Consider the following 288,358-nt stretch of genomic DNA (forward strand, 5'->3'; position numbering starts at 1 on the left):
GCAGTAATGTGAAATTGCATTGCTGAATCACGACAAAATTTTTGGTCTAGCTGTTCAAAGTACCCCCTCCTAATTTATACTAATTTCAGGAAATTTATAAATTTATACATAAATTTCACTATTTATTAATACTTAGTTTTGATTTTGACTTTGATAAATATTAATCATTGACACAAACCAGAACTAATTTACGATAATTTAAATTAACACAGAAACCTGAAAACAATATTTCCTCCATCCATTTAATTTCCTAAAACAAATTTTAGAGTTAACCATTTTCCATGACCCTGGTGACAGTCGTTATAACTAATATGTGTACTTTGATTTGTAACATAATCTTTACAGCACTATAAAATTAAATGGCAATTTAATAAAAAAAGACATTTCAAATATGAAAATTAAAAAAACTCCGAAAGCACACCTACTGGAAAAAATAACATATCTGCATACATCACCTACTCATTTGCTGGGTAGCAGCGCAGTTGTGCTAAGTTTTAGCTACTCATGAGTAGTTTGAATAAGTAAATGGAAGGCAAATAATGTTGACAAACGTTTCATTCTTCTTGCTAGCTTTGCTGAAAAGGAGAACGTTAATTAAACGTTATATCAAACATTGATGCAAAAAAAAGAAATAGTTTAACATAACGTTTACTCTAAACTTGAATTAAATTTTACATATGTACATACTTCATACTCTCTTGCGCAACACCAATTATGTTTCCTTAATCCATTTAATTTCCTAAAATATATCTAATATTGTTTTAGCGGCTAATAGCTTTTGACAAACATAATGAATTCCAAGTATTTTCCCAGTCAACATCTAAAAATACAAACAAACTAGCAAAAGCACCGGCTAATTGTATAAAAACAAATGCCATTTTAATATTGTTTACTGTATTTGTGTGCACAAACGAAAGAGGGAAACAGAAAAGAGCTGAAATATAGTTTTGCATGTGTTGGAAAACGAGTTTGTGTGCACCTTATTGTTATATATATATAAATATATAGGAATATGTTTATTTTATTTAATGTTTTCCTATACTATTCCACATCTATAATCATGAATATATACTTTAATGCGCCAGAATACTACACCAAACCACATTTCAAGTTTATACTCGTATAGAATAACAAAACCAGATTCTTGTCTACTTATTCTTATGTATTATTAAAAAGTTATAGTATATAGTTCTTTTTCATTTCATATGCGCTACTTTTGAACCAAGCAGCAAAAGGTTATTGTTTATATTTTGTGTACAATAACAAAACCTTTGATAAATTGACATTTTTCATCTTACCAAATGGTGTAATTTGTTAATATTTACAAAGTATTACCATGTATTTATTTTAATAACATTTTAATGTTGATGATATTTTGAAATGCTTGACATACAACAAACTTTCTGGCCTATGTTATGAAACTAGAAAATTATCACTAGTTTATCCAAATTTAACTAGTAATGAAACTTAGACAATGTGAAAATTAAGATGTCATCTCCATCTGCTTCCAATTTATTATTTAAGCTAAGCAATCTTTTTATAAGCAATAGAAATTTTAATAAAATATAATAATATCGAAATAATTTTGACATACCGTTTGCATTATATCTTCAAAAGTAAAAGTTTAAAATTACTTTCAGTCTTTATTTAAATTTTGGTCTTTGTTTTTATTTAATACATATGAAATTGCAAAAAATTTTTGTATACCAATAATATATTAAGAAAAGGAATTCATATTTCGTTTTTTCTTTTAACATTTTTCTACCTGCTTTAAATAACGCAGTGTTATTCAATGTAATTTATATTACATTGATTGTAATTTATTTATATGTTCATAAATAAATTTTGCAAAGTAGTTCATTAATAAAATACTGCGAAATAATTACGAGTAGCATAGGTAAATCATATGAATATGTTTTGATTTCATAGAATAGTTAAAAATATATTGCATATTTATTACGTTTATGCTGTATTCCGTTTTGCAATGTTACATTAATGAAAATATCCATTATACATAAAAGTTATACACTCATGCAACTCTGTAATATAAAAATTTATACATATTTTTAAATAAAAAATAATATATAATTTATGGTGACTTTATCAAAAGTTTTAATTAAATTCTCATATAAAATGGCGACCAATAGTAAATTATGTTGTGTCAAAAATTTCTTTGATAATTTTGTACATTTTGTGCAAACATTAAAATCTTACTAAGTTAATTTAAAAATTTAACTAAAAAAAAATTAATTGCTTTTGACATTGTCAGTATATTTTAAGCTTGCATAAATTTATATGTATATGTCTAAAAAATGTACGAAAAATTTATTTTCCGCCATATTATTTTTAAAAATCCCACAAAAATCTGATAGTAATCAAATATGTTTTAATTTTTTCCAAATGTCTGACTTCAATTATTTATCAAATTTTCATCAGATTCAGGCACCTAATATGTATAATATATAATAATTTTGCATTATTTATTTACACATAAAAAATTTACTTTTCAACATATTTTTTTTTCTAATTCTTGCCTGTTTGGCAATACCCTATTTGTAAATCACAAAAATAACCTACAGAAAAAAAAAACAAAAAAAACAATATTCAATATATATATTTTGCAAATGGCCTGCTACTACAACCACACAACTACTACAATAATTTTGTTGTATTTGTATAAAAGAATTAAAAAAAAAAAAACAGGGGAACATTAAAAAATATAATCGTGTGTGTCAGTCAGTCAAGTTGAGCAGCGTTTAAGTCTGTCTGTAATTTATGTGTAAAAAGGAAAAAAAATTTAAAAAAAATATTAATTTTAAAATTAAAATATAAATATAATTTTTAATTTAAAATAAATTCTAATTAAATAATCTCTGATTTGTAAATAGTTTGTGTGTGTACAGTTAGTATTAAAACAACAAATCAAAAAAGAATAAAATTGTTTTTTTTTTCCGCATTAAAAAAAAAAAATCATTTTTCACATTTGTATAAAAAAAAGAAAAAAAAAATCGACAAGAATAGCAAAAAAAGAAAAAAAAAAATTAAATTCGACTGAAAATCGATTTCAGGAATAAAAACAAAAAGCAAAAGGAGAAGAATACAACAAAAAAAAATCTTAAAGCTGAGGTGCAAATTCCCTTAATAAACAAAATTTTATTCTTAATTTTAATTAGTTAATTTAAAAATAAAAAAAAAAACAAACAAATTCATTAAAGTAGGCACACATATGCATGATTTTTATGTTTTTATTGAAAAAAATTCTAAATTAATAACCCGACTACCTTGATTTCATTTTTTCCTTGTTTTTTAATTTAAAATTTTTTTCAAAGCATTCAAAATTAAGTGTTCTTTTCAAGAAAAAATTTTTCTTTCACAAATTTTGAAAATACGGAATGGAATTATTAATAATAATGAAAATAAAATTTTGTTCTTGTAATTAAATTAAAAATTCCGAAAAATTAAAAAATATTTTCAAATAAATTCGAAGTCAAAGAACAGAAATTTTTTTTTTTGTTTCAAAAGAAAAGAAGAATCGTCTGGAAATTTTTTTTTCCTTAAAAAACAGAAAACTTTTTTAAAGCAAGCTGAAGAAGAACCCCAAAGAATAGTAAAAAAAAGTGAAAAAAAAAAAAATCCCTCTTTACATCCCAGACAAAGGATATTTGTTTTTTCTTTATATATAAATACATATATATATATATACAAATATATAATATCCATAAAGAAAGAATAACATAGAAATAAAAAAAAAGGTGCATCTTTTATATTCTTCTTCAGCGCTCTATGTTTTGTGTAAATGTGTATGTATTCAACGGCGGCAATATAAATTAAATTTGTTTTCAATTCAAACACAGTCTCAATTCTTTTATAATTTTTTTTATTTTATATAAAATAAATAAAAAAAAAAATATTAACAGTCGCATTTGCATGTTTTCATATATCTACATTTGCTCTTTTTCTTTAATTACAAAATACCAACAAACATATTATGTATGTGTATAAATAATTTCAATTTAAAATTAAAATTGTGAGAAACAAACACAATTCAAAAAAATTTTCTTCTCTTTCCATATATACATACATGTGTTTGGGTTTGTGAATTCTATTCTAAATTTTGACATGTGTGAATATTGTGATTGTGAATATTAAACTAAACAAAAAGAGAAAAAAAAAATTGCCAGACCATTTCAAAAAAGAAAAGCCAAATATTGCATAAAACAAAATAAAAAATTTTTGTTATTATTTATAATTATAATATTAATTAAAATGATTAAAAGTAGTAATGAAATTAAATTTATTATATTTTAAAAGCATAATTATTTTCGTATTCTAAATACAAAATTAAAAAATATGCATATAATCACTGATTAAATCCTTTACTACTATAAGAGAGTTTAAGAACGAAATGTTTTTTTTTTTTTTTTGATATTGAAAGAACAACAAAATTTTATTAAATGAATACTGCGCCATCTGTAAAAAGTCGCCATTTTTCCCCGCATTTTGCTTGGGTTTTTTCTTGCTTTTCTCTTTTTTTTTCTTTGTTTGTTTATTTTATTTATAATGGTGGAATATAATTTGTGTATAAAATTAATTGTTCTTGCATTTTTATGATTTACAATAATTTAGAAGACACTGTGTTCCTTATAAATTGATTCTTCTTTTCTTTTTATTGAAACATACACAAATGTACATACTTAAAATATTTAAAAAAAAAAAATTTTTTTTTTCAAATTCTTTTTATAAACTTTATTATTTTTTCATTAACAAATGTTTTTATTATTATTACATAAAGTTCACAAAATATTTTTGTTTATTTATTTGAAAGAGAATGAAATTTTTGTTTTGTGGTTTTCTATAGTTCTTTTATTCTCCTTATTATTTCCTACTATTACTCTTCTTGTTTATGAATGTGTAAATAACATTTTAAATATTTTTGAGAGACAAATTCAATTTTTTGATTTTTTTCTTCTGTGCTTAAGATATTCTAAGCACTTCTTTAGTTTTTCGAAAATATTTTTTAAAAAATCAATGCCCTTAAGTTTACTACTTATGATTTGTGTTTGTTTGTATAAAATTTCATGTATTATTCCAAGGAATAAAATTATTATGAATAAAAAATTACCTTTTACAATTCCAAATTCATAAATGCTTAATTAGTACCAAAATTTTTTTCTGTGTAAAACTATCCATCGAATAAAATAAATTTTTATGTAAAAATGGTATTTTAAATTAAATTTTTAATTTCAGTTCTTTGTTTTTAAAATCAAGTGTCAGTAAAAGGTTAAAAAATAATTTTTAAATCACATTCTCATTGAAAAAAATTGAAAATTTTTTTATAAAAGGAAAAAAAATTAAAATTTGTAGGTTTTTTAAATCTTGTGAATAAGAAAGCAAAAATTTTGTCCATAAAATTTTAAAATTAAAAATTTAATATAAAAGAAATAAGAATTTTGTATTCGGCAATTTGTAAAACAAAAATCAACATTATTTTCTCAACAAAAAAAAAAAAAATAGTTGAAAATTTGTTAAAAAAGAAAAAAATCTTTTTGTTTGTGTGCGTGCAAGAGAGAACAAAATTTTCTACAAATTATTAAAGGAAATAAAAACAAACATTGCAGCTATTCAAATAATTATAACTACTTACAATAAATGTAGAAAAGCAGAGCAGCATTTTTTAATCAACATTTTGCAGTCAAAAGAAAAATTTTTATCTAAAAAACAAAAAAAAAACCAAAATCATCAAAAATTAATAAATGCCCAGGCAATAATAAATTTTAATGTGTTTAAAACTACACAATAACCGGCAAACTACAATATTTTAATCTACAGAATTTTTACCGAATTTTAATCATTTTCGAGAGAGAATTAAAAACAAAATCTCTCACTCAATTTCTGCTTATAAAAATTTCATATACAGAAAGAAAATTATTCAATAAATTCGTTCATTGTTCATTATAATCGTGTGTGTTTTAACATAAACAAACACAAATAAACAAATAGAATATATATATATGTATATATGTATATATTCATTCTGTTTCATTTGTATAATTGATGATTACATTTGTTTATATAAAATAAAAAAAATAAAAATTTTTTTTTTTTGGAGCCATGCTGTAAATGCATATGCTTATGTATATAAAATGTATAGAAATTAAGAATATATATATATATGTAAAAAAAATCTTGTGTAAATGTGTATGTTTATATGTTCAATACTTAAAAATATAATAAAATATTATTTTTTTTCTAATTCTACTACTGTAAATTTATTAAAAGCGAAAAAAAATACATAAATAATTAAAATTTAAAAAAAATTTTTTTTTTACATAAAACAAAATACGACAGAGTGTAAAAAATTTTTTTATGTAAAAGTTTCTAAATAATCTAAATATTACATAAATAAATAAAATTCTGATATTTGATCTCAAAATTTCTCTATAAAAATGAAGTGAAAATTTTTCATAAAAAATAAATAAATATTGTGTAATTTGTTCAAGTAAATATTCTTAAATGTAGAAAAAAAAATTTAATTAATATTAATAGCAATTAATTAAAATAAATAAGGTGTAATTTAAAAAAAAAGTAAATAAAATTTGTATTTAAGTAATTTAGCTGAAAATTAAATAATCAACCTTTTGTAATTTGTAATAATTTTATTGTGGATAAAGGAAAATTTTTAGAAATAAAGAAAAAAGTTATAAAAGAATATAGTGATTTAAATTCAAAAATTAAAATATTTTAAAAAATAAAAGAAAAATTAAGAAAAGAAGCAAATTCAAAAAAAAAAATTAATAAGGCAATAACAAATAAATTTGAATAAAAATTTATCATTGCCAATAGTTTATTGTTTTTTGATAAATTGAATTTGAAAAATTAAAAAGGAAAAGTGTTTTTGTCCTTTGGGAATACTTACTTAGCTCTACAATTTCATGAATTTTGTAGAATTATAGGAGTTTATCCATTCTTTAAATTTTTTCGAACGAAAAAGAAAGGTTTGTTTAAATATTTATTAATTTATTCATGTTTGAGTTTATGACTAGGTACCTACTGTCTTGATAGGTACCTAATGTCAATAATGTAAAACAATCTTAGGTACCTATTGTACTTATATATTGCACAATAATATTTATTACTTGGTTATGTATTAAAGGGTAAATAAACTTTTTAATTTAATTCCTGATCTGTGTCTTAAACACTGCTAACTAATTTTCTGGTTTAATGACAGAAAATGACGTTTTTCTGACATTTAAATTTAATAAATATTGTCATTTTATGAAATTTTATAAAATATTTAAATCTACACGTCGAATAAAAACTCGCAATTTCTTCCTCTTCTATTCTTTTGAATAGTTAATAAAGTAATTTAAATCCATAAAATGATACTTCGAGGTGTTACTTTTCTATTCCCAATAAGTTTGTGCATTAGAAGTTGCTTGAAAAATATAATTTCCTTACTACGGTCGAACACGGATATTCTTATATGTATGCTTGTATTTTCCGGTAATCAATTCTATTTAACAGATATTTGCGTTAGCGTTTGAAAATTTACATAGAAACGTACATACATATATGAGACTAAACTTACAAGAAAATTAGACTAAATTTTTAACCGTATTCTTAATATCCGTATTCGACTGTTCTTTAATATTGCATACTAAATACACTCAATTTTTTTTTTAATTAACTTACAAATTTTATGCTTTTTACTTTCAGAATAAATTTTGAAAAAAAACAGAAACAAAAGTTTCACGTTATTACACACAAACCAACTACGAATAAAATAATCGCGTTCGCGTTTTTAATTTTTACTAAAATAAAAAAAATAGTGTCTTTTTTTTTTGTATTTAAATACGAATCGCATACTTATCAAATAAAATATTTGTATTATCGCGTCGTGTTCGCGGCTCGAGAAATAATAAAAAAGTAAATTAAAAAAAAAAAACAAAACAAATCTTTTAAATTTTTTTTCTACCCGAAGTTATAAAAAAAGCCGCCAAAATAGAGCTGTTAAGCAATAACATTATCACTCAACCACACATGAAATTACTTGGTGGTGGTGGAAGTGGTAATGATGATCGTGGTATTATAAGAGAAGGTCCAGGACGTACTCAAGATGATGCTGCTGTTGGATATGTATTCCAGAGACCACAGCATCCCCATGAAGTCGAATTTCCTCAATTCACTCAAAAACAACCGAGATGGACTTCTGGGGATGATCATTCCATTGATGTAAGTATGAATTATATTGTTTGTTTTTTATTAATTTTTTTTTTTTGCTGTATTCAAGTATTTTAATTAAATTTAATTTTTGACGGGGTATGTACAAAATTATAGGGGCATTGGTAATATTTTTCTATTATATTTTACGTTTATTGTAGAATTTTCTATATGTATTTCTAGGCTTTACAGAATTATATTTTTTAAACCCTAAAACTACCCACAAATTCTTACTGTTTAATTTTGGTTTTCTTTAAGAACGTTAAATTGGTTTACGTTTCGGAATTCTAATTCATTATTGTTTTTAACTTAAATATGACCGACCTGGTTTTTAATTTAAGCGGATAATTAAATTATAATTCACATTAACATTAGTTGCATTGCATACAATAAAAGATGTTATGTGATGGTACCAAATTTCGCATATCGAATTGTCTGTGGAAATGCACCTCTGCACAGTAGCGTAAATAAATTACATACTTTTAGAGAGATGCCTGGCCGTTTGTTATTCTGTCAGTGCAGATCTGTACCTCAAGTTTGGCTGAACCGATTTACACGAAAATTTATATCCAAGTTGATGAAATTTAGCGATAAATTGATCACATTGATCACTTTTTTTTGGATATGTCAGATTTCGGGAAATTGAACCTTTAATACACGCCGATTTTACGTTTAGGAAAATTGAGTTAGTAATTTGAGCTATGTTTGCTGTTGGTGAAATCTCGGTAAGAGCAAAATTTTTATTTGCTGGTATTTTCACAAAAACCTTTCTAGCGACCGTAAAATTTGAAAGAAATATTTAAGAGGCATTTTCGTAATCTTCTGCATATTTTCGCTAAACAATCCGCCTTGCGATCGATTATGTGCTGACCACATCAGTTTTTTTTTTTTTATCAAGTTAAACTCAGATTTAATTTATTAACTAAAACATTGAGTATACCGCAAAATATTTAAACTATTAAAAAAAAATTACTTATCGCATTTCTTGGTGAATAATTAAACGAAAATAATAAGTTAAACAAAAAAAGAAAAATAAATTATTTTGTTTTTTTTTTTATTATTTTTGTTTTTTACCACCTAAAATCAAGAATTTATTTTCTTTACTTGTATTGAACTTAAGTACACAATATGTAAATGAACATGTTGTTTTCTGTAATTAGCTTTACATTCTTGATAATATTATATAAGTAATCACTTGTAAAATTATAAGCTTTTTAAAAAATTGTTATCAAACATTAAAATACACCCTATTATATGGAATATTCAAAGTACCCAAATTGCCAATGAAAAATGGATTTATGGCAATATTTTTTGTAAATATACAGGAATTTAATTTTTAATCAAAATTGAAATTTTGTGTAATATTATTTATGATTTTGGAACAATGTAAAAAAAAATTGATGAAAATTAGGAAATTTGTGACAATTTTCCAAAGTAACTGCTGCTTTTTTCGAAACATTCGAAATTTTTCACTTTTCTACCAACTTTCGTACAGTAAAGAGTTACATATGTAATTATAATCTAATTTTTGAAAAAAATTTGGAAAATTTGTTACGATATTGTGCTTATTGTTCAGAACTAATTTAGGCGTACTTAAACCAAATTTTGAAATCATTTAATTTTAGAGCTACATATGTACATACAGATATATATGTATATATACTTATATTTACTTCGAAATTCGATTTAAATTAATAAGTTCGAATGAGACAAATTTTTGGTTCTGAAAATATTTTGTTGTTTCAAAATAAGGGCTCAGACAAACATGCAATTTTTAGTTTTGCAATTACTACTTGATTGTAAAATTTTGCGGGCACATCTACGCAACTAAACTATTCTATAAAAACTGATTGATTGCTTATATACAAACTGTTTGATTGCTTGCGATCATACAGTTGAATGTGTGCGTGCTTGAATATTACTTTATGGAATAGATACAAATAAGCAATCAACCAGTTGCCTAACTAAAAATTGCATGTCTGCTTGAGCTCTAAAATTCTCATTATTTCTCATTAACATTTTTCATTTATGCAACATGATTTAAATGTTTTCGTTTTAGCTTTGTAAATTTCATTTATTTATTTACAAAAAACAAAAATTTTAACATAAATTTCATAAATTCATTTTAAATACTTTAATCTACATTTATATAATAAATGTATTTATATTTTAATGCAGAGATTCCTAATTAAATTTATTGTCCTTCAAAAATCAAAAATCATAAAAAACAAAAAATACAAAATTTAAATGAGGAAAATTCTATATAAATTTTTATGTATGTATGTATGTATATGAATTTTGAGAAAATATAAATTTTATATCCTTGCAAAGGATGTTTTTATTTTTCATTTCACATACATTTTTTTGTCACTATGTATTCAAAAAAAAGGGATACATAAAAATAATAAGTGGATGCAGCCCCGTTTTATCGGTAAACATCAAAAATATAAAAAAAAACATAGAGAATAAATAAAAAAAATAGCGAGATTTTATTTTCCTTTTCATTTTTTGAATTTTAAAAATATTCTAGTTTTAGTTGATTTTCATTCCGGTTTTTTTTTTGCTTCCTTTTTCACCGAATATTTTTATTTAAATAACAATTTCATTTGAAAGGGAAAAAATAAGGTTGAGAAAAAAAAATGTAGGGGTAATCCATAATTAACTTAACAAAAATATTTTATGCATAAGAAGTTTTTATGATTTTCAAAATAAAAAAATATTGATTGAGATCAAATTGTGATAATGAGTTGAAGATGAAAAGATGTGAAGAAATTTGTTCTATATGATTTCAAGGCAATTTTTAATGATGACAAAAATTCTGTTCTAAAATAAAATTTTTAAAGAAATTCACAAAAATTAATGGAATTATTTAAAGTAAATACTTACTGTTTAAATTCGAAAATTTCAACAATTTGGAAAATCTATTTATTGATTCTCATAATTTTTTCAACATTTGATGGAATTTGATGGAAGGAAATATGTAGTAATTTGGCAGATGAGCATAAAATATTTATGTTATACTTTATTAAGTAAATACTTACAGAATATTCACTAGTTTATGAATTATGACTTATAGACTTACACGCAAAATACAAAAGGACAAGTTTTTTAAAATTATCAAAAAAAAATATTGAATTCTCTCCTCATGGAATTCTTTGTCTAATTAATACATAAGTAATATTGAATTATTATTCATGTAATTCTTTTATATTATTGACCTATTAAATATTTATATACTTAATGCATGACAATTATACAAATGTAAGAAAAAAAGTATAACAATAAAAAAAAATTTATTACGAACATTCTGTATATTCACATAAATTGAACTAACTATATACATGTTCGATCAAACATATTCATAGTCCGGCCATAATAATATTATATGTAATTGTGTTGATACAACAGTTTGATATTAGGAATTCTCTGGTCAATATAGTTGATTTTTTCTGTGTTATGGGGATTTTATTTGTCATATGTCACTCTACAGCCAGAATTTAATTTCTTACAAATCTAATTTTTAATTGGAAATAAAATTTTTTGATTTAGGTAATAATTGACATTTTAAGGTTTTCGAAAATTCGTGATTAATTGAGAGTACTTTCTATTCCATAAAATTTCAATTAATCGTTAAAAAAAATTTTTCCACTGTGTGCCGTGGGACCTAACTTAGCTTAATATGTTGTGTCCCTTTACTATTTTGTTTTGGATTTTGGATTCGGTATGAATTTACAGTAAATATTAAAGTTTTTTTTTTATATTTTTAGTGTAACTATATTTTTATTTTAATTTGTTGATTTTCCATATATTAGGTTTTTTCTTACGATATTCCATTATTTGCCATAAGTTCGGTATCTGATGTTTACGAAAAATATTTAAATACTTTATAAGAGATACAGTTACTTTAAATATTTTCTCATTTTATATTTTATTTTTTTTTTTTTTCATTTTTTTTATAAATTATATATATGTATATGAGAAATAAAGGGGGACACAAAGTTTGAATTAAGTTTTCCTTCATTTTCATTTCTCATGCAAAAAAAATATTGTGATTCTTGAAAAAATGATTTTTTTTTTTATTTTTATTTATTATATTTGTTGTTTTGTTGCGGATGAGTTTTCTCTTTTCTTTTTTTTTGCATAAAAGGCGACGTGACTGTTCGAACAGGATGTACATAGATCTCTATAGGGTTAAGCAATGATTTTTTGTTCGTACATTTTGAAATTTTTGTTTTTAGGATTTAAATTTTATTTTTAGTTTTCATAGACTTCGAATCTGTTTTTATTTATTTTTTTTTTTTTACTAAAGTAGAAATTTAAATATTTTAAGTTGAATAAATTATTTTTTTTGTTTTTGAATGAAAATTTTAACAAAGCGATTAACAATATAAGATTCTGAAAAGGATTCGTGCAATTCAGTTTTTTTTTTATTTTTGAATATTCATAGCGTTTAAGAAATTTCTTATATGTTTTAACAGTCGATTCCCCCTGGTCTTAGGATGAGGTTCAATGAACGGACAAAAACCAACATTATGTTTCAATATTAAAATATTCATTTATATTTTTGAATTTTCCTAAAATTAATGGAAATAAGACTTGGTAGTTAACGGGCTAAATAAATTGAATTTTTTCGTTTCTTTCTGAATACGTTTGAACCGTTTCAAGTTTATTGTCAAATTTATTGTAAGCACAAGTTAAATATTAAGTATTGTTGCTTATGATTATTATGCTCAAACGTAAATTAGTTCATGTACCTATAGTTTTGCAATTAATTTTTTATTTCATTTAGAAACTCAAACTTTAATTGAATGTTTGTTTATTCTTCACTATGTACCTATATTTGCCAGTATATTATAATTTACTTGCGTTTTTTCGAAATAAACTTTAATGTAATTTTATTTTTGCAATACAAAAAAAAAAGGATGGTTTAAATAAATGAAACACGCATTAAATGAACCAAGTACAAAAATGAACTTAAAATAATAAAACAAATGTGATGATTGGGACGAAGGGGTAAACGAAATGATCATTGTATTGTAGAACATAAAATAAGAACAAAATAAAATTAAAGAAAAACAAATTTTTTCCAATCTCTTCTTTACAAGGGAATTATAAATTTTACCACTCCGTTTGTAACGCTAAAAACTTCTGCCCGGCCCAGTAATTACGTATAAATTAATTGATTTAAGTAAATACACCAAATTTTTACAAATGTCAGAATACTGCTTAGATTTGAATTGAAGGAGGCAGTGGTTCGATTATCTATCATATAATTTCAAAAATTATTCGGTCGTATACGAGTATTACAAAGTATTTAAGCTACACGTAGTACTGAAATTTCATACAAATGTATATGAAAAATATGGCCATTATTTTCGATGAAAGTCTTCGAGAATTAGGATTTTATGTGTTACTGCCACATACTCACTCACTCATTCACTCGTCCGGGTATTACAAAGATGACACGGTCAACTGTACCTATTCTCATTTTTATTTATGACTGCTTTTTTCTATCTTTCCTTGTTCCTTTTGTTTTTTTAAGTTTATAAAATAAAACATTATAAAATTAGTGACATTACCATTTCACTAGCTCACAAAACATTTATTGAAGATAGAAAGAAAATGTTTAACGTAATAACAATAATATGGAGTAAAAGAGATAAAAAACTCATATACATGCATATATTTAGACGTGGAAGAAAAGGAAGAATAATATTATTTTATTTTTTCTTTGGTTTTTGGCTGAAATCCAATGTTGTTCTTTGTTTTAATGTGCTTATGAAGCAGAACTTAGCATAATTTAAAAATTACCCTTTTTCTATTTGAAGTTTTTCTTGCAATCTCTAATTTTTTTTATCACTCTTATTACTCAATTTATAATTTTCACTTTTTTTTTTATAATACACGCCAATAATATTTATTTTAAAAATTTTTCAAAATTTTTAATGAATTTAAAAAAAAAAAAGATTTTGGAGACATTCGGAAAGATCATCATTTTGATTAATTTTTTGATGAAAAAAAGAAAATTTATTAATTTTCTTTGTTTGGCAAAAAATATAATAGGAGACCAGTCAGACGCCAATAAATTTTAGTTAAAACTCAATTGTGTATATTAATCGATTCGTTCTAAGTCGAAATACTTCATTTGTAAATTGCGACTAAGAGAAACAAATTTCAGAACTAAAGTGGATGAACATAGATGATTACATGTTGCGAAATTTTATTTTTGTAATAAAAAATTCATTCAATTCATAAAATTTTATGCGTAAAATTTACAAATGACATATTTCAACCACGTATTTATAACTTCAATAATTCAGGGGTTCAGAAGCAAAGTGGCCTAACTCTCCTTCCCAAAATATTTTGCTTTTTTGTTAGAAATGTATATAAATTAGGTCCCAAGTTTAATTTTGTTGACAAAAAAGTCAAATATTTTCTATATTCCGTTATTTCTTTTTTTTTTTGGGCCAAACCTCTAATTTAATATTTTCCGTTGTGTCCTTGTGTAATATTTTTCGTTGTGACTCACATATTGTGGGAACAATTTTGGGAGTCAGAGTTAGGCCACTTTGCTTCTGAGCTTCTCATTGAGTCCTTAATAAAATTGAAAGCTATATAATAGTAACCTTGTCTACGGTAAATAGTGGTTCGCATATATTTGAAGAAAATCATTTGAATTTTGTATTTGCAATTAAAACTTGCTTTAATTAAATTTAAATTTAATAATTATAACTACGGTAGGCTCGACATCTTCCTTATTTAATAAATCGATTGAAGTAACAAAATAGTTTATGATTATCTACCTTATCATGATGCGTCAGCGCTTCCATAAAAATCCAAATTCTATTCAAAAGTGATAGTTTTTTTAACATTACTTTACTATTAATATTAATCGTTCATATTCTTAAAATTTTCATGCCCCTCGGCCTTATGCATTTTAAAAAATCAAGTATTTTGTCTAAATATCTGAAAATATTTACTTAATTAAATTTTCATAAATTTTTTGTATTTTTAATTTTTGCATATTATATAATAAATAAATATATTCAATTTCTTCATTATTTTATGTGTGTGTGTCAAAATATATATAAGTAAATTGTATACTCATGCATACTTATTATAAATAAAAAAATAACCTTGAATCATAAAATTTTTTAAATTTTGTTAAATAATGAAGGTGACATCTTTTTTTTTTTGATCTGAAATCAATTTAAAAAATAAATAATTTTAATTTTAATTAAAAATGAAAATATTAAAATTATTCTATAATTAAATTGCACGTGTAAATTAAATAAGTTTTATAGAACAAAGAAAACACGGAAATATTTTTAAAATTTTTAAAACAAATTTTTTTAATTTGAAGGAAGAGAAAAAACGAAAACAATTTCAAATATCCTTCTTGTATAATTTTTAATCTAGAAGAATAGAAAGAACATAATATCAGTTTGGTTTCCTAAGGTTTACAACTTTGATTTAAATTTTTGATATTTAGTAAAAAAAATTCAATTTGCATTTAGGGTTTTGGTATCACTAGCATCTCTTTTATCGTGTCATGTAGTTTAAAATTACCGAGCATAAGATTTTATTGATCGACTCGACCGGACACTACTTTCAAATGAATTTCGAAACAAATTTTACGTGGAAATATCGTAAATTGTACAAATAACATTTGATGCGAAAAATATACACTAAATACTCGTAAAATAACTTTCACCATCTGGTCAAAGAAGTGGCTTTATTAATTGATTTCTACTATTCGGGTTAGACAATCACTGTTCTTATTTCGAAAATATTTGAATCAAAGTTCAGTATAATATTCGAAATCATTAAGTTACAAGTTAAATTTACATTGAACTAAGCTGCATCAGGAAAACCTCATAATTTTATTTTGGAAAAATATTGTAGTGTAACTTCAAAAAAATTTACCTATTTTTTAAGACGAATTTTTGTTCTCGAATTTAAATTGAATTCTTCAAGGTTGTAATTGTGATAAAAATTCTGGTGTTAAATATTTCACGAAAGTGGGACATAAAATGACTATAAACGGAAAATAACTATATGCGTTCATAACAGGTTATGGTTTTTTCAGATAATTCAAAATAACTACTTAATGAATTGTAAGAGTTCTTTACCAGTTACTGTTAACAGAGTAATTTCATAGAGCAATTTGCTATAGAAAAGCTTCTCTGGCGGCAATTAATTGATTATTTAAATACAGAGACTATTTAAATACTCGAACCTGTGATATACCGAAAAATTCTTTATTATTTTTTTTTATTTATTTTTGTTCGGAGAATTTCGTTTAGTAATTTTAATTCACGATTCGTATCATTCTCTCTTTTCGATATTCATAGATATTTAACATTTTACTTTCATTTTCCGTTCTTTGGCGCGCTCCTATAAGGATACAAAAAATATTTTTTTTCTCTTTTTAAATATTTTTCAAATCTAAGTTTTAATAAAGTTTTTACTTATCTTTATTTTTTTGGACTTTTTATTTTTTTTTTCAACTTGTTTAACTTTAAGGAAAACTACTAGAGTGTATAAAGCGAAAAAGAATAATGCCCTGCCGCCATATTTTTTACGACACAACACGAAAAAGTCAGTCGTCAGTCAAGAAAGTAAGAAAACCAAAAAAAAAAGGCAATTTTATTATCTCAATATAAACCATTACAATTTGTCTCACACACATTCACACACAATATTCACAAACACACATTTTTTAAGTTTCTCTTTTATGTAATAATTTTTTGTTTTTGTTATTTTATTCAAGTTCTTATTTAACATAGCCCCTTTTCATTTTCCCTTCGTTCATTTAATAACTTTTTTTTTATATATTTTTGTAATTTCTTATATTTTATATCAGGTTTAGTTTGTTTTTATATTTTTCCGTCTACTCTACTGTATTATTTTGTATTGTTTATTAAGGAACCTCTTAATCCTGTCTATTTTCATTTTATTGCACATACTGATACACATATACATATCGCATAATATGTCGTATAAGGATAATAAAGGAAAAAGAAAAAAAAACATTATAAAAGTCTTTCTTTTGCACAAAACACAAATAATAATGATGATAAGAAAATGTAAGAGGAAAAAGAAATGAGTAAAAATTTTGAGTAGAAATAATGATCCGTAAATAGTTAATTGTATAGTTGAAGACAAAGTACATATGTATTATAAAAGAATGGCTTTAAATTCATCTTTTCTTTAAAAACAACACATTTCCTTTTAAATACCATATTATATAAGGATAAACATCTAAAATAATAAAACATAATATTAATTATTGAAATGATTATTATCATATCACAAATTTGCATAAATTTAGGAGGAACTAAGATTTAAATTTGGTTGCTAACTATAAGGTTGAATTCGCGTTTGCAGTTCAGACAGCGCGAGAACAGATAAAACTGCAGCGCAATAGAACTACTAAAGTAGTGTTGCCAACAAAAATCCTGGTCTCAAAAAATTTTATTTATATTCTTTACTATTTCAGTTTTCTCGATTAGTAAAGAATATAATAGTTCTAGTCTACTAAAGGAGGTTATGAATATAAAAATCAGATAAAAATTTTTTTACTGTTGTTATGATAGAAACGATCTTTTGCAGTCCTATCAATAAAAACGATATTCTTTTTGCAGCAAACTACAAAAAAAAGTGCTGCCATTGCAGATCTTTGTTGAAAATTCGAACCCGAATCCATCCTAAATTAATTAAAATATGACGATATATTTTTAGATATAGATTGACGATTTTACAGACGATTTTGTATAATGTCAAAATTTAGGAGTATTAATTCGGCAAGAAAATTAAAATTTACTGAAACAAAATTAATTACTAAATTTAGGAATAATCAAAGTTGCCGTGTATAAATTATGTTTGCATGAAAAAAATAAATTACGTATATGTATGTATTTAAAAAATTAACAAGAAACCAGTTTGACAAAAGCGTTAATTTAATGCGTCAATGCCTACATGACAGTACATTTATTGTAATGGCAATACGGTAACTTTTTAAAAATTTGTTTTTTCATAACTTTGAAGCCAAATTACTTGAAATGGAGAAGAGTTTCGTTTTCTAATTATAGAGAAATAATCACGAATATTTTGTTTAAAAAAAAAAAATTTACAGAAATTATGAGTAGAAAAAATAATTAAAAATTTTTATGTCCTTTTTAATAATATATTTAAACTTAAAAACCTATCGAACCCAAGTATTGAGGGAATAAAAAATGACTATCAAATTGTTTTAAAAGTTTTGCAGTAGGAGCACACGCGACAATTTTGACATCCCCACTTCAAAATTGGTACTAATTATGACACCTACGATTACTAGGATAATACATAGACGACCAGAATATTGGTGAACGTATTCAAGACGATTTCTGTTTTGAATGGTTTGTAGAACCTTTTTTTTTTGAATTTGGTGAACGTATTCAAGAACCTTTTGAATGGTTTGTAAAACGGACCGACGAAACAAAACAAATGGGGCAATTTTTTTTGTTTAAAAAATTTTTGAAAATATTCCAAAGGAATCATAATTTTAACAAAAAGAGAAGGAAAAATAAATATTAAAGAAAAATTTTCATCTTTGTTATGTACATAAAAAGGAGGAAAAGAAAAAGTCAAAGTAAAAGTAAATTTTAATAAATTTGTCTTCATATTTTCATTTTCTTCTTGTTTTTAATAAATTTTGTTATGTGACTCTGCACGCAAAAATTCAATATTACACAACCTATTATACTTATATTTAATGGAATAAGATTTGATATACTAAAATTCTGAAATTTTCTCTATAAACAATCGTACAATGCCTGCTTTTATGGATTCCTGTATGAGTGTATGTATGTATGTATGTATGTATATATATAATGTGTATTTTGTTAATGTATTATTATTTTCCGGCAAAAGAAATTTTTCATGGTCGGAAATTTTTCCTTTTCGCTTTTCTTAACAATTCATTAAGAATGAGCAAAAAAGGAAAAGGTTTTGAAAAAAAAAACTTATGATTCTGGAATTGCTTTTGGTATTTAATTTTTTTTTTTTTTTTTAATAATTAAAAGAGTGAAAATTTTGATTTGAGATTTATATTTGCAATCAATTTTAATAAATAGAAATTGTCGTTCATTATTGAGATTTCATAAAATTGAAATTTTGACAAAATTTTATAATAAATATTTTTTTTAAGAATTTGATATTAATTTATTACATACTTAATTTGTACCGTTAGTGAATGAAAATGAGAAAATATTAAGCTAATGATTTCCGAAGTTCTCCTCATTTTAACACAAGTAATTTATAATACGCCATTAATTTTCGAATTTTTGGGATTGTAGTTTAAAAGGGAAGCAGAAGTACGACGAAAACTTTGCTCTCGATAAACTTTCCTTTATGAAATTTCTTAATAAAAATTATTTTTATCATCAAAACTTCGGTCTTCTACCTTACAGTTGTAAGAGTATGGACGGATAGAAACTAAAATTTTCAAATAGAGTTTCGGAGAGCTATGGGCGTTTCATGTTTCATAAATTTATTCTTTAGTACTTATTAGATTTTGGTAATTTCCGTAAATGAGCAGCAAAATTTTATTACACCCACTTATTCCTGAAATGGTTTTTTAATAAATAGCACTAATTTTTTATAATTTTGTTAAATTTCAATTTTATATAAAAATTTTTTTGAAACTTAATTGAAAATTTCAATTTCATTAATTTTTTTTTTTTTGCCTTTTTTTTTCAGAATCAGGATAAATGGAAATATAATCCAATGGTAAATGCAGCACCCGGTGGTGCTGTCGGTCCAATCGGTATGGGTAGCGGTGGTATGGGTGGTATTGGCGGTTGTGTTGGTAATGGTGCTAATGGTATGCCACCAATGGGTAATGGTGGTATGGCTGCAGCATTAGGTATGTCAGCTGCAATACATCAACATCAACAAAATCAGCAAATGCAACAACAACAACAGCAACAACAACATTCTGGTTTATCAAAACATCCCCAAATGTTAAGTGCTCATTTACAACAGCAACAACAACAACAGCAGCAACAGCCACCACATCCATCACATCAACAGATGGCAAATCATTTAGGTCCCGGTAATCATTTAAGTTCAAATCATTTGGGTTTAAGTAATCCAAGTCATGCTGGTTTACAAATACCAATGCCAACAATACAAGGTAGTATTTATGATCATGTACATCCATCAATAAATATGAATGGTATGCCGAAACCAAATGATCAACAACAGCAATTACAACAACAACAGCAGCAGCAGCAACAACAACAGCAACAACAGCAGCAACAACAACAACCACTTGTTTATTTAGGTGGGCAACCGCATTTAGGTATGCTTGCACCACAAAATCAATATATGAATGCTGCTAGCCGTAATGCCGCTGCGGTAAGTCAATTTTTTTTTTTATATTAAACTATTTCTGATTTATTAGGTATGTTTTAAATCATAAGGATTTTGAATAAAATTTTAATTATGACTAGACCTAATAGGATGATTGGGAAAATTAATTATATGAAAATTTAATTCTCAAATCGATTTGGCTTTTTCGTTCCATTTTGAAAATTGAAAATTATAGTTTATTTAAGAATATTATACAATTTCAATTCTAATTATCACTATAATACATAAAAAATTAACTTGTCATTTTGTTAAAATTCAAAATTTATTAGACTGCGGAATTTTGTACGAAATCTTTTTGTTTATACATATTTACCGTTATTTTTTTCATTGAAATATGCAATCACACAAATTGAATTTTTTGATATGAAATTTTGCCAACTAAATATTTTTTCTGATTTTTGAAAAAGATTTGACCTTTGTTGGCAAAGATTTTCAAAAATATGGGGTCAAAATTTTATGTTTGCTATTTAATTTATTTTTCTTTTCTTCTTACATAAATTTATAATTATAAAAAAATGGTTCTCATTTTTAAAATGTATACAGTGTGTAAAATATTAATTATATTTGTGAATACTAAACTAGAAACTAAATTATTTTGACAGAATACTTGGAGTTCATTTTCAGTTTGGTAAAATCTCTATTATTATTTTGATTTAGTTTTCTCTGAGGTGTTCTATTCTAGTAATTTCTTCTGATTTTGTAACCTTAAGAGTTCGAGAGCTTGAGCTTTTAATCGAATAAATTTTTTAAAACAAAAGAACACTAATTATCAAATTCTAAAATTCTTGCTAAATATTTGATTTCCAAATTCCAAACAAAATAGGTTAATTGCAATTCTATTTGAAAATAAGTCGAAGTTAAAGCTGTAGCGCATTTGTACTCACTCAAAATTTTTAATTGATTCTAGACATATTTTGATAAAAAGTAGTAAACCTTTGTAATATTTTAAATACTATGACAATTCTAAACGAATTCTTGTTTTCAATTTAATATTCATGTCTTAAAAACTCAATTGCAATTTTAATTTTCGACGATATTTTCGAAAATTCACTACACAATTTATTTAAAAATAAAAATTAGAGCTATACTTAATAAACATTTGGACTATATAGCTTTACAAAATATGTAAAAATAATTGAAACTTCAATTGTGAAAATATAAAAGAATTGTAATGTTTTTTAATTTTTCGCTGGTGCTTCATGCCTTCAATTGACATTCAATCGTTGAATTGTCATTCAAGCGCAGTTGTTGCTCAAACTCAGTTGTATTTCGATCTCCTGTTTTTCGAATATTCCCAAATTTTTGTATCTCACATGTATGTACATAAGTTTTATATCGTAAAATTGTTATTTTCCAATTTACTACTAAATGAAAGAGAGATCGTAATGCGGAATCTCTCAAACCGATTTTATTGCCCATTCAATGTTTATTTGAAAACAAATAGTTAACGCGCATTTCACACAATTTGTCATTTGTGATTCTTATAAAACTTTATTTTATTAATTGAAAATTAAAAGTTTTAAATTAATTTTTACATATTTAATTAATTACCTAATATTAAATATTGTTTAGAGTTTCTATTCCGATGAAAAAGCACATTTTAATTTTTAATAAATACAAAAACTATATTCATCTACCAACTAGAATGCTATAAATTTAATGATATTGAAACGTCAATAATTTGATCGCTTAGGATAGTTGAGATGCAATTTTTAAAATGCAAACTTCAACAACACAATAAAATTTTAAGTAGCCTGGTCATAAATTTTAACAATATAAAATTTTTAAAGAAAAAAAAAAACATTAAGGCGGGGGCTTCTTCATATACTTTTGAAAGCAAAAATATAGTTAAAAATTTTCTCAATAATTTTTTTTTATATGTAAGTATGTATAATAAAATATGACAAGAGTTTTAAAAAGCTAAGGTAGGGAAATATTAAGAGAAATTGACTGAGATGTCAATATGGTAGTTGAAACACTTATAAAATATATAAAACATATATAAAAATTTTAAGTACCAATACCTAGTATAGAATTAAAAATTATGAAAGAAGAAGTTCTTTTCATTGAATTCCTTGACCTAAATATATGGTGTTTACCATGCCGCCACAAAATAACTACAAACAACAAAAAAAAATTGACAAAAAAACAGAAAAAAAACGCCAGTGCATATCGTCGTGTCTTTTATTCTAGCAAAAATGAAAAGAAAAAATTTTTCATTTTTCATTTATTTATTTCTTTTTTATATCCTTTTATATCCTTTAATATTTTATAAGAAACAGAAAAAAAAGCAAAAAATAATGGAAAATGAAAATATAACTGCCATATCATTAAGGATACTACTATGGTATCTCAATCTGAGAGACTGAGAGACTCTAGAAAAGAAAGTAGAAAAAACATTTTTTTTTTTTTTAAATTTTCCTTTTTCTGTTTTCTTCTCGAATATTTTTACGGTAAGTAATACACGAATAACGGATTTTTGTATTAAGTATAATGATCGCAATGTGAGAGAGAGAGAGAGAACGGGTGCGAGATGTGGTGATGGCTAACAAAGAAGAAAAGCAGCTTTATTTTTCTTTTGTATTTTTTTATTTTTCTTTCTCTCTTGATTTTCAATGAACTGCAAATGATTGCAATATTCACTTTTTTTTTGTTCTTTATTTCATTTGCTCTTGATTTCAATAAAAATCTAATGCAATTTTTATTTTGTTCTTCAAAAAAAAAAACGAGAACGAACAGAAGAACAAAACGACAAAAATAAAATTACCCGTAAGAAGTTGGTAAAATTTTCTTTTAAAAGAATGAAAAGAAAAAAAATTTTTTTTTCAAAGTGATGATTTTTGATGTTGAAGAGAATAATCTCCTTTCCTTTCCTCTCTTCTCTCTCTCAACAACATAACATAAGCTTCATTTATCACTTCACCCACCGCCACCATTTTTCTATTTCATTCATTTCGTTCTCATATCTCTTTTCACTTTCCTCTCCTTGAACTACTATTATAATACTTTTCAATTTCTATTGTACTGAATATAAATGATTTATGAGAAAGCGGTAAATTCAGGATAAAATAAAATTTTATTATAATTGCTTTACGGAAAAAAAAATTAAATATTTTTCTTATGTCATTCTTGTGAATTTTCGGAAGCCCAATTATGTTTGTTTAAGGGGGAAAAAAAAATATATTTAAAAATTTCATTTACTTATTACTCAGAATTGCTGCCAAGAATTTCTTTTGGTTCTTATATAACAATAAGAATATAGTTGTATAGATGTATATATATGAGCTTTAGAAGCAAGAGAAACTATTCATAAATTTTAAAATCGAATAATTTTTAATACTAGAACTTTTTAACAATAATGCAATCAAATTGAAGTACATTGAGATTTTAAAGAAAATTAAAAGAAGTAAAAAATATTTTTATTTTCAATTTTCATTTTTAATTTTTTATTTTGAAGAGCTTTCAAAGAAGTTTTTTAAATAAGCAAGATTGAAAAAGGATTTTCAACATTTGCTTTTTATTTGTTTTTGTTCTTTATACTTAAATTTATTTTTACTGTGTTTTTATTGGATATTTTTATCAGACCCTTACTCTCGAATCACCTATAATAAATTTAAACAGACTCTATTTGAGTCGAACTTATCTTTATTTATTTAATAATGTTCTCAAATATTTAATTGTTTTTCTTTTATTTGAAATTTCACAAAAATTTCAAATTTAGTTCAGCTTTGTGTTCAAACTTTTTCTAATAAAACCAACCATTGTGTAAGTTTTAAATTATAGTAATTCGTACGCATGCTGCGTTTTCAGAAGAACCCTACTCTTTCCTGTTTTTGTTATCATTCTAGAATAATATCATTTTATCGAATAATAAAACCGTTTAAAAAATTGATCTCTCTATATAGGTAACATATTATCCAGAATTTTATTTTCAAATGAAATTTTATCTGGAATATGTTTTGCATTTGTCCCTGAAACAATATTCTTAAAATAAAGGAATATCTTTATATATAAGAGTATCTTTTAAACGGAAAGAAAATATAATAATAAAAAAAAAAAGGAAATTTCAATTGAAATCTCAGACAGATCCTTGAATTTTAAATACATTCAGTATGCTTATATTTATTCTTTTAATAGGAATTTATTTATTTTTTCTTTATACACAAAATTAATATCCGCTCAACTCAAACTTATATTTAATGGTAATTGTAAAGAATTAAATTGATATTATCAAAAAAAATCAGGATTCTCAGAAGAAAGAATTACAGAGAACAGTTGGGAATATTTTGTGTTAAATGAATATTTTGTTCCTGTTTTATTTAAAAAAAAAAAATTTTTTAAATTTGGTTTAAATTACTATTAAACTGAAGCGAATTGGACAACAATATCATATTATTTCAAACTTATTCTTATATTTAATTTCGTAAATTTCTAATTTAAGTACTTAATTTAAAATAATTTCAAATTTTTATGGGGTTTCATGCTCCCTTAAAATTTTCAATATTTATAAAATGCATTCATAATTATACCCGTACGAACGTATTACCAAATTTTCACAAATGATTTATAATAGTAAATGCCGAACCCTCTATTTAAATTGGATGTAATCGCGGCAGTAATTCGGGGGGCTGCCTTACAATTTCAAAAGTTATTTGGCTATATTTCAGAAATTACTGGCGGTATAATATCGAAATTTAGTAGAAGCAAATTTTGGAGCATTATTGAAGCTATCACGTGTGATAAAAAATTCTTGAAATTTGTTGACTCCTTGTGGATGCTGCTATACAACTTCGAAACTCATTTTCTCGTATATTGTAAAAACTATTGAAATTTAAGGCCTGAAATTTTAAATAAACGAATATGAACATATTTGAGGTGGCATGAGTTTATAGGGTAACTATCGAGATTCATACGGTTATCACAAATTTAATTTTTATATTAATTATATTAAAAATATAATTTTACAATTAAAGAAATTTTAAATTCTCAAATACAATGTATGAAAAATGCAAAAAGTAACAATTTCCATAATATTTAAATGCGTTATAAATATAAGATTTCAAACAATATTCCAAAATTATATATAAACTAGACACAATATACATATACTTAATATATGGTTAAAATTACATAATAATATACAAATATGTAATAAATGTGATTAAGTTAAATTTCTTTGACTATTAAATAGGATAATAATATTAAAATGTATGTATGTGACTTGAATGTTTAATTTAAATTATACATGTGTGTATATTGCAACATAATATTATAAATAGAATCAAATACATATAAATATATATATATATATGTGCTTATGCGAACACATTATATATAAATACAGGCATATATAATATATTTAGACGACTATACAAGGTGTGTTCTGTTTACGTTGAAGACACGGAAATGTGGTACTTTTTGGTTAAATTTTAAGTATAGTTGACGTTTTACAGAAAATTTAGGTTGGAACATTCAATGGCCTTAAAATATAATTCAACATTTGTGAAACGAATTTCGTTTTCAGAAAAATGGTAAATAGCACCAATCAGTTTGTATCGTACTACATTTTGATTTCTGCAAATACGAAAATCGTTTCACGAAAGTCGAATTACGTAGTAAGGCCCCAGTTTTTTACAATAAAAATTTATTATAATTATATGTGTTTTAATTTAATATATAAATTTCATTTATTAACGGTTCATATAGTAAACTAATAACCTTAATTGTAAAATAAAATAAAACAGGTGATTTAACAAATTGTAAACTTGACGAATGAAATCTTATTTTAGTTAATTGAATTTTTTTTGTATTCACATTTTTATTTTTTAATAAAACCGATCTCAATTTAAGTAACAAGCAATATAATTTTATTAATATTGACAAAAATTTTTCAAAAATCTTAATTCAATAATATGAGAAACAACAATAATTCGAAACAGAATCTTGACTTTTTAAATGAGATTTTTCGAAAATAAGGCTTAATGGTTAATAATAGGCCTTTCATCGGTGAATATTGCACACATTCCTCACAAATTTTTATTAGACAAAGTTTGAAGAATGCTTAGGTCTATTCCACCATAATTTCAAGTATTTTTTAAATTGAAACACCCTATAGTCCTATAAAAATAATATATAAATAGTAGAATTATATGATTTTGATTATGAATATTTTAGTAAAATATTTTTTATAAATAAAAACAAAAAGGACAAGCATGTATGTATAGAGAAGGGTAAATATTTAGAAATAAGAATTTTTGTTAGAAATTTTCTTTTAATGTCACGTCTCTCTTTTACACACATTCTATTAAATGTCCACTGTTATTTTTAAAGTGTTTCTTTTAACAGACATTCTGGTGTTTATATTTTAACATGCATAGTTAGTTTTTTTTTGTTTAATATTCTTTAATATTAAAGATTCACAAATTGTTCTATACTTAAATGCCAATCATATCTGAGATTATTATTATGATAATTGCCAATTGAAAGTTATTAATTTTAATTTTAATATTAGATATATGATGAATATTTGATGAAGAGTATTTTAAAAATTATTTATGTACATATTATGTTATGTACATGTATACAATTAAAAATTAATTTTTATTGAAATTTAAAACAAATTTAAACTTTTATATTAAAAATAAACAAACACTTAATGATTGTTTTAATATTTAAACGAAAAAATATATTAAATTTATTTTATTATTTAATTGAATTTTATCTGAATTTAATATAAATGTAGGGGGTGGTAGGTGGATGATATTCTTAAGAGTGAAATTTTGAGAATTTTATGAGGTAAATGATTTAGAACACCAAGTGCTTATAATGCAATAGATTATTTTTCTTTGGAGAGAATAGGAATATAATAGGGTTTGTAGAGCTTATGTATTCTTCTAAGTGGAACAAATTTTATGAAATTTGCTTTAGTTCACTTTCTACCATTTAACCATGGCACTAAATTTAAAAAACAAGCAAGACTACTCACTGGCTATAAGTAGGAATGCATTGCGATATTTTTATAATTTACACATATATGCAAATTAAATAAAAAAATTTTTCATAATAATTTACAATATTGGGCATTAATTTCAATAATTTGTATAGAATAATATGTGCTTAAAATATTTTTGTACAAAAGTTCAACAAAATTTTAATTCTATACTCAATTATCATATATACAAGTAGTAGTATTGCTAATAATAATTCTATGAGAACAAAATGACGCTACAATTTACAAAACAACATTCTGTTCAAAACGGCAATCATGAGAATACTTTTACAATAGCAACATTGTCCTATACATTTAAACATTTACGGATTAATAAATACAAAATGATATTGCATAGCTGCAATGAAATATTTAAGAGAAAATAATTCTCATAAAATAAAATCATTCTCTTCAAATAAACTTACAATAACAACGTAAGTAAGTTAATAGTACAACGCAATACGCACGTTTCAACAATAGATGAATAAAATGAGAGTATACTTATATTCTGTTTATGTAAACTCTTATGTTTTTTAATTCACTTATCAAATTCTAAATATTATAAAATGAAATTTAATGTTTAATATGTTAAAATATAAAAATGTTCAATTTAACATGTTATTTAACATTCTATGATATTTTTTATATTTTGTTATTTGCTCTTTTATGTTTTTATTTTTTCTCTTTAATTTTCTTTTTTCTTAAAATATTCTTATCGCTTTGATTTTATTTTCAATTTTCTTATTATTATTTATTTTATTTTCTTTTTTTTTTCTTATTGGGTTCATATCCTTGTCATTATGACTTAGAGTAGCTTAAAAACATTTTTTTTATATCCAGACAATTTTGAAAATTTCCTTTTTATATTATTATGATTGCGTTCTATTATGATATTGTATTTATATGTACTCGTGTTCGTATCACACCCAAAAGTGTAAATCGATATATTTAAAAAAAAAAATATGTTTTTGGAAAATTTACCCTTACGTAATATTGGCGGTTCCATAAACCACCAAAAGTTCTTAAAATTGTTATAATTTTGTTTCAAGTGATATGGAACCTTTTGTTGACATTAGAAATAGGGCGAGTTTTTTTTAGATATCAGTTTAATAGTGCTAAGTCAGTATTTAAGGGTTAAAGGTTATGTGCAAAAACGCAGGGTACATGTCTGTCTTTCTTTCGAACAAAATTACTTCTTAATATCTTTAACACACTACATATTGCTCTAAAAAAAAATTCGAATTCACCGGACCCCTTTTAATATCTGTTTCGATTTCAAATAATCTGGAACCAAGTCAGAGAAACGCATTTATTAAAAATGCGCGATATATAGGTAAATACAATTTATATACTTGTTTATAGACTTTTTCATATTTGAGTTTACATTTATGGGTGAGATATGAGTCTATATTAACGCGAATATTGTGCAGATAGAAGCACATACACCATTATACACAGCTATATACAGTATATGAATACAAACAATTTATTTTATATTATGATATTATGAAGAGAAGAGTGAAACAAATAAAAATCTAAAATATGTAATGTCTGTTTTCCTTTTTTTGTTTTAACATTTTTCTTATAAGGTAACAACTAGACAAAGGAATCCTTTTATTTTTGCTTTTTTTTTTTTTTGTAATTTTTATTCTATTTGTATTTTTTGCTTTTCTTTTGTTTTTATTTTTAAATTTTTTATTATTGTTTATATTTTTACGCAATCTACACATGATAATACACACAATTTTATATACATACATATTTAAGTGATGGGAGACATGACTGTAATAAAGAATGAGAAAAATAAAATTAAAAGAAATGAAAGAAAAATTTTTCTTTTTCTCTTTTTGTCTTTTTTATTCTTTTATTTGTGTTTTTTTTTTGTTCTGTAATAAAATAATTCTAATATTTTGAAATTATCATTCTTACAGTGATGTCACAATATATTGAACTCGTTTTTGGATTGGCGAATTTCATTTCAAATTCGAAATATTTCTGATTCAACTATAATTTTAGTTTTCTATATCTTGTTTTAGACGTCTTAGTAACAAGACGAAAAAATAATTCTAAGATTATCTAAAATTTGTCGAAATAGTTTAATTAAAAATTTAAGCTTAAAATACAACCTTATTTTCTTTTTCTAATCTATTAACAAAATCGATTGAATGAAAATGAATTGCTTTTTTGGATAAAAAATCAAATAATCAATTAAATCTTATAATATTGTAATTTAATCGAGATTTTAAATAGTCTTACTTACTTGTATCAATATAATTATGTCTTACTTTATATGCTGAAGTTGAAATATTTCTTACTTATATACTTTCAATTACGAGATTAATTAAAAACTTTTGACTGCGTGTTTCATTTTTACTTATTTTCAATCCTTAGAACCTTTGATTTATTGTCGAATTTGTTCAAATTATGAAATCTCCTGTAAAATAAGCCAACAATTTATTTTATCGGATTCCAAAGCCGAATTTCGCATCAAAAAACACAAATTCAGACAAACAAAATAAGAGCAAGATCAAAAAATAACCAAAATAAAATCTGATAGAAAAATTTTCCGAATCAAGATACGTACAGCCTGATAATTAATTTGTTATTTCACGAAACATTAGAAATTTTGTAATTTACAATTTTTTGTTCAATTATTATGAGTAATTGGTGAACAATATGAAAGTGTACTCGTATTTTCTTTTACGTATTTCATATTGTTCGAGAAAAAGGCGTTGTACTGTTAATCGAACAGAAAAAGAATCTCTTTATTATTTGTATAGAGAAAATTCATAAGAATTTAGAAGAAAAGAATGGAAAAAATTTAGTGTGTGTATAGTCGAATTGATTTTTTAATGTCTCCATAATGTCGGGTTTATTGAATTTTTTTCTTTTCGAATTTTCTTCATTTTTCCTGTTTCAGTATCCTTGCCTGTTTTCTTTATTATTTTTTTGCGTTATTCTTTTCATTTTTATTTTATTATTTCTTTTCGTGTTATTTTGGAAAATTTGATTTGAGCTTTCTTTTTTGTTTAGAGTGGTTTTCTTCTTTTCACAATACTTATTTTGTTTTCTTCTTTAAAATGCATTCTATCTAAATTTGAACTTGATTCTCGTTTTTTATTAAATAAAAGAAAAAAAGGAAGAAAACAAATAAAAAATCAATTTATGATTTCTTTTCCTTGAAAAGTCCTTCCTTTCAAAAGTGAATATTATAACAAAACGAAAAAGAAAGAAAAAATACTTTTAAAACAAAAAACATAAAATAATTTCTCGCATCTTTGAACAAAGAAAAAAGCATTTTCTTTTTTAACAAAGCATCTGTTCAATTCCCATAATAAGCAATGAATATTATAAATTTTTTATTTAAGTATAATGACCGTACAACATTCTTATAGCCGTGAATAATTTATAAAAAATTTCACATTACGCCTAACAAATACTTTTTTTTTTGTGTGTGTGCTCTTAACAATTCAAATCACTTAAGCTATAATTACACTTAAAACAATAATAAGAAACAAATAAGAAAAAGCTGCATTAGGACAACTTGTACATATAATACAAAAGAAGAAGAACTTGGAATTTCATTCCAACAAAACAAAAACAAAGAAAAACATTTCGGCAATAAAATGTTATGGTTTTAAAAAAATTTTGCTTTTAAAAATTTCTACATATTTGCCACAATTTACAAGACCTAGTCACTTATTGTTTGCATCATTTTTAATGTACTTATGTTAAGGTTTGTTAAACAAGCTTTTTATAATGTGAAATTTTGTATTACATGCTGTGTGTCTATTCAATGAGAATAAATTTACACTATCTAGTAATAGACAGTAAGTATAAACCTTCACTTTTTTCATATGACTCCAATTATAAAAATTGCTTGAGCCAAATTTAGAATTTGATGTAAATTTGAATTTTCCATAATTAATTTTTAGTTAGTGTTACCATGCTAACATATAATGTCAAAATTATAAATTAAAACTCAAATTTTAACTTAAATTTTTTCGACTTAATTTTAAATGCAGTTTGCCTGAAGATCGGAGAATTGAAAGTTTACACATACCTTATATACAATATTAGTTGAAAAAACAAGAAAAATTTTTTAAGATTTTGGATTCTGGCCCTGAAATTAAAAATTTATGAAATCTGAACCTTTCCTCTTCGAATTTGTGCAGCTCTAATAAAAGAAAGAAAATTATTTTCAATTTATTCCAAAAGTGAATCATTACTCTTTAAATTAAACTCCAAACTAGAAGTCTAATATGAAGATTTAAAATTTTCTTCCGACTTACACTTACTTTTAAAATGCAAATATTTCTTGCAATTTTTGTTTTTGCAGTAGATTTTTGCAAATTTTAGCCAACAATGAATATTTTTTAAAACTCAATGTGTGTCGCTTTTACTCTTCTCATACATACAATAACACACGGTCGGTATACAATAACACATCGGTCAATTTACAAAAGAGCTTTTAAATTAAACTTGGAACCTTAAAAAATTTTTTTTTTTTTGCATTTTAGGAGAAAACATAATAATGATTTTTTCTTTTTGATCTCTAATTTTTTTTTATGTTAAATATTGTACTTAAAAACAAATATAAAATTGAAAATTCTTAATTAAATAAAGAAAAAAAATGTGTATACTTATTATGTACACAAAAATATTTTATAAGTTTATATATACTAACAGAGTGTCTCACACTCGATAAGCAAAAAATATAATATTTGGAATAGATGCGACTGTGAAAACGCATCGCTGCAAAACTATGACTCTTTCCTAAAGCACATTTGAACCAATATCTTAATTTAATTCTAATGTTTTGAAATTGAAAAATCATTACATATTTTTCTTAATGGAGTAATTTGGGTAAAATTTACGCATCAGATGTGGTTATGATTAAAAAACAAAACTTTAAATGTAGCAATGCTTGTAAATATTTATGAATTTCAAACAGATTCAATGCGCTACTTATTACTGCTTTTCTGAATTTCTTTATTGTTTCCTTAAACACAAAATTTATTTCGTTTCTTACATTTGATCATAAATTTATATCAAAAGTGAATAGCATCGAAAGAGGATCTTATATATTTCAAGCCGATTGATTTTAAGATTCAGTAATTCTCGCAAAGAAACCATAATGAAAAATATTATCGAATGCCGACAATGTTATCAATTTTTGCACACCCTGTCCCCGTATTCATTATATAAAATTATAATCCGTAAAAATGAAATTCCTTTCAAAATATCCTTGTTGGCTTCTTCTTTTTTAATTTTTATAATATTTGTTTTGTGAAAATCGTTTTTAGGGATTTCATAAAAAAAATAAATAAATAAATTTTAATTTTTTTTTTTTTTCTAAATTTTGTTGAAAGGAAAATAAGTCATAATACCAATAATATTTTTTTTTTTCCAAATAAAATTTTGACCACCCTTGATTTTTGTTTTTGAATAATATTAAAAAGAAATTGTACTTCAATACTGTCTGGAATTTTTTTTTTCTAATTTCCAAAGTTTCAATAGATTTGAAGCAAAAAACTTTCAAAAGTGGATATGATACTCATTCGAATTCAACATTGTTTTTAAATATGAACTAATTTTATAAAATTTCAGCAGTTGAATAGCTATAAGTATGACCTGAAAAAACTTAAAATAAATTAAAATTTCATGAAGCTTTCGAAGTTTTCTATTTTAAGTAGGAAAAATTCAATAGTTTCATTAATTATGGTATTAGATTATCATTTAAGGAATTCAGGAATTTCTTAATTATATTTCAAAAATTCAAATTAGATTTTGAGAAATTTTGAATGTTTCAAATAATTTGATGTAGCGAATATGAACCGGATGTCATTTATTTTACAATATTACTAAAAACCTTGAGATTTTATTTATATTAAAAACTAATTAAAAATATTATTCAGGGTGAACCTGTAACTTGGTATAATCAATCTCTCGGGGGCAGAAAGGTAGGACAATTTTACAAAAAAAATAGTTCCTTTGGGAAGAATTCCGCAAATGAAATTTTAACTCCCAAAACCCCAGTTGAAAATTTTTTGGTTTCCACAAACCTAATTGGCTATAATTTCGGTTGTAAACTATGCGGTTTCTAGGAAAAATCGTAAAAACAGTTTACGCTTTATATTTCATTTAGTTTATTTAGTTTATAGAATTTTTACCTAGTGTAAAATAACAATTTTTTTCTGGAACCGTCCAGAATACAACCGAATTACATAAGAAAAGGGGGCATCGCACAAATAAAATTATTAAAAGTTAGTTTGAAGCCCAACTCAAAATCTTTCTAATTATGAAAAAAAAAAAATGGAAAATGTAAATTTTTTCATGATTTGGTCACTTTGTATAAATTTTTTGATTTGTTCCCTCAACAGTTTTTAAATAATGGCTCAAATGAAACGTTGTTCATTTTAATATAAATAGCTACTTTTCAGCTTTCCATTGCACATTCATTATTTTAAGTCGTTTAACAATTATGGAATTATAGTCACCATTTAAGTCAACACACTTCTTTGTCGAAATCAAAAATGTTTAACTAGGATTTTGGGTCGCTATTTGATAGTGCATGATTGCATATTTTATAATTTACATACATTTATGTAAAGAATAAACTTAAGAATTTCTATATTCTTCTTGAATTTTATAAAAAAAAATTACTTTAAATTCAATAATTAAATTAAGTTTTCTTGTTGATTTTACTATGGGTACCTTAATCGTATTAATTATTTTTTTTTTTAGAAAATTAATGTTGAACATTAGGATTAATCGGTTTATCGAATTAAGAATGTTGGTTTCACTTCAAATACAAGTTTGTAATCTTAATTTATAGTTTCTTAACAAATAAAATATTTGAATTCGAAAATTAATAAAATTGTTAGAACTGCATTTGCTTACGTCATAAAAATGTGAGCAACCTAAAATTTTATCCTACTTTGAATTTGAGTAGGAACATGTTCTAAAATTGAAATTAATTTTTTAATTAATTAAGGGTTTCAAATTATTAAATTTTTTACATTTATAATTCATTTAATTAATTTATGAATTTTTATTATTCAAATTAATATTTGCTACTTTGCATTTAGACTTTTGGATCAAAGCTTAATCTTTCTTTCAAAAAATTCGAAGCTCTTAAGAAAATTCGATTGCAATTTAAGCTAGTGATACTAAACATTGTCGCTACTAGAGCAATATTATAATGAATAGACCTTTATGAATGTTGCGAATGTAGTAATAAAATATTTTGTTGTGTTGTATTAAACCGAAACTATTATCTGTTATAAATCATTTTTTTAGTTTAATACAAGACTCTGAACTTATATTTGTAATCAGGCGTTGAATATACCAAAGATCAGACACATATTTTTAATCTATGAAAATTTAAGTATAAAAATACAAGTGTAGAATTCATTTAGTAATAATAAGATTGAGGAAACAAAAAAACAGGAAATTAAAATTATTAAAATTAAAGTTGGAAAAAAATTAAAGATGAAATTTGCCAATTTTTTCCTTTTACTTTAAAAGTTTTTGTTTATTCTTTCCTTCTTCCCGTTTTATATACTTACTTACTCTTCCTGTATCCTTACAATACAAACATACTTGTTTAATATTTAAATATTATTTATAAGCTTTTACAAATTAAATATATACTTTATTAATTAAAATTAATTTTTAAACCGTCAATGCTTTTACAGATTTTTTTTTTACAATTTACTCATATATATATCTACTCAGATATATATACATATATATGTACTTACGAAACTTACATAAATAATATTGAAAGTCTGTAATATTTAAAAATTTAGTAATTCTATAAAAAATTTTAAACTTACGTAGTTCATATACACATATATATATACATATATACATGGAAATGTCATAGCTATATCTTAAATATATATCTTACATCGTGCTTATATAAAAAAAACTGATATGGTCAGCACATAACCATTCTGAATTATTCGTAGTGCTATGACTATTTTGAATATCTCCCGTCATATTTAAAATTTTATTAAAACTTAACAGAAAATCTTGTAAATATATCAAGAAAAATTGTAAATTTAGTTCTCAAAATTTCAATTTTGTGAAAGTTTCTCATTGCAGTTAGTTTCGTTAAAAAAACGAAGTTATATATTGCCGAAAAATTAAGTTAAAATTTATTGTTTTTTATATTGGTAAAATTGATTTAGTCGGCATTGAAATACATGACTGCAAACAAATTCAGACATGCCGAAATTTTGTTTAAAATAACTCACCATGTGAAATTTGGTGTCATTACAATACCTCCAATGCGGTTGGTAATAATATTTTATATATACATGTATTTATAATATTGTACACTGGTGGTATATATGCATAATATGTGCTATATAGTTCAAAAATTTTTAGGTACATGTAAATATTACATTTAAATACGTAAAATGAGATGGCACAATGTATATATATATATATTTCTATATATATATATATACATATATATATAATATATATATATATATATTATACGTATATAATAGTATACGTATATGTACAATAAGAATAGGTATAGAGAAAGTATATTTATTTTTCCTTCATATTTCAAAAAAAAAAACCAGTGAACTAGAAAAATTGTACTTACCTTATATTTTTCGTATACAATATAGTCATGTACATAACAGAATATACATACATATATACATACATAAAGAGGAAATATACATACATACTTATATATATCAAGCTTTAATTTTATTAAATTTTAACTTATTTTTTTTTTGTTCACATTTTATGTTTTTCTTGCTTTTTTTATTACGTTATTGTTCTTTTTTGGAATATATAAACGTTGAAAAATATTGATAGCGAACAAGGTTACCTTGCCTACCATTTATAATATAAAGAGAAGAATTTCAGTACTTAGTCAAGTATTTGAGTTATATAACTAATAATTTTCGAGTTTTGAAAAATCACATAGTTGGAATTTATCCTACTGGGTTATATACTATAATACTGAAAATAAACAATGGAGGTGGGTCATGTTGCCCCAAATTTTTCTATGAGTCATTTCATTAAATTATATTTAGCGTTTCGGAAAATAAAAAAATGTTATTACAAGAAAATGCGGTATTATAATAACTCAGAAAAATTTAAGCTGCTGGGCATTACAGTGTTAATAAAAATAATGAAATGTGATTAAAATACTGCAATCATTAGAATAATTACAAATTTTAATTTTAATCTTGAATTTTTACATAAAATTAATTTAAAATTTTATGAAGCTAGTTTCATAGTTTCATATTTGCTTAATGGAAATTGATTAAATTGATATATGGGCTCAAACAGACAAGAAATTTTTAGTTTTAGCCAACTGTTTGATTGCTTATTTGTATTCCATAGGTTTATATTCAAGACTGCGTACATACAACTGTATGATCGCATGCAAGTAAGCAATCAAACAATTTATGTATAATTTTTTTTACAAGTTGCAAATTTTAGTTATCATAATCGATTTCCATTAACGTAATTTTTATAATTAATAAGCAGTAATTGCAATGTAATCGCATATCTACCAGAGCCCTAAGTATTTTCGAATATATTTTTAAATTTTCGAATTGCCATACTAGTATTATTAAATATTGGTACAATTTTTCAGAATTTTTTCTAAATAGAAATCTTTACCTAATCACACATTTGCTAATTTTTCAAAAAATTTTAGGCACAATGGTAATCCAATTGTAAATTGTTATAACAGAAGAATTTTTTTTTTCTGTTTTTCTTGTAGTATAAGTAAAAAGTTTTACACCTTAATAAATAATTTATTATTTAAGTAAATGTATTATTGTATTTTTTGAAAATCGATATCTGAAATTTGCTTTTATTTTCTTCTTTTATTACTTATTATTACATAGTTGTTATATTTTGCATTTATTCTTCTTTACACTTCATTATAAGTATGAATATTATTAATGTGTACATATTTCTCTTTATTTACAAGTAGGTTTGTATGTATGTATATAAACTAATGTAGAAGAGTGTGTGTGGATTTTTTGCTAATTTTCCTTTTCACTTCATAATACGGCTTGATATTATTAACGTATCATTTTCCTTACAAGTTATTTTTATGTAGCCTTAGACCCTGTCCACCACCTACACAATTTCTAAACTTATACTTTATACTACAATATTAATATTAGTTACTTATCTTGTGCATACCTAAATGAAAAGTACATAAAAATTTTCATTTAATATTTATTTATTGTATTTTTTTTCTCTTATTTTATTTATTGATTTTCTTAAATCACGTTAAAAGAAATAAATTTTATTTCCGTCAAAATTTGCAGAGCTGCCAATTAAGTTTATTTATTCGTATTTAAGATTGGGAAAAATTTATGGATCCTAAAACATAAGTGAATAAATAATCTTATGGGTATTGTTGGTTGGTATAGGTAAATATTGTCATAATCGATTTATGTTGTGTCAGTGTAATTTACTGGGAAATGGAAATTCTTTAGTTATTACTAAAGGCATTGTTTATAGTAAGAGAGATAATGAAACTTGACAAACAACGCGTTTGAATTCGATTAAAAATTGCAAGAAAAAAAAATATTTTCAATGACATGTTTGTTCACGTACTGTTTTGCATTACTCCAGAATCGATTTTCTGTACATTATTTAATAATAACCATATGAATTATAATAAATTGTGAGAATTTAACTATACTAGGGCCCTGATTACATTTAATTAATTTGAAAATTTCAGCCTTGTTAGTAACTGTTTAAGTGAAACTGGTAGAGATTTAGAAAAATCGGTCTTTTTAAAATCGATACATTTTCGTTTTTATGTTTGATTAATATTAAGTATATGTACATATATTACGTTTCTAGAAATATTTTACCTGAATTATTCTAAAAAGTTGCTTATAAATTTGCAAAATTAGTGTTTTTTCGAAATTCGAAAAATCAATCTAATTCCAACATTTCCACAAATCTGATTTTCTGAATCACAATTTAAAGAACAAAAAATTGATTTAACGATTTCAGTTTCGTACTGGTAACACTACATTTATACATTATTATCATTTTCATTTCTTTTATATTGCTATTACTTTTGTTTTCAGTTCAGTAGTTTATTTGTTTTTTTTTTTTTTTTTTTGTAAACTATTAATTAATGAGAATTGAAAGACGAGAAAAGTTTTTCTCCCGCATTATGATTTTATATTTCTTCTTTTTGTAGTTTTATTATTATACTGCGTTGTTTTCCGTTAAGTTCAGGGTTGCCACTTATAAAAAAAAATTAATGTTCTAAATATATATTATAAACAAAAAAAACTAATTTTAAACAAAAGGTCGGAAAAAATACTTAGTTTAACATAGAAAATTCCAATTTTTAAAATTTAATTTCAAATTTTTTATTTCAGATTTAATATTAGGTTGTGTTATAAATTATATAATTTTGAAACCTCTAAATTTTCTTTCTTACTTCTTTGTTTCTCCTCTGTCTCAAGACGAATTGAACCGGACAAAAATACAAAAAGACTATTATAACATTTTTAACCAAAAATTTAATTGAGGAAACCGAAAATGTTTGAGCCAGACACAAAATTTGTAATAAATTACTAACCCATTACAACCCACAACAAGAATAACACAATGTGAACAAAACAGAACAAATTTTGCAAATTCTTCAAAAGAGAACATTAAGGGTTGCAAATTAATCTCTATTGAAATACTCGAAGGATTTTAAATGAAAAACAATAAAAAAAAACTTGTATTAGTTTTAGATATCAATCCTATGGACTATATCTATGGAAAATATTTGTGGACACACGATTATAACGCCCGAATAGTTTTTAAGGCGAGTTACATATCGTGTAATTTTGTTGTAAAAAGGCAAAATAAACTTTTTCAACCACGTGAATCTTGAATATTGAAAGTGTAATACAGAATTATATAACTTGATTTTTAAAGTTGTGTTACATTTGTTAAAAAAAATTTTTTGAAAGAAAAATATCGGCCACATTCGGCAACCTTGTAACTGTAATTTTCATTATTTCTCTTTGAATTTAATTTTTTCTCTTCTTAACTTTTAAGAACTTCTTCTTTTATTCCATTTTGTAATTTGTTAATTTGCTTTGTTTTATTTTAAAATTATTTTTTTTGTATTGTTTTTCTGTTGTATCGAAAAAAATATTTTTTAAGGAAGTCGAATTGAATTGACATTCCCCGTTTTTTTATTTTTTTTTGTTTAAAAAAAACAGGAGATTAAAAATTTAAAAATTAAATAAGTAAATGTGAAAATTAAGTACATAATTTTTAAGGATATTGCAATTCATTTCTGTTTAAAAATATTCAGAAAAACAATACGATGATTTTATTAATTAAAAATAATAATTTTATTTGTTTAAAAAAATTATAGAGTTAGAAAATATTTTTGTTTTGCTTTGTAGTCATAGATATTTTGTTGAAGTTAGTGTGAAAGTATGTGTATTTTGAGTTCACATAGGTATGTGACTGTAAAAATTTTAAATTCGATTCAAAAGCTACTTAAATTTTGAGGTACTGAATATCTCTCCCTTCTCTCAAGGTGTAGAATTTAAAAGAGTATATTGTTGCTATGCAATAATTTCCTTTTTAGTTAGTTAAGAAAATTGCCTTTAAAGCGTCTATATACATATAAGAATTGTTCATATTTAATTATAGGGTTTGAAATACATGCATATGCATACAAAAATAAATGAGCCTTTATGAAAATAAAAATTAAATTAGTAAAAATTGTGTAAATTTTTTTTTCGAGAAATAGAACCCTAATTATAGGGAACAAGTTTTTTTTTTCAATTCCATTTCCTTTATTTAAAAAATGTTTCCATTTTCATGGTTTTGAATAAAGAACTACCCTAAGTGTTTTAGGCAGGCAAATTTATTATTTTTAGGGCATAAAATGAAGACTTTTCCTTAAGTATTTTAAGATCGAATATTTTTGAAAAATTCATGTAATGTTTACTAATGAATTATTTACGAAACAAAAGAAAAAAATTCGATTTAATTTTTATTATCAAATTTTATGATAATTAATATTGATGACTGACGACTGTTTGCCACATTTATTCATTTAAAAATATGTGTATTTACAAAATTAAATAATATTTTTTTGTTTTTTTGACAAGATCGTTGTCATCGTAAGGACGCACTAAATAATTTAAACAAATACACAAATATTTGTTGTTGTTCAATGGTAATATATTTATATATTTAAATTAATTCAGATATGATTTGAAAAATAATGTTGAAAGAAAATGAGAAATAAAAAATCTCATATATATATTTTTACTTAGAATATGAAATTTATCATATTTAATTTTATATTTAGAATAATAAAATATAAATTTTAATGATTTGTATATATAAGCATTTTGGCGCCTTATTTTTCAATTTCATTCAAATTTTTATTCCCTTTGAGTAGAATTTAATTAAAATTTAGTTGAAATTATTTTTTTTTTTGTAAACATATCCAAAAAATATTTAAAAATTTGGATTTTTTATTGAAAAATTCATTAAGTTCAAATTTTCATTTCATTTTATGAAAAAAATAATTGTGTGGATTTCTTTAATTGTTTTCTAATGTTTTAATCCTCTAGATTAAAAAAAATAATAATATTATTTGTATCAACCGTTTGATAAAAAATTATGAATTTGAGAAAATTTTTTTTTTATCCGTACGAGCGCATGTTTAAAAGGTATTATAAATTTAACTTGCCATTTGTAACTCTAAGAAATAATCGTCTGAGATATAGTCATAAATATGTGTATGTTTTTGATCAGCGTCGAATTCTGAGTCGATTTAACAATGTCTGCCCCGACGATAACTTTAAAACTAATTGAGCTGAGCTTACCAAAATTTTCACTAACGAATTATAATAGTAAATGCTGGAACACTATTTGAATTGAATGTGATGGGGTAGTGGTTCGGGTGGCTCCTATACAACTTCAAAAATAATTTGGCTGGATCTCTGAAATTGTACAATCTACAGTATTGAAATTTCGCAAAAGCATATATTGTATTGGATGTATTGGTGCTCTTATAATATGATAAAACTACTTAGGTGAAATTTCTTTACTTGTGGTGGTAGCAGTCATACAATTTCAAAAGTCATTTGGTCTATGGAAACAACTGAAATTACGGTGTTGAAATTTCGCATAAACGAATAAAAAATCAGAGGTGCTTAAGGAACAGTATGGCAATCAACACATAGCACTTAAAGTCATTCATTCGCATGGGTATCACAATATTGGCACGGTCAACTCCACCTATTATCGTTTTTTATAACTTTTATTACGATATTCTATAATTAAATATTTAAATAATAAAAAGAAGAAATTTTATTATTTGAATAAATTAGGACACAACTCTTAAAATTGTGTGTCGCAAAAACACCATGGTTTTCCTAGATATTGACAATAGTTGCCCAATTAGCTATTAATAGAACATAACTTGTAAGTTATTTATAAGTTTTGTCTGTCCTATATATTACTTATAAGATTTAATATACAATAACCATTAATTATTTAAAATTGCAAATACGATATACTCGTACATACAAATTTTTAATACTTATCTTAAATTTTAATGCTTGTTTAGAATTTAATTTCAAAATAATTTTATTTCGCATTTTGTCATCATATTTAATTTGCCAGGTGCATAGATTTATTAAGAGTTTCATAATATAAGAATGATAAAAAAAAAATTACATAATAAATTTCAGTAGGTACCATTAACTAAAATTGTTTTATTCAAATTTCCAAAAAAAAACAAGAAAAATGGTTAATGTTAAGGAAAAAAATTTTATCTTTTTCAATAAATAAACAATTGTGAATCTTAAGCGAAAATTATTAACTGAATAGTTAGAAGATAAAATGGTATGTGTTTTTTATATGAAATTATAAATGATAAATTAAAACAAGACGCAATCGTAATCACATTTGCACGACAATATCCGAGTAAATTAAACATTCTTCCAACAAACCCAATGGTTGTTTTATTAATATCAATAGCAAAAGTATTTATTCAAATGTATTTTTATTTTTAAATAATTGAGAAATAATTGCAATCTTGTTTGTTGAATTGCATAAATGTCTAGTTATTTTATTGTGAATAGGCTACGGATTAAACTATGTAGTGTTTCATAATTATATAATACACAAATGTGATTAAATTAATAACTTATTTTTATGTTGGATGTTGATATGCAGAATTTGTATTCAATTAGCGAAACAAAAACTAAAATAATTTCAGAAATTTATAGACAAAACGCTGTTTCACTCCTTCAAAATCATAGATTGATATTTACTTGGCTTAACCGTGAACTCTATTATGCAGATAGTAAATTGACCATATTTATGTTCTAAATACGAAAACATAAAGCTATTAATAGGAAGAAGTATTTATTGCTTATATTACTCGAAATTCATCCTTGTAACTTATGGCAGCTCAAAGCTCATCGTTGTATTTTATGCCTTAGTAAGATATCAGTTTAGATTTTTATACATTGGTGAGTCGTGGTACACTAGCACTATACACACTATGAGTAAAATATTAAACGCTCAAAGTGTTATATACTGGCCCTACTTTTATATCTCATAAATAACGTACTATTTAAAATTTCATTTTCAGATTTTTAATGTGTGGTAAGATATCAGTTTGAATAGGCAAATTAATTAATCAAAATCATTTCTATACTCATGATTATCTGTTACCATGTCCTTGTATTTATCGCCTGCCTTTAATTAAATAATTAAAGTTTTTAAACTTCAACTGTTTAAATTAATTTTTTATTTTTCAGTGTTTATTTAATTAAATTAATCACAATAAAATAACTGAAGTCATAGTCATATACATATTTGTATATATATGTATATATAAATTGTACATTTAACATTAAATTTGTTTCTTACATATGTTTCTGTGGTTAGAAACCAAAACTTAATAAGCTGAATATTGTTATTTTTTGGATTTTTTTGCAAATTCAAATTCCACTCATTATCCACTTCTTACATTCTCTTAAATTTGCCCCAATCAGTTGCCTTATTTTCATATTCGGAACTACCTTTCCATTTCTGCAAATACCAATATCGTTTCACTAAAAATCGAATTTCATAATAAGATTCCTGGAGTTATAAGTCAAAAAGTTTAATTTTTAAAATTTGTTTAATGTTAAATCTTAATATCAAAGCTTATTTTTGGTAAGCTACTTTAGGCATATTTTATTAAATTAATTTAAATTTGAATTCTTACAAATTTTTTTCTGTATACCCTGCCGAAATTTGATCAATATATCAGTTTAAAAGTTGTAGGTGAAACAAATTGGAGATTAATATTTTTAATTTTTTAATTAAATTTAAATCTTTAAACTTAATTTACACAAAAAAAATGTTTTTACAACTTCGTAGATTAACTTAAAGCCACATATTATATTTATATTCAAAATACCATAAATACTATTTTTCCTATAGCTATCAAGCAAGATACTTTTATATATATTTTATATTTTAAAACCAAGATTAAATTAATTGCTATCAAATATGTTAATTATTATACAAAAAAAAAACATAAACCTAAAAATTTAAAATAAAACTTATTGTTTCCCGAGACATGAAGTGGTAATTATTGTGGTTTACTTGGTATGATAATTTTGTCTTACTTTTTATATCGTTATTTTGTGCAGCAAAGAAATTAAATATACCCTCTTGTATAGTGGTTTTTTAATATCGCTTACTTATACATTTTATATCATCAAGAAAATTAATCAAATTTTATTTACATATATTTTTTTTTCGTTTTTCTCAATTTGTTTTTGTTATAAAAATAAGTAAAAATATTTTAAAACATTTGTAAGTTATTTCTGGTTTAATTAATTAATTTGATATTATGTATTATGAAAAATGGCTAAAGCCTGGTAGCAATTAATTCTTATTAAATTTAAAGATTAAATTTAATTTTACACATATTTACATAATATGTTGCTCAATAATTAAGTAACATTCAAAATGTACTTGTTATACTGCAATATTCAATTGTTATACAATTCATCAATGAGAGCTCTTACTATATATGTACATATTATAAGTATAAACTGAATTGTGTCATAATTTAATAATATTTACAGTATTAGTGTTAATTTTGATATTGTGAAGAACCTTTCAATTAAAATATTTAAAAATAAATTTATAAATATCAATACACTCATTCTTGTGATTTCTTGTGCGATTATTCCTAATAAAATACACTCAGAAAAACTTAGGAATAATCGCACAAGAAATCACATTTTTTAAATTATTTTAATAATTCACTTAAAAAAATTACATTTAACACGACATAATAATTCTATTTTCTCTATAGCCCCACTTAAATTTTTTATATAACTATAAAGCATTAAATTTTTTTATTAACATACGAGTATTATATAATATTCTTCATTATAACAAAATAAAATTAAACAATTTTATGTTGTCCGTCGTCTTTTCTCTTCCCTCTATAATATCATTAAAATTGTGTAGAACTTAAGCAATTGTGAAAATTTTCTTATTCCTAATTAAATTTTAAATTTAGCATTTTATAAAAGAGCAACAAGAAAAAAATTAAGATTTAATCATTAAGACACAAAAAAAATTAAGATTTTCGAGGTGGTAATTAGGTATGTTTTCATGCCTATACTAGCAGCTACATACATATATACATATAGATATAATATAGACATACATAGGTTGATGTGTAAGTCAAAAAAAAAATCTGAACAAAATTTTTCATTCCACTTTAATAAGTGGAGGCTTTTTATTAAACAATAGAACTAAATAGGCATAAAAATGAAAAGTAGGTACGGTACATAAGTACTCAATATGAAAAAATAAAAAAAAAAACAATAATCAAAAATTATCAAAACGAAATAAAATATACAAAATTTTAAAAAGGAAAACAGAAATTTATGAAAAACGAAATTACCGCAGACATATCCGACATTAAAAACAAAAAAAAAACAGAAAAACAGAAAATATAATAATAATAATAATAAAATATACATAATTGAAACGAAAAAGTATATTAAATTTATGTATACACCAACAACAACAAAGAACAACAACAATAAAAATATAAATAAACTCAAGAGAAGCATAAACATTTTTTTTTTTTCAATATGCAAACATGTGCGCACACATTTATATGTATTAAAAATTTAGTATGAGTTCTGTTCTGTTGTTGCATCTGTATGAGAGTATAATTTGTAGTGATACAATTCCTGCATTTCTGCAATTGTAGTGATACAATTTCTGCTTTGGAAAATATTGAGTAGTTTATTGTAGCTTTTATTATTTATGATTTATACAGAATAGAAGACAGACACCTGAATTGAATATAAATTTAATTTAAATTGGGCATAGCCTCAGTTAAAATGAAATGTGAATACGTAAAAGTATATAATCTTTTATATATGTAAATATATCAAGGTAATATTATAATACAATTTTGCAAAAAGTAAAAAAAATTAATTTTCTGATTAATTTAATTTATTAAATGGCTGCATGTACATATGTACTAATAACATCAACAACTATACGGGATACACGCAATAGTTTTATATTTTCTTGTTGCTCTTGGCATTTTGTTACCACAAAATATGTACCTGGACTTGACATTTATTTATACATTTTGAAATTGTAATTTTACATGAAAATTCTGTAAAATTTTGACCAACCTTTTAAAATTATTCTAAAAATATTTTTTTGCCTTTGAATGGCTTGAATTAGATCGTATCCATTTACTTGCAAAACATTTATTCTAAGCATGCTGCTGAAGAGCAAGATTTTATTTTAATTTAAATGTTCTTAAATACAAATAAACAGCAGTTTAGTTTTTCAAATTACTTGCAGCTAAAAAAATTTTCCTTTTTGATATTTTAAAATGACAGACTGTAATATTATCTATTTCATATAGAATCTGTAAAACTTTGTTCTTTAAAACACAATACACAAGAAATTTAGCGGACGAATTGAATACATACACAAATTGAAAAATTATTCGTTCACAATAAGAGACACTATATTATATTATTGCGGAATCGCGACATATGTTAAAAATATATGTAGCTAAAGAAGAATAGAAAAGGTTATTGTATGTATTTGGATAAAAAGATTCTTCTGATTATTTTATAAAATTATTAATTTTTTAACAGGGTTACCTATACATAAATGTAAAAACAAATTTCTTTGTATGCTAGTTGCGCATGTAGTTTTATTTTACTGTGTGTAAATAAAAATACATATTTGCAGATAACATGGCAAATAAAACGTACACATTCGTAATATTTAATCATATCAAAATTCTTTACATGTAGAGATATACATCGCACCGAAAATGAGTCAAGTATAAAGTAGCTACTATAGAAGATTTGCTCGTTAATTTCATACATAATTTGAGTTAAATTTCAATTTAAAGAGAGAGATTCAAAGCACGATTCAAAAATTCAAAAGAATCAAAATTCAAGAATCACGATTCAAGATTCAAAAGAATTCTTATGGAATAAGAATTTTGTTGAAACGGATATTTTTAAAAAAAATTCTAATAAATATTTCTTTTTGTAAATAATAATATTAATATTAAAATAATTAATTTATATTTATAATAAACTGAATACCTAAAAGTTAATTTGCAGAAATTATCATTGAAAATGAGAGAGTAAAATAAATGTTAAACATACTCATCAAGTAAAATTCTAGGAATATTTTATTTTACACAACTGACTACACATATAGATAATATTGTATACCATAATGTTTATTGCTGAATATGTATTAGAAAAGTCAAAAACATCTTTTTGTTGATAGCTGAATTTTTTTTTTTAATCAAAAACAAAACAAACAAAAATTGTGGAGAAGTAAGAAATTAAGCATGTGTTCAACACACTTACACACCATACCATTAAAAAAAATGTACATATATTTTTTCCATTGCACAGCTGGTTTTATTCGGATCGAATTTTAATGTCTGGTTCAATTTGTTTTGTCAATACAGTAAATATGCATACATACGTATGTAAAGTATAAATATTATGCTGTATAATAGTTATATTTTTATACCCAAGCATGATTTTTAAAATTGTATATATACATACTAGTATACATTTATTTGGTTTATTGAAATATCGACGTAAAGCTAAAAAATTCTATGATAATATAAGAAATAAATTTAATGGATTAAAATTAAAGTCCTATACATAAAAAATATGGAATGAACGAATTCTTCTGCCTTATGCTTATATATAAATATAATATAAACATATGTACATATGTAGATATATTTACTTCCTAATGCAAATAAAATCCAGCATTAGGATATTATAATTCATAATAATATTTTCAACTCCCGAAAAGGATAAAATTAAATTAGTCGAATTTAATAATATTTCGACAAATCGACTAATATTTCGACAAATTCATCTAAAAAATGCACCCACATAAAAATTTAAAAATCTTTCATGGAAATTCGTCTGAAGAATAAACGACAATGTCAATACCAAGGTGTCATTTAACCTTTTCATGTTTCATTTTAATCCGGCGGATCTCAGTATTTACCATTATTTAAAGATTTAGAAAATTTTGTGCAATTTTCCTATAAAATATATCATAATAAACATATACAGTCCAGAAGGATCAGATTAACATTTGTGCACAGATATGGGAAAAACTTTCAGTGTAGAGTGAAAAAAAAAATGGCGAACTTCTCTGTACTTAAATATGTTTGTATTAAATGTAGTTTTTGTTATATTTTGAAGAATCTGAAGCTTAAAAGAAAATGTAAGGTAACAGAACAGATTCAATATCTAAGCGACAAGCAGTCACCGGACTTTGCTTATATGTATGTATATATTACACATATTTTTTACTCCAATGGGCCTACATATTGATTCACGTTTATATTACTATTTTGAGTGTCATATATGTATGTGCGTGTGTCAATGTGCGCACTAAATTATATTCTGGAATATTTAAAATACTTATAAAGAAATGATTTTGCATTTTTAATGTTAATTACAGGTAGTAACTTTAAGCAATTTCATTTTTTTAGTAGCTATTACAATTAAAATTGCTTTTCCTTTTTTTTTTCTTGGACAAGTACAAATTCTATTAAGTATTAATAATTAAATATTAGAATTTTCTTTTCAAATTTAATTGCAAAGTAATAAAAAATTTAAATTTAAATTGTTAGTGTTTTTTTCTCCGCTTTTTTTTTTCTTATTGAAAAAAATTAATTTTTAATTTTAGTACTTCGCATTAAGTAATTTTTGCTTATACAATATTGTATACTTAGTTTTTGACATTCGCATATCGATTTCGATTTTGTGTAAGGTACTTGTTCGAAAGCACTAAATCTTTTGGGCCTTGCAAGGTCTTTTACGGCCAAAAACTGCCTAAGTTTCAACTTCATTAATAAATTATGATTTTAAAATTTGCGTGTAGGCTTAACTTATGCAATTGGCCGAACTTGTGGTGCTAAATTATATTGTAATTTTCATATTTATTATGTAAGTCTAATTATGTAATTCTAATTATGTAAGTCTACTTAAGCAATCCAGTAGTTGAAAATTCAGAAATTTTAAAAAATATATTTATTTACTTTTAGTATATTTAAAAAACATATGTATGTATGAATATGTACATGAATTTTTTAGGCTTGTTTAAACTTAAAAGTACATATTGTGTACCAAATAAAATCACTAGGCTATTTATACAATTCTTAAGGAAAACAGAAACACTCATTTTCAATATGGAAACTAGAACAATATGAAATTTATTTTTATTATTTCATATACTTTAACACTTAAATTCGTTCATATATGTATGTATGTATATAGGAAATAATTAAGTTTTTCTTCAAGTAACTTCTATTATAATTTTCCATTATTATTATTATTTTTTTTTAAATGGTCAAAATACACGATACATTTACTTTTTACCGATCGCATTACAAAGAATAAGGGAGGTGCTGTGATAGTATAAAATTTCATATGTCGAATTTTCGGCGGAAAAATACTTCTCTATACGAAAATAATAGGAATGCGTAAGTAGATTATTTTTAAAGAGATGTCTGTTGATTTGGCTTTCACACCACGCGTGCAGATCATTATATTAAGTTCAGCTTATCAGGAAATTCGCAGGGATAATCAAATAAACAGAAAATAGGCGTCTACTAGGAACCAATTTCGATTAAATAACTAAGCGGTCGATTATGTGCTGTTCACATCAGTTTTTTTTTTGTATTCTTATTCTTTTCACATTTTTTTTTAAATTTTTCATATTAATATTCTTGTATCGTTGTTACCTACCTTTATGACTTCATAAGCTTTCATTTATTTATAATATAAAAAAAAATATTTTTTTTTTCAATTACATACATACATACACCATTACTTGGATTATTTTTTAACTTTTTGAAAAGTGTACCACCTATGGTTGTCTATCAACACATGTGTACATTTGCATGTGTGATTTCACTGTCTCCCTTTTTTTTTTAGTACAGCTACTTGGTTTTATGGTTATATAATGAAGCTATAATATCTTTTACTTATTTTATTAGATCACTTTAATTTTTTTTTAATTTTCATAATTTAATATTCATTTTTTATACAAAAGTATTGTAAAATTTTTATACAAAAATGAAAAGAATAGAAAAAAATGGTTGAAAACATAGAAAAGGAACTAAAACAAATAAAATATATGATGAACTGACAGAAAATGTCATATTATAATAAAATGTCAGAAAAATATTATATTTTTGATTTATGTATGTATACATGTATATTACATTTTGATTTTTGTGTGTACATACATACTTATTTAATTACATTATACATGTGAATTAAATAATAAGATAAAATACTTACATAATATGCTGGAACATATACGTACATTAAGCACCTGGTTATGTATATTTTGGAATCATATAAATATTCTTGTTGTCATGAAGTTACCATAATTTTACATCTTGTGTAAGCACCCTATGTATGTACCTACACAAGTATTTCTTTTTGAAATTTTATTATTTGTGATTTTATACAATCGAAATATAAAGTGTATGCGTATTTTTTAAAAGCATTAAGAATATTGACTTAATAAATTAAATTTACTTACTTATCATAGGCATCATTGAAAAACTATTCCATGCTAACGTGTTTAGAGCTGTTTGCGACTCAACATTGTACATCTAATCAAAAATTCTCCTTCTTACCTACTTACATACTTAAATTTTCAATGCTCAATGTAAAATATAAAATGTGTATCAAAATTTTGATTTTGGTATTTGGTGCAATATGTTTTAATTAACAAGTTTAATGCATTTAATTGAAAATAGAACAAGAGCGATTTTCCTCCGCGGAATGTTAAAATTCATATAGAATACACATTATGTATATAAATGGGACTGCCCAGAATTTCAGAGCAAATTGCTTGAGGATTTTTTGACATGATCTATTTCCTGGTGTGTGTGTGTGTGTGTGATAATAATAGTAAATTAAGTTAAGTTAGTCGTTCTCCTAGTTGTTCTAGGTTAGCAAATGAAATCGTCTTCCGTTACCGCTTACTGTTTTGATTCTGTTTTTATAATTAACAAGTAAAAATATTAAGTTTTAGTATTATTAAATTTAAGTGGCATATAGTATGTATTCTATAATAAATTTCATAAAAGAAGATTTCAATATTTAAATTCTTAGCGCAAAAATCAGCGAGAGAAATACCGCCAAAAATTTGATATATTTTTTTTTTGAAAAACATATTATTTTCCAAATTAAAATTTAAAAGTTAATTGTTAAACGCAAATTATTATTAAAACTCCGGTTTTACATATCCGGAATATTCACAAACATAGGTACTGATATAGTTATGATATAGTTTTTAATATTTTTAAAAAAGGTATTTACAAAAAAATTTGTATATATGTACATACTTATCTGTTTCAATCTGTGTACACAATAACTAACATGCCCGACTATATTTTTGTAATATCTCGGTATAAATTTTCATTTTGTTGGATTTGTGTTGTGTGGAGGATTATTGAGGGTAGTTAATATAATAATTGATGGGTTAATTTTTGAAGAAATTGTACTTAAAAACACTATTATTAAAATTTAAAATCCATAATATGCATGTATGTATGTATGTATCTGAAAATTTTCGTATATTTTTATGTGTTTTTTGTTTTATAAATATTAACCACTACAATATAATATATTTTTTAATATATACATATATATATACATTATGCCATAACAAAAAATCTCCAACTGAAAAAACTAAGCAAAAAAAGGAAAATTTTTTAACCATTTAGGATTAAAAAAAAAATTAAAATTTTAAGTATACATACCTAAATACCTAGGTACATACATACATATATTTTAAAGTTTTTGGAGACAAATTTATTTTAACTATTCGAAATTCTAAGTGTGAGTTAAAAATAATCTTACTTATTTGTATATATACATAATACAAATTTTATGCTAGATATAGATATTTGCTCTTCTATATACTCTTCACTCTTGTATACACAACAACACACTCTTTAAAGGCATTTTTTAAAAATGTTCTCTTTACTCTTATACGTACATATGTATATAGTATATTTTCACAGGGAGAATTTAAATTTTTTTTCCTAAAAAAAATTTCTTATGGTTTTGCTTTTTATTATACATATGACATTTACTATTGTTATTATACATAATATATTTATAAAATGTTGTTGTTTTTGCTTTTCATTATTATTTCTATTTATTTATTTATCAAATGCCGGTGTTATATAAGTAGTAAATATTGTTATATACATAGTTATATGCATATTATTTTTTTTTAACTTAAACAAACTTAGAAAAAAAACAATAATAATAAAAAGAAAACGGCATACAAAACAACACAAACAACACAACTGACAACAGTAATGTTGAAAACAGAATTGAAAAAATTGAATTTTATGGTGACCATTGTGTTTTTAGTTTCCCTTGAGTTTCACGTTGAATTGGGTGGTGTCATGGCAATAAAGTAAAAATACAAAAATATAAAATAAACGCAAAATATAAATTGTAATTTATATAATAAAATATAATATATAAAAATAATAATAAAATAATATATATATATATATTATGTTAATATAGTTATTTCGGAAACAAGAAGAAAAAAAATTTATATATTTAAATAATATATAAATGTATTAACGTATGTGTACATAAATTTGAATAATATTGTGGTGTTAAACAAGGAATATAAATTGTGTTATTATTGGAAATAATTTTACGGGTAACCTACCTAATATTTAAATAAATTAAATTTTAACTAAAAATTTTATATATTTTTAAATTAAATATTAAATCGAAATTATTTGTTTATTTAAAAACAAAAAGAAAAAAATAATGCGTCGCATTTTTTCAATAAATTAAGTGAGAAAAATTTTCAGAGTGTTTTGAGTAAATAAAAATATTTTAACATATTAATAGAAAATATATTTTGTAATTATAAAACAAAAAAAAAATATAAAAATAGTTAAAATAGTTGTGAAAAAATAATTTTCTTATTTAATTTTAAAAATAATAAAATTATTTCAATAAATTAAAATTCAAATTTTTTTGTAAATTATTCATATGTACATATATATGTATGTATGTTTGTATAGAGGTACATATATGTAGGTATAAGTATTAAATCTAAAGGCAAAATTTAATTAAGTGTTAATTTAAATTATATATATGTATGTATGTAATGCACGCTACTTACATAAATAAATAATATTAAATATCAGCGTTTAGAATATTTTAAAGACGTAAAATTCTCTTCTTGCAATTTACGTACATATAAGTACATAATATAATACATATATGTTCATGTGTGCATAATAATAACGTGGTTACAAAAGAATTTAATTGAAATTAAATAATATTTAACTGTAATAATAATGTTTTATTAAAATATTTGTGAATTAATTGTATAATTTGAATTTAAACAAATAAATTAAAAAATATACTTAAGTATTTTATTTAGAAATGAGTAAATGGAATTGTATAATGGAATTTTAATTACATTACTCGCATAATTTAATTGTAAATTTTACAATACTGATTATGTTTTACAACACTTAAGTATTTCTATTATTTAATATTAAATATTAGTTATGTATGATGCCTTTATTTAAAAATTTTCAAAATATTTTTTTAAAATTGCTATTAATAAATTTGTTGAAACCTCGTACAGAAATAATTTGAAATTTTTTGATTAAATAAAATTCTTCTTTGTAACTTTTTAATGTTATGTTGGAATAGGTTTTGTAAGCGAAATTTGTGATATTGTTAGAAAGTATGAATATTAAATCCTCGTACCACAAATTTATGTTCCGCCTGTGTATCTGAAAAAGAATGATGAAAACTATAGAAATAACAGTTGATTCAAAGTTACATTAAGTACTATGAAAACAAATAAATGCCATTTAAGTATTATGAACATAAAATTAAACTATACTTTTCCATTACTCTGTTTCTCCACTTTTTTGAGCGCAACACAGAGTTTGACATAAAATTTTAAAAATAAGTATAAATAAAATTAAGTTCAAATTGTGAAGTTTCCTAATTTTTTTTATCGAAGCAATACTTATCTCATAAAAATATAAATTTTCTTTATTGTTTGTACTTAAAATTTTCTTGAAGAAAATTATCGGAAAAATATTAATATAGAAGTCATAATGTAACGATAATAATGATAACAGTACTATTAAGTATATATATAAGTTAAAATAAATGATAAAAAAAAAGTATACTGCAACATAAACATGCATTGCATATTATGTCAGAGGATGTGTAGCTATTCACCTATTTATACATGTATGCATGTGCATAAATGCATAAATTTAAATTGGTTTTTCTTTACAAATACATATAAATAAAAACTTATCTATGAAAATAATATAATTTTTCAATGCAGTTCTAAAAACAAAAATATAAAATATGAAAACAAATTTCTAAGCACATTTTTTTATATATCTATGTACATGTTACCTATGAAGAAAAGAAAATCTAGATGAAATCGAGAAAAAAAAATTGAAAAGAAAACAAATTAATAATTTTTTATTTTTTATGTTACAAATAATCTTGCAGATTTAAATGTTTAAATATAAGTTATCTAAAAAAAAAAACTGTTATAAAAAATTTTCTTTTGTATATTTATTCTGTGCATATCTACATACATATATACATAAATAATATGTACATGTGAATTTTATTTTCGAATTATTACCTATACTTAATCTGCTAGCGAAAAGTACATAAAATACATACGGTGATTCATTTCTATTCGATAAGAATGAGAGATGATGTGCTAAAATAAAATTATATTATCTCATTTTGCAAGCGTATTGTCCCAAGTTCCAAATGAATTTAGTTTTTCCTCTAGATTATTAAACAAAATTTTTTCACGTATTAAAAACAGCTGGGTCTGAGAACTAAGCAACAAGGAAGTGTATTGATGACCCAAATACTATTAAGTATCAGTAAGAGTTCAAGCTATATAGTTATTAAAGATATTAATCTGCTTTATTTTTCATAAAAATTTGAAAAAAAAGACTTAAGTTAGACAATATTTAGCCTAAAAAGTTTGGCCACATTTACTTGATTCGACGTGCTATTTTTAATTAATATGGATTTGATTAAATTTGTAAAACATTAATTTGTTTAAATTGAAATTTTCATTTAGTTATACAGACATTTTCGACTTTTTCTCAATAGAGAAATGAAAATTATGATTACATAAATATAAAAGTATGTCGTCCTTAAAAATATAAAATTTTTTACATAAATAATAATTGTATACTTAAGTAATTAACAATAATGTGACAAATGTGTCATTTTATTGTCAGTATTCATAAAGTATGCTTATATATCGAGAAAAATACTCAGTACTCTGTACAATGTACTTAAGATTTTAAAAACACAATAGAATATTACCGTTTGAAAAAATCTATATTGTTTCTGCTCACTCTTACATACATACATACCTAAATAATATCTAATAAATATACATATGTATATACATATATATGCATTTATATTTTTTTTTATGTAATTTTTGTAAATTTTATTTATTTATACACACAAGTATGCTAAAATATCTTCTTCAATTACTTAATAAATAAATAAATACATACATGTGCATGCATAATAAAAAAATTATTATATGATACATTATTCAATTTCTTCTACATAATATATTTTTGCTAAATGAAACTACCGTTATTATTGAGTGTTTATGAAGGTAAATGGGATGCAAATGCAATATTGTCTAGCAAAAAAATATATATATATTAAGAAGAAAAATTGTAAATTGTTTTTTTGTATTTTTATTATAAACATTAAAAAATTAAATATAAATATATATATAAACAAATATAATTTGTATAGCAGGTATATAGTAGTTATATTGTATGCTTAGAAGAAATATAACTTACCTTGATTGTACACAATTTATTAAAATAACAGAGTGAAGAGAGGAAAAAAATTGAGAAAGAAGAAAACACATTAATATTAAATTACACATTTATGTGTATTTATAACAGATCAATGTATGTATAGTACAGCACAATGTATGTATGATTGTATGGATTACAGTATATCTTTCCATTTGGAAATTTTAAATTCTTTTCATACAATTCTTTTTCATAATATTTAATTTACATAAAAACGTGTATGTAATTTCTTACTCAAAATTTTTATATGCATACATATAAAGTTGTTATTGTTAAAGTGTGCAATAAAATTAAAATTACACATTAAATATTTAAATATTAAAATTATTATACAATTTTTATGCTCTTTAAAAAAAATAAATACCTAAGGCAAATTTTTAATTTTATCTTGATAAAATGAATTGAATTTTTTACACACTCTTACCCTTTAAGAATATTAAAAAAATTTTTCAAAGTATTTAGTATAACATTTTAAAAAATATCAAAATTATTTTTATTTCTAGATATTTATAAGGTTATCTCGTTTCGAAGTACATTAGTTTTAGAAAATTATTATTGATTACTCTTTATAACAAATTTAAGTGTTCATAAAATTTTGTACATATTGTACTGAATTTTCTGTTCCCGTTTCGATATTGAAATATAGAAAACCATGTTATTCATTTATTATGCACTTGAACCTGTATATATGTAATTAGATTAGGATCTGAGTAAGCGAAGAAAACCTATATATACTTATTAATCAATTAATTTTACCGGTTCTTCTTTTAATTTTAAGTCATATACAATCATTCAAACTAATTTAAAGAAAAGAATTTTAATTTCTAGTTTAGCACGTTTTTATTTCTAAAAACCAAATATTTTAGCATCCACCACCTTTTCTTTTTTTTTCAAATTTACATTCAAGTCCGAAAATTGAATAATTTTCATTCACTATAAAATAGAGGAAACGTTATAATTTCTTGAAACTACCTATGTAAGCACTTATTCGATTCTTACTAAAAAAAAAATGCAATTCAGTTTGTGTATGTATGTGTGTATGCGCATAATATATTAAACTAGAGAGATTATGGCAAATTTCCTACTATACGTAAGAAGAAATGGAAAAATCGATTTTAATTTTTAAATCAATTTCCTCATTTCAAATAAAAATTTCTTTTTGATTAAATTGATTATATTTACATAATATTAAAAGTTAATTAGAATTTAATTTTTTTCTTTAGCCATCGGAATTCTATTTAATTCATTCTTTTTTTGTTTTAAATAAAATTTGCTGCCTTTAACTTTTTAAACTTGTAAATGTATTTAGTTTCCATATGTGATGCACATGTAAGAATGAATAGGTAATAATGAGAATAAATTGCTGTGCTAAATTTTAATTATTTAATAAAATTAATTCATCTGATTCAAATAATTTGGTTCAGTAACCACTTTTTGCATGTTATATTAAGGTTTGTAATAACGAATATTGTCAAAAAAACAACACTAATACCAAGAACATATTAATTCTGTCAAAAATTCCAAAAAATTTTTCAAATAATACTCAATCAATGTTAAATATTAAATGCAAATATATCAAACTTCTATAAAAAATCGCTATTATTTTGAGAACAAATCACAAAAGAATAGTAAATGAGTCTAGGTATAAACTCACTTAACATTATATTCACTATAAAGATGATAGTATATCTCAATTTTATATCTTACAGTGCAGTCACTAACATTTCTAAATTGTAATACATTAGCATGATTCGGAAAACACTACTCTCATTTGAAAATTACATTTAAACTCACTTACTTTTAAGGTATAAAGTGAGTAAAAAAGTAAGAATAGAAGCCATTGTTAGTACTGTATTTGAAACGTGTAGTGAATAGTGATTTACGGATTCATTAATTAAATATTTTAGGAAGAGTATAGAGTAAGAGATAAAAAATGGACTGAACTATTAGAATTTTGTCAATTTTTTTCAAATGTTTTGCATCATATTCTCTTTAGGTACTTATTCATCATTACGTATATTGCACATAACTGGATGAAACCCGTTTTAAAAAAAGAAAATCATATTTAAAATCATAATTTAAATTTTAAACCTTTCTAAATATCATAAAGATTGTAATAATTTAAAAAAGCAATTTACCATTGAGCCAAAAATAAAAACAAAAACACATTATTTTTCATCATAAATTTTAATTAGTACTTACGAGTATTTGCCAATACAGTGTATTGCACTCTTTATATATTTATATACTCTTATATATATATATATATATATTGTATATACATATATTTACAACCTGTATATATCATATAGGTTTATTACAATTCAGGTACCTACAAATGCAACGTTGATGCAAAATTTGCAATGTGATTATTTTTGGGAAATTTTTTCCTCGCTCATATTGGATGGTTATAGTTTGTTTATGTTCATTTTAATGCCTAAATATTTAAATACTTTTACAATGCAATGTAATAACTGGATTTGAGATAAACAAACCTAAAACATTTTATATTTACCTACATAATAATTCTCTATCTAAATGCATTTTATTTATCCTTCTTTATATTCCTATATGCTAGTTGCATCCATTAAAATTTACGATTATATGATTTTACATAGGAAACAGAATGAAAATAAATAAAAATAAACAGAAACGCAAAAAAAAAAGCAATATGGCCCGGTTTTTAGGGTAGTTATAAAAAAAATACAATTTTTTTTATAGAATAACGGTAAAATAAAAGGATTTTTACACACAATACATTAATCAAATGCGAATTTTTTTTTGTTACTTTCTATGTTTTTTAAAGCTTAAAACAAAAATATAAAAAAAAAATTCCATTTAAATTTTCCAAGGATAAGATACAAAATGTGTCGATGATGGCGCGATGTCAAGTCTAATAAAACCGAAAAAGGAAACGAAAAACAAATAAACAAATAGAAAAGGATGAGAAATTTATAGAACAAAGATGGAAAATATGTTGCAATTTTTAAATTTTTTATTAACATTTTTGCCCTGTCTATTTCCTTTTTTACCTTGATTTTTATGAGATTTTCTCTAAGTATTTATATACATACAGGCAAGTACATAGCTATTGTTTCAATTTTGAATGAGAAAAGGACTCTCATGAGAGCATTATTGTATCATTTTTTCTCCCATTTTTTTTTTGGGCAAGGTTATACATACTTAGATAAGAGAATGTATTATTTAGGTATACTTTAATTTTTTTATGTATTTAATAAAAAAAAAGAAATCCCTAATATATATATATACCTAATTTTGTTTAATTATTTTTTTAACTCATTCAGACGTGAATTTTAAAATAAAGTATGAGGAAAAAAAAGTGTTTGATTCAAAAAAAAAACATTTAATGGATAACAAAAGGTCAAAACTAAAAAATTTATTCCGAAAAAAATTGATTTTTCCGAAAAAAATTTTCGGATTTTATAAAATCAAAAAAAAAACCTTCATCTATAGCACAATTTAATACTTTCGGGATTGATTAGGTTATGATGTTGGAAATTTGAATAACCCACTTCCAAATTTTATAAGCGATAATTGCTGGACGATAAGTATATTCGTCCGAATTTGTTTCTATCTGTTAAGACAAATAAAAAATATTTTGAGAAAAGTGCGGTATTATGAGGACAAATTTTAACAAAATTCTTTGAAAACCTAAGGCATACGAAAAATTTTTTAATTAACAATTCTAAGACGTATTTTTGTCAATGGAAAATTAAGAGCAAAAATAATAGAAATATAAATTTAAATAAAGTTTATCTCATGTTTTTTAGCATCAATAAATTTTTAAATTGAGAATTTTCGGAATTTGTCGAAATCAACTTTATTTCCATGAAAGATTATTTCGTGTAAATTTACTAAAGGAAGCTATACTACAATTTATTTTCCTTTAACTAGTTTACTAAACTAAAATTTATTTAAAATGTTTGCATCTGAATGGGTTAAAGGAAAACGAAAAACTTCCCTTCGTATTTAATACGAGCAATTCAAGTCAAGTTATACATGAAATTTCATATTATTTATGCTTTTATATTCTCCTATTTTTTATTCTATTTTTTTTTTTTTAAATTAAATACATAACTATACCTAAATAAGTATGTGTATTTGGGCAGAAAGAGAACTAATTTAAGGATATTATATTTTGTAATACTAAAGTAAAAAATGAAAACAAATACAAAATTTAGCATATGGGTGGCAACTGTATTATGTCATTTATCCGTTCTCATTATAAATTTTGTGTTTTTGTTTTAAAAAAAAAAAAATAATATTAAAAAAGGTTGGCTATAGTTTTTATTTGAGCTGAAAGTGACAAGTGAATTTCATATAATATTTTTTTGCATGTTTTTGGCAAGGTTTGTGTAATTGACCGTGTATAATAAAATTGTGTAAAAATTTATTTTAATTTAAAAATATTACCATTTGTCCATTATAAGGTCTTGAAATCTTTTTATAATAGTTATACAAAAAAGATCTAATTATATACGACGAGGCGCATTTGATCCTGTCTCTTCATATTTCGGTTCTTGAAATTTAATGTGATTAGTGCAAAAGTAATCGAAATTTTTAAGCTTGAGAGAAAAATTTTGTGGACCGAATTACTTAGTGAAATTGAAAATTCATTTTCCTGTGTACTAAATGCTTGAAATCGTCACTCATACCAAATTATATACTGTCAAATCAGTTCGAATCAGTTTTCACACGTTATCTTAAAAATTTTAAAAAACTTTATCATAGACACAAATCATTTGTATGAATTGGTTTGCGTTTATAATATATCATTACATTACTAAGTGATTCATTTCCCGAAACAAGTCTCGTCATCTCAGTTTTAATTTTTTTTTTATAGTAGAATATAAATTTTTAACGTACCTTATTGTATGACCAATTAATTTGCATTTATAAAATTTTATTTAAATTTATTGTACATAGTTACATACATTTCAAACGAAAAAAAAATTCTTTGGATCTATGGGGGTCCAAGATGCGAAAAATTTCAAGGAAATGAGGAAAATAAATTTTTGTTTTCGTACCTTTTTCGTTCTCTTTTTTTTTATATAGTTCAAGGATATTTTATTGATATTTTGTAAATTTAAGCAAATATTTTTTTTTTTTGATTTTGTACTCTGTAGAAGAATTTTTTCTTTTTACACAATTTCTACGTTCAATCTTAATTGCAATTTTGTAAGGAATCATATTTATAATTGACATTTAAAAAAAAAACTGAAAGAGTTTTTCAGTTTCAGTTTTGTAAAAATGAAAAGTTTTCTGAAATTTAATGAAAATTCCTTTCATACCTAATATAAAGAGATGTAGAATTGAAAATGATTTATCAGAGAATTTATTTGTAAATGAATGAGAAGAAAAAACGAAATTTTTGTTAAAATATTGCAATAAGAAATTCAATTTTTAGGTTTGTAAAATACTTTTGAAAAGTGTAAAGATGTGGCTATCATAATCATGTAAAAATTAAGGCTTTCATAAGGAGTTTTAATTTTTTTCCAACTTAAAAAATTGTTAAAATAAAATACAACCGGTCTACTGAACAGTTTTATTAAATCTAATCTATTCTCTTTATATACCTTCAAGACTTTATTATGAAAAAAATCATATTTAATACATGAACTTAATATTACACACACTAATTAAAATTATGTTCAGTGTCATGAATACTAATTTGAGTGCATTGAATGCAAAAAACATCTGCCTATTTACAGCCTTATCGTGTTTCTCACTTTTTATTCACTTTTTATATTCACTTTCAAATCAGAATTCTCAGGATTTTCTAACGGATATTTCATTTTTCCAATAAAATTACTCATTCTTTCAAATTAGATTTTTGCATTTTTTTTTTTTCTTAACTTATCGACTGAATGTCTCACTTTTAAAAACAAAGTGATTAAAATTTTACATAATACGAAATAATTCTTCCCACTCGAAAATTACATTATATACGAGTATATGATTGTTACTCACTTTCATCTCACTTGTCGAGTAGAATAATAAGATAGATGATCAAGCCCTTAATTTTATGTAATAATTTGAATTTGAATTAATTAGAGAACAATACACAAATACCTAAACAATGTAATTAAAATTCCATAAGAAAAAAAAATTTTTTTATTCGTTCGTAATAAAAATATGAAAAAACAAAATTAAAAATTAATAATATTTAAAATATTAAAATTGAAATACAAAAAAGAGAATGGAAATAAAAATTAAAATTATTTATAGTTTTTACCATAATAGCTTGGGTTTCGTATTAAAAGAAATAAATTAATTATTTACTAGTGTTTTTGAAGTGAAATTTATGAAGAAGAAGAATGAAAAATTTATAAATGAAAGCCACTTAATTTCGCGGTGCCTTTCAATTTAGTACTGAAAAAAATTTAATTCTTAAAGGATATTATGCATTTTTTATAATTGTAAACTTTTATTCTTCTTCCAATTAACCAACTTTTTGCATTCATTATAGCGACCATTTTAAAATTTAGAATAAAATTTTTCATAATTTTTTTGTTTTTCAAATTGAATTAAAACGTGCGCTCATTTTTAATTTTTACAAATTATAACAATAAAATTGTAATTATTAAATTTAATTAATATTAAATTTTTATATTATAATTATTGTTTTATTCATAATATTAAAAATAAAAAGTTTAACATGTTGATAAAATAATAATTTTCTGTTTTTTATTTATTCTTAAAATAAGTGCTTATTTAAATAAATAATTATGTATGGTAAATTGTTTAATTTAATAAAATTACAATAATAATAATAAATTCATTAACAAAATTAATATTCTTGTGGAAATTTTGAAATATTTTTTTAATAACATTTGCATATATTTTATAAAATATGTGAAAAAATTATTAAAAATTATTTTAATGCCCTATCCTATGGAAAGATTTCTTCAATAAAATCTATTAGTTTAGGTGTTTATAATACAAAATAGTAAAGAAATTTGTAATAAATTTCAAAATTCTATGAGTCAAATTTAAAGATTAAATTTAATAATAACTAATGTAATTGTTAAAGCTACTTAAAATAATTACTAAATAAAAAAAATTAAGTAAAAACCGTAAAGCAATCAGTGAAATCAAAATTTCAATGTTGTGTTTCTTTTTTTTTGTTGTAGAGTTGAACAAATTATGATTTTGTAAACAGAAGCCAATGCAATATTAAACAAAATTTTTAAGAGCCCAAATATCTCAAAATTTTTGCAAACATATTGATCACTCCAGTAATAGCCAAAAAACCATTTTAATTTTCCCGGCTAATTCTTTGGAACAATCGAAACGTACTCATGCAAAGAAGCAATTTGGATTCAAATTCCTTCATTACCCTTATTAAAAGAATTTTAATATCAATTTTTTAATTGAATTTTAATATCGTATCCAACCTGTAAGAAAAACAAAGGATTTTTGATTTCACTAAAATTTTAATTCTATTATAAAACAAATAACTGTTTTATTTCAATGTTTTAATATACAAAATGGTGTCTTTTAAAGTAATGGTGTTATATTTTTCCTAAAAAATCTTATGTAATTTGAATTTTTACTCTTAATTGTAATAATACAAGTATTTTCACAATTGTAACAATAAAAATCTTAAAAAAATTTAATTTTTAAATTTAAATTTAAATTTATTTCTCAAGATTTTTTTTTTTTTAATATTAAAATATTTATAAATAAAATAATTTGAATATGATTATTAAGAATAATTAAAATAATATTTTCAGTTGAAAACATAATAAATTTTTCGAAAATTAATAATAATTTTGAGGGGTTCCTTTTTTTCAATTCTAACATAAATTTTAAATTTAAAATATTTTAAAGTGAATTTAAGAAATAATAAAGAAAAAAAATTCGATTTATATCTACTTATCTATGTATATGTGTATATAAAATTAATTAATTTATTATATGTGATCATAAAGCATAAAAAGTGTAATTTAAAATATAAAGAAAAATTATTATACATTTTGTATATATAAATGTATATATATAAATAAAAAAAAAATCCCTTCTTTTGTGTATAAAAAAAAAACATTTAATTTCGTTCAAAACGGATTCTTCATCATCAACGATAACTTCAACATCACCAGCAGTAACACCAACAACAATAACGACATCTTCATCATCATCATCAACAGTTTCAGCAACTTTATTTGCCATGAAATTGCTACAGGATTATATATTTTTAACTCATAGTGATGATGAGGATATATCGTTAGCACATCACCAGGAAATGGTAAAAAAAAAAAATTAAAAAAAAAAAAATAGAAAATGCAAAGAAAAACAGAAATTCCTTTTGTAAATATTTTAAATATTTTCCATTTCTGTCAACTTTTCTTTTTCCATTTTTCCTTTTATTTTTTTTCCATTACATTTTCTTCATACTTATATTTTTTTTTGCAATTTTTTTTTTTTTATTAATGCCAATTTGGTTTGATTAAGTGATACAGGATATTGTTATGCAAGGATATGAAATTTTTTTGTTTTTTTGGACTTAATAAGTTTTGTTAAGTTTTTGAGCTATAAATTTTACATAAATTATACAATTTCATACAAAATATGAGTAATACACCTAACTATGTATATTATAAATGAACATTCGTTTACATAATAAACAAAAAAACAAAGAAATAATTAAAAATGTAAAATGAAATTGAGAATTTTGCATAATTTTTTAAAATCATTTTAAAATTTTGTACGATACTCGTATTTAAAAAAAAAATATTATTTCGGTTTTGATTTGTAATGAATTTTAAATACGTAGTCAGTCCAGTTTGATATTACGATTTCGAATTTCTGCCATCTTACTTAAGGTGGTTCACTTCAGAGTTGCTGGGGATGAATCGAAATAGGGTTCGACAATTCGAATTTATTTTTAGTGGGCATTAAAATTAGGTCTGTACAAATGGGGCATAGGTTGTACAGATTTGAGTCTCTTTTGTATAAATTTTTTCAAGACAATAAGAAATCTCTCATACATATTTTTTTTTTTCACTATTTTTTTTTATCAAGCCGCTAAAAGCACATATAATTTAGATGGGTCTTTTAAAATGTAGTGGAACTCACGTTCAATTAATTGATGAATATCTCCGGGTATTCGGTACTTGAAATTTCGATAGTAACAGTAAGGATATTATAGGGCTATAATTTTATATTTTGTTTTAAATATTAATTAATCTGAATTTATTTTATGTACAATACACATTTAATAAAAATTTTTGAATTTTTCAAAATAATTTTGTCTTTTTGAATATTTTCGCAATAAGTGTATATTTAGGAAATTTAATTTAAATCTTAAATCTCATTGAGTATTTTTATAATTAATTATTTACAAAATTAATATTTACTAATCGTAATTACTTAATAATTTTGTTTAATGATATCAAATATCCTTAAAGTATTTTCATATATTTTTTTTAAATGCTTTTAACTATGCTCTAACATTCTAAAGCTTCCATATTAAAAAAGTTAAAGAATTTTTGTATAATCGCCATTATAAATAGATATAAATTAAAAATGAAAGAAATATTTCATATGTATATATATATAAATACAAAGATCTATTTAAGTATTAGCATTTCATGATCTCATCTCAATTTGCCTGAAAGTTCTTTGTTTAACACACAAATGTGTGCCATAATATAGTTAATAATAAATATAGTCAGAGAAGTTGGAAAAAAATAATTATAATATTAAAATAAAATTTTTTGTTTTTGCTGTTTGTTAAAATCAAATCAAAAAAAATAACCTAAATCAAGGTTAAATTTAATTATTCTTTAAAAAAAAAAATATCTAAAATTATTAAAAATTTTTTTTTTGTTACAAGTTTTTACTTTCCTATCATCTTTTAAAATCATATTAAATAAATTAATTACAAAAATTAATTAATTCTTGCGATAAAAAATAATAAAAAAACTTCAGTCAATTTAAGATAAAATCGAGTTGGTTCAGAACAATTTCGCTGGTCTGCGCGAAAATATTTTTTTGGAAATGGCACTTCAGATGAGCTATAAGGTTGTATTTTTTTTTGCACATTCCCTTAGGAATCGTAGCGCATCCATTTTTGTACTAAATTTATTTTCTTTCGCCTAAAGAATTAAAGTAAAGTTAAAATTTAATAATTCTGAAACAAGTATGAATTATAATCATTTATATAAATATTTTAAGCTAAGCATTACGTAAAATTTTCATTATATTTCTGACAAAAAGTACTAATGAAATAGCTTTGTATATAGCTGTTATAAAACCCATATTGAATTTTCCAACTTACTTCGCGCAACTTTTTAAATTCTTTTTCTTCTTTTAATTTACAGCTCTTAGTAAGTTTGGCCTTCTTTACTATTTGCCTCCGTATTTCTCGATCTTTAGCCTCTGTTTTCCAGTTTCTGACTTGAAGTTGAATGGTGTTATTTCTTACGTTGTCTTCCCATCTTGTTCTCGGCCTTCCTCTTTTGTGATTAAATATAGGTTAGCTTTGTAAAATTCTATATTGCGGCATATTTTGATTCATTCGCACAAAATGTCCTGCTCATCTTAATTGTTGTGATTTACTAAAACGTATTATTTCTTTATTTTTAAATAAGACGATTAATTTCATTATTATTTCTACATCTATATTCTTCGTTTTCTAGTCTTATTGCACCAAATATTTTTCGCAGTATTTTTCGTTCAATTAGATTCTTAGATGGTTTTCCTCCACTCCATTCATTGTCCATATTTCTTTTTAAAAGTTTTGATTTTATACTTTTAAAAGTTCGCAAAATAACAGCCGTTACGTGCTTTAATTCGTTCTTGTATACTCGTCTTTACACTATTATCATATTGGATAAATTTACACCAAGATATTTAAAGCTCTCTACTCCTTAGAAAAAATAGTCCTGAATTTGTATATCTTGTAGTTGTCTTGCATTTTTGAACATTTTCAAATATTTAGTTTTATTTTGGTTAAACTTAAGACCCACTTTTTTCACTTCCATGTCTAGCGTTAAAAAGGCTTCTTTAATATCACAAAATTTTCTCGCAACTATTGCAATGTCATCTGTATATTCAATGATATGATATGCCTTTATAAAAATATAGTCGGCTTCAACTATCTTTTCAATTGCAGATATTACCATATTAAATATATTCAAAAAATTGCAGATGGTACCGTATTAAATACTAGCGCTGATAGCGTATCATCTTGTCTTACTCCGCTTGTTATATTAAATTCATCTGATACGCTGTCTTGTATTACAACTTTTTGAATATTTTATATAAAATTTAGCATCTTTTAATGTTCCAATTCTAATATAGTATGAATTTAAACAACATTTAGTAGGTGTAACATAGAAGTAAGCGGCCGCTTAACAATAAGAAAAAGAATTTGACTTTTGTTTGTTTAAATCTTATACTTTACAAGCTGGTCATTATAAAATACAAGCTATGGATTTAAGAATGGCCTTAATTCTAAAATTTTTTTTTATCTGCGCTCTCAAATTCGATATAATTTAATCGGATAATTTATGAATTTGAAACGGAATTTATATTAATATTTAAAAATAATTTTTTTTTATTAATTTATTATTATTATTGATTATGAAATTTTATTATTAATTTAAAAAATAAATTATTTATTTTGCTATTCGAATACCCAATTAAACGTTCATCGTACCCTAATTTTTTTTCTTTTTTTGTTATTAATTAAAATTCAACCTGAATTTCTAGTTTTCGTATTGCCGGTACCGTCCTATTTGAAATATTTTTTGAAATATTTTTTTTTTTTTTGTTATTTTTAATATTTAATTTTTATTTCTTAAATTCTTTTTGGTTTTTATGTAATTATTTATATCTTTATTGAATGACAATAATGTTATTAGGTTAGAATATGAGAGAAAGTGACAGAAATATTTTATTTTTGATTTGTTTTTGTAAATAAAATTACCTATTAAAATCTAATTTTAATATTTTTTAACCTTCATTTTTTTTCTCTCTTATCCCTTTCTTACGCATTTTATTTTCTATCTCTGTTCAAAGAAAAATTTATATTCTATTTTTTTTTTTGTTTAAGAAACAAAAATTTAATTTACAAATTTATGACCTCATTAATAAAAACACCAATACTAAAAAACAAAAGCAAGAGAGAAGAAGACATTAATAAGAAAACAATTTAAAAAAAATCAAAAATAATGAAAAATCATCAAAAAAAAAAGCAATATTTTTTTTTTTGCGACAAAATAGATCTTGGCCGACCTTGACTTTGGTTTTGCGTGTACGAAATGAAATGCCAAAAACCTTTTCAATTCAAAAAAAAAAAAAAAAAAATCATATGCTCGATGTTGATTATTTTTTTTTTTATGTTGTTTATTTATTTTTTGTTTTACCTTTCTTTTTTCACATATTTTCGTTAATTTTTTTTATTATTATTCTAGCGCTAGCTCGTTGGCTAGATTTTGATGTTTTTTGTAAAAAGTAAAAAAAAATCAAATTGTATTCTAGCTAGATAGCGAAATTTATTTTAGTTTTAGAATTTATTAGTGTTGCCAATATTTTCTAATACTTACTAAATTTTTTTTAATATTTAATATTATGATTATTTTGAAAACTTTCTTTCCTATTTAGATGAATTAAAATTAAAATAACTCAATTAAGATAGGCATTTTATATTGCTCTTAACTGCTGAGTCATTAGAGTTTAGAAGTAGAAACTAAAAATTTGATAGATTTTGATTAAATGAATGGAACTGAGATTTGAGTCAAAAACGAATCATGTAAAAGAATAATATGACAAGGCAAAAATTAATCCAACAATGATTAGAACGAACTTTAAGCTCCAACAATAAATAAAGCGAAGTAAATCGAAGTGGATTGGGAATATGTTGCGGCTGTTTGAACCAATCACACCCTGAATTGGTCTCAACAAAGCAGAAGAAGAGTAGGTACATACAAATAAACTTGGAGTAGAAAAATTGCAAAAGTAGCACAGTAATTTGTTTAAAAAATTATCCAAAACAAAATATGAATATGAAGAGGTGATGTGAAAGTCCTAGACTTGATAAGGACAAAAAAAAAAAGAAAATTATTTGTCGAAATTGATATACATTTCTTTAAAACTGCTCTGTCGGTTTCAGTTCATTTAAAAGATCAGGTCAAATAGTTAGAAATACTCAATAGCAATAACGAAATATTTGTTTTAATTGAAATATAACAAACAAGGATCAAGTGAATACTCATAATAATATCAGAATAATTGTGTATTTTTATAAAACAAAATAAAATTTTATATTAAGCACATATTATAAAAATAAATTTAATAATCTGGCAATACTTTTATTTAATAAATATGTGCAAAGTAATGAAATTAAACAATTATTAATAGTTAGCCAAGAGATGTGTACTTAATATGAATCAGTTTACTTATACTTATATATTTATTTACGTACATAAGCATATGTATGTATATATACGTTATACATACATATATAAGTATTTTCAATTTTATTATATTGGCTCAGCTACGCAATTTTCAATATCAATGTTTTTATATGAATAATAGAGATCATATAAATTGTATATACAATAATGAGAATTCTTTATACATATAATATATTTATTAGACCATTAAGTATGTGGACAAATACAAGGACATTCTACTTTACATAATCATATTTAAAAATATAGTGTATAGGCATATGTATGTATATAATGTGGTCTTTTATTATTAAGAAGTTTATTTGTGTATTTTAAGGTTATTTTCATTTTATTAAAGTGAATGAGTCTGACGAATTTTTTCTTTTTATATTTTGCTCTTAAAATTTTTTTCTGTTTTAATGTATTTTATATAATTTATTAAGATGAAATGTTTTTAATGTCCATCAAACAAACTCAATAATTAGTAAATGTAAATAAATAATGTTGAAAGAGAATGAGAAGAAAAAAAAAATTAAAGAAGAAAAATTGCATAAAATTAGGTTAAATTATTTATTTTTAAATGAAAAATTTAAATAAATTAATTTTATATATTGTTGAGTGCAAAAAGGTATAAAAATTTAATTTGTGAAAAAAAAGATGTATTAAATGTTTCATGGGTTCATAATGCTTATGTAATCATTATAAATCAAATATTTTTATTTAACTTTATGATTATTTTTTTTTTTTGTAAATATTCAAAGCTCAATACTTAAACAGTATGACTATTGTTATTTTGAGCACATTTTCATTTAATATTTAAAATTTATCATAAATTTCACTATTAGTTCAATAAAAAATTCTGTGATTACAAAAAACAACTGCTTAAGTCGAGCTTAAGTAAAAATTTCTTTGCCCGAAATTGGTGTTATCTTAAAGAATACTTCTTTAATTTGTAAGAACATTCCATTTTTATTTATGAGAGTGTTTTTATTGAGAATTTTAGTAGCGTCATTTATTTTCAATTCCTGTTTTTTTTAATTTTTAATTTTGCATAATTATTGTTTATAACATATTTTTCAATAAAATTATTTCAATTTAATTACTTGAAGATAGGGAGAAGATGAAATAGCAAGAGGTTCTAAAATTTCAATTGTACTCGTAATCTCCTATAAACGGGTAAAAGAAGTTTATAATGTTACTAGGTAAAAATTACTTTTCTTTTATGAAATATTTTCGTATCGACACGAAAAATATTTATTTTTCATTTTTCTTACAATGATTTTTCTACAACAAATTTTCAATAAGCTTATCTCATGGTCCTAATTAGAACTAGCAACAATTTGGTAAAAAAGCAACTAACACATACAAATATACATATTACAGTTTATTTTTAACTGTTTAATTACTATTTTTTATATATAATACAGGGTAGAAAAAAATTATTTAAATTATTTATAATGTAAATCAGTGTCTTCTAAAATCAAATTAAAAATTTCTACTTATATAAAATTTTTGATTATTTCTCTCATTTCATTCTGTCACATCCGACCGAATTCGGAAACATTTCAAATAGTATAGCATTGTTTTATTTGCATCCTTTTATTTATTACTGAAAACTTTTAATTACTTTTGATGTTTGATGTTAGTATGTATTTAAAATTATAAGCATGTATTTTTCATTCTTTCACGATTGCCAATGGTTTCCTTACCTATGCGAGCATATGTATGTGAGTATATTTCACAGATTTATTAATAGCCAACGTTTCTCACCTTTGGATTTTTTTTTTATGCTTCAGTCTCATTTTATTAATTATGTTTTTTATTTATTTTTATTTTTGTCCAAATTTTAATTGTAGAGGTTTTGTTTTCTTGTTTTCATAAATTTAAGATATACACACGCATACATATGTATAGTAGTTTATTTTCGATTATTTTCAATTTTTGGCGGGTTTTTGTTATGTGCAAATGTATGTGTGTTATATCCAAAAAAAACAGCATGGCTTTAATTTAAAATAAACAGAAAATTTATATAATGTTATGTACTCTAAAAAACTAAAATAAAAACCTATAAAATTAAAAAATATCTTTAATGATAATTTCATTTTATAAATATGACAAGCCGTCAGAGCAAAATTAACTATAATGCAGTAAAATTTCTTTTAATTGGTACTTCATATATGTTCATAAACGATAAACTAAAATTCGGAGTTTCGGTAGCAAAGAAAAATGCTACTGCCTTGCATATTGTTTTTACATACTCACGGTAGTCATTTATATGTATATGTGTTTTGAATGAAACTTTGTATGTATGTACTTTGAATACAAAAGTTTTCGTTTTTAATAAAATTTTAAAGCTTCGAACATTTTAAAGATTTAGTTTAGCTCACATATGTACATATTCCCATCCCATTTTGCAGCAACTGACTATTGTTTTTTACTGATTTTATAGTTTTGTGCTTTTTTTTTAGTTCTATTCTTGTTTGTGGTCTTTTTGGATAAACGAATTTCATATATGAAATTATAGGTAATATTTAGTATATGTGTGTATGTATCTACATAAAGTATTTAATGAAAATAGGAAAAATCGAATTTTAATGTGGTAGCAGAAAAATCGAAGATATGTACTTAAATTGTCTGAATGTTTGTATTCCTATAGAAAAAAAAATTTTCTTTTCTAGCTAGGCTATAGAGCAGTCGCCGGAATTACAAAATATTTTTAATAATGTGAGTGTAAATTTATGTATCTCAAAGCTATAAGAAACATATTTCTATTTACATACATATAAATTCATTATTTATTTCGAAGCACAGAGAAAAAAATATATTTGATAAAGAAGAACGAATAAAATATGCGAAAAGAAAACGTGTTTTGTTGAGATAGGTAAATTATTTTGTTTAATATACAAATAAAACAAAAGCAATAACAATAACAATGTTATAAAATATAAAGAGAAAATGGAAAAAGAGAGAAGAATATTCGGGTTTTTTTTTTTGTATTTTTTTTAATGGAATGAAATGGAAGTAGTTAATAAGAGGAACTGAAAGAGAACTTAATTTGTTTCGACTTTGAATTTAAATAAATAATAAATATTAGATTCCGATTGCCGAATAACGAGTTCTTTTTCCTTTCATGTTTCAGGGTTTTTTTTTTCGTTTTTTATTAATTTTTTTTTTTGTTTTACGCGGGCATTAACTTTTGTTTTTTATGAAACATTTCTTTTTTGTTTTTTCATTTTACTTTTTAATAATTATTATTTTTAATGTTTTAATATTTTCATGAGATGATAATACTTACATTATTTAAGTTAATAAATAATAATATTGGAATATGTATGTGTGTATTGAATGAAATTATGAAAAAATTAATTTCTATTGAATTTTCACTACAAATACATACTTACAAAAGTACTTGTGCTAATAACAGAATCATATTTCATTCCCTTCCATTTCGTTCGTACATTCGCACTCAATACAAACAGTTGTCTTGCAAATCGACACTTCTCATTTTGTAAAGGAACACAATCTTTTTCTTCTGAAACATATGAACATAAATGTTTAGAATGTTTTAACTAATCACGAACTGAATACTTTTGTATTTGAATATTTCATAACCTTTTTTGGTCTGCTGCCGAAATTGCAGTAATTCTTAACATACTATAATTTTAAATTATTTAATCTTACGTTTTAAAAGCACACATACAAATTTACAGCAAATCACGTGAATAAATTGGAATTTGTGATTTTTAAAATGGTACTGAAAATATTATTTAATTAAAATTTTTTTTTGTTTTATAATTTTCAGTGATTTATGCACTGAATTTGCATAATTTTTTAAAAATTTTGTAGATATACACAAATATGTATTGCAAATATTATTAAAATTTATTTATTTTGTAATTATTAGCGTTTCCTTATGTTTTTTAAAATCTTTCAAACATTTTATAAGTATAATTTCAAAGTCACTAAATCTTATCATTAATTCCTTACTCATATTATATACATACATATTTAATAAAAAAGTAGGTATTAATTCATAATTATTAAAATTGCAAAAAAAATTGTGAATTTTACACTTCTTCTGTCTTATTTCACCTGTTCGTCATTAAAAAATATAGTTACTATGCATACTTACCCGTGCATACTCTGTTATAGTTTTGTTACTCTGTTATATTTTTGTAATATGTGAATATAATATAGCATACTTAATGTGTAAATATAGGTATGTATATGTAATTACTAATAGTTTTATAGCATGACAGTTTTATGAAAACAAATTATAAGTAAATAATTAATTGTTTCAAAATGTACATGTACTCGAAGTAGAGTCGAATACACCTAAAGAGAAGGAAGGAAGTTTAAAAAAGAACAAATAATAATTTAAATAGAGTTTCCATATTAATTTAATATATCTTTAATAAAATTTGAAGATGTTGTACACAAATTGTATTATGTACATATATTTATACATAATAGTTACATATATAAAAATTAAAATATAACATTACCTCGTTTAAAATTATGTAATATTATAATAAGCAATCGGATGTTAAAAAATTGTCATGATTCTTGATTAATTTTCTCTTTATTGTTTAATAAAAATTAACAATTTAATTATAGTTTTGAAATTTTATGTAATGCCATTAAATTTTTTACAGTAAATGTACAGTGTATTCTGTTTCAATTATTATTTGAGCTATAAGCCAGTATTAATATCAAAAGATTTTGGTTTAAAAGACCAGGTAAGACGGGACAGGACAGTTTTCTTGCTATAGAAATTTAAAAATTTAAAATTTCATTTTTATACAGTTAAATTGGCTCTTTTCAAAAATGCCATTAACTCATAAATTTTTTTTTCTTCGACACAATTTTTTTCCTATTGTGCTTGTTAATTGTGCTAACTCATGAGGTATAACACTTTTATTCTATAAAAGTGAGTGTCATATCTCATAAAAGTGTTATACCCTGAACATAGAAATGAAAGTATTAAAAATTTATCTAAATTTTTTAAAGTAAATAATAAGAACTCAAAAATATAGTTTAAAATTCCTATTTGTCAACAATTTAAAAAGTTAGATTAATTTTTCTATAAATAATTTTGATTTAGAAAAATGATTTGGTGAAAACTATTATACCGGAGTTAGACATATACTGTTCGCTGCGTTTATTAAAAAATTAAATATTTAGGTTTAAACTTTCTACATTCTATATAAATTCATTATAAAAATACAATTAGCACAATATAAGCCACACTTAGGAATACATTATCTACATCTGTAATAATTAATTATATTAACATAAATATATTTATGAATTTATACAAAAGTTTAATTTTCATTTTCCAATTATTGATTTATTACCATTGTGTTTACAAATTGCGGTGTTATCGATATGTTTGAAAAAAAAAAATATAAAAATTGTAATATAAGAGAGCTTTCATTTCTATTGTTATACAAGTACACATTATAATGGAGTACATAAAAAGGTTTAAGTTACGTGATAAGTTTATTAATAAATAAATAAAAAAAAATTGTGTTAAAACTCATACATGTACATATACTTATCATATATATAAATTGTAAAAGCCTTGAATTAAACTAAAAACAAAAAAAAAACCTAAAATAAAAAGAAAAATTATTACATAGTATCGTGCATAAAAACCACCCTTTGCAAATAATAGTAGACCTCAACTTAGTACTTACTTGAATAGTCTATGATACCGTTAATTTAATACTTTTTCTTTTATAATGAAATTACATTAATTAAAGAGTTTATTAATTCTGTTAAATGTTTAACATTTAGTAAAACATGTAAGTAATATTTAATTAATAGAAATATTATCCTAGCAATATCGTTTTTTTTTTGTAGGTTTCCGTAAATTGTGTTCATTGAATTAAATTAAAAAAGAAAAAAAAATAGGTGAATAAATAAAATGTAGATGATGTTGCTTTATATAAGTACATACTAAAAAAACTGTAGAAAAGAAAGAAACCAACAAAACTCAAATAATTTTAGAGAAATTAAAATTATTTAATGTGCTAGTTAACATACAACAATTTTTGTTGTATAATTTTTTTAATAACGCATTTGTAATAGATTTTAAATGTTATTAATACAATTAATGTTGTATGTCGCATATGTTGGAAGGCTTAAACGTAGCCGGCCACATTAACGTTAGTAATTTTAAATTTCTAATTTGTCAGGTATCTAATACTTGCTAAACTTTAATTATTTAGTGTATGTGTTTAATATAAAAATAATGAAAAAATAATTATCGTCTTTGTGTAAGAGGAACTTCTTTGAGCAGGGTCTACAAATTGTTTCGAAGGAAGTCGAAATAACTATTACTATTCAAATGTCGTGAGTGAATGAAAGGCTCCAATTAACATATTGTAATTTACGCCTGCCCATACGTTAAAACTAAATCTGTATTGGAAGTGAGTTTGCTTTTTATACTATGAGGATTTTGCTGAGACCATGTGTGCAAATTGTGGATATGGGTGATTATATCTCTGATAGTATTTCTAAAGATTACTTTTCATAAAATTATTATTTAAGAACTGTTTACTTATAAGTCAGTTGCAAAAATTGGTGCGTCTGCCATGATATGCTAAAAGCAATTCTTGGACCGTTGTTAAGTGGAACGGATAAAGGTGATCTCGGTGAAAACCTGTAAAACTATTTTGGTTGATTCGAACTCTTTCCAATATTTGAATTTCTTGCTGCGACCTCAACTCGAAAACTCTGGCTCAAATTTGATTGAATGTCAGTTATAAGCATTTATTTACATATATGTAAGAAAAATTTTTTACCATTTTTTTCTACTCGAACAATATTATCTTATGCGAAACACGTTGTACATACATACATATATGTACGATGTATGCAAATGTTTGAGTTCTTGGTCTTCAACATTAACGCATGACTGTGCTTTCTGAAATGCATAGTGGTGTTATAAGCATTTTATTACAAAAATTAAATTTTATTTCAAAATAAAACCAAAATTTTAAAAAAACTCTAAAATTATTTTTAAATTTTTAAAGAAAAGATCATATTTTCCAATTTGAAAACTATTTTTGTCTGTAAAACTTAATCATACATACTTTATTTATAAAGAAGAGAAAAAAATATTTTCTAATTTTTATTCCTATAAAATTTCATAGCTTATAAGGCGGAGTACACACAACACACAATCATGTTGATAAATTTTTTTTTATTTCCCTTTTAATTTACTTTTTTCTTCTTTTTGGATATCTGGTTTGTCATTTAGTTCTCTTAATATATAAATTGTCTACTTCAGTTTTTAGTACATATTTGCGGTTCAGTCACACCTTTGTATTACCCAGCTGGTTTAATTTTATATTTATATACCTTTAATATGGAGATATTTACATGAATGTGTATATACATATGTATGTATATTATATCCAACCATACACAAAAATACACAGTTCCACATTGGACAGAATATTCGTGTATGAATGTTGTTTTGTTATTGTTGTGACATAAAATAGTATAAAGAACTTAAAGCTGCTAATAATTTAGTAGTCGAATATGATTTTTTTGTTTTAATTTTCTACTTTTGCACATTTTCTTTTACATTTCAAGGAAATTTTTTTTTTCATTTTACTTACATATATAGTTTTTTTTTTGTTTTTATTTTTCTTTACATGTTTCCTATCTTTTTTGTCATAAAAACGCTGCGCCAAACATTTTTAGTGCTTCACAATCAAATATTATTACGAGTATGTTGTGTTCTTTTTTTATTGTTTTGTTGTTGTTTTCTTTTAATGTTGTATTATAGTTATACATAAATTTAAAATAAATTTAGCACCCGTGAAAGTAAATGAAAATAGGCAGGAAATATTCCGCATTGTTAGAAAAGAGCAAACTTTGACGTTTCGAAATAACAAACCACGTTCTGTGTTGTATCATGAAATTTGACAATATTATGCGTTCCGAATTGTATAAAAATGCGTTTTCGAAAATTGTATAAAGGCAAATCAGTATATGTGCATTCAGTATACGTTTGTTAATAGTTAAATTGACATAAAACTAATATTGATTTCTTGCGTAAAAGTGCAAAAAAAAACTTTGTCATTGTATTTAGATTTAAATACGATTTAAAACCGGTTTCGAAACTTAGTTTTTAATAATGGAGAATACTACCATACTTCAATAGCTTCAAAAGATTTTTGTCAAGAAGATTGAAATGAACAGAAAAAGAGATTTGAGTAATTTTATCAATTTTTCTGTCAGCTTTCAGTTCTTTTGAATTTTTCTGCAAATCTAAATCTTAGAGTCTGCAAATGAGTAGTGGAAAATTAAAATATATATACAATTTTTATTTGCCCAGTTATGAGCCATCTGTTTTAATGTAATTCATATTTAAAATTTATTATTTGGAAACAGATGACTTAGTAGTATAATTAAGGCTGTTTTTATTATTAAAAAATTATATTCATACATACAAAGTATGAACTGTTACATGTCATTTACTGTTACATGTTCTTTACCAAAATAGTCATGTTAAAAGGACAGATACCACAAGTTATTTACGTTGGCTTTAATTACGTAACAGGACAGTCTGAAATTTCTCAGGGCAGTCAATTTTTCCAATAATTAAAGTCATCAATAACTTTTTGAGGAGGTACAAAATATGATAAGAGTTTGAAAGAGATCAACACTAGAAAAAGAGAAAAAGAAGAACCCGTAATATAATCGTAAAATGTGTAATTTTTTTTTATTTTTTTTTTATTTTCAGTTTTTAATAAGTTACGTTCTGAAACTCTGATAGCAGTAAACAAAAACACAAAACAAAAAAAACAAACATCAACAGAAAGCGATGCGATAGCGCCAATTGTATTAGCTAGGATTTTATTTTTCTTTACAATTCCATTTTGTCAGCTTAAAACTGCACAAAGTACAAAAAAAAAACTCTTGGTTTTGTTTTTATTTTTTTTTATTGCTTTCATTCTGTTGTTTCGTTATGATGTTTAATTTGCGGTTCAATTATTTTTTAGAATAAAAATCTAGAAGAAAAAAATTAGAAATTATTAAATAGAATTTTTTTTTTCTATCTAAAAACATTGTCTTCTATTTTTTTTTTCTAACTACTAGAATTTTGAAAAAGATTTTCTTCGGAAAATTTTTTAATATTTTTTACAAGCAAAAAAAAATTATTATTTTTTTTCTTTTTTGATGGAATTTTAATATTTTTCTTTTAACACTAACTGATTTTCCAGAATTAAATGGAGGGGAAAAGTACATAAAAACATATAAATAAATAATAATATACATGTGTGTGTATATACATATTATATTCTTTTTAAGTAGTGTCTGACATTATAAAAGTTAAAATATGATTAAACATTCCCTATAATCGGAAATTTCAGTCGCAATTTAGTTTTGAAGTCAATTTTATCCGAATTAAAGTCCGTCCATATTAGTTTCAAATTTGAAATTTTTTTAATTAATTGTAGCCGGCTGCTTTTTAAAAATACGTTGCCCGAACGAATAAACGATTGAGTTGAATTCGGTTTTTTTTTTTGTAATTTCAATTGATATGTTGGATATTTATGCATTTATACCATTGAGAAAGACCCATCTCATATATAAATAATTATAATATGCCATATTACTTTTAAAATTTTGGTAAATTTTAAAAAATTAAAATTTATAGATCTTGCATTTTCAAATTCTGTAATATCATATAATGTAATTGGCATTATACTAAACACAATTTATATACAAACGTTACTATATTTTTAGTTCAACCGCATTGCCATCTTTTTCTACTAAAGTAAAAATGGCATTTACATACATATATAATTCACTTCAAACCAAGTAATAACTTTTGATTTAAATCAGGGGCGCGCCACAGAGAACTTTTAAAAAACATTAATTTTAGAAAATAAAAATTTTGTTCCTTCTATTTTACAGCGAAATTAACTTGACATTATACCTGTATTATACAAACATTGCAAAATCGAAAGCGGGAAGTTACAATGAATTAATTTTTATAACTCATCTTGGATTTAGTATGATAAAGTTGCAAGGAAATGCTTATTATGCACAATGCATGATTTTATTTTGCATTTTATTAATTTCTTTTATTAAAAGAGGCAGAATGGGCGCAATTTTTTTTATTATAAGAGAGGAGAGGGCGCATCGAACGGGAGAAGTTGAATCTGTCCGTACTTTTGCTTGTGTAGAAAATATGGGGTTATCCTATAACTAGTATAATGTAGAATGGGTTAAAGGTAGCTTAATTTTAATGAAGCCCTACTATATATTCTACTCTATATACTTTTATTTTTTCAGTTTTAATACTTATTTCAGAAAGTCTTAAAATAGCTTAAAGCTAAAAATATAAACAGTTTAATTAAAATTTTATAGTTGAATGGTAATAAGAAAATAATTTTATTGAAAAATTTGCGTTAACATGCTAAATAATTATTACATAAAAAGAAAAATTAATTTTTCTAATATCTTATGACATCTAATATCTTAGACATCTTATGCGCGTCTTAGCTTAGAATTTTATCTTATATTTATTGAAGTTATGAATTAAACTGTCTATCTTAAAGGCAATCAACCATATAATAACATCTTTTTTAATTCTGTTATAGACAAAAAGAAAATTTTGTATATGAGTCTAGTTTAATTTTCAGTTCAAGTAGTAAACTATCATTTTTATCAATTAAAAGAAAATAAGAAAAATATTAAAGAAAATTCAATTTACTTTTAAGTTATTAATAAAAATTTTAATTGAAAAGCGCTTATAATTTTATACAAGAAAAAAAAAATAATTGTTATTTTAAGATTTTATAGACAAAGAACGATACTATTAACGACTTTCTATATATATATATATATACCTATATATATAACTACCCAAATCTGAATAGAGAAAAATATAATCATAAAGAGAATAAAAAATAAAGTTGATAGTAGAACAAGTGCGAGTTATCAGACCAATTAGAAATTGAATATGATTTGATGTCAAGAAGAAAAAGAATTATGCTTTATAATGAAAATTTTTTATCTATCTACATCGTTCACAACTTGCTTTCAAGTAAATTATAATTCTACTTTAAGTTATTTTCAGAAATATTGATATAATACTCGTAGTTAACCTGTTTTTTCTTTTTCAATCTAAGTTAAGATTTTCAAAAGAAAATATAGTATATTATGTACTTATATGTAGAAAAGAAAACAAAAAAAAACTTTGTCTGTTTTAAGTCGAGAGAATCTAATAAATACACTTATTAATTCAGCGGCATTTATTGATCATATTGCTTGATATTTAATAACTGTTTATTTTTCTATTTAAATATTTCAAATATTTTCTATTAATATTTATTTACTTAATTAAGAATAATATTAATTATTAGAACTGGTTAAAAAATTAAAGTTACCGTTTCGAATAATAATAACAATTTGTACAATATTTCTTACAAATTATATTTTCAAATTTTTCTTTTTAAGAGCTATAAATGACAATTAATCAATGCAACTTCAAAATTTTATTAAATTTTGTTATAAAAATCATATATAATCAACCATATTCTATTAGTCGCGTCACTTGTCGTGATGGGCTGTTATTAAAAAATTTTGAGATCTTCAGATAATTAAAATCAATTTTGGAAATTTGATGCGACAAACAAAATAATTGTTATATACAGGATGTTTTGCATAAGGTGGCAAATAGTCTCGGGGTGATTCAGGAGGGGTGCAGATGTATCCGTTTATTTATATAAAGGAAAAATCTGGTACCTTTTTTCAACAGGCTATCGAAAACGAGTATATACAATAACAAAATGATTTTATTGCGATTACTTTTTGATTATTTTAATAATTTGTGCTATACTGACACGAATTGGACCTGTTAACACGAGTATAAAGTGATTGAGTATGAGGAAACTCTTTTTTTTTTAGGTTTGTCACACCCTCTCTCCTATAACAATTAAATTTTCTTCAACACAAAGTTATGCTCAACTTAATTACTAGTATGAATAGGCCCGTTGACATATTTTTCATTGTATAGGCTAGATGTATTTTTTCTACTGAACTAAAGGTGGCAGTTTATGTAAAATATTTCTTTTGAATTCTATAATTGCAGTTCGTGTTACATAATTTTTTTTCACTATAATATTTATGTATAATGGTTTATTCCATTATTTTTAAATTAACACAAATTTTGAAATTAATGTATGTAAAATAAAAAAAATGTGACGAAGTTAACATAAAATTTAATTTTTAATATAGGTAGTAAAATAAAAATATTTTTTAAATTATTCGGTATTCATAAATTAAAGTCAATAACAAAATTCAAATTAATATTTGACTTATTTAAATATTTGCTCAGTAAATATTAAATAACATGAATTCACTTTTATGTAAATTAAAAAAAAAAAAAGAAATTTGCAATATTTTTTCTATTTTTTAAAAAAAATATTTATTAATAATGAGTGGTAACCGTTTGTTAAATTTTTATTTACTTAAATTTAAATTATTTTATGTATTTTTTTTACGAGTACATTGTGCTTCATCATGAACCATATTTGCACGTACAACTTATATTTGGGTTTCAAAATGTCAAATTTTTAGTGTGTCTCACCATACACCATACATTCATTACACAACAAGTTTAAAGTTGTATTTAATTTTTGATTTAAAATTAAGTGTTATACGAATTTCTCTTTAGCGATTGTATATTAACCGTGCAGTTTTAATGTTAGCTAATATTTTATGATATTATTTGCTAATTTTTATTCAATTTAGAATTTAAAATTTCTCTGGTCTAGCTTTAAGGTTTGTAATAAATCTAATTTATACGACATCAGTTGCTGTCATATTATTTGATAATTAAGTAAGATTGAAAAAAATGAAGGCTAAACAATTTTAATATAATGCTTAAAGTAAATTTCGAGAATACTTAAATCAACAACATTTATATTTAATTTAAACTCAGATTTTTTACCGAATGAAAGCGTATACATCTTTTAATATGAATTTCTAAGGGACGTTGATCTGATTTCATCTGACATCATTCTGATTCACACAGAAATTGCAAATTTGAATGAATTTTAATTGAAAACTTATTAAAAATACTAAAAATACTAAAAAATACTAAAATTACAAATTTAAATATTTTCGACAACCCACATCCCACATATTTCTATGAAGTCTTAAATTAAGTAGTAGCTATTGTTATATCAAAAGAACTTTGATATTAAAAGCATGTTTGTTATTCTAAAAACTTTTTCAATTTTTAGTAACGTAGTGAAATACTTTGTCTGCAAAAGAAGATGCCTTCAAATATTGAATTTACCAATAAATATTTAAAATATTCACATATATTTGAACAAGTGTATTTTTAGTTACCTACATACATGTTATTTAAATTGCAAAAAAATGAAAATTGAATTTTTTTTTAAATATTAAATGTTTTTCTTTTAAACTTTTGAAAATAAAGTAAAATAAATTAATAACAATTGAAATGAATACGAGTAAAAGAGTATCAAAGAAATAGTTAAAACCTATGAGGCTATGTTGCATTTTTTTTATTTTTTAACTTTACGTCCCTCTTTATGATTTTATTATTGAAAGTGTTGTCAATATGCAATTATGTAGTAAATTTACTGTAATCAATTTTAAACTGTTCGTTTTGTACTGAGTTCGTTCAGTTGAGAAAAATGTCTTCAAATAGTTTAATCGCTTTGAATTGAAACAGAACTATAAAGTAAGTTCTTACTATAAAGTAAGAACTGAAGAATTCTTACTTTATAGCGCAGTGCGTAAGTTGTGTATAAATACTATTTCTACAGACCGTTAATTTTGTATAATTGTGAATTGCACATTTGCGACAAGAGACAACGACCTAAATCAAACATTAAACTGACAACTTGTTATTATTTTTGTTATTATAAAACCTTTCTGTAATAAAATAATAAAAAACAATTGTTCATACTGTTGCAGAGTAGTACTTACTACTATCAACGTTTTAATACCTTTGATAACAATTTGGTTTTAAGATTTAACCAACTATACTTATAAGTAAATATTTTAATAATACTGTAAGTGAAAAATTATGTTTTTAAGTTCAGTCATTGTTCTTCCAAATGTATGTTTTGTAAAGAATTAATAATCATCAACTATCTCAGCATTATTAATTAAAATTAAAATTTGTAGTTTTTAAAATATACTATAATAAACCCGTATAAATTTATGCAAAATATTTTAATTAATTACCTTGTGTATATCTAGAGAAAATGTTAATCGTCTGAATTTTGTAAGTTATGTTTTAAGTGTATAAACTTTGCTTAATTCTAAATTAATTTCTAATTCCTAATGGATCATAAATCTATTAGAGTAACTAAGAACTATTTTAGTAGCAAAATTTTTTATTTACTATTGAAAAAATTTTGTAAAATACGGCAACACTAATTTTATAAATATGTAAATAAATTTATGGACCTAAAGTTACTCAGCTTTTGTAACCTTTTCAAAAAATAATTTTATTTGTTAATTTTGTTTTTATTCTTCTTTTCTTAAAATTTCAATAATTATAAACGAGTAATAGCATATTGTACGTCATATCTATGTATGTATGAGGGAATATGCATGCGGATATGTAATTTTTTAAAATTTAAAATAATATTTTAGAAATTCAAATTTTTATGGATTTTAATTTTATGAGTTTTCAAGTATTTTTATGTAAAAATATAAAGTTATTAAAGCACATTTTAAACTGATGGTGTTCGTAGCTTGTTTTATGTACTATGACTTATTTTTCACATTACTTTGAAAAAAAAAATTCTTCTGTTACAACTTTTCACCTGTATATATTTTGTATACAGTAAGAGTGTACGAATAAATTAATTGTCCTTCTGAAGAGTTCCTATATATATGTATGTACATAAGTCATCCGACAAAGAAAAATAAGAAAAATTAAAAGGCCAGGCAAGCAAGCAAAAATTTAAAAAAGTTTTTCTCTCATGACTAAGACTAATTAGCATTTAAATATAATTTTTTTTTTTTCTTTCTTGTTTTACTCTTACATGCAAACTTTAGCAATTTTAAATGAAATTCACTCGTAAGAATGAAACATTTTTTCTCATTTCAAAAAAAATGAGTTTTTAAAAAAAATTTCAATGAGTTTTCAAAACGGGAGATCATAAATTACTTTATTACTTTTTTTTTATTTTTCTCTTTCTCTTTTGAAAATTTTATACGATTAACTTGTAGTTGTAATGCATACGTTTTGAGAAAAATGAAAGAAGTTTTCAAATCCTTTAAAATATGATGATTTTCAACATTTACTTTAGATTGGTTTAATGACATAAGAAAGTTTCTTAAATTTTGCTTTTGTTTCATAAATTTTGCTCTTTTGACATATTAAGATTTAAAATAAATTATTATAAGTCCTAATGGCCATTTTAAATCTATTGGACTTACCATGTGTTTAAAATTTATTTTTACTCCTGACAAGTACTTATGAGCTATTAACTTTGTAAGTTAATGAACAATGATGACACATAAGTATACGCAGTATACAGTAGAGAGTGGCACAAAATATAAAATTATTTGAAAAATGTTGTAAGTATTCTACAGTAGACAAAATTAAGTAACAGATGACGTTTTTCAAGATTGGGAAAAAAAAATGGTTAATTTTTTTTAGATGTACACAAATTTTGAGATTACAGTAATATTTAAACTTTAAATATTACTTTAATCTGAAAGTAATATTGTTCTTGTAAAAGTTAAAAATTGTTTAAAGTCTTTTGTAAATATTTTAAGTGACCGAATCGTAAAAATCATTCTAGAAACGTTTAATTAAATTTTGAATGTCATACCAAGAAAAATTTGGAGCATAAGAAAGATTTTACTGTCCGTCCAGTCTCTTAAATTTTGACTGAGTGGCAAAATTTTTCTCCCATATTTTTTCAACTTTTTGATATTTATGATAGTCGGCATGCTTATTCCAAATCAAGTGTAATTTATTTGTCATTTTTTTTTTTAGTTTTATTCTTATGCCCCTGTCTATAGCCTTGAAACATTTTTTTTAATGTTAATTAAAAAAAAAAAAGCACACTTTTTATTTTATGAACTACCAAAAATTTAATTGCAAATTGACTCATTTAATTTTTTTATTTTGAAAATTTCAAAAATATTTTGTTTTCAATGAAAATGTCTTTAAAAATATTTGTGAAAATAAAAGCATAAATTTTTTACTTTAAAAACGTTTTGAGGGTTCTTTTGTTTCAAAAACAATAACAAAATTTAATTAAAAATATAAAGAGAAAAGTATTTAAAAATTGTGAAAAATTTGCTAAATGAATTCTTCTTTAACTAATATAATTAATTGAACTAAACTTAATTTTTGCAAAATAAATATAAAATTTATAACCTTGTCACTAGTGGAAAAAGTTATCATGAAAAAATTAAAGACTTTAATAGTCTTGAACAGTAACTGCTCTTGTAGTTGATAAATTTAAAAGTATATAAGCTAAAGAGTAATATTAAGAATAAGAATTAAATAATATCATTGTGTATAATAGTTTATATAACAATTTCTAAAGTTACACAATGAACAATACCTTTTTTAAGGGGTGAATCGGACAGAGATATTCACAACTATTTTTTATTACACTAACCTTTAATTTATTTATAATAACTTTTGATTTCAACAGCGCCACTTAAAAAAATTTCGTTTGTGTAATTACAATAATTATCTCTTGTATATCACTATATACATATTATATACATATTGATAATATAGAGCTTTCTGATAGAACAGTTTATAATTACCTGGTTGAAGAAATTTTTTGAACTGCATATAACATTTTTTTAACTGCATACAAAGTTAAATAAAATGTGAATTTTTAAATTAAATTCACTAGAGTCATTCCTAAAATATGCCAGTCGTACACGCATATAAGCAACACGCTTAAAAACTAAACTCGCTTAAAAAAACAACTAAAAAATTTAACCTCATTTTTTTTTTATATGCAGTCTATATGGAAACTTTCGACCACTAATGCAATGGAAACTTTCGACCACTAATGCAAATAATTTCTGGCAAAATATAGTGTTCATATATATCTGTGTTAAACTGTAACATTTTCTAACTTAATATGTGTACATACAAATGTGTTTTTTTGATTATCCTTTAATATTTTTATTTTTAATGGAAAATTTACTTATGTGTAAAAATATTTAGTTGTATGGTTTTTTTTTTTTAAATATTTTTATTGATTTTCTATTTAATTTCAAATCAATAATTATTTGGGAATTTTTTTGAATTTTCTCCCAATAATTCACTACAATTACATGAACGTAAACGAATAACTCATACTTATTATTAGACACTCGAGGTCCAAAAGTATACGTGCACCTGAAAAAAAAGAAACTTTTATTATTCACAAAATTTAAACGAAATTGAAATTTAAATGTAATTATTATGCGGCCGGCCACCTAGGTTCATGAGCATTAAAACAGAAATCAAAAAACTATTCACCACGAAATCTTTGAATTCTTGAAGTCCAAAGTTCGGGAACCCTAGCTATTCTCTGAGCTCATAAAAAAACTTCCAGCTTTTTTAACAATCTGCGAGTTGTACTATAGCCTTTCAAAAATTTTTACCATTTACCATTTGTTCGCAAATCTGCGTAAGATGGCTAATAATATTTTTTGATATTTAATAAGCTTGCGACTCTATTGAATGTTATCGCTTAAAAATATTTAGAAAATATCTTATTGCAGAATTAAAACTGAAGAAAGTCATGCCGAATCCATATTTTTTTTTGATAATAATGAAAAGCTTCCATATGCAAAATCATTTAATGGAAATTTACTGATAACTCCTTTGCTATTCAAGAAATAAACGATTTCAAAGTTGAAGTCATAAATTTTCAAAATAAAATAATTGTCCAATGATGTACGTAGACTTTTAACGCTAAGTGTATATTATTAAAATATCATTGAGGTCAATGTTATACAAGGTATAATTTACGTATTATAACACTCTCTTTTTTCTGCTTCTCTCTCTCTTGCAGAGCATAATAATTATATTTTAATATCTAAATATATATTCATATCGTATAAGAGTTATGTATATGAATAAATTTTTTTTTAAAGCGACATTATCCTTGGAAAAACTATTGAAATTTTGTTTCTTTTTTTGAATTTTTATTACTTAGGTATAAGGTAAAAGAAATTGAGGTCAAAAATGAAGTAATAAAAAAAAACTTTATTTAATGATTAATGGATTAATATTTAAAATTTATACTAAAGTATTAAATTTTTTTATAAAATATAAAAGTACAAAACAAGGAAGTTGCAGAACTCTTTTCCCATATCGACTTTTTAAGAATTTTTGTAAAAATTCATGTTCGCAGTTTTTTCTATTTTCCACAATTTTCTAGTTTTCTTTCTACAAATTGAAATCAAATTCAATTTCAAGAATATACAAGAGAATATTATAAAGAGAGAAACGTAAATTTACTACAAGACCTTGTATAGTAAAAAAAAAACAGAAAATTTGATAAAAAAATGCAATTTATTATTCTTGTTTTTATTAAATTATCCTTTAAAAAGGAAGAATTTTTATTTTATTTTTTAAATCAAATAAAATTTTCTATGAATCAAAGTTTTCATCTCCTTCATTATAAATAAAATATCCTTCAATGTATCCTGGCAAAAAAAAAAAATTTCATACCATCAATTGATTGTAAATCATTCATTTTTCACTCGTTCTCTTTTATTTGGTTGGTTTTTTGCTTTTTCTTCGTAAAGAAAAAACGGAAATTCTTTAGCAAATAGAAATTATCCTTATTCCTTTCATTAAAGGATAAAATGAAAAAATTTTGTATTTCGTTTATTTTTTATTTTTTACATGGCGTGTAGCAAGTTTTTATTTATTTTTTTAGCATAAGTAAAGCTTAAGATTTTACAATAATACAAACGTATGTTTCTATTGTGTGGGTGTATATAATTTGATCTTCACCACTATATATTGTACGTGTATCGATAAGTGAAAGCTACATTTAATCTAACACACAGTAGAAATTAAATTTAAAAAAATCAATTATCTATACCTTTATTTCCCGTTATTTCCGCTGAAATGAGTAAGTAGTTATTAAAATTTTGTTACATTGAGGTTAAAATGTATTTTGATGTTACAAAATTTTAAAAGGACAAATATCGAAGTATGAATGCTTGGTATTACTATAAATCTCAATTGTCCTTTCAGTCAAGTTTAAAGTTGAAGTATATTAATGTGTTGTATATATACATATAAATATATATATATATCAATATAAATAACTGAAACGAAGACGAACTTTCGATAAATTAAATACTATTTGATGAAGTCATGTTTTGATTGGAACGAGTCAAAAAGAAATATTTCTCATATTAAAAAAGTACAAAACTATAAAATTTCATTTAGAGTAGAAAACTTCGTGGCGATTATTAAAAATTTTATGTTAGAATAAATAGGAACGATCCCCGTATTAATTGTCCACTTTTTGTATTAATTGAACACTTTTACGTATTAATTGTCCAAAATCACAACGAACGTATAATAGTGAAAATACCGTTTGAGTTTCTCTAATTTCTGAGAACATATAAAGAACTGAGAACTGCAAACAACTTCTGGTTATGAAAAACAGAAAAAAATCAACGTGTTCTCGAGCTATATCAGTTTAGTTTGACGTATTTTTTCAATTTTTTTTTTTTGGAAAAATGTTAAAAATAACAAAATTTCCAAGCAAATTTCTCGAATGTTCAACATTATTAAATTCTAAATAGTATGTCAGTTTAAATTTTCGTATGTACTTACATATATTTGGGTTCTTCTGTAGAAATAGCTTATATACTTTTATTATAATATATAAGAAAATACTCATATATGTACACATTGAGTGTGCACATAAAGACTCACAAACATATTCTATTATTTACAATGGAAATTTTCATTGTATTTTTTTTTCATATTAAATATATATATATAGTCATGAATATTTTATAATATTCTATACTGTTGTTATTCAATTCTATAATGTTATTCAATGATGTAGAATTTTTCATTCTAACTTTTATATAATATCACGTATTATATTTTTTATAACAATAATAAAATGTTGACCGATTCAGGATATCATTGATGGGAGCTGTACCTAAGTATATAAATTCTCTATTGTTATTTTGTATAAGTACGTTATAATATACACTCTTACGTATATACAGTTACAAGCGTTGAATATACAGACCTGATGTTATGGATTACAGTGAAAAAAAATATAAGAATAAAAATAATAATTTTTATTTTCTATTATAAAACAGGTGCAGTCCAGTCTAACTAAATTAAAGAAATAATTTTTAATTATTATTAAGTAGAGGCTACAATTAAGACTTTTTATTTTTTGAAATAAAGACTTTTACTTTTGATGATATTTAAATGAAAGGGAATAATTATATTATAAATTTATTAAAATTAAAATGATATATTCAAATTAATTACAACCCAAAGATATTTACATAAATAAACTTAAATGTTTTGTAAATTTAGAAATTCTTAGTAAATTTTGTTAAATTATTTAATTACAAATACTTATAACTTTTAAAAACTTTTATTTTAATTAATATTCTTAATAATTTTCTAAATTCTTTATAAAATGATTAATAAATAGGCTTTTATTTTTAAATTTTACTGAATTAATTTAATTCTGGATTACTACAAAATCTCTGAAATGAAAAATATAGCTTTCTCCGAACCACAAAAAAAATTGTATCATAAATTTAAAATGAGTTCCGAACGAAAAGCACATTTTGGAAAACTTTTTTTTTTCTTAGAGGTAAAAAACCTTTGTTCCTGCTTCATTTGGTTTTTGTTCCTGATTGGTTGGAACAAAAGATTTCTCTCCGAATATGGATTCCGAATGCTATTTATTGTAAAAGCGCAATGTTTGCAATTTCCTTGTGATTCGGCGAAAATGCTCCTTCGGAATATTCATATTAAGGGAGTAAATTAAAATCAATGAAAATCGAAAGAAAAAAAATTTAACGTTATTTGAATATACATATATACAAAACTAATATGCCCAGTTCTCGATTTAAACAAAAATATGAAAATTGAAATTTCTAGTTTATAAAACAAAAATAAGAACTTATGAGTAACAAGATTTATAAGCTTAGCAAAAAATTAAATTTTTTTAAAATAAAAATGTTAGCCGTCACTCCAAAAAACTCCATTTGAAATATATAGAAATTTTGATTTTATTTTATAAGATAATTTTAAATCTCTTAACTAAATTTTATTCGAAAGTAATTGCTAACATTTTGACCTAAATAATTTTTGTCTAATTACTATAGAATTTATTACATATTCATTAAAATTTTACAAATCAATAAAATTTTTTTTTAAATGATAGCTAAATTTAATTTAAAAATTCTTTTTATTTTATTTTTTTATTAATATTATGTAATTTATTTATGAAATATATATATATATAGATATATATATATATATATATATATATATATATATCAAAAATATTACAATATAACTATAATTTAATTTTATGCAAAAGTATTTCAATATAAAATATACAAACTTATATACCCATATACATATATATGTATATGCCTATACAGAATTCGTTATAATAATTTAATTACATAAAATAAATAGATAAAATTAAAATAATTTAATTACATAAAATAAATAGAAAAAATATAACAAATATTTCAAAATCCTTAATAGAATTTATGAAACCTCTCATATCAAATTTTGAATAATATTTTACAATTTCAATGATTGTGTGAATTTTCTTTTTATTATTATTATTAATACATTTAAACTATTATATTATAATAATATTTTATATATGCAAATATGTACTTGTATAAGAGAACATATTATTTATGCATGTACCTTGTAAATACAAAATAGTATTGCATAAATTTTTTCTCACCAATAAATTTTTTTTTGCTCGAATTTTTCAAAGAGTAATTTTTGTGTATAGAAAGAATAAGGGTTGTCAAATGAAAAATATAATATTATTCAAAAAATAAATCTAATTTTTTTACAACTTTACAACAACTAACTTAAATGTTAATAAAAAAAACATTCTGCCGTCCCAACAAATTTCAGTTTGACAGCATTAAGACTACTGTCAGTTTTGATTAAATATTCCAAGTTTGGCAACTCTGAACAAAATACAAGTGTGTGAGAAATATAAAAATTTTATTTAATATTAAAAAATTTAAAACAAATTATTACATTTTTTTAATAAATGTGCTCTCTTTTACATTGATATTATTTATTGTTTGCTCTATAGTTTTTATATATATGCATATATCCTTATAACACGTGAATTAATACATGCATAAAATATTGTTGAGATGAGATGAGAGAATTTTTGTATTTTTATTTTTATTTATTTTGTTTTGTGTTTGTATTTATTTATTTCATTTATAAAAAAAAATAATAATAATATTCCCAATTTACATTTTATAAATATTATTTTATCTTTTTCAATTAATGACATTTATTTATAGTTTTATATATATGTATATTATGTAATGTATATATTTATATTTGTACATACACATGTGTATAATTCCCATCATAAGCGAATTGCTAATGTACGAATGAATTAAAAATGGATTTGAATTTATATAATATTATGGCTTTATAGCACAATAATATTAACATTAAAAAATTTATCGATAATTAAATATTAGTTATGGATTTTGTAGTCGAACAAAAAGGAACAAGTATTAATATGGAAGTTAAGCAATACGACCATTAACATGTAAATGTTACATAAAAATTTTTTCGAAAATTTTAATTTGTATACATATTTGCCTCGAATGTATGGTGCATTTGCTTTTGACTAAGTCTGACTCGTTAATGGTTCGTACATACTGTTCTTATGATCTCTTTTTTTTCTTCTGAAAGTTTTTCTCTTAATTGTTGTCTCTTGTCATCTCGAAATCATAGTTTTACTTTTATATAAATGTTTAAATGAATATGAAAAAATATTGGCATAAAATTTTACTGGCTCAACAATAAAAAATTTTATATAGTATATTCAGTATACCTAAAATATATGCACTATAAAATACTTTGAATTTTATTAAAATCATTTGAATTCTTCTTTAATTAATGTATACGACAATTTGTATTCCACTTAACTTCTTAATTCTATTAAGTATATGAAATTTCTTTTATTATACGTATACGATTGGAAAATTTAATTTTTTTTAAATAATATTGAACAGTAAATAATATTGAAAAAAAGTAGTATTATTAATAATTTATTGCAATAATTTTTATTTTTATTATGTATTTAAAATGTTCATAATATTTTACGATTACTGTAATAATAACAATAATAATATTATATAAAATTTTTATCAAAAAACCTGTCTCTAGTTCTATAATATTAATTTACAAAATGCATATAATAATATGAGACTTTTATAATAATAAATAGAATAATAAAAATAATAATAATGATCGTAATAATAATAATGACAAATAACAAATAACCAATTTCTTTTCTATTATTACTGCATGTATATCGCATATATGTATATATACGAATATACTATAATAGTCAATATTGTAGTATTGCGAAGAGAGAGGGAGGAAATACCCTATACTTATAACAAAATATTTTATAATAAAATGGAACAATAATAAAAATAAAAAGTAATAAAATAGAAAAAAGAACATAAAATTTATGTTACCCTTTTATTGTTCCTATACTTTTTTTTATTATTATTATTATTATAATATTATATTTGTTTCAAATAATATTATAAAGAACATCATTGAAAATTCTTTGAGAGGGTAATTTTCCAATTTTCATAACTAGTTCCGGTAGAAATTTTTTTTTGCTGTTTTTTTTTCTACTGTTTATTTGTTATAATTTTGCATAGCCGTGTTATATAGAAAAATTTTTTGTTATATAATAATATGTGTACTCGTATAATATAATGTGTATGCATTTATAATATAATATGTATATATGTATGAATATGTAAGCATATATAGTTTTTATGACAAATTGTATAATTTAGATATTTAAATGTATTTGACAATTTTATTTATAGACAGTATAATTTTATTATATACAATATGGTATAATAAAATTTATTAAATATTTGATTTGTACATACTGTTTAATTCTGGGAGAATTTTGTAAAAAAAAAAAAATTTTTTTGTTTAATAAAAATATTTAATTTGATTTCGTACAGAACACACCTTATTTTACTATTTTATTGTTATTTGTTCAAATATCAACCTCAGATTATTGAATATGAATTCAGTCAAACTATTATATGTGAAATTTATATAAGATTTTTTTTGTTTTCTATTAAAATATCGGGAGGTTATCCTTGCTATTTCGCTTTATTCATTTTAATTTTTTGAATTCATTTTTGTTATATATGTAAAAATTTTACTTTTAATATGCTTGTGTAAATTTTAGGATTTGTTTTTATTGATCCTAGAATACTGTAATACTTCATAATATGTCACAGTAATTAATTACAAAATTTCATTTATAAAAAAAAATATTTTTGTATAATATTTATAATAATTTTTAAATTCAAATTCCGACAATTACCTAATTTCGAAATTACTTTCTAACCCTTCCTTCCCCATATTAAATGTTATACAGGAACAAAGTTTAGTTAAAAAAAATTTTTTTTCTTTTAAATTCCTTTATTAACTGGAAAATAGCAGGTCTGTTTTCCATAATTTTAAGACTGACAATAGGGCGGGTTAAATTATATATTTATCAATAGAATGTCCTGTATGGTCACCTAAAAGCAAAGTTAAATTCAGTAATTTTTCAGTTGTATTCTAAAAAAAGCCCAAATGAATTATTAAAAATATTCAGAAAAATGGAGTCTGTGTATTTAATTTAAATTTGCAAATTTAAAAATTCATAATAAAGGAAAATCTGCAAAATCAAAATAAAATGAGAAACACAAAAGTATATTTGCACAAGGTCTGCTTTCGATGACTACAGACAGACAACGCTAAATAATTTTCAAAAATTTTAAAATTTTCTAATTTTTAGTTAGTCTATTTTTATATTTTATACTTAAATCTTTCTATTTTTAACCAAAGCAATTATAGTTTCCTATTTCATTTTTTGTTTCAAAAGGATATTTTTTTATCATTATTCAATTTACACAGACACTTTATTAAATAGTGAAATAAATAATTTTTTTGCGCAACATTTTTGTTTGTATAATATTCTGTGAATTGAATGAATTTTTTACCTTTAATTGAATTTGTGTCATTATTTAATCAGAATTTTGTTATAAGTTATTTTGAGCTCAATGCTTTAGTATACAATAAGACATAAACTATGTTATTTGCCATAAAAATTGTTGGAATGAGATGGAAGTATAGTGAATTGTACATTATAACAATTTTTTCTACTCTTTTAGGAAATTACATATTTTGCAATAAATTGTTTATAAATGTATTGAATTAAATATTTTGTAGTTAAATTTAAAATTTTACTGTTAAATTAAAAATTTTACTGTTAAATTAAAAAATTTTACTGTCAAATCAAATATTTTTATGTTAATTTAAAAAATTTTTGTAGATTCAAAGACTCTGAATGTCATAAATTGAATGTAACGCACCCATTTTACAAAATTTTTCCTTACAATCAAAAAGAGTAAGAAAAAAATTATTGCTCAGTATTTAAGTTAAGTAACTAGATTCTTATTTATTTGAAATGTTTTATCAACCATAACAGTGCGTGTAACAAATTTTTTTTTTGTTTTTTGATATGTTTGACTTGTGTTTTTTGAAAAAAAAAAATACTTTTTTTTTTAAGATGCAACCAAAAAAAAATTTCCTTAGTTTTTATTGTCTTAAAAAAATTATTTTTTGTTGGGGATTTCGAATATTTTATAATATTTTATGTATGAACGCAACGCGTACGTTTATAATTTCCAAATCAACCCCAACATCGTTTTTTGAAATAATTTTTTTTTCTTTCATTCCAATTTTACTTTCAAAATATTGCCATCATTATCATTGTATATTCATCGTCATCATCAACCTTGCTTTTGTTATACTCTTGTATATATATATATTTACATACTTTTGTATACTATAAAGTGACGGTAAAAATATTGTAAATGGCATCATAGAAAAAATTAAACGGAATACAACATTTACTCTGTAGTACTCCGCAACTGTATACCATTTTATAATAATAGTTAACGTTGCCTTGTGTGTACCATATATTGATTGTAATAAATGTTGGTAGAAAACAATGTTTGTAAACATGTGTGTGTACATCCATGCGGTGTTCGTTTACATATATATATATATATATATATGAATAATGTATGTATATATACATTTTTTTTTCCTTGTTAAATTATTCTATTTTCCCTTTTGTTTTCTGGGAGAGGTTAATAAATTTCCATTGAAGCGTGAAAAAATAATAATAATAAAAGAGAGAGAAAAAAGAATAACAATAATGTCTAGTAGAATAATAAAATCGTAGAAGTGGTATGGTATGACGTAAAACAGCAGTTCGATGGCAATTGGGATAGACAGGATATGTGTTTTTTTTTCTATTTTTTTTTTATTTTCTTTATTAACAGAGAAAGTGTAGGTAATTCATGATTTAGTTGTCATTTCTTTCCATTATGATTTTTTTTTTTTTTCGTAAAATTGATTTAAATTATAATTTTATGTATGTTGTGTAGGTACTCAGTGTTCCTGTAAAATTAATGTGAAAAAAGATATTTTAAGATAATGTGTGAATGTGTGTATTGAAAATTAATTTGAATTTTAGAATAAATAAATTTATTGATTCTAAAATAAGTAAATAGAATTTAATACAAATTTACGTTTTGTTACAAGAATATAAATTTAATAAATTTATAGACTGCCAGTCACCATTAATTTTTAGAAAATATTTGGTGGCAATATAAAAGGAAAGTTGGAAAATTTGAAAGGGGATAATAAAAATTTAATTTAAAGTTAAATAACAGCAATTTGAATAATGTGCTAAAAGAAAATTTTTTGGAGGCAAGTTTTTTGTTTATTCTAAATCTAATTCCCAATTTTATACAGAATTTATTTATTTTAAAAAATTTCCATTTAAAATATTTGGATTTTTACAGCCAGAAAATTATTAACTTCTTGAAGTACTTAAATTGAAAGTGCAAATTAAATTCTCTAAATTTTTTTCATAATATGAACACACTCTGTACATAAAACAAAAATCATATAGGAAGTTAAATGAAATTTTTTTTTTTGTAATTTTGAAAGATTTTAAAACATTTTGTTCTTCTTCTAAAATGGTTAGCAATTGTAATATTATTTAAAAGTGTTAAAACGAATGTAATTGAAATAAGGCATGAGTGCGTTTTCAATTCATCAGACGGTAATTATTTTTAATTTGATTTAAAATGAAATTTAAACTTCTACTAAAGTATTTTTTATAATTATTTCTAATGAAAATCCTTCTATTTTTCAAACTGTTTTTGTCTGTAGACATAGAGACTTCTGTACATATAGTATGTGCTTGAATGTTTGTATGAAATCTGCTTATTATTGAAAAAATAAAAATTTATAATAATGAGGCAATACAATAATAATTAAAAAATTGAATTTAGTATTTAATTTTAAATTTTAATTTAATTTTAGTTATCAAATATTAAAAGATAATATTGGGTGGGTATCAAATTTAAAAAAAATGTCATAGTGCATTGATTTCTTGAAATTTCTCTAAAAATTTAAATATATTTAATTGATGTTGTATAAAATTAATAGTTATTGCAAGTTTTAGAATCCAATTTGTTAATGTAATTTCGCGATTCACATATCAGCTACCCAAATGTAGTATTTTTTTTTTAAATAAGTAAATGTGTATGTATTCGTTAGTATATCGAATATTTCAACTGAAACGTTACATTGAAACTCGAAAGTTATTAAGAAGAACACTCTAATTTTCAATTTTTTATCGTTCTGGCCTTTCCTTATTTCCTTGTGATTATGTATGTCTATAAACAATTCTGAAATGAACACGTGGGGATCGTTTATTTTGATCTAAATCCATTTTTGTTGCAAATATAAGTATTGGAGCATTTACGAATTACAATCACACATTTTTCACTTTTAAAAAATAAAACTGTTTTCTGAAATAAACCTTAGGTCACTTAAATCTAAATAAATGACCCGTCATATAACATGGATTAAAAAATGCAATATTTCTGATAAGTGAATACTTTTAAAATAATTGTACTTATATAATGACTAATTATAATTTATATAAAGTAATTTAAAAATTTTATAATATTTATAAATAATTATATTAAATATTTAAAATGGAAAATTTACTATTCTAAAATTTCCTAAAATGCTAAAATGGAAAATATTCTATTGAATTTTTACCTTTATTTTCATGTAAACAGTGCATTTTTAAAATTTTAATACAAATATGTTATACATATATCATACATACATGTATGCTTTATGCTATGTGTACATAATCCTTATTAAATGATTTATAAAATATTTATGAATGACAAAGCATTTGCATTGCAATAGCAAATTAATAACATATAATTTATCATTCTTATGTATAGAAAATTTAATATTGTATATGATAGGAAAGGATTGCATATAATATAAATTTTTAATCACTTTTGAGTGTGTTGTGTTATAATAACACAGACGATAATGTTATGACAGTGTTAGTTTTGTAAATTGCATTTTTATAGTTAAAAACTTTCAGTAAACTTTTTTATTAAAAATTTTAATGAGAGTTTGTTAACTTTACAATTTGTTTAATTATACAGACTATGTTTTTTTCTGTTCTATTTCCTTCCTGGGAGTAGTATGAGATATCATAGATAACCATGAGCCAGTTTCTTGCGTTATTGGGTTTACTAAGGAGGTAACAAACCTACCGTAATTGTTATGTTAAAAACCCTTAATTTTTATGTGATAAAGATTAAAAAAAAAAATTACTGGAAAAATACATTTTGAATTGTCATTCAATTGACGTTCTTTTCTATTCATCCGGAACTTCAATTTTTACCCATAAATTATATTATGATCAATCATACAAATTTCAACCTAATTAAGGATGAAATTACGTTTAACTTTTAAAAAACTTTAAATTTTATTTACTGTTATACGAAATCAATAAATTATTAACATTTTAAGACGTTCAATTTTAAAGCTCTCAATTGTTTCTTTTCATATTCTAACATCGACATTGAAAAATCAAAAACTTTTTAATTTTAAATAAAAGAAAAAAAAAGTATTTTTCCTCTCCCATCCTCTTTTTTTTTATTATTGTTTTTCTTTCTCTTTTGCGTGTCTTTAAAACCGTGAAAAAATCGATCAATTATGTGTTTTATTTTTTGCTTTTTTTTTGGTTTATTATTTATGTGTGTGTTTTCATTAATAAGTAGGTATATTGGTAGATTTCAAGGATATTTTTTGTAAAATTTTTATTAATTCAATATCAAATCCTCAAATGTCCAAATTTGAGGATTTGATATTGAAATCGTTTTTTCTAAGAAAAAAATTCTAAAAGGTTTTCTCATTCATAGATTTCAGGACCTTTTAATTAATTTTTTTCAGTTTCTCTTAAGTTTATCATAAAAATTTTGGAAATTCTTTATTGAATTTTTAAGTCTTTTTTTTAGTTTCAATAAAATGTGAGGTTAAGCTTTTAAGTAATACAGTTAATTAATAAAATTTGGTGAAAGAATTCCGTTATGAGTACTAATATGAAAAAGATTATGAATATTAAGAAATTTACAAAAATTACCATAAATAGTGTACAGTTCAAGATTTTTGTTAAGAGAATTTAAAGTAATTTTTTTAAGAGATCAATTTATATTGAAAGCTGCATAGAAGTAATCGTATACTTATAAATACTGTTATCAAGTATTTATATGATAAATCAAGTTTTATATGATAAATTAATAATACTATTATGGCACTGCACGCATCATGTAAACAATAAAGAGAGACAGAAAAAGAGAGTGTTTGTTTCGTTTAAAGTTTTTCTAATGTAAAATAAATTTTTAATTTAAAAAAATATTTGTAGTTATGTTGTATAAGATAGAGTGTGGTAAATTATATGACAATATTAAACCACATAGCTTAAATTAGATAATATGTGTATATATTGTTGAGATTGATCTTGCAAAAAGTTCTTCATCCCTGACTTAATTTTTAAATTATTAAAAACACTTTCAAATACTTTTTTAAATATTAACGTTCGCTCTTAAACTTGGCTTAATTTTGTATATTTAAATCATGTTGTATATTTAAATTCACTCACACATATACAATTTACTTTAATTTCGAAAAATGAATTAAATGTAAAATTAATTTTTCTCTCTTTGTAATATGTATAAATAATTTGAAATTCTAAACATATTTTTTTTCTATTATGAAAATAATCACAGTGCAGCTAAATTGAAGATTTAAAATTTAACATTAACAGATGTTCTAGTAAATTAAAATAAAATTATGCAAATTGAACTTGGTAATTCTTAAATAATCATAAAGGACATAAATAAATTAAATTGTTATAATTTTTAAGTGAATAAAATAAAATGGTCTTTATACCGTAAATCCAACAGAAGCTGTGATATGCCCTCAATACAAACATAAATACATTTATTGTTGTACAAAACACTAATATCTTTATTTTAATTCACGATAATTCCTTGCCAGCCCAAATATATATTTAAGGCAGAATATTGTTATATAAATTCATTAATTTTGCAATCAAATAATTAAAAAACTATTTTAAGGATTTTAAAATGAGTAGAATAATGTGTACCCTTAATTCAATTATATGAGTATCATTTAATTTCAGTGTCCTTTTAATATTAATATAATCACAATATAAGTATATAGTAACTCACTTTTTAATCATATTATTTAAATATCAGATTTTATATTTTAATAAATTATCATGTAAAAACGTTAATAATTTTATTATAAAAAGCCTTGATTTTTTTATCACTGTAGTTTTTTTTTTTTTTGAACTATTATATTAGCATATATTTGAGGGACAACACCCACTGTTTTGGAGAGGTGACTCAGCAATTTTTACTTTTTAGTATCTATAGTTAACCTGATTAAAATCATGAAAAAAAGGCAAAATAAAAAATTAAATACGCAAAAGATTAACAAGGATACACAAGGATAAAATTTTATTGTTATAATTTTTTTATTATTTTTTTTTCTTTCTCTTCGGTGTATTCGTCGGGGTATTGGGGCCATGCATTGTTTCAATTGTATTTTTTCCAGAAAAAAAAGCAAATTATTTATTTTTTTTTCTTTTATTTTATGTTTTCAGAATTTTATTGTTTGATTTGTTTTACGTTTGTGTATGTGCTTATATGTAAGTTTATATAGGCTATATTTTTTTTGTTCTATTAAAAAAAAAATATGATACTTTAAGGATTCTTTTTCAATAGAAATTCTTCAGTTTTTCTATAATTTTTTCCTTTTTTGTATTTTTTTCGTTTTTTGTTTAAATAGGAGGAAAAGTACTCATTCAAAATGTTTTTCTTTTGCTAATATTCATAATAATTTTTTTTTCTTTCGTTTGTTCTTCTTTCCTTTCAAATTCAGATATTTTACAATTGTAATGTTTAAACTTCACTTCCAATTGTTACAATTATTTTTATTGTTATATGGGGTTTTGTTTTTCTTTTCAAAAATTTTTTTTTCCTATAATGACAAAATCAAAAAATCTGTTTTTGTATTATTTGCTTTGATATTTTTGGTTTTCTTTTTGTTTTTTGTTTTTTTTTTGTTCTGCTATTATTGTGGAAACTTGGAAATGTCCTTCGCTATTCAAAATCAAATAAAATTTTTTAATTGAAGCTTTTTATTAATCATTTTGTTTTATGCTGTATATAATAAAATTGAATATGATTGCATACTTTAAGGAGTTCTTATGTGTTTTTACTCAACACGAATTTAATTTTTTTACACATGGGAATCGGAATATATAAAAATATTTTGAAATTTGCGATTGTATTATTTGTATGTTTTTATATGTGCATATATACAGGGTGATTCGAAAAGGAATACAATTGATTAAAGGGTCGAAAGTGGGTAACTTTTGTTCCAGACAAGGTGTTAAATCTCAAGGGTTTTCGAGTTTACAGGGATTTTAACAAATTTTCACAAAATTCTAAAATAAACATTTCATTTGTACAAGGTATTCCAAATTAACTATTTGAAACTCATTTAAAATTATTCTTAGGTTATTTGAAATAGTATAAAAACATAGCCAATCAAAAAAATGTACAAAAAAATTCTGTAAGAAAAAAAATGCAGTTTTTTTTTTGCAGATTTTGCGAGAAGGATGAGGAGACCTTCTAGTATCAATCCCAGTACACCTTCTGGGAGGTTGTTCTCGAGGAAGTATTGTAGGTGCACGTCCCACAGCAAGTATGGGGGGGGGGGGGGGGGGGGGGGAAATAGATCTTTATATGCTAGTTGCCGCGCTTTGTTACCTCACCTGTACAATTTAAAATTTACAAAATATACAATGTATAAAATTTATATACAATTTCTTTACTTTCATCACAAAACATAAATTTTTTATCATCAACAAAAAAATCAAATAAAATTGTTATGCTATAAAATTCTGCAACCTCTTCAATTTTTAAATTTATTTTTAACTTTTAATCTTGTTAAATTGTTATGACTAAAAAAATTTGTGGTTTTCATCATTTTTATATAAAATTTTATCAAGTCAAGTTTTGTAATTTGTTTATTTGTATAATTAAAATTAATATAAAAAAAATTGAAGCATTCTAATTGATTTGATAACAAATAAAATAAAAAGCTGACATGTGCAATTTTTCTAAAGTTTTAATTAGTCTTAATTATTCATTTTTGTTTATTTTATTTAAAATTTGATAATTAAATAATTTTATTTTTAGTCTTAGAATAAATCTATAACAAAAAATCATAAAAATCTGCGAATTAATTGAGTAAAACAATAAACGTAAGCTTTGTTCAATTTTCAATGTGGTGTAATAAAATTTATACCGAAAATATTTAAACTAGTTCAAAAAAATTCCATCAGTTCAAAAATAAGAGTTCATGTTGATTGAATAAAAAATAAAATTCTAAAATTAACAATGAAATATTGAATAATAAAAGCAATAACTGAAATTTGTAAGGCTCTCAGGTAACTTAATCTACATATTTATAGTAACTGAAAATCTTGAACATCAGCAAAGAACTCGGACTACTCGAATGCACCTTCGCAATTTTACTTTTATATTATAGATTCTTGTCATAAATAAATCTATGTAAATAAATTAAATTTTTAGTTACTGGATGAGTAAAAGAAGGAAATGGATAATAAGGCTTCCAATTCCATAATTCTTGTATTATTTTTCAAATGTTAAAATTTCTAGGTCTTCTAAATGGAAAATGTTTAGAAATCTTTTATCTTACTTATAAATTTAAAATTTAATTTAAATGTTTTGCAATTACACATTTTTTCTTTCGTTTTTTTTTTTTAGCAGATCCAGTAGGAAAAATATGCTTACAAATTATTTATTATAATGATAGTCATTAGTCCATATAGGCCACTTAACATAATTTTTTGTAATATTCTTTAAAAAATGTAATGTTGTATAACAAGAATATTTTAAATTTGAATAGAATATATAGAGAATTTCTTCTTTAATTTGATTTTTGATTACAATCATTAAACCATTCACAATTTTTTGCGTTATACGAGTACAATATCTAAAATCTTTTAGACAAATTTTGTAAATATATATGTATATGTACGTATTATACATTACACATATTTGCTTGTTATATAGAACAAAAACAAAAAAAAATGTCTAATATGTTTAGGGTTGTCAGCATTCATTGTTTTTAATGCAAAACGAAGTATAAATCTTATTTTGAATAATTTCGAATTTGGTCGCTATGAATTTTGATCTATTCTGTAGCATTTGTTTTTTTGTCTGTAGCATTTATCGAACATATTGAGGGTTTGCCGAACATATTGAGGGTTCATCGAACATATTGAGAGTTCATCGAACATATTGAGGGTTTAACGAACATTCTGAGTGTTTGAACATATTTCATTAATTTAAAATTTCAATAACTCGTTAAATTTTAATGTTTTCAAAACTATAATTTTTTAATAATTTTAAATACTGTAAATTTTCTGACCATGTTGTGAAAATTGATTTTTACAATTTTTAATAAAATGATGTCTTTAGCTATTATTTGACTAAAACAGACTATTAGCCTTAAAGTCTTGTAAACTTATGTCTTATATCAACTTGAAAATATTTGAGTATTATATGGTATAAGAATAATATCCAATTGGTTTAAGGGAAATGCGTCTTTTGGGCATATTGCCCATATTAGGCACTCAAATTTTTAATACACAAATCATTAAAGACTAATTTAAAACTTGTATTTCACATAAATCATAAAGATTGCTTTTCACTTCCTTCTTCTGATCAATTGGTATCCCTTAAATTAAAATTATATAATATATTACTTTTATAACATTTTACTGGTATCTAAAATCACATCCTTTTTAAAAAAAAAAACAAAGAAAATAAAAAATTATTGCTGAGTGTTAAAGTGTTTGCAATTTTTTTTTTTGTCTCCAATATGTTATTTGTGTATTTTCATATGTACTTGTATACATACATATACATGTATATATATTCATAAATAATAGTTATATTTTGACAAAGAAACGACTATTTTTTTGCTTTTTCTGTGTCTAGCAATATAAGAGGCAAAAGCAGATATTTCGAGAATTTTTTAGTTTGTTTCTCTTTTTTCTTATGCTTTCTGTTATGGTTCAACTTTTACATTTCCATTTGGTAGACAGTTCTATTTAAGTATCTCTGTCCTTATACATATTCTATATGTATATGTATATATGGATGCGTATTGTTGCCATATACGCGTTCATATAATTTTACTTTTTACACATATAATATAAATGTTTGGATCAGATTTGAACCTAAGTATATAGTAGAGTAGCTTTAAAATCAGACAGCTAGTGTTTAACAAAAAAAATGAAACGACAAATAGAATAAATGGAAAAACAAGAAAATTTGCAATGCAAACGTAGACGATATTTACATGCCCATATATTGTATGCATACCATACATGTATGTAAGTATGAAAATAAGCTTATGTTTATAAATCGAAATTTAATAAATTCTATTAGAAATATCATTTATGTACAAATGTATATGTACGGTGTATGTATGTCTTCTCGAATAATATTTCTAAAATTTCCTTTTAAATTCAAATACAAAAAACTCGTCAAGGGTGATGATGATGAATGATTGCATTTTTTAATAGTTGATTACGTTATTAACTATGGAGTCGATCTGTTTTAGTTTTTTTCATTGCGATAGCACATAAAATATAAAAGAATTGAATGAAAAATTTGAAATTCGATAAAAAATTTTTAAAGTTATGAATTTCCATTTTTTTGTGATGAGTTTTGAAATTCAAAAATTTAATTATAAAAATTTAGTTTTTATATAACTTTAATTATAGTTATATAAGTTATTTGTTTCCATTCGATTTCTAAAAATATAATGGAAATTTTTTTACGAAACATATTGAGAATTTTAAATATAACGGGAGAGGGACGGAAGGGGATTATTGTTGTCACATGAAATCATATTGAATGGAAATTAGTTTTTCATATTGAAATATGAAAATGCTATACATACATACATACCTGCCTTACTTTCGGTTAAACAGATTTTTCATGCAGTTTCCTTTTCAGATAAAATAAACTGATTCATTTTTGAAATAAAACGAACCCATAAAATTATAAAACTTTACAAAAACATAATTGGTTCTGAAAGTACAGTAACCTGGCAAAGTTGGACTTCTTATGAGATGAAAATCTGTGATTGCTGAAAGGAAAAATTCCGGAACAGTTTCAACTTATCTGTGCCGGAATTTGTTCTTTTATTTTGAGTGCAGGAAAATATTTAAAAATTCAAAAGAATATTTCATTATTCTTTTGATTTATCAAATTACAGAGTGTGAAAATGCTTTTCAGGGTCAGAAAATCTTTTAAATTTTCGATTTTAGTTTAACAAAACCAAATTCTTTGCAGTTTTCAGATTTCGCCTCTGTGTTTTATTGTATCTGATCTAATACTCGTAACTAAGTTATTTTCAGGAGACATTCAAGGTTTAAGTACTTGAAAAACATAAGTTATCGCTATAAGTAAAAATTATTAAAAAATACATACTTGAATTTGATTTGATACAATCGCAACAAAATAGACACTTTGATTGAATTCTAAATTGTTAAATTGAAGAGAATCATGTTTTGCGGCAATACTGGGTTTGCTATTTTTAATTACTATAATACAATTTGTGTTCCAAACCAAAAACTACATAAAAGTATATTTAAAAATAACAATTTGGTTTAATGTTAAAACGCTTAACTCTGCTTGAACAGTAAATTTTTTTTTTTATTAAATTTAATTTATCAAGATTTCCACATTTGTTTTTGTTCCCACTCCCCCCTTTTTTTAATGATTTTGTAGTAATTAAAATGCAAGGAGACCTGTAGGGAAAAATATTGCAATGCAAAAAAAGAAAGAAACTATATTATAATGTCTAAGAATAACCAACATGACAAAAATAAAGAAAAAACAAAACAAAAAAAAAATTAAAAATAAAGCGGATGAAAAGGAAATCAAAGAATTTTTGTTCGTCAGCAGTTTTCCTGTTGTCAACCTGATGCTACTATGAATGTTTGTGGTGTCTGAGATTAATTAAAATTGCACTCGCTAAAAAAAGAGAACTGCACAAAAAAGAAAAGAAAAAAGGAAGGAAAATAAAATTCTATTTGTGCTTTTTCTTCATTCTATTTTTGTACCTGTTTTGTTCGAACGTCTGTTTTTATTTGATTGAAATTTTAATATCCTTATATAATCTTAGTTCTATAATGGCGTATATATACATATATTTATGTACATTGTTATTATTTACTTACTTATTTCGAATATACTTTTCTAAATTAATTAATCTGGTTCGGATCGGATAAAATATACAATTTACGGTACAACCTAACGATATGGTTAAAGCTGGTATTTAGGTTGCCCGAATTGAAAACTATATTTTTAATTACCATTCAGTACATTAGTATGTCTAATAATTTTGATATTTTTAAATGTTACACATGAAATTGTAAAATTTTCCGGTTTACCTTCCATACAAAGTTTAAGTTAAATAACAATTTATATTGAGTTAAACTATGGCTGCGGTTCTTTCATTTCCTTGCAATAGGTCTATTATTAATTAAATTAACTTAATATTTTCGTAGTATTTTGTTTCTTACTGCAATTGAAGCTTTGAAAATTTTTATGATCAATTGACTACTCAAATGTAGAAAGGTAGTTGGAGCGATAGAGCTCTGTTTTAGAATAATCGTATTGAAAATTAATCATTGCCAGTTTAGTTTTTGTTTGGGTCTAAACCCTGAATATGTTATGAAAAATAATTTTCTCGAGTGGGGCTTATATTTTATTTAATTTTTACTTTAATCACAAAGTTATAGATTAATAAATGATTTAAGTGAACCTAACGTAAACTAGAGTCTTTTTAAAAGAACTAGAGTTCTTCTGCTCTTAAAATCTTTTGAACGAATTTGTAGTATTTGTAAAAACATAAATTTTTTTTTAAATTACTAGTAACATTTTAATAACAATTAAACTCATTTGATTTAACAATAATTTTATCTCCATATTTTCGAAACGAAGTTTTTTCCTTAAAAAAATCTCAACAATTTAGACGATTACTTTCTATGATAAAATAAGAGTAATTGAAATTGTAATTACAAAAAAATTTAACATTCAATTGAATTTCAAATTTTTTCAAATTTATGATAATAAAGTAGTTAATTTATTTGATTCTATTAAATTAAATGTAAAATTCTTTGAACTTTTTATACTTCTTTACAGGGAGAAAGAATTATTCTTTATTTTTTGCAAAATTCCGTTCATATTTTCATTATTTCAATAATTTTTCATATATTATAATAAGTACTTGGGGTATTTTCTCTTTACCTTTCTGCAACAAACAGAGCAATAATTCTTTTTCTCTCTCTCTTTTCTTTGTCATTGTGTGCTGATTGTGAACTTTTATTTTAAAATTATTACAGAAAAATTTAAAATTGGAATTTTTTCAAAAAAAAAATTTTTTTTAATTGATTACGGTTGATTTGTTTTTTGTTCTCCCTTTTCTTTTTTGGGCTTTAATATAGTTTATTAAGAGAAAAATAAAATTATTCTTGCCTACTACTCTTTTATTCAATAAATATAAAGTAAAAGAAATTTTTTTCTTTCTTAAATTCAAAATCCTTTTGAAAATTATTCACTCTCAAATTTGTTGAAAAATACATAAAATTTTTTAAAAAATTTTCAATAAACTTTATTAAATTTTTTTTTCTTTTTATTTTTCTAGATAACTGCATCGACTGCCAAAAAATTATGGGAAAAATCTGATGTTAAAGGACCAAGTGTTAGTGGTCCTGGTGGTCCATTAAATCCATTGCATATACCTGGTGTTGCTGATCATTGGAAAGATTCAACATGGTCGAATCAAGGAGAAAATATATTAGCACCACCACGTCCAAGAACATTTCCACAGCCACCAGATAATCAAAGTGGTAGTGCTGGTATTTTAAGGTAAATTATTGTTATAGATGTATGTATATATTCAAAAATGTTGAAAAATTTCAATTAATTATAATAATAATTATTTAGAATAATTAAAATTTAATCTTAATATTAATTAAAATTTTTAGTCATTTATTAATTAATTTAATTTTTGTTTGATTCTTTACAGCCCCAGAGATTCAACAAGCGGCTTAGGTGTTAAAATGGTCGAATATGTATTGGGTGGTTCACCAACAAATAAAGAGAGTCCATTGTCAAGTCTTGAGCCAAGACTTCGTGCTTTAAAATTCGATGATGGTGATAAGGTAAAATAAATACGATATTAAATTTGAAATAAATAAAATCTACAATAAATTTTATAGGTTTAATATAAATATTTTATTGATTAAGTTTTTTAAACAATTTTCATTAATTTTCTATTTTAATTAATCTTAGTACATGCAAATTATTAATATAAAAACTAAGTGGTTGATTAAAATTGTTTTAAATTTAATAGTGTTACGAGTATTTATTCATAATTGTATAGAACAGAAACTGCACATACAGTAATGCACCATATATACAGTAACGTACCTATACCGTAAAAGAATTAATTTCATTTTGATAAATTTCAATTAAAATTCATTGACAAGAACTATTGGGAATAATTTTCAAAATTATTTTGTAAGAAACGCGTGGAAATTTTTATAAGAAATTAAATTTTAATAAACACTTGACTACATGATTAACCCATTTATTTCCATTTCACTCATTTGATTACATTCGCCTTTCAAATTCTAATTACGAAAATTAGTAAAATTGGTACTCAATGTTTAAGTTGTTCAGATTTTTAAATTTTATATTTTAAATTATTTTAATTATTTATAAAAAAATTACGGAATTCCTTCTTCTATTCTTCTGCATTACAATTAAATTTATGAATGTATGTACATATATTTAATTTTTTTTGTATACATATTATATAAATAAAGAATATTATTATATTTTCGGTTATTTTTTAAATATTAATTTCCTATATTTGTTTTTTTTTTTTTAAATTCATAGAGCCATGATGATAAAGACAAAGCAAATTCTCCGTTTGATTCAAATGGTTTAAAGAAAGATGATCAAGTGAATGCCCCAAATGGGGTTATTGTAAATGGAATCGATGATGATAAAGGATTTAAGTAAGTGCCTATATACATATATTTTTTTATTTTTTTTTAAATATCATACAAGTACTAAATTTTATATCTACTTATTGCAAGCTAATAAAAAATTTATAATATACACTTGTACCTGATAATATTCTACTATACTCTACTACTCTAATATGAGTGTACAATATAAATGAGTATATGAGAAACATGCATAAAATAATAATATGTATAATGTTTATTAAAAAACTTACGTGTTCTAAAATAAGTATGGTTGTATGTACAATGCGCATATGTTATATACTCGTACATACCTAAGTATACCTATACATAATGTACACAAATAAATAATTTATTCACACCGCATATTCATCATGATTTTCTTATTCTGTTCTGTTTTTGGTTTTGTTTTTTTTTTTTATTGAAGAACATGACAACAAAATAATTGTGCTTCATGTATCGTAAAATTCCCTTTAGATAATATTAAGAAGAGCAGGCAAATAATAATGTCTGATAATCATCATCACTACTATTCTATTTTATATTTCTTTTTTTTTCACTTCGATAATTTTTATTTAATGTTTTTCTTCTTTTCTCCACTCTCCACTAGTCTCTATTCTACTCTTTTGAAAAGCACTTGAAAATTGTTCTGTCTTCTTCCTTTTAATCCAATCTAATCTAACCAAAACCCTTACAAAATTTTTGTATGTATTCTTTCTTTTAAAGAGGTTGTTTTTTTTCTTTCTTTATTTTTGTTTAGAAATCAGAAGACATCTTAATTTTTTTTGTGCTGAATAATCATAAAACCAGTTCCACATTTATTTCTCTTTGATTTTTTCTAATTTTTGTTGTTTGTCTTCTTCTTGATATTATTTTTGTTGTTATTATTACAAATTTTAATGTTGTATTTTTTTTAGTTTTGTGATTCCTTCATTCTTGATTATTTTTTTGACATAAACCAAAATTTTAAAAACGGAAAAGCATAAATTATATTCCAAAAAACTTAGACAACATAACTTTCTTTAAAAAAAAAAAACAAAACAATAAAAAAAACTGAGTATGTTAAGAAAATAAAACGAATTACAAAAACAAGAAGAAAACATAGGGACCACATTTTTACCAAAAGCAGCAAAAAGAAACAAAAACAAAATATGTATATGAGAAATAAAATTTTATAACAGCAACGAGAGAGGGGCACTAGCACTAACATGCCACCGCTCTAAATAAAACACCATAAAAGCGGAAGAAAAAAAAAAGTTAAGGAAAAATCGAAAGTTACATCACAATTTTCCCTTTTAAATTTTCTTGTTATTTTCTTTGCATATACATAAGTATGCACATATGTACATGCATACATATTCTATTTATTATTGTTTTTATGTAGTCTTCATTTGCTTAGAGTAGAGTTTTCGTCTTCTTTTCGTCATGCATCGTACGTAGAGCATAAAATTTAAAAGGCGAAATAATAAGAAAAAGAATATTTTAAAAACATTAAAAACAAAAACAAAAATCTTTTAAAACATAATAAAACCCGGCAAAATTTCTTTTCAATTTTAATAACGAAATATGTACATATATATGATATTTTATTAACACGACATACACATGTATTTATTTCCAAATGCAGACATGTATTCAATCTCATGCCCAAATGTAAATACGATAAATTACAAACACAAAGAAATTCTTTTTAAACTACTACAATCTTAAAGAAGAAGTTGTACAGAGTAGCGGAGACAACAAACAGTATTTTTGTAGTTGTGTTTATTTTAATGTTTACGGTTGCTTAAACGGATCTAAAAGTGTTAGTTTGCAGAATGTATTTTCTCATGAGTCATGACTGCTACAAAATATTTTTTTAAAATGTAGTTTTGTTGTTGCTTCATATTTTCTGTTTTATATTTTCAATTTTATTTAACAGAAGAGAGAAGAAAATGCAATTCTTATACTACATTTTGGATTCTAACCACAATACAAGCAAAATAATTACCACAAAAAAAAAACAAACATGGAGAAAATATTAATTTAGTGTGCGTGCTTCCATTTGTAATTGCAATTGTGCATCTACTTCTGTTTAAATTTTTTTAATAAATTAGAATTTGTAAAATAAACAGATTCTACAATAACTACAGAATAGATTTTGCATATTGAAAGTATTTAATGGAATTGAATTGAATTTAACCAAAGTAAAGAATTGAGGGGGATAAGATAAATAAAAATGGAAAATTTAAAAACAGAAAAAGTACTTTCTGAAATTTTCATTTGAAAATGAAATGATAGACATTAAAATAAAAATTTAGTAGAGTTTTTTTTTGTCTGTATTGAGATCATATAGAATGGACTGTGGTCTACGGAGCGTTTAAACAAGTTATGTTGTTTTTTTTTCTCCAGTTTTCTGTAAATTTTATATTAAACTAAGCCTTCTATTACAAAGTAGATTCTTTAAATGCCTTCGTCCATATACGCTTTTTGCTGCATCTGTGTTCCAATATTTAAAATTACAATTTTCAGTTCGAAGAATAGAATTTAAGAACATCATTGTACAATTTGATTAGCCCCATTGTACAAATGCATTTTTTTATCTTTATCATTGTATTAAGAGTCATTTTTGATATTTAATAACAAAAAATTTTTGTAGTCAACTATATGTTTTTATATGGTATAAAAAATTGCATTGTAGTTTTCTGCAAATCTCACCGTCCAGTAGTACTCATTAGTTTTTCGATTTGTTAATAAGGGAATAGATAATATGCATTGGTATTTTGAGAGAAAATTGTCCAATAAATAAAAAAAAAAGCTTATATATTTTGTAGTTTCTAAAAGAAAAATGAAATTTGTGATATAGAAAACTAAAGCTTTTGGGTATAATTGATGTATGTATAGGTATTTCCCTAGAGATTTTGTTATTGTACTCACTGTTTTTGTTGAATTTTCAACAAAAACAGTGATTACATACCTATGTATAGATATGTTTTGTTTTTGTTGTCAGTTCAGCTGTCATTTTACTCTTTGTTATTGAAAATATAAATATCTTTTTATATACTTTTATATACATAAAAGTGTTGTCGTTCAGTTTTGAATTTTTTCGTCGGTGAATTTTAAATATTTTTTATATGTACCAATGGATTCCAATTAATGGAAATGATGATATTTAGGGTAATTCGAAAAATATATCAGATTTTTCTTCAATTAAACTAAAATAAGAGAACCCTTTCATCTTTTAAACTAGAAATACATACTTTGTGTGTATGTACGTAATTGTGCGTACTCATGTAATTTCTAAACTCTATAATCTATTTGTTATTACTAAAAAATTTCCTTAATTACAAAAACCTGTGCAGGAAAAAAAGTATTTTTCCTGATTTATTTTTCCAGGGATATTTTTTTTTATTTTTGTTTTATCTTCTTTTTTTTATTTACGATTTTTATGCGCGACATCAGGAATATTTTCTCAATGTAAACAAAGGGCAAAAAAGAAAAATTACGTAAAAAAGAAAAGATCACCAAATTGAAATGAAAATAGAAAAGTTAAAAGAAAAGCTAAAAAATCAGAAGAAATATAAGAATATGAAGAAAATACAGAAAAAAAAAAGTAAAATGAGGAAAAACTACAAGAAAATTAAAACTTGAAATGAAAAATGACGGAATATTCGTATATTCTCTTTTGGCTTTAAAGAGTGCTTTACAATACTTTGCTTGAATTATGTGGATTATGTCTTATCTATTCAATGTGTTCGTGATGTATACAGTACAACCTTCGCAATATTAACTCAATTTTTTCCTCTTCCTTTTATATCCCAAAATTTATAAATATTTACATACTTATAGATGGATATATGTACATTATTATTTTAATTAGTCTATTCGATATTCTTTTTATCCAATTTATTGGTCTAAGTTTATCTTATCGTAAATATCGTAATGGACGTTTGTAAATATTATGTAAATTTCTGTGATTATTTTTAAAAATAAAATTTGACACCCAATGAAATATCAGCCACCGTGTAAAGTAGCACTCTCTTTGGGAAAGAGTACTTTTGTTTTTTTAAAGTGGGGTTTTATTTTTGTTCCTTACGTATTATCAATTTACAACAAAATTAGTTCATGTTAGATAGAATTTACGTTATTGTGTACGCATAAGAAAAAAAAAATAATGATGTAAAGTGCAACAAAAAAATTCGTGTTAAGAAAGTTTTCGTCCTGTGGAAGTTCGTTTTAGGGGGGTTCGACTATATATACATACAAACACACAGTTATTATAATGTGACAAGTTACGACTTACGATTTTATTTTTATTTTTTATTTTTTTTTTCATTAAATTCTGTTGAAAGATTCACAACAGTAAGTCGTCGCCAATTATGGTGATTTTTCTTTATGTCTCTTAGTTTTTCATCTTTTTTCCCTGTAATTTTTTCTTTTACTTTTTTTATATTTGCACGTTTTTTGTTACATTGTTTGTTTTTTGTTTTGCTTCGGGAGTTCAATGTTTTAGAAATTCTTGGACTTATTTTTTTTTTTTCTATTTTAATTTTTCTTGTTTTTTCTTTTCTTGTAGTATTTTACACATAATGCTAGCTAGTTAGGTAGGTAGATATTTTAATATTTACTTTTTGTATTCGACATTATCCTTTCCGATACTCTTTAATGGTCCCCAGATTTATTGCAATAATTTATTTTATTTTATGTTTGCTTTTTTTTATTTTTACTATATAAATTTTGTACAAAAAAAAAAATTTACGGCTTAGGTAAGAAAATATCTTGAATATAAGGAAGTGAGAAGCACGTGTCGGTGATAAGTAGAAAAATCAATATAAATATAATTATGTAATATCTATGTAGATTTAAATACAACCATACACACATAGATAAATATTATTTCCTACTGTTATGTAGCGACATCTAAGTTGAATGTAAGATGATATTTGTATGTACTTAGAAGTGTCAGTGTTTTGGAAATTAAGTTTTTAAATATTAGAAGTGTTATGGAATAAATAATGAAAATGTATATTATACATGTGTACATATTTTGAATTATTACATAACATTATATAGATGACATAAGACATAATTTTTGATTATTTTTAATGTCATTTTAAAAAACAAATTTTGAGGTTTTAAATGTTTTCTGAATAAATTTTTACTCATATACAATTTAGAACTCATCTTTGTACCTTTAACCTGTTAATGCATACAACAGCCTCTAGAAGACCCTATTCATGTTACGATCAAATTCTTATTTTTTTAAATCTTTGCAATTTATGGTTTAAATGGCTGTTAGGGTATTTTGCTACCATATATAAATAGTACAAAATTAATTTCTGATTTATTGAAATAGTAATAAGCCTTAATTTTTATAAAAAATTTTGATACATTTTCGGCAATAATTTATGCATTAATATAGAGCAGCCGTCGGCAAACTTTTGTGAATTGTGGTTACAAGAAAAATTACCTACTTACAAGAAAAATTACGTTTTCAACTGACTGTTTTGTTTTGATAAATAAGAAATTTGTATGGAATTTAATGTTTCTATCTCTATTATCTATGATTAAATTCTCAAATTTTTTTTGAAAAATTTTAACAGTCGCAATCGAAAATATTTCATTCTTGCAAGCAGTATAATGGGCCACATTTTGAAGTTGAATGGGCAGCATGCTAATACAGATTCAATATTAATTCTAAAGGCAAATTACTCATAAGAATTCAATAACAAAATATGACAGGTGAAATGTTAAATTTTTAAGTGCCGTTTTTGGCAGAAAAATTATTATAAAATTTTTAAGCCCAAACCTTTAAGATCAAAGATTATTTGCAATACTTTTTCAATATTTTTTCACTATTTTTTTTTACATATACATACATACTTATATAAATTATGTAAATAACTGTATGTTTAAATTACATACATTTTCTTTGATACAAGAAGAAAATCTTTTTAACATTAATTCATTTGTTGGGTACGTTAAAAATTTCAGGAAAAATAATCTTCAAATAACAAACAAATTATCAACACTTGAATAATACTGTATACCATTGATATTATATTTTTTCAATATGGATGCTTTGCAAATGACAATAACAAGCATTCAGGGACCGCAAAGAGTGAAAAAAAAAATGGAAAAGTATTTGAAGAATAAGTTGTTAGCCGATAAATGAATAAGTGCAATGACAAACTATTTTGAAACTTTTTCATCATTTTGAAGGAGAAAAAAAATATAAAGAGTTTTATTTCTCTATACTTTCGTGAATATCTTCTTCCTATTGGCTAGAAACTAGAAAAATTAATAAAATTTCTAGAATAAGTTTGTGATTTAAGTTTTCAAATGGTGGTAATGAAATTTGCATTTTAAATATTTTTAAAATTTCTTTAAAGATTATTTTGCCTGAAATGTTAAAGAAAAATTGTTGAACTAGTTTTTTACATTTTGTTTTAGATTTTGTTTTACTGGTGTGTCTTTACATTGCAAATATATTTTTATATGAGCATTCGTATTTAATTTTCGTTTAAGGTTTGTTATCCTTCAAAAGAAATTGTTTTATTGGTTAAAAATAAAGAAAAATTGTAGAGTTTTCAAAAAATTTTTGTTCCACTTGATGAATTTGCCTTGTTTTTTTGTGTGATTTTTAATGTACGTGTTTTAAATGAATTGAGAGAAACAATATTCTTATTGAAGTTCTAAGAATGCAAGCAAGGTAATAAGATTGTAATGGGAAATGTAAATAATCTCAAACAAGGAACTGCACTGCGTTCTTTGTTAGTGAAAATTAGAATTTTACTTAGAATGAAAATTTTTGTCACTATCTCGAATTTTACGGTATTCCGCGCTTTACCGTATCATATTGAAATTTAAAATTTCACAAAAATTTTTTTAAATAAAATTTTTTAGTAATTTTGAACTAAATTTTAACCTCAAATATGTATTAACTTTTAAACACTAATAATGTCGTAGATTGTTGCTTTTCGAATTCGATTCCTCTTAAATATTTAAATGTTTAATTGTTGATTTTGTTTTATAATTGATCCGTAATTGAGTATTGGTTCAGATGTTTATGTCCTGTACGTTTATACTTGTGTAGGTCTAAAAACATACACAAAAAAAGTATTCATTAATATGGTCTCAGAATAAAATTGTTTACAAAATTTGCTCAAAATGATTGCCTTCTATTTTTATCCCTAAACAAAACTCATTGACGTTAACAATTTGGGATGAATCATACAAAATGTATGAATAATGTTTGACGTACTCGTGACTTTAATTTCGTTGTTTAACCGTAAAAAATCTTTGTTACCGCACAACTTCGTTTTCCTATTTTCCTCCCTCACTTCAAATGATTAATCCTTTTATGGGGTCAAATTAATTTCTCGATGAAAATTTTTATAGTATAAGTAATAAATTTTTTTTTATTATGTGCGGTTCTATTAATACAAGTCGAAAATTATAGACTCAATTTAATATGAAAAAAAAAAGCTTAATAATTCATTTTTAATTTTATTAGCTCATCAACAGGATTCAATTTTTTTTTTCTGCTAAAAATTAAACTATAAAGGATTATAAAATAAATAAAACATTTTCACCTTTTGGCTGGTATCGGTTTATTCTGATCTACTGTTGTAAATATTTTATATGTATACCATCCTCAAGGATGGTATATTAAAAATTAATATTAAGGTATGTCAGTAGATATGAGATTAATGAATACGATAGGGAAATTTATTGTTGCTGAAAACTAAATTGTTTATATAGGTTTAGAATTAGTTTATGGTTTAAGAAATTTATAGTTGGTTTTCATTAAGACTTATACGTTGTTCCTTTTTGTGGTAATTTAAGAAAATGTACCTAGTTGTAGTTTTTTCTACTCTCAGGTTTCTCGTTTTGTTGAGATATTTTTGAGGTATATTGAGTATTGACATCTATACTAGATGAAGAGATTAAAATATGTGAAAAAAAAATATTTTGTATACAGGTCTCTTTCGTTTAACATGGTAGTTAAATTCCAAGAAAATTTCATGTTAAATAAATCGGGTTATAAATAACTTGGTTTTCATTATAAATTTGAGGATTAATTTTTCAAATTGTTGGATAATTTTTTTTTACTAATTAAACAAATTGTCGAATCTTAATGTCATATTTACTATAAAGTATATTTAATATTAAGTTTAAAATACTAGTCTGCAAATTTAATTCTAATTTTTGAAGCCAGTTTTTTAATCTTCTATTAAAATTTATAGAAATAGTTCTGTTTCACTTTAAATGACTCTTAATTTATTTTCAACTCTTTTACTCATGATTTATATTCTATTTTACATTTCTCTTTTTATTTGCTCTGAAGATCTTTATCAAATTGGAATGAATTTTGCAGAAAATATTTGATTACTATTTCTGCTATACGAGTATACATAATATTGTATTTTTTTTTTATTTAAAATAAAGAATTGATAGAATTTTCATAACAAAATTTATTATTTTTTTCTAAAACCAGTTTCATAAAATTGTAGATGTGTGATATTATAACAATATTATACTTGAGAGCACTAACATACACAATAATAATGCGTTGTTTGCTCTAGCCTGTAAATAACATTGATTTTGAAGAGGGGGAAACAGTGAGAGGCTTATTTGTGTTTATAAATCTTAAATTGTACAATTCAAATAAACACTTGATACTATTTTGCTCACATTTATTCTACAAATTTTTTACTTTTATTGTTTTGTTAATTTACACAACACAAAAACACCAACATTGTTCATATTTTATATGCTTGTGTTATTGGATAGAGGTTAAAATTGTTATACAGTAGAAGTAGTAAGATGGAAGATATTCGATATTGTAGGTAAACATTTTTTTTTAATCTTAGTTATTTCAAAAAAAATATATTTCTACTGTTTGTCTTGCTATTGTTTTTCCTTTGATGTTGTTGTTGTTTTATTTGAAAACCCGTAAATGTACTGTTGAATCTACTATGAAAATCTCAGGTATTAAAAAAAAAAGGCATTGATTTTGCGAAAAAAAAAAAACAAAATGTAATTTAATGTGTATGTAAGTATTAATTCTTACATTAAACATATTATGTACATAGAGACACACAAAAAAAAAATAAAGAAAAAATAAAAGCACGTTTTTCATATGGCATTGACATTAGAAGAGCTTAACTGGTTTCTTCAAGGTTTTTGGTGGCCGTCAACTGTGTCGACGAGTTTTCCTGTCATGAAAATTTATTGAAAAATTCTTGTTTTTTTTTTTTTGTCTTCTCTTCTCTCCTCTTCTCTTCTCATTTAATTTTTTTTTTTCATTTCAGCAGGCACTAGCATACAAGTAATTATTGTTGTTTTGTATCGTTTTAGTTACCATTATTTATAAATTTATGCTACTTGCAGCTTTTAATATAATTTTATGTTTTGTAACATAAACATTTTTTTTTAAATTTATTATTGTTATTTATTCTTATTATTATGTTTTTTTTGTTGAATCGCAATGATATACATAATTTTGTAATGATTATGAAATTGAAGGTAAAATAAAAAAATACTTTTATAGTGAAGAGAAGACGCAATTGGATCTATAATAATATTTAAGTATTTTGTAATAAAAAAAAGAAGCATTTTATATCCGTGATAATATCAAAATTAAATTCTTAATTAAAATAATTATAATAAAAAAAATTTAATGTTTATTATACTAAGTGATTAATTATTAAAAATTTTCCTAAATTGATTTATTTTTTGTGCCATTATAGGGTGCAGCAACGAATTTCAAATTATTTGTGGTTGATCAAAAATTCATATTCAACTACATCAGTAGTTGAAGTACATCTTTCCATTATTAAAATTGTCTCTATCTTTTTCTCTTCGAATTTTGTACGAAATATGGTGAATTTATTTGACATGAAATGTAAAGTTTTCAAAATATAGGCGATTTTAATACTAGAGGGTTAAACACAGATTTAGTTTTAGATTTATTAGTTTCATGCTCTGTGACTAAATACAATAAAGAATGTATTAATTAGATCTAATAGAAGTTTATCTAAAATATTTTTTTTCCAAATCACAATACCAAAGTTCAAATTTGATTTAATTAATAAAAGTTTCATTGTAAACTTAACAGTCGTCTTCCCGTTAGTGATGGTTGTCCGAAACGCGAACTAAATCGACGACATTTAAAACACAAAATCAGGTTTATTAAATTATTAAAATTTAATATTTTACTAAATTGTGCAAGTTTTAGATATTCGGTACAAATTTAGAATTAAAAGGAATTTTATATAAATTATTAAAAAAAATTCAGTAATTTTTCAAAGAATAATTTTTTTTGCAACGTTTCCAAGAATATAAAATAGAAATATTTATATATGTAAATGTGTAGAACATGTTATATGTATGTATATTCCTGATACAATTACCTTAGGGTAAAAACGTTTTTTTTTTTTGCCATAAAGAAATGGCTTAGAAAATTACACAATTTCAACATTGTATTCTCTAGAGTTTTACAATGTTCATATTAATTATGATTTCTTTATTATTCGATGAAAATTTATTTTATTTCTGATTTTTTTTTTAATATAATATTAAACAATTAAATTGTTTTCTAGTTAAGATACAAAAAAAAAAATTCAGGAATAAATTATAATGCAGAGGAGGAGTTTTACAAATAGTTTAAAAGTGCAAACTGGAGTAAGAAATCAAAAAATTCTTAAAATATTCGAGAAAAAAATAAACGAAAAAATAAAATTTTGAGAAATTTATAATTTTTCTGCTGTTTATTTGTATGTCTTTTGATTTTGAAAAATATTCTGCTGTTTATTTGTATGTCTTTTGATTTTGATACGAATATCATAGTTAGTACGATATTGGATTAAAATAATATTGTCACGTATAGCCGAAACTCATGTTACGAGATTTTTGAATTACCATTAGTATGTCTTTAATATTAAATTAAAATATCTTGTTCTTGCTCATACATTCTGATAAAATTGTAGAAATCAATTGAGAAAAAAATATTTTCAGAGAAAAAAATATCCTAAAATAATATTCACCTTAGTAAAGTTATTGCTCGTAGAGATTTTAATATTCCAATACTCTCGATTTCAATGTTATCTCACTATCCATGTAACATGTTACGATAACTTTGATTTAATCTTCAAATTCTCTGGCACATTCCATATTTATTATTAATTGTTCACCCCTGAAATGATAATTTTTTTTTTTATTAAAATTACCATAAAAGAATTATTTTTTATTTAGATTATACTATCAAGAGGCATAATTAAATTTTTTTATGCATTTCGTGAAAATTATAAATAGCGTTTATGGATTTTTCTTATATTAATTATTTTTGTGGTTAAACAAAATAAGGTATGATGCCGCCAAATAAAAAATTTACGTAATAGGTTTATTAAGTAGTTCTATATGGCATTAAAATTATTTTAATATTGTGTTTTGTTTTTGTGTTCTCTCCCTACTTATCAAATATCAATCTGTAGAAAGAAAATGGTATTCAATAGTTTGATTAGATTTCATAACTGTTAAAAATAATTATAGAACAACTAGGAATCATATCCGTCCAATCATAATTTTAATATTAATTATGATATACATGCGTATATTAAAATGATGACAGAGATTAAGTTTAGTCACTAATCTTCATATAGATTTTGGATAGTATCTTGAAAATTTTATTAAATCTGTTAAAATTCTTACATAAATTTTTAATACTGATATAATTTTTAACAGCTATTGCTAACAGAAATTTTAATGTATGAAGATTTTGGAAAAAAGGTGTAACACGAAAAATTTCCGCTCAGTTGAAAATTATGTTACACGAACGTCTGAGACTCAGCGAATTTTTTTCTCACTCAATTGACCTTACTTTTTTCTCACTAAAAATTACCAAATAAAGTGATATGACTTTTAGGAAATTATTTAAGAGTCAAAAAAAAATCAAATATTTATGCTTTTTTTATTTATGCATTTTTTTTTGTGGAAATAGTGTATTTGCTAATTTCAGTAGTGTTCAATGCTCTCAATACAAATATGAGGAAATTATTATTAAAAATTTGCTTAATTTGTCTTGCATATTGTCACATGATTTTATAAGTCAAAATACATCAAAATAATTACCATATTAGTCATATAAAAAAAAATTCACCCATCTGTATTAGGTTAGTCTTCTTATTTTTTTTTTGCATAACAGTGGCCATATTTGAAAATTGACAATAAATATTATAATGACATCTTTTAATTTTATTAAATTTAGGCAAATATTCGCATATTTTTCATAACATTTTATAAAAAGGCAAATTAAAATATGTAATTTTTTTTGTTTTGGTAAAAATGACAATTAATCAATAATTTGACAGTATAATAATTAGTGATTGACTGATTGAAACTAATTGGGCATTTTAAATATTCGTATAAAAAATTAAAAAAATTTTTTATTTGAAATAGTTAACTATTAAAATTAAATAATGAGAAAGATTTTTGTGTCCGTTATAAAATGAAATTTGTTTCTGTGAAATTTTATATTCCCCAATCTTGTGAAATTTTGTGATCAACATTATTCAACTCTCAAATGCTTTTTTCGATCTTGGAAATTTGCACAAATTTTTGTTTTGCATTGAACAAAATTACTTTGAGAAGAAGTTCAGAAAAAAAATCTTATTAAGCGCAATTTGAATTTCTATACCCAATATACACTGAGAAAAATTTTGCTGATTGAAGAAATAAATCACAAAAACTTTTTTTTTATAATTTCTTGTAGTTATAATTAAAACAATTAAATTTGAACTCAAAGAAATTTTAGTGTTAATTCGTGCAAATGCAATAATATATTAGTTGTTTTTATGAACACACTTGCTATCTTATTTTATGTAACGTACTTGCCATTTTATGAATAGACATTTCAAGTACGTACATACATTCAAACCTACATAGGCATACATGTTGTATTAACACGCTTAAATTTTTTTTTTCATAATTTCAAATATTTCTTAATAAATTTTAAATTAAAGCTCATATTAAAATGCTTCTTCTTTATTTTACAATTATGAGTACATTATGTGTGTCGCCCATATAACTGATCGTATAAATATGAATGTACATATGTATATTAAATCTATGGGAATACATCTTGTCCAGGTTTGCCAAACTAGAGTTATTATCCAAGGTTTGGGTATTTTTGAAGCTGTTGCGTAAAACCTTGGTCAGTTTTTATTTTTTGTAACTTTGGGTAATTTATAAATTTGAAATTGGTGCATACAATACTAATATACTAATGTCTGGCCTTATCTATGTATATTTTTCAAATTTAAGATTAATCGTAGAAAATCTAAAAATTTAAAATGTCATTTGTTATTTTATTGCCAATATTCAATTTTGATGGCATAATTTCAATATTAATGACATAAAAATATTACCTCATATAAACGACACACACATTTTAGGCTTACATATGTTAGAGAATCTTTTTAATTTATTAAATTTTTTCGGGAAGTTCTCAACAAATTAGATTTGTTTTTATTAATTAAGGATTTGCATTTCATTTCGTAATAGGAATATGACAATAAAATCAAATTAGGCATGCATTTTATCATTAATTTAGGTTTGGTTATAAAGAAATTGGCTAATTTAATTCTTCTAAATTCCCATATGGCAACCCTGATAATGCGTAGCTATTACAATATATTGTATGGAAATATTATTTATGCTAGCATTAGATAATTCGCGTTTATCTACCTCACTTACTTTATTTTTATATTCGCAAATTTGTTTTCTCTTTTTTTATTATTTTAATTTTTCACATCTTCTGTTCTCTATTTTTGTTATGAAATCATTATTAATGAAGTACAACAGCACATAATAATAAAAGGAACAGAAACCGAAATGAAAAAGAACTAAAAAAAACTAATCACATACAATACAACACACGTATGTATGCATGTAAAAAATATAAAATAAATTAATATATTTAAAATGGCAAAACAAAAAAAAAACAAAAAGGTACGAAAATTACAATAAAAACATAAACAAGAAAAAAATAATTATACACATTTAACTCAAGTTCATTGAACTCCGTTTCTCTCTCTCTCTCTCTCGTTCTCTCTATCTTTGTCTATCTACTTTTATTTCACTCCCTCTACTATAAACTGTTCACTAACAACCAATTAATTAGCATTTAATAATGATACGATAGTGTTTTTTTTCCTAAAAGGTAAAAGGTGTTTGTCATTATGTTTTCATCACTCCTTCTCATACAATCATAACATTAAAATATTCAACTTCAACTTTAATATTTTTGTATTTAATCACGATTTTTACTACATACTAGAGTATATATGTACTTATACTATTGCAAACCATACTTGATAATTGCCTATGCTATACAATTATAAAATCTATTAATAATACAAAAATGTTATGCTTGTATAATTGAATAAATGAGTATTATACATATTTACCTGGTGGTGATAATAATTTTACCACTAGAAAATTCTAATTCTAATAAGTTTACTAATTTACTATATGCGAAAATTTTATTAGCACATTTAAACGCAAAGAGAAAAAGAAATTGTTTGTTGGTGGGCTTTGTCATTTTTTTTTCGCGTTTTAATTTTTTCAATTTATTTATTTGACCACTACCATAATTTGCCGAGTAATTTACCTCACCTCACTTCGCTGCTACACAACATTGATTTGATGATTGTTATTATTGTTATTTGTTTCGCTCAATTCGTCATGAAATTTATTCTATTTCATAATTTTTTTTATTTTTGTTCTTGTAGTTGTAATTTTATTACTCGATTTAATAAGAGAATGAGCACTAATAATTTTTTTTTTGCATGGTGCTTTTCGTTTTGCTTTTTTATATATTTTTTTAAGAGGAAAGTCAAAATGCTATTTGATTAATATTATTATTGTTGTTTTTGTTATTAATTTTTGTTTTTAACCGGCATTATCAAAATAAAAAAAAATGTAAAGTAAACAAGAAACTTAATAGAAAAACGTGCTTATGAAAAAAGCATTTCTTCTAAGGCATTATTAAAGAGCAACAATAAAAGTTTATTTCAATTTCTCTTAAAGTAAATACTTTGTTTTGTTTAATTTCTATAGAATTTAATAAATACATTATACATACGTACTTAAAGTTTTGTTAATTTATATTTCCAAGCTCCAACACAGAATGTTTGTCAAACCAAATTTTAAAGAGTAATATTATATATACATATTTATTTGTATCGTAGAAAAGCTTTCTCTTAAAAAAAGCATTTAATATATTTTCTCTTAAATTTTCGTAAATAGTTTAAGTTTAGTAAAGTTTGAGAAATTGTGATATTTCTTTTCTACTATTAATACAATACATTTTACGATATAAATTTTTAATCGAAGACACAAACCAATATGAATCCAATCCAAAATATAATTTATGATTTTTTCCATGCTTTGCTATTTAAATTTTTCCTATGTAGGTAGGAACTTTTGGTGAAATTTTGATTTTAGATATTGCCACCAAAAATTTAATAATTTTTTTTTTTTATAAATTTAATTCTTTAAACAATATTTGGGTACAACTGGAACGAAAAATATGTTTTATGTATGTACAATTATTATTTATTTTAATTTACGATATTATTTTTTGGATAATTTATTGCATAATAACTTTATATAAAATAACGTGATTCATATGAAATGGTAGAAAATGGTGAAGGCTACTTTGAAATATACTGTAAACATTTTATTTGATAAATGATACTATTTCCATGAGAAATTTTTAAGTATGACAGTTTAAAATTTAGATTTGCGTACAACTATTTAAACTAATTTCAAATTTGCAATAGAACAGGACCGTAAAAAATTGTTGTATATTTTTAGGTTCCATAGTAAAATAACAATGGTTTTTAAATTTTATTTTAGGTTAACTGTTGAATTGTTGAGTTAAGGTTTAGTAGGATCTTATGATTTAAATTTAAAAACCACAATTATTCTGTTCGAACGTTTGTAACAGTATTTTTGTTTCTCGATTTCGTGATAATGATATTGGACTTCAATAATCGGAAAATAAATTATTCGTTGTCCAATAGCAATTGTTATTAAAAACTTAAATAAAACCATTACACAAAGCGAGCAAGCATATTAATTTGTCAAAAGTTATTTATAATTTGTTTCCATATTAAATATTATAATATTAATTTTTGATTGTTTTATTTAAAAAAAATTTTCTTCTTTTATTGTAGTCGAACACCAGGCTCACGTCAACCATCACCAGCAGAAGAATCTTTACAGAGACCACCAGCACTATTAGATCCACAAACTCATGCATTTCAACAGCATCATGCTCAAATGTTTAATGCATTAATGGAACATCAAGGTGGTCATCAACCACAAATGAATTCATTTCCACATCATCAAATGCCACCAATGAATAATCAATTACAGCCTCCAATGATGAATGGTGTAGGTGGAATGCAGGTACAGGTAATTAGTTATTTACAATAATATTAAGATAGTAATAGGCGAATGCGTCTACCAGATTTCCGGCATCTTTCTATTTTCTGTTTTTTTTTTATTAAACAACTTCAAATGCTTCATTACTACAAAAATCACAATCATAGTTTATACTTTATTGTATTGTAGTAATTTGTAATAGCAACATAATTTGTGAGAGTGAGAATTGATACTCTCTGCAGTTCCATAATTATAGTTTTAGAATATAAGTAAAAAAAGTAATTGAGAGTTAGTACTAAATAAATTAGGTCCCTAATATTGTACTCAATTAAAATAGGTTAGGTATATTAAAAAAATTTGAAGTATTTTAAATCATGCAGGCACGACAAAATTACTTTTCTTAAATTCTTAATTAATTAAGTGAATTTACAAATTTTTATTATGAAATAAGGAATTAAATTTTAATTTATTATTATTTACTTGTTTTTTCGTATTCTAGAGTCCAATGATGAATCAACAACAGGGCCCGAATCAGGTCGAATCACCAGCAAATTTATTGCAACAACCGCAAAATTTTGATGTACAGGTAAGTTCATAAATTTTTTTTATTATTTCATTTTTATTTTATATTTTTGTTTAAAGATGACAACTTAAAATAATTTATTCTTTAATTTTCTATAATCAGACATTCACGTTAATAATTAAAATTTGTGAGACCTTTCCCAAAAAAAAAAAATAATAATTTTTAACAGATCAGTGAAAATTATTAAAATAATTTGTCATATGCGAAATTTATGTGTTGTGTTCATGTGTATGCGCGCATAAACACTTAAAATGTGTGATGTGAAATGCATGTGGGGTCATAGTTCTGTGTAGGTGTGCAAAAACAAATATTGAAACACTTTTTTTTCACTCTATAAAATTAGCGTTTTTTCATTACAAATTGAATATATTTTGTGCACCAGGCTAAAATGAATAAGTTGGAATGTTCTTTTTGAGACTAATAATTTGTCTAGATTTCTCGATTGAATGGAAATCATTTTTTTTATTTATTACACTTTATTAGTTTTTGAAAAAATTGAATTGAAATTTTAATGATGACATTAAGTTCAATATGTTAATGTTAACGTGTATTTTAGGGGTCAATAATTAAATAACTTTGAGTATAGGAAATTTTTATGTAATGGATAAATAAATTTGTTGTTCAACATTTCCATAGATTTGCTTCTAGTTTACCATAGTATAATTAAATAAAGGGAATTGAGTGGATTTAAAAGAATTTATTAAAGAATTTTTAAAGATTTTAAATATTAAAAATCTTTGACTGGAACCAACAAATTTGGTTTACCGAAAAAATTCTTATGGGTGTCTTCAAACTACTAATTTAAAGTTAAAAATAAATAATTTTTGTACAATTTTATGAATAATCAAATATTGTAGACTAATATTGTGGGTCGGCAAATGTAGCTTAAACAGAATTGAGATTCATACTTCTCATACTGATTTTTGCGTGTTTCATACGGATAATGTAAAGTCCATTCTCTTTTAATTTTCATCATTAATTTTTCTTTTCTTTGGTATTTTATTAATTTTACCTACTATAAAATATGAGCTATTTTATCAATAAATTAAAAATAATATGAACTTCTCATTACCTATTGTATTGAACCGCTATACGTAAATTTCAACGTGTTTATATCCAAAATGTTCAGATAAACGTACAGCAACAAATTAAGTAAGTCTTCCATTGTGCTTCTGCTCGAGTGCATTTTTGTCGCCGACCACATTTCATCACTTTCACACTCTTAAATTTTTTGATTTTTTCAAGCAAAAAAAAATATTTTGATCTTTTAGCGGGCCGTACTAAAAGTTCTAGATTGTTGCAGTTTCCCCTTCGACCCTTCTCTTAGACTGTTTATGTAATTCGACAAAATGATTTTAAGGATCCATTTGGTTTTAAGCACCTACTAAATTTTATTTTGTTGGATTTTTTTTTGCATCCGATTGAATTAATTGCATTCGAATTTTTAAGACATTTTTTTTTTTATAAAATCTTAGAATTTCAATAAATTTGTGATTAATCTATATTTTCAATTCTTCTTGATTCTGCAAATAAATAAAGTAATTTGTCACAAAATTTCATTTTCGGATTCAAACTATATTTACGGAAGAGCAGAAATACCAAACTATATTGCATATTTTCTTTCAGATCATTTGTTTTCATATTGTCATTGAAATTCAAGACGATTCTTCTCACGCAATAATCTAAATTAAATTTTTATTAAAAATTTAAAATCTATTAATAAATTTTATTAAATATATATTTATATATGTATGTATTTCAAGAATGAACTGACAATTTACCACCACCTTTTAAGATTTATTAAATATTTTTTTATTATTTTTTCTGTTTCAATTTTTTATGTATGATGCATTTGCGAGGCAAGGCGGCGATTTATGTACTTTTTTTTTTCTCTTATATTGAAAAATCACCTTTTCACTTCAACAACTTTGTTGTATGACGTTCATTGAACTTATTAATAACATTTTTTTTTTTAATTTCAAATAAAAAAATTTTCATTCAAAATATAAGCATCAAAAAAGATTAATTTCCCTTTTAGCATTTCAGTCAGTGTTCCATGATCTATGCAACAAATAAATTATAAAATAGACTTTTGTTTTCTTGTTTTATTTTTTAAGATCTTTATAGACAAAGTGTGTAAAATTTTAAAAAATTTTTTTTTATTAAGCACATTTATTCAGTCAAAATTCAGTCACAAAGTAATCAAAAAAGTAAAAAAAAAAGAAAAACTAAACCAGAAAATTTTTCATTTATTTTTTAAATTCAAATTTTCTTTAATAATTTATTTTTAGTATCAATATCCGCTATATTCTGGCAACATTATTAAAATTCATATTTTTCCCATTTACAATAAATTACAAAATTCGAAAATTATAAAATGCTCTCATAGTTTTTTTTTTATTTAAAATTTTGCATGAAATTTGCACTGGACACATGCGATTTTTTGTTGTTGTTTTTGTTTTTTATATTATTATGAGAAAACGAAAGTAAGAGCAGAAAATCAAAGGTGCCTCGTACCTAGTTGTTGTTTTTGTTTTCATAAGAAGGCTAAAAGAGCGAAACTGCAAATAATTATGACATTTTTTTTAAAAAAAAAGTACTTTGAAAACCAGCGTTCATTTTCAAATGAATTTTGCGGTTCCAAATTCAATTTTTTTTCAGTTTTCTGAAAAATTGTTGTTCTTTTTAAAAATTTTTTTTTCTTTTACAGTAATTATCATGTGTCATGTTTGTAATAATTTTCTTCATAAAAAATATAATTTAATTATGTATTATAAATTTTTAGAATTTTTTTTTTTTGTTTTTGCAATATAAAATGAAATTATAAGAAAATACATAAGTTTTGAAAATTGGCATCTAAAACATATTAAATTATCATTAAAACTTAAGAGGTCTAGATATAATAAAGGAACATAATAAGCGAGAGTAATTTTTATTGAGAAGGTAAATTAAATAATAATGAGGTTTATAATTAAATATTCTATAAAGATGAAATTAAATTTATGTAGATTATAGGATACCACAAGGTGGAGTAAGATATTAAAGTAGAAATTTGCATGAAGTAATTTTATTTAGACTTTTTGAATTGAAATTGATGAAAATTTAACCAAATTCGAACATTTAGTTTGTCTTAAATAAAATAAAATTTTTAAATCGTAAAATATTTACGATATCTTTGAATATTTACGATTTCTTGTATATTGTGTAATAAATATGAAAAGAAGACTATCTTTACTTTGTCATAATTTAAAAAGTTGAGCTACATTCAGCGACTAAAACTCTAAAATAATAAAATTTTCGAAATCGAAGTTTTGGTATTAGAACAGTGCTGTCAAATAGATTATCCCCAAAATCTTAATTTTTTTTTAAAATAAAATCTTCATTTTGAAGATTCGATAAAAAAAAAATCATTACGAACCTTTCGAGATCTTCAATTAGAAGTTCAATTTCAAAAAAATAGGAAACCAAAATATCACGATTTCCATTCGAACTAAATCAAATATCAAAAAGAAAAATTAATGACATTGTGCATGACATTTGAAGTCATAAGTTGTATGCGAATTGAGTTATTGCGCTAAGTCGATTAATGAAGAATTAATTGCGAGGAGAATATCAAAAATTTTTTTGTCAATCAAGTAGCGTTACCATGCGTCCCTTGTAAAATTGACTTTTAGGTAAAAATATTTTTTTGTGAACTCTGGAAAAAACTCTGAAATTGCAATTTTGAAATATCATTAAAAAATTTAAATTTTCAAGATAAATCTTCACTTTTGGTAGCGCTGTGTTAGAATCTCGTTTTTGAAATTCTATATTATTTTCCACTGAAAAATTATTTATGCTCAGTCTCGCTCTAAATCAGCTAAATTTCAAATTTAAAAATTTATATTTGTGAGGGAGGATTTTGAGATGAAAAATAAAATATATTTTATTAGAGATAATATTTAAATTTAATATTACCTTTACCAAACAAGATCAGGTGACCAAATTTTTTTTTTTTATATAGTCCAGTGAGTGTTCATCCGGTAATGACCTATTGATGTAAAGAATTAAATGTTATTGTGCATCAACAAAATTTATCTACATAGCTTCCCATTAAAATTTTTTAACAATTAAAATGAGAAAATTTTTTTAATAATTCTTGGAAATTTATAATTATTCTCGTTTAAATTCCTACGCAATAGATTTTTCAATATTTTTCCTTTTTTTTTCTTCATATACAAGAAAAATCATTTTTATAAAATTTTTTTTTAGGAGATTTATTATGTTGGCCAAAAATTCTCTTTTTTTTTTTCTTTATTGTTATTATTATCTTTGCGTTCTTGCAATTTTATTCTTTTATGACCACAAAATATTTTCATCGAGTCCCAAATGACTAAATAATAAAATTGTAGAAACAGTGAATACTACACTGCTTTTATTGCTTACTTATTAAATTTTGTTGTTGCTGTTTTATTTTTTTTTTTGCGGTAGATGCTTCTTTTATTATCCGGAAAATGTAGCGAATTATTAAATTATGAAAAAAAAGAGATATTTTTACTTAAATATGAATAATAATGCACCTCAAAAATAATTCATAGGTTTTTTTTTAATATTTTTTTTTTTTTTTTGGGATCATTTCAAAATTTTGCTCTTACATATTTCATGTATACCCGGAGTACTAGAGATTTCGAAGCAAAAACAAATTAAATAAAAATGAAATTATTTTGTTGGTACAGTAGAATTTCCTAAAATTGAACTTTTTTAATTAATGAGAGCCAATAAAATTTTGAAGAATGAAATTCTCTCAATTAAATATTGTGACTGTTTAAGAGTCATAACACAATGTGTTGTGTCAACATAATGTGTTTAATTTAATCTCTTATAAAATTTTTAATTTCCGATAGATAAAAATTGTGTGCTTTACAATATTAAAAGAGGGTGGGAGGGGAGGCTTTAAACAATGTGAGTGTAACTCTGTAATGCTTAACCTTGAATTATAATATTATTTTGCATATCTGTGTAGGTAAAATAAAAATTCAACCTCATTCTAAATTTTGTAAGCAACATCCTTTAAGGGTTACAATTAATATTCTAAGAGTAAGGAATTTCACTGTTGGTGAAACATCAAGAATGTTTATATTATTTTTTTTTAATCTCTGACTGACGTGGGAGACTCATGTATATTATGTTTTTGATTTTTTCTTTTTTACCATCGTAAAATTTGGAAAATAGCCAAAAAGGTGGGTGCATAAAAAAATCATTAAAAGGATTTTTGTTAGAACCGTTGAATGAATATAATATGAAGCAAGAGAATATGAAGTAAAAAACTTATTTCTTTTGACTAAATTTCATTTCATATTTTTTATTAATTTTATGTAATAAGAACATTGGAATTTTAAGTGAATTATAAGTGCAAAATTATGATGAGTGCATTTATTTATAATATAATTGTTAAAATTATTCAAAATTAAATATAAATATAAAAGATATTTATTTAAAGTTATTGAGATTATTTGTTAATTTTTGTTGTAAATTAAATAATTTTTCCCATTTTTTTTTTTATTGGGTCCCACCTACAAAAATTATGTTTGCTCAATGCAGCTCAATTTTATTAATTTTAATAGTTTAAACATTTTAATATGCCTATATTAAAATGTCTTGCAGTGCCTATGAATTAAAATATGAAGTTCATACACACTTAATGAAAAAACAAAATTTTTTTAGTTTGTTGTCTAAGTATTACACACTGTTCAAATTTAATAGCAGTTCTGTGACAACCGTAAAATAAGTTAGAATTAAAAAATCAAGCACATGCAAACTAGCCCCAATGTAATTGTATTATTAGAAATATTCAATGATCTTTAAGACCATTTTACATATATGTATAAGGTGGTGTTACCGATTCGGTGTTCACGGAATTTTATTTACTATAATGCTAAGATCATTTTATTGATTGTATATAGAATGTGGTGTTGTATAAGAGTATTCGTATCATATTTTTTTGTTATTCAATATGATTATGATTGCTCCTTGATTTACTTTGACTCTATATCTACGTCGTTTCGATATATGCCACCAGGGTTCCATATTTCAGATTTTATTTATGTCATTGTGAAAAATATTTTTAAAAAAAATTTTTTTGGTACTTTTTCCCGACAATCTTATCTACGTGATTATAACTATAGTTATCTATATTATTTTTATTACATAGAAGTTTTCGATATATATACGTTATTTTGGTGTATGTCATGGCTCGACTGCAGCCAAGAACAACGAACTTCGAAGGCTTACTGTAATGAAAACTATTCTCTAGAATTTTCTTATTCTAATCTAGTTTCAATTTAATTTATTTTTTATTTATGTTTATGCTATGTATGTGTATATTCGATTTTTCCTTTCTTATTTTTATTATCATTATCTTTTATAACTTATTTTATTACTATTCAATATAAAATATTACAAATTTACATTTGTATTATATGTACTACTCTACAGAATTATGTATATAATATTGATAAAATTTCGAATTGATTGAATTTAATTTTTTTTCATTTTTTTTTCCACTCATTTCTCAGGAATCAAAAGGTTTTGACATAGCAAAGCATTCTTACTTCATCATACAAAATATATTATTGAAAAATTTATTTACTTATACGTTATACACATTTATTTATACTAGTACCAATACCAGTTAAAAAATTGAAATGCTTTAGTACTAAATTTAGAACATATTCGTGATTTTCACAATATATACAAATAAACATACACTCATTTTTATAACTGATCGAAAATGTTATGACAAAATCGTAAATTATTTCTTCTTTTATTATTTTTATATATTGAACCGAACCTCCTCTTTTAAAGCGAAAAAATAAAAAAAAAAATTAAAATAAATCGCGCTATCATGCAGAAAATATTTTTAGTAAATGTTGATAACTATCAAAGGTTACTTAATAGTTATAAAATGAAAAAAAGAAAAACAAAAACGTACGAGAAAAGTAAAAGAAATCTTAGTAACAAAAATAAATTTTTTTGACGGTGAGAAAAGACGTGATCAAAATGCTTTCGAATTAATTTATAAATTAGATTTTAATTTCTAATATATTGTCTTCGGGCATGATCTCTACTATAACGATCTAGTCTCTATAGTATTATTGCTTTCGATGCGAATGGTAGACGTTTCCGCTGCCTCAATTGGGAGACTCCCTTTAATACCTAAACATCAGGGACATTAAAAATTTCTAGATATATTAATTTTTGCATTTATGCTTTTACCAACAAAATTCATGAAAATTTTGCGGGCATGACGAATATTTCAGACACGTCATGTTCGAGAGTGTTTTCTTGTCCTGTATAAGATTCAAATATGTATAGAAATCCAATTGATTCTATTGTATTAGAGCCGGCATTCTGCTTCGACTCATATAACAAATTTTGATTTTAGGAAAGAATGACCTTATTTGTTTTGTGTAAAATCAACTCATGTGCCAAATATTGTGTTTCACACAAAAACGTGAGAGCTGAACTTAGGAGTTCAAATTTTAAATGATTTTTAGATCTTTGGTGTGAGTGTTTCTTTCATAACCCTTTTACATTACGCTGCCTTTTATACATTATACATGGAATTTTTTTTAAAATAAATTTATTTTTCAGTAATTTAACCACATCTGTTCTTTATTATACAAACGTATGTACATATGTATATATTTATATGAATATGGAGGTGAAAAATCAAATTTTATTATCTGCATTATTTTTCATTTAATAATATTAAAGTGCTATATTGAAGTTCAACGTTACAATAATAGCAGAATACAAAAAACAAAAAGCTGATAATTTCTTATGAAAACAAAAAAGCAAAAAAAAAAAAACAAATAAATATTAGAAAAATTAAAAGAGAAGAAAAAAAATAAAAACCTTAAATGATTTTCGAATGAATTTCACCTTCGAGCTGAGTTGAGCTCACTTGACTTCATATTATTATTGAAAAAATAAAATCAAAACTATCGTGAACGAATTATAAATTTTTTTCTATTTTTTCATGAGAAGAGAATTACAACAATAAAGCATATATGAAAAAAATAAAAGAGTGAAATTATAAAATATTGAAAATGAAAAGTTTTTATATAAAATAGCGTGAGACATGAGACGCTCGAAAAATGATACTAAGTGTCAGCTGACACGGAATACTTTTTTCCTCAATATTTTTTCTTTCTTTATGTGAATTTTTCTTCTTCTCCGCATTTTCTTTCCCTCTCATTTACATTGATTATTTTGTTTCTAAATTTTAATTTTTGATATTTTGGAAGGATATTGTTAGGAACATCATCACCTGAAAACAAAAAATTTCTTATTACTTTTATTGAACTATTTTTGTCCATATTTTATTCATATGATATTTGTATTAATATGAGTAAAATTTTTGTTCTAAAGTGACCATTTTCATAAAATATGGTCACCTTATTTGAAAATCTTCTTGATTTTTCTGGGGACCCTAGAGGCAAAACCCTATCTAATGCCTTTTGTCCCATGTCTCTAGCCCTTCTAGAAGTACCCGTACTTTTTAACACCTGAGAAGTAGCTATATAAATATAATGTAAAATAGGATGGTTTTTTTGAAGAGTTATACGAAATATGAATAAAATATAGAATTATAAAGTGAAATTTAAGGTAGTGCGTACCCTGGTGGGTAAAATCTTAAATGACCCCATGACAGTCTATTGTTAATTTACAAAATTTCGAAAATTTTTTGAATTCGGCTTTATTGCTAAATTATAATGAGCCTCTTTATGGCTAAATCGTATAAAAGATTGAGCCACTTTCCCGAAAACGAATATCCAAAATTTTTAATCATTTATTTGTTAATTAATCATTTTTAATAGTAATTTCAAAATTTAAAGCAAATAATTAATAAATTCAATTGTCCTCATTTTTTAATAATGATTATTTGGTCACCTTTTAAAAATAATAATAAAAGTATTATAAATTTGATATGAAGGATAAAAGGAGAAAACGTGTGATAGTGTGATTTACCTAATATTCGAGTTCATATTTATAGAATTGAAATGTAAGAGAAATTAAAGAGTGAATCAGAAAAAAACAAAACAAAAAAGAAAAATGTTTGCTCTAAATATGGTAAAAATATAAAAAAAAATAATAATAATTTTCTTTTTATTTCATTATTACTTTTCTACTTGAAATTACAAAAAAAAAAAAAATTAATTTTGAAAATAGGTTTTAAGAGCTCGTAAATATATAAATCCATTTTTATGACATAAATATCATTTATATAGTATGTATGTAGGTATGTATATGTTTGTAATAAGTATGTAAAAAGGATATGATGAAAATATATATTATTATGATGTTGCAAATATGTAGTTGAAATACTATTTTAATGTGATTATGTGCTTGGAATATTTTAGTGTTATACAGAGATGCGGTAATTTTATTGAAATGCAGTATATAAAAATATTGGAAATATTAAAATTTTCAAATACAAAATTATTCGATTTTCACATATATGTACACATATATACGTATATATTTGATTATGATTACACAAACTTGGAATATTTTTATTTATCACAGAATAATTTTTGTTTATTATGTAAGGATTTTTTTTTGAAAAAAATATTAATTAAATTGGAAAAAAATTTCGATTAAAAATCATAAAAAATTAATTTAAATTTAAAGAGTATTTTGGCCACAATTTGGATATTTTTTAATAATAAATCTCATCAGAGCGTTTTTTCAATAAAGAAAATTTCTCTTCTAAATTTAAAATTTCAAATTTCTCTTCTAAATTTTAAATTTTTTTTAAAATAAATTCTTAACTAACTCAAAATCATAGAAAAATTTTTGAATAATGAGATAAATTTTTTTTTGAAGATCTTAGTACTACTTTTTTATTTCTTTTAAATATGGAAAACTAAAAAAAGTAAACGTATTGTCGGTATAGTGCGGCCCATCATTTTGCCTGTAAGAAAAAAAAATATTTGAATGCAACTATTAAAATTTGAATAAAATTTTTCTCACAATAATTTTAAGAACTCAATCATAGATAATATAGATATAGGTACTCGTATATAAAATTCCATACAAATTTATTATTTGTCAAAATAAAACAATCAAAAAAGTCAGAAATTTGAGACAATAAGAGAACAAAAACCAAAATTTTGAAAATTTTGGTTTTTGTTAGTCAATTTTGTCAATAAATTTCATATTTTTGTTAGTTTATTTACAAAATTTATTTTAGAATTGTTAGAATTTTATTTTTTGATATGTAAGTAGGTAATGGTAGAAACTCGAACGGCCCATACATTACTCTTACTCACATAGTACATATTTGCTCATAACCCACAAAAGTTTGGTTGCTTTAGGCTATACAAGCTAACATTACTTTAGATTTATTTTAGATTTTCATTCAAATTTTAAATAAAATTTTTATGATGAATGTAATTAAAATGTGATTGCATACAAAAAGAAAAAATTGTCGGATATTATTAAAAAAATGCTTGTTACTGAAGAGTTTTCTTTCTTCCCAAACGTTCCAAGAATTGGAATGATAAACTGTCAAGATACTCTAATTTAGATTAGAGAAAGACAAGCAATTCTTCAACTTAAAATAGTATTTTTCATATACAACAAATTTGTGCATAAAATACTTAAATTAATTAAATCTATTTTAAACTAAACACAGTGCCTTCATATTATATAAAAGTCCCATTTACATATTACTCTAATATTTTACCTTCATCTTTTATTACCTATGTGTTTATTATATTTATGAATATTATTTTAGTTAGAAAATCAATAAACATCCATTAAACTTATTATAAAGTGAACTATTGAGAATAATTTTCATGTATGAATTAAAAAAACAGAAAGAAAGTTTCTCTTATTACATTATCGAATCACGTTATTAGTAATTTATAATATATATATATATATATATATATATATATATATATATATATATATATATAAAAGTGTAAAGTAGTGAACATTAATTTAATTTTCTTTATTGCTTCTAGTTTTATGTTTTATACACGAAAATCCTTTATGTATATTAGCCTAGAATAGTAAAACAAAAAAATACCAAAAAACTAATTGCAGGGAATTGAAAATTGAGGTTATTTTGTGTACATAATAAAGGAAAATTAATTTAATTAATGTCAAAGATAATTAAATTTCTTGACATTTAAATCAGCTATTATGTATGTGTAATTGTAATATACGAGTATAACAATTTATATGAGTGTTTATAATTTGGAATAGAAATAATGTGCGTATTAATTTCAGTGTTCCTTTATTTGTTACATGTATACAAACACGTTATCTATATACATATGTGCTCGAGAAATCTCATGAGATTTTCAAATATCACACGTAATCAAATTGCTTTTTTTTTTATCTATTTTTTTTTCCTAATTAAACATGAAGTTTTTATGATCAAATTATGACATAATTGAAATAAAATAAGAGTCATTTTAAAAGTTTTTATTTTTTAAGGATTGAGGGAAAATCAATAGAACTGAAAATGTTGTTAGTTTTGTAAAAAGAAAATTAAAGGTGTTTGGTTTGGTTTTCGGTATTATTTTTTAAATTTTTGAAATTTAATGAAGTATTGTTCGAATAATATTAAATTAATATAGAGAGGAAAATAGCATTATTTCAAAAAAGAATTGGAAAAGATGAGGCTCGATATATTTTTTTTTGAAAAAGAAATAAATTATCTGTTTTCGTAACTTCTATTAATTTTATTTCAATAATTTACTTAGATAATTTTTACATTGTATCTAACCAATGATAGTGTGGCTATTAAGCCGGCGTTTTAACGGAAGGGTCTCGGGTTTAAACCCTGGCCAGGTTATTATAATAATTGTTTTTAATATTATATAGCTTAATATACAATATTGTAAAATAAAATGTTATAATATAAAAATAATCGCACATACATCCAGAAATATTAAAATTCCATATTGCATGCTGGTCACAACTTAGTTAATTTAATGACCTGCAAAACTGAGGGTTCACTCTAAAGTCAAGTCAAAAATTCCGAATGCTCCCAAGTGGAGTAAGGGTTGGAAAAAAATTTTTTTTTTAACATTATACGAATGCTACATCGAAATTAAAAAATATCTTCCACGTACACCTATAAGGTGATATTGATGATGAATAATTTACATATAATAAATTTTAATGCAATTTATTGAAAATCCAAATATACTTTCAAAGGAATTTCAATTATTTTCATGCTAATTTTATCCTCAATTTTCATTTAACTCTATTTTCCAAGTATTACTTTTAAGTTTCATAACATAAAATTATTTGTGTACCCTATGGTTTGTATTGAAATTAATTCCTTTCTGTATTGCGTAACATATTCAAAATTATTAACTTAATTAATTGGAATTGTTACTTAGGTAAAATTTAATTTATTTTAAGTAGATTTGCGGTAATAAGTATTTGAGTATTTTTATAAGAAAATAATTTTATTACTAAAATGCAATTACATTTACTGCGTATAACAATATTAAAATATAAATAAATAATTTTAGAATAGTGATTGTCAAAGAAGGAAATAATTTAATTTTAAATTAAATTTTATTTTGGAGGCTGTTTATATTTTCTTTTAATATCGTATATAATTTTTATTCACAGAATATGAATTAATTATCTATTTTAATTTTTGAAAATTTTTGATTTTTCTTTGATTTGATTCAGATTTAAAATTGATTGCTGAATTAATAAAATCAAAAGAAATTACAAAATTTCGTTTAGTTTTATTTTTTTTTAAGAAATTTTAATAAAATTGATATCAAGCAGTTTTTACGAGAACCAAGGCAGAAAAATTAAGATTTTTTTTTTTCTCGAACTGGACTCGAACCGATAACCTACCGGTTTCTAGGTGGATGCTCTTTACCCACTGAGATACAGAGATATAAAGAAATTATAGGCAAATTGTTCTTCACATTACTTTGTACAATAATCAACATAATTACCAAGTATTGTTTACATAAGTTTGGTACATACAATCATCAGGTATTGTGCCTATTACACTAATGATATTACAAATTAACAATACAAGGTGTCATTTTTTATCTTTATTTAATTCTTAATTTCTTATGAGAATAAGTAATGGAAATGCTATACGAACAATATGAACACAACATTACACAAGCTATACACTTATATTAAGTATTAAAGCAAACTAGAATAAATTTACAATTTGTACATATGTAATGTATAAAAGTTTGAAAGTGATTCATTCACTTTCATGTCCCCTCTCATGTAAAACACTCAAAAACTTGTTGTAACTTTAAAATTTAAATTTTCTAATTTTGCTCTTTTCTAAATTCTGATTGCTTTTGAACAATTTCATGTATTAAGTGCATTGTATAACAAAAAATATTTCCAGACAAAAATTATAATAACAATTTTATTGTAAGATAATAAACTGCAATTAAAACACAATTGCAGACAATTCTATATTTACAACCATATTGTAAATATTCAATCAAATTCAGTCAAAAGTTAGTCATCTCAAAATTCAATTACTCTCAATGAAATTTAATCAATTAGATGCCTTGAATTAAATCAATTTTTGAAAATAATCACCACCCGGATTAGATGAACTTAAAAGGATTAGAATGAACTCGTTTTGAACAAAAGTGTTCATAATTCTTTCTTTTATAAATAAATTTCTCCAATACGTGTTGTACGATTTTTCAAAAGAATTCGGATTTTTCCAAATTTTCAATCCCCTTTTTTATATTATGAGAATTTCAGTACGCCAGAGTTGCCGAATTTTTTCGTAATAAAAGAGTTTTCGGGTGTTCGCAATAAATTAAGACCCTACTGGTGCATTTCAATTCTCCTGGTAGATTTTCGGATAATATCAAAAAAAATTTTCTGTCATATTTTTCACTTTATTCTAAATTCAAATATTCTTAAATTACACTCTCAATTATTTACATTGCCACAAATAACACAAAAAAGGTAGTATAACAGTATAACAATACTCGTATGCAACAATAATTATTGAAAATATTTCTCCAATTTGAAGTCAACTTGCAATAAATTTTACGAATCACGTTTATGTATTGAAATTATATGATTTTATATTTTACATTGATTGAGTACATCTCGTATTTGTTTAGCAACTTTTAAAGTATAAAGTAATTGTTCAGTCATTCACCAACAATTTACTTTATCCTTGAATAAAATCATTGTATTTTCTATATTCAAGCAAACAGTGTGCAAGTAGACTTCTTCTTCCTTCCTGTTTTCTTTTTGTTTTTTATTTCTTTTATTGAAATTCTATGGATTTCAAATAATTGTAAGTATTTTACATTCAAAATCTAAACTGTATACTATATGTTACATTATTGAAACCTTACATATCCTTTTTAAAGTTAAATTTTTTTGTTTGTATTTTTGTTTATTTTCTAAATAAAGATCAACTGCTGTTTCCTTGCAAATGCACTTAATAGTTTTCTTTTCAACTATGTATTTGAAACAATATGAAAAGTTTACAAACCATTAAAGTGCATAAGACTTTTCTTTTTCTAAATAAGTTGATATATATAAGTATTTTGTTTGATTTAAAGTTAAGATTACTTTTTTTTTGTTTTAAAAAGTTTTCAATATAGTGCTAATGATTGAAAAGTAGTGCAATAAATAGTTAAAATTTTAAGATAAATTATTCTTTTGAAATATATGTATGTGTAGTATTATATATGTAGTTCGGGTGTATTTATGCCGGTAATGGGTTAAAGTTGAAAGAAAGAAAGGAAATGAAATGGTTTTTAATAGTTTGGCATCTTTTCTTACAATAAATGTTATTGTACATACACACATATAATAGTTGGTGTATATCTATTACACCATTATAAATTAAAAGTGAAATTAATTAAAGTGGAACTTAATTTTTTCAATGGCAGTCCAATATCCTCACGATACTGATTGTTTTTTGAATAAACATTATTATTAAATAAATTTGGGCCCACCCAATGTAATGTAGCATTTTTCCCATCAACAATCTACGTAGATACTATATTATTAAAATTACTTTCATTCATTTACCAAAATTTTTCAAAAATTGCATACAGTTGGGATGAGAAAAGAAAAAAATTAAAAGAGGCGTAGAGACATAATGCTCGAATTTAAGAGTTAATTATGTGAGCTGAGAAAAATAATTATATTTTTTACTGGCATGGCATTTACCATTAGCTTTCTGCATTTATAGAAATTTGGAAAAGTTGCCAGTTTAGGAAGTATAAGGAAGTACAAGTGCAAAAAATTCAAATTTTGAAAATATTACATATCCATAAAAATGAATTATTTATTAGTGTCTAAAAGCTGCTAAAATGTCAGAGCCATACAACCAGTGATCAAGAAGAAAAACGACATCAAAAATTTAGAAAAAAACATATTTTAGATAACGGTAAATTTTAACGGCAATTTTGTTTTTCTAAAATCCAAATGTAATATGGCTCGCTAGAAGAAGCCAGCCACCACTTTTTTGCGTTTAGAAAATCTCAAAAATGTTTACGATTTTCCTACAGTATATGGTTAAAAAATGGCATTTTTGGAGTTTCGGGCGGATATAACTTGTAGAGGATGTGAGATAGGTAAAATTTTTGGTAAAAAAGGGAAACAGCAAGAACAATTAATTGAGTCTGAAATTTAATAATTTTAAAATATAAATTGGTAGTTAATTTAAATTATTCACAATAGATAAATTCACAATTCGAAATAATGCATGTTGATAGATAACAAATCATTTTCTAATTAAATTTTCTAAAATAAAATTATAATAAAATGCACTTACTCTTCTTAATAATTTAAACAATTAATATGGTGGCATTTATATAAGAATTTCAACAGTATATACAACTATATACTTTTCATATTAAAATCTTAGCGCTACGGGAACGAGAACATTTTCTTCATGTTTAATATTATAGAGAAATTTGAAGAAACCAAAGAATTCTCGAAATGGATTAAAAATGTGTTGCTTATTAAAAATATCTTTCTTTTTCTTTTATAAACGCACTTGTAGAAATATATCTTATACATATATATGCGTATGTATACGTCCTGAAAATATCTTTATTATTTTTAATTCATTTTTCATCAAAAAAGTAAAAATTCCCACAACTTTAAATTTATACCGTTATAAATTTCATAAAAAGTTCACATGTATTATGAACACAACATAAGAATGTGTAAAAATTTTTACAACACAAAACATAAGAAAAGAACAACAAAAAAAAGATGTAGTAAATCAGAAAGGGCGTCATCTTGAAGGATTAGTGGAAAAAGAAATTTTGTTGTTGCAATATTGTTTTAGTAAAGAAGAGAAAAAGTAATTTTCACTTGTCATATTAAAATGGTAATGAGACGTAAAGTGAGTGTGAGAGACATTGAGCAAAAAAAAAAAAACATTGAGAATGGAAAGTACCAATATTATGTAGGAAAAAAACTACGAAAGGAAAAACAGAAAATGAAAAAAAAAAGTTGAAAATTTGAAAATTTTTTATGAAAGATTTTCTTTCCTTTTCCTTTTTACTATTTTTATGACAGAAAGAATGATTGTAATGTTGTGGTGTTGTAAAAGAAAAAATTTATTTTTTTGCCACCATTTTTATTTATTTTTTTTTATTTTTTGCTCAAAATTTAATATTTTTGTTTCAACAATATAGATGATACGTGAAGATATGTGACAATAAATATGATTCGTCCTGATGTGGAAAAATTTCTTTATTGCTATAACATTAACGCCAGTACTGATGACGAGTGATGTACAAATACTTTTATAGAATAGTTTAGAATGTCGTGACATTTTACTTTCATTTTGTAGTAGTTTTTTTAAATTCCTTTTTTTTTTCATGTGGTAAGAGAAAAAAAGGGAATTTTTGCTTTAAATTGGATACGACGGTCTATTATTAATTTATAATAAATTTTTAAAGCATAAGAAAGTTGAAGCATGTATGCATGCGTAATTGTTCCTTTCATTATGCAATTGTTTTTCTGAATTACCAGAACATTTACTTGTATTAACACGCAAATAACATCGAAATGATTTTGAAAATGAGAACATTAGTGTATTTCTCGAATGAACGTTTCTTAATGACAACAACTACATATTATTACAAAAACAAATTTTCGATGCCGTTGAATTAAATGAAATTTTAAATTTATTCTTAAATTTGCATTTGCTGCTACCGTTACGATTTAATCTACACTCTCTGCAAATTCAAAGTTGGTTAAAGTCATTACGTTCTCATAAAGTCAAAGACAATATTTATGAAGTGAGAGTTAACTGAATTGTAAACGGTAAACTGTTTCTTACGAGTACATACATGACAGTCACATTTATGCATGACAATCAGTAGCTATAAGCAATATTTATATAAATGCTCGTGAGTTAAGATGTGTAGAACAAAAATTCGAAATAAATATTTGTTTTTTTTTTGTCACCAGTTGTTGGTTCACAATTTTTTCTCTTTCTTGTTTTCATTATTTTGGCATAATCTAAAAACAAACAAATAATCAAAAATAATTCTAAATAAATAAATATTTCTTTTAATTGTCTGCGGGTACTTGTTTCACAAAACAATTATAAAAGGTATAAAAATAAACAAAAAGTCATTGTATTAACAATAACCTGGGTTTAATATAAAACCTGACTAGCTAATTGGAATATTTTAATAAATTAATAAGTTCGTTGAATTGAAAAATATAATAAGACTAGCTCAATTGAATTAGAGGAAAAAATTTTCTATTAGTTGAGGTTAGAATGTCAAATTTTCCATCTACTCTTATTCTTCTTACCCATAATTGCGATCCATTTATTAAAACTAAAGACAAAGTGTCATCCAGATGAATGGTTTTAAAAATTAAAAATTATGATTCCAGCATTTAATTAAAAAAAAAACCTAAATTTCAATTAATTTCTTTGTTAAGCACAATAAATTTTGTTTTGTATCGGTAATCTTCAAAAAAAAAAAAAAAGGAATATTGTTAATTAATTAGACAATAAATTTTTCAATATAAGCAACTTCATTACGATTAATTGCAAAGGTAAAGAAGCAAGAATACTTTTCTATTCTTTCATTGCATGTAATTGCGTTCCCTTACACCTTTTTTTATTATTATTGTAACTTTCCTTTTATTTTGAGTAGATTCACACTCTTTTTTTTCAATATCCTTCAGTTTTATAATGCTAAAGTGTTGCAAAATATTAACAATTTGCATATTCTTCTGGTAGAATTTCAAATTTATAAGATCCTTGTGAACAAAAATTTTTTTTTTTTAAATATTAGTGTTGTTGTGCATGTACATTAGTTCAAATTGTAGTTTCTGACGTATTTCCATTTTGAATATTATAAAACAACAAGTTGAGATCAACAGCAGCAAAAAACAACAACAAAAACACAAAAACAAAAATACAAAAAGATGAGAAACAAAAATCATTGAAAAAAAATTTTTATTTTTTTTTTTTTTTTAACAAAATGAAAATGCTTATTGGGGCATAAATAAAAAGTATGCACACTAGAATAAGAAGAAAGAAAAAGAAGAAAAAAAACAAAAAGGACAGAAAAGTTTTCATTTGTTTTCTTATATTTTTTAATTTTTTATTTTCTTTTTCCTTCTGTTTTGGTAATATGTGCAAAGAGACAGAAAATGAGAAGTGAACCAAAAAAAAAAAAAAATGGAGGATTTTTTTTATTATTTCTTTTAATTCATTTTCTTTTCTCTTGTCACATATTTTTAGTATTGAATGTTTATAATATGTTCATATATCCTTTTTCCTATATACTTTTTCCTTTATTCTATATCCTATTTTCAATATTATATTCATTTAATTTTGTATTCAATATTTAAATGAAGAATTAAAAATTGTTTAGGATTTGTGCATGGAATTTTATACGCAAAAATAGTTAAGTGCCTCTTTGGTCATTTCACCTCTTTGCTCATAAGTCCATGTATTTAAGTTTGTACTCTTCAACTTATGATGAAGTCAGAATCGAGTTGAAATTGTAATAATGAAGACAGTTATTCCAACTTTGTGCTATTCAAATATTCTTTGTGCTATTGATATAAATAAAACTAGTTATAAAACATTTTTCTCAATTTTTTTTTCGCCGACTGCATTGCGTTAATATCGGATGTCGAGTTTTCATTGTGGACGCCCATCTCTATAGTAGGAAAGCGTGAATAAACTGGAAGCGTAAATAATAGTAGGAAGCGTAAATGTTTAGAAGAGTGTCGATCTGTCGGTCGATCTGCGCGTGCACGCGTGTATTTCAAGTTCGGCTGAACCAATTTTGATAAAATTTTATATTTGAATTTATTTTGGCTATGGCACATATTTATTTTATCTGTATTCATTCTAAAGTAAATTTACAACAGTACAAAATGCATAGTAAAATGCTGACTGTAAGTTTTGTTTGAAATTATTCACACATTTGAATGCTTTATATTGCAAATATATTAAATAAAAGATCAGTAAGACCGAGCTATTTGCAAAATTTTATAATTTGTTTTTTTTTTTAATATTTTTTTTTTAATAAAATTTATATGTGTGTTGTATTCAAAACTATGAAATAAGCACCTGCATCTTATTTTCATATATATATATGGATATTTATTATATGAGAATGTTATAAAAGGATATCGACCCATAATAAAACAATAAATTAAAAAAAAAAAAAAAAAAAACAGAAAAGATGAAAAAATTGCACATAATTGTGTTGTGAACCAGAATATTTTGTTATTGAAAAAGTTCCTTTTCTCTCCGTTTATTTTTTTCATTTTATTTTATTTATTTATTTATGAGATGACAGACCCACATAACACTCTATAGTTCAAAACAAAAAAAAATATGAATAAAAAAAAAGTGTATATAGAATTTTTCCAAAGTTTCCTTAATTTTTTTTTTTTGTAATTTTTTTTTATTATTACCATAATATAAAAGAGAATGTACCTGTTGACAGAGAAGGTTTTATGCATTATGATGTCATTAAAAATGGAATGCCATATAATCAAAATTAATTAAAAAGTTTTGTGTATATAGATCGAATTGGTTATTCAATAGAAATATGATTATATAATATGAAAATTTATTATGAAACTTTTGTTTTTTTTCTGTTTTGAAAAGTATTATAATAATTATATAAGTTAAAAAAAAACGTAATTAGTCCAGTTTTTACAGTGACAGAGTTACACGAATTAAATGTAAAATCTCATAATATTCAAAAAAACAAAATAGGAATCGGAAATTAATTAAGTTTATAAAAAATGGAGGTTGTGATTCTGAGGAAAATATGGATTTCTCTTTCTGAATTTAATTAATATGGTAAATGACAAAAGCAAGGTTCTTGGAAAAAAAAAAATCTTAATTATCAAGAGCAATGAGGTTTTTTTGTCAATATATACTAAAAATAAATGACAATATTCAGGTCCAAATTGCGGAGTATCGTTTAGCAACCGATTTGATTTGTTTAATAAAGTGGTTTGTTCAACATTTTAACAAATTTCATTTGAATTAAATACTAAATTCGCATCATACCAATTATTTTGTAAATAGTAGCACTTTTCTGTATTCTTTTTAAAAAGCAATCTATACTAGCTCTTTAAATTAATTTGAACAAATTGAAAGAAGTGTGTTAATATAATAGTTTAATTATACTGTTATATAAGTGAGTTATAAAAAAAAAATAATTATATTTTTCGATGACATGACATTTACTGTTCCATTGTTACTTGATAGAAATAATCTATTGCTTTGATAGAAATTTGAAAAAACTTGCAGTTTGAGAAATATAAGGTACCGAAAATTTTAATTTTACAAGCTTTTAAGAGACGATAACTCTGAGATGAGAAAGACAGTTGCACAGGTTGAAAATTTTACTAACGTAAGGTTAGTAAAATTTTAAACCTGTGCAATTTACCGTTTTCTTCTACCTAAAAATTCATTATTTGAACAATATAACAAGAAAAAAATTTTTTAATTTGAACTTAAATCTGAAAATTTCTACTAATTAAAAATATTGTTTATTTAATTTTCTGTTCTAATGAACATACTGGTGAACACTTTGCATATATTGCAACATTTTTGTGGTTATCATACTTTTCAGAACCAACATATACATATACATATACATATGTGTTGGTTCCATATACCATACAGGAACAATAACATTATTTTCCTTTTTTTTTTTTTAAATACATAAATTTTTTTTATGTTGTTATTGCAATTTTATTTTGACTTTGTTGCACATATAAAATAACAAAAATTTTATGCTATGTGATTTGTTTTGTAGCAAAAAGGAAAAAAAAGGATCAAAGTTATGTTTTCTCTTTAATAAATTGCATCTTTGCGGACGTTTCCTTTTTTTTGTTGTTCTCTCTTCGGTTCGTTTTTCTCATTTTGTGATATGTTTGGATTTATTCTGTTTTAAATTTAGTTTATCATCAAGATTTTGGAATGATATTTTGACATAAAAATAATTTAAATTTTTATAATAAAATGGATTTTTAATAAAATTATTTTTTTTTGATTGGGTTTTTATGTACCATACATGTATGGTCTCAATATTTTGAAAGGAAACTGAAACTGAGTATTATAAGAAATTTTTTTATTTAAATTTAAATTCTAAATAATTATAATGTCAATTTGGTATTTTTGTATTAGAAAATTGAGGAATGAAATCCAAGAAATATTGGCATTAAAGAAACATTCTGCTTTTCTACTCTGATAATCAGATTAATAATATTGTTTTTTAAAGAATATACTTTTGAATTTTCAATTTGGTAGTAAAGGAAAAAATTTTAAATTCTAAAATTTTATAAGTTCTACATGTAAATATAAGTGGGGATACGCGTGTGGTCGTAACATACAAAAAATAATGTGAAATTTTTTGTGCAAAATTACTATTACAATTATGAGTAGTAAAAAAACCCGACACAGATGTGAAAACTTATCGCTCACCACTCAATAATGAAAATATTGAGTACAACATGGAGTTTATAATTTAATTATATTTCTAAAATTTAGCAATTTTCATCTTACTTTTTACATTTTTATTGTGTACAAGTTTTTTAAATTTTGAATAACAGCAAAGCTTAATTGAACTAAGTTCAGATTATGAATATTTTTAATATGTATACATCAGGACTCTCCGAAGCCTTGTAATTTTACATGTATGTTGTTGAATCGTTGCCTTAAGTATCACTTAAAATCTGTTATGCAAGTTCATTTAATTACCAACTGAAAATGAAATATTCACCTTTTGTTCCCCATTTTCTGTTATTATATTTTTATATTTGTGTCATTAACTGTTTATTTATGGAAAAAATTTTACATAACAAATTCTTAATCGTAAACCCAAAAAGAAATTTTGAAATTTTTCAAAAAAATTAATTTTTTTTAATCAGATTTTATCGCAAAGTTTTACAACTTTACTTGTTTTCTTCGTTTACTTTTTATTTAAAAAAAATCTCTTACCATTTCAAGATTTTTGAATTGAATAAATTATTTTAAATTGAATTGTGGTTATACGAGTACACAGTTAGTAAATGTTTCAGCGTAATCAATACTACATATTTAAAAATACGTAGAATACATAGAATGCAAATTAAATAATTACAGTATAACAGTTATTATTAGTACAGTATCAAATTAAATTCATGTGTATGTTATTTAAATTTATACAAGACTTAAATTCAAATTCATTGCTGTCTTCTCGCACACTTATTGAGCTATTTAGAATTATTATGCAAGTATGTTGTAATTAAATAAGGTGATTTTTCAGGTGAGAGAGTTTCGAAGAGCGTAAGAAAATATTCATTCTGATAGAGAAACAGAAATTACAAATTTATTTGATAGTCGAAGAACATTCTGAAATTTCAAGTTACCCTTGGTTATAATTGATTTTTCCAAGTTTTTCTTTTTATGCAATCAAGTTCTCATTTTCCGCTCCAAACTCTCGTAATTAAGTATCTCTGATTTTTTTTAAATATTGTAACTGTATCTATTAGTAAACCTTACATGCATTTGGTTTTTAAATTGATTAACTCGATATTAATTTTTATCAGAGAGAGAGAGAGAGAGAGAGAAAAAAAGAGAGGGAGAATTGAAATTGCATTACAGAAGTTACTGTTTATAACTGATGTTGTTCTACATGTTAATTGATGGAAAAAGTTAATTTTTCATAATAATTAGTTTGCGATTCGAGGAAGCAGTTAAACGAGTTATGCTATAAATTTTTTTTTGTTTTTTTTTTACGTTATGAAAAAAAATTCATTCTTTAACTACCTATTCATTTCATCCTTTTCTGTTATGTCCTTGGTACATTTAGAGAGTATGTGTGTTGTTGTATATTGTGTGTCCTTTAATGTTTTTCTCTTTTTTTTTATTTTAATATCTCACTTTTTTCCTCTTCATTCCTTATTTCTTTTGAGTTTTTTTTTTTTTTCTGAAAAAAATTCTTATTTCGCTTGTTTCTCAACCGTAAAAATGGAATAATTTTTCAATTAATTTTAATTGATGTTATATTTTTTAAGAGCATAAAGTACGGTTTCAAGCTATTTTTATTATTCTCATGTTCTTCTTTTTCTTGTAATATCAATATGTATAAGTTTACAAAAAAAAAAAAAATTTACAGGAGTTTGGTTGAAGAAGGAAAAACTGGGAAATAAGGATTTTTGTTGTTTTGTATCCATTCAGATGGTGAAAGGAAAATATGGAAATGAGAAAAGAAATATGGAGAAAATAAGTTCAAAATAGGAAATTGAGGAAGGAAAATCAATTTTAAATGGACAATTAATAAAAATTTTTATTTTCCTTTCGTTCAGTTTTTCTCTGTGCCTCTACTTTCTCTCGCTTTAAAAAGAAATTATATTGTAGTTGGAAGAGTAAAGGAATATGGATTTGTCAGACTTCATTTTCACATTTTTAAACATTCCAATCTTTTTTTTCAAAGAGAAGAATTATTGTTGTTATTTCTTAAAATTAAATTATTATATTTTAATTATTATTTTGAAAAAAAAAGGTAAAATTAAAAGAAGTCTGAAAAAAAATCCTTTTATTATAAGCGAGAGTTGGCGTACCTTTCTCTGTGTATATTGTGAATATTTCATAGAATTGTGTTGTTAAGAATTTGCAAGAACATTAAAAGAAAAGCAAAACACATTTTTTAGAAATTAAAAAAAAAATTACATTATGATTTAATAAAGATTAATTAAAAATAATTTTTCAAGAATGTTTTGATGTTAATTGACAGGCGAGAAAATTTTTCTATTTAACGCGTTAAAAATTATTTTTTTTTTTTTGTTTTTGTAATAAGCCTTAAATAATGAACACTTATTTCACTTCAAGTGATTGACCGTGAAGAAAAATTTTTTAATGCTTTACGCATTTGAAAAACAATTTACAGTATAAGGAAAATTTTTTTATTGAAATTTATTAAAGAAATGGGGCCGAGTTCTTTAATAATTTTCTTTGATTTGTAATTTTAATTAAAATTAGGATCTGATTCTAGTAAATGCATACTATGTTAAATATTATTTTCTCAAAGAATGGTTCAATTCATTTTTTTATTTGAATTTTTATTTTAAAATTTTTATTTTAATACTTGTGGTATAGTAGTAGTAGTTGTAAGCCTGGATACCCACGTAAAGCCAATGTGGCCAACAAGAAAACGAATAGGCAATCCTCAAATTAACATCCCACAACTCGCACGTAATACAATCCCAAAAATCATTTACAGGAACCAAGTGATACAGACCTGTTTGGCGAATACTATTCGTGTTAGGTGTCCTTATACGTTAATTATTGAAATTTATTCATTTAAAATTATTGTTTGTTACACAAATGTATATGTAAAACAAGTTATTGGAATGTGTTTATCTATTGTTCTTGGAATATAAATAAATTGCCAAGATTTTCGTAATAAAATTTTCATTTCATTGCACTGCAATATTTTCTGTAATTTCTTGGATTTTAAGTTTTAATCACATAAAAAACTGATTTGACGTTATTGCTTATTTCTTAGAAATTATCGATTGGTTTACACTTGTGTGCGCCTTTCTGTATAAATTTTTATTAAAATTTTTTTACTATATTGAAAATTTTTTTTCCTATTGAAATTATGAAATTTCTCTGTAATTAATATTTTTTTTTTTTGAAAAGAAAAAGATTTCAAAAGAAAAATATTGATGAAAAGTTTTATGAATTGTGAATTTGTTTCTTGCGGTGTAAAAAAAATAAGTTTTTTGGTTTAAATTGTAGGATGTTATATTTTACATTGGATTCACACAAATATTACTAAACCTACAGGACTAAGAATTCATATTCAATTAATACAAATAAATTTTAAATTTATAAATTTTAAAATTATTTTGTTAAAATATTTGCGATTTGAATTTATTTTTGTTAAAGTATTATACATAGATCCAAGGCAAAAGTTGAAACTCTGCTTAGTATGACTAGAATTTGGCGTCTAAAAAGAGGGAAGATCATGTTTGGTGGTCAACTTACTAACTGGACATTGTAGACATGGGTTATCACTTGCAGAAATTGGGATAATCTGAGGACCGTTTTTGTATGTTAGATTTTACCATAATGAAGATGAGACGGCTAAGTATATTTACTGTTACGAATCTCTCCCTACTACGAATCCAAGTAATTGTAAACTAGTGGCTAGAATCATCCTTTGATTCTGCTAATGGCTTTATTAAAATATTTTGTGAATCTTAGTACACAGAAATTGTTAAAATCTTTAAATTAATTTGATGAAACGAAAATAATTTTAATTTAATAAAATATAATATCCTTAGAGAATTTTTATAATGCATAATTTATCAACTTTGAAAACTTATAATATATCTTTATACGAGTATACATAAATGCGTTTATTATAGGGGGAAAAATATAAAAGAGAAAAGAAATTTTGGGGGCAACAAAAAAAAAAACTTCTGACAAATAGCAGTTTACAGATTGATAGCTTTTTTAATAAACTTCGGTTAATATTAAATGAATTTTTTATTAATATTAAAGTGATAGAGAGAGAAAGGGAAAAGAAAAAAGAAAGAGTTAAGAAAAATATCAATTTTAAATGTTTTGTAAATCCACTAAAAATGTCACACTTAAGATGGGTTCAACAGAATATTTGATCATATATAAAATGGATTTTTATAATGTATGTATATGTGTGTATGTGTAAAATTTATAAAAAATGTGAAAATAAATTTTTTTTTTAATATGAGAAAATCTTTGCAATCTGTAAAGTTTGTAAAGACAAAAAGTCATATATTTTATATTTTTAACTTGGTCCCTTTTTTTCTTGTTTTTTTTTTTTTTTTTTTGATGTGATATCACTTTTTTTTTATTGCTATAATTTCTCAATATTTTATGATAGAGAATGAAAATCCTATACTTAATTTTCAAACTGGAAAATTTTTTATGTGTGCATAAGAAGATTTATTTGAGTTGCCTGTCTTATTTTCAAATGTTTTTTTCTTTAAGATTCCCATTTGTGGTCACCCAAGACGTTAAAATGAATCGTTTTATAATGAACCGTTTTTTTTTTTTTTTATAATTTATTGGAAATTTAAGTTTTTCATACATTGATTTTTTTTTTGTGTTAAACAATGCAGATATGTGAGTTGTTAAGAGTAAATTCAGTGTGTAAATATAATTTTATGTTTACAAGTGTTTCTACCCCTTATACTCGTGTATCCTTTAAAAATAAATTTATGGGAATTATTTTTAAAAAGTCGATTGCCAAGGAAACAAAATGACGGCGTCTATATAGAATATTCTCTAATAAATTTTTAGGTTTGTGTATGTGTATAGGTTGAATATTTTAAAAAAGTTGAAAATTTTTACAATTTTACACTCAAGTAGCTACATTAACAATTGAATTTAAAATAAAATTTAAACATAATATTGTAACAATTGTGTAACTTGTAACTAAAGTAAACAATTAATATTTAAATAAACTTTTCATTTGAATGTCCAATTAATGGTCTTATATTTTAAAATTAAAATTTTTGTAAGTTTAAATTTGTTTTACATAGTTTCAATAAAATAAAATAAAAGTTTTGAATACTTTATACATTACATGTACCTTTCTATATTATTTACACTTAGGAATAATTATTTTTAATAAATAATAAGAATTTAAAAAAAAAAAATTATTTTTCTTTTTTCCAAAACTTTAAGGTAATAAAAAATTCATTCGTGTGAAAATTTAATTATGATTTTATACTTTGAGAAAAAAAAAACTTTTTTTTTTTCATTATTAATTTAATATTTATTTAAAAATTCTTATATTTGTTAACTTTGCTAAGAGAAATTATTTTGAAAAAAGTAAATGCTGAACTTTTATAAAAGTTTAATAGAAATAGATTTGTAAATGTAACAACAGTCAAATGCGCTTAATATCAACCTTATTTAATATCACAACTCGATCATATTCCCAAAATTTTTGATATTGAAAGTGGCTATGCACTTTTACAAATTGTCGAACATGCTTAATAGAAAATTTGTTTAACGCTTTCGATCCGGCTTTCGAATAGTGAATGTAATTAGCACGTTTTTCTCATTTGGATTCAAATTGTCTGTAATAAAAAAATTCGGGTTAAAGTTTAGTGTGCCGAATCATGTAAAAACGAAATAGAGTTAAATTGGTAGGGTTAGTAGACATTAAAATTTCGAATTTCGTTCAATTTCACTCGCCTAAAATCCAATAATTGAAATTTGACAAAAAAAAAAAATTCTAAGATAAAAAATCCAGAGGAATAATTTTTACTTTTTAAACAAAAAGTGTCAATCTTTTTGTTTGTGACACCTGAATTTAAGAGATGTATCCGAACATCTTCTAATTTCAGAACTTTCTTAAAATAACGAATTCTTGGATATTTTTCTATATGTGGGAATAAGTGTGTTCGACTGTATGAACAATTTTTGTTGGTAATGCAATTTTTTCTATAATAAAGTTCTGACGACTGCAATTCTAATCTAAATCATTGACCTTTATAAATTTTAACTAAAAAATTTTCTGCATGTGCTAACAAATTTATGAGTTTTAGTTTATTATTGAGCAATTCATATATATTTATTGCATTACATATACATAATAATGCACATATCTGAAAAATAAATTTGTTAAAATCTATAACCCTTGTATTATTTTAGAAAGGATTTTTATTATTTTTTTATAATTAATAAAAAATTTAATGTGAATTAAATAAGCAATAATTAACTAAATGATTGGAAATGAATAATTAATGTATATTTTCCAGGTGCCCCTATTTATATGCAAATTTTATTGTGACTAAAAATTCAAATGTTATTTGTAAGATTTTCAATCGAAATCTATTTTGTAATTATCCTATTGCGCTAATATCAATATCAAATTAAAATCTTTTCTGCAGTCTTCCTATATACGAGGATTAAGTATTTGTAACAAGAAATTTTGTCATAATATTGAATAAATTGATTGGTAATACGACAAAATTTGTAAATGCAGTTGTAAAATGAGTTGGGATTAAAAATCAAAAGTTTTTCATGTAGCACATTTCCTTTAAATAGTTTAATTAACACTTTTCTCTTAATATAATAATTTAAGTCTCATAATTGCATACTACGAAAAGTTTTGTAAACAGAAGGACATATAGAAAAACGGACATGGACGTAATGCATGGAACTAATAAGCAAATTTTGTTTACATTCTTTTTTTTTTTTGGATATTACTGAAAAGGTATTGAAACTGCGACAGTATTCTTATATCTTCCGTATCTAATTTTTATGTATTTTCTGTTGTACCCATAAACTTATGCGTTAATTTTTATATCATTTGCAAAAATGTTATTTGGTAATAGAAAAATTTGAATGATTTTTAATCAAAAAAAATGTATTGGAATGTAGAAATATTTATATTCCGAATATACTATGCAAATATATAGAGGTCCTTCAAATTCAATTATCCTTGTATAATGTTCAATTTCTTGTATTTAAAGATTTGGTTTTATGTTTTTAAATGCTATTGATAACTACACATATAAGTTGTGTAAATTCAAAAGTTGAAATATGATTGAATGAATGTGTATGTGTGTGTACTTTGCAGAAGAAAATGTAATTTCAGTTCTTTTCACTTTTTTTATACCATTCCTTTCTTTTTTTTGTGATGGAAATAGAATGAAAATAAAATATTTCTTTTTTTTTCTGAAAAATTGGTATAAATGAATAAAAAGAAAAATTAAATTGGAACAAATTAGTATATACGAGTATAAGAATAAAATGAGAGGAAAAAATAAGGAAGTATGGTAAAAATAAATTGAAGCAATAAAAAAATTTTTATGTTAACATAATATATGTGGAGTTAGTCATACACATATTCTCATAATGGTGTTAGAATAAGTTATGTGTGAAAAATATTATACAAGAAAAAAAAATCATTTACACAAATATAGAAAATGGAAGTTAATATTTCTTTTACTATTTAAAATAAAATATTTTTTTTTTAATTCTTTGTGATTTACAAGAAAAATTTTCAGTATAATTTTTATTATAATTTTAATGTAAACCCTTAAATCATAAATCAAAGTCTTGTTATACTCATTCTCACTTACGGTTAACTGATAAATAAGTCGTTAATTTTTTTAATAATTAACAAAATTCAAAGACTTTGAAGAAATTGTAAAATACAAAAAATTATTTATGTTAGTTTTATTCTAAAATTATATCTAACAGTTAATTATCTAACCATAATAATTTAATGGATTCGATTCTTAAGTTCCTAAAATCTAATTTAAATATGAAAAGTAAAAAACGAGAATTAATTTTAAAGACCAATTTAAATTGTGATTTAATTGGAAATTTCAAATGAAAATTCAAGAAATTCTATATAATTATATTTCTAATTCAATATTGCCTCCATAATGTATTAATACTACATAAACATGCAGTATTTCACACTTGACCTATTATTGAAGAAAATCTTACATTATTTTATCATTTCAAATATAATAATCTTCTGAAAATCCCATCCATATAAATTGAAGCGCAATGCAGCTACATATACATTATATATGTGTGTATGCGCTATAATATTAATAGCTGCAATATGAAGTACATTCAATACGTTTTGATTATTAGGAAAACTTGCACTTCAATTAACACATACACACGCATATTATACTTTATTTTGAATGAACAAAAATTGAAAATGTGTTCATATAAAAGAATAAATTGCGTGAACATCCAAAAATTATTTTCTCTTTTTTCATAACAATTTTTAATATACACGTGTGTACTACATAGATATAACACTTTCATATACTTGTATACTGCATATAACAAAATAATTTAAAAAAATTTTTATTTTTAAATTCAATTTTGTAATTTTTCTATACTAACTTTGTAATTTTAAGTTTAGATTGACATAAAAATTAAATATACCGTATCCAAAAAAAAAAATACCATTATAATAGTTTCATTTCATTTTTGTATTATTAAGGGGATTTTATATTATAAAAGTTGTCATTCATTCCATCGGTTCTCGGTAATGAAAATCATTTTAATTTTTCATTGCAATGTAAAAAAAAAAAGAATGAAGAAAAATTAAAAATAAAATAAACTTGTGAATTAAATTTCAAACGTTTTCACAACATTTACCCAACCAATAAAAATTTTTAGTAATTCGACAATAATTTTATTTTGCACATTCTTTGCATTTTCATTAAATAACAGTTTAATTGTTATGCTAGTAATTCAATACAATATTTATTTTTGTTTGAGTGTATATGTGTTGTACTCGATGTACAAAATATTTGTTATAATAAAGAACAAATCATATAAGAAAAGTATTTGCAGTAATCAAATGAATAATTTTGCTATTCTTGTTTTTCCTGTGTTGTTTTGTTGAATTTTTTAGCACAAATGCTGATGTTACTGCGTTGCACATAATACAATTGTTATAAGGTGTTGGCAAAAAAAAAAATCATTCATGGAAAACTAATAACCTAAAATAAATAGGAACAAACAAAAACAAATAAAGAAAAATTCTAACTAAAATTAAATCGAAATTAAAATTGAATTTTTAGGATAAAAAAAAACAAGAAAATGTGGTGAACAAGGTTGTGTTTGCAACACGAAAGAAGAGCGAAGTCAAATAATTTAAATACTTAATCAGTCGGTATGAGTCAGCTGTTTGTTGTTGCATTGCATTACTATTTGTTGTTGTGTGATTGTTTGTTGTTGAATGATTATTAGGTGCTGTATGATTATTTGGTGTTGTGTGATTGTTTGGTGTTTTATGATTGTTTGGTGTTGTATGATTGTTTGGTGTTGTATGATTGTTTGTGTTGTATGATTGTGTTGTCATATGGAGCAGTATACTTTATTTTATAAAATAAAATGTGGTGAACAAGCACTTTTTTTTACAATGCGAATTAAAGGTGAAATCAAATAACTTAAATACCTAATCAGTCGCAATGAGCCAGCTGTTTGTTGTTGTATTGCATCTTTGTTTAGTACAACATGATTGTTTGTTCCTATATGATTGTTTGGGGTTGTGTGATAGTTTGGCGTTGCCCAATTATTTTTATAATATCATTCTGTTGTAATTTAGAGTAATATACTTGCTTTATAAATTGAAAACTGCGATGTACAAATATATGAAGCAATTTTCAATATAAATTTTTATTTCAATTATAGAATATTAATTCACATTATAACATTGTAAAATCTAAACGCTGTATGTATGTAATTTCAATTCACGTATATAGAAAACAAATGATAGCTTTAAATTTCGAATTAAAAGGCAATCGTAAGTACATCTGAATTTTAGGCTTTAATTCTAATTTATTTTATTTTTAGTTTTTCCTGTTTTTTTTTTAATTCACTTAAATAATATTTAAACAATCTTTGTTGTATATGCAATTGTACATGAGGGGCTTTTTTGTCTGTTTTCAACTTTGTTTTTTTGAAAATTTTATTTAAAAGTTGCGAAAATTCAATTTGCAATCGACACATTTTGTATAAGGTTTTTGTATCTTTTTTTGTGTAATTCATGGAAAAACTTTTTGATTGTTATTGTTTTAGTGAAAAAAAAAATTTAAAACTATTATTACTGTTGTTTGTATGTTGTTATGTTGTTAAACAGATAAGACGTTAATTGAAATGTAATTTTATCTACTTTTCAACTTGTCACTTACAATTAAAAAAGAAATAAAAAGAAGAATTAAATAACATTGTTTACGTTGACTGTGTTTTTGTAGATTCGAAAATTGTAGGTGGGTCCAAATTAATTTTGGATGGTAAACAGAGAAAATAATTTTGTCGATATTATTATAGAAAAAATTTTTAGGAAAAATATCACAAATTGAATAATTCGGAAAATGTTGAAATTTATCGACAATTTTAATGAAATTTTTTTTAATTTAAGTGTTTTTTTTTGTAATGGACTTGTTCTTGTTATTTAAAAAAGAGAATTAATTTTAAAATTAATAATTTTTCTTATAATTAAAAATACTTAAACGTTTCCTTTTATATTTATAAGAAAAAAACTCTTTTGAGACTTTTTTACTGAGTTTAATTAGTTAGAGAGAGGCGAATAGGGAATGTAGATATATGAAATATTTTGAGAAGTTTTTAGAATATTGTGGTAGAAGTCATTTAGTTGTTAGATGAGAGGCTAAAATCTTTGCCCAAATACTAAACTTTTTTGTTTTCATTGTGTGAATATCGATAAGAAATCAATATATTAAATAAATTACACTTAATTAACTACTATTGTTAATTATTTTTAAAATTCAAGAATTTTATGCAAAATTTAAATATCAGAGCTGAAAATACTACAATGGAATAGAAAAATTTGAAAAATTGGATTTTCAATGAATGATTTTTGCAAATTTGAATATTTTTAACTGTAATTCAAAATCGGTGACCCTGAAACTTGATACTTTGATAAAATGGTGTACAATTGAAAAACTCTGTTTTGATACTTTTTTTTCTACGGTGATTTTTCAATTCCTCCCCGCCCAATATTAAAAGTTGCCGTGAATTCTTTGTGTATAATTTTGATTTTACATAAAATTTAATTTTATATTCAAACAAAGTGTAGGAAAACAGCAAATATTGACTTTCTAACAATGTCGCTTAAAACATCTGAATTTCAAGAACATTTTTTTAATTTTTTCAAACCATTCATTTCTAATGACATTTTTCTTTTTTAATTTAAACACTTTCTGTTTTACTTTCCAAATTTTTTCATTAATTTTGGTATTTTTTTTTATTTTCGTTTCAGGTGAGAAAACATTTTGGATTTTATTTATTTTTATTTATTTATCCCCTTTTCTTGTGCAAATCATTTCGATTTAAAATATTTTTTTTTTTTTTGTTATATTTTTTGTGTTTTTGAGAAAAAGTCATTAATTACGTACAGGTAAGTTTTTAAAGGATGAAAAAATAGTTTTAGTTTCATACATTTATTTTTTAGCATATTCTTATTCTTGGTAGAATGACGTGGCCTCAGGTCCATTACACTAGAATTAGAACAAATGTACTGATTTGTGCTGCTTTGCAAATGCGGTCGGCACACGTTAAATCATACTTATATGTATTCATTTTTACTGTGTTGATGGGAACGAAAATCCGTTCCGCTCTGAATATATCCATGGCTGAGCCACACCTAGCCAGCTTGGGACCCAAAAAAGATCTTCTTATACTTACTTAAGTTTTTTTTTTAGAATTTATAATCCAGTATTGAAAATTCCAGTAGAATTTATAATAGCAGTAACGGTTTACGATAACATTTTTCGATTAACCGGAACGGCAAAACTATATCATTAAACTAAGAAACTGAAATATACACTTCAAAAATATATTATTTTAGAACTTCAGAGATGAGCTTCTACAGAATTTTATGATAACTTACTTAACCTTTTTTTATTGTTTAACTAACAAAGTTAAACAATAAAAAAAGGTTAAGTAAAAAATTAATGAATTACACGATGGAAAATAACACATAATTAAATTGTACGCAAATGTAATGTGGGGATGTGGGTGCTTAGAGATACAGGTTAAGGTGTGTTAAGGCGAATGGCCAGATTTGTATTTTTCGTATGAATTTATAGTCATTATGGACTATATCTATTAAAATGAAAGGTGTATTGAATAACGAGCGAAATTTAATCTTAAGGAAGGTGTGCATAGATATTGTAAATTTAATGGGATTCGATTTTGAGTACAAAAATATAAAATAAATATCTAGGAAAAGTGCATTTTAAAATTCCTCATCTATACGAATAAATTTTATTTAATTTCTTTTTATTGTTTGTTCAACAAACACACTACAAATTTCCATTTATTTTTAATTGTAGAAAGTTTTATCAATCCAATTTTTAAATATAATTCGTTTTTTTTTTTGAAATATACATACATTTAAACATATTATATATAAATATATATGACCCTAATGCATAGAGTTGCATAAAAAATGTGCAGAAAGAAAAAGCGTTTATAAAAAAAATCCTTTTATTTTGTCAAGAAAAAAGAGAATGCTTTTTATACGTACTGCATAGTTGTAAGAAAAAAGTTTTATTGCATTGTGTTTACTTAATATTATATATGTTACTTACTCTGTGTGTATACAATACACATTTGAGTATATTCTTTTAGTATGTATGCAATTGTTCTGATTGCATAGTTGTTATTTAATTTTTTCAATTTAAGTTCTATCAAACACTGTCATTTTGTTTACTATTCTTACAATACGTTTTTCGCTTTCCTTTTCTTGTTTTCTACTTTCTTCTTTTTATTTGCAACAAAAGAATAGAAAATAAAAAGAATTTTCTTTATTCATCTTTTATATTTACTACTGTCCCAGATATTTTTCTTATTTTTTGTTCTTCTTATACCTTAGCACTCCAATATTATGTAGAACTCTTACAAGAAGAGGAACAGGATATCAAAATAATATCAAGAAAAAAAAAAATAAAAGAAAACTTTTATTTGAATATATTCTTATGTAAGATAAAATTAACTATCTATATAAAACTTAAGAATCAATGGGGTCCTAGTTAGAGCATTGTAAAAATTTCTAAAATGAAAACGAAAGGAATAGTGTTCTTGAAATTTTTTTAAAACTGTTGCTAAATATTAAAAGCTGGCGGTACTTGCATATAAGGAGTGCATTTTTTCATACTATATTTCTTTAGAAATCAATGGAATTTTTATTTACTGAAATATTTCAATATCAAAAATAAATGGTATAGGACAGGGTTAAAAAGATATCAAAAATCGTTCAGGATTAAGAAATCAAACATAGAAGACGTTTAATTTTTTTTAATCATATAAAATTTACGATCGCTTACATATCAAAGTTTTATTAAATTTTGTGAATCCCACAACTAGTAAGATCTTGTATTTGTTAATCTTCTTGTATTTCTGAATTTACCGAAATTGAAGAGCTGTAACTGAATTTATACTTTATCCCAAAATTTTCAAATTTTTATTGAATACTACACGATTTCAAATATAAATTTGAATGGAACGAATATAAATTCTTGATTATCGAAGAAAGATATGGGCAAAGAAATTTCCCCACTCTGATCATCGCAGCCAGCCATGGCTTATTGTAGCCCTCCCTTATTCTACTTGCATTACCCCGGTAAAATACTCGGCGATTGGAGTAGGACGCAAGCTCCGCAACACTGAGGAATCCTCGTCCAAATCATCTGCATTTTCTGCCAGTCAAAGCTGAACAGTGGCACAGAATATGTATAACAATCTCCTAATCATTCCCGCAGAACCTAAACAAAAGGGAGTCTGATTTGCCAAGTTTGTGCAAGTGATATTTCCCCGGAAAATGCCTAGTGAAGAAGCCAATAATAGTACAAACCTGGTTTCGATCCATCCCAAGTAGTTCTGAGGGATGAATGAATATGATATAATACGACGTGGAATATTATTTAGATCAAATGAAAACTAAAACTGAATGTAAAATGATTCTATTCTTACACAAAAAAAAACCAGGAATAAAAATGAAGTTTCACTACAACAATTGAGACAAAGACAAAAAAAAATATAAAAAAAGGATTTTAGAATTAAATTTAAAAAAGTAATGAAAAGTTATATCCTCTCCCATTTTCCTACCATTGTTATTGTTGTTTTTATATGATTTAAAATAAAGAAAAAATATCATTTTAAAAAATTTGTAAGGATATTTGAATAATAGTTGAAATGTACTTGTTAAAACATTCACAAAACGCAATATAGAAGAAGTGCATTATTTGAATTGGACGAAATGGACGAGATGGGAATACATTGATGCCATAATAAATTTTAGTATATTTATTAAATTTAATTATAGTTTTCATCTTCTTTAAGTACATTTTAAAATGTTTTATTAAAGTTTTGGAATATAAAAGTTTTTATTAATTCACCTGCAAAAAATAAAATGTTTTTGTTAAATTACTGATGTTAAAATTTAATGTTAAATTTGTTGAATTGTGTTGAATTGAGCAAATGAATGTTTGTTTTGAGTTGAATTGAGGAATTTTTTAAATTTAAAGGAAAATTTAATTACAGAATTAGAAAATCTTTATTCACATAAAAAAATAATTAATTTTTCCGATAAAGTGTACATTAAGTAGATTTTACAACTTATTTAATTGATTGTTCGAGACAAGGTTTATAAATGTTCGAACGAAATTAATTGGTATGTTTGATTAGTTTAATAAACTAAATTTGTTAATTGTACAACTGCTTAAAATAAAGTTAATTCTGAACTTTCTTTGAAATTAGAAATTTAATAAAAGTTAATTTCGAATATACTAAAATAAACTTCTTAGTCCATAAAGATAGTAATTTTTGCATTGCGATCCTTTGCAATTTTTTTGGGCGTCTCGTCAATACACGATATATTTTAGAAAAAATTAATCGAAATGTTGCCGGTGACAAAAATAATGGCATTTTGGGAAACCTATTTTATTGCTGGAATTTGTGGTTCCAATTTCACAGCAAATCTGATGGTTCTTTTAGCAATTTGTTTCAAAATAAAATTTTTTAATGCGGCACATAAGATGGACGGCCATCAGAAAAAGATTTCCGATCCCAGCTTTACATTCTCTTTTATTTACAAAATTTTCAAATGTACTTTAAATGAATCGAAAAAGCCACTAAATTATTTTTAATTAATGAAAACGCAAAAGCAAAATTTACAAAATATTTTTTAATTAAACAAACCAAATATAAACGATTTACGTTAAAAAAAATATTTCTAATAAAACCATAATTTCCAGGTTGAATGATTCTCATAAATTAGTAGTAGATAGAAAAAATGGCTAACATAGAATTTGTTCAAAAGAATTTTTTGTTAATTTTTATGCATTTAAACAATTTATTTATTTATTTAATTTTTTTTTAATTAATTTCAAATACTAATAAATTACTCTTTTTGTATGGGAAATATTCGCATACACGTGTCACACACTGACACTTTTTTAATATTAATTTGATTCTAAAAATTTGGTTTACCATCACATTTGAAATTCTCTAATAGCAATAGAACATAGAGTTTTTTCTTTTGTATTTATTTCTAATTTTTGTAAATTAGCCATAATGAAAAATTTGGTTTTAAATAACCATTCGTATGATAATTTGGGACTCGTTAAATTGACTACTAATTTGTACATTTATTTATTTATTTTGCCATTTATTTATGTACTAAGAGTCATCGCTAATAAATTAATCTCTAAAGTATAAATTTCGGATATTTCATTTGTTCTATTTTTTTTTTATAAATTTTCAAATGTTTGAAGTTTTTTTTTTTAATAGAAATAAATTCAAGCAGTCTAAATGGCTTGTATACGCTATAGTTTATGGGGTTGCGTTTTTTTTTAATGTATTTATTCCACTATGACCAATCAATTAGTGACTTAATCTATCTAACATATTATAATTATTCCCTTGGATTTAATTTATAATTGGGTCAATAAGGTAAATAGAAAGAGAATAGAATGAATGACAGTTGTATGTATGTGTATCTACACATATAAAAATAAAAATATAAAAATATTTTATTCTTTTTTTGTTAAATTTTTTTTAAGTATGAATTACACTATACTTTATGTATAATATATACTAGTTGTCACGTACGCCTCCATAAAATATTAAATGGTGTATCTACAGTAATATTCGAAATAAAATTCATGTATCTTTGGTTAGGTTCGTAAAGAAACATGTAATTTTTTACATAACAGAATCGATTTGGAATGTAGGGATTCCTTTTTAGTTATGTGTCTAGCTGTTAAAATTATTCAGTTGTTAATTTTAGGAAAGTTCATTCAAAAATTTTGGATAAATGAATATTTAATAATAATGAAGTTTATTTAAGTATAATTTTTTTTACCTTACCCAGAACATCAAATAGTTATTCCTCCAAATGCACTTTTTACACGAAATTTCCTATTGAAATTTTTTATTTGGCATCAGGATTAAAAGAATAACTTCCTTTAATTAATAAATTGAAAAAAAAAGTAATAAGTTTATTTGCAGCCTGAAATAGATCAAAATAGAATATATGCAGTATAAAATAGAAGAAAAATATCAGGTACCTGTAGATCACTTTCGAATTACCCAGAACATCAAATAGTTAATCATCCAAATGCACTTTTTACACAAAATTTCCCATTGAAATTTTTTATTTGGCATCAGGGTTAAAGCCATAACTTCCTTTAATCAATAAATTAGGAAAAAGCGTAATAATTTTATTTGCAGTCTGAAATAGATCAAAATAGAATATATGCAGTATAAAATAGAAGAAAAATATCAGGTACCTGTAGTCACTTTCGAATTAAAGAGATGTTTTTTTCGCCATATAGTGTTAAATCAAAGATTACAATTTCTATTTATTACTATTTATACACACATTACATTGATCGAATTTGTATGTACAGTACTGTATTTAAAATGGAATATTCAAAATGTGTATTGTATGGTATATTATTTATATACATATTTGTTTTTAACTTTCCAAACAGGATTTCCAAATTAAAATCTTTTATTTTTTAAATGCATTTTCATTTAAATTGTCTATGCAACAAAATGTTTGTCTCGAAGTATGTCAAATCTATTAAAATTTGTTTATTTTGAAAAAGTACTTAAAAAATTTTCAAATGAGCAAAATGTTGACAGCGTAAGTTCTTAAACAAAATTTCAATATTGTGCAGTTACATTTTATTTTCCTTGAAATTTAAGTAGAAATTTGCTTTTATCATTGCATTTTTTTTTTTTGTCATTCAGTCTTAAGTTTTGTAATATTTGTCACTGACTTCCTCTATAATCCAATTATATGATTTGTGATTCATCTTGTCCATTCTTAGCTTCGTTATGAAGTCGCTCTTTTAAATTTGTTATTCTAATTTCAAATCTGATTTGAATTTCAAATCGATTTCGAATTCATGGTTCTGTATAGAACAATTTTTTAACTTTTTGATTCCGAATCATTCTGGAATCATTTCCGAAGCATTTCTATTTTTATAATGTTTACTTTCATATTTATTATTTATAATAAAACCCTAAAATTATTCTAATTATTTTCGTGACGATTTATATACATACGAAAAATTTAAGGTTAAAGAATTTGATGCTAAAATTTTTGGTATTATGCGTACTTTTTTGGTAGCGGATGTTATGTAAATAAAAATATTGTTGTTTATTTATAAAAAAAATCTACAAATATAGTGTTTATATAAGAAAAAATCAAATTTATAATAACAAGTATATGTAAGATAGAAAGACTGTCTTTTTTCACAATGAATTTCACTAAATCATCTTTAACTTCATTGCTATACCACATCATTTATTTACAACATCATTTCTATTTTTTATTTTTTCATTCTTTTTCATCATTTTTATCATATTGCCTCTAGTCATTTAAAATTTTTCATCAAAATTTTAAGTTCCCTGCTCTCTGTTTCTTTTCTGTTATCTTAAATGAAAAAAAAAAGAAAGGGAAAAAGAAAAATTCCTCAACAAATAGAAAACATTTTAGTAAATTATTAAAAAGAAAAATATTAAAATGTTAAGAATTTCCTTAAAAAAATTACTTCAACCCCTTTTTTAAAAAAAACATGTACGTATATTTTTAATACCAAAGACAAGAACCTCACTCCACTTTAACTCAAATTCAAAGCCTCAAACCTCATTTCCTTTATGAACAAACAGAAGAAAAATAAACAAAATACAAGTAAAAAAAAAAAAATAAACTTCATTCCTTGTTTTCTTTAGTAAATATTTTTGTTGTTCACTTTCTTTAAATAACTATAAATATTTTCATATTATAAAGGTGAAAATTTACCGTTTTACTCTCAAATCTATACATACATCATTACGTATATATACATATATTATACTCATATGTTATTCTTGTATTTAACAATGATATCATAGATTTTTCTTGTACTTGTTCTTCTTTGGTTTTTAGTTTTTGTTTCTTTTCTTTTTACTTCAACAAGATAAAGTTAAAAGATGACGGTGTTTGATTATAATGACGATGATAGTAATGACAACAACAACAACCGAACAACAACGAATGTCGACAAAAATGATGATGTAATCGATGAAATAACGATATAAAATTTATGAAAATATTTATGAGCTGTTAAATATTAGCTTTTAATCCCTCAAGCTACTTGTTTTTGAGTGAAAATAAAAAAAGAGAGAGAGAGAGAGAAAGTTCTATATAGAATCAATAAATTTTTTTCTAATATTTACTAGTTTTATATTTTTTTTTGTTCTTCTTCTTTTGAAAAAGATAACGGTTTTGGTTGTTAACCACAGGAAATATTGGTTTTTTTAAGAAGACAGAAAATTTTTACAAAAAGAATATAAGAAAATCTAATGGCAGGAAGTTAAGATGTAGCATCCTTATAATATAGGAACTGTATTTTCTTTCAAAAATTTCAAAATACATATTTTATTTTTTAAAAAATTATAATTTACAATGTGTTGATTATTTATTCAATTATTCGTTTAGAATGATAGAAAATAAAATTGAAATTAAAAATAACTTAGTACTTGAAATTCTGTACAGGTTTTAGTTCTTCTTTATTAATTGATACGAAAATTTACGAAATTTACGATTCCGATATCTTCCGATCGAATATGTAAATTTTACAAAAAACAAAAAAATGTTTGTTAAATTTGCAATTCCATCCCGGATTTTCGACCTGTACCAGTTAAAATCTTTAAAAATTTTACTTCGACTACTTGACTTAAACTTTGCAGCTCGGATATTTTACAGCATTGCAACAGATAACCTATAAATCAATGTGCAAATCAGTTGGTTCAATTTAATTGCGATTTATAATAAAATGTTTTATTACTACCTTAAATTTGGGATATCCTAAAGTTGTGCCAATCCAGCTTCAATACATTACTTCAAATATTTTATACAATATATACGTATATATTTTTTGACTCAAGTATTTTTATAAGAAATCAAAAAGTTTTTTATACTTTATTCTTATAACCTATGCTTGTTGAAAATTGTTATAAAATTTTTGATAACAATATTGTCTTAAAGACGATGAACAGAGTTTAAAAAGTTTTATGTCTGGCTGGAAGAGTGTGAAATAGTTTTATGTGTATAGTTTTGTATATATACAAATACATACAAACTTTTATATTATTTATACATATGAATTTTGTGTAAATAAATTCTTTTTTTTTTCTGAAAAATATTACTCGTATTTGTATAAGATGAAGCTTTAAAAGTTGTTGTATATTTAAAATAATCTTACTTTATTTTTTAAATTCACCTTAACTTTACATAATGATGATACTATTGATGTTGTTATGAGAAAAGTTACTTTTAGATTACTGAATAGAGTTCAAGTAGCAAAAATAAACCCTTTATTAAATTTTATTTTCTTGAAATTCAATCATATGTATAATGTGCAGGTGTATAAGCAACTAACAATCTTAATGAAATGGAAAAATAATATAATATTATTAATTAATTAATATAATTTTATAACTTATTTAAGTTATAAAAGCAAGACTATTATTACAATTAAGTAATAAAATTTTTAAGAATAAAATTTGAAAATTAATTGTTTTTTGGGTCTAAATTTAAAAATTTCAGAATTATTCATAAATTTTATAAAATTTTAATTGAATTCTATTGTAAATGGCGTTTTTTTTCTAAAACAATTACAAAAAAAATTAGGTTTGCTTACTTTAATAATTGAATATAAAGAAATGCAAGGTTTATGAACAAAAAAAATTTAGGTTCTTTTAAAATAAACACATAAATTATTTTACAAAAATTTTTGAAATAACAATAAAATATTTATTTTAAAATTATTTTTCACTTTTAAATTTAATTATTTTTTGTTAAATTAAACATATTTTTTCCCAAATACATATTTTATTTATAAAAATAAATTAAATAGAGTATCCAAAATGATTAATGTTTTTATCATAATTCAGGGGTGGATTATTAAAAAAATTATATTAAATATTATTATAAAGCAAACGATAATTAAAATTTTAGAATTAAATTTCAAATCAAATAAACTGTACTCGTACAATAGTCGTAAATTGAATTAATAATTTTAAAATTTTTAATTATAATTAGGGTATTTGAAATATGTAGTAATATTTACAACCATAGTGTTTAATAAATAAGTAGTGTTAACAAGTAACTAGTACCAATAAGTAGTTATTTATTTTCGTACATTTTAAATCTATTTAATAAATTTATAAATAATATTGTATTCAACTGTTCAATTATGATACTTCTAACTATATCGCTGAATTACCCTGTATATAGATCAATTTAGAAACAAATTGAAGTCTTTTTAAGTAATTCTAATTTCCGTTCCTTATTAAATGAAACTCTCAGTTTAGAACCGAGAATTATATGGAATTGAAAGTTCGATTTTTATTACACCCAAAGTTCGTATTAATAGGACTCGTAAATAAGGAAGATTAATCTATGTCTATATTGGACCTGATACCTTTGAAACAAAATATCAGTTAGGATTTCAGAAAGAAAGAAAAATTAACAAATGTATATTGAAAAATGTCCTTGAAAACCTTTTTATTTTTGTGTTTTCTTTTTGGTTTTTGAACAACACAATTTTATTTTTAATTGTTTAATCCACACAGTCATGTATTTCATGAATAAATACTATACAATTATTAATTTGTAGACGCGGGTATACATTCTAGATAATAATAATTTTTCAAAATTCAGTGACTTTGTATATAGGGCTAATATAGGTATTAGAATGTTTACCCGACCCTGTGTTAGAAAAATAAAATAATATTTACGCATTTTTTTTAATCCTAACAATAGTATAATAATTTTGTTATATCCATACATATATACATATAATTTAATAAATAACCAATCAAATGTAAGTATTAATAAGTATAACATATTATGTAAATAAAATTACATAAAATTTTCAAAATGCAAATTTGAAAATAAAATTCTATTTTTCACTCACTAATTTATCACATATGATATTCAATTTTTAATTCGTAAATATTTTGGTTTCCAATTTTTTTTCTTTTAACTTTATTATTGTAATTTGGTTAAAAATGTTATCCTTTTATTTCGAAATTATTTTTTATAGCCGAAAACCACATTATACAGTTATTTTTACATTGGAATTCCTTTAATGTATTTTACACAAACATACAATTATATACTATATTTTATATATTGTGTATACGTGTGTATTATTGTAATTTTATAAATTTTTCAATTGTTTAAGGAATTTTTTGCTTTTTTGTTATTCGTGGAAAAGGATTTTTTAAAATAAGTACAAAAAGTGCAAAATAAATAAATTATCATAAATTTAGAGTGAAATTTTTTTTTTGTTTTTTATTTTAATATTATTCACGTTTCTATATTGTATTCAATGCATTTTATTTAATTTTAAATTTTCTGTTTTTTTTTTTTTTATTCTTATTATAATTATTGTCATTTTGAATGGAAACAATTTTAATAATCCTTTTGATATTTGATGCAATTATCACAAACCAATTTTTTAGTTAAATTATTTCAAATTATTTATGAAATAAATTCTATTGTTTTATCATCAGAATTTTGGCTTGTTTTTTTTGTTTTGCTCTTATTTTTCTTTTTGTATATCTAACCAAAGTATTAATTTGCTATACAAAAAAAAAAAAAAAAAGAATTATTGTAAAATTTATTTTTATATCTAATGGTTAATAGTATTGGGAAAAATGTAAAATTCCGGTAACTATAGAATTTTTTTGCTTTTTCTTAAATTCTATACTATTTCTATTTAATAAATGAAAAATAATTTATGCAACGCGGTTGATTTTATGTCAGAAAGATAGATATTATTTAAAAAATATTTCGTATATAAAGTTTTTGAAATTTTTGAAATTAATTTAATTTTTCTAATTAAAATTTAATAAATTTAAATTGAAAAGTTCAAATACATTGTCCTTTTTTTTTAAAAATAATCCTGTATTTAGTATTATAATATGGTATTTGAAACGGTTTAAAAGTTATATATAAATATTATATTAGTTAAATGTGTGTAACAAAGGTTGTTAAAGATTAATTTCGGATTATGTATAGCAATGAAATTTTAAAATATTGCGAAAATTTTAGTAATGAATAAAAATATACATATATATTTTTTAGTGCAGGTGTTAGAAATGATCGAGAGACAAAGATAGCCGGCTCGAAATTTTATTAGATAGTGGAGGACTTTAATCTAATCTAAAACGCATCTGAGTTCTCACACTGTTTGATCATTTTTTTTGCTCCATCGTGTTTCGTGGTCTGTTTCATGGCACAGTTCCTTATTTCATCACTTACATTGGGGATACCCAAATCCATATAAATGTTACTATTGTACATTATATCAAGGACCACTCATCATATTACGAAGCACCATGAGTTTCGGAATATGCTTGGCACATTCCCGTATATGTTGACCATATTCGCATATAGGTTTTTTCATTTGGTTATGTATTGACTCCTTTTTGTATATTGTCAATTTAGGCTTAGGATCTAGCCTACATTTTAGAAATATTTTTTCTATATTTGTTTTCTAATTGTAACGCTTTCAGTCTAACATAATAAATTGTCAGCAACTCGACTTTAACTACGGTTTGAGTCTACATTTTTGCATATATAAGGAGAAATAAATAAGTTATTGCCCTGATATTTAATATTTCAAATCAAAATGTTAAAATAATGGACTAGTAAATCTTTTGGAAACATCAGAATTAATTAAAGCATTTTTAAGAGAGTTGGGGTAGCATGATTCGGATATTTTTCATATGCGTTTACTAAAAATTTACTAGCATTCTTAAAGTTTAAAAGAAGTGTTTAAAGAATATTTTCATAATTTTGTACAATATATCCGGCAAACAAAGAAAATATATTTTGTAGTTTGTTATATGTTGATCTCATCAGATTTTTATTTCTACGAGGTGTCGCATTAAAATTAGCAACATGTGCATTTGACTACTAAATGTGCTATTAACAACTTCTGTTAATGATTCTAGATATCATTTTTGATTCGTCATCTATAGTTTTAAATTAGACTCAATCTTTAGACCCAATTTAAAATTTTCAGCTTAGCGTATATTCGTGAATTCGGGCAAATTTCTATATAATATATTAGAGAATTCCAATTCCAATAATATGGCTGCAAATTCGCAACAAGCCTCTATCAGGTTGACTACAGTTTCTATTTTTAAGCTTTATACATTTTTCTTTGAAATTATTTGAAAATTTTACTTTTTACTGTCAAAATAATTTTAATATTAATTGAATTGCATGAATACAATATTCTTTATAACTTTTTATTACGTATTATGTCACAAGGATAATTAATTACACTTTATTTTTAATTTACCATAAAAGTAAATTTCATTTCAACCAATATTTTCAATATTTCAAATGAAAAATGCAAAAATTTATTTTTTATTTTTTGTCAAGTGAAATTGATTATTTTAATGACTTTAAATGAAAATAATTGATACCTGAATTTTTTTATTCCATTTAAATTTTTTGAGAATTTTATATGCAACTTGACATTTGCAATCAACACCATCTTTTTTTTTATATTTTTAATTAATTTTTTTTTAAGAAAAATATATATTTCTCCAATTAATTGTAATGGAAATGAAATTTTTATTAAAAATAAAATAAGAAGATTAATTATATTTGAAAATTAAATAAAAATTATAAAATATTGTACTCGATGATTTTTTTTTCGGTATATTTCGAGCGTATGTTCCAAATAAATTGTTATCTTAAAATTTTCATGTATAAATTGAAATACTTGGAATGACTGAAAAATATTCACTTTCAGCTTACTTAATTTTTTATGAATTTGTCCCGCATACAATAAGGAAATAAATTTAACATCTTGAATTTTTGGCTGAAATGTGTTTCTCCATGCTAAGGAAGCGTAATTAGATACTTTTTACAGAGATATCTGACGGTCTATCTGTCTGTGTAGATTAGTATCTCAACTTCGGCTGAACTGATTTTCTGAATGAGACGTTTCATAACTTTTGGGATAATATGCCAGGTTTCTGAAAAACGATTTCGAGACCGAATTTACTGTATATCATATCTAAAAAACTAATTGAAAGACTTTAATATTCTGTTTGCTACCGGATGTAATTGACGAATTTTTTAAGAAATTCGTATGTCATAAAGTGAAACTGTACTAAAAGCTAAATTAATTTTTTTTTTGTATGTTAACTAAAAATTTAAAGTTACATTTTATATAAATTTGTGCAGCAATTTCACTAAACTAAAGACTAATCGCTAAACTAAGAATTGCGGTCGATTATGTGCTGATCCTATTTTTTGCTTGAAAGTATGAGGTTTTTTGTGTATTTTTCAAAGAGACCATAATGAATAGAAATTTAAAAATATTGAAAATTTTGAAAAGGGAGTTATTTTAAAAACATATGACAATTTCATAAATAATTTCAATAAACGATGATTATTAGTAAATGATTATTTGTTAATCGAAAATTAATAATCGAATTTTGGATCGTTTTAGTCAACATATTATTTAATATCAGAAATTATTTTTGTAATTAACTTTCTGCATAGTTTTCAGCCATTTCTCGTAGAATTTCCACAAAAAATCGTTTTTCATGAGAGAAAATAAATTAAGTCAAGGAATTTTTATTTTTTTTTTAATGCATTGATGAAATTTTACTAATTGATTAATTATATACAGTCAAGCATAAAATTAACTCGAAGTAAAAATTTATAATAATTTTCCACTTAAAATTAACTAATTAGTTATTTAACATTAAAAATTTTATAGTAAGCAAACAAAAATTTGTTAAAAAACCATAGCAGCTAATTATAGTAATAAGATTTTGTCATTCTTATTATGTGAAAATTATCAAGAAATTTTATATATTATTGCGGTTTTCAAAATTTGAACTTTACGGATAAATCAATTGTTCAAAGAAAAAGTGGTTAAAATTTGTAACCGCAAATTAACCGAATTTCACATTTCCAATATTTGAACACAATAGTATTACTCATCATTATGGTTATTACTAGACGCTAATTATATTTGTAGAGTTAATTTAAATATGATTAGATTGAATAAGATATCAAAATATTTATTTCATTATTTAATATGAAATTCTTAATGCGAGACGCCATTTTATAAATATTTTGCTCTATATCATAGTGCAAATATTTTGGTCAAATTAAAATGTACTTTGGACTGGATACAATACTTTATTTTCCCATGGATTTGAGTAATAATAATTATTTCGGATTATCGAAGTTAGGAAATGAACTTGGGGCCGAACTATTGTAATTAGATTTTCGTGAAACGATTGTCGTATCTGGAAAAATGGTGAGGTAGCACTAGTCCCTTTATGAGGACCTTAAAAAATCACTAGGTTCATGATTGACTTCAAGTTTATAGCTAATCAACCTAAATAGACTTGGTTCTAAATTTAGCTTATAATTAGCATTATATCTCTTATGTTTAGAGAAAATGAACATTAGTAGCTATATCCTTAATTTACAAAATTATTCCCTTCGGTGATCAATAACATCTTGTTTGAAAAGCTATGAATTGAAATAACATAATATAAAAATCTGCATGATGTGATATAAAACTTTATTTATTTAGACATTTTTTGAAATATTTTTGTAGCTTAAAACTAAATTACTTCGATATACAAAAAGTTATTTGAAAACTAATAACAGAATAATTAAAATAAAATGTTAAAATTTTTTGTTAAATTAAATTAAATAAATCTTATTTAGGCAAACTATCCAAATTTTTATTATCTCTCAATAGCATCTACAATGGAATATGGTTTTATCTAATGGTAAATGAATTTTTGTTTTTGAAAAATCAATGTCTACATTTTAAATCTGATAATTGAAGATCTTTTCATTTCATTTTCAATTATTATTTTTTTTTGTATAAAACAATTATAAATCTTAATAAAATTACATATATAGATTCAAGGAAGCTGTATTTTATATTTTTCAAGCATGTATAGAAATGGTTAAAACAGTTTTAAAATTGTTAAGAGATAAAGGACCATAAATTCACATTGTGCAGTAGACACACAATATGTATGTATTTGTGGTTGTACATGGATAATAATGATGCTGGTGCTATTACATATGTATATATAGGCATAACAGATTGAAAACTATAGCAAAAGAATTATGAGTGGTCGTCGTGATTGTCTTGTCTAAAACTTCTACTTTTACAAATACAAAAATATATAGAAAATTTGAAAATGTTCTTTTTTAATATTTATAAATTTGTATGCCCGCATAGTTTAAGTTCAAGGGGTGGAAGTTTCTCTTAAAATTCTATTATTGAATTTACGTATAAAAATATATTTTTATTTTAGGCATAAAAATTTCAAAATGTTAAAGTTTTTAAAAAAGTTGCGATTAAATGCAAAATTTTTGTTATGCAACTGGAATTTGTGTGTCCATTACTTTATTGAAATAAATTTTCAGACTAATCGTGTATCTCACTTTTTCATCTCGCTTTTTCTTCTCGCTTATTCACTTTCAAATCAGATATCTCAGTATTTTCTTATATAGAATATAGAAAGTGGGACACTCTCAAAAACAAAGTGATTAAATTTTGTATACTAGAAAAAAAAAACGAGATCTCACTCGTGCTTCTCACTCGAAAATTATACACTATAAAAATAAATGATTATTACTTACATTCTTCTCACATGGCGAGTGTAATATACCGTGAATAGAAACGACCAGACTTTTTATAACATGATCAGCTTAGTTTGACAAGTTTGATATAAACTTTATTTCGTAATAATTTAGGTTCATTTTTAATATTAATAAATTTTATTCTATTTCTACGTGTATGTGTTCCATCCGCTTTCAAAGCAATGAGCAATATTCAATGAACATAGGTCCATTTTTAATATTAACAAATATTTAACCAAAATCAATATTTTCATATTTATACACATTGAATATTTAATTTATAAAAACAATTCTTTTATATTATTATTATATCGAAAATATCAAAAAGTCCTTTTGTTGTAAATTGTTCTTGAATAATTTCAAAAAGTAAAAGGAAAGTAAAAAGAAAAAAAAAATATCATTTCAAATAGATATATTCATTGAGATAAAAAGTCTGCAACTGACATTGATATAGTAAAATCTACAATCTTTTATTATCAAGAGTGTGGTTGGTTGGTTCGGTTAGGTCGTTTGTGTTTAACTTTTATTTGTTGCATTTTATTTTTGTTTTAATTCCTATTTTTTCTTTTCTGTTTTATCTTTTAAATAATTAAAAATTTATAATTGGTTTTGTATATATATAGAGAGAGTGAGAGAGAAAGAGATTTTGTATAACATGTATATATATAGTTATGGTTTTACAACAAAAAATTGTTATATTTTTCATTTACTTGTATTTTATTAATATAAGAATTACACAATATATTTAAATATTAATTAAATTATATTTGGAATTGTGAAAGTAAAATGTTAAATTGAAAATATTTTGTTTTCTATTTTGATATTAAAAAATGAAAACCTAAATTTATAAAACTATATTGATCAATTTATGATAACTTTACGCATATTATGTTTGCAATTATAACAACAAAGTTCAAGAAAATTAATTATAATTAAAAATGAATTATTTCTCATCTCTTCCTGTATTATTTTGGATTAATATTTTCTATTATTATAAATAAAAATTAATTGAAAAAGTAATTATATTTTTGAATTCAGTTCATTGTTGCGTTTTAAATGTCACTACGGATTCATTTCGTTCTCCTTCCGTTCCGTAATTCTTTCATTTTCATTTCGTTGTTTTCCGTTCAGTAATATTGGACATATTTAAGACCTTCTGTGCTAAAGTAAAAATTTGTAAATTTCATAAGATTTCTACAAACATTAAGGAAAACTTCCCAAACATATTGTAAATTTATTGTTCTCTCTTAAAAAACTTGTTGACTATATTTTGTACTATACACACATTTACACGATTGATAACATAAAAATCATAAGAACATTAAATTTTTACTCCGTATGTAATAGCGTTTTTATTTTTTAATTAAAATTTCTGTTTCATAAGTAAGGTTTTTTTTCATTATATAAAAAAATATATAACATATTTTGAATACAATTTTTAACTTAAATGTGTCATAAAAATAAAATTGTAATAATAACTTATTATGTAATCATAAAATTTACAGAATATTAAAAAAAAAAAATTCTAATGCGGTTAGCATATAACTGAGCGCAAGGTGTATTGTTTAGACACTTAGAATTCAAATATTAAATTTTAAAGAATTTCGTTGATTTTTTCTCTTTGTATGCGCCAGAATACAAATTTAACACTCGTGGTAAGAGTTCACTTGCTCACACCTGATTTCCTCATAAAAGTTAAAATTCCAGAAAAATCCATCAATTATTTTCTTAGAAATAGTCATAATTGTTAAATCGACCGTAATAAACTTAAATATTAATTTCTGATACTGATCTGCACTGATAAACTGATAGATAAATCGATAGACCGACACACCTCTCTAAAAATACCTTATTTACACTTTCCTACCACGGAGAAGTGTGTTTCCACCGAAAACTCGATGTGCAAAATTTGATACCATCACATAACCTCCCTTATTGTATGCAATTCGGTTGTTAAAAACCCAGATACATTTATGTGAATATTCACCATATACCACCTACATAATACTTTATACAGCCTTTAAATTATTAATCTGGTCAAAATGTTATTGAAAGTCATATACAAGATAATAGTCGTTATTAAACGAAAAACAGAAAATGTATAAAAACACTAAAACCTTGGAAATGACCTTTATCAAAAGGATGAAATTACTGTAATAAACACAAAAAACAAAAAAAAAAATATGTTGAAAACAGAAGATTACGCAATAAAATTGTATAATTAAATTATTATTAAAAAAAAGGACATAACATACATATGTACACATTTACAGGTTGCAGAATATGTCTATACTAAATTTGCAATAAAGTTGATGAAAATTTTCAAAGAGATGGCGTAGTTAAATTATCAATTCATATATATTGCTTTTATAACGCGATTAATATTGCTCGGTTAAATTTACTGGAAAATTTTTATTGAAATATGAGAAATATTTTATGTATATGAACTTTTATAAGCAAATAAATTTGTAATCAGAAATAAATAAGGAAAATTTTGTGGATCTTTTTCTTGTTTATTAAAATAATAAAATTTATAATTTTGATTATAATTCTGAGCTCAAATAATTATACATTATATCTAGGGTAAATTAAAATTTGAGTGAAAGAATTTCATTAAATGGATCACTTTGTTCGAAAACGTATTTGCCAAAATTATCTATTTTGTAAGCTTTATTACAAACGCACATATTTGAGTAAAATAACAATCCAAAGTAGTCTAGTGATATTCCTGAAACCACGGAAATTCACTAAATTTAAAAATACTTAATTTTATTCACAATATTGTTGGAATAATATTCATAATATTTTTGTATAACAATTATAATTATTATTAATTATAATTCATACATTAAGTTCTGTATAAAAATTGTTATCAATACAATAAGTAATAGCTACCAAGGCTATCGGCTGGAATTTACTCTTAAATTATTCTACTCAAATTTAGTGATTTTAAAAAATCATACTTACTTATATCTTTTCAATGTAATTGAATTTTTCAAAATATAAAGGAGAGTAAAGTAGAAACAATTAAAATTTTCTCAATTTTTTGAATAAGTAGCTTTAGATTGTGTTTAATTCTTTTATACATTGTTAATAATAACCTAATTAAAATAATTTTTAAAGTGTAAATTAAATGACACAAGAAACTTGTTCATGGAAATCTACGATATCATGCAAAAAATTGTATGAAAAATTCATAATTATTAAATATTTTAAAATATTTCAATAATTATTATTAGGATATTTACATTCTCTACAAGAATTAAATTTATTTGACAGAAAATGTTATATTTTATATAACGTGTATATGTATAACAATATTGTATCGAATACAAGTTAATGTTTATTTCTTACTATGTTTTATTTCTAATCAATATTTTCTTAAAGGTATTTTATGAACACATAATACACATGTATATAAATATACATACGAGTATACATATAAACATACATATGTCTACATGTTTAATAGAAAATGTATTAATGCATATGTTGAATGAAAATATCCTTAAAGGGGACAAACCCAAAAAAAAAAAGGGCAGGATGTATAATGCAATTTTAAAAATAAATTTTAACATTAATCTATGTTGTCATTTAATTTCTTCCGGTTTTATAATGTTTCTAAAATTCTCTTCACTTCTCTATGTTTCGTAAACTCATTTAAAAATGGAAATTTTATGTATGTTCACACATACCTCATATAAAACGTACATACATATACAAAGTCTGTAAAATAAATGTATTGTATATTGAATGAATGTAAATATGGTTGTGTTTTTCTTTAGATATATTTATATATTAGTAAATATGTACAATGTTCATATATATATATGCAATATTGAATAATACATTTTTAAAATCCCTATGGAAAAATTTGTCTTCTACACAATTTTTTTTTCTGTAATTCCTTCCTTATAAAATGAATAATGAATAAAGTTGGATCAAACCAATGGTTTTGTAAAGAAGCGCTTTTCCCTACAGAAAGTGAAAATATTGCTTCTAAAAGCAATTTAGACTTTTACATTGTTAGATTGGGTATATAGGTCAATATTTTCTTCTACGGAAATAAGTTTATATATAATAAAGATCTTTGTACGAGTACATGTGAAATTTCTTACATAGTGTATAACAGTTTTGTAAATGAGTCCACGAACGAACGGACAGAGTGAAACTAATCATTTTTTTGGAAAATTGATATAATAATGGAATCCAGTACCGGACAAGATTGAAATTAAAAAAAAAAATGTGAGGAAGAATTTTGCTTTTTCTTTTTTTATTTTTCTAATGTATATTGCATATATTAAGGAGGAAAAGGGATAATTGTACATAGTCTACATATGTATGTATATTATAATATAAAGATATTTTGTCTCCAAATTTTTGCAGAGACAACAAAAAAACTTCATAGTGTTATATTGATTTATTTGACAATATTTTCTAGTAAATACATTTGTATAATTTACATTGCAATTTTAAAGTGTGCTTGTATTCTGTAATGTTGATATAATAATTACGAATTTGTTTTTTTTTTCTCTTTTTTTTTTTAAATAGTGCTCCTTCTTATTTTTACATTACTAAAGCATAAAAAAAATCTATTTACACATGTAAATTATTTGATAACTTTTACTATTATTGATAGAATATAAACTTATATATTCTAATATTATTTATTGTACATATAATATATACTATTATACATATATCGTAACTGTTATATATAATCAATTTATACAAATACTTTTAATTTTAAATTGAGAATTGGGATTACAACATAGGAATTCGAAAAAAAAGGGGGGATGTTTAAAATTTGAATGAAATCAAGGTATGAGTTAGTCAAATAACAATTAAGATTGCATAAAAAAAACAGAACTGTTACAGGGGGGGGGGGGGGGGGTAATATTTTTTTAAGAGAAAATTAGCTTAGCTTTTGGTTTTGCAAATTTTTTATTCTTTCTAAGATTTAAGGATTAAGAAAAATTTCTATTGTATTTTTTAAATTTAATACAATCTTTTATGTATGTGTGTGGTTTCAGGCCCCATGTCTTGAAAAAAATGAAAATCGAAAAGAGAAATTAAAATGGAACAGTTTTTGTGTTTTCTTTATTTTACAACAAAAATGTTTTTTTAAGTATATTATCTGCATGATTTTCGAAACAATAACATGCTATTTAGGGATAATTTAATTTTAAAATATTTGAACTTCATACAACTGCAGAAGAGATGAATGCAGTAATCAAAGAAACGAGTGAAAGCAGAAAAATTAGAAAATTTTTCTCCTCGAACTGGCCTCGAACCATTTACATACCGCTTTCTAGGCGGACGCTCTACCAATTGAGCTACAAACATATGAAAAAATTGCTGTCGAATTGTTCTTCACTTTGATTTATACTGTAATATGCTTTCACTCGTTCCGTTGATTACTTAATCCATATCTGTTCTGAGAATAGGGTTTAAGATTATAACATAATAAGTTCTCGTATTAGGTTAGGTTAAGTTGACGCTGCCATCCGAGGATACTCCTAGATCACTTGGGCCAGCTGAGATAATAAGTTCTCATATAAAAACTTATAAAATAAATTTATTTTTGGTGCAAGGTATGATAGCTACATGGTATAAGTAAAACGAAGAAAAGCTAATGAAGATAAAAACAAAATTCATAGACTGTGTGCATGTAAAAACACACCTTTTTAAGTTCTACTATATGCAATTTGTTTATCAAATAAATTCAGTCGGGTATTGAAGATAAAACACACTTTTCTTGTAAAAAAAAAATTACAAAAAATAAAGTAAAAAAAAAAATATATATTGTTGTTAGAAGGGGGAAAATACGATCGATTGAAATTAAATTAAAAATGTAATTTCTGTTTACTTTGGTAAATTTTATTATTATTATTTTATTTTTCTTTTAATATTTATTTTAAATTTAAAGGATATGAAAAAGGATAATATAAATACATATATTTCTATCAATATTGAAAATAAGTTACTATAAAACTCTTGCATATAATATGAACCTGGCATCTTGTCTGTGTATATATAGGTTTTCAATATATTTTAAGTAGATTTATTATAAAAAATATTTTATGGAAAAAAAAAAAGACAAAGAGGTAAAAACACCATACGGTTTGGAATATTATGTATGTACATTGTTCTATCTTTATAATAAAAATTTATTCTGTTTAATGTGCACATATACCGGTACTATACCCTTAATTTTTTTTTTTTTGATAGTATACCAAAGTTATACCGTTTACACCAATTGCATTCCAATTTTCTTTGTTTATTTACTTTCAAAACTTAAGGCAAATATTTTATATTATATAATAATATGTATAAGTATAGCATATATACAAGTATAGCATTATTTTTCATATATCATAAATATCGAAAAGATTATTTGCATCATCCGTTCAGTTTTAACTTGAAATCAGGATAATGATAAAGATATTTTATGATATTGGTTGATAGGCATTATATTATATATATACATATTATGTACAGAATTTTGTTTGTGTGTATATGTATAGTATATATGTATACGAAAATTTAAATTTAATATTATTGTTATAAATATTAAAAAAATAAGTCACCTGGAAAAATTTTTTTAGCATATAATATTGTAGAATGCTAGCAGACAGTAATAGCCTGAGATTTTAAATCAAGATAATCTATATATATATATATATATATATATATAGAACAATAGTATGTATATGTACATATTTATTTTAAATATGTATAATAAAAAAAGAAGGAATTTAAAAATAAAATGAAAAACTCTTTAAAAATTCTTATTATAATCTAATGCTCGTATATGATAAAAAGGATAAAAATTTTCATATGGTTTATAAGTACAAGTGTAGATAATATTGTTGCCTTAGATCAAGATTAGTTTAAGTCCTACTTGGAGTAAAATGTGGTGTTTTTTTTTTCTTTTGCACTAAACATCAAAATTATTTCTATTTAAATTTAAATTTTTGTGTTGTATCTTACATTTTGTCTCTTTTGTTTCTGACATAACCTAACCAGAAAACCTAATCTATGCTTATTATCAGATTAAAATTAATTTTAAATTGTCCTTAATATAAAATACAAGACTTAAAAATTCGATATTCTTCAATAAACAATTTTAAATGGAATTATATATTTAATTTGAAAATTTAAAAATAGAAAAATGAAATTAAATTTTACAAAATTAGACATAGAATATTTTTGATATAAGGCTAAAATATAAAATATCAAATATTCAAGGATGTTATTTTATGTATGAGTGCATATTTTTTTGATATGGGTAGGCAAACTGAATTCGACTAAGGTATTTACTTATAGTATATTGATAATTCATGTGTATACATACATACAGAAATATTTCAACATGTTTTCGAATACCATGTACTAATATATATATATATATATATATATATAGTTATTTTGCCTTTAGTTGCAAACATTTCCACGTATTTTATTTTTAATAATATATAAATTTTGCATTAAATAATAATTTTTTAAAAGTAAAATGAATTTGGCAGATGATGGAAATTTTTTTTTCTTTCTTTATTTTTTCTCATATTTATAACAAAGGGAAAAACGTATAACAACAATAATAATAATAAAGACGAATAAAAATTGGTTTTTTTTTTTTTTTTAGTTTTTTAATTTAAAAATTGAAACAGTTGTACAGAATGTCTTAAAAATAACAAGGTTAATGGTTATATTAATAAAAAGAAAATATTTATTTTATTGATATGAAAAATAAAATCTAAAATTATTAAAAAATTTTTGGAAGTAAAAAAAAAAAATTGGAGAATAAGAGTCTAAATAGTAAACGTTTTTGTGTGGTGCTCATGAACCAATTATAATGAAATTAAAAAAATAATTTAAATTCTAGTATTTTCAAAAATATTATACTTACTAATTTGAATTTGAGAAGAAATCCCCCCTTAATTCGAGGAACGTCCTACAACAATCGCTCGAGACCGGCTCTCTTGAAAACTCCTTGCGAGGGCCGGGAAGATCGCAACTTCACCATCGTGAGAGCAAAGCCCTCCAGTATTTTCTTTTTTCTATGTAAATTCTATGAGCGAGAGCAACACTTCCCCCGAAGGTGTACTGATTTATCTCTATCCTTCCCAAATATTCTGCAATCCACTTTCCAGACGCTAGCCAGACGCTAGCCTACTGAGGTGTTCCCTAAGTTTGCAGTGCCCCGACAAAACCTTGGTGCAAATAAATTCTCACTTGATTCTTGCTTAACCTTATAATTTTCATAAATCGCTTCTGGTAGTTTCTACGCTCCAGGTCATAGGGAGGTGTGTTAGCCCCTCTTCTCGTCAACGTGTCAATTGTCTTATTTCCTACTATTTGCACATGGCCTTGCTAGTTAGCACAAAATGACCCGGTTGGTCCATTTATGAAATAATTTTGTATTAACAAATTTCAAGTATTACAATTTGAGAGAATTTCCTTTTGTTTGTCATATTGTAAAACTATCAGTCAAAAATAATTTTAAACAATCAATCGACTATTTCATGTCAATCAATTATACATAAATGTTTTTCTTTTTTGTATTGTTGGTGTATGTTTTCTGATGTTCACTTAATTTTTATCTAAATTGGTGGAATAGTGATTGTAATTGATAAAAAACATATATACCGGCAATATCTAATAGTTTTTTTTTTGTTTTATGTTTAGAAAATATCTAGTAAAATTTTTAAATACAAAATTGTTGATAGATAATCAAAAGTTCTAATTTTTTTTGTTACTGAATTTATAACAGCAATTGTGAAAAATTGTTTATTAAGTATTTTTTATTTTAAAGATAAGAGAAAAATAATTGTAAATTTTTTCAAATAAACGTAGATAGATACTGAAACTATCGCACTTCTATATTTTTCAACAATGACCAAATCACAAATGCTTGTTATATTCAACTATAAATGAAATTGCTAGAACAAAAACGTAACATAAAAAAATTATTTTACTTTGAACTCTATAGTTCAACATTTTTACAGTTTTAAATAGGATTTTTAAATTTTCCATTTTTATATTTGTTTTTTAATATTTTTTTGATATACATATATTTTTTGGATTTTCTTTGATTAGCGGTGTGAAAATAATTGAATATGTTTTGTTTTAGTTTTGCCTTTAGCACCCTTCAATACATATCGGATACAAACATATTTAAAGCGTATATTATATTGTATCCTAAATAGAATACAAAATATTAATAACAATAATAAAAATGAATAACAATAATAAATAAATAATATTTACGCTTAGTTTAATAAACATGGTTGATTAGCGTTCGTATATTATGTGTATTGTATAGTTTTATTTTTTTGACTATAATTGACGTAAAGGATAACCAAGCGGTATACATACATACATAAATTCAAAAATAAATTACATTTTCTTCTATCAACTCTCAATTATGCATGGATGTTGTAAAATACATGGATGTTACAATATTATTATATTTTTTAAATTATTATATTATTTGTTAGAAAAAATGAATAAGAAAAAGTATTAAATTAAATGTTAGTGAAGCGTACATGTATAATTGCATTTTTATAATTTTCTTTATTTTTAAATGTTTATTTAGGATATTTGCTTTTATGTAAAACATCAACTTATTTTCAACCATTTAATCATTTCGACCGTAAATTGAATTTTAAGTTTTTATGAAAATTTCGCAAATGAAATTGAAAATGGAAATTTTAAAATAAATTTCAAATTAAAATTGAAAAATTTTTTCAATTTTCTCTTAATATTACAACTAAATATGGTATTTTACGTTCTAATAAGTGTTGTCAACTCTTTCTTGCTCAATTTACCACCTTTAGTTCAAAAATTCTCATTTTTTCCCTTTCCGAACTCGATTTTTCCCATATAATTTCCTTTAAAGAAATTTTTTATTGACATCTAGCATTGTGCTTTAATAAAATTCGTTTCAATTTTTTCAATCGCGTAACTTAATAGTTATAGCTTAAACAGGTTCTTTGAAATTGTGATATAAGTAATAACGTACAATATCAGTTTAGGAGCTAGTTCCAACTCTTAGGAAATTATTTTAAAGAACTATTATATCTTAGATAAGAGAAATATGTTGTTGAATATATTTCAGTATTGAATTATTTAAACTCTCTTCTGTTATTATTGCATCAGAAGTTGTAATGTGGGAATATAAGCTACGCCATTGAACACATTTCTTATTACGCTCGCTACTTGTGGAATAAACATTGTTGAAATTAAAAATTGTGAACATGATGATTATGTTATTAGACTTACCTATTATAAATTTATTTTTAAAAATTATGCAATAAAAATGTAATTAATAATTTTTTTATTATTTTATTTTCAGGTAATTTAAAATATTTGTAATACTTGCTTGTAAGGGTAAGAAATTATTTTTCTTTAAATATAAAATTTGAAATAATACTCTTTAATTCATTTTCGAACTATAGGATACTACCACTTCAAATTCAAAATTGAATTAATAAAAAATTTTGACCGAATTTAATTTTTGAATACCTTTTAATCTATTTCCACGTGTGCGTACGTATGTACACTGTGATATACTTAAGCATCGTTATTACTCAAGTATATATATATGTACATTGATATATAATTATATTATAAATAGTTACATATTTTAAAATCATAACAAATTAAATCCCTTTGAGAGTGAAAAATAAAAAGAAAACTCTTAGAAATTTTAAAATTTTTAATAATTAAAGAGTTCATTAATTTTGCAATTTTGAGCGCATATCTCTATAAATAAGTATATGAATGAATTGGATTTTATATAAAAATATTTTACAGCATATAATCAGTTAATTAATTTTCTTATGCTTTTTAATTCTTGAAAATGTCAAAATGTATATTTTCTTTTTTAATAATCATTTTTCTTTTTATACAATTTTCTTTACAATAATGAAGGAAACTAAACAAAAAAAAAAATCCAAGCAGATGAGGTATAAGTAAAACTTTTTAATTAGGTATGCTGTCGGCTTTAAAATCTCTCTTGAATATTATATTAATTATAACACAGTATATACGTAAAGAAGCAATGTTAAACTCTAAAATGAATTCTGAAATAATTAATAAAATTATTAACTTCCCGGAAGTTTTTTTTTTAACTTAACTTTTTAGATATTGTGGAGTATAATTTCCAAAAGAGTCCAACATTTTTATATTGTAAATGTGTACAGAATTTTATTTGATCACTTTCAAAGAGGGAAATAAGAGAAGATCTAAAATTTTGAGTGAGTAAAAGAGTGAGTGATAGGTTTTTTTGCTTTTTCAATATTTTTAAATTTTTAAGTTTCTGAGACTAAATTTATTGTAAAATTTAATTTCTAGCCCAATAATTTTGCTATTAAATCAAATTTGACTAGTGTTACTAAAAATTAAACTGAATTATATAGTCTATGTATTTATGTGAATAAATATAATAATTATCAAAGTACAAAAAATTTTAATGAAATCTAAAACATGCCTTTAAAACGTTTTCGGTCTCACTGTTATGCTTATATGATTGAAATTCAATTAATCCTTATGATTAAGTTTATTTATTTAATTTATATAACAAAAAAAAAACAAAACTTTTTTAAATTAATTTTATTAGAGAAACTTTTTGCAGCAATTCCTTACGTATATATATAAAAAAATATACACAAATATTTATAAACTTTAACTTCACTATACACTCTCACACATACACACGTACGTATTGAAAATGTTAAAGAGAAATACAAAATAAAAAAAAAATAAATAAATATTGGCGTTCAAATTCATATTACAAAGCAATTCATTAAAAAATCATGAAAAACTATAAAGAAAAAAAAAAAAGGACTGAATTTTTTAAAAAAAAAAAAGCAGTGAGCAGAATAAAAACGACCCAACTGAATTGGGATTATTTGCTTTACTTTTATACTTTATCCACGTAGTAATATTATATTCACTTCAAAAACAAAACAGAAAAGCATAAAATGAAGAGTTACTGAACGAAAAACTTCAATAAAATCATCAATATTAAAAATTCATAATGGAAAAAATATAACCAAAAAAAAAAAATGAAAGAAAAAGAGAAAAATATTAAACTAAAATATAAAGAGAAAAAAATTTTTTGTTGTTATTTTCTCTTTGCTCGTTCTATCCGCTATAATTGTGTATGTGTGTGTATAGGTACAATTTTCTTACTGATAAAGGATCTAAGAGGATAACAAAATAATGAAATTTTATATTATGATAAAAAGTTATGATCTTTTAAATTCAAAATACCTTTGGAGTTTAAAATGCGGGAATTTTAAAAGCGAAATTTAGAAATTTATGCCTTAACTGAAAACAACAATTCGCATATGAGCTGTGTAGAAAAAAGAAATTCATATATTGCTCAAACATCCAATTAAGTGTAAAAACCAGTTTGAACTATTGTTCGTGAAATCTTACCAAATCCTCAATTACTTTTTAAATATAACGCTTTTATTCGGCTCTTTAGGAATGAAGAAGCATTACAAATTATTTGATTTCGGTTTCTAAATTCTTATTCAGTCTATGATTTTACATAATTTTTCCTTATTCAGATTTGCTATAATTTTTTTGTTTCATTTTTTTCTCCTGATTTCATTTATTTTTCTTTATCAGTGTAAAAGATAGCCGATTTCGATATTGCAAAAAAAAAAAAAATTTAAACCAGTGGATATTTTGTATTTATTTGTTTTATTGTTATTGTTATTTTTTTTTTTCTTTTTATATCCTGTCACTTCTTATAAATGTTAAAAATATAAAAATAAAAACAAAAATCCAAATATCGTGTGCTATTCGTGTGTTTTCTCTTTCCTTTATCCATTTTTTCCTTTTTATAAATTCATTTTTTGTTTTTGTTGTTATTTTGTTTAGCCGTTTTATTTCCCATGAGAAAATTTGTACATACGAGTTTTATATTTATATAATGTGAATATAAAATACTTGTGTTTAAAAATATATGTAAAAAATATGAAATAGTAAAGAATGTTGAATAGAGTTGCCGAATGAGTTTTTTAAATATTATGATGCAGAAGTTAATTTAATTAATGCATTGACGATAGTCTACATTCTATAGAAGAACGACTGGTGTTTCAAAATTCGTTTTAACAAGTAGATATCATTTCAATTAAATTATTTAGAAATATTGATTGTACATTGGAATCAGCTTATCATAAAATTACGCCGTTTTAATTTCTTTTATCTGGGCATTAATTTTTGGTAGAATTCTGGCTTAAGTAAGAGGCTGTTCTACTTTATACGAGTTATTTTATATTTTTTACACCAGCTTTTCGCATATCAATCAAACTGTATTCAACTAAATATTTATTGTTGGTATTCTGTCTCAAACATTCATACTTGATTAGTCTGCTTTTACAAATAAAATATTGTAATCTGGCAACTCTTTATAGGAAAATTTATTATTTATAGAGAAATAACTGTTTATATTATTTCTATATTAATAAAAAGTTCATATCATCTAAATTCTAGTGCAAACCAGTTTCTTTTTTATTCTTGGTGAAATGATGACAGAAACGTACATTTATACGATAAAAGACTTATATGTATATGGATTATTGATGTAAGCACTCATCTCATTCCTATAATATTCTTATTTCTCAGTATTTCATATTATATACAGTTTTATGTAAGAACCGTTTGATTTTCAGGAGAAAATTATTATTTACAGTTAACGTTATTTTTGTTTTGAAATTTAAACGAAAATAAAAACGAATAAAGAAAAATCCGAGAGAAGAAAAAATATTTTTTTTTTTTTGTATTTCTCTGCTCCCATGAGAGAAAAATATTTAGTGAATTAATACGTTGTTCATATGAAAAATATGGTCCGAATTAAAACTAGAAAAAAAAAGGGTTTTTTCTCAATTTCCTTCTTTCTAATAATTTTTGAGTACTGTAAACATTTTTTTTTGAGAATAATGATAAGGGAGCTTTAAAATGCAAGTGTGATAACTATGATGCCATACTATTATTTTGGATATGGATTTTATAACCATCAGGGAAAATATTCTAAAAAAATTTTTGTTTTTTTTTTTTTTTCACTTCAGAGAATCAAGTTTCGTTTCTGCCCTTCATATCTTAAAGGATAAGTTATTTTGCCTATATTTTCGCAAAATCTAAATATTAGGAATATGATCTCCGGCATATGAATTATATGTATGCATAAAATATAGTAAAACTTTCTTAAAATATTATAAAAATTTTGTATTACTTATTTGAAATTATGTGGAAACGAAAATACCGTAAAAATAAGCGGAATTATGTTAAAATCTTGTAAATAAAAAACCGATAAAAAAAAATTGTAGTATAGATTTCTAGATTAAGGAACATTTATTGTGTATATAGTAGTACAATATAATTTATAGTATATATTGATCCCCTTTTTTACAAAACTTGTTAGAAAGTGTAATATTCTATATATACACATATACATACAATTTTATACATATATGTATATTTCAATTTCTATAAAAATTCTCAGGTCATGTATTATTAAAATTCTTATTATAAATTTTTCAATGAATAAATTTTCTTAAAAACAAGTAAAAAAATAAAAAAAAAAATAAAATATAAAATGAATTTTTAAAGAAGGCAAAGGATAACACCATTAGGAATATATAACAACAAAACAATGTATAGTGCTAAAACTAGCGCATGAAGAAAATATTAAAATTAGAAAAGAAAAAAAAAACTTATAATATAAAAATCGAGATCACAAGATATTTTAATATTAATGGATATTAAATTAATAATGAAAGGTTGCTGTATACAATTTTAATTTTTATATCTGCAATTTTCAAGTTCAAAATGTTAATAAATTATATTTTATTATGAAATAAAAATTTTATTAATAATAAATTAATTTTTTAATTGAAATTAAAATGTATACTTATATACTCATGCATAGCATATTAAAGAAAACAATTGAAATTTTTATTTCGGGGAAAAATTAAAAATGAATAAGATTTTAAAAAAAAATATCAATAAATATTGTACTTTTCTAAGAATTTCATTTCGAAATTTTTAAGAATGTTAGATTTTCATTTGTTAACATTAAACCAGTTGAGTTTAGGTTTGCAACTCCGTATTAGTTCAGATTTAGATCAATTCTTCATTGAGCTAATGAGAATGTGAATTCGATGAATAAATTACATTTACGTTTTGGGTTTGTATGTATGTTAATTGCCAAAATTATATGAGCTTATACGACTTCAAATTATTCGCTTTAGAACATGAGAACTATAGGTTATGGTAATGACAAGAGACAAACTTATAGCCATTCTCATTTAAAGTATAATTTATGTGATATTGTATTTCAAAGATTGCAACGCAAAAGTTTTAAATAATGAAAATTTTTTAAGAAAATAAAGAAATTTTTAATATTTTCATGTACGGTTGTTGTAATTTCGTATATAGCAGTGATTCCTACACATTCGTAAGCATTTTTTTTCAAAGAATTTCAATATTCGAGGGTCATCTAATATTCGCTAATAATACAAGTACTTTTCTCGTATATTATTTATTTTTTTAATATCCAATTTATTTTAAAATAATTTCAAGTAAACTATAAATTTTATATTTAAAATTTTATTTTGTTGAACCCATCAGAACCGGCTGGTACACATATGTACAATAAGTTATTAAATTATTCGAAAATCAGGTCCAAATTTTACTTGACTTAAAGGAAAACAGGAGAAAAGAAAAAATGACAACTTAAATTAAAAATTCTATTTTTAATTTACAATAACGAGACAGAAGAGGTTTAAAAATAGTAAAGAAGAAAAAAAAATTTAATATTTTAATTAAAAGTTATATGAATTTATGTAGAGAATATCATAATGTTTGGGTCCCTTATAGGTGATAATAACCATGCATAATTAAGGAGGATAGAATCAACAATAATTTTTAAAACTACTTCATTAATTTAAAAGTAACGCATTTAATTATGTAACAAGTTTAGAAGAGTTTCGTGTATGTACTCAAAAATTTATTAGAACATTCCTTACAATTTATTTTCAGTATATATTAAAATAACCTACCTATTGTTTACACAATACGGTCGGTAAAAAACGATTTCTTTAAAATACAAGAAGTTTGGAATTTAGCAAAAATTTAAAATTCAAAATTTTAATTTAATTTTGAGCTTGAAAAAGTTTTTGGTCGTTAAAAAAATTTCAAGAATTTGAAAAAATTATTTACATTGTCATATATTCACACTTGAGTCACGTATTCACTCTTATTCGAGTTAGCAAAGCGTCACATTTTAATACAAATAAATTTTTTTAATTTAAATTTAATTTTTCAGAAAATAATTTTAAAAATTTTAAATATGCCAAATAATTTAATTGAATTTGAAATATGTAAAAAAATTGATATTTTCAAGCAAATTTTAGTAGAGCAATATCTGCATCTTGATGTAGATTATAGATTTGTAGATTTGTTCAATGCGGACATCTTGATGTAACTTAGATTTAAAATATAATGCATTCTCTATCTGACAGATAAGAATTAAAAGTACAACATTTAAATATAAAATCGAATGTCAAACCCTGTTTTATTTGTTTTATTGTTAGTTGATTCCCACAGTAAGCATAAAATTTCTTAATGCAATTTTCTAAATATTTTATTTATTTATGATGCTTTATCTTAATAGTTTTGTTTTCCATTAGGCACACAAATAAAATAATTTAAAAAAAACAAAAAAGTTTTCTATTTTTTTAAAGTTTTGTTCTGTTTTACTGTTTTATTTTTTCAAGTAAATTTGAATATACATGCAAAATTTTATGATTACATAAGTTTGGAACATTTTATTTTATTAAAAACTTTTTTTATTGCTCTGTAATTTCCTTAAGTTTAATATCTTACAATTATCCTTAAATCTTAAACAACAAACTAGAAATAAAAAAACAAAACAAAAGTTTTTCTCCTGTAGGTATACTTTAGTTTCTTAACCCCCCATTTACATTAACATTTTTTTTTTTCTTATTAAATTTAAGAATTAAGAACAGAAAAAACATTTTTAGGTTAATTTTTTTTTTTTTTTTTATTTTATACACAATTTGACTGTGTCTAACTGTACAATTAAACGCATTTAATTCTCCTTCAGGATAATATCATTCATGTTATGTGCATTAAAATAAAGATAAGCATAAGCGTATATATGTAAAAAATATGTGGAACTACCGTGCAAACATCAGTTGGAAAATTAAAATTTCTTTTTTTTTTTTTGTGTGTGTTTTGATAGAAGATTTCTTAAACGTTACAATTTCCATTTAATTCATTTACAATCAAACAGAAAACTTTTTTTTTTATATATATGTACTTAATTTTAAAGCATTTTAACAAAAATGTGCAATATTAAATACCTATACTAAATTATATATACATACATAGATGTTTATTAATGTTTGTATACATAAATTTTATGTGATTTTATGGTACACGTTCATTTTTATCTTTCTACAAAATCTATGTGTAAGTTATATTGTATATATGTATATGTAATTAAAATTGCACTATGTAGTAGAAACTATAATTCTGATAAAATACAATTTTACTTACTGAGAGGAAAGAAAAAGGAAAAAAAGAAAATTATATAACTTGAAAACAAGACGAACTTACATGAGTTTTTAATGTAATTTTCTTCACAAACACCTATATAACACTTATAGTACACCGTCTATTTCTATATAAACATTCTCTGGGAATATACATACCTTTAATATAAATATTATGTCACGACTATAAGTATGAGACAAACTTTTCTATTATAAAATAGGAAATAAATGTCATATCCGGTATAATTTAACGGAGAGTGAAAAAAAAAAAAAATATTTTCATGTAATTTTATTTGACACCAAACTCAAGTATAACAACATTACAAACAAAAACAAACGAAAATAAAATAAAAATAAAAATATAGAGTCATATGCGATTTTTTCAATAACATTATATAAATAGTGAACATGTCTGTCTGTAATAGAAATATAATTTCAAACGACATTATATTTTAGAGTATAGAGCAAAAATAATTGTAGAGACTGTAGTGTGAAGAAAGAGAAAATGTGGAGAGAGTTTATAGTTACTATTACTTCTCCCTCGTCGATGTCAATTCCATTCTAGTGGTATCTATTAAATTTTTAAAGTTTGTATTAAAGAATTTTTATATACATACTTTAATATTTTACTTTAATATTGTTATCTGTCATATATTATATCGAGAAAAGAATCTCATATCACGTTATTAAATGTTCAATTAAATTCCATTTCTCTTTAATTTATCTAATTAAATTAATATATCTTGTATAATGCCCTGTCATTATACCACTCTGTTATATAATAAAATCATACCACTTGTTACAATGGAAAACATATATGACTGCAATTACATCTATAATTCTATACAATTAAGAACATTATGGTGAATGAAAACAATATTAATTATCGACTGCCCTGTAAGTATACTTACCAGGACAGTGAATTTTCTCTTTATTTAGTGTTCTAAATATACAAAGTGATCTTAAACACTTTATAATTTTCAATTTTAAAAAATTTTTGATAAAATGTGAGCATTTTAAATCTTTTCTTAATAGTGATAAAATTTAATAAAATTTTTACATTTTAAAATTTTCTTTATTTTAAGGACGAGCGTAACATTAGAAATATTACTAAAGCAGAATTTAATTTAATGTATTTGCTTGGAATACTTAGAGTTATTATATAAATTAAATACACCATTTATTCTAAACGAAAGTTTACCTTGAATGCGATATAAAATTTTCCTTCTTTAAATTTAAAAAATTTTCACTTTACAATTTCCACTGTATATATTTCGCTGTATTTATTATTTAAATTCTAAAAATAAGAAAAAAAAAAAATTTACAAAAAGGATTAAAAAAGGATGTATACATAGAAGAAACTGTAAAAGTTATTGTACTTTTATACAACTAGATATTGTTCAGTAAATAAGCAGGTGTGTTTTTCTTACATATAGTCAAATTGTCGCTCAAGAAGCTTATACAAAGATTAAAAAAATAAAAGCTAGTCATTTTTTATGCTAGTGTAATTGTAATTTTTTTTATTATCTCTCACACAAACATACAAAAGATATATGACTTCTTTATATTATATTAATTTAGATTTTATTGTTACTGTTGTGATTACTTTTATAAAATAACATTTAAAATTCATTTTAGTTATGAAAATAGTTATTATGGAAATTTTATAAGATTTTACCATTATGCATATTCTAACATAATATGAGTAAATTGTGTATGCACCTTATTTACGATATAAAACAAAGGCAAAATTTCAATTTTCTAATTAAAACTTAATCTTGATATTAAAATAAATTATTATAAATATTTTTATATTATATATATATAATAAGGTTTATCTTAAAAATTGAAATCTGAGAAAATTGTAATTATAAAATAAAATTATATGAAAATTTTATTTAATTATGTAAAGTTTTTCAAGTGATTTTGTAAAACAAAAATTTAAAAATAATTCTAAAATTTTTCTTCAAAAATTATTTTTGTTTGTTCAAAGTGAATCTACTCATAAAGAATATAAATTGACAGAGTTGATAACTTGGATGGATTTTAAAATTTAAAGTACCTTAGAGTGAGAAAACTTAAAATTTTGAAATTTTAAAAATTTTATTTACTGATTTTTCAAAGTACTTTTGCCGAACTATTATTATACAGGGTGATTTAATTTTTTATTAAATTCGAATGCATTGCATTCAGAAAGTACATAAAATACAAAATCAAGTAATATGTCGCTTTCAAAAACTGTTTATTTGAAGGTTGCTATCTTTTTCGGAAAGGGAAAAAAACTTTGTCAAGTAGACATTTCGTGAAAATTATGAAAATCCCTGTACCTCAGAAATCGTTGAGATTTGACACCTGGATCTGAACACAAATTTTACTCATTTTTAATACTCTAAATGATGATATATATATGCTATGTCACTGATTACTGAAACCCTGTATATTTGTGCAATAACAATATTGTAAATGAGATTTGAATAATCATTTTATATCGACAATTTTTTTATGAAATGACTGCAATAATTTGAGAAATTCTAGAGGCATAGTAGATAATATTCTTAATCACGGTTTCATGAACATACTTATATACTCATATTTTATGTTCTGAGTTCATGTGTATACAAATTTAAGCACATCAATAGCAAAATATTGTTGAAATTAACCAAATTTTAATTGATCGAATTTTAAGCAATATAACAAAATAGTCCAGCAAAAAAAAAAAATGTGAACAAATATAAAATTGTCTACTTTATGCTCGTAAATCATAATTAGTTTTGTATACGTCCTTTTCTTCCGTTTAAATGATTTTCAATTCATCAACATTAGTTCTTATCCTTTACACGTTTTTCACATATTCTCATATATGTATAAATATTATAATATTTATGTATTCTAATAATTTCTAATATGAAAATTTGTATAGCGTAAATTGCAAACTATGCCTCATCAAAACTAAATATTTTTAGAATTCTATTATATATTCTATATTATTGTTCCCTATAACGATGAATTATGGATAAACAAAATATTATTTTATTATCCTTTACAATATCCTTGTTCTGTTTTCTAATTCCCTTCTGTTGAATTAAATGATAATTCAACATAATTATCGCTTAGCTTAAATTGTATATAACTTTTATCATATAATATAAAATTTATGAATATTACTTTATTGTATATACGTACATACAAGATATATAAATGAATAATTAGTAATAAAACAAATATTAGAAAAAGAAAACTAAACTATAAACTAAATAAAAACTCTCCTTAATTCTATCACGAATTAAGGACACATAGAACAGTAAAAAAACAATTGTACATATAATTGTCAACTTTGATGATGAATAGCAGTGTTAAGTTTTTCTTTTTTTTTTTTTAGAACTCTCAATGCTTTTTTTTGTTTTTTCATTTCAACTGCAACTGGCATTTTATATATTCTATATAGAATACTTTGATAATATAGAAAGAAGAAAAATAAATTTTAAATAACCTTATGTCTACTTATAAAATAGAATATTTTTTTTTTTAATTCGCAATTATCCAGTATTTGTTCAAATATTTTAATAAAAAAAAAAAATAGAAAAAGTAAAAGCTTAATAAATTATAAAATGAAAATTTTTTTTTCTATATTTAGTACATTGTATTTACTTTAGAATATTATACATAGAATTCAGGATAAAAAAAATATATAGACACAGGAAACAAAGTAAAAGTACAAAACTATATAGAATAAAATTTGTTTTATGTTTGAATGAACACTAAATTTATAATAACCATTAAATGATAAGAAAAAAATTTATGAATAATAGCAGAATTTTTGGATTTATAATTAATTTCTTTAGATTTTGTAGCAAGAAATGTGTTTTCTATATGTGTATTTATAAGATAGAGATAGCCACGGCTTCCAAAACGCAGTTTTACAACAACAAAAAGCTTTTAAAGCCGGTGCAATGTATGTGAGCATCAGCTACATTTTTCGTAATAAGTACCCCGTGTAAATAAATAAAAATTTTCTAAAATCTTAATAATTTAATTTTAATAATTTGTTGTTTTCTTGCCTTATGCAAGAACTGCGATGAATGACTTCTTTGTTGTTTTAAAAATATTTTCAACTATTTTACTAATCTCAAAATTATTTTTACCAGAATATATACGTATTTTTCTGAAAAAAAAAATTGTAATAATTTAGGAAACAGAAATTCTGGAAATCTTTTTATGAAGTGTTTTCAAAAAGCAGTGTTTTGTGTTAGACCGTGTATTCGATACATTTTAGAATAATGTACAATTTCAAGAGTTCTTTTATTATAAATTTTGGAATATGATACATTGAAATTTTACCTTTTCACTGCTTTTTGGAAGTCAAGGTAACTATCTGCTTTCTCTTTAAATTATGGTGTTGTTTAAATAAAATTATTTCGCTTAAAATAATTTGAAATTGTTTCAAAACTTGATAAATAAACAAAAAACTTCACTTGCCCATAAATAAAATGAATATAAATAATGAAACTACTACAATATAAATGGAAAATAAAAATTTTGAAATATAAGAATGAAATTATTAAATTAATTCGACTTTCAAATTACGACGAATTAATTCACCTTTTAAATTTTATATAGGGTTAAAAAATGATGTATTTAATTGATTATTCATATATAGAACAAAAATTTTCAAATTATATTTTCTATTGCCTAGGGCCCTTTAAACAAAAAATCTTAAAAAGCAAATAATTTTAAGTTTTTATATAATAAATTTTTGGATTTTAATAAAAATGTAATTGCAATTAAAAATTTACATTAATTCCGAAGAACATTTGTTATACACCTACTTATATTCATATTAATCTTCTACATGTATATGTACGAGGTCATTCAAATGACAAATCTTTATTCCAACTTCTGTTTTTAATTCGACGTAACTGATTAAATTTTTATATTAACATTCTATTCGGTCATGGTAGTATTGTGACATTGTAGTAATTAAATCAAATTGTAATAAAAATTTCTACTAGCTTTTCTACTCGAATATACGAGTATCACTAACACATCATTTGTAATATTAAGAAATGTTTAATTTCGATAATTTTTTTTTTTTTATTTTTCTTAAAAATTTTCATTTATATAGTTATTCTTGCATTTAATCTTATTCAGAATTTGAATGATTTCCAAAACATATAATGAATGTTATAGCACAAGATTAATATTTATTTGATTTTGTTTTAATATAATAACATGCATACATACCTTACATATGTACGAGTACATATATAAAAAAATTTCATTAAATAAAATTGAATTTTATTTGACATTTTTTATATTTTTCTATTCTTTTACAAATCTTAAATTATTTAAACTATTTTAAGCACCTGTCTTACACACACTTGTTTATAATGTAATGTGAATATATTTAGTTATAATATGTTTATATGATTGTACAAACTTCTATATTTATATGTAAGTATGTATAATGTTTTAAACATAATAAAATATAAATAATTCTTAATTTTATTTTCCTGTTGTACATTTATATTTTAAGGGTATATACTCGTATAGGTACATGATATTATTTATCTACACCACATACATATACATATGTACAATTTTGTATATATACATATATGTATATGCATGCAACATATTAATAAAATCCACAGAAGGATAATTTATATGATAGAATTTTCCAAATGAATTGAATTGAAATAAAGGAATCGAAGATATTTTGATATTTCTTTTGCTATAGAGTCATATACCGTTATATATATATATTTAATTTTCCTCATATACTTTCTGTGTATTTGTTAAATATGTGGATGAATGATTTTATAAAATTTCCGTCTATTAAATTTAATTTTGGTTTTCTTTAAGTTTTTGTTTGGAAGGAAAATTCCAGACAAACATCATCTCAAATTCGGAACTATATTGTTACCTATATGTAAGAAAAATTATGACAAAAAGAAAAATTTTCTCATAGTATTGCTTTAAAATCAAGTTTTATAATAGAAGAGAATTTGCAAAAAAAAAAAAAATAAATACAAGGAGAGGAAGAGAATATTTTTTTATCGTGTTAAAAATTGAGACTCAACTTTGAAAATCCTTTTATAACCAACCAAAAACTATTAAATTTTTATTTTTATGTTGTGTTTTATATTTCCTTTTATTTGTTTATTTTCTTAATTTTTGTTTTTTATCTTATTTTTTTTATTATTATTATTTTCTTTTAAAAGGACCATATTTTGTCGTTTTATTTCATCTGTTTTACTTCAGGATCATTATAAAAAAACCAACAACAGCAACAACAGCATCCAAATACCCATTTCACTAAAAAATACTTCAAAATTTTCCAATTTAATACTTTTTACTCAATTACATTTTTATTGGATGCACACACAAACATATATGTATATGTATATATGTATTGATTTTTATATATTTTTAATATTGTACGTATGTACATATAAATAAGTATGGTGTTTATTACTGTGTTCACAAGGAATAAAACACATTATAAAGTATCCTTTTTTTTTTTTTTTGAATATGTTTGTAAAATAAGGACTTTTTTTTAAATGTCCTCACATCGTTTTTATAATATGTTCGGTCAAAAGGGAAATTGCAATAAAATAATGAAAAAAAAAAACAGGAGAAGGGCCCCCAATAAAATGCTGTTACAAAGAAATGAAGAAGATGAGAGAAAAAAGAAAACGGAAACTCAATAACAGATAAACAAAATCAATTTCTTTTTCAAATAGCTTCCGGTTCCTATTTGTATACAGTAAAACCTTTGATTTTGTTCAAATTTATTTTTACTTTGTGTTTTAAAATTATTTTCTTCCATTTATTTCTTTTTAGCACTTTCAATAAAAAAATGGGAAAAGAAATGCTTATTAGTTTCATTCTATTCACCTAGTCGTCCGAATGTGGACGACAAGGGGAAAAGAAATGCTTATTAGTTTCACTCTATTCACCTTGTCGTCCAAATGTGCCTCTCTTAATAACTTAAATTATCTATACCTTTTCAGATATAAAGTTGAAATTTTTTGCAAGAAGAGATCTTTACTAGAATCTCATTTCTCTATGTCGTTTTTTATATACGATAAATTGTAGAAGTTTGGAAATTTTAGTAAGTCTGAATGTATTTATTTTTTATCAGCATTCTCTCTGAGTTTTAATTGAATAATATGCAATTTGAATTTTCGGCACCTTATATTTCTGAAACTGCAAGTTTTTCCAAATTTTTATAAATGCAGAAAGCTGACGGTAAATATCATGTCATAAAAAAATGTAATTATTTTTCTTAACTCACTTTCTTAAACGTCAAATTTGACAATTATGTTAAAGTTTTTTTAAATTTTTTTTCTCATCCTGAATGTATGCAATAATTTGAAATATTTAGGTACATTAATGAAAATAGTTTTAAATAAGTAATATTCAGATTGCTTGTTAAAAAAAAGTATTTTCACCTGCTAATAGTGCTCCTTTACAAGCGATAAATTTTTTTTCCGAACTTATTTTCATCAAATTTTGACAGCAATGTAAAATAATGCATTCGTTGAAAATATGATTTCTGTTTCTTGCACATGAAAGAACTGAATTAATAAATTTTATTTTAGGTATTAAAATTTTGAATATTAAAATAATTTTTAAAATTGATCATAAAACGTCTCATCATTTAAGGCTAAATGAATTGAGTAAATCATTTCAAATCAATTACAGCTCTAAAGCTAAAATTTAGGTGAAATTTCATACACAAATGAATCTTGCTCAAAAATTTCTTCTTCTTAAAGCAAAATTTTTTTAAGTTTTGATTTCCCTTTTGGAAAATTTTAGTTATTTTCTATTGTTATAATTAGTAGGGCAAATGACATACCAATTACTCCACATTTTTTATTCTATATATGACATTAATAAAATTGCAATAATTCGAAAATTTCATTTGTATATGTTTTAAAGGAACTGCGTTGTTTTTCATTACAACAAAGTCATATTAAATGTCAGCTTTGATTTTGAAATAAAAATATTATTTATATTGTCCTTACTGTTTGCATTCAATAACATATTTTATGCAAATATTTTGAAATGAGTGAGGACTAAAAATTTCAAATCAAATATCGAAAATTTCCCATATGAATTACCATATTGCATACTAACAAGCACTCATATATTTATATTTACTTTCTTTAATAATTATGGCATACTTAATAAGTACATTAAATTTAAATGTATGTTATACTTAATCTGACATTATATTTCATAAAAACAATATAAATAAATAATCAAATTGAAATATAAAAAAATTTAAAAAATTTTTTTTAAAAAAATTATGCATATATGTATGTATGTATGTATATATAAGAAATAAAAGATTTTGAATCTATTTAGGGAATTTTGCTTAGAAGAAATGTATAATATGCCCCGAAGATTTTGTACTTAAATAATATGCTTTGAAATATTTGTTTCAAAATTTTAGGCTCAAGGTACTTTTTCAATAATAGGTAATTATTTTCCTTTAATTTTTATTATTAAGTGAAATATTAGATAAAAGCATCTAGAATCGAAATTATTAAATAAAACGAACATCAACCATAGTCAAGAATTATGATTTAAACAATTTGATCTTAATTTGCACCTTGCATTGGCGACGTCGAATCATATTATAATTTAAGCGGAATATCAATTCAAAATTTTCCGCTGTTTGCAATTTTAACATCATATGAAAGCGTATGACAGCTATCTACGCTGTCATACGCCTTACAGCCATTTGTAGCGATACAAAATTTTTAAATTTAATTTGTGTTTGAGAGATTTGCTAATTGCCACAGTACAAATTAGAACGAAAAATCAACTTTCAAGTGTCACATATACGAAATTTAAATACAGCTAAAGCATCGGTAAAGGGTACGAGATTGACTGGAAGGAAAATATTTATTACCTGCATTCATTTGATTTTGCTATGAATATCAACAAATCGAATAGCGACAATAAAATTATCAGTTATTATCGTGAATATCCGCTTTTACCTGTGGTGAGTTATTGGTAATGTTCAGTCGTTCATTTGATGAAAGTACTCGACTGAAAGTAACTGTTTCCTAGCTGACAATAGAGTATAAACTGAAATATTAAATAAATTTTATAGGTGTATCTGTCGCCGTTGTCATTTTGGCGAACAGACTTAACTAGTTCTAATAAAATTTCATTCCGATTCAAATTTTCCGATTGCGATTTTTCTCTTTACCTTTTCTTTGTTATCAAATTGAAAATTTTTTCCATAAAAGAAGAAGCTGTTAAAATAAAAAGAAAAAAATGTGGCATTCTTTTCGTAAGATTTTATTTGCCAGAACAAAAAAAAATTAAAAAAAAAAAAAAAGTATAAATAAAAGAAAAAATAGAAAAATGTTAAGAGAAAATTTCTACATTCTTTCAACATTAAAAATATTTCATTAGAATATTTAATTTCTTGCAGTTAACTTACTTTTGTGGTTCATGGTAAGCGTTCCTTAATGTCCTTCAAAGAGAAAAAAAAAATGTACAATGAAAACGGTAAATTATTTAAAAAAACAAACGAAAATATCAAAAAAAAATTTTGATATTTGAAGATTTTGAGAGAACAAAAATTCGCATTTTTCTTTTTCTCCCCTTCTTTTGACAATGCTACAGATGAGCAAAATTTGAAAAGAAAAAAAAAAAACAAAAAAGAATTTAAATCCTAAATTTTATTCCTTGCGGAGAACGAAATTTTTGTTAGTCTGCAACAGCTACATACAATATGACGTAAGAATAAAAAGCGTATGCCTTATGTCATAATCGTGGGTTTTTGATTTTCCGCCCCGTTTATAATCATTAAATTTTATTATGAATTGTAATATTTAGGTGTCCTTTAAAAATTTTTTGAACTATTTGAACGCAAGTTAATTTCATGTTCCTTCAAATTGTGTTCGATGAGTTTTTATTTTAATAAAGAACCGTTTCTGATTTGTTTGACACTCTACGTGGCTTGCAAAAAGAGCACTATAATTAATTAAATATTAGAAATCACATATCTTGTTATTATTCTTCTTCAAGGTAGCTTCATTCAAGGTTATATTCATATGAAAGTTTTACAAATTGATGATGCTATAATTGTCAAACAAACCTTGTCAAATTTAGATCAAAATAGTTGCTCCAATATATAACCATTTTTGCAACTGAAATTTAATCGCTCTAAATAATAATTTAATTCTGTTTTCTGTTTATTGTCCAATTGCTGCCCAACTGTACTTATGAATTGTATAAACAGGCTGTGATATGAATGTACCGGTTAAGTAATAAACTGAAAGATCAATGCTGATAACGTGATTATTCAAAAAAATTTCCCAAATTTTCACGTACCTTGAAAATTACATAGTAATCACAAGATTTACCTTCGATTCGGCTATTCTTTTGATTAGATTCATCCATTTTTTTTTACTTGTTTTTCCAAAGTATAGAAATTTACAAAATTATCGAAAAATTCCTTATATTGAATTTAATTACTTTTATTTCATTGTTTCCACCTTAGAAGTATAGACAAAAAATTTTTTCAAATAAAAGAAAGAAAATATTTTGCCACTTTTAATTTCGTTTTACCTTTATTGCAACCCTTAAACTTTATCCTGTTTTTTTTTCTACTTTTTCTTTGAAAACGTATTCAATCGAAAACCCAAAAAAAAAGGGAAATTTAAAATGAATTTACAAAGAAAATTTTTTAAATGTTTCATTACCACTTGTTTTTGTTCCCGTAAGGTGCCTTGCCTTGTTGTTTTATTTCAGTTTCTACAATTTTTTTTTTTTGTTTTTTTGGTTCTCATTTCCATTTTCTTAATAAAGTTAGCATAGAAACATTTCAGGGAAACTTTCAATCGTGAGTGGTTCGGTATAGTTTTTTTTTCACTTGATTTCTTTTGATGGTGTTGTCCTTTTTTATCCTTTTTTCGTTATCTTTTTCTTCTTATTTTGTTAAATTCTTTTTACTTTATTTACATTTACTTTTTATGTTTTTGTAATTTATTTCCTTTTAGTTTTTATTCGTTTTATGTATGTATGTATATACAAATTGTAATTTCTCTTTACCAGTTTACTAATTGCGGTCACTTAAGTTTTCTTCTGTTCGAACAAATTAATTTCCTCGTGTATTTTATTTCATTAGTCTTTGAGCGATTTTACAAGAGAACGTGTGTAAGTGTATGGTTTTGCTTTTAAGAAGGAAACAAATAAGTATGTCTACGCTAGGTGGTTTTGTCTTTTTTTGGCTTTTTTGTGTGGAAAAAAGAAAATGTCATTTTAAATTAGTGTTTGTAGAAGTTTAAATTTTTCAATTGTTGAAATGTACGGAAATTTTTGCAATAAATTGAATAAAACTTTTATCTATTATAGGAAAGAATTTGTAGAAATTAAATTCTAGTTTCAAGACGAAATTGAGCTCATTATGTTTCTGTCATCGTAAAATTTTATGGAATTTTGATTTCATAAAATTTAAAATAGAATTTGATGAAAATTTAAAATAGATTTGTCTAAATTTTGAATTCATTACTTTCTAGAAAATATGGTAGGAACAATAATGACACATTAGAAATTTCTGACAATAAAATTTATTTTTTGTCAGCGAACACCTTTCACAAGCCTGCTTGGAAGTGATCAGTTGAAGGCTACGTGGAGATTGTAATTTAACAGATATGTTATATATATAGTTTTTTAACAATTTGTATTATACATTTGTCTTCTGCAAAAGGAGGATTATTAAATGTGACGGGGACCTCTAAATCATTCTCTTCATAAAACCTATAATTTAATATGTTTACAGTTTTCAATAAAATGATGGTATATAACTATAATAATCAGTCGAATATTCCACTGATTTCAATGAAATCTGAAGGGCAAAGAACAGAAATATTCTATAATGTTCTTTAAGGACAGGTCCATTATGGTATATTACGGTCAAATGTTGGAATATTACTGTCAAGAACATTAAGGAATGAATTACTGTGAATTGTTTAGAAAATAACTATTAAAGTTTGTAATTCTCAAAATTTGGAAAGTGAAAAATAAATTAACATTATAATTAAATTCTGATTTTACTACACAATTTGGTATTCATTGTTAAAATTTATTGAAAATAATATAAAAGAAAAAAAAAAGTTTAAAGGCGATTTTAAATAAAACCCTCATTGAATTAAAATTTTAAATTGATTTTAGTTGCATTCATATCATTCCTCGTACGTAGTCTACAAATTTGTGTATAGGTATACTTAGGTGCTGAATCCCACTATATGAACATTAACACATGTATTAGAGTGAGAGAATGAGTATATAATTTTATTTAAACAAAAGGAGAAAAATCAATATAAAAGCAAGTTGTTTGTTTCTTTTTTATTGTTTTGTGTTTTGTGTTTCCTTTTAGTTTTCCTCTCTTAATCAATACTGTCGGTTGTCGTTCATTGTCGTTGTTACTATCACTGTTGTCAATATTCAATATTGTTGACATTTTTCTTGTCAGTGATGATTATTTTTTAGTGTTATGTTGTTTTTTTGCTACTACTATACCGTTATCATTTTGTTATTAGATTTTCTTTTTTAAATTTTATTGCTTCTCTATTGAGTCCTTTTTTTTCTTCAAAACTTCCCTCTCTGATGGTATTTGTTTTTTTTTCTTCTTTTAAACCGTTTTATACTTTTTTATATTTATTTTTTTTCCCGTCTTTGTTAAATTTTTTATGTATTATGAATTGTATAAAATATTAGTAAGTAAGTATAGGGTTTCGACGATATTACTATACTATTGTCTGTATAACATTTTTATAAAGTGAAATCCTTTCTGCGTTGTCTATTGATAATTTTAATAGTGTTTTTTTTTCTGTTATATATTAATGTGTGTATATTATATTGTGTTAAATGTAATACGAACCTTTATTGTAATGTATGAATGTTTATATATTAATGGCATAGATATTACTGCTTTACTACAGTAACTAAATGTCATTTTATAAGAGTTTGGTTTAATGGTTTAATGGGTTTTAAACTTACAAAAAAAAACCTTATGTACATGTGGATTTTATGGAAAAGGCGCCGGATAGAAAGGAACGATTGTTAAAGGAAAAAAATTTTCCTTCAAATTTAAGATATTTTTTTTTCGTTTTTGTTTTTTACTTTATCAATTTTTCTTTATTTTATGTAATAAAATGTAAAGGAGAAAAAAAAAGAAAAAATTAAAGGATATTCTTATATTAAATAATATGTATTTTAAAAATTACTTTAATATATCACGTATATAATAATGTATTTGAATTTTGTAGTCATTAATTTAGAGAGTATTCAATATGTCGATAAGGTTTTCATTCGTGTCACTATTAAAATGAATATAAAAATAGATACATAGAGAAAAAAATAAACAAACAAAAAAAAATTTCCTCTTTTGTATCCTTTTCAGTTGCCATTATTGTTAGAAAGAAAAATTGTACAAAAATTAATATGAAATTCTTGTAGTTTTCATCATTTTTATTGATTTGCACCTTAAAGGGAAAAATATATTCGATTTGAAGAAATTCTTCTAAATAGAAGCAGATTTAATGAAGGCTTTTTTCTCATGATAATATATGAGATTGAATAATAATAATGGAATTGTCATTTGATAGCTTTGACTGGATAGTTTTTTGTGTCGTTCAAAATTAGTATATTAAGGAAATATATTCAATCATAATATTTAGAAAAAAAAAATGAAATTTATGACAATAATTTTTGCCACTAATTTAATAACTAAGAAGTTAAATAACAAGGAAATGGAAGTGTTTCTCAATGGTTGAACAATTAAAATAGAGAGAGTATTGTTTAACTAATACTTAATGGTGCAGTGACTATGACATCGTTCCTTTAAATAAAGGGTCTCGAGTCTTGACCCAAACTAGGTTACAATAAAAACGGTATTCAATATTGAATAGGCTGAATCTGTAACGTGGTATAATTTCTTGGAGGCAAAAAGGTGCCACAATTTTACGAAAAAAAAATTGTTTCTGGAGTGCCAAAATTTAAACAATTAAAAAATTTTTGGTTTCAACAAAAAGGTGCATCGAGTTAAGTGGCTGTAGCTTCCATGATTATTAACAGATTTATAATTTTTACAGGCAATTGAAAGTTCAAAAGTAACTCTTTGTTTTAGAAAAAAGTATTGTGCCTTTTGAGGCAACACTTAAAAAGTTATTGAGGACACAAGTCAAAAAAAAAGCAAATGTCAAATTTTACACAAAGTGGCCAGTTACTAAAAAATTTTCCCTATTAATTTTTTTTTTTTTATAAATTGAAAGATTTTTAGTTGGCCTTCAAACTAACTCTTAATAATTTTTTTAATAATGCGATGTCGGTTCCGAGATAATTCGGCTGTAAACTTGACGGTTTCCAGGAAAAAACACTATATAAGTTTTCAATATAAAGACAAAAAGTAGAAAAATACATCAAACTATTAAGCTACCTAGTTAAAAATTCAGTTGTAACTGGGACATGGTTATCTATAATATGATGTATCATACCCGATGCTTCTCCTAGAGGTTGAGGAAGGAAAAAAAAATTGCTTACAAAAACTTATAAAGTGCCCATACACATTACCTTGTTATACGTGCACACAAACAAACATCTGAAAAATTGTAGGTATTGCTCAAACTACAAAATATAAATGTATTTATGTTATACTGTTAAAGTGGTTTCTTATACTGAAATGAAGATTTTATTTGGAAAATATTGTAATAGAACTCGTGTCATGGGTAAAATAATTTAATAATTTTGTTTTGGCATTATTTGCAGGTTTCAGATTTTATTTCTGTATTGAATATTGAAAATGATAATGTGCCAGGATTAGATGCCAATTAGTGTGCGTTGTCGTTTTATTTTGTGTCTAGTTACAGAGAACATCAAACAATTTAAAATCATCCTGTTGTTGCTTTGAAATTCTAGATAAAGTTTCAAACAATTGAAGTTAATGAATTTAATACTAGTTTTGCATATTTCAATATGAAAACCAAATAACAATAAATTCTTTCACCTTAAATTTTCCTTTAAAAAGAAAAATATTTAATTTTCTTCATTTTGTTTTTGTTTTTTAAAGTTTTCAACACAAACAACACGTGTATGTACTGCTTACATACAAGTACAACAAATTCATACCGCAATAAAATTTCTATACAATCCTTTCAATGTTAATTTGCATATAGGACACTATAAAAACTTAATGTCAAACAAATTTACTAGTATTTTAATATAAAAATCATTGTAACTTACAAATGGTAATAAAACTCACAAAAAAAAGCTTAACTGACTGAAGCATAAAAAACTTTAATAGGTTTAAAAATTTTTCGTATTTAAGCATGAGAGGACTCTTGTTATAATAACGATGTGTGCCTAGGACTTGTATGAGTACTTTTTTTTTCTTGTATTTGTTGTTCTTTACTTTATAATCGATTCACGGTGTCATCACGAACGATGACGTTATAACAAATTGAATAATTTTGTTTTTTATTTCCACCAATGTTTTTTATAGTTGAAATTGTTGTTATTTACAAAAAAATACTTAATTTTTATAAAGTGTCAGGAACATGAAAATATAAATGTTAACTCTGACAGGTAATTGAGAATAAACAAGATAAGATATAAAATAGTTGTATTTTATTTTTATAGGAAATTTTTGAATTTTTTTCATATACGTCTAAAAATTTATAAAATGTTGGAGGCTTTACTCTATTTTTTTCTACTTTAATAACTGTAATTTTATTATTGATCATTTTTAAATCAAGGGATAATTTAAATTTAGTACAGTAGTCTTAAATGTCTGACGTACATAAGTTAATATATTGTAGTGTTCTGTAACCATATTTATAACGCATCATTTAGATACAGAAATGTGACTATGAGGATTGCAACTATTGAGCAAAATTGTCGTTATTTAGCCGGAAAACGAATGTAAGATTAGATGTTTTCTAATAATGATTAGGTAGTAGTATTAGAGGAATAGAAGAGAAAAGACGATCAAATTTTCCCTCTTTAATTTTTAATAAAATAAAATATTAAATCAACATTCGAATGCAACCTTTATAATTAAATATAAAATTATACCGACCAGAATTAGTATTTAAGCTCAAATCATCAGCTTAATTCTATTTCAGTTCATGTTATTATAAAAATGTATTTTGAGAAAGCATCAGTTGGAAATGAAATAATCATATATTTTCATCTTCATGGACAGCATACATTAAAATTAAAATTGTAAGACTTTAATAAATTGAATTGCAACTATTCCACAGTTTCCACATCAACGATCTAAGTATAGAAATTTACATAGGGAAATGAAGATGTTTATATATAGTAAGAGACAAACCGTCTCAACTAGATAAAAACTTTACATGTATCGATTAACTAGTATGAATTTACACCTTTGTGTGTTTGAGCTGCAATTTCTGTTAAAATATTTGATGAGATATAGACACGGTATAGATTAAATCACAATAAAGTATTATAGAACCTGTTTGATAAATTTTGTATAACAGCTATAAGAAAATGATTGAATCGAATAAGTAAAACTATTTTCAAATATTTAGTTACAATCAGCACCAGAATCTACCATATATTATGCAAAGTAATGTATAATAAGTGCCTGAAAGAGGGATGCAATCATTATGCATAAATGTGATATATTTATTGAATACTGCTTTGAAATAGGGTGGCGTATTTTTTAAGAACCGCGTGGAACGCTGAACAATTCAGAACTAGGCGTGATTATAATTATGGAATATATTCACGCAATGTAACATTCTTATTTTTTATATTAGAATTAATTTATTGCATTTTCTAACTCTTAAACTGTTATATAAATTGTAATTCCTATTGTATTTTAAATTTCAAATATAAATTTACTATTTTAAGGTATACGTGTAGTAAATTGCAATTTATAACACTTAATATGAAATTCTATATTGATTCAATCAAAAAAAAAACAAAAAAACCAAACGAAATGAAGAATTGAACTGAATATTTTCTACAGCAAAATAAGTTTCTAAAAATTAAAATATTAAATATTTAAATAAGTTCATATAAAAACGAAAAAAAAAAAAACAAAAAAAAAATTCCTTTAAATTTATAATAAAAAATTCATAAAATAGTAAAAGTCTTTCTTTGATGTCATCTTGCGATTTATTTATCATCCAATGAAGGTAATGGAAATTTTAAATTTTTTTTTTGGGTCCCATATCACCAGGTGTCATTTCATATGTATATTTTTCTTATTTTTTTTTAACTTTATACTTTTTATTTCATTTTTATTTTGGCATCGTTTGTAGGATGCACAAGTATTTATGCATTGAACGTTTTATACCTTACAGTTTAAAAAACAAATAAATTTCCTTTCTACTTAGTTTTTCTTTATCATATACACAAATAAAATAGTAAGAACAAATTTATCTCACATTCCCTGCTTGTTCTCTATATACATAAGTATTGACGAGTAAGTTAGTTTCGAATATAAATATGCTTCTACCGCCTGTTTTGCTTTTCTCAAATTTCATTTCATTTTCAACTAAATTAGATAGATTAGTGGAATTACAAATAACAAGGAAATTGCGCACCTTATTATTGATTTTAGATTTTTAATCTAAATAACTTGAAAAATTGAAGATGGAACACCTGCAAACGAAATAATAGTTAGTTAACAATGCAAAGTATTAGTATAACAGTTTTAAGAGAGAAAATTACATTAGGATTCATAAATTTCATTAGGAAATAATAAAAATGTCATAAGTGGCGCACCAGAGATGTCGTTGAAATTGTTGTTGTGGTAGACGCTGTCAGAAAAAAGTAAGCAAAAATTGAACGAAATTTTTTTAAATCAATTGATCTGTTAGACTTTATTTCTGAATACCAGCTTGCCTCCTGGTTTTGAATAATTTTACTTTGATTTTTAAAATATTGATAAGATTGATATTCGATTAAAGTCTTCAACCATCACTTTTTAGAAATGATTTCCAATCTTCTCATTCTTACTAAATTTATTGAGTGAATTTCGGCTTTATTGTTATATTATGAATTTTAATATAAAATTACTTACAATTACTCATGCAAATTTTTTCATATATTTTTAAGGATAATGACTTTTATCTTAAATAAATTTTCAATCCTGTTCTAAGAAACTTGTAAACTGTAGTACTAAAAACACCCTGTTTATACTATTACCATAAAATTTATTTGATTGTATATTTATAATGTATTAAGACGTGCAATTGAAATTCTATCAATAAAAAATTGAATTTTGTCTTGTGTAGATTGCATTTAAGTATAAATTGTATTTATATATATATATATATATATATATATATATATATATATATGTTTTTATGTGCATGTGTACAAATTTCACTATATCATTTCTATGAGAATTTTTCGTTTTTATTTTTTTTTTTTTGTTGTAGATGTTTGTCTCCAATTTTTCTTCTTTTCTATGTTGCTTTTATATTAAATGTATTCAGAATTGCTTTTTACCACATTTTTTTTTTAATTTTTTATTTTTTAACTTTATTATTCTTCAAGATTGGAATCGACATCAAGATATAACTAAAAGACCGTAAAATAGAATTTTTTATTATAATTATCTATATAAGATTAATATAGGATTTTTTTATACATATATACAATAAGTATGTATGTATATGCGATTTATAATATAATGTATAGGAATAGTTTGACATACAGGAGAAAAGAAACTAGAAACAAGATCAAACCAAACTATAATATTTTTTTTTTGCCATCTTTATATTGAAAAGTTGCATTTTTAAAAATGAATACAAGAAAAACTATAAATTCCTAGTGAACTTTTAGATCATGACATCTTTGTGGAAACATATGCGATATAAATTTTCAAATATATTGACATTTTTCATTTACTTAATATATTTTAGAGATTAACTTATTTATTTAGAATATAACATTATATATAGGAAGTTACTAAGTTTACGTAATATTTTTTTAATTTTAAATTTTCTTGGATTATAAATTTTCCAATATTCGACCAATGGACTTAAGAAATTTTCATAAATTTAAAAAGAAAACTAATTTATGAAATTGCATCATTATAGAAATTATTAATAGTTTGAGAATATTTTTAAGGACATTATTGTACTATTCCTCGTGCAAGTCAAAGTGATATTAGGAAAATATGAAGAAAACTGAATTGGAATACGGAAGGAAAAAAAACTATTTAGCTTATTTAAAAAATGAAAATTTGTCTTGTACCATGTTATTTTATTTGTTTCTGTACTCTTTCTATATACAAATTTAAATTGTTCGCGACATTCTTCTAATTCAATGGAATTCTATTTTTCCTCCATATATGAGGATATTTTTTTACCTAGAAAGAAAATGAAATGTACATATTTTCTTCAATTCTGTTCAATTCTTCTTTTTCTAAACAGTTGAAAATATTCTACATCTTTTAAATATAGATTCAAATACAAAATAGTTGTGCACAAAATGTCAAAAAAAGAAGCAGATAGGGAAGAATTTAGTTTACTTTAACATTTATTGAAATCAATTATGATTTTTAGTATAAACTCCTCAATTTCATCCTCGAATAATGTTCAAAAATGCTGGAATATTATTTTTCTAAAATTTGTAATGATAGCTTTTATCCCACCCAATATTTAGATGCTCTTATTTTATATAGAATGTTTTCTCAGAATATCACATATAAGTTTAAATTTCACTGCCATATTCGGTTGTCTTACGATTTAGAATTTTAATAAATTCTTAATTAATAAATAACCAATAAAATTTTTTATATAAACCGAGACAAACAGAGCCTATTTACAAGAGCCTGGCATATTCACACACCCCAGAATTTAAGAACATGAAAGAAATAGCATCTACTTGTTGTATATATTTTATTGCCGTACAAAACAATCCAAATTTTAAAATGATTTTCTAATTTTGTAACAAAATATTTTTGATCTTTACATAAAATTAGCTGCCTAGTCATCTTTTTTGAGTGGATAATTAAAAACAAAAAACAATACTTGAAAGTGCTGTTTAACAGGTTTTCAAAATAATTGCCCTAAAAGAAAAGTTAATTTTCATTAATTTTCATTAATATCTTGAGAGTTATAATAAAAGAAGAATAAATGAATAAAATGCAATAACCAGTAAACGAAAATAGAAAATTTTTTTTCTCTCTATGGAACGCATCTCTTTTTTTTTTTAAATTACTTTTCTAATTTCTTAGCAAAAAGAAAGAAGAAAATAAAAACGTAGGCACGTACATAATGAAAATATTGAATTAAACTTGATCTTATCACCATTACTCTTTTTCTTTAATTATCTTGTAACACAATTTTTTTTTCTTTGATTAATATGGAAAATTTCTTGCAATTCACGTTTAAAATCAAATTTTCCGTAAACGGTAAAAGAAAAAAAAATAAAAAATCAAATTCTGGAAAAGCAAGTCAACTTAAAAATTTTTATATTTCTTTTATAAAATTTTTAAATGGCTGGTTAATAAAAAATTAAAGAAGCCATGAAAAATTTATTTGACTTGATATGCTTTGCTGCAAAATTTTTACTTAGTTTGCAAAATTTACTAAATTTTCTAATTTTTCCCTTCTTCTAATGATTTATTTTTTATTCGAATTTTTTGTTCGAAAATTATTCGAATTTTTAATAAAATTTTAAATCTATCTGCCTTATAAAATTTTTAGTTAGTAGGAATTAAGTAAAATTATTATTTCCAATAGAAATTAGTGTAAAAATGCTCTTCATTTACCTTATATTGAATAATTTTTTGTATGAGCGTCTTTCCAACTATGTTTGATACTTTCACTGTTTGTAATGTTGAGTAAATCAATTTAAAATATATGTTGAGTAAACGAGTGATTATTAATATTAACGTAATTTTGCTTGCCTCTCATCTTTGGAAACTAAACAAATTCTCTCTTTTAAATTTTTAAGTACTTCGGTTTTAAAATATTTTAATTTTATTAATAAATATTTTTTGTTAGTATAAATGCAAATTCAAATTAATTTTTCTTTTCTATTTTCAGGTAAATAAAGTGTTACGAATAGAATTAAATACTTGGTAAATAAATAAAAATTTTTATTAAATAATTTACTAAATTAAATTCACTTTTATTAAAAATGAATCACAGAACGAATTTTTTCTCAATAAGAATCAGGAATCAAACAGCGAATTTATTCTGAATTAAAATTCGTTTAATTTGCAAGAAAATCATTTAAGTTTTAGGCACTATTTAAGTTCTTATAAAAATTTGTGTTCAATTTTAAATTGTTCTTCAGAGATTTTTTAAAATTTTAAAAATATTTTCCAAAAAATATAATTTTTATTTTTATATGAAATATTTGTAAAATCTAATTTTGGTATAGTAATTTGACAATCATGGAGAATTTGATATTTTTTCATATGACATTCACCAAGACAGTGTTATGCTATTGCTTCTACTAAGAATACTGTAAATGACATTAATAATAATAATAAATTGTTTTTTCTTAAAATAAATATTTTGAAAAACTTATAAATTAACTAACTAATACAAATGCAAAAAAAAAAAACATATAAATATGTAGAGTACATAAGTAGGTGGGTTTGAATTGTTAAGAAAAATATTATTTTTTTTTTTTGTCCTTGAGTCTATATATATATATATCTTTATAAAGTATTATATTTCCAGTTTTTTAATAGGAAAAAATTTCAAAAATATATTTTATAATATTCTACATATGTAGAGACGTATATACATAAAATACATTAAAATAAAAATAAAAAAAAAATGCAATCATGTGGAGGACATTTTGGGAATAAAAGAAAAATTTTCGTTTAATTTCAGCGAAAGGGAGAAGAAAATAACATCTTTGCTATATGCATTTAAATATTATGTTCTAATAGGCGATTAAATATTGTGGTAGTTTAATGTAAAAATGTTTCAAATTCAGTAAAATAAATTTTTCAGATTCTGGAATTGATAAGTTTAATTTTGAGTAGAAAAATTTTTAATGAATTCTTAAATATACAATTAATATTTTTCTCCTGCTTTGGACCACTTGACTGGCAAGTTAATGTAACTGGTGCAGCAGGTCCACCGCACGCTAATTAGCACAGATTTCACGCTAATTAGCACTGTTTTACTACCACTACCATTTGGTCAGTGTACGCTTACAAGTTGCCTATTTAAGTCATCACCTTCTCTTTAAGAATCTATCTAAATCCCCGATGGTAGTTTTCGATATTTCTTCCAGTCTCGCCAACCATATCAAACCACTTATTTGTCAATTTAGTTTTGTTATCTCATAAAAACAAACATTATATAGCCTGTGAATGGCCTGTTTAATGAATAATGATGCATAAAATTTATTATTATTTCATTGTTCAATTTTAACAATTCTTTATTTGTGCAGTTTTACGTCTTTAGGTCATTATTTTAAGTATATGCTCTAGTATTCTAAAATATTTTAATAAATAAGTAATCAAAATTTTAGAAAAACAAAAAAAAAATATTAATACTGAGTAATAATAATTTTCTTCTGCTCCCTTGTTTTATATTAAAAAGCCAAAATATTTTAATTTAAAAATTTAATTTTTTTGTTAATTTGCAAAAAAAAAAAAAAAAAAATTGTGTCATGGTTCGCCTACAAATTACAATACTAAATTTATGGCGGAAATGTTCTTGAACGCGATAAATAATATGTCAAGTAGAAGTAGAAGAAGGAAAATAAGTTTTTAGTTGAAAAAAAATAAATTAACAAAGAGTAAAACAGAAAAAGAGAAAAATATTTTTAGTTTTTCAGTAGAAAAAAAAAATCCTTTCAAAAACTCATTTGGACGAAAAAAATTCAAAAGATTTCCCAAAAAGATTGTAGAGTGTTTAATTTGGATTGATAGTAATTAGTAAGAACAATTAAACAGTTTGATTGTCAACCCCCATTATTGCTCTAGTTTTTTTCTTGCAGCATTAAGAAAAAAATTGCATATACGTAGGAGTAAAAATAATTTTCATAACGAAATTTTAATTTGTATTTTTTTTTTTGATTTGGAAATCTATGTCTGTAGGAGTACATTTGTTTTTTTTTTTTGTTTTGAAAATAAATTGGTGTCATATCAACTTCTCATAAGCATTTAAGAATTTTTATCTATACGACACAATAAGGACATTATCTTTGGCTAATTTTTAAGAATATGCTAACCAATTGGAACATTAATTGTATATAAATTCAATCCAAATGGAAAACATTAATAAAAATTTCTCGAATACAATATGTTATTCAAACCCACGGGCTGCAAAATTTTTTCGGATAAATTTAAAATTTTTTCTGACATTCTGTCTGGAAATATTCTATTTATACAATAATTGAAGTGAATGAGATCATTTCGCTTATTGGATTTTATGATCCGATTAATATTTTACTCAATTTTGTTTAAAAAAACATGTTTAATATGCAAGATTTGCTAGAATATTTGCTTTTTATAAATATTTGCTTTTAAATTGTGTTATCGTAAATTCTATTATCGGTATACTAATCTTTTTGCTGTTGGTCAATGACAAAACCGTATACTATTCTAAAGTATCATTGCTACGCGTATGTTTGTTAGTAGATATCATAAGAATACATGTATATGTATATAGAATATGTAAAATTAAAGGAATGTCCTGCAAAAAAAAGAATAAAATCCCATATACAAATACACTAATATTTTTGTTGGACAAAGTCGTCGCCACTATACTAATAATTCCCTTGTTTTTTAATTTTTTAACTAAAATGAAAATTTAAAATATGGCCATATACATAAATACTGGCATGATTATATGTCTAAAATTATATGTATATGTATGACAAGAATGTGACCGCACCCAATAAATTCCTGTGGGAACGATGCTATACCACTTATAGTTATTATCAATGAAATTGCTTGTTTTTTTTTTTGTTTTTTCTAGTCAACTCTTGTGAGTATTGCGTGTTAATATGGTCTACTATCTCTTATATTTACTTTTAAAGTGTATATATAATGTGTGTATATGTATTTTTATGTATGTATGCATAAATTTTTTGTATAAAGATGTTATTTTACTCCTTGGTATTTTTTTTTCTATTATTTTATTAAATTAAACCTCCTTGTCTCCATCAGTCCACCATAATGTTTTCGTGCTCTTATTCTGGTTATGTGGTTCTGACTCTGTGACATAGCTTGAGAAATATTTACCAGTTTTTTTGTTATTACATTCTCTGTTTTCCAATTCTTTTTTTCTAGTAATTTTTAATAGAATTGTCTTCAAACTATTTTAGTTTGTGGTATTTGGTTATATAGAAGCTTGTACGGGTATATATATATATAACAGAGCAGGATCACAAAAAGGACATAACATATTTCATATTTAGAATTATATTTAAGTTAGTATGCATATGTGAAGGCAATTTTTAAAAAGCAGATTTTAATTTTATAAAAAAGTTATTGGTATCGCTTTGAAGCGTGAATTCATAACTTAATTACACAATTGAATAAGACAGTTATGGAAGCAGGGATTTTGATGCTTTGATTACTACGTTTGAAAACGATTTTCAATTGATAATTTTTAGTAGATTACTAAACTCAATCTTATTATTTTTATGTAATAACATGAGCTTGTAACCTTAATTTTGTTAGGTTTATTTAATTTTAATGGACACGTTCAGAAAGGAGGAAAAAAATTTTTTTAACTCAAATCATCATGTTGAAATCTTAATATATTAGGAATTTTTATCATAAATTTCATCGAAATTAATAGAATTTCAGGTACTTACTTGTTTCTTATTTGAATATTCTTCGTTTATGTTTTTAGAACGCACATGAAATTTTGTAATTAAATATCCTTAACATCGGAATTATAATAAAACTGTATCGATAAAAAATTTAGCAATTGCCACTTATAATCTGAATTCTTCTTCAATACACTATTATTATAATTCAGATCTCGGGGTATCTTTCATGAAACGGTCACGCAATAGTGCCCAGTTTCTGTACAAAAGAAATCTCGTTAAGAAAAGCATTCAACTGAATTGAATATTGCTTATTTTTAAGCAAAAGAATTTTCAAACGCTAGTGCAAGTATAATATCGTATTATCGTAAAGACATCTGTTGATGAATAATATCGTAAGATAATATCGTAATATCGTAATTTTTCCAAAATTTTGAATTTTTTTTTTTTTTAGTAAAAATTAACAAGAGAAAAAAAATATTATTTCTCCAAAGAAATTATATATAATTACCACTTGACAAGTTAAAATCAAAACAATTGTCACAGCTAAATGATAAAGGAGAAAAAATATTTATAGTTGGTTTCATTTGGTTATGAATTTTTTCAACCACTTGTCAAATTTTTGTTTCTTTTACCCATATGATGTGTATCAAAGTATATATACGTACTCACAATTAAAATGCATGTTACAAATAAAATATTAACAATCTTCGTATGCTGTAATGAAAATTTACTAACATCTTTCTATTTCCACAAGCATGTACATATGCATGTATAGAAAATTTATTTCTGTGCAACTATTTTATTGTGGTAAAAATGTAAGTACATACAATGTATGATGTATTCATGTACTCTTTACATGCATATGAAAAATTTTACATCATTGTATTATATTTGAAAATTTCAAATGAAAAAACCCAATAAGTCAAAAGCAAAAATTTTAAAGTCAAAAATATTTATAATATTGTAAAAAGGGAATAGCAGACATTTTGTAATAACAAAACAAAAAGAAAACAAATAATAATAACAAGAAAATTGGGGTAACCTAAAAAAACAGGGCAACCATTTTATACATTTAAAATTAAATTTTTGCTTTTACCATTTTTGATAAGGCGTAGTAAAACAAAATCAACAGATTTAAAACATAACCTCAAAACTTAATAAATATTAATAGACATAACATACAATCATGCATACATATACATATTATATTATAGTAATGTCCGAGACGACAATCAAAAATTATGCAAAATCAACTTTTTCAGTGGTTCTTAAATTTGCTTTATTACCTATATAAAAATTTCAACTGTTTAATTGCTTATTTGTATTTTACAAGTTGATATTCAAGTCGACACACATGCAATTGTATCATACAGTTCATACAAGCGCACACGCATGCAAATAAGCAATCGAACAAAAAAAATTGCAAACAATTTGCAGTAATTCGCGAAACTAAAAATTGCATGTCGCCATTCTTTGTTTTTAGACATTATACATTGTTCATTTGATTTCTTGTATGATCTGATGAAAACCATGTTTGAATTAGAATTAGAATCGTGTCCGATATCAGCATTTTGTCTGATCAAAAAATCATGGCGGGCAAGCAAACTGTTTGATTGCTTAATTGCAGCTAATCGTGCAGTTGCATGTGTGCGCGCTAGAATATAAACCTGTGGAATTCAAATAAGCAATCAAATAGTTGCAAAATTAAAAATTACGTGCCTATCTCAGCTTATAGATTATAAATAATAAATATTTTTAAAATTTTTATAAGTAGTAGCCGCTTGCTTTAACTCAATCATATTTGAAAATCAATATAATATTAAAAAATATTGGAAGCAAAAATTAAGAATCTCTGTTTTATGTGTACTTACGCATTTATAATATTTTAATGATCAGACAACTGAAAAATTCAAATTCACATTGTATTGGTATGTCTAAGCAAAGAATAATAAATATAAATTCATGTGTTGAAGTCATACCAGAATTTATGTATATACAATATTTTTGCAAAATCTTCATACATACTTATACATTAACATATGCAATACATGATGTATATTCATAGCTGTATATTCATAATTAAATAGACAAATAATAGATGCAGGCAACAGCCGTCGTCATCACCATTTAAAAACCAGCTTGTTTTCATTTCTAACGTTCAGTTTTTTTTTCGCTCTTATTTTACCACCCACTTTACATACTTATACTGTTGTCTACCTATTGTACTTTATAACACTTACAAATTTTAAAATTCTAATATAAATTGTGTTCTAACCATATTTATACATATAGGTATGAACGTATGTATATTTACATATTTATGCACTTACAGTAAAATTGCATTAAAAATAATGTTTAAAAAAAAAAATTCTTGTATTTTCATTTTGTTGTTTATTTTTCGGATGCAACACAAGTGACCGAACTTAATTCGTTCCTTATTTTCTTGTTTTGTGTACTCTAAATACATATAATATGTATATTTTTAACCATTAACTATAAATATGTTTGTATTCACAAAATGTAATGTTAATGGAGAAAAAAAGAACCAGAAATGAAGATTAAATAAAATGAATGAATTATAACAGTAATGATGATGATGATGATGATTATAATGATATTGATTATATTAATAATCAAGTTGAATATTGAGGAAATACAGAATATACGCATATACATATGTGCATTGGATATACTTACATAATAATATGTAAGTTATTTATATATTATGAATGATGATTGCATATACGAAAAATCATCATCAATAATAATGATCACACATATTATATATCTGGGTAATTTACACTAATTTCAAGTGGGAAAACAAAATTCTATGGATGACTGAATATTATATAATATAGTTTCCGATTCCGTTTGAATAAACTAAAGTCATTGGCTTTTCCTATTTTACATAATGTTTTCATGTACGTATACACACGTAATATTGTTGAACCATATGGGCTATATTTTTTGTATACATATCTACTAGTTTATTAAATTTCATAGTTGTAAATTTGAAATTTTTACATAATACAGATATAAGTATATAAAATTATAATATAAATTAATACTATTACAAATATGCTTTGCATTTTATAATCCAAAAAGCCTCCGAATAATTAAGATTGCGTTAAACATAGAAAAAGTGAAAAAAAAGAGGGGCAGTCAAACGCTTTTTGTTTTGTTCTAAGTGTAATGAAAAAAACAAGAATTTATTTTGTTTTTTTTTTATTCTTTTTTTTTAACATAAACATAGATTTTATTTAGAAAATTTTAAATAAAATATTGTTATTGAATAAAATTATTCAATAATTTTTACGGTATTGTATGAGGAGCAGTATACGAGTAATAAACAAGGTGAATTCCAATTATGTATATATTTTCAATAAAATCTCATATTAAGATGTTAGGGGTACATGCCAAATAATATTTTTAAATACTAAGAGATCTATGTACTTTGAGTAATTTTTCGAAAAAGACTAGTTCGGAAGAGAAAGTTTCCGATTTACCTAATCAGATCATAAAAATTTTTTAAGTGTATCGAAGTTTTAAGTGTATTTCCTCTAAAATATCATCTATAATTATGCAGTTTGACACAATTTTAATAATTGCATAAATGTTATGTAATCCGGTCGTTATTTAATGAAAATTTATTAAAAATATTGCAAAGTAACGATGTAGCACTAAAAATGTTAAACAGAATTTTGAATGTCCAAATACAAAATTTCACATTTTAAATACATACTCGTAATTTCAAATATTATTCATATATGTAAAGAAATGTAATCATCAAGTTGTAATTTCTTAATGAAAAAAGAAGTTACTATAAGATTTGTTCTTTTCTCCTTTAGATTGAGCTCTTGATTTGCTAATTGTGTAGCCAAATTCATTTAGAAGGTGTAAAGACAAAATTTTACATTTTAAATATTTTGTTAATTTAAATTTTAATTGAATTTCAAAAAAAAAAAAAAACAAATAAATTTAAAAATTTCACCCTGTACACAAACCATGTAATATGCATGGAATATGTATACATACGCTCATTTATTATTAACAAAATTAAAGAAGAAAAAAAATTAAGCTCTAAATTTTGTAAAAAATTAAAAAAATAAATGAAATAAAAATAGAAATTAAAAAATTTTTTGTACTGCAATTGAAATTTAATATTTTAGTGTAATAAAATCAATATAAATTTGCTACATTATGCATAAAAATATTATACTAAAATTTTATAACAATTTATAGGTATATATGTATATATAGTATGCATACATACTATATTTATTTAAATTTTTTGTACGAGTATAATAAAATATTTGATTTTATAATAAAATATATAGTGTTGATCATTAATGCTAATGATAATTCGGTTCATGTACAAAAAAATCTGAAATAAACGTGTCTATTAGTTTCACATTGTCTGTTCGCCCATTTCATTTCAAATTTTTGGGGTTTGGTCAAAATTAACTTTTCTAAAAAAATCTATAAGGGAAAACAAATATCAGTCCCTTTACTTAAATTTTGAAAGGGAAATGTTTCATTTCCTGAAATATGGCAAAAATTTGAAATTTAGCAAAATAACCATTGCCATTTTGATATTTCGTTGTCAACCAATTTAAGAAACAAATTCATTGATTAAAAATATACAAAGATTTTAATTTTCTGCAAAATTATTAACATTTTTAAATCAATTATTTAAAATATATCAATTTCTTAGTGGTGAACCATGTTTTCATGTAGAGTGATCCTTCTACACCAGTTTACATTTTGTGAATCATTTATGACTTCTAAGTTAGAACATATAAAAAACATATAAATTTTTACCATATTTCAATTCATTTTAAATTTTATAGAATATTTAAACCTGAAATTAAAATTAACAGTAACATATTTTCTTAAATGTACAGGAATTTAAAGTTCGTGTCCTTTATTGCAACATCGGTTAATATTTTTTGGTGAATTTATATTGTGATTATTTGCGTATATTTGTGAATATTGCACTTGTTATATATATGTGTTCTTGCATGTTCATATTGCATTTGTTATATATATATGTGTTCTTGTATGTTCATATGTGTTGTGTTACATGAATTTCAAATTTTACATACATTTGTATATTTATACACATTTTTCAGAATGAACGCGACTTTCATACACATTTTACATGTTTCCTTCTTATTTACAATTGGACAATTAAGCTTTACGCCCGTATATTCAATATGATGGTCAACACATCATTATTATTTGGTTGTGTAATTAAATTACATTTTAAAAATATTGCATACATTATGACTATTCTATATATATACATTTATTAATATTTCGTAGATATACATATATAAATGATGCTGTTGTAATATTATACAGTGAAACTTAGTTATAAACGATATTACTCTTACAAATTATTTTGAAGTTAACCAGATTTTTGGTCAGGTATTAAGAAAGAACTATAAATTATTCTTTGCAATGTATTCTTGTGTCGTCCAACACTTCTTCTCCCTTGCGAATTCCACTCCAAAACCTGCCTTGCAAATGTTTCTGGTGGGCGTCGCAATGTGCGGCCTATCCATCCCCCACTTCCTCTTTCTTATTACTCTTGCGAGCATTATGAAAATCTTAATGTTCTATAAAAACAACGGGTAAGAAAATTTTTTTGTTATCACTTTTATTGACTCGAAAATTTTTTTACGTATTTTACACATGGTTTTTATGAAATTAGTTATAAAAGTATTTGACTTATAGTTATATTTCTCAAAATATACATGTATGTATGTATATATCTACATGTGCGGACCGCAGGTGGAGGGGCCTGAGCACATGTGCAACGGCTAGGAAGACGTGGCCGAAATACGACCATAAGAAATCAATGAGCCTCCTGGCGATGCCTCGACCGGACATAGCTAAGTTAGTGGCTGTGTACACGGGGCATTGGCCTGTGGGGGATCATGCAGCTAGGCTGGGAATTCCCTTTAATACGTCATGCCGCAGTTGTCGGGAGATAGACAAAAAAGAGACGCTTTTTCACTATCTCTGCGAGTGTCCGGCTCTTCAAAGGGCCAGGTTGTTGTCATTTGGGGAAACGGACATAATGGAACTGGGGAACATTTCTAGTAAAAGTATCGGGGACGTAAATAAGTTCCTTAAAAGAACGGGGTGGCTCTGATCGCTGGCCCTGGACCAACGTACTTTGACAACCGGGTTTCACGGGGCGGTGGTAGCAAAACGGCACGTCAGTGCTAATTGGGGTGTTGGCCAGTCGGGTCGCACCGGCCACTCTAACCAACCAACCAACCATGTATATATCTATGTATATCATGTAGTTTCTTATGAAGGATGCTTTGTTCAAATTATAAATCTGGGGCTAAAAAAATTGTGCAAATGCAATTCTTTTTATAATTAAGTATATGTGAACTTCACCGTATTTACGCATGTAAAAGTGTAGGCAGGCTTATTTATATGATACAAGTGAGTATTCACACGTATCATATACATAAGTATATGGTTTGATTATTTTTTTTTGTTTGTATATTTACATTATTTGCAAATATATTATTTTATGAGTAAATATGAATTGAAAATGATAGTGATAAATGAGAATTCATACCACATTATAATATATGTATATGTAAATGTTTGCCGATGGATTTTGTTATATAAAATGAAAAATGAAAATGTAAATTTGAAATGATTCAAGTATAAAATCTAATTTTAATATTTGAAAGATTTAAAATTTTTTAATATTGGGTTTGATTTTCCCCTGCTTTGTGACGATGATAAACATTTCAAATGTTGGCAAAATACTATAGAAAATCAACCACAATTTACATGTTTTTTTAAGTTGAAATCTACCAAGTGCGTACAAAACTACCAAGTGCAAAGACCAAATCATCCTTTTCAGCTTGAACATTGTGAGCTTTTGATCAAATTTGTGAATATTTTGGTAATTAGTGATTTTTGTTATTAATTCTTCTATATATACACTATATGTATATAGAAAATTTTACATTTACTTTAATTTAAATATTATTTATGTAATTGTAATTTATTCGAATAAAACTGTAATACGAAGTCTACAAACGTTTGCATTAAATGGTGGTATTTTTTTTAATTTAATATATTTTCGAAAAATGATTGTGCGCTAAATGCGAATTAATTTCATTCATACAATATGCATATAACGTGCCTCAATCATGTTAATGTGGGTTAAGTATATTTTTTATCTTATAAGTTAATAAATATATTTTTTTTTTATTTTTGGAAATCATTAATAAAATTTATGGTTTTGTAAACAATTTAATTTAATGTACATTTATTAATACTTGTACAAAAATTATAAAATTTAACCAATTATTACATGGTAAATGAACCTACTTCATATCAATTTATTTTATACATGTATGTAAGTATATTATACAGTCAATAGTGTAAAAATTAAAATTAAAGCCATATGGTTTGCATATGTTAAAAATGAATGAATGCCATGCATTGAAAAAATATAATCACGAAAGGTTGCTGCCTTCACATTAAAAATTTAATTCATTCTATTTATGAATAAACACTTAATATAACCTATTTTTAGTATACCTTTATGGTTTCAATTTTGCGATATTTATTTATAATAATAAGCATTTATTGAACTAAATAATATTTTAGCGATGTGTTTAATTAAGAAATGTTACAATAAATTTTCACATTATTATTTCGGTTTACCGAAGATTTTGTTAGAGAGGAGAGGTGGTATCCTCAACGCCGCCACCCAGCATTAGACTAGTAGGAGGCTCACCGGCATCTCTCCACAATACACCTCTCTCCGTTAAATTCATTGAAGTCTTTTGAAAAATTTAGTGGATCACTCACAGGCGCCTCCAAAAAGTTCTCTAATCACTCGAATCAATATCCTTCCAAAAAGCGTCTTCTCCTTCGCATCAGAACGGCAAGTGCGGCAGTTTAACAGATAACTCCAGTCCCATCTCCTCACAGAATACGAGATGGCCCAATCCCACTGCATGTCTTAGAGCCCTCAGAACGCCCGCCTCATGAAGTCTCAAAGCACTCTTTGCTTTGTCACATTCTTTCATATATCGTGTCCAAGTCAAGCAAGATCTCTAAACCCCTAATGGGCGTCGTCCTGAGTACCTTTGCCACTACAACGCATTCTAACCTTGGTTCGTTATAAGCCTTTTGAGTTACACGGGCAAAAACACCTCCGGCCGCCACACCAATTCTTCATAGATGAGAATAGGTTTCACAACATATTTATATATACAACCAGTATAATAACTGCAGACAAATAATTTAAAAAAATAAATTTTATTTTAACTTCTAATTCTAGCTCTTTAAATTTCTTTATGTGTTCCAAATTAAAGTCAAAATTTATAATAATATACTAAAAAAATTTAAGTGCTTAGATAGTTCATATGTACATAATAATAATTATTAATTAAGAATGCCGATATTCATTTACTTGTATGTATATAATAAGAACTGATTTCAAAAATTCTATATTTTGTTAAAGATTCAATTAAGCATCCTTTTAATATTACAAGTATAATAATAGAAAAATTTAATTTTCAAAAATTTTTTTTTTTATTATTCTACTTTATATCCTTATTTTTTATATGTTTCAATCTTACACCGAATAATATCCTTTTCTATTCCATAAAACACATATTATTGACTGTTTATGAAAAGGAAAACTTTTCTAAATCCTTTTTAATTTCACTTTATTATAACACATAATTGGAGAATCCAGTATAGGGATATAGTTTCAGAAAACTTTTTAATAAAATAATCAAGTGAATATTTTATTTAATAAATAACCAAGAAAAATAAAAAAGACACAAGAAAAATCCTTTTAAAATTTCACAAACAATTTTTCTAGGATTTAAATAAAATGCATGTGTTCTATTATTTTTAAAAAATTTAATATAAAGCAAAATTATATTATGGCATTAGTGCATGTCTTTCTTCCAAATAAACGATATTTTGAAATGACAAACTTTGTTTCGTTCTTTTGCTACTAAACTTAGTTAATATTGTATGTCATGTGTTCTTATAGAGCGTTCACCATTGTTTCTTTAAGGAATTTCAATTCAATTCCTCACTGAAATTTTTTTTGAATGGCCGACTATCTCAATGTCAGTTCAACAAATCAGTTTTTGAATTATTTATGGTAATTTTTTGCAGATTTTGTTTGTCTGGTAATACTTTTTTTGTTTCAAATTATCGTGCAATAAAAGTCATTTAGATTTACTGATTATGTTGGATTTGGATTGGAATTAAAGAAGTGTTTGTATTTTTTCACATGAAATTAAGCATTATTTGTTTTAACTGGCAGACCCTGTTCGTTATTCTTAGCTTTAGTATTAATCTAACATGTTGACACAACATATATCAATGTCTCCCCTTAATAATGTTAAACATTCTTTCAGTTAATTTTATACAAACCTACATATAAAAGAGAAAATTATGTGTGTATATAAATATATATGTATATGTTTATTTGGAAGTTTTATAATGATAATGAAAAGTAACCAAATTTTATTAAAATAAAACAAAAACAAATTCTGAAAAAATTAAAAAAGTCCATTAAAACTCTGTCTGTGTATGTCATGTTGTATGTATGAATGAAAATGTAGACATTATATGTGTAACTATATACATACGAGTATGTGTGTGCCAGTGTTATAATAGGGATGTCTGACCCCTTTTTTTAAAAAAAATTTTTTTTTTGTTTTTAATATTATCACATAAGAAAATAATAATATTCCCTAGATCTCTTGGCAACCAGACAATAACATCATAATATTATTTTAACAGTAAAAATATAAGAATTAAATAAAAATAACAACAATAGTAGTAACAAAATAAAAGAAAAGTTGTTAATTCATTTAAAAATACTATTAAAACCTTTTAACTCCTTTCTTCCTTAAAATTTCTCTCATTTACTTTTTCATTTCATATAATAAAGAAAAACAAACAAGGAAAAAAAAATTGAATTTTCCCACTGAGCCCATAAAATTCTATTAGATCAGAAAATAAAATTTAACAACATCATCATCATCACAATCAACATCATCGTCATCATTATCAAGAATGCTGTCATCGTCATGAAAAACAATAATAAAAACAATACCATTATACATACAATCATACATTATGTGTATAAAGTAAAAATAGTAATAAAATTATTTGTATAAACGTTACTGTAACCGAGAGAGAGAGAGAAAAAAAAACAAAAACGAAGTTGTTTTTTTTGTTTAAAAAGAGAAAATTTTAAAACCGAGAAAAAAAATCAGAGTTAAACCAAATAATATTGAATCCTGTACTATATAAGGACTCTACCACTAATTTCGATACAAAAATTCTTCACCAGATTTCCCGTATACTCGGAAACCTCGATAAAAAAAAGTTGCAAGGAAAAAAAACGTTCCGTTAGAAACTTTTGTTTTACAATTTTTGTTTTCCTTTTTTTTGTAGTTTTCCAAAAAAAAAGTTGGATAAAACCTGTTTATTATTTTCACTTTGTCCGTATGTCCGCCGGTTCGTTCCTTCGTTCGTGTGCTCATTTACCGAATTTCCATATTCTTTAAGACAGTCGTCTACAAAGTGCGGCATATTCAACTTCAAAATGCGAACCCATCATTCTGCTTGGACCATTGGAAATTTGCAGGAAAATTAAATTTTACGTTAAATGTCATGCCGTAAAAAAAAAAAAATTATTTATCTAAACTTACTTACTTAACAGTCGAATTTAACGATTAAGTTAACGGGTTTTTAGTCATCCTAAATGTATGCAATAAGCTTACATAGTTTGGTATATTAGGAAAAATAATTTAAATAGAAGCCCATAATGGCCCTGGCAGCCGAGGGTGTTGGTAATATTATTATAATTTATTATATAATGTTATATAAAATAAATAAATATATAAATAAATAAAATTTAAATAGTTGCTAGTAATTGTAAAAAAAGTGTTTTCACTTATTCAAGGGAAAAGTTCTACCTTACAAATCATTGGTTTGATCCAAATTTCCCCTTTTTATTGTCAACAACATTTTCATCAACTGCTCGGTATATGAAATATTTATGTGAATAAAAATAAACAACTGTTCATTGTCTAATAAATTATTTTCTGCAACATTACTCGGAGATCATGGATCCATAATGGTGCAAGTACAATATTATATAAGAATATAGTTATAGTATTTTACATTTTACAATTAATTTATATTTATATATTAAACAATTTATTTATATAATTAATTTATATAAGGTTCTACATGATATTTTGAAATGTACATATTTCATTAAAGGCTGCAAATTTTTTTTTACATCACCTAAATTAGTTAAATGCAATTTAATACAAATTAGTTGATATTTCGGTAGCTTCAATGGAATTTAAGTACAGATGTATTTCAAATCTTAAAATTGCAATTAATTAATTTAGTTTAAGTTTAAGTTCTCAAACCTTTAAAACTGTTTGTTCAACTGTTTTTAGAATATTGTAGGAAAATCAATCACTCTGTAAAATGTAATTAATAATTTAAATTTTCTCAAAATTTTATCAATAATTTTTAAAGTTTACATTTTAAAAATAAAGTTTCCGGATAGTTCATGGTGTACATCATTGCATAAACATACAGTATATGTTTATATATAAAATATCCCAATTGTATATAAAAATAAAAAATATAAAAATTATTATTAAAATTAAAATTATTTTTTATTGAGAAAATGTTTTATGGATGATGTACCAACTATCATTAGCAGGTTATAAAAAAAATTTAGTTTAAAAGTAATCTATTTTAAAGATGCAAAATTTTAAGGAATTTTAAGAGTAATTTCGAATTGCTTCAATTTTGAGTCAGAAGAATTATTAAAGAAAAGTTCAGAAAGTCCATCTTATTTGAAAAACTCAATATTCCAAAAACATAATGTGACGAACATTTAATACGAGTATACGAGTATTTTTAACTATTTTTATAAAATTAAATTTGTTCATGCGGTATAACTGCGCTACTCATGCTTCACTATATTGCAAGAAATTAGCCACGTTCAAGAACAAATAAGATTGGCAACTTGTTTGTTCATGAATATAAATATAGCTTTGGCTATTGCGATATACCACGTTTATGAAAAGCCCCATTATCTACATAGTTAACAAATGCTTTTCTGAAAAAAAAAGTTGATCTTTGGTAATATACGATTAAAGCCTTGAAATTATTTTTGTTATCGCAGTTGCTTGCATAGTGCTATTCGAATATTATGAGAAAATATTTAAAACAGAGAGAAGAACTGAAGAGAATTTTTTACGCGAGATTATTTTCATTTAATAATTTCATTTAATTTAGAAAATTAAAAAGTTTATAATTTTTTATAAATCAAAATTTCATATTCTCAATAACATTTTTGTGAGAGAAAAATATATTCGTAAGCATGTTTGATATGTGAGAGGCAACAAATCCCAATGGGTAATATTTAATGTAACAAATTCAACCCACATTCCTAGATCTAAGATATAGATTCGTTTTAAAAAATTTTATTTCGTTCAAAAAGAATACAAAAGAATTTTATAAAAAATTTTAGAAAGAAAAATACTCTTTTTTACCCTTTCTAAAATTTTATAGTTGATATTAAATTTTATTTTAATAGTTCTATTTTTTTATATGACAAATTCGGATGCTTGTTTTGGGTATAAAATAATTAAAATTTTTGAAATGGTACCCTTAAAATATGTCATCATGGTAAAAACAATTTAACCCAAGATAAAAGAAATTAATTTTGATTTTTTTTTTTGATGTGTTAACAGTTTATAAACTTTTAGTGTATTTATTTTTTTGGTATATGAAAGTATGTATGTACTAATAAATCTTGTATAAAATTTTTATGTGGGTGAATTATTTAAAAAATTTCTAACCTATAAAAGATTTTAAGAGTATTTTTACTTGGTTTTTACTGTGATTTCTTTTTTATTTATGGTAGGTACAATAAACATATACAATAAGTTTTTATATTGTTTTCTCTAACAAAAGAATTCCAAGAATTTATTTATGGTTTTTTGTATATTCTTCTAATATTTGAAATATATTTTGAATTTAACAGAAAATATATAAGACATATGTATTACAAGTTGTTTTAATTGTTATATTCAAATATTTTGTAAAATTACAAAAAATTAAAGCTAGAATTAATATTATAAGAAAATCGGAACTTAATAATTTGAATTCGAATTGCTTTTTATGGATTTCAATTGAACAGATAAGGGTTAATATCGAAAAATTGATGAAATGAGGAAAATATTAAGTTTTGTGGTTTACTACTCTATTATACATGAATGGTGACTCAGAACAAATATTTTATTTTTATATGAGAGAGATTATTTTTTATAACTTTTTCTCTTCGTTGGCCTTTTTTAAACATAAGTAATTGAAACGGTAAGTGGACAAAAAGGTTAACTCACATTTGTATCTTAACACTTTTTTTTTTTTCAATAACAAATTGTAAAAATTTACTTAACTCCCATGTGCACTATCAATCTCGTCTTCTATTAAGTTTCTAGCTATAAAAGTTCTATCCGAGCTCGATTTTCGTCAAAATGTTAGTTAACTCTTTTGTTCACTTATCTCTTTAATTGTTAATGTGGCAATAATAAAATAAATTTAGTAAATTACTTGAAAATATAATATATTTCAATGAAATTCATTATTTGCATATTTATAAATAGAATTCCGAAAATGAAAACTAAATTAAATTTTTTTTAATTACAATCTATTATACATGTAATTGTTTTCCTATTTCATACGAAAATGATTTTTGTTCTAATGTTAAGAGTAAAATTTTCTCAGTAACTACTATAACGAATACACTGCCATAATACCTCTGTATTTTTAATGAAATTGAAGAGTACAAGTAAATGAATAGTAACAGCGAGAGGATATGAAATAAAGAGCACTATTTTGTATTTCTGTTTTGATTATACTCGTAACCACAGACTTTTTTTGTAATTTTTAATTTTTTCTAATTCTTATTACTTAATTGTATTCCCCACGCCATCATTTAAAACAGTACTGATGTGATATGAAAATTTATTTGAATTTAAAATATTTAAGGTTCTAAATTTCAAAAATTATTCAATTAAGAGCACTATGCCGAATAAAAATGCATTATGTACTTAATGTATGTATTTCTATAAAAAAAAATTAATAAATAGTAATAAAATTGCTTTACTTTATTATACAATCTTGATAGTTTATTGAACTTTTAAAAATATTAGCAATAAATATTGTAATAAAATTCAATAAATTTCAAATAAAATGCCATATTTTAAAAATTTCTGTATACGAGTATAAATCTATTATTTTCATATTAAATTTTATAATTAATTTCATAAAAAAAAAATCAAGTGCAGCCTATAATTTCCAAAGCAAAAAAAAAAAGTGTATGTACATTATTTTATTGAAAGCCTATTTGAAAATTTCTGTTTTTGATATTTAAATATGATTAAACGCTTTTGAAATTTTCATTTTTTCTTCTTTTTATTGTTATCATTATTTAAACTATAAAATAAAAATTGAGGGAGGAAAAATAAAATTTTATGTAGAAATATTTTTCTATATTTTTCAATTTTTTACTTTATAACGCTAATATTTTGTTTTTCACATAAATTTTTTTTCTATTTTTATAAAATTGTTTACATTAATTTATATGAAATTGTTAAAAACAAAGGAAAATTTTATTGAAATAAAAATTACTTGATTGTTAAGTGTTTGTACACAAGCGTTTTTATCTAAACATAGACGCAAACAAAAAAAAAAAATTATGAAAAAAAAAACAATTTTTTTTTTTACCACACATTAAACATATAAAAAATATATGAAAAATAATTTAAAATTTTGTTTTCTAAACACTTTAAAAATTTATAAAAATTGAAGGTCTATTTTCATTTTTTAATAAAAAATACAAATGGTCCCCTCAATAATATAGAGTTTCCCCCCTTTTAAAATTGGAATTCAATGTTACAAAATGTGTATTTGATATAACACCATAGAAATGTGAGAAAAATTATCAAAAAAAATTTTTTGATAATAACAAGAGGATTTTTTGGGGGCTCTTAAGCAAAGTATCTAATTTTTTATGATCATAAAGAGGATAATAACAAAAAAAATCATGTATTTTAAAGATAAAAAAGAAAATGATGTGTAGTTTTTCTGTATTAATAAAAATATTAAATGTCAATAAAATATTTGATGAAATATTCTTTGTTGTGCCGAAAATAGTGCCGGATGGAGAAGGAATCAGTCTGAGAACTTTTTGGAAATTTCCAGTAACTGAATCGTGAATATTATATAATTACTGTAGATTAATTTATAGGTCTTAATGTATTTTTCAGAATTTTAAGTGGTTTTTCTTAAAAAATGTTCTTTTAAATAAAAATCACTCTCTTCATGGATTTCCCGAACATATCCGACTTTCTAGAAATGTAATCGTAAATAGGCTACACGAATAACCACAACTTAATTATGAATTGAAAACAGCTCGTGTCTCTGTTTCATCTATTTTTGTCATTAATTTATAATTGCATATTTTTAGGCAAAATTATTTAAATTTTAATTTAAAACATTATTTAACCACAGTAATTCAATACTTCATAATCTTAAAAAAAGATTTGGAATAAAAACTTAAAAAAAAAAATAAATTATCGTTTTTAAACAATTTCATGCACAGATGTGTCCATATGGACAAAAGCGATAAATATATTTTTTTTTGTTGTTTTACCACTCTATACAACAATATTACTTATGGATGTTTGTATTAAATTCAAACAAAAAAAAAAAAAACAAAAAAAGTAATGATTAGTTGGTACTTTAACAGTCTAGTGCGCATTACAATGAAAAGAAAATCAATTGAAACAATTAAAATATGAAACAATGGCATTTATTTTAAAAATAGAAAATTAATTATAAATTTTGGTGTGGTGTATAAGTGTTTAACTGAATGGTGTAGATAATGAAAATGTTTACAAAATTTTAGATTTTAATAAAAGACATGAAAGCTAGATTGAAAAATTCTAAATAAAATTTGGATACAAATAAGGTAGAAAAAAAAAACTAAAAATTCTGAACCTTCGTTACGAATTATTTTACTTTAATTATTTTTAACACCCCTAGAAAAATTTTGAAAAAATTGCTTATAAATTTCATTCTATCCGTCCGTCTGTCGGTCCATCCCTCCGTTCGTCTGTTGATAAGTTTTCTTTACCAAAAATTCTTTACCCTCGCAGATAGAAAGCTGAAATTTCATATGTACATAGATATAAACGTAATGTTTCGGATTTTCATTAAACATTCATGTTTGGATAGTATAGAGTAGACTAATAAGAAAATTATTGATGTCACAATTTGACTAAATAAACGTAACTAATTAAAACAATTACAATGATTAAATTACAAGGATTTTATACAATTTTAATTAATTGCCAATAAATTTTAAATTTCTTTTTTAAGATTAACCACAATTAAAAATAGAAAGCATTAATTAAAAAAGTTATTCATCATTCAATCTACAAAAATTTCCACTCAAATTAAATAAACAAGATAAAATTTTTTTTTTATAACCTTTTTTCTTTATTTTTTCACACCGAAATATAGAAATTAATCATTTATAGGTGAGCAAAATTAAAAAAGAAAAAAAAATTCAATAACCTTGAACATCCTTGCCTTATTCGCACTTATAAATTTTTCATTTTAAATATGCAAATTTAAAAAAAAAAAATAATTTTGCAATTAATTTAATATTATCTCTAATCTGAAAGTATTTTTCATAAAAGCTTTCAAATAAATAAAATGAAAAAATTATTCCTAAAATAGAACTGAAAAAATTAAAAGGTCCGACCGCCTTACATTAATCCGTAATGGTATGTACGCACATAATATAAAAAGCGAATCCTTAAATTGATCTTAAAAATAAATTTATTTATTTTTCTTCTTCTTCCTTTTATATAATTTTAATATTCTGTAAGTGAGGTCAAAGGTTTTATATATTCTATTATATATTTATTAAATTTCTATATACTCAAAAGGAATGTAATGTAAACTCCTTGTTGAAATTGAGAAAAAAAACAAACATCCTTCAAAGAAATGAATTGAAAATGATATGAAATTCATTGGTTTACCCATTTAAAACCAACGAAAAATGACTATTGTGGCAATTAATAATCATGAAACAAGAAAAGAAAAACAGAGCAATAACAGAAACAATTAATTCAAAATGATGATACTTAAGTATTTAGTATACAATATTCTATATACGTTATATATAGAAGAAAAATGTTGATAGAGAATGTATGTAGGAGAAAATTCTTAGAATAATAAATAAAAGTTGAGAAAATGAATGGTTCAAATGACAAATTGCAAATGATTAGTTATTGTTCATTTTGAGTTTTTAAATGAAAAATTATAATGGTTATATGGCAGCGCAGCTACAAAATAATAATTTTCGCAATTACATAGAATTTTATTACTTACATACACATTAATTAGGGGTATGAAAAAAAAAAACAAAAATTTAAAATAAATGTAGAAAAGTTTTCGTTTTTAATTCATCGCTAATGCAAATATATTTGAAAATTATCTTCAAATTTATTTTCAAAATTAAAATAAATTTCTAGCTTTTATTTATATGGCATCTGCTCAATTTTTTATAACTGGAATTTTGTTTTAATTGAATATTTGGTTTTTAATTAATAATCATAATAATCCTTTCAAAATTAAACTGTTATACTTGAAATTTAAATAAGTGAAAAAATGCGCACTTGTTTGCGTATAAAAATTGAGAGTACTTTAAATTCTTGTAATTGTTTAAATACCTGAACTTCCTATATACAAGAGTATTTGGTCACATATCTCACTGTTATAATTGCGAGCCGAAATTATTGTAAAGAATAACTTAGTAAGTCATCTTCTTTTTTTTCTTATATAATGAATTATGAATTTGCAATTACGAATTGTAATTGTCAAACTTGAATGAATACCTTTATCATTATTCTACCAATTAAAATTCGGTTCGAATACAATCATGATACGTAATAGAATAGTTTCTAAGCAAATGTGCTGCATATTTGATTAATTTAAAAATTCAATTAAGCTTACACTGATTGTAAAGTAACCCTATAATTAAATGTCAATTAAACTTGGATAGGAAATGTATAACAATTTAAAAAAAATTGGTAATACTGAAACAACACCAGAGTATAAGCATATATCGACAAACACACCGGCATATTGCAAGAGATTTAAATAAAAGGAAAAGCAATTTGTAGAATTTTCTCAAAACAAATTCGTTTTACATAGAATCCAGTTTCTCAAATTCATGTGAAGGATAACAGGTGCTTGAGGACAAATAGAGAAAATTGGATATGGTTTTCATAGGTTGAAAATTACGTCATTAAAAATTTAACTATAAAAGTAAATGTATAAAGAAATTTTAATATTTCTGGGTGAGATTATTAAAATAGGAAAACTTCAAATTTATATTTTGATAAAATTGCGATTAATTTATTAATATACTAACAAACTTTATTCATGTATTCGAATTGTGCTCATTTAAATCCCAAAAATCTGAAAAAAAAATCATTTATAAATGAATTTATTCCAACATCATTTTCTATCCGCTTTTCCTAGTATCCATTATTCTGTTATATTTAATCCGTTGTGCATAGCACAATCACATACATAATATTTTAAGTGTTTTTTTTTTGATAATGGCATTATCGTAACTTATTGGCATATTTTTAATGTTATTTGAGGTCGTCATTTACCGTTATTTTATTAATTGCAATACTTCGTACACATTATAATTATATAATATGAATATTTTTTTTACATATGTACATTATAGAGGACTACATATGTATGTATCTAATAATACATATAAGTTTTTATGATGCATCATTATAAAATGAAGGTTATAATTTACTATTAAATTACTTTAACTTATAAGAACGTATTGGAATGTTTAAAAATTTTATTATCTACTTTTATTTTTAATTTTCTGTAACCATATTAAATTAATGACATTAATATAAAAATTTTAGATAATGGGTAATTTAATGGTTAATTTTTCCTTGAAGCTAAAAAGAAAGATATTGGATGAAATTTTTAATGTGGTCATCAAAAACAGGAAAGAAAAAGAGGGATACATTCTATTGAAATAAATATCAATCATAAATATTTTATGTATTAAATTTCATTAGTGTTCACTTCTATTAAAAGAAGTAAAAATTTTATCTTAGAAGAATTCCTTGGAAAAGCTCTTCTCATTATTAAGATTAATTAAAGGAAGAAGATTTGATTTGATAAAATTAGAATTCTAAATTACTTATGTTGAGGAAAAATTTAGCAAAACATATGGTATTTTGTTCATTTCGATTAACTTAGTGACTACTATAAGCAATTTAAGGCAATTTGTTTTTCAAATTCAAATAAACAAGAACGGTGAATTTTTAGTCTGTAGAGTATTGAATTTATAATTTCGAATTTTTTATCTATATTTCAATATAAATCTAGAAAATGGTTAAAAATCGAATATTTTTAAAAATCTTTCTAGTTAAAGTCACTATATTTTATTTTATATACTAAAAATTTCCAATACTATTACAATAATATGACTTTGATATAACAACTATATATAAAATTCATCTTATCACTCACAATGTTTAATACTTTTAAGGTAAACTGCTACAATTTCCGTAGAAATAAATATGCATATAAATATACGCATACATGTAAGTATTACAATTTTCCAATATTATAAACTATAAGTTAAGTGCAGTTACGATAAGAAAATGTTTATGATGCTTTTAGTTTTACTTTTATCGTTATAATAATCAATAATAAAATTTAAAACTTTCGATATAGTTGTGTATAAGAATAAGAAAATTGTGCAAATTTTATAGTTACTACGTAAGTATATCAGTATATGGTTATGTGCTATTTTCAATTGTACAAGTATAGATATTGAATAAAAATCCATTATAATATTGTCTCTGTACAATTAATTTGGATCATGCGCCACTAACATGATTTCGAGAAAAACAACTTTAAAATTTTTGATAAAAACATAAAAAATTCGGTGCGATAATGTAAAATTGAGGCTCAATGTTCCATATTCGAAACCCATTTTCGAATTATCGAAAAACGGGTAAGATATTCTTGGAGAACGCATTTTATTACCTTGAAATCAACTCTTAAATCAAAATTTATAAAATTGGCGTATGAATCGAACTAATATTTAGGTGAAAATATAGAGTATATAATTTTATAATAAAATATTGAATGCTAGTTAAGTTAAAATATTTACACAAAAGTGCATATTGAGTGTTCATAAGTAAATAGAAAAATTAATTTGTTAGCAAATAGCGTTTATTATAGATAAGACAACAGGTATAACTTTTAAATTGACATTTCACTTAAGTGACTATTTTGAAAAACTCTTCTCTACTTTTATTTACATATATATGCATTTCACTTGAATATTGCATGATCAATGATTGCTCTCTGACACATACATATATATTTTATCATTTCATAATAAATATATTATTTAGTGTATTATTGCAGGTATTACACTATTTATACATATATGTATATATATATTACACTATTTATAGATATATATATATTATGTACAAATACATATATAGAGTGGAAGGGCAAGTAATGTTTATTTTTTAGTTGTAAATTGAATGGAATTTTTTTCATTACTTTCTAATCTATGTAATAATTGAATGCAATCTATATATTTACATAAATTCGTATGTATTGTTCATGAATATAAACAATATAAAACATACATATATGAGAGTAAGTACGTAATAGAATTGTGTAACTATGGCCTAAAGACTTGACTTTATTTTTGGATTTGCAATATGTATAAAATTTCATTAGTCTATTTGCAATACAAAATATTAAAGAAATAAAAATATTTTAATGTCTTATATAGAAAATAAATTAATTTAGTTAATTAGATCCGAAAATTTAGTATTAGAATTAATATAAAAAATCATTTGCATTTAATCGATAATACTCGTACTTACTCCAATAGTTTTCTTGTTCACTGTTTAAATTTTAAAACTTCGAATTCTATTAATTTTTGTTCTAGAAATTTTCGTTATAACACATACAAGACCTCTGGCTTTATAGTGGTTTTCATTAGGGTTTGTTCTGTTGTAAACGCTTATGAAATCCTCAATACCAAAACAACAACAACATTCTTCAATAATTCGCATACATAATTATAATGACATTTATTACGTTTAAATGCAAATTCCTGCAAATTCAAAAAATTTGCATTCCAATATAGTAACGTCACACTAAAATTACAAGAAATTCAATTTTGTAGTAAAAAATTTATTGAACATATTGAAATTTTAATTATCCTTGGAATATCTAGAATATGAGCAAAGTTAAACTTAATTTTAATATCTTTGTTTGAATTTTTGCCTTTAGAAATCATTAAAAATCTTGTTATTATTTCAAATCACTTCTACATAAAGAAATCATTACTTTTATTCGATTTGATTCCTCAACATTTTTATTATTTCCACTTACAACCGCTTACATAAGTAAACACACATTATACCAATATTATATTAGATAGCAATGTACATTATCATTCATCATCATAAACTATTACATAATATGTATGTACAACCCACATATTACACATATACATACATAAAAGAGCAAGAGCAGTTCTAGAGAAATGGAACGGATATAAACCTGTAAGCAGAGATTCAAGAATATTTTTTTGTTTTTAACATTATCAATTCAATGTTCATTATTACAATACTAGCGACTCCGACGGGAATAATCCTGTAAAAAAAATTTTTTTTTTAAATATCTTAAATTTTTAAATAGCTAAAGCATATTCCTTTTTTTCCAGTTTTTCTTACAATATCGAGGGTATCCCTCTATATATGCATTTATATATGTACAAATATATCTAATGTTGAAAGGAAATGATAAAATGGCGAATTAAACTGACGTCAACTATGCTTTTTTTTTTATTTTTTTTTTTTTTATTTTTCTTTGTTCTTTTTCTTAAAAATGTAATGAAGAGGAAAATATATTAGTGGAAGATATAAGGTATTGAAATCGAATGAATTTTTTTTTAGGTCAACCATATTTTTAAAATTGACTTGAAAAGGGTTAATATGCGCTATAAGCTGGTCATGTTCAATTTATTAGAAATATTAGGTAGTAAGGTAGATGTTATGTATAACTAGTTGTTTTCATATAATAAAATTACATCAGGTGTTTTTAATCAGAATAATAATATTGTATCGCCACGTCTCCATTTGTTCGCTACGCCAGGGCATGTATTCTTCAGAGAAAATAAAATTCATTAATTTATTATTATTTAATTTTAACGAAATTTCAATTAAATTTTAATATCGAAGATTGCGATGATTCCAGATTTAGAATATTATAAACTTAATAAATTTACTTATGGAGGAATCGGGATTAGATTTGCAAAGTTTTCAGGTCATTTTAATAATCCTGGTAATCAAAGAGTCTCGTACAATTAAACCTTTGCCGTGTAACATTGTTTTTAAATTACAAAATTTAATTGCAAAATTGTTCTTCGGAAGGTTAGCGTAGTAGCCTCCTTGCAGCCACGAAATAGAAGGAACGCGTAAACTTTAAATCAGCTAAAATAGACAATCGCGATTACGATTCCAATCAGTACCATTTCTTCTTTTTTTTTTTGTTTGGAAACAGGGACGACATAGACAACATAGTTTTTCCATGAATTTTTTTTTATCTATACAGCACAAAGTACCATTATATTTTATTTGACATTATTTACTGCTAAAATTGCAAAAAAATTTTCTCTTCTTGTTTTTTTTATTTCGTGTTTTTTTGCAATACAGTAGCTCTGTAATATACAATATATATATAGGTGTATGCTACGTATATGACGTACAATAATATAAAATTTTATAAAATCACAATATGACGACAAAAAGGAAAGGTATTTTATATTTTACGTAGCTATATGATTAGAACAATTGTATAAGTATGTCGGTGATATTCGAAATTGACTTTGCAATTTATTTGTACTATCTATATATTTGCAATATTAAATATTACGATTACTTTAGCAGGTTAAAAGGAATACAAAATGTAAATGTATAGATAGATATTAGAGATATGCATGTGTTGCTATATGCATACATAGTTGAATAAATTTTTATGCAAAGGGTTACTAAGTATAGTTGGAAATTGTAGAGAAGAATTACGGGTACAGAAAAGAATTTTAATTTCAGTGCAACAAAATAATTAAAATATTATAGAATTTTATTTTTTTAATCTAAAGCAAATACAAATCTGACATTTAAGATAAAATCTTTTACTAGGAAAACATTAACTCGTTTATTTTGTCATAATATCGTTTTAATTTGGACCGAGGGTTTTTGCTTCCAGAATTCTAGCACAAGGCAAATGAAAATTGGAGAAATTTTCAAATTTTGGTTTGGATTTCAAACTTTATTTTTAAATTACAAAATCTAAGCGCAAAATTGTTCCACGGAAGGTTAGCTGAGTACCCTCCTTACAATCACGACAAGAAAAATGCCCTTTATACAGCCATGACATGTTGTAGCAAGGCTGAAATTTGCTAAGTATCATTTGTATCAGCCTATCGACAAAATAGCGAAATATCTTGTGATGTGATGAATTAAAAATAGTTCTGCTCGGTTGAAGAGGACGCAATCAGTACATAAGAATAAAATAAATAAACTTAAGAAAATTTAGAACTAAATATCTTTAAGTTCTCTAACTGAAATACCCAATTTATACAATAAAAATAAATGAATTTACTTTAGTATAAAAAAGGTATTTGAACTGCAAATCAAAAAAAAAAATCAAGAACTGAAGGAAATGGATTGGGATTTTTTTTTATAAAAATCGAAATGTTAAAATGATAGAAAATGCAATAAAATTATCCTGTTCTGTTTATAAAATTTTTATGACTTCTGTTATTTTATTAAAACCAAAAAAAAAAGTAGTTTTTCTTAATTTTCCTCTTTAGTTTTTTTCTATTTTTTTGCTGCACTCTCCCATTTTCCTTTAAAATATATGTACATAAACAACTGTATAACTTGTTGAATATTCATACCGTTAATATTTCTATTTCATTTCCATTCTCTCATTTTATTGTTTTTTCATCACTTTATCGGCACCAGCTAACAGTATAGGTAAAACAGTAGAAAGAGAAGAAAAAAATTAATTTATTTGTAAATTTTCACTATTTTCTTTTAAGAAACAAAAAAGAATGGAAACACATAAAACAAGAAGGAGTAGAAGCAATAGTAGAATCTTAACTAAAATCTAAATGAAAGAAAAAGATGCTCTAGCTAGACATAAAAAATATTTTCTCTTTCGCTTTCTTTCTTTTTTTCATTTCCCGATTTCTCTTTCTTGCTATTATGGTGGTTAATATTAATATTTATGCAATAACAGGATATTACGTAAGGATTCCGCCTTTTTTTTTTGTTTTTTTTTCCTTAAAGTGCATAATTTAGCAGTAAATTAAAATCAGAAAATTAAGATTTAACAACATTTTTCCCATTGCATTTGTAATTTGTATTAAAATTTTTTACAATGGGGCTGGAAAGTAAAAAAAAAAATTTAGTTTAATTTTTCTTTTTTAGAAAATGTAAGGATAAAAGTGGGATGAAAATTACATATATGTATACCAATATAACGATTTTATAACTATACAAAATTGTAAGAAAAAAATAAAAGTTTTAGGAGAAAAATTCTAGTGATATTTGGCAATTTACTTTGCATATGATACAAGAGAAAGTCCAAGTACAAATTAAAATGAATTTAATATGAATTACATACACATTTTATTGCCAAATGGTAATCATTGGCAGCAGTATTTTTGATTACGAATTGTGAGACTAAAAATATTATTCAAATATAAGTAAGGGCTTAATTTTATCAATTATCACTCATATTCTGATAGTTGCATCACTATAACGTGTTAAAAAAAATATCACGTCTCAGTCACCTCAAAACCGCCTTTCTGGTAGTCGTGTTTGTAGAGGCGATAAAAAATATTTTTGGAAAAAGTTGAAGATTAAATAAAGTGAAAAATAATAAAGCTGTACATAGTTTGATATTTTTGAAATCTCTTGCAGCTTCCCACAGTATTTCAAATAATTGTGTATATTTTTAAGTAAATATTTTGCTTTAGAAACTTGAAAATAACTCGCCAATACTTGCTTGAATAACCCGAAAAACCTTCGACTACATTGTGTTAGCATTATCTACCATTAATTGTATTAGATTCGAGCAATTGTGCTTATGTTTATTATTCTTCTTTTGTACAATACAAAAACCCCGAATATTAATATAAAATTTAATAGAGTGAAATTTTTGTTATAAAATTAATTTTAAATAGTTTTTGTAATTACTATTTTCGCTGACTTTATTTATTTTATTTATGCATTTAACTTACAAAACCTTGGGATGATTGTCCATTGAGGCAAAATATTGAGGTGATAAAAATTTTACTATCACTTCATATATGAAAAGTTTTTGCGATGATTTTGATATATGTCATTATGTCAAGATTTGATACCACTTTAATTTTATAACACCTACAACTACTACAATAACACATAAACGTGATAGCATCAGTTCATTCGATTTTTGCATGCGATTCGATTACCAGAATATGGCTGTATATCTAATATTCTAAAAATAGAATTTGTTTTAAATTTTTATTCATTATCTAATATAATCAATTTAAATTTTCTCAACAATCTTTATAAATTTTAATTCGACCTTTAATATTATATTTTAATTGCCTTAATTTTCTTTTAAAATATTAAAAATAAATTATTTTTTTTGTATTTCTTTGCAGGTATGTTGATTTAGATTTAAAATTTTGGTTTGTCTATCGTAAGTACTAATTAAATTTTCAATATTTTTACAAAAAATTTTTAAATTTTATTCCGATCATTTAAATAACCATTGAATTCGGTCTTGCGATCCTAATTAAATACACCGTGATATTTTTTATGAGTTTATAAAAAATCTCTCAAATTTGAAATTTACATACACACGGGTTGTGTACAAAATTAATGAAGGAAAAACTTCAAAGTTTTTCTCTAAATTAAATAAATTAAGTAGCACTTTGGTTTCTTTATGTTTTTTTTTTCTTTTTCAATAATTAAATATTTAACTTGACCAATAATTAAAAAATTATCTCTTTATTTACGACACTTTTATTGTTCTTTGTAATTATCCTTATTAAAAACAGAAAAAAAAAAAATTTTTTTTTCTTGCTTTCTTTATTAAAACTTTCTGCTCTTTTTTTTGTTTTTGTTTTCTTTTTACCAAAAATTCAGAAGAAAAGGTCACTTTGCTTTTATTGCTTCTAACTGAACTTTTGATCTACTTAAATGAACATTAAACCTCTTTTGACCCACACATTCCCCTATATACTATATACAACATAACAAAATGATAACTTTTTTTTTTATTTGGATATGAAAACAAGAAAATAATAACAAAAAAAAATCAAACATGTAACTAATATCCTTTTTCAATATCATCATGCTGGGTTTTGGTACAAAAATAAAAAAATTTCAAAACAAAAGTTTCTATATATAATCCTCATCCAAAACAAGAAAAAAAAACAATTCTTAATATTGCTAAATAAAATTGCTAAATATTGCTAAACACAACAAGAGAATGGAGGAGTGCTTAAGTAATATGAACAAAAACAACAACAATAACAAAAACAGCAAGTAATGAAGAACATAAGAAGAGAAAAGGTTTATTAAAAAAGTTTTCAGACACAAATGGAACAAATAAAAAAAAAGAGAAAAAATGTTCTCTCTCATGGTATAAAAATTCATAATCATTTAACGAAAAAAAAAAAAAAGAAAAACAAAAATTCGTAACACATTCTTTAAGCCACTATTTAAAAATTCGAGATATGGATCTTAAAAAGGATATGTGAGAGAAAAATAATAACTATTTTACTATTAAATCCTCTGCAGTTCAAAGTATTACGTATATTTAATGAAATAAAATTACACATTTTTACTACATGAATGCATTTCTCCATGATAGAAAAACGCAAACAAACTATTTTTACAGAGATGTTCAGTCCGTTCGTCTTTCAGTATTTTTCTCTGTGTATTGCACTTATGTATCCCAACTTCGACTGAACAGATTTTCAAATTTCTATTCATAAGAAATTTTATATTTTACAGTTATACCACGTATTGAGATATGCTAAATCTCTCAGGAACTGAACTTTTACTGCGGACCGATTTTACACTTTTACAAACAATTTTTGTGAAAATTTTTATTTATCGCAATTCCGCAAACTCAACTGAAATTTGCATTTTTTCACTAAAACGTACGGGTCGAAATTATGTATATATGTACATATTTGCTTATTTATGGAGACATATTGAACCAACTTCCTTGAAACTTTATATTTCAACTTCGACTATTATAATAATGAACAATAAATTAATTTTTTTTTTTGAAAATATCTGGGTTCAATCTCCAAACCATTATATTTAGGGGCCAAATTATAATTTTTTTTCTATATCTTAAGAACAAATTGGCGAAATTACTTGGAGTTGAATGTTTGAATTTAATTTCAAATACTTTACGTTTGCCAACGGATCGGATGGGGAAATCAAATCTCATATGGTGAACTTCTAGTAAACCAAATTCTTTGTCATAGTATATCAGGATTTTTTTTCGATCAAGTTATGCGTTTTAGAGAATATAATAGTGATTAGGCAGTTTGACTAAATTGTATGCTTCATTAAAACAAATCAATTAAAAATCGGAAAGACCAGTTACAAAATGTGAAAAGAACTAGAAAATTTTATGTAAAACTAAATTATAATTGATATTTTAATTTTTCTTGCCTGAACTGAAACTCGTCACCTGAGTCTTTAACGTTATATTCTAAAACTGTACATATAAAAATTTTTTTTTTAAGTCGATCTCCTAAATCGTACTTATAATTGAAATACGAAATTATAATCAATAAACACTATAGGTGAATGCAAAAAATTTCTCCATTTTATTTTTTTAAATTATTACATGTATTTATATCCATGTGTGTGTAAACTTATCATATTTTATTAATATACACAACCTTTGATGATTTTCAAAAGGCATCTTATATGACTTTCACAAATTTTCCTTTCCGAAAGAAAATCAAACAGGAGCAAAAAAAAAGCTCATCAAGTTTTTCAATATTTCAATGACTTATGATTTTCATTTCCTTATCCATGTGCTCCATGTATGTATATCTAACTCCGTGTATATTACTAATAGAATACAACCGCAATTAGTTTTACAAGAACCAAAATAAGTTTTCTTATAAAAAGAAAACTTTTTCAACATAGAATGACAATTACCTATACCTTCCCAATATCTTTTTATAAATCTTAACTAAATGTTTATTAAAGAACAGCTGCATGAAAAATATAAAAATAGGCAAGGAAGATGACTATTGATTAGAAGTCAATATATCTTTTTGGTTTTCTTTCGTAAAATTAGTAATTTGCAAATGCACACATATGTCAAAGAAATTATCTTTCTTTTTACACTTAGTAATTTCATAAAAAGTTAAGAGAAGAAGTTCTTTATAGAATATTGCAAGAAAAGGCAGTGGGGGTTATAAAAACTTTTTGACATATTTTTTCTCATGATATTTTATATTGGTCATCTTAAGGGGGAAAACAAAACTTATCTTTTAAAGCTGTTAAACGAAAGATAATAAGGTGTGGTTCATTTCTAATGCTATGGGTATTCAATAATTTTGTATGGGGGGCAAGTGTCTTTCAAAGAAAAGAAAACTTAATATCCTTGCAATTTTGATATTTTCTTTTTTTTTATTGTATGATATTAGAATGGGATAATCACTAATTTTATATAATATAAAGGTACATACATGTATATGGTGTAGCAGGACGATATTTTATTGCTTCGATTTAAATAGGAATCTTGATGACAATTGAGAAAATCTGTTACTAATGGGGTAGGGGGTGATAAACTAAACAAAAGAAATAAGGAAATTTAGATATTATAGAATTGAATTTTGTTAATATGTTTTTCTAATTCAATATACATATATAAAATGCATACATATACATTGATCCTAAAATTAATGAAACTATTAAGTTTTCATATGTGGTTGACTTTTATTTTAACAAACATAGTTTTCCTTTTTTGTGATCAGAGGTGAATTTAATTTGAATTCACCATTACAAGATGATAGTTTTGATAGAGATTTTGTGTACTTTATCTTTGAAATTTTATTTGAAAATCGGCAACAACATTTGGAAATCCGAAATAGTTAATACAGAGTTTTATAGAAATACCCTTGTGGTTCTCCTTTTATTTGTTCAGATATATAAGGTACTTCTTTCCAGAATTTGGTGTATCCTGTTACATTTGAATTTCTTAGAAATTATTGAAACTATTTATATGATAAAACTGAATTTCTGATTTTCATAACTCATTAACAAATCGCAATTTGAGAATTTTAGTCTCAAGACAGGTCAAAATCATTACCATGTACACAATAGAAACACAACGTCACTGTATAAATTGTAAAAGAATATTAAACACAAAAAAAAATTTGTTTTTTGCTCTTCCTTAGCAAAAACAAAAAAAAAATGTCACATGCTACTATAAGTGAATTGTTTTGAATTTTTCTTTTTTTGAATTGAAATTACTTTCTTCTAACCATAGATGAAAAAGTACAATATGTTGCAAAATACGTTTAAATAAAAGAAAATAGAAGAAGAATTTATATTGATTCAAGAACTGCATATATTACAGAGTTTTGACTATCATTTTAAACATTGTATAAAGTGTTGCCGTCGTGTAAATTAAAACGAATGAATTTTGTACAAGATTTGTTGAATATTTTATGTTGACATTTTATGTAATGCTCATTTTCTCTAACATCGGTCTATTTCAATAATAATAAATTTAAAATTATATTCAATATTCAATTAATTATATCTATTATATCTATTATATTTATTATTAATTTTAAATTTTTAATGAAAAAATAAATATTCTCTACTGTGATTTTATTTAACCTTTTGAGTGCACACATGTTCCACTTATTTCCAGCAATATTTTAAAATTTAGATTGTGCCGTAAGAAATTATGAAGAAATTATCTAATTAGTTTACTAATTAAGTTTACTAATCAACTCCCAAGAGGGAATGCAAAAAATTTGAGAATATAAGAAACTGTAAGTGTTTACACAGAGATGTTAAAAAATGAAAAATTTTAGCTCTTTTTTTGCAAATTTAAGGACAAGAGACAAAAGTGGTACATGTGTGCACTCAATGCCCCTAAAAAATTAGGGTGCAATCAAAAGTTTGAAACAAAGAAACACTTGCATTAAAGTGACAACACAATCTGTTAAAGACATAAACCGTAAAATTCTTAATTTGTTTTTGTCATTACACTTGCATTACAGTTTAAGTTAACATTTAAGCGAATATCAATAAGAGCATTCACTTAATTCAAAATCAAATTCAATGACAATTCTTGGCAACTCTTTTCTTTTTATTCATACTTTGAAAATATCAACAAAAAAAAATTTTGTAACCAATAACAATCATGAATTTTATCATTGATTATCGTAAAAAAAAAAACGGCAAAATATTTATGTATAAAGAAGAAATGAGATTACAAAATACACTTTGGTGAGAGGTAGCAACATTTATATAGAGAGTAACTACTAGTAAATAATAAAAATTTAGTTATTTTCTTGTTAGCATTTCGATATTCATTCACTTTCCTCACTAATATTCTTAAAAATGAATGTTGTATGAATTTTATATTGTATATGAAATAAATGTTAAATTGAACAATTTGTAGTTATTTACCTTTTTTGTTTTATTGTTTGGGTATAATCACTATTATCATCATCATCGTCATCATCATCACCATTGTCATCTATCTATATACCCATTCAATTTGGTTTTGTGCAATAATAATGTAAAAATACCAGAAAGAGCATAAAGTAAATGTAATAAATAAAGATTTTTGCTTACTATTTGTTAGAATTTATTGCTAGCATATGTGCAGAAAAAAAAAAAAAAACTTTTCCAAAATTTTCTTTTGTAATTTTTTTTTTTTTGTATACACCCTCAAGTTTTTTGTATATTCTCTCAGTTATTGTATAGTTTTCTTTTTTGGTTTCCCGCAAACATATATATTTTATAATGTAATTATGTAATCTGCTATATATACGATATGCAATTGTTAGAGTAATCCTTTGATAGTTTGATACTAAAAATCGAAACACCTGGTTTCGATTTTTGTGTAAATTAAATTTATTTTACGAGTATATCTATGTATTTATGTATTTTTTTTTTTGTTTTGAATATTGTGTTAAGAATAAATTTTTATTGCACAAAATCTTACGTTATTAAAAATGTACGTGTAAGTTTTTTTTTTTTTACTTAATTTCGATAATGCAAGGTAGTTTATTGTATAAGTGTAGTAAATTGTAAGGAATTCAATTAAAAATAAAATGATAAATAAAATTAAAATAGAAATTAATAAATTTCAATTAAAAAGCAATTACAAATGAACACACTTAAAAAAGGAGAAAGAAGGATATTTTACTTTCAATTGAATTGAATAAAAATATATATATATGTATGTATGTACGTGATTTCATTTGAAAGGATTTTTCATTTCCAATATAAAATTTTTCTATTAAATTTTTATTATTTTCAGATATCCTTTGTAGTTCTATTTTAGGAGATTAAAAATATAATCTAAATATATTATCGTAATATTTATGTAGCTTATGTATAAAAGGACATTCTAAAAAATTATTAATTAAAATTATTAATTAATTTTCTAATGAATTAAAGAGAATTGCTAGTTATTGTATTTGTAGTTAACTATTTAGCTTACTTTTTAGCATTTTTGCTCTACCCGTCCGTCCGTCCGTGAACATGTTTACAAAGCCTCCACATCCTTGAAGCTGAAATTTTATATGTATATGGAGGTTTATTACAAACGTATTTCCGTAGAAGAACATCTATATATTAAAATTATTTCCGTATTTTTACCTATATGTCTTCCGTCTAAAAATTATACCCTTCCCCAAGGCCAAAACCCTAAATATACCATTTTTAAACTATTTATTGCAGCGAAACCGTAACCATTTTTCCAATTTTGCAAAAGCAGTGACTAGTCACCACGGCATATTATATTTGAACTTTATAAAAATAAATGGATGGAAAATCGAACATTTTGTTAACTCCTCTATAAATGTATTTTTGCTCCATTTCAAAGACTGCATAAATCGATCATCCTAAATATATGCAATCATTTAATATAACATTCTTTACTAGTCTACATTAGGTAGAAAAAACATTTAATACATCTTGTATAATATTTTATGTCACATAATATTCTTGTTTAATTTAATCATAATAATTTCTAATTGGAAAAAAATAGTGTATACAGTGTTTAGTTTTATATTGAATTGGACATTCCACCCGTATAGAAAAAACTTTTTTATCCTTATTTCTTTGCCTCTTACATTTTGCTAATCAATTTTATTTAAAAAGAAAATTTTATTTAAATTTTTCTTACTAGTGCATTAGATGCATAAGAGATAACTAACTACTCTCTAATGTTGCTATATACCAAATCTATATTTACTTCCCTGCTATTGTACAAGAAAATAATATTGTAATACAAACTGAATAAGCGGGAGTTTGAATTTTATTATTATTTAGTTAGAAAGCTGAATGGTTAGTTTTTCATCCAAGTGTATTTACATTTTTCTTCTTTTTAATGTTTTCGCGTACTTTTTTTTTTTATTAAAAATTGTTCTAACAATGTTCGACGACAGAAAAAAAAATGTATAAGATTTTTTATTATTTTTCTATAACTGCATATACACATGTTTGTGCATAGTATATAATATATGCTATATAAATGTGTAAATGTAGAAAAACGAGGAAATGCCAATGAACTCGAAACATAAAAAATAAAAATGTATATGAAAATATGAAAAAAAAAAGAAAAATTGTGTACAGAACCTAGATTCTAGAATATTGACGATATAAAGAAAAAAACCCCTTTTTCTTTTACTTAAAATGTATAAAAAACAAAACTAGTAGATAAATGCATGTATTAATTGTATATATGTACATATATATATATAGTTGCTTTTCGAATGGTGTCTATAATAACCGCTAGTCCTAATTCAGAAATTTTTTTTCTCTTATTTTCTTCAACAATTTCTTCTAACAAGAAAAATTTAATCTAATAGAGATTTAATAGTTATATGTACGCATATTATATGAATAAAGATGGCGGACAACAATTTGGTGAACGCAAGTAATTAGAAGTTTTTGAAAACAAGATTTGTGAATATTATTTAATAATAAATACAAGATTATCTATAATCTATATGTATATATTTGTATATTCTTATAGTCTTCATAATAATGCGGAACGTTATATTGAGTGAAATATACTGAGCTTGATTAATCTTGTAACTTGCAATTGTATAAAACCATTTATCGATTATTTTTTTGAAAATCAGGGAAATTTCTTGGTTCAAGTTTTTAACGACTAAGTCAATAGCTTTTAATGTATAGAATTTCTAACGTATTCTGTTCTCGAAAAAATTTTTAATTACATTAATATTTACTTGATATTTTGATTTTGAAAATTCAAATTAGCATTTGAAATTTTCTAATAAGTCTTAATCGGCGTAAATCTATTAAGTTTTATATTTCAAATCAAAAGTTTTCAGCAATTTAATCCCGTAGATTATTAGTAGAAATGTGCAATCCCATTTGATTAGTTTAATGTGCAATGTCTAAAGTTTAAAATGTGCAATAGTTAAAGTTGTACAATGTTTTCATATGCATCCATACAATCCAATCGATTTTAAAGAATTCAGAAAAACAATCAAATTTCAGAAGATTTCGGAAACACATGATATGCATACACACATTTACATAAATATATATATGCTTGAATAAAATGATACTAAGCCTTCAAAACTTGGGGTAAGAATGTTAAACTACACAGAATATGTGTACAGATTCTCCTATTGAGTATTACACACATACATATATTGTAAAGATATATTATTGTATCTATATTAGATATTAAATACAAAAACAAAGCAAGCCAAAAAATTTTTAAAGTTAAATTGTTTCTTGTGGGATATTGTTAAACGTTCTTCGGCGTAGCAGAAAAAAAATAAGAATGAAAATTTTCTGCTTAATAAAGTTACTATGATAATAATAAAACTGCGATGGCATACTATAGTTTCTAGCGAATATATATACATAGATAAAACCAGAAATAACAGAAATAGTAAAAATTTTAAAATGGATATGGAAATGGAACCTAAAAAGTGAAAAATTAGAAAACAAATGAAAATGGAACACTTATTATAGCTCGTTTAGAAATATTCTTTTTTTCTTTGTTTTGTTTTCCCTTCTTTTTTGTCTCTTCCAAAACTCCTCCAGTGTCTATAATTTTATGTGAACTGTGCTTTAAATGTTATAGGTACATATAGTTTGCAGAATATTATTATTTTCCTATCTTGTTAATTTTCTTTTTTCTTTTCTTAAGATTTTCCTCAAGTAATATGGGTACAGTACAGATACCGAGAATAAATTCTAAACGGGTAAAGAATGATTTCACAAATTTTTTATAATTTTCTTTTTTATTGTTATTTTTTTTTTTTTTTTACTTTTCTCTAGTATAATTCGAGGAAATGTTTACACTTTAGGCAAAAAAATCCATTTAGACTAAAAATGCTAAAGGAAATGTGTTGAAATTATCTCAGTAAAATGTTCATACATTTTAATATAAATGGTATAATTTATAAAATATATATGGAAGTGTATGTATGTACATATTATATACTATAATTGTTTTAAAATATTTATTTATTTATATATAAATATTTAAAAATTCTATATGTTTATGAAGAGTACAGAGTTATTCAATTTTAAATTGCCAATAATATTGCAATAAGAGCAGTGAAAAACACATTTAACATTTTTCACTTATATTTTAAAAATAGAAATGAAGGTCCATACAAAGCATTTAAACTATGCCAATTTGAATTTTTAATTATTTCTAATTCAGTTTAATTGAATTTGGAATAACTGAATTTTCCCTTATGTACTTAATCCCTCAAAATTACTTACAGACGATAATTCGGTCATCGCTTTGATATAATTTCATAAAAAAAATTGGCCAGTAATTTATTTATTTTTTCGCCCAGAAAGTAGCAGAATTCGAGGAGAAAAATTTTTTAATATTTCTGCTTTGACTCGTTCCTTTGATTACGTCATTTATCTGTCTATGAAAAAGTTTTCATTAGTTATTCTATGAAATATATATTGAAATAAAGCTTAAGATTATTCACAAATATTCTTTAAGTCTCATCACTTGAGGTGACACAGGATAATATTGAAAAGTATTTTTGTTTTCAGTATAGAATTTCAAATTTCAATATAGCTTTTATTCAGAAAATTACGAAATTTTTAAATAACTACGGTGATGAGTCAAGTAATGTGTCTAATAATATATTCAGAAATTCTTTATTTTATATAATATGTACTCATAGATCAAAAGTTTTATTACAATATGTCCTTTCAAAGGACTCCTTTTCGAACATATGAAAATTCACAAAATATCAAAATACAACACACGTTATTTTAAATCTATTAAAATTTTATTTTCAAAAATACCAATACATACTAAAAAAATAAAATTAGAAAAATACCAGATTAAGAGAACACATAACACTTAACATATTTTAGAACAATATTCTTTTTATTAAATCTATGTACGTGTATAAGAGTATTTTCTAAATATTATTATTTGTGATAATAAATTTATAAACAAGAAATATTCTTTATGTTATCTTGTAGGTATACGCACATATGCATATACATACATGAGCACATCTTCATGTATACCTCAAAAAATATAAACAGAGTAAATTCTTTTAACAAAATTTAAGAACTAAAGTACTTTTCTAACACTTGCATTTATTATTAAATTTCTTCAGTCTCGGGGAGACCTTTTTTTTTTGTACTTCTCCTTCTTTTGAAATTTATTTTAGTTCTATAGTTTATGTGTGGTATGCAAGTATGTATAAATATTATGATTTTAATGTTTTATAGTTATTGGGCATTTAAAATACATACATGTCTGTATATGCCTTATTTTGTGACATCATATTTAATTGGTGTCAATAAAACTAAAGTAAACGAGACATTCTAATATTTTATATGCGTAAATTATAATGGTTATACATCACTGTACGTAATATGCATGTATACACTTTCAAACAAATATATGTGTATGTACATAATTATGTTTGAATGTCTTTATTTATTTTACAAGAATTATGCGATAGAAAAAAAAATATTAAATATAATATGATTTCATGCATAAAATTTTAATGAAAAGTTAAGAAAACATTATTATTTTTAGTCTCTCTGGTAGTTTTAGAAAGAAAATTAAATAAAATACCTGTCTTAATTATATGTATATATATACATATATATGTATACATGTTTTTGAGAACAAGAAATAAAAATTTGCAACATTTTTTTTAAATTGTAATGATGACGTCTAACAATATTTCACTTATATTATTGTGAAAAATTCTAATTGAAAAATGCCTTATTCTCTCTTTCTCTCTCTCTCTCACAAGAAAATTAATGCCCATGAAATTTGTCCTAAATATTACAAAAACAAAAATTATAAATTTTATATTGTACTCGTATGTATGAAATGAAATAAAGTTTTTTTTTGTTATATTTTAAAATTTTTGTTTGCTTTTTAATTATTCACTTTTAAAAATAAAATGTCATAATAATTTTTAATATAATATTTTAGTAAATTAAAGAAATATACATATAAACACTCTTGATTAATGTTGACACTCATAATAATAGAAAGTAAAGTAAATTTAATTAAATTTATATTAAAAATCTTTTTCTAACAATTTTCAATAGTTATAATCATTAATTAATTAAGAACAATGAAAATTACCAAATTTGTGTTATATGAGTTGAAACACGTTTTTTTAACAGTCAGTCGAGTAATTTTTCTCTAAGCTCAATCTGTCTCTATTTTCTCTGATTACTATCTATTTTCGCTGCTTAACATGTCTCTATTTTCCTTCTTTATATCAAGTAATTTTACTTTGATAACAGTAAATTTCATAATAATGCAATGAGGAAAGATAAATATATATATATACAAACAGAACACTGTAATTCAAATTGCTCCGTTGCCAGAATTATGAAATGGTTCTAAAATCTAATTTTACTTTTATACCCAGCAGTTGGACTCTGTATTTCTGTAGTGTAATTAAAAATTTATGAAAAGTGTTTCAGGCTGCTAAATGGTTAATTCACGTAACAAATTTTGACATAAAAGAAAACTTATGTAATCGAAATTAATTATTATAGTGTCTGAAAAAATCTTAGTTGTGAATATACGTAATTACCAAAATCCGTCAGAAGTTTCGATAGCTTGTAGAGATATTCATAATAATTTCCCTGTTAAGTTCTTAAATTGCTAACTAAAAACAATTTTATTTTATTATATAATAACTGTAATACAACTGTTATACTGTTGTATAACAGTTTTATACTATTATACTCGTATAACAAAAAATTTTATATTGTTATATTTAATAATTTTTCACTGTTTTTAATTGTTTTGTACCGTTACCTAATTAAATCAAATATTTATAAAATAATATTTGAAGTTTCGCACATAAATTGAATACATACAAATATTTTTATATACAAATATTTTCTAACATATTTTTTACATTAAACATTTAAACAATTTCATAAAATTATTAAATTTTTTAATAAAATACGATATGAAACTTTCCAAGTAAATAATTTTACAATTAAATTTTTTTTATTATTGTTTTTTTTTTTGTTTTTCTATGCAAAAAAAGGACTCATTAAAATTATTTCAAGGTTTTTTTTTGTCTTTTAAAATTTTTTTCAATTTTGTGGTGAAAAAATTTTCAATATAATTTTTAAAATTATATAAAAAAATTCAATTTGAATGTTTTCCTTTTTCCGGAAGCAAAAATTTTCTAACTCAATAAATTTCAGTATCTTTCTAAATAAATTTTTCTAATAAATATACAAAAAAAAAAAAAAATCAAAAAGTTAAAAAGTTTTCCTTATCGCATACTTCATTTGATTTGCATTATTAAAAGTTCTAACAACTAGGTACTAAAAAGGTTCTTTGTATATTAAAATAATTTTATAATTATTATTAAAAGCAGAAAATGTTCAACTCCACCGTAACGTAGTTATATAATTTTTTTTTATTACAAAGAAGATAATTAATATTGTAAAAGAGTTTAAAAATAAAAACTTTGAAACGTGTTCTATTTCGAATTGATTGCATTTGGTAAGCCTTATAATTCAAGAATCTGTCTCTCTCTCGCTTTTCTCTTTTCAAGTGAGATATTTTATTTGAAAATCTCTTCCGCATTGAAGGCATTGGTGCATTTTCAATTAAAGTAATCCATCGCTTAGAATCGGGTTTTTAGCACCGTAAATTCCGTAAATGTAAGCGAATACAAAGCGTAGCTTAAATTTTTATATGTATATATAAGAAATATTAACTTTTGAACTCTAGACTTTTTATAACACGAAAAATAAAGAACCGTTTTCAGCGAGATTTGAATAATTTAAAGTGAGGAAGCAGTATTGATAATTTTAACGATCTATATTGAATAATTCTATATCGAGGCGAACTAAACTCTCTAGTTTTAGTTTATCTTTTGATTTTAGTATCACATAGAGCAACAAATTTATTTAATGTTTCTCTTACGTATATTTCTCGTAAAATCTTCCATATTGTTTTACAAACTTACAATACAAGTTTGTTAATAATCTGTTTTTCTTCACATTGCTCTAATTTTTTATGTTTCATACATTTGAAATTGTTTGGTTTGTTTTTTTTTCCAAGACACTTTATTAAGGTACTATAATAATGGCCCTTAAACCCCAAGTACATTATTATACTTACATATTTGTTCTTTTTTTGTTTTCAGACTCATAAAGATTTTTCGTACACCACAATAAGTACAATTTTAAATAATTTTCTTATATATACTATTAAAATTATATTTAATGTTATTTTTGTTGCTAAATTAACTGTATAGTATGATAATTTTACGAAAGCAAGGAAAAATACAACTTTCTTGAAAATTTAAATTAATTTCTATGTATTTTTTGTTTTTATAGTAAAAGCAAACTTTGGTTGAAATGAAAAAAGCAATAAAAGAAAAATATTTTATTACATAATAAAAATTTATATACCCACTACGTTACGTTTCTTGATTTCGGTCTTCCTTTTTCTAATATTCCTTAAAAGAAACCAAAAAATTTTAATTTCTTCTCTCATATTTTAATTTTTAACACGGAAACGAAAAACATGCAATTTCTAATTTTTTTAATATTTTTAACATTTCTATTTTTTAAATATTTTTGCTGGTTTCGGAGGTTTTTGTCTTTTACTTTATGTTAATGGCAAATGTTCTATATTATTTGAATGAATTTAACAACCTGCCGAAAGTTCGGAGTGTTAAGAAGTTAAGAAAACTTACGAAATACAATATCAAATTAGAAATTATACTATTAAAATTAAATAAATAATTTTTAATAACGCTGTTGTCGAACGTTGTTTATCGTACCTCAATTTTATTTTAAAAATTAGAAAAATAATTCATAACATTTACGAAACTATACAGTATACAGTCTGAATTACTAACTATACAGTGCACAAGTTTCCAAAATAATTTTATGAAAGTTCACTTCAGAATATTATAAAAAAATGTTCGAAATGAAATACTGCATCTTTAAATTCATAACATTAAAATTGTACACAAGTTGTTCTTTTCGTATAATTAGAATTTTTGCCCCCATACTGATTCAAAACATATGCACAAGCTCAACGTAAATATTACGTAAATAAAAATTTTCAAAGAAAAAGTCTCTTCCGAAATGCTTGAAATAATTTCCAAATTCAATTTTAATAGCAAATCTTCCATATATGAAGAATTCATTTCAAATCTTTTTTGACTATTTTTTTTTTTTTTCGTCTTAGTAAATCATTAGTATCACTTCTAAATTCCGGAATGCAAAAAACCATGTCTTAATAAAAATTTACAACTCCCTTATGTCTCTATATAGTTTTTTGTATATATAATAAAAATATTCTGTCTTTTGTTACCCATAATATCAATAACTATTTAATATACTAAAATAACCTATTATACATTTCGTATTTGTGTATAATACAGGAGAAAGAATGCATCATACAGTTGAAATTTTAGAATTTTTCGTTCATTTATTTTCCAGCATTTTAAACTTATTCACACAATAATTATTTAGTCTTAAGTTATATAGTTCGCATTTAGACAAAAATTATCTATGCTCTTACATGCATTTTATATACTATTACTTCAAAGGATATCTTTATATACGAAATAATAAAAGACAACATAGAAAAGGGATAATGAAAAAAAAAAAAATCAAAGCAAAATAAAATTTATTTTAAAAACCGAAAATAAGATTCGGAAAATTAGCACCAATTTTGTTGCTATTCTAAATCCTTACAAAAATCTTATATCTTTAATATTACTAATTTTTAGGGAATAAGTACCATTATGTGTTATTTATATTAAAAATGAAGCTAAGTATATTGTATAACAGTTTTACAAATGCAAAAAGAGAAAAAAATTACAGTTTTCAGTAATTTGTGTAAGCATACGTATCTATGTGTTTTTAATGTGTATATAGATATGTATATATAGTATAACAATAATATTAGCAAATATTTGTGGTAATGTGGAAATATATACAGTATCGTAAAAAAATTTTGGTTTTAAACAAAATGTCGTTTTAAATTATAATCGGTGAAAGAAGTTTATAGGACTTTCTATATGGAAAATCAATTTTTATGGAAAATTCGAATTTACAATAAAATAGAAACTATAGTTTTCTACTTAAACTTTATTTAAGCAATCATGACATGTCATGAGTGTCACAATATACCCAGATGATCGCAATATTTTGTAATTTACTTAAATATGTAGTTCGAAACATCAACCTGACTCAACCCTTGTTTATTTTATTCTTATCTCAAATAAGAAAATTATTTTTCAAGAAATAAATACGATCTGGATAAATAAATCAAAGTTTTATACAACTAGAAAATAATGTAAGCAAAGAATACTAAAACTTTTTTCCTTTACTGTCATTAGGTATACGTTCATATAATAATTTATTTTTTTTCTTCGTATCTTATGTAAAATGTGTACGTATACATCAATAGAAATATTTTTTCTCTTAATTAGAAATTATTTCAATTGTTATTTCTTTACACAAAAAAGGAAAATTAAATGGGGAAAAAATTAAAATACAACATGAAAATCTTTAAACTAAACCTTAAAAATGTACACATTTTGTTGGTATACCCTTGGATTTCATTTAATTTCTTCCTATACAACCATTTACACCTCTCTCTCTCTCCATCTCTTCCTTTCTCTTTTACTCTTTGTGTGTTAGATTAAATTTAGGATAAAATAAATGTTAAGAAAATAGCAATCTCATATCCTTTTTCTGGAAAAATTTACTTTTATTTATTTTGTTTTACTACGTGCATTAAAGATTACTAATTTTGCAATACACAAATACATTTTTGTGAACAAAAGAATTGGAGCACCTTTGTTTCTACAATAATATTAACATTTCCTATAGCGAATTTAACTAAATTTTTTGTTTTAAATTGAATGTTATTTTACATTTTATAAAAAAGATAAGGTTATTTTGTATTTAAATATTTTTAGTTCACTAGAACTTCTGCAATATTATAGAATTACATCAAATCTGATTTTATATTCTGAAAACTAGGATTTATCAAGTATATGAATTTTATGTTTTTTATGTTTTTATGAGAATTTAAAATTTTTAAACAATTTCTTTAATAATTTGAATTTATAATGAAAATCAAACGATGTTCGATGAACAAAAAACCTTAGAACTTTTCGGTATTTCGGTATTACAAAAAAAAATTATTTAGGTCGAATTTTTCTTTAATGGAAAAGTTTTACTTCCGAAAGAGGAAAAATATTAAGTTTTTTAAGAATTTTTGAAAATTATATTCGAATTTTCGGAAATTTAACTTGGTATACAAATAGATTTAACTTTTATGGTTTATATTTTTTATAACCCTTAAAATTTTTTTTAATTACCTTATAAAATTTTAAAACCACTAATAAAATATTGATTTTTTTTTGTATTTTCTTTCTTTAAAAACAAATATAAAATAATATCTTAGTTAATTTTATTGAATACTATTGGAATTATTATTAATTGAAAATATTACTAGAATCGAAATTTAATTTTTAAAATTTTTGTGTCACAATTAAGTTTTTACGAAAGCCGTAGTCCTTTTTTAAATAATAAGACCAAGAAGTGAGTTATTCTAACATAAACCAGTACTATTCTGAAGTAATTGGAATAACTTTCGAATTTCGATTTTCGAACTAAAATAAGGGCCCTTACTATATACAATTAGATTTTCGTGAAACGATTTTCGTATTCGGAAAATTGAATTACATAGTAAGGCCCCGGATCAAAAAGAAAAAGGAAAATCTTTACATGAATATTCATTCCACATACCAAAAATTTATTAGCGGTGAGAAATTAACAAAGTATCAGTAGTTCACCAATTACAATTGAAAATCAACAGAATTAGTTAAAATAATTTTGTTTGGAACCAAAATACTAGTCATTTTACCACCCAGTTGTAGGACAGGAAGTGCGGAATTGCGGAAATGATGAAAAATGTAAAATTACTTCGAAAGAATTTTACATTTTTGACGTATCTTAAAATATAAGTTGATTTATTTCAAATTAATGAAAATGTAACTTTATAAATCATCAGCAGTCGGCTTAGGGTTAATGATTAATTCTTTACTTCGATTATTATTAAAAATTTTTGCTAATGCAATGAATACACCTGTTTAACTTTTTTTTTATCGTCTCCTTTATAATCATATGTATGAATAAATACGAGTACACAAGTATGTAATTGTATTTTATGTATCTTTGACATTTCATTTCTAAATTCCAGTATTCCCAATTAAGAATGTTCCAAATATGGTATTAAAATGCTTTACATAGTTATACATATACATAAAATATACGTATAAAGTACGTATATGATAAAAAACTGAAATTTATTCTTAAAATTTCAAAATTCCAAAGCTATATAAGATTGATAAGTATAGGGAGAGAGGATCAAAAATTTCAAAATAAATGAAAAAAAAAAACAAAAAAAAAAGTTTATTTTCCCTCTATGTATTCATTGTTGTGCACCTTTTTCATTATTACGTACGTGAATCATTATAGTGATGATAACTTAAGAATTGTAAGAAAAAAAAAGCAACAAAAATAACAAAAAATACAATAGAAGTAAAGTAAAATTAAGCATAAACACAGATTGGAGACGATTCTAAACAATATTCTAAAAGAAAAACAATCAAATGTGATAAAATATCAAAGAATAAAGAAAAAGGGAAGAAAGAAAAGCGCTCTTAATAACGTCTCCGGTTCGGCTTCATAAAATACAATTTTTTTTTCTTCATTTTTTATGTTTTTTCAGTCTCCTACCTATTATCATCGTCTCTCTCTCATGAAATTCCTTTTGTTTACTTGTTTGCCTCTTTGTTTGTTTGTTTGTTTGTTTACTTATCATCACATGAATTTCACGGAAGTTTATCTTTTAAATGAAGCTGTTAAATTGCACATGTACTTATACATACACATATTATATATATAGCATAAATTCACATGTTTACGTGCATAATTATATACTTACAACTATATTTAAAACACACATACATATGTATACGTATGATTTTATACAAAAAAAAATACATGGTTTCTTTAATAAAACATAAGACAATAAAAAAAAGTGAGTGAGGGAAGGGAATGAAATGAGGAAAATTTAAATACAAAAGTCTTCAACTTGATAACAATGCAACAAAAACCATAACGAAACGACAATTGTACCGTACTTTTTGTTTTTGTAGTGAAGTGATATTAAAGTGTATAGATGAAGAAAAGGTGTGTGTTCCTTTTAAGATAATTTGTTTTCTCTCGATTATAAAGGATGAGAAGAATTATAGAGACGAAATCATCATTTTAGTGAAGAAACAACTATTAAAAACTAATTTAAGTTGAACACTAAAAATTGATAAACTTTCTGGTTGTAGAATAAACAAGTTCTTGTGTTAAAAAAATTAAAATTTTCGCCTTTCTTTAAAAATTCACCTTAAAATTGTTTAAAATATTTCCACATTTATAATACTTTAACAACGGGCAACAATATTATCATTCCCCATTTCAACCACTATTAAACATTTATCAGGCGAGGTTCTGAATTCTTCGGCGCCCCACATGGTTTTTCCCTCCCCCCATATGCTTACTTTGCATATATAGTAGAACTGGCGCCAACTATATTCGAAAATTCCTTGATATAAAGAAGTTTTATTGGCATTCTTTGATGACAAAAATACCAAAAAAAAAAAACTGGATTTAGGTTTCAAATAAAGCTAGATTTTCATTTTTTATTTTAAATATAATAGCTTATTTAAAGCATTATGAATTTGAGCAAAATATTAATTATCAGCATTCCTGGATTTAATGCATATGTACATCAATATATTGTCTCCTACTGAGAACACTTAATTTAAAGAATATTTAATATACAAGTGAAATTTAGTATGCTATTTCAAATTCTGCTGTAGATTTTGTGTTTCATTGAAATTTCAATGAAAACAAGCTTCAAATTGAAAGCAACTTATAAAACTACATTAAATTCTCATAAAACTTTAGTAGTAAAACTTTGTTGCAATTGATATAACAAAAAGAAAAACATAAAATTCGTGATGGAAAATTTAAAAAAAAATTCAAAAATTCAAGAGTTCAAAAATAAATCGAGAAAATTTCCTAATTACCTACCCTACGTATTGTTACGTCTCTTTCTAAATTCTCTTTATTTGACGCGAGTAAGATAAGAGAAAATTTTTCCCTCTTTTAAAGTTTATCTCAAATTTGTGCATCTTGACAATTTTAAGAATTGTTGTGTTTGTGTATGAAAGAATCTTTCGAATGATGTGCAATTTTTTTTTCTGTCAATATTATCATTGTGAATTTGTTTTTAAAATGGTTTTGTTTTCCAATATTGACAATGAATTTTTGCTTCAATTCATTTCATATTCTTACCTTTATCCCTCCATCTATATGCATACATACATAGGTATATTTATATGCACCACTGTGTTTATATTTTTTATACAATAAAGAACGAAAGATAAAAAAAAACTTTAAATAACTTGTGCTATGAATTAAATAACTGGATTTTTACTTTTTTCAATTTAAATGTGTAATAAAAGTAGTTAAAATATGAGTTTATCATGAATTGTGTATGTATGCATGTACAGCTCATACGTATATATAAAACATTCAAAATGCATATATGCACATAGTGTTAAAATTTAAGTGAAGCAATTAAAGTGAATGGATGGCAATAATGGCAAAGGATTAAAATAAAGATATGAAAACAAATTCGTAAATGTGTGATGTTGTAAATGTATCACAAATCCTTAATGTTTTCATTTTATATTTTTATAAACATTTTTTTTAATTATTGCACTATTTCAATTAAAAGAATACTTTGATTTAATTATTAATAATGGAATGTAAAATGATAAAAATTTCTATTTCAAATTAAATTCATAATAATGGGAAGGTGTATGTTTGCCAAAAATTTAAGATGAATAAAGTATAAAGCATAATATAAATTTAAGTATGTACATATATGTGTTATAAGAGAACTTTCATTAATATCAAGAAAATAATAATATTATTTTTACTTTTATATAAGATTTGAATGCATTTATGTCAAAGATGGCAAAATTTAAGTATATTTAGTATACGTATAATTTAATCGAGCATTATTATAATTAGTGCATCATATTGCATAATCAGTCATTGCATTTTACTATAATGTTATACAACGGATAATAATTTTAGTAATAGTAATTATGGAACTACCAAAGAAATTGTATCATTTTGCTAAATAAAAAAAGTTGTCATTAATTACCATAAAACAAACTTAGATCTAAAAAATTAAGAAAGAATTTATGAAGTAATTATGAACTTCAAGTAATTTTGAAACTCCATAACACATAAAATTTCGACTAGAATCTGATTAATTTATTCTTATACGGATCTACGCAACGAAAATTAAATAATTTTTACTTCTCATTGTAGATTAAAATATTTTAATCACCCAATTTTGCCTTAATGTAAAAACTTCTTCATTTTAATGAAAAAAATATTGTCCAACGAATTAGGTTTTGATTGTTAGAGCTGTCAGCTAAACTCTTGCGAATTCTTTATTAATTAATTGACGGAACAATGCTAGAATTTTAAATTTTGTTTTTGTTAAAAATTAACTTGATTTCTATCTCCAAAACATTGAAAACCTATTACGCAATAATCAGTCAAGGAGTTTATCAAGTTAATTATTTTCTTAAATGTAATCTTAACGCATTTTAAGCTGCCCTTAATGCATAACTATCAAAAATTCTTAATAATTACAAAAAAAATTGTCTTTATTTCAACATTATTATTATTTTTATTATTATACGTTCTACAATATTTCTCTCATGCAATCTTTGTGTCTCATTTTATATACAATATTATTTTCACTATCCGAAATTTTAAAATAGCATCAAAATAATAACAATTTTTTTTTATATTATTATTTTTTCCACTATTCACTAAAAACCGACCGAACTCAACTTTTTAAAATATTACATTTATCTTTATTATGTTGCATGGTGTGTACACCCATACATACATACATACATATGGGTGAATGTTTGTAATGAATGTTTGTAATTGTAAAGTTCATAACAGTCTGCAATGTTACAAAAAAAAAGAAAAAACTAAAAAAAATTTTACAAGAAAACTCATAAAAAACAAAAAAAAAATAATAATTATTGAAAAGAGAGAAATAGGGTTTACCTTTTAGCTATACACAAAAATAAATGAACTCCAAAAAAAAAATAAGTTGGATAATAAAACAAATAAACAAAAAAAAAAAAAAATCATGTAATAAATAAAAGAAAATCTCTTTGAAGGTTACTCATGGTCAAGTTCAGGTTAAATTACTTTTATACTTACTTTACTATCGTACGAGTATACACAATAAATAAAGCAAAAGAATGGAAAATAAATGGAGTCATGGAGGATAAGTTACAAAACAAAAAAAAAAAAAACCAAAAATGAAATTAAAAAAATTATTATTACAACACTATTACATAAATATAAGTAGGTGTGTATGTGTGTGTATGTTTCTACATACCATATTATCTAGGTACGTGCTTGCCTGTGTGTTTTGAAATCTTTCAACAACAATTTTTATTTAGGTAAATGCCCTCATTTTTATCCGTACATATTTTTTTGGCTTCTTTCTCCTTTTCTTCAATTTCTTGCTTTATTATATCAAATTTTCTTTTTATTTTTTTCTGAATGCAATTTATATATGTATGTAATTTAAAATATTTTTGTCATACAATATTTCATCTTTTTCATAGGTCGCTCGGTCGCTCGTTCATTCTTTCGTTGGCGTCATTTTTACGGTCGAAATATTTTTTCATACATACTTACATACCTACATATATGAATATGACTTCTCTTGATCTTTATGTGTATACATACGGATGTTGGAGTTATGGTAGTATATTGTGCATAAAATATATTTCCTTATATACTAAAAATTACTAAAAAAGAGAAAAAAATATAAATAATTTTTTTTTTTATATTTTTTGTTAAAATATGCTTCTAAAGAAAATGTTGGAAAAAATGAAAAATTTCAAGAAAAATGAAAAACACATTTACCTTGGAAATGAACTTCCGATGAAAATAAAATAGAAATGGAAAAAAAAATTATGACACGTTACCTTATGGAACTGAGTTTCAACTCATATTCAGAAATTGAATAATATAAGGGAAACTTGAATCGAAATTAAAAAAATTAAATTTTTAGAAAACAAAGAAAGAAAATTCATTGTACTTCCTTTAAGAGCAATTCCTCTAAAATTTTTGAGAAAGGTTAAGATAGTTGGATCAATGATTTTGAAAAATATAGGAGTTGAGAGTTTACTTGGTTGACACAAATTTGCATGTAATTATAAGGAAATTTTCAATAAAATTTTTATAAAATCAAAATTTTCTCTTAATTTTCTGTTTAATTACGTGATTAATTTCCAAATAAATTCAATATTTTTATTCTTAATCGCACTGTTTTTTTAAAAACTTTTACTAATACTGAGCTTTTTCCATAATTTTTCCCAAATATAAAATAATTTATGTGAAATTAATTTGATTTTCCTTTTAATTACAATTTTTGGTTCTTGCTTTTTACCTTTATTTTACGTATTTAATTTTATTAAATATTTTACTAACCACAAAATATCTTATAGTTTAACATAGAGTTTTTGCTTTTCTTGAGTTTTTATCGGATTTCAGATGTATATCGGATTTCCTTTTACATTTATAATTCTTAATATATGAATAATTTCGGTACCTTCTTATCTTTTGAATAATTCAATCGTTTGTCTAAAAACTGAATATTCTTTAAAATAAAAATTATTGATATTAAGATTTTCGCTCTGATCTGACTTATTACTTTTATCAATAAAAGAATATTAAACTGTTATAAATACTCTCATTTTAATGTAATAACAAACTCTCAAATATGTGTCAGTAACTGAATATCACTCTCGATCATCCATCAATCAGGTATATATAGATAATATACATATAAATTATAGCTGTTTCTGTTACGACAATATGGTGACGAAGTTTTTATAAGAGCCTGATCGTGTATCACGCTATTTTACTCCTCAAGTGAGAAGAAAGTGAATAACTATCATAATATATTTGTATAATGTAATTTTCGAGTGAGAAAAGTTACTTCGTATTGCGTATCTCATTTTTTATATATACAAAATTTACTCACTTTGTTTCTGAAGGTAAGACGTTCAGTTGGTGATTTGAGGTCAATTACGCTGTTAATTTTAAAACTGATTCACATATGTGTAATAATTTTCGCATGCTTGCCTTTCTTATATTGCGTTATCCTATAGTATAACTATATTTGAAAATTGAAAGAAAAAAATTATTCTTGTTTTTTTCTCTTCTGTAATAATTACATATTTTATTTTTATTTTAAAGCACAGCATGAGAGATGATTTTAATGTTATATATGATGATCACGTGAATTTATTTTGTGCCAAGTAAATAAGTCAAGAAATATATAAGCATAATTATTATTATATACCTATACACAAATATTATGTATTATGTACAGACAAAGTATTTATTTTTATTTTTTATTTTATTTGTTTCTTTTTTTTTCATAAATATTCATGTTAAATGATAGAAAAGTGGAATAAGAGGAGAAGGAAATTTATGAGAAAAAAAAAAAATTTTAAAGGTTATTGACTTCGTAGGTAAATAACTGAAGAAAAAGAGATGCAAAAAAAAGTAGAAGACAATTTATTTTTTTTTTATTTATTTTTATTTTGTTTTATGTAGCACATCATTTAACGTAAACCAAGCCCAATCATTTCTCGTTTTGTTCTTTTTCTATAGCATTTCTTCTTTTCTTTATCTTATCTACACTTTTTCTACTCTGCACAGCACAACAGCAATTTTTTAAGCTCAAGTTTATCATCTCAATATTACCATGCTACACTACTGCCATAGCAATACCAGATACAGCCATATGTATGCAATGGAACGAAGAGTAGAGAAGGTTTATGAAACATGAAAATTCTACTGTGTTTTTATCGCTTTATTATACCTTTATAATAATAATAATTCTAGTTTTATACCTATTAGGTAAATAAAATGTAAACCTGCAGGTTTTTTTTTAAATTTTTTATTCTTTTGTTATTTTATGCATGCATTTTTTTTTTTTCATTTCTACTGATTATGCAAAATATCACGTTTTGTTTTATACCACGGTTTTGTATTTTTTTTTGTTTTATCTTCTGTATAATTTAGATTTGTATTAAGTGTATTACATTGTATATACAGATTATTTACAATTATTATGACTTAATTTAATGTTTTAGGAAAACTGTGTACATTCATATTTTTAAGTAAGTCTTAATTTTTTTTTGTGTATTTTGTGTTTTTGATTTGATCTAGTATACAGACTACTTTTTATATAGTCCTTATTTGGATATTACGTAAAAAAGGAGAAAACAAATCAAAATTTTGATATTGCAAGAAGAAGAAGGTATCAAGATTCTATTAAAAGATTAAAGTCAATCAGTGAAAAAAGAAACAAATATTGCTAGCAAGAGTTCAATAAAAAGAATATTGTTAAGACTATATTAAATTTAGTATAAGCTGCAGTAGAATTTTTAAGGTAATTTTACAAAATTCATTCTTTTTTAAAAATGCTTTTGAATTTTCAACAATTTTTTCAATTGTATATGAGAATTTTCTTTTGTTTTTTCCATTCATTTGAGATTCTAAATTTATGATCGTAAATTTTTTCTAGTGTATCTACGTATTATTTCATAATTCTATTCAGTACTCTGAGAAAATTATACGAAATTTTCATTATACGAAAAGAATCTTTTTCCTTTACAATTTTTCGTTTTACACCTTGTATACGATATTGTGGCAATTAAGCAATAAAAAATTGAATTCTATTTGATAACCAAGTTTTGCACGTACTCGAATTGTTTAGAATCTGCGCTTTCAAACTGAAGATTATAATAATTTTGTGTTATAATATTTAAATTTTACTGTAAATATTAAATTTGAAGATGATTTTGTAAAAGCATTCAATTAAATTGATTAATTTCTCATTTAAAATTTTATTATAGCAAAAAAAATTTATTCGAACTTTAAAACCATATAGGCGGACGAATTCATTTTTTTTTAATTTAAAAAATTTAATTAAAATTTAAGGTTCATTTAATTTATTATTTCCGGTTAAAAAGAATTTTTAATATAAATTTTACATGAATTTTGTTCAAACAAAATTTATTTAAAAAGAAAAATATTATAAAATTAATTTTAATAATTAATTTTTTTATATATACTATATAATTTTTTTATATTTTTTCTTCATGTGCAAAATCATAATATTCTACGAGATATAATTAATTTTTTTTTTACAAAAAAAAAAAAAAAATTATGAGGCATGACATGGCATAAGAAAATACTTACAGATGTTCTTAATTATTAATTCGTTTCAATTCTTTTAAAATATAAAATCTACTTATGCTAAGAAATTAAATAAAATAAATTTATAAAAAATTATAAGAATAATTTTTTATTTACTTAACAATTACTTTAAATATATGTACGTACGGATGTATACACAAATTATCAGATGGCAAGTAAAAAAAAAAAGAGAAAAAACAAAGAATAAAATACGCGATAAATTCATGGTTCACTGTCAGTTCATAAACACCATATTATAGATTTCATCACTTATTATATATACAAAATCCTAATGATGATGTTGATAATTTTTAATATTACATTGTGTACACTATTATGAACATTGATAACACTACCATAAAACAAAATAGTAACCAAACATTTTAAAGATTTTGTGTTTTGTACTGAAATCATTTTATTCTCTCATCCGTCTCTCCCGCCTGTATATGTATGTATGAAAACCGCAGTCATTTCATTTGTATTACTTACAGTATAGTATTTTCAATGAATAAAAATTTTGAAAAATTTTTAATAAAATAAACTGGATAATTTCATTTATTATTTTACTAGCCATATAGCAATTGTCAGTAATTTTATTATTTTTTTTTATTTCTTAGTTTTTGAGTTCAATGTTACTAAATTTTTTCTTGTTCTTTTATTTTCTTTATTAATGTTCAATTTAATTTTCTTTAATTTTTCAAAATTCTAGTCTATATAGGAATTTTTTTTTCTCTTTTTTTTTTTATAGAATTTTCTATGGTAGTTAGTTTAATCTAAGCGAGCTAAAATATTAAATTCCTTCTATACAATTTCTATATATAAGTAATATTATGTTTTTTTCTTTTTCATTGTATATTCTATATAATATACACAATTAAGTCCATTTTGAAGATAATTTCAAAGATAAATAAACTACATATCAGTTAATATTACTTAACTTTTATGTATTGTTTATTTTTCATTATGAATTTTCATACATAGTTATATAATACTATGAAAGTTATGTATTTAGATGGATAAATATGTACAGTAAGCGACTATAAATATGTTGGAATAACAGAAGAAGAAAACAAGATTTTGAAAAGAGTTACGAAATTTAATACAAAATTTATTTAAGTAATATACTATAGGATATAATAGTAAAAATTTCCTTTTGTCTCTGAAATAAGTTACTACTAGTATTGCAACAGTAATAAGTACAATATTTGGTTTTCCAATTTACTCATTCATAGACTGAGAAGTTTTTCTCTTCTTTGCTTTTTCAAGAGCAATACGACGGCAATTTATTATTTTATTATTATTTAAATTTTGTTGCTCAAATTTTGTTATTGTGACATATTGAATATTTTACCAAAATTTCTCTGTTTTGCATAGAGATTTCTCTCTCAATGTATATTGTTTAACGTTTTAGCCATAATAGAATAATAATGTTTCAATTAATAAATCAAAATGCCTAAACAATGCAAGGTCTAGAGAATAGTTTTCAGTTGAACTACTTTTATAATGAATTTAAAATATTAATTTCACTAATATTCAATTTGTTATGCATTTCGTTGTTAGGTTTGTTAGCTTCAATCTATTTACTGAAACCAAAAATATAAAATTTGCATTTATAGCCGAATTTCACTTAAAAAACAAAACTTCTAAATGGAAAATAAAATTTATACTTATCAAAGTATGATGAGTGTATAAAGAGCAAGAAGAATTTACGAAATGATATTCTTTTCCAAAAAACTTAAATATACAAATACGAAAAAGAAAAATCTGTCCCCAATATTAATAACTATAATCTAATATACTTGAAGATTTTTTTTTTATACTATACCATTATTATTATAATGGGTAATAATTAAAACGAGTTATTAACAATTTTATATACTTTTTATATACTTCTGTTTGTTTGAGATTTTTCATTTTTAATTGAAAATGTTCTTCCATAGAATAGATTTTTTTTAATGTTTTCTTTTATTACAAGTAATAATAGAAAATTGCAGAGAAAAATATAAAACTAGTTTTCACAAAATGTTGTTTTGTATATAGAACGTTTTACGATCATTTAATTTGAACAAAAGAGTTTTTTCTTAAATAAAAATTTTTTCTTAAATAAAAATTTTATCATTTGCTTATATCAATTTAGAAACTAGGCATTTAGAATCTAGATTATGAGAAAGGAAAAATTTAAATCGTGTAGCATATTAAAAAAATTTTGAATGAATTTTGAAATGAATTCGAGTATTTTTTCTTATTTTGAGAAAATTGAGATTACGTTGAAATTTGATTCATTGTACGCGTATGGTAGACGGTGTATGGTAGGCAAGTATGTAGAAATCAATGGGCTAAATTCTTTTAAAAACGTATGCCATACAAATTACAATTTTACAGAATTGATAAAACAATTTGTTGTTAGAGTAATTAGTATTTCATATTTGCTAAAATTGTTTGAAGTCAACGAAATTCTGATTTCTAGCTATGAAATCTTCGAAACCAATTCCCAAAATTTTAAAAGTCTCGAATAAATTAGTTTTAATTTTTTTTTATAAATGTTTCAGTGGAATAGACAATGAGATGTCTGAGAAAAATCATTTAGTTAATCTTGTATACAATCTAAGTGGTGAGAAATTGTTGCAAAGATTTTTTTTGCTTTTACATTTTTTTTTTTTAAACTAATTAAGATTTGGGTGATAATAACATTTTAATTCTTATTATTTTTATCATTTAACAAATATTAAATAAATTTTGTGAAAGAGTTTGTCATTTGCGGTCAGTCACAGAAAATTTGAGGAAAAAAAGTTGTTTCTTTTGGAAAAAATTAAGATATTTGAGCACATCTTCCATAACATAAAATTTGACAGAGCTTTTTTTGTCAAATACACTTAATTTAATTTTATGTATATGCATGAAGAATAAATCTAATTTTCTGGTTGAAATATTTACGATCTAAGTTTGATTGATAGTATTTGAATAATGCGCTTATGTTTGTCATGTTTTATTAATTATCATACTTTTTTTCGGAATAATATGAAAGTATGCAAAATCACTTCGGTAGAATTCGATATTCGAGAGCAGATCTGGTGGAGAATAATTAATGATTAAAAAAATATGATCATATTCTAGAAATAAAATATAAATTCACCACTGTCTCACTCACATATAAATGCCATATAAATTGCTTGAAATTTGAGAAAAATTTTATGAAGATAAGATATTGAGTATTTTAAATGTGTTCAGTAAATTTCTATCCAATTTTTAATTTTATGATACTTTTAATTTTTACTTCAGTATACGATATAATTTTGAATAATCACAATTTCTACGGTCTTTACTTTTTCTTTTGACAATTTGTTATAAAATATAACTAATTCAATTTCAACTTTCTTTTTTCTGTTTTTGGTAACTCTTTCCGACATTTTTTGTTTTAAATTTATTTATTTTTTTTTTGGGCCAATTCATCTATAAAAATTTGATTTTCTTATCTAAATTTTCCCATGAAAATTCTATTTATATCTCAAATATTCTTGCAATTTTCAACTTATTTCTTTGCTTTTTTTTCCAGTAAAAATGTCTTTTTAGTTATTAATTTTTATTTTAAATGAGCTTCCGTACTAAAATGTGCCAACAAATACGAGTACAAATATACATAATATTATTTCTAACATTGCTGTTGCATAATTTCCTAATATTTTAGGTCCTTCACTTTCCCAAAAACAAGAAAAACATGAAAGCGTAAATAAAAATACGCGTTAAATATAATTAATTAACATGATTGTACTGCTTTTATAGTCCAATGAATTTCAATTAACAAAATAAAATAATAAATTATGAATAAAAACAAAAAATAACAACAACGAAATTGCGTTAAATAAAATTCACCACAAATAAATGGCAAATAACATTTTCTTATATTGTTTTTTGCTGTGTTGTGCCGATGATCGTTGTGCAGAGTGTAAAATGTGCTCCATTTCTTTTTTTTTTCTAAATTTTTTAGTTTTTATCACTGTTATTTTCCACTTCATTTGCCTCTTGGGCATTTTGTTTTTCTCTTTGCATAATAAAATTTCTATCTTTTCTCTTTCTGTCCCTTTTCTTTCCAGCGAGCCCAAAACATATTTTTTTTTCCTTCCTTTTAATGTGTTAGTTTTTTCAAAAAATTAATTTTCATTTTTGCTTGTGGAAAAAATTAGGGTAAATTTATAAGAGCACTAACATTGTGTATTACACTGATTCTATGTGCATATATAGTTCGCCTATATATGTGATCAGAATCAGTTGGTAGGACTTTAATTTTTATTGGTGAAAGCTGTTGGCGATTGTGTTTTTAATTTCTGTACATACATTTATCACTAATACCAATATTTTTCTATGCTCACTACCAATCTTAAATTCATACAAGGAAAAACAATTATAATGTAGGCATATCCTTTAATGAAGGACATTTTATTAATATAATATATTGTCTAACAATAATTGTTAAAAATTGAAGAGCCAGGACAGGGAAAAACAGTATATTTTAGTATGTATTTAATGAGTTATACATGCGGAATTCTTAAATTAAAATAGTTTTTTATTTTATTTTTGAATATCGAAATGTCTTTTTCTGTTTAATTTTCTAAATTCTGCTGTTTGGAATTAATAGATTATTTTTACAACTCTTCAAATATCTCACAATTACTCTAGGACGCCTAGATACTGTCTTAATAAATTTTCATTGAAATTATTCAGTGATCTTGTATAAAATTCTGAATTTTAAATAAGCAACCTTCATAGGAACTGTTTTAAATATATTTAAATAAAATTACCTATAATTATAACAACCAGATCCAAAAAAATATCAGAAATTCTGTCCCCGGTAATTCTGCTTGCAATAAAGAATTCGTACTAAATTCTAAAATTATATTATATAGAATGACAAGCATAAAATTAGGCATAACATTTTTTAAAAATTTTTTAATTAATAGTGTAAATTAACTTAAACCGTATATATAATATAAGTGTAACCAAAACCTAGATAATTGAAATAGAAATCTTCTGAGAATGAATGTGTAAACAACAAAATGAGGTTAGGTTCCGTTTTAGGATAACTGTTTATATTAAAAGTAATTTTATTAATTAAATATTTTCGTTTAATGCATTGCCTTTATTAATGAAACAAAAATAAAGAAAAAACAAAGAAACCCGTTGTTAAAATAATATCGTTAATTTATTCAAACAGATAGAGCTATACGAGTGGAAAATATATGTAGAAAAAACACAAACAACAAAATATATAAGAGGAAAGTAAAAAAGGATAAATTACAGGAATTTAAATAACGAAATTTCTTTACTTATTTAGGAAACGATTAATAAATTTTTATTCAAAATAAAGGATATTTATAATTTCTTGGGTTGATTTTTATATAGTGAAAGTAAACAGAATGTTTTGCTTTTGATAAAATTCGCATGAGGGAAAAAGACAAATTTATGAAAAAAATTTTTTTTAATAAACTCAAAATTTTTCTTTGGTACTCTTAAACTTTTTTATTTAAATATTGTTTTAATTTTTGTTGCTGAAAATTCAAGTGAAATTTTAAATATTTATGAAAATAATTTTCATAATTTATTGTTTTCCTTTATATTTTTGCGTATATTAATAAAGTTAATAATTTTTTTTTAATTTTTCCAAATCCTTCAGCACTGTTTTTCTTATGTTTAAAATTGTAGGCTATTAGAGGCTAAGTATATAAGAAATTGTAATTTAATTGAATATAATTATTTATAAATATATTAAGATTTCTTAATACTAGTAAGCTCTCAAAATGATTCGAAATGCCAGCATGAAATAAAAAATTCCATAATTTTTCAAACATAATTAACAGCAGTTCAATTAATCAAATTTTAACAATTTGTATATACTACTATAATAAAAATAATTTCGTATAATATTAATTAACAGTTGCAATTCAGGTGCTCAGCACATTATTGACCCACTTGCAAAAATCACATTTAGAGCAAATTGCGATTGAAATATTTAAATATTTAATTTTTAGGAAAATTTTTAAAAGGCAAAAGCGAACTTATGGCAAAATAGAGTGAAAGGAGGGGTAAATTAAGAATTTTAACAATATAGAAAATTCTTTATACCATTACAGCTTTATTGACCATAATAACTCATTTTTACAAAAATGTTAGATAGGCCAATAATATGCTGAGTGCATAAGAATTTCAATTAAGAACTATAAAATTTAGTTTAGACAGTTTTAGCTTGTGTGCACAGAATTTATTTTTAGAAATAAATAAAAAAAATATGAAATATAAACTCAAAAATTTTAAGTTGGCAAAAAATTTTATGAAAAAATTTCACACAAAATTAAACATTTAGAATAGAAATATTTGTTAAATAAACCATAAATCATTAAAAATTTTTAATTATTTTTTATTTGTGCACACAAACGATTAATTAATAACAATTAATCAATTCTTTTACTTAAATAATATTAAATTATTTACACAATAATATTTGTTTTTTTTTTTTTTGCTGGTTTGTGAAATTATGAAATATTGTTAATTTATTTAAAAAAAATTCATCTGATATTATTCAGTGTTAGAGAAATGGACACAAAATTACTTAACTTTTCAATATTGTTGACATTAAAATAGAAAATTATTTGCAATTTTTACCTTCTCAGTTATAGATCATTAAAACAAGCCGTCTTGAAAGTTACATATTTAATTATAGTGTTTAATTTAATAAACATAGTAATTTTGCATAATTTTAGGAGGCTGGGTCATATAAAATTTTCTCTCATTTTTTTTAAATTTTCTTCTATTATTCAACAATTTCTACTATCCTTTTTAGACATTTGACTAAAGGTAATAAATATTATTTCAGGAAAGTTTTCTAAGCCTTTGTTCAAATTTTGCTGCCCTTTGCATTTATTATACGAGAAATGCAATTAAAAAAAAAACAATGTCATAAAAAATAATTTAAAATTCTCTTCTAAATTTTTTAAAAATATTTAATATTTATACAATTAAACATAATTTATATGACTATGAAAAACAAAACCCAACCTATTTAAAAATTCGATTCATTTTTAAACAATATATTGTAAAATAAGAAATATAATAATGAGAATTTAACCATAATAATAAAAAAAAAAAATATGTTATAAAACTAAGAAAAATTTCATAAAAATAACCAGAATCCTTTGAATATAAATTTTTCTTACTTATCTTACATTTATTTTTTTTTTTCTATTCTTAAACAATTTCCGAAAATTGACTGCAAATATACCAATTTTATTATTATACGTTCATATATTATTTTGTACTTATATTCTACTTACATATATCATTTACGCATAAATATACACATATATAAATATATTTTATTTTCATAGAAGCACGTACATAAATTTTACAATAATATTATTACATTTTGAAAGCGGTCATATATACATACTTTTATAATAAAATAAAATAAAAAATGTATTACTCAAAAATCTAAAAAGGATAATAGAAATTGTTGAATAACAGAAGAAAATTTGAAAGAAATGAGAGTACGTGAATCAAATATAACATGCAATTTTAGTCACTATTCAAGAATTCACACATACTTTATCATTTTTTTTTTTTAACTTATATATTTATATTGATAGGATATTATAATATATGGTAGCCAACCATCTTTAACATTCCATATTTAAAAAGGCATTCCTTTTTTTTTAAGATATTATGAAAACCTTCGTTTATTTTTTGTTGCTGTTGTCTTTGCGGAACATATTTTTTGTCATGATTCGATTTATTTGTTTTTTTTTTTTATTTTGATACTTCTATTTCCTTACACCCCTTTCCAGTAATTTTTTTTATATATACGTATTATATTATTCAATACAATTAGTATTGATATGCACAGGCGACAGAGTTTAAGAACATTTTTTTTTTTTTTGGAATTACGAAAACAAAGAAAAATAAAAATGAAAAATCTGAATGCACATCATTCGAAGCTCTCTTTATTTTTAGTTACAGAGAATCGAAGTTATATAGACAAACAAGCAAACAAACAAAAGCTTTGAAGAATTTTATTTAATACCCTATATCTCGCAAACCATCTCGTTTTGAGATCGTTCTAGAGAGAAATTTTGCTCAAAATCGATTTTTTGCACAAACTCTGCACGATAGTATATACGGTTCTTTATAGTTACCCTGCCTAGAATCTTAGGTTGTCAAATACTGTATTTAAAATTTTTATAATCTAATATGCAATACTTATTATAATATGTATAATAATATATAGAAAATATTATAATGCTATACATATTATAGTGTATTTGAACATATTATTATGACATGAGTATACTATTAAATAAAAAGGAATCTCATTACTCGCTCTAAATAATAATAAGAAATTCATTGCACGTTCTATATAAAAAAGAAAAGAGAAAATAGCAAAAAAAATAAAAGTACAGAATGAGAACAAATTTGCAAAATAAGAAAGAAAACCTTTTTGTATCTCTTTCTTTCACTATTCAGTCAGTTTTTTTTTTATTGTCACCCCTTCTCTTTCTCAATTTACTTTCTTTTTCGCTTTTTTTTTTATTATATTTTTCTTGTTCAATATTAAAACTTAAAAATTTTCTCATTTCAAATAAGTTGGGAACAAATTGAATTGAGAACTCTCAAGAATTTGTCATTATATTAAATAAGATCTAGATAGATATTAAAAAAAAAAAATAAAGAAAATAAATAAATGGGGTTAAAATATAGATTTGCCGTTTAATACCCATCGGAGAGTTATAAACCTTACAATACCAATTTTGTTCGTGTATAATTTGATTAAAATCGTATTAAAAACTGAGAGAATTTCTAAAAAGAATGCTCATTTGCACTTTTTTTTCTAAATTTTCAATGTTAGACCATGTACTCCGAACGTAACGAGTACTTCGAACGGAATATTTTTCGAACCGAACGAGAGAAAATAAGAACATCTCTCTTTTTAAAATAGAATTCTTATTGTCTTTGTTATGTATATTTTCAATTCAGTTTCCCTTTTCTCTTTCTCTGTATTCGTGCCATTTTTCAAAATTAACTAGTCAAATTTCGAATATACTAGTATCATATGAATTATTTTACGGAATGGCACGAGCTAAATTACCTTCATTCGAAAATTGCATTCTATATGCTGATAAATTACACTACTCAGTTTTTTCTCATTTGGTGAGTAAAGAACGTTATATACAGTGGTGATATTTTTTTAATTGAACTATAATTTATTTTTCTCATTCCTACTCTTCAAGTAAATAAGGCTCAAACTATGCATAGATATAATTCATCCTTTTCTACATTAATTTTTTTCTATAATTGCACGGAAACACTGGTAAAATCGATATTCCAAGTAAATGCGATTTTGATTTTAATATAAATTTTCTCTTTTCTTAGGAAGAGAAAATATTATTGTATGAAATTTTTTTCCTTTTTATAATTTTTATTTCTCTTTATGATTATTAAATTTTCTTCGATGGCAACTGAATTGAAGTAGCCGTCTAAGATGAAATAATAAAAAGAAAATATAAAAACTTCTTTTTACGGTAGTTGGTTTGGCAATATTATTTTTTTTGTCAGGTTTTTTCTTTTCCTTTTTAATTTTATTTTCCCTTTTGAATATTATAAAAACTGCAAATAAAATTTAAAGTTTCATTTGGCTGTCCTGGTTATTTAAAGTACCGTAAATTCTGTTTTCTTATATGCTCATTTTCATTTATATTGTTTTTATTTTTTTTTATTTTTTTCTTTTATATTGAATAATTTCTAATTTGAACTTGTTTGTTGGTATACTGCGGCTGTCCTTGGCTTATGTCCTTAAGCTACTTTCTTTGCTCTTGCTTTTTTCTTTTTTTTTTACGTGTTTCTATTAGTAGGAAATTTTTTTTGTTTTGTTTTGTTAAATTGTTGCACATTCTGTACTAAAATTTTTGCACGTTTTACAGAAAAAGTTACACAAAATGCAGAAAAAGAATTGAAATCATGGTAGAATTGGAATAAAACGAAAAGTAATGACTAATAGTATAAAGTGAAAATCAAAATTTTCTATAAGATATGTGAAAATTAAAGAAAAGTTTGTTTGTTTATTTGTATTTAGATTTAAAAGGGATGGTCTTGGCCATGCCACAATATTTTCTTTGCATCTTTGTCGTTGCGAAAAAAATTGCGGTAAGACAGGGTTTCTAATTCTAAAACTTAACAAAACAATTTTATTGGTCACTTAAATATATCGCAAAATTTGACTAGACGACGGTTAGGTCGATGTTGAATTTAGAATTAGGAAAGGAATGCTATGAAACAAAGCAGTTTTCTTGTGAGGTATTGAAAATTAATGTATAAGTACTGTTAATATGAACAAGTTTCCGGGAAACTACTCATCTGCGCAGGGCGAGCATGAATCTTTGTATTTCTTGTTTCAATTTTTGTCAGTTCTGAAGTTCTTTGGGAGTAGTTTCATTCTTTATATCCGTAAACGTTACAAAAACCAATTTATCCTCGGTAATTTTAATAAGTATTGCAATTCAAATTCAGTATAATTCAAAATTATACTCAGATGAAATAAATTTCTAAAGTTTCCAAATAACAAAATAAATTTTAAATAATTTAGAATGAATTTAATAATATAATTAAAATTCAACAGCAAATTAAAACAAATTTTCACGAAAATTATTAAAATACTTTGAAAACCCAACGTACACAATATAAAAAATTCGCTTTAATATTAAACGCTTGTAGAAATAAAATAAAATTTGAAAGAATAAAGTCGCCTAAAGCGTGATATAATTTTTATGAAATGAATACAAACAAACGTACACAAAAGTATAAACAAATATTGAAAAATTGAAAAAGGATTTTTCTTTTGGGTCCTTTTCATTTTGTCCAATAAATTTTCGTTTTTAGTATTTTTTTTTCCCTACTTTTTATTTTTCTTTTTTTTCTCTTATAATATAAAAATTAGTGGTTAACAAAATTGATGTAAACAAATTTGTTTTATATTGGATTTCGTTATTATTAAATTTCTTTCTTCATCATCGTCATCCAAAAAAAAAACAAACTTTTCTCTCTTTTATTCTCTTCCGCTTGAATCCTTTTCTCAAAACTCTACCAACTTAAAAAATACCCCAATACTAATCGTTTCATTTTGAAAAATAAGTTCAAATGAGATGAATATGAGATCATCTTACAATATAATAACAGGAAAAATAATAGAAGAAGGTATAAAGTTAATCATGTCAACTCTGTGATACACGTACGATTATTTTCTAAGAGTAATATTTTAAATGACAAGTGTTCCCATACAGTTTTTGTTAGTATTTTAGTAGAGTATTAATGTTTTTGCTAAATTCATTTTAGTGAAATTATAAGACTTTTATAGTACGATCTGTTGTTGGAACTAATGTGTAGAACTATGATCAAACTTTATGGAAATAGTAGACCTGTATTATTCAAATTCTTTCAGTTTGAATACTCTAAAGTTTATAGCTTCCGAGTCATATTGTTCAAAATATTTTTACTTCGCAATATTTAGTAGTTCCCTGACTTTTCAGTTTCTAAGATATAAGAAAATTAATCATATTTAAATTTCAATCGAACTAAAATTGAATACGGTTCGTACCATAACTTTTACGGTTCGTAAGCAATTTCTGAAATTTTGCTCAACTAGTTTTAAGGTTATTATACTGAGGTGATCAGATGTTGGAACGACAACGAATGAGCAGACGGCACATTTACTCACAAATTGACGCTGATCTGTAATATTTAAGTACATTACAAACGGCGTGGTATATTCAAAATATTTTCCGAACACTTGTTCGTATACGTCTATGATGATAGAAAAATAAAGCAGACTTACAAAAAACGAGAGAGAGAAAGTATAGTAAATTTTATTTTTCTTATGGTTTCAGGAGATTTTTATTTTTTATAATCTTTTTCACATTTGTTGATTATGTAAAGAGTTGCCAGGCGTTCATTACCTTTCCTTCTTTATCGGGCAACTAAAGATATATAAATATATATATATATATATATACATGAAAATTTGGAAATTTCGAATTTTCACATTTAGAATTTCAGGTTGTTGCAATAGAATTTTTTTTACTTATATAGGAAAGAAAGTTCAGAATTTCATTTATTTTTTTTTCTCATGTTAAAATTCAATCTAGTATTGAAAATATAATCTGGAAACAGATGTTAAATGCTATAGATTTCATGTGATTTTTAAAATTGTCGGACAGATTCGAATAAGGTGTGATTAGGTTGAAGAAATTCGGCGGTACAACACTGGTCTACAATATAAATTGTTACAAATTCTTACTAACAATTTAACACATGCTAAAATTTTTCACCAACTCAAATTATCCAGAAATTCATAAAGAACTGGCATCACTTCTCAGTTTTATTAAATATTAAGGGAAAATTTTCATACTTAAAAAAAAAAAAATCATAAAATAACCGAAAGGGAAGATTAAAAGTAAATCGACCGAAATAGGAATAGAAAAAAAACAAGAAAGACAATGAAAAAAAAAGCATAACAAATTTGTAAAAAGAAAAATGTACTTGAAATATCAAAAATTAAAGAGATAACAGGATAAAAAAAAACACCAATAAAAAAAAGGGGGAAAAAAACAAATATTTATTTTTAATATTATCACTTTTGATTTGATTCCTAGAGAATCTAGATTGCATCACCATCTTTAATACATAAAAGTACAATAAACATGAAAATTGTACTTACCCCACCATAGTATTCTCCTTTTAATGGTCCTTTAACAGTACACTAAAATCTTATTTTTGTTTTTCTTTTTTGTTTGTGACTCTGCCGATATCTTTTTTCTACAGTTGTTCAAAATTCACTGTTTTAAATTGATTTTGGCTTTTTTTTTTATATCCGAGCGTGAAATTGTTTTTTTTTTTTCTCGGTACTTGAATATCAAATCATCTGTCAATGTCAATTTCTTTTCATACACATTCCAAATAAGTAAACTTTTATTACATTTTTGTTTTTGTTCTTGTTTTGAACTTTTGAAATTTTGTTCAAAATGTAATTAGATTTTAAGAGATTTTTCTAAATTTATTTCTTATATTGCATTTAAAAAATATTTAGTCATTTTTCGCAAGAAGACCGAAATCACTCCACAGGGAAATTGTCCTTTAATTGAAAAATTTTTTTAAATAGGAAAATTGATTGTTAAATTTTTAGTAATCTAGTTAAAATTTAAGTTGATTATCATTAAAGCAATATGAATTTTATTTTAATTTTCAATTAGTTTATGATGTAAGTGTGGGGGATGGATAAATAGAGATGATTGGGATGGATAAATAGAGATGATTGGGATGTGTAATAATTTAACAATATATCCTGGAGTAAAAGTTTATTCATTGTAATTTTTTAAAAGAATTTTTGTAGGTTTCTACCTTAACAAATTTTGAATAGGTTATGAAAATTCCATTGTACCCTATACGTTGATTTTGCCTTAAAGCCTAAAAATGTTATATGGGAGTTTTCATATACCGTACATGCTTAGTATTTATTTAGATTCTGTTTATAAACCAATACTACGTCTCAATAATAATTACGAATTTCAGTAACAATATTCAATTCTTGTTTTAGATAATCAACATTTCATTGTTGGTGGTACGTTTGATTATATTCAGACTAGTTTTTCTGCAAGGTTTTGAAGAAAATTATGGTGGCTATCTGTTTTCCTTTTATTATTAGGATTTGATGTTGAATGAATTACTTAAGCAGCCAAAGCTTCAAAATCTAATACATTGAAAAACAAGGTCAATTGCCATTGATTTTTTGATCTTTTTCACGTATATATTCACAAAGCATTTTGACCAATTTATCGACATTATCCTTTGTATGAAAGTTGTTCAAATCCAAAATCATTTACAGAATTTTATAATATGCAGTAGACAATAGAATTACACTTTAATTTTTTATTTTGGACCATTCGAGCACATTTTAATACCTGTCGGAGGTAGGACTCCAGCTACGTTCAACTTAAATTTTAAAAATTCGCAATTATTATGTATCAATTTAGAAATCACAATTATCTTAAAGAATAATTAAATTTAAGATATTTAGTCAGACACACAGGTCGAATCGAAGATTCAGATATGTTTGTTTTGGACTAAATCTCAAAAACTATGATTTGAGCCATAGTTTTTGAGATAATTGATTGTAAAATCGAAATATAGAGCAATCAGTCGCCTGTTAAATCAGCCTCAGATGGTTACTCTACGTCGCATGGTTCCAAAGTTACAAGCATTTGTTATATTGCAGAAAAAATCTGATATCATTTTTTTTTTCAAAAGAAAAGTAGCTCGAAAACGAGTATATTTGCACTTCCCCCTCCCCCATCCATGCAATTTTTTGCTGGAAATTGATAAAAAAATCATTCCTGAATCCTGATAGACACCCTGTATATACTACTTTTAGGTTTTCAAAAAATATAAAATTGGCCAATTTCAAAAACTTGAAGTGGGTTAATAAAGTAAACATTTACTTTAATTTTGTTTTACTTTAAGATCTATTAAGAGTACCTACTTAAAAATGACTTTAAAATGTTAAGTAAGATTTTAAAAAAAAATTCACATAAATTTCAAATACATCATAACTCTTCATAACCCTTTGAAATATGCAAATTCATTCATACACATTTCAATTAAAGAAATTTAAGTGTTAAATTCCACGAAGTAGAACAAAAATTTCAAGTACCTCTATACAATAGAAGTCAAGTAGAACGTAGACATTTTTTTGGCTTTTTTTTGTATTCTTATTCTTTGAAGATAATTGAAAAATATAAATTGAAATGTTTGTTGCTCTGACCAGAAGTCAATAAATTTTCCATTTGAAAATGACATACTTAATATTTTGAATTTAAAGTGCACACAAGTATATGGCAATTCACACCTATTTTTCAAGTGGTTTAGGAAATGCAGAAATTGCAAATTGCGTTTTTTTTTTAATTGTTTTACTAAGCAATGGAATTAGAGGGTATGAAAAGTAAATTTTTTATTTTACATTTCTTATATTTTCTGTTTTTTTTGTTAAAATTATGTTGATTATTAGAACAGAACGTGGAATTAGAAAATTTTATACGAGTAATCAAAGTTATTTACGCTTTTACAAAGTTATAAATCAAAAATTTTTTTTTATTATTTTTCATTCGAATAATTTGATTGCGGTTAACATGAAAATGTTGGTAATAAAATTTATTTTTACGTGTTTGTGTTCAACGTGTACTTTGTAATAAATTCAAAAAATGAAATTTTTTAAAGTCTAGAAGTAAGCGTGCTATTCGCGTAATTAATTATGGCTATACACATTTACATATAGACCTTATGCAATGTATGAATTAGAGATTTTTGTATTGTTACGTAATTATACAATTTTTTTTTTAATAAGAGAGAATTAATATATTTATAATTAAAATTGAAAGAGCACAAAAGCACAAATTGCATTTTAAAAGTCTTTGATTTAATTGCTTTATTTTTTGAATGAATGCATTCGTTCTTATTCGTTTGCACTTAAATTTGATTTCAGTACTCTTTGAAACTTCTATGAAAATTGTAAAATTTTGGATTTTAGTCGACCTTTTTTGTATTTTGTTAGTACTCCAAAAATGCAATTAAGCTAGCATGGAAAAATTTATTTTGTTCTTATTTACAAGGGCTTTTTTTTTTAATATTGGAATAACAAAATTAAAGTAAATAAAATTTATTGGAAAAAACTTTTGAAAATTTTCACTGTTGCACTTAAATATCTCTAAAACGAAAACTTTGAAACTACTGACATACCGCTTGAAGAGAAATTTCATTAGTTTTAAAATGAGCATACAAAGTTATTCTATCATATTTCCCGACTTATCAATAAAAATGGGAAAATTAGATTGTTTTAAGAAATATCAATTTTGACGCCTCATAACTCAAGAACGGGAACTCAAAAACTAAAGTGTCATTAGGCACTTCTATTATCCTGCTTCAGTAAGTCCCGAGTTGTGTCTCGGACATCCTGTATATATCTTGGATTTTAAGTTTAAATATTTGACAGAAAAAAATTAAATTAATATTATAAATAAATTTTTAAAAACTTAATTTAATTATTATTCAATAACGCCCTTGTTGCTCTTGTGAACCACAATTATATAAAACTCTTATACAAAATTATTTTAAAAATAAAATGCGGAAAAGTTTATCTTCACCTAATCTATTTTTCACCTGATTTTTCAATTGGTTTTTGATTTCTATATAAATTGTGCAATACTATTAACTTATTTAACTTTTTATTTAGCAAAGAAGAAAAGAAAAAACATTAAGTGTGTATAGTTTCGCGAAATCAGTCATCCATTATAAGATTTTTAATTTTTGTTTTGCATCACTGATTTTACACTATAAATTTTATTTTTTTATTAATATTATAAAACCCAAGTTTATAATAATAAAATTTTCTAAAATTTGAAGTTATATAATAAAAAAATTTTGTAAAAAAAGAGTGAGGAAAATAATAACTGTTTAGCTCACATGAATGGCTTTTTCCTAGTGATTCTTGTTTGATTTTATATAATTTGAGTTTTCATAATAACAGAATTGCCTGCTCCTCATTTGAAAATTCGTGAAGCAAACATACAAAAAATGAAATTATTTTAAATGCTTTTCTATTTCGAAATTCGAGAAATCAGCTGAAATTGATTCATAACTGTATTATTTCTCACATTATAATATTATTAGTTAAATGCAAATATTTCATATTTTATCTTGCAGCTCTGCGTTAAGATTCAAAGGGTATCATTTATAATTTTAGAAAAAACTAAATGCTAAATTAAGTAAATTTAATATTTACGTTAATAATAAAAACTTTTGCTTCTGTTTTTTTCTACAAGAACCTACACGCCATTAAAAATGTTACAAAAAATTAATTTATATAGAGAAAATTTAAGACCTAAGAGAAATGCACTTTTATAAGAGATAAAATAATATAGAAAAATATTTTCTGTTTTCTCATTCTTGTGAGAAATGATGCTCTGCTCCGTATAACAAAAAAAAATTTGCGTATTTTGCCCACTTAAAAATTATTTGCTTTTATTATATTTTTTGTAGTTTGATGTTTGAGTGAAAATCGAAAGAATATAAAGGCACTTAAGGAAACTCAAAATTTTGCCTGGCTTAATATACAAATAATATATTCAACAAAATTGGTTTTTATTACCTTACAGAATTTAACAAAATTCCAAAAATTCAGTGAAAATTTAAACTTCTGTTAAAAACTTCTGAAATGTGATATTGCATAATATAATAACTGTATTTATATGAAATTTAGTAATATAACCATTAAAAAAAAGTTAGAAAAAATAAAATTACCGGGAAATTTCGATTTCTTCTGATCCAATTTTAAACTGATTTCAGTACCCAATTCAATAGAAAGTTGTATAACTTTCAATATTGTCTATCATAGCATGTACTTGAACTACAGATCTTTCGAAATTGCTGGAATAGGTTATACATGTCCTAATTCAAGTTTCAAAAAAATCGCATTATCACACTTATTCAAAAGTTTTTATTTTTGTTTCTAAAAAATATTTTTAATATTCTTGTAATTTTGCTAAGCGGATTCTTAAATATGAAAAAGAAAAAAAAAAGCAAAGTTTTATACCTAATTTTTTATTTTTATTTTATTATTTACTTTGAGTTCAATTTTCGCGGAAAATATAAAATCAACATTGAAAATAAACTAAATTCCATTTTAAACAATTTTTATTTTTAAAAAATTAAGTAAAGAATTGTTAAAGTTAAGCAGTATGTTAAGTTGTCTATTAGACAACTCTTAATAGAATCTTTATAGAATCTTAATAAATTTGAAAACAGAACAAAAGCAATTTTACGCGGTGAAATGCCAGAATTCTTATAGAATACACATATTAAAGTGGGACTGACTATAGAATCAAGCGAATTTTACCGTCGTCGGTGAAATAATTTAAATTACTGTTCTGTCTATTTACTAGCATTTATACTCAAGAGCAAATGGTATAGAAGTCTAATAAACAGAGTAATTTAAGAAGAGAAAACAATAAATTAAAATACTGGCTTATACTAATGTGACAATTCGTTATTACACGCCACATTTACGAAATCACCGTAGGCAATTGTATAAACGACATAATATTTTACATTAAAATTTTTTGGTTAAATTTTTACTTTGATAATTCAAATATTTTTAAAAAAATTTCTTTTTTTTTTGTTTTTCGCATATCAATATACAAACATACGTACATCATACTTACATTTGCATGTGTACATGATTTTAAAAGAAAAATATTTGGCCCTAACACGTATGTAAATAACAAATATTAATTTTATATAAATGAATGTGTATGCACACCCATCTAACTGTATACATACTTGCAATATATTGTTTATACATAAAATATATGCGTATAAATGTTGAAATGTTTTCGGTACGCAATTGTGCGATATAAGCTTAAAGTATCAGTTTTCCTTTGTTCGATAATATTTTCTCCTTTGTTTTTTTGGTGGAAAAATAAGAAAAGCAGAAGCAGAAAAAAAGGTGTGGGAAATAATTTTGTTGCTATTTTGGTATACATTGGAATTCTTAAAAGTAAAGTGGAAAAATTGATTTTTTTCTTTGTTTCGTTTTCATTGTTTTGTTTGTTTTTCTCGTATTTTTTTTTTTTTTTGGTCATGTAAATATATTTAGGCACTCCGCATTAATTATGTATTTAAAAAGTTTAC

The 288,358-nt window shown here is 23.7% G+C and overlaps 1 protein-coding gene across 3 annotated transcripts; it reads left to right on the plus strand.

Annotated features, from left to right (window-relative positions):
- The first annotated feature begins 2,740 nt into the window (after positions 1-2,740).
- Positions 2,741-214,559, plus strand: LOC129613049 (maternal protein pumilio-like). Of its 3 annotated transcripts, none has more exons than XM_055526946.1 (10): positions 2,741-3,126; positions 6,280-6,995; positions 7,717-8,232; positions 19,966-20,625; positions 108,123-108,346; positions 108,507-108,642; positions 109,382-109,503; positions 125,697-125,937; positions 126,407-126,493; positions 214,418-214,559. In XM_055526946.1, the coding sequence occupies exons 3-10, from the start codon at positions 8,041-8,043 to the stop codon at positions 214,454-214,456; spliced, it is 1,701 nt and encodes a 566-aa protein (XP_055382921.1). In that variant the 5' UTR covers positions 2,741-3,126; positions 6,280-6,995; positions 7,717-8,040; the 3' UTR covers positions 214,457-214,559. The 3 variants fall into 3 exon arrangements, with proteins under 3 accessions (XP_055382921.1, XP_055382922.1, XP_055382923.1); XM_055526947.1 differs by lacking the exon at positions 214,418-214,559 and adding an exon at positions 186,113-186,240; XM_055526948.1 differs by lacking the exon at positions 214,418-214,559 and having other exon boundaries at positions 125,697-125,931; positions 126,407-126,532.
- Positions 214,560-288,358: the final 73,799 nt, after the last annotated feature.

Source organism: Condylostylus longicornis, unplaced genomic scaffold (assembly GCF_029603195.1).
Source record: "Condylostylus longicornis isolate FDR11 unplaced genomic scaffold, ASM2960319v2 ptg000080l, whole genome shotgun sequence".
Taxonomy (NCBI): Eukaryota; Metazoa; Arthropoda; class Insecta; order Diptera; family Dolichopodidae; genus Condylostylus; species Condylostylus longicornis.

Excerpts from the sequence above, each read along its gene's own strand:
- LOC129613049 (XM_055526946.1), top strand. The coding sequence starts at position 8,041 with ATGAAATTACTTGGTGGTGGTGGAAGTGGTAATGATGATCGTGGTATT. Across the intron at positions 108,347-108,506 it reads GGTAGTGCTGGTATTTTAAG|CCCCAGAGATTCAACAAGCG; the intron begins GTAAATTATTGT and ends GATTCTTTACAG. Across the intron at positions 109,504-125,696 it reads GATGATGATAAAGGATTTAA|TCGAACACCAGGCTCACGTC; the intron begins GTAAGTGCCTAT and ends CTTTTATTGTAG.